This window comes from Maniola jurtina, chromosome 6, assembly GCF_905333055.1.
Source record: "Maniola jurtina chromosome 6, ilManJurt1.1, whole genome shotgun sequence".
Classification (NCBI taxonomy): Eukaryota; Metazoa; Arthropoda; class Insecta; order Lepidoptera; family Nymphalidae; genus Maniola; species Maniola jurtina.
This window is the reverse complement of record NC_060034.1, coordinates 3,085,865-3,374,222: the sequence shown is the minus strand read 5'-3', so window position 1 is coordinate 3,374,222 and position 288,358 is coordinate 3,085,865. Positions and strand designations below refer to the sequence as shown.

The 288,358-nt window shown below is 36.0% G+C and overlaps 1 protein-coding gene and 1 long non-coding RNA gene across 2 annotated transcripts; both read left to right on the top strand.

The window, feature by feature from the left end:
• The first annotated feature begins 50,273 nt into the window (after window positions 1–50,273).
• Window positions 50,274–270,840, top strand: LOC123866067 (hemicentin-2-like). Its single transcript, XM_045907389.1, has 17 exons — window positions 50,274–50,545; window positions 123,411–123,568; window positions 187,741–187,903; window positions 198,966–199,162; window positions 227,663–227,773; window positions 231,641–231,847; window positions 239,699–239,853; window positions 241,248–241,392; window positions 241,819–241,949; window positions 244,965–245,124; window positions 250,656–250,807; window positions 252,078–252,297; window positions 255,457–255,672; window positions 256,726–256,866; window positions 267,816–267,914; window positions 269,118–269,281; window positions 270,264–270,840. The coding sequence occupies exons 2-17, from the start codon at window positions 123,490–123,492 to the stop codon at window positions 270,381–270,383; spliced, it is 2,460 nt and encodes an 819-aa protein (XP_045763345.1). The 5' UTR covers window positions 50,274–50,545; window positions 123,411–123,489; the 3' UTR covers window positions 270,384–270,840.
• Window positions 210,243–220,684, top strand: LOC123866068. Its single transcript, XR_006796118.1, has 3 exons — window positions 210,243–210,294; window positions 211,413–211,421; window positions 220,673–220,684. It is a non-coding gene; the product is annotated as an uncharacterized LOC123866068 (long non-coding RNA).
• Window positions 270,841–288,358: the final 17,518 nt, after the last annotated feature.

Here is a 288,358-nt window from a genome sequence, read left to right as displayed (position 1 = left end):
ATATTTAAAAAAATCTACAATCTGCCGGGGCGGCCTCGTTAAGTATGGGTTAGTAGACTTTGTAGATTAGAGTCAGCGCAAAATGAGCCGGAGTTTTCATTGATAAATTGATAATAATGAACTAGAGTTCCAATCCACTCGGACGAAACGGTTTTGCTAAACGTTTCTGATACGAACCGCTATGGCGTGGAATGCTCTTACAGTAAGTACCTATCCGTGTTTCCTGCAACATCCATATAATATTATAAATGCGAAAGTGTGTCTGTCTGTCTGCCTGTCTGTCTGTCTGTCTATCTGTCTGTCTGCTACGTTTTCACGGCTCAACCGCTGAACCGATTTTAATGAAATTTGGTACAGAGTTAGCTTACATCCCGGGGACGGACATAGGTTACTTTTTATCCCGGAAAATCAAAGAGTTCCCGCGGGATTCCTCATCCACTTGACAGATTTGTATGAAATTTGGTACCGAAGTATCTTGTGTCCCTGTAACTGAAATAGACAATTTCTTATCCCGGAAATCAAACAGTTCCCACGGGATCTATAAAAATCTAAATCCACGCGGACGAAATCGCGGGCATCCTCTAGTAGGTAATATAACTTAAATACCTTCAAGGCAAGAGTGAATAACAGGCATGTTCTAGCTAATTGATCCTTAGTATGCTTCTATTACATACTTGCAGAATAGAGCCGATTCACGGCAACTTTCTTGATAACCATGCATCCTTTGAATCTCTAAAAGTGTTTTTTTTGACATTTTTTTTTAACAGTAAGTCAAAGTTTTTACAGTTGGAATCATATCCACTCTATATATACGCGTTTACTTTAGATTTCATCCTCACTTTCCGTCAGATAAGATCGCAGTAAAACGTTTTTTTTTCTCTTTCCCTTTTTATTATGTAACTCTTTATCGGATAGAAAAAACTCAGTTGCTATTACCTGATAGCTAGTACTTGGAACTACTTACTTTAATAAATTTGAATAGCGTAATACTGTTTATTTGTACTAGGTATATGCATCCCACTAAAATACCCAGCCGAAGCCAATTAGGATTGAATAAATAATAATTTTAAAGCTATTTACCAAAACCTAGGGGATGAGAGGTTCCACAATTTAGATGCACGTTTTACCCTATTACCTAACTCCAACAATATCGAATGTTACGCAAGCAAATACATGCAAGGGTTCAGGTAATTACAGTACAGGTAAAACGGACGTGCATGTTGCACAAAGCAGATTTCTAAAACATACAATCTGTTTACAATACGCTCAGTTTAACTGTAGGGGTAAACAAGGAACCAAAGCTTAATTTGCTATAAACCAGTGAAACAAAGTAAATCTGTATGGAGCAACATGCAGCATACGATATGCACCGCCCGCCCTTTCACTGCTAAACATGCAGGAAAAGCCAGCCACCAAACAAGCAATACGCACCACCACCACGCAGCACCACACAAATCCCCCAAAACACACTCGACGCACGTTTTGCCTCGACACCGGAGCAGCCTCAGGAGATGTAAACCTTACAATTCACAAAAGCAACTTTTCAATTGTGTGTTTTGGGAGATTTGTGTGATGCGGCGTGGTGGTGGCGTGTATTGCTTGCTTGGTGGCTGGCTTTTCCTGCATGTTTAGCAGTGGAAGGGCGGGCGGTACATATCCCATGCTGCACGTTGCATCATATAGATTTGTCTGTTTCAGCGGAAGCTTTTGGTTCTTTGTTTATCATGAACTTCCACAAAGTAATGCCTACTTCTATACAGTCTGTAAAGATAAAGTTATGAGGCACTGGGAACAGCCTGTTATGTATAACATGTTTTAAAATTTTATTTCCAACGGAGTTGTGCATTCGATCTGTCATGATTTGTGATGAAAAATTCATTTTTCGCGAACTGTGTTACCCAGATACTAACAATAAAACAACCTACTTTTTTCAATGCACAGACATTTTAATATTTCGTGTTATTTGACACTATAGAAGCTTGTTGCTCGTGATGCCAGACAGGTCTGAAATATGATCGCTAATGGGTATCTTCCTATAATTCTGGTAAGAAAACTCAAAGTTATAGAGGGCGATGGAGAGAGATTTGATGAGATGGAGAGGATATTTCAGTGGTGAGATATTTATTTTTAGAGTAATTTGATTAATGTTAAAAACATTAACGACCATTTGGATAGGGTATATTTTTTGTAAATATTTTTTTTTCTCTTCTTTTTAAAGTTTTTTTCTCAATGTTATAAATTTATTTTTTCTATGTATTGTAAAAATGTAGGTATGTATATTGTATATTAAATAAAAGATTCGCATTCACGAAGTACGTCTACAAGACCAAAGCTCATACTAGATCGGAGATCTTTAGTGGAATCAAATTAACCGGCTTATATCAACAAGTTGCAAAGTTAGTGGTGATGGGTGGAGTATATAGATCGGATCACCTATTCATGTTGGGAGTTCCATTTGGAAGTCTCAACGTGAAACGGTCTTTCAATGTGTTGGAGGATCACTAACTATGTAGGGTTCTCAACTCCCGGTGGTTGAAATGGAAAGCGCACTGTTGCAAGACTAAATGGATATTTTTAGGGTTCCGTACCTACCTCAAAAGAAAAACGGAACCCTTATAAGATCGGTTTATTGTCTGTCTGTAGTTTTTGCTTTATCGTGCAAAATTTCGGAGTACGGAACCCTTGGTGCGCGAGTCTGACTCGCACTTGATTTGTTTTTTAAAATTCAGATCAAGGTAGCCCTTGACTGCGATCTCACCTGGTGGTAAGTGATGATGAAAGCGGACTAACCTGGAAAGGGTATGCCAGTTCTTTATTAAACCCATACCCCATACCCCTTTAGTTTCTGCAAGGTATCGTCCCGGAACTCTAAATCACTTGGCGGCACGGCTTTGCCGGTAGGGTGGTAACTAGCCATGGCTGAAGCCTCCCACCAAACCAGAGGATATTTAGAAATTATCAAATTCACCCCCTGACAATCAAATTCAAGACCTGATAAGACCACAGCGTTCACCACTGCGCCAGAGGTCGTTGCATTAACAGGGCTCTCTCCGTCACTCGTTTCATACAATCGTAGTTCCAATTTCATTTGAATATTAAGCAACCAAAGTCCATGAAATTTTGCAGACATATTCTAGAAACTAATATCTGTGTCTGTGGTGTTTTAGATTTTTCTAAAAATATGTAGTTTTAAAATTACAGGGGTTCAAAGATTTGTATGAAAATTTTTAATACCGCGTAACTTTGAAACCGAATATTTTAACAGAAATCTGGAAAACCACAGACATAGATATTAGTTTCTAGAATATGTCTGCAAAATTTCATGGACTTTGGTTGCTTAATATTCAAATGAAATTGGAACTACGATTGTATGAAACGAGTGACGGAGAGAGCCCTCTTAAAATAAAATATATTTTATATTTTAAGTTTTATTTATTTTTTAAGTTTTATATTTTAAGCGTGTTTTGTATTACCTGTGTGTTGATTCAATGAATAAATTTAATTCTATTCTATTCTATAAATGTGGAAGGGTCCTACGTTCAACAGTAGATGTCTATCTGTTGAGATGATGACGACGGATACAATAGCAAAATCTTAATTTTCCCAAGTAACGCTGCGGCTTCATTTACACGCTCCGCAGTTCCGAAGGCAGACAGCAATCAAGCCGATTGTCTGCTGATTAGCATAGTTCCTGAAAGTTTTCTCGCAACCAACTTATTACTAACAAGACTTACTCATTCCATCTTCACTAATTTGTTGAATTCAACCGCTGAATTTTAAGGGACTCGTTTGTTAAATGGCTACTTGTTAAAAGGATTGTTTCACGTTTTTCCTTCAAAGGAAGTTTTGTCACAAAATTGTGGTTTTAAGAGAGGGGCTTTTTAGGTTTCTACTAGCTGCTACCCGTGACTTCATCCGCGTGAATTTAGGTTTTAATGGGATCCAGTGGGAACTCTCGCAGGTTCAACAACTTCATTCATTCATTCATTTTTCACTAAATTTAGTTTTAAAATAACCCATATTTAGCTCAATATTGTTAGTTTGTAAGTACCTAATTGTTATACCTAGATTTTAATATATCTAATTCGACGATACCTACAGGTGTGCAATAAAATTCAAGTGGCGAGTTTATGAATACACCACATTTTTTAAATACTATGTAATTTTTTTTCTTAAATAAATAAATATTACTATTATTATTTATTTTACTTGCTTTCATGTACATTGATTGATTGAAGCACCTTCCTCCTCAAAAGACTTGAGTACCGTAGATCACATCCACACGCCGCGGCAGGTTATACAGACGATTGAAGAGTATAATCGGCCACTTTTCTTAGTATTGTTGCATGGATTTTTATTTCGGCCGAATTTTGGTTGTATAAAATTGACAGTATACTAGTATGAGTACGTTTGTGTGGCGTGCGGTAACGGCAGATCAGAAAACAGAAACCAGTCCCGTAAAATTATGAGCAAATCCTCCCGATGGGAGAATAGAATAGAATAGATTTTTATTCAAATAAACTTTTACAAGTGCTTTTGAATCGTCAAATAATTTACCACTGGTTCGGAATGCCGTTCCTACCGAGAAGAACCAGCAAGAAACTCGGCGGTTGCTCTTTTCAATTGTTCAATTTACAATAATATTCTATACTATACAAGCAATTGCAGACCCGCGCATTGCTGGAGCGAGTCAAATCCATGCTTTTTTATCATTTACATAATCCTCGATTGTGTAATATGCTTTTGCCAGGAGCATACTTTTAATGGATTTTTTAAACTTTGGTAAAGGCAAGTCTAATATTGACTGTGGAATTTTATTATAAAATATTACACTCATTCCCACAAATGACTTTCCCACTTTTCTGAGGCGGAGCGTAGGAGTTGCGAGCTTATTACGATTTCTAGTTGGCCTGTCATGGAAATCACCGATTTTTTTGTTTGAGGAGAGGCCTTTAGTCCAGCCGTGGACTGTTATTATGAGGCTATTGATGATTGATGAGTACGTTAGTTGTAAATTAGCGATCGCGCCCGCTACCACATCCGCGAGTTGACGTAACCACGCACTTAATTGGAATTATAAAGTTATTCATGAAGTAATTCAATAGCACTTGCAGATAGGCAGTCAAATTAATTAATTGACCCGAGTCACAGAGGCCCACAGTAGTTGTCTGCAATCAAACTCGAGGGCGATTTACATAATTCCCGCATCAAACTCTCGTCTGAACTAACCTGAACCCAAGTTATTCTTAGTCAACTCGAGACTCGCGCGGCTTCTGATTACAGAAGCCATTTTGAAACGCGGAGATCGTAATGAAATTGCGAGGGAATAAAAATACCTCGTTTCTAGGGAAACAAATACTTGCCGTGAGTTGTTGATCACCTTTTTTTTAAAATTTATTCTGATACAAGTCAGCCCTTGATTGCGATCGCACTTGATGGTAAGTAATTATGCAGTCTAAGATAGAAGCGGGCTAACTTGGAAGGGCTGTAGCAGTTTCATTAAACGTTTCATGTTCCTAATGGGTTCTACACCAAAAATCGCTGAAGCCACCAGTACAGACCATAGACAATTTAGAAAATATAAACTCTTAAATTACCCCTGCCAGAAATTGAACCCGGGACCTCCCACATAAAAGACCAAGGCGCTTACCACTATGCTACTTTTAACAGGGCTCTCTCCGTCACTCGTTTCCACTCGTTTCATACAATCGTAGTTCCAATTTCATTTGAATATTAAGCAACCAAAATCCATGAAATTTTGCAGACATATTCTAGAAACTAATATCTGTGTCTGTGGTGTTTTAGATTTTTCTAAAAATATGTAGTTTTAAAATTACAGGGGCTCAAAGATTTGTATGAAAATTTTTAAGACCGCGTAACTTTGAAACCGAATATTTTAACAGAAATCTGGAAAACCACAGACATAGATATTAGTTTCTAGAATATGTCTGCAAAATTTCATGGACTTTGGTTGCTTAATATTCAAATGAAATTGGAACTACGATTGTATGAAACGAGTGACGGAGAGAGCTCTCTTAAGCCGTGTATAAAAGTTTACTTCAAAAACCGTAGTTTAGTGTGACAACTTACTGTATAGTTGCGTCACATTTTATGTTGCTTTAGTAGGAGAAATTATCAGGTAAAATATAATAATTTAGTTTATTAAGCTTTTACCAAGCAGGTATTAAAAATAAGAAAAAGTTCTCGATAAACATTAACCGCTCGGTACGCCATTAAAAAGAAACTAAAGAATGTTCTTCAGAAGTTGATGATAGCATACTCAGTATCAAGTGACCAAGTTGATACTTAATTACTGAAGTTGAGACGATAGCAGTTAACAAAGTATTGAAAAATGAACGGTTCTTCGATCTTTGCTTAAGAACAAAGTAATTTCAACTCCGCCAGCGTTTGCCGTTGGGGGGAGATTAAAAATAAAAGATGCCGGCGAAGCCTTAAACTATAGTTAAGATAAGCCAACTTAAAGTTGCCGAGGTGGGGTTTTAAGAAAGTTAAAGTTACATCCTTTTTAAAAATAACGTAAGTTGCCACCAACTCGAGGTATAAACATCGGGCTCCGACTTTTATGGAGTTTTAATTTGTTTTGCAATTTGACTGGCTCTTTGTGCGGTTTACGTGCGGTTTTACGATGACATATTGTGGACATTTTATGGACTTAATTTTTGAAGAGATTATATTGTGTTAAGTTTTAAAGTCCTTTTTGTAACGGCCTTTATGTACTAAGGGTTTAGACGGGTCATTCTGAACAAAAAATTTTGCAACTTGCTTTAGCTTAGGTATAACTTTATACTTAGTCAGTGCTATGCCCATTATTTTTGGCATCTTCGTAGAACCCGATTATTGTATGGAATGACCCATCTAGCTTGTAGTATGTAGATGTCGCTACCTTTTTATGATTATGTAACAATATAACAGAAACAGCAAAAGTTTTAAAGATTTCACCAATTTGACTTTATTCAAAATCGCAATAAAAGGCAGGTATTTGAAATTATAGCAAAATATATCAAAAGTATTTACTAATTTTTTCATAAGTTACTTATAGAATCTATATTCCGAACTACAGGTAGCGTTAGTATGAACAGACAGGAACAGAAAGTGAAAAAAGAGAGACCAATAAGTTTCTCGCATCAGCGCCTCTGCGACGTAGGCAACTATCTTTCTAGGGTTAAAGTATTTTTTTCGCTAACACTGCTTCAGTGAAAACACACTAATATTGTAACAAAAACAAGATAAAAGAAAAGCAAGTGACACAGATCACCCTTGTCCGAGCCCTTCTCAGCGATCTGGTTGTTAGCGCGCTAACAAGGCCCTCTGAAATGTGTCAACAACGAACCGAATTAGCTGTGTACTGATTCTTGTCCAAGGAAAAATAAATATCTGTTTCTACGTTTAATTAATCCATACTTCCATACAATTATTTCCTATATGTGCAAAAGTGTGTCAGTCTGTCTGCTACGTTTTCGTGCTTCTGCTATTGCTAATGCTACAAAGTTAGCTTACATCTTCGATACAGACATAGGCTACAAGGGGATTTTTAAAAACCTAAATCCACAGCGACGAAGTCGTGCGAAAATTTCAATGGGCGTTAAGCATTTTGAGTCACCAACCAATCACAAAAATGTTTTCAGAGAACATTCAAAAATGTTCACAAATATATTCGAAATTCAACTTGTAAACATTGAGTCCCACTGATATTTTTGGCTCTATCATTTGTATGGAATTACGTAACAGAGAAAGCGTTATACTAACTCTTTTAATGTATAGCTGTGAAGTAGAGTATAGCTGTGAAACCCTAGCTTTAGGTATTTTGTGCTTTCGCATTTGTAATGAAAATGTAGTTAGCTTTTTTTGGTTTGACATGCAATGCTATAAATTATGCTATTATTGCTACAGTTTTGCTTGAAGTAGGCTATACAATTAATTAACCCACCCACAAATACGGTTTATTAAAGTAAAATTAATTAAGGTGCGCTATTTAACTGCTTTTTTCTGCTTGCTTTCTTTATTGTTGTGTATAATATTTGGTGTACAATAAAGTATCTAGGTATATTTTCATTCCTTTAATTTCCATACAGGTGCACACAATGCGTTCCCCAACAGGTACATACTGAGAAGATGCCGCATCAGACGCTACGAAGACATGCTGATGGACAAACGTTGGTGGGGATTGAAGGCATTGAGAGAAATTTTCTTATTGATTTGCTCTTTAGTTTGTGTGGATCGACTCGAAGCTGTAGAGTATCTATAAAAATAAGTACTTACATACTTAATCTATGCTCGAAAGTCGTAGTCCATCGAAGGTTCGGGGCGCCAGTACTGTGAAACCCTCATTACTGAGCATAATATTTGGGATCTCAGTATGACGTATGTTTAGACAACATATTTTAGGTTTTGTGGGTATTTTACCTCGATTAAGGCAAGGTATTACGTAACACGTAAGTAGGTATATACTATCGAACCATGTGTCCATCAACAACAAAAAAAAAGCTTGATTTAAGTTTTATTTCTTAAGAACAACAACGAAAATAATGTAAGAATCACGAAGAAAAAACAGAACAGTTAAAAATCCGAAGTTTGAAAGACCCATAAGCTTCACATTAAATTTCAAAGGTTGGTAGTATATTTACTAAACTGAAATTCCAAGTAACACAGGTCCACGGCATACGTGCTTTACGTTTCTTTTAATGAGGTGCTTATGTTCTGCATACTACAGTGTAGTCGGACTTATGCCTAGGTGCCCTTAGCGTGCGTTTCAACTGACACGGAGCTGGGCGGAGTGGAGCGTAGAAGAGCAGTGAAAAGTAGCAAGTGTTTCCATTGAAATCAAAATCAAAATACTTTTATTGAATTAAACGTTTACAAGTACTTTTGAATCGTCAATTGCATCTACCACTGGTTCGGAATGCCTTTCGTACCGAAATGAAGCAGCAAGTGGAAGCGGAGTGGAGCTGAGCTGAGCATGTTCCGATCAGTCAAATTTTTCAACCCAACTCGCCGCGTCCACCGGCACCATCCCGCTACCCTCTTAGGTGAATAACGGACATTTATAGTGATGCATTAACGGTGCACCAACCGTGCATCCGTAGCTCTCATCCGTAGCACGCATCTTTTCATATAAAAAAATATACGTAGCAAAGCACATCTCTGGTGGAATAGTAGCGATATGCTCTTGTAAGGAGCTACCTGCTACATGCTTATTTAGTGTGGAAGGCAACCCTCAGCAATGGAGAATACGACGCATAGATAGAAAATACGCAGAATAAAAGAATAAAGAAGTTTCACTTAAAAAAGATACAGAAATTGTTTTCAAGTAACCTACTTTTTACTTAATAGAAAATTTCAGTAAGCACACACCATCCGAACGAAATTAAAATCTTCATAAAGTTGCAATTGCCAAAGTGATATCTCCCAAAAAAGGGAAGTTTTGGTAAACAGCGTCCTAACTTTAAATTGGTTTTCGCGGCTCAAAAGAATATTCTTTCTTCATTTGACACCAATGAAGAACTTATTATGCAAAATTATTATGCATAAGATAGATTTATTAGCTTTTCAGAACTCTGTCTTTGGGTTTTAATAAATTCAAAAGTGCTTTCAAGATCAACTTTTTCATAAGAAACTGAAGGTACCAATCAAGAATATTTCAAATCAAAATTGTAAGATTACCTGAATATTTCTAAATTAAAGTATTTTAGATAAGATTTTTTGGTTTCTAAGAATCGTGTAACTGGGATCTGAATCTTGGATGAAAACAGACAGACAAACATGCAGATAGACAGACTGATACATCTTCGCTTTTGTAATATTAGTGCGAATTATAATAGAAGTGATTTATACTTCGGTTTTTAACCTAATTAAAAGTTTTAACTTGTAATCAAATCAAATCTTTATGAGAGGTTGAATTTACTTAGAATTATATTGCTCTTACAGATTTTACCTCGATGCTAAGTAGGTATCTCATTAAAAGTTAGAGTCTTAAACAATCATAGCAATTCTTAAAGTGGATTCACTTAATGGAATTGGTATTTTTTTCTTTTCATTTAATTTATTTTATTGAAAAGGCACACAAAACAGATTGCAACTATACAATATCTAAATACAAGAACAAGAAGGATCTAAGTGACAACCTCTAATACGTTATTAAACAACATCTATTATAACTAACATAATGATCAAATTCTGGCCTATGATCGATTGTCGTGAAAATTTTACCAAGGCGGTTCTCGGGGAATGAGTTCATCATCATCCTCAACACATCGCCGACCCACTACTGAGAACAGCTCTCAGAATACCTACTTAGGATTCAAACTATAACGCCGCGCTGGCTAAGTGCGGATCGGCAGACTTCACTCACCATTGGAAACTTTATGGAAAACTCTCAGGAAACTTTCCTCCACCATTAAAACAACATTTAATTGCTCAAAATGTACATAGCTCTAAAAAGTTATTCCGGAATTGAACCTCAGTGCCCCCGAGTATGAGGCTCTATCGGGGAGAAGGAGAGAAAGATATTTCGACACTAAGGTCTTACAGTTATTAATTATTATTATCAGTTGTTAGAGGAAATAACTAGGACTTACGCATTAAAGTGCGCTCCGAGCCCCAGAGGTAGCAAAAAGGATCAATCCAGACCTCCGAGGTTGGCCACCCATCTAGTTATCGAAATCGATTTATTTGCATTGCCATAAGTAGGCCACACGTCACTCGTCGTTATAGGATAGCCGGTTACAATATTGTTGCAGGCCGCGTAGCATGTAAAATACGTTTTATGTTTAATTATGAAATTCCCAGAACGTCAAATTCAGGTGTGTTCATTACGTTCGTACGGGTATCGTTTGTTAGTACAAATTGTGTTGTGGTACAGGTTATAAGCGGGAAGCCATTAAAATATTGTTGACTGGACATAGGTTTCTCGTAGTGAATCTATCGGCTCCCCTGCGACTCGTTTTCTGTCGTCTATTCACCTAGTAATTAAGTGTTGTGCTGTTGTTAAGTGCTTTATTATGATCCAAACTAGAACTGATGATATTTAAAAAAGTACATAATTCTAAACATAAATACATGGGCATATATAAAAAAAAATTGTTTACCCAAAACCTTGTACGTCCATAATAGGCATGCATTGTTTTGCATGAATGAATGTACCTAAAACTATACTGCTTGTTTAGTTTTGCTCTTGTTCTCAAGCAACTCTCATTCAATGTAATCTATTGGCAAACCAAATGCTGGATTGCAAGCTTTCTTAATTTCAGAAATCGCTACAATAAAAGCAGTTGTTAATTTCCTCGTTCTCTTACTGATTGGAACACACTTCTTGACTCATTTGAGTCTCGGTGTTCCATTCGTTTGTAGAGTTTAGTGCCCACTATAATGAGAAATAATATGTACTAACAAATATTTATATAATACTAGATGATGCTTTCAATATCTTTTGTGTGGATTTAATTTTTTTAAGAATCCCATGAGAACTCTTTATCTTTTCAATTTCCAGATTTTTTTATTTATGCACAAAATCACGTCAATTCGTTGCTACATGGATTTAGGAATCAACTTAATTATTGCTGTGGCGTGATTAAAGAACAAAAAACAAAAAAAAAAAAACTTTTGCATTTGTAATGGTCAGTGATTTACTACTCTGGCTCAGTTACCTTAAAAGATCTTATTGTGCCAGATCCATTTTTCTACGCACACGCAAACTATGGAATCAACTGCCATCGGCAGTGTTCCCACTAGATTACAAAATGAGGTCATTCAAGGGGTTATAAAAGCTTAAAAAGCAAATAAACAGATACACGTTCATTCCAACATTATTCCGACTTCTTTTTAGAAAAAAATAGGGCACATTAACATTTTTTAACGCAGAATCTAATTAGGTACATCATGACAACTTTTCACATTATGAAAGCAATTTTTTCCCCACTGTCATTAATTAAATGCCTCATTATTCATCGCTTGACAAAAATGCAAATAATTTACATTCTCGGCACATTTTCAGACCTAACCCAAAGTAATTATGTAAATTAGAAACCTTTACCTGAATACATTGAAAAATGCTTGTTGCTTACTATTTAATACCCGTTAATTTTAATAAATTAATTTTATATTTGAAGCATTTCATAAAACCCTTTTTAAGGTCTTCAAGACACGACAGAACTTGAAGATAACCCTTTTGTCTTGATCGATAAGATAACAACTTATATCTAAGATAAACTTTTAAGTATCAAAAGGATAATGTTCAGTACTAAAACCCGACTACTTACTCCTCTTAATAAACGCTGAAATATAGTAAAAAATATGTTTTTTTCGCTTGGTATATTTTAATATTTATGAACTCAGAATTTTCTCCTCTTTTATTTGACATCCCACTCAATACAATAGGAAAAATAATTTTTGGAGGCCCTCACTTTTTTGGATATAACATCTGTCGGGTTGATTTTATTCGTATAGGTAAAACGCCTTATGACACCCGGACTATAATAACAAATCAATTGACACCTCTTTCATCAAAATCGGCTTAGAAGTTTAGGCGCTACAGCGGAACACACATAAATACAAACCTACATACATACATAGACTACTAAAATCATAACCCTTCCTTTTGGCTTTGCCGTCGTAGTCCGGTAAAAATGAACAGACGATCGAAGCGAGTCTTGACGAACCGATTCGCAATAGTAAAAAATGTATTGGAAGGGTATCAAAGTTCGCTTTATAATAATAAAAAAAAGGGCGCATAAAATATAATAATATTATAAAGGGAACTCACGCAAAGGTCTCATCGGTGCTTTAAGGACACTAGCGTTTATAGGTTTGTGAAAATAATTACAAGAGTATATAATACATAACTCAGTATATGCCTCTCCATTGAAAACATGACGACTCCAAATTCAGTTACCAATAATTGTGATCACTGCTATACAACTACTATTGTCTTAGAATAGTAATTATTATTAATGCTGCCCGTTGAATGGATTAAATTACTGTTTGGTCGACTAAACAAGTCATAATTATTTTAAGAATAAACCTGACTGCCCTGATAAACAATGAACCAAAAAGTGAAAATTTTCACGAAAACTTTCACATTTAAAATCGTGCCATATAGCCGCCATATTGAATTTTTCAAAAATTTTATAGGCATTGCCACTCGGGATGATGTTATTGTAACGATACGATGGACATATACCCTGAAACCATTACACTCCGTAGTATTATGGGCAGTCATGTAAAAATAGGTCCCTACTGATTTTCATATATTTTGGGTTGCTTTTACATAATACACCTCTAATTAAGGGCGATTTTAATCAAAACAAGTAGCTAAACTGGATTTAATTTTGCAAGCGTTCGCCCTCGTCCTTGGAGATCCAATGTCGGACGAACTGACGTGTAGATTATGATTTATAGTTGTACAAGTTAGTTACTTTGGGTATTGTAGTGTAAAATTAATTAGAGGGCTCGTTTTTGGGCAATGAGGGCAAACAAAGTTCAGTTGATTTCACGTTCAGTTAATTTTAGTGCTTTGATAAAAGTAGCAAGTTTTAGAAACCTTCATGATTGGGCTTCATAATAATACTGTTAGGTATATCTAATTCATACCTACCACAAGTATAAATTAAAAATTTATAAACAACCCCGACAAGACGTGAAAGTTACAGTAACTAGAAAAGAGCTGATAACTTTGAAACGGCTGAACAGATTTTCTTGGATTATAGCTAAGATCACTCTCGATCAAGCCACCTTTCAAACAAAAAAAACTAAATTAAGATCGGTTCATTACTTTAGGAGCTACGATGCCACAGACAGATACACAGATACACACGTCAAACTTTTAACAGCCCTCTTTGGGTCGGGGGTTAAAAATATAATGCTTGACGGCTGATCTCTGACTAACATGTGAGTCTGTATTTATATTTGTAATAGATACCACCCACCTTAATTTAAACCACATGTTTAAAAGCTGAAAAACCTATACCAAATCTTAAATTATTTATCATTTTAATAGAAAAAAACGAAACTATTATATTTATTTTATTACGTGATAGAATTAAGTGACTCCGTGCCTCGAAAAGGAAACTGATGGTGCATGAAATAGAAACTACTGGAACGTAACATGGGTACGATATGATTTATTTTCCTTCCATACAATAAGTATGCATCGAAATGAAACACGATTGAGAATTGAAAAATTTTTTTTTTTATTAGTTTTGCTTCTTTGTATCAGCAGATAATACACAAGCATTCTTGCGTATCTAGTGTAAAGTTAGGGCTAAATCTGGTGCAAACCCGCTAGCATAATAACGCACAACGAAATCCGGACATACATATTAGCTGTACGTCATTATATTATAATGTACTGTCGTACATGTCGTATGGTAGCCTAGTTAAGATTTTATCTGTAGTATAGAAGTAGGCGTTATTTTGTGGAAGTCCATGATATACAAGGAACCAAAAGCTTATTTTGCTATAATCCGCCAAACCAAAGAAATCTGTATGGTGCATAAATACATAAAAGGAAAAGCTGACTGACTAACTGACTGACGAAAGCACGCAACGTCTATCAAACAGATCGGGCATCCGATCATGCAGATAGCTAATATGTCGTAGACATCCGCTGTGAAAGGAATTTTGAAAATTTAACCCAAAAAATTCGAAATTAGGGGGCAAAATTAGGTTCGAAATTTGTGTAGTCCACACGGACGAAGTCACGGTGATAAGTTAGTTACCTACTAATATACTCGGTCTCTATTATGACACTACTGTAACGAGGCATATGAAAATACACAGCCGAAAGAGCAGAATTTCCGGGTGTAAAATTATAATGATATGGCGGACTTAATTTATTCATGATTTCACTGCAGGAATACATTTCTCTGAATGGAACCTCACTCGTTAGTGTTAGTCTATAACGTTATTGTGAGCGTAATGGCGTCTTCAAATTTGCTGCAAAATGCCGCGCGGAGGTAGCATCGGCCGCGCTGCTGTCGCTAGGTTCGAGCAAAATTACCTTTAGGTAACTGAACCATATCAGTAAGTAGTCAACAACAACTTATTAGTACCGGGATTAGGTGTTTGCAATCTCATGACTACCTAATGATACGGGCGTTTTTTGACGTTTGATAATAATTTAACAGGTCTCTCTCCGTCACTCGTTTCATACAATCGTAGTTCCAATTTCATTTGAATACTAAGCAACCAAAGTCCATGAAATTTTGCAGACATATTCTAGAAAGTAATATCTGTCTCTGTGGTGTTTTAGATTTTTCGAAAAATATGTAGTTTTAAAATTACAGGGGCTCAAAGATTTGTATGTGAATTTTTAAGACCGCGTAACTTTGAAACCGAATATTATAACAGAAATCTGGGATATGTCTGCAAAATTTCATGAACTTTGGTTGCTTAATATTCAAATGAAATTGGAACTACGATTGTATGAAACGAGTGACGGAGAGAGCCCTCTTAAGAGTTTTGCTCCTCTAGTTATAATACACCTCTGTGGTCACTCATATGAAATTGCAGAAAACTAGTAGGTAAGTTCATACAACTTGTCCAAGCTGAACATAATTCTCAACGTTGAAAAGCTTATTGAATATTCTACTTTAGTTTAAGCTCCATAGCTAAAGTTGGCGCATATCGGATTAAATTCTGCTAAAGCGTATTCCGCATAACATGAGCGATTACCTTTAGATTTCTTTGAACTTTATTCAGAGACCCTGCAATTTATTATACATAAAACTTTGAATGGGTAAAGCTCCATGATATAATATAAAATGTTCTCGTTAGATTCTGATTTTTGACCACACGTTAATATATGTATTTCTGTTTCATCATCATCATCATCATCAGCCTGTGGACTTCCACTGCTGGACATAGGCCTTCCCTATAGAGCGCCACCACACCCGGTCCTCAGCCTTCCTCATCCAGCCACTTCCCGCCAGCCGCTTTATATCGTCGGTGCATCGTGCTGGAGGGCGTCCCACACTACGTTTATACGTTTTTTTGTATTTCTGTTTACTCTGACAAATAGAAAGAGAGAGCCAGCGAAGACCTTCGTTATTTTATAAAAGCTGACCCCTCCCCGCCAAAGTCTTCATTCCAGGCATCCAAGCTCTTACCAGAAGCTGAGTAGGCCACCCAGGTTGCCGAGTGCTTCATGAAGTGAGGCTAGGGATCTCAAATGGAGCTCCCATTTATCTGCCACGCCCGTGCAATCCAATCTAAACACGTGCGTCGATGATTTATCGACCTCTGTGCAGGGCCTGCACAGAGGTCTGTTGTGTGACAGCTATAACTAAAAGGTGTTTGTTTAGTGAGCTATGCCCTGTTATGAGTCCCACCACCTTCCTAAGTTTACCTCTGTCCAGGCGGCATCGCTGCTTTATCGTGACCTTTTTACAACTGTATCGTTACAAAAGCCTCGTTGGACAATCTCCCCAAATTAAGTAGGTACTTAGTTAATACAAAATTATCCAACATAACTTTGTTAAACAGAGCGGAAACACAACATTGAGATACGATAAGTAATCTGCGTGAGCAGCCAGACATGAAGATAAGCAGCATCCGGTGCCTACACAATCGTTTACTATTGTTTAATATATTAGCTGAACATTTAATATGATAAAATAATACATACCTACAGTACATGTGCTTTGATATAATCCCTGGCTATAGGCAATCTATGAGATGGATCGATATTACCTAATTGTAATAGTTCTAAGATTCTATAGTGGAAAGAAAATCCTTCTCAATCCGATCCCTTGAAGTCTACTAGCTTATGCCTACGACTTCGTCTACGTGGACTACATACATTTTAAACCCGTATTTTACCCAGAGAGTAGTACCACTCACGGAGCGGTTTTCACCCGCCGCGGTTGCGGGAGAGCTGTTTTATTTCAAGACCGGTTGTTTGTGCGGGAACAACAGCCACCGCGCCAAGTTATTCGTCATAATAGCTATCTGTATGCCAATCTTCAGCCCAATCCATTCAGTAGTTTGAGCTGTGCGTTGATAGATCAGACAGTCAGTAAGTCAGTCAGTCAGTTACCTTTTCCTTTTATATATATTTACAACTAGCCGATGCCCGCGACTTCGCCCGCGTGGATTTAGGTTTTTCGAAATCCCGTGGGAACTCTTTGATTTTCCGGGATAAAAAGTAGCCTATGTACTAATCCAGGATATTATCTATCTTCATTCCAAATTTCAGCCAAATCCGTCCAGTGGTTTTTGCGTGAAGGAGTAACAAACATACACACACACACACACACACACACATACAAACTTTCGCCTTTATAATATTATAGTGTGAAGTGTGATGTGATAAGTGATGACGAGCTCGGCGTGGAAAATATCAAAACTAGCGTGAATTGCTTCTTAAAATTTAATACACAATTGTTTTTCTACTAGGTACGCTAAGTGGTACCACAGTGTATTCTACAGAATATAACGAGTCAAAACCTACTTAGTGTTAGGCAAGTTTCATAGAATCACGCCCAGTGAGAAGGTACCTTAATTACATACCAGATATCACACCAATAGCGCTAATAAATAAAGTTTGTTACTTTTAATGACAAAACTTACACCACAGTAAAAGATTTCTATTAATAATGTTGCGCACATAGAGATCCCGGATCATATTGCCGTGGTATTACTTTTCGATATTGAACATAATGATCAAAGTTATGTAATAATGTTGTTTATAAGTAAACAGAAGTTTGTACCAAAAGAGGTACTTTTCAGTAAGGTTAATTATTATGAATTTAGTAAATCTTTAATACTTGGTCACGAAGTTTAGCGACGCGGTACTGACAGCCACCTACCAAAATGAAGGAAAGTAATAATAATAATAACCGCAACCGCAACCAGAAAGACAGAACATTGCGAACATTTATCTAAATCAAAATTAAACCAAATGCACCTGACGATGATTCTGCATGAACGCTCTCAAATGATCAGCATAATTTTCATTTGACAATACAATACTACGCACAACGCCCTTCGCAACGCGCCATGTCTCCCTGAATAACGCCTAAGGTTTCGCTAATCGCGGAAAGTTCGTGGGTGAGCCCTTAAGAGTTCCTACGCAGATTTCAGTGTTACGGGACGGATTGGCCTGGTAGAGTTTGCTACAGAGCGTGCGCATTGCAGTCTTGATTCTGGCCCAAGCAATTTCAAGTTGATAGGAAGACATCTTATTTCTGTACTGAGTTTATGAGTTTAAGTACAAGTTTCGTTGTGCCAGATAATTTTTTCCACACAATGCAAACTCTGGAACAAACCTACAGTGGTATTCCCACTTGATTTCAACATGGGGTTATTCAAGAGGCGGATCAACAAATTCATAAAAGGCTATTAATGCATTGGTGGTTTCTCTGGAACTACAAATATTACAGGTGGTAGTATTCACTTAACATCAGGTTAACCTGCTCGTTTGTTTGTAAAAATGTAGAGTATGACAAACGTTAGTAAACAGCAAAATAAAGAACCATTACGGGTTAGGTTATATTATGTTGGTACAAAGTTCCTAATATCATTACTTAGATACGAGAATAAGTGTAAGTAGGCGATAAATATCAAGACTAGCCTGAAAAAGGTCGCTCGTGTTAAAAGCGATACCTTTATCCAATGCTTGTTTCCGATAAGCTTAAATCCCTCAGCGAACTTTGTTTAATGTAAAATTGAAGCTGATAACATACATGGAACTTGTTTCTAAAATATTATCACACTTCACACTAATATTATAAAGGCGAAAGCTTGTGTATATGTGTGTATGTGTGTGTGTGCGTGTGTGTGTGTTTGTGTGTTGTGTGTGAGGGATGTGGCTGAAATTTGGAATGAAGATAGATAATATCCTGGATTAGCACATAGACTACTTTTTATCCTGGAAAATCAAAGAGTTCCCACGGGATTTCGAAAAACCTAAATCCACGTGGGGGAAGTCGCGGGCATCGGCTAGTTCACATAGCCTTTACTGTTTAAATAATTATGCGGGTATACCGCATAATTATTTATATGGTACAAAACCTTTGACATACAGATCTTTTAAGATAAAGAAAGGCGCAAAAGTTAACCATGTGAAATACACACGGGCAAAATAAACAATAGTATATTTCATTACAAGTGCGGAAAGGCTGTCATTGCAAAGAGTTCCGACAAATGTCTACCCGAGCCGAGGCGTAGCTGAAGGCGAGGGTTGACAGTCGGAACGAGTTGCAATGACGGTTCCGCACGTGTACTGAACGACTATTTTTAATACAGTTGCGAAAAAATGAAGCAATTTAATAAAATAATAAAAACACAATAAACTCAACTAACTTAATTTAATTTAATTTAAAACAACTTTATTGTTAATAGATATAAAAAACTAGGGTCGAAATTACTCATTTTAGGCAACCAACAACTAAACTCGCAAAGAAAATTTCTAAAAAATGGCGCCAACCGTAGAATATAAGCAGAGTTTTTTTTTTCTTCACCCATTCTGGTAGGCAAAGGGAACTATGCCCATACAGCCAAGTCTTCAGTAGAAGTTTTTTATTGATATGAAATGAAAATGAAATTTAATGAGATGAAATGAAATGAAACCTAACCAAACTCATTCAATCAAATCATTAAATCTGATATTGAAACAAATTAGTAGCTTCTTATTAGAAATACGTATTTGCATGAATCATAAAAACTTCTATGATTTTTTTTAGTAAAAACTTCATGGTTGGTTTTTCTTTTTAATATTTTGACAGTTGGGAAAGAAAAAGCACGAGTGCGGGAAAGGTAAAGAAAAAGCACGAGTATGTAATAGCCCACATCCCGAACGCTATACGTCCCTGCAATACGCCACTTTTTGAGCAACTGTATTAAAAAGTTCTTTTTTTAAAGTTTTAACGAGACGACGGACGGTTGGGGTTTGTATAAAGATCTCTTTTAACAGGGCTCTCTCCGTCACTCGTTTCATACCATTTCATACAATCGTAGTTCCAATTTCATTTGAATACTAAGCAACCAAAGTCCATGAAATTTTGCAGACATATTCTAGAAACTAATATCTGTGTCTGTGGTGTTTTAGATTTTTCTAAAAATATGTAGTTTTAAAATTACAGGGGCTCAATGATTTGTATGAAAATTTTTAAATCCGCGTAACTTTGAAACCGAATATTTTAACAGATATCTGGAAAACCACAGACATAGATATTAGTTTCTAGAATATGTCTGCAAAATTTCATGGATTTTGGTTGCTTAGTATTCAAATGAAATTGGAACTACGATTGTATGAAACGAGTGACGGAGAGAGCCCTCTTAAGCTACGCAAAATTCACGTCTTGTTTTTAATAATACATATTTCTCTTTGGAGAGATTACACCAAAATAGTGCAATTGTTTAGCCTTTTCCCGCGACTTCGTTCAAGTAGATTAAGAATTTTTAATTATCCCGCTTGAATGTCTTAAATCCTTTCTTAGATCTACGTGATAGAGAAAAATGCATTCAAGACTTGACTTTGACTTTAACAGATAATGTGTCTTTTTAACCCCCGACCCAAAAAGAGGCGTGTTTATAAGGTTGACGTGTGTATCTGTGTATCTGTCTGTGGCATCGTTGCTCCTAAACAAAAGAACCGATTTTAATTTAGTTTTCCTTGTTTGAAAGGTGGCTTGATCGAGAGTGTTCTTAGCTATTAAATCCAAGAAAATCAGTTCAGCCGTTTGAAAGTTATCAGCTCTTTTCTAGTTACTGTAACCTTCACTGGTCGTCGGGGGTGTTATAAATTTTAATTTACACTTGTTAATTATTCTTACTTACATAACTATATCGTGCTTACTGATGTCCCTTAAAAAAGAAGACTAGCAATGGATGTATATCGCTTGAGACGGTGGTACCTACGAGTACCTTACCGACTAATAAACTCATTATTTTAAGTATAAGAATATAAAATACTTGCAGTTCAAAGAACACAGGTACCTTCAAATATATTAATTATTATACTTTCAACTTTCATATTTTGGTACATAAGTTTGACGACAGTTAATTAGCAGAGTTACTTTTTGTATTTTCTTAGTAGTGCTGTTTACTAAACTAGAAATTGTTGTGTTTGTTTTGTGTCAACCCGTAATGTACCTTATTTGTATTGGTTTAAAATTACAAATTGCTTGTGGAATTAATGCAATATTTTGTAATGGAATGCAGTACGACGAAAATTTCGTTCACCTTTGCGGTTTCGTCATTTACTCAAAATTACTTTGTTTGCTATTGTCTTTTTGTTAACTTTATATTCGCTTGTAATTTCTTAAAGTTTTGAGAAAGTATAATGTCAAGGACCTAATATATAACTTGTAAAGAATTTTAGCCTTAACAGGGCTCTCTCCGTCACTCGCTTCATACAATCGCAGTTCCAATTTCATTTGAATATTAAGCAACCAAAGTCCATGAAATCTTGCAGACATATTCTAGAAACTAATATCTGTCTGTGGTGTTTTAGATTTTTCTAAAAATATGTAGTTTTCAAATTACAGGGGCTCAAAGATTTGTATGTAAATTTTTAAGACCGCGTAACTTTGAAACCGAATATTTTAACGCAAATCTAGAAAACCATAGGCATAGATATTAGTTCACGGAACGTTTCTACAAAATTCCATTAAGTATGATTGGTTAGTATACCAATGAGAGACGAACTACGTTTGTATGCAGCGAGTGACGGAGAGACCCCTCTTTTTGGTTTTCTGTGTACTTTGCGCAGCACGCTAACCCGTTCGGTCTAGTTAGTCCGACAATAATGTAGAGTCCAAATCATGCTCATAAATTGCTACTATCTGTTCCCCTACACAGTCGAAAATCCATTTCTCTTCTTCGTTTCTAATATGCACAGCTAGAATATGGGATGCCCCTCTGAATCCGTTTTCCCCGCCGGCTACAATGTTGAGATTTTCAAAAGAAGGGAATATCTTCTAGGCAAGCATCTACTATTTGGTGTGATTGTAGTTAAGCGCATGCCTATAAAGTTAAAAAACCGGCCAAGTGCGAGTCAGACTCGTGCACTCAGGGTTCCGTACTCGGGTAATTTTTCGACATTTTGAACGATAAATCAAAAACTATTTTACGTAAAAATAAATAAATATCTGTTTTAGATCTGTGTTAGGGAGATACAAATTAAAATTAGCAATCAATTTTCTATTATGAATTATTAAACACGTGTTATGATATTCAGGTAGGAGATAACATCATAATAGAAGATGTACAAGCATTAATCAAGCCAGGTCCGCGCCAATAACCTTGGATATAACTCAGGGAATCTAATTTGGCCCGACCCCGGCAGGGAAGGGTTAAATGTGCTATAGTGAGTGTTAATATTACACGGTACAACTAAAGTTTATTGTTAGAATCTCGGGGTAATTTGATTATTTTGACAGTTTTGTTGGAAGGGTTAAAATTGGTTGTTTTGAATACCAACCCGATATTAGATACTTCCAAAAAATATTTGTCAAATACTTCTTTATTAGCGATGACTTGCAGCACTCAAAGTGTGAGATCCCACGTCTGAATGGTTGGTATTTGTTTTAGATAAATGCTGTTTTAATTAACTGAATTGGCCCAGATCTGTTCTAAAGCGAAGCTTTGGCTGACTGGGTTTTCCTTGAAAAAGAAATATTGTGAAGTAATTAAGTACTTCAGCATGATGCCGCAAGATATCAAGTTCTATAGATGTCTAGAATTTTTTTCTCTATACAGTTTTATAGAATTTTATAATATTTTATTAACCTCCGACCCAAAAACCCAAAAAGAGGGGTGTTATAAGTTTGACGTGTGTATCTGTATATCTGTCTGTGGCATCGTAGCTCCTAAGCTAATTAACCGATTTTAATTTAGTTTTTTTTGTTTGAAAGGTGGCTTGAAATCCAAGAAAATCAGTTCAGCCGTATGAAAGTTATCAGCTCTTTTCTAGTTACTGTAACCTTCACTTGTCGGGGGTGTTATAAATTTTTAATTTACACTTGTTTTCAGATTAGCGTTCATTTGCATGGATGAATGTAATATCTACTTATCATTCAAGAAGAATCCCACTAGTTTCTTGAAAGACGGTAGTTTTCTAATAATAAAGTTCATCTTTCATCAAAGAATAGTTAACCTTTCATCTTCCGACATTCCATACAACATACAAAACAAACATAACACGCGCAACCCTTATTTCTTCCGAGAGTCAAAAGAGATTTATATTTCACATGGTCTTTACGCAAAAGCCGCGCGTCCGTTCCCTCGTAACTTTTTTATATTATTCAAAGTTTTCAGAGGGATCTAGGCGTATCTGATCCGTCCGTTTTGGTGAGGGTATCGCGTAATACGAGAAACGGCCTTTCCTACTTAGACTTGATAAATAGGTGCGAAATAAAATGTCCACAAAACTGTCTTATTTTTTACCCCATTTATACAACAAAGCTATGTTTATTTAAAAACTAAATGATGCCTGCGACTTCTGAAATGAAATGAAATTCGTATTTTTATTTCATGTAAGAAATCTTCCACTTATGATATGTCATGACTCTAACATGTACTGGTTCGGAAAGTAGTTCTACTGAAAAGAGCTGGGAAGGAACTCAGCAGTTGCTCTTAAAAGCCGACCGTTTTTCCATGCAACCTTGTCATTTAGAAATTCGTCAATTGTATACCTACCTAAGTACCGCGACTTCATCCGCGTGGACATAGGTTTTTTAAAAATCCAGCGAAAACTCTTGATTTTCTGGGACAAAAAGTGCAATGCTTATGTTCCCCGGGATGCAAGCTAATTCCGCATCAAACGTCAAAATCAGTTAAACAGATGGGTCTTTCATGAGGTAGCAGACAGACGCACACACTTTCGTATTAATATTGTGAAAGTATGAATGATCGCCGACTTTTTTAGATTGTAGGCATACCATTAGCCGTTTACGATCGTATTCACTGTATCGTTTATTAGTACATCAGTGTAACTGACGTACGATCCCTAACAACATAATATCAAAGAACCTCAAAGCGTGTCGGAGGCGTTCTTGTCATCTAATCAAGGGGAGTTCATCGCACTAATGGTATTGCCACAGTTGCCGTATAGAGGTTTCACTATTGAGACTTAAAATTGTATGAAATCAAATGTTTCTTTTTATTTGCCTGGCTAAGGCCTGCCTTTTAATTTGACAAGATCACTATTAATTTACACTAATATCATAATCCAGCTCGAAGATCCAGTTCGTTCGGACATTTGTTTTTCCCATAGGTATTTTCTATATGCTGTGGAGACGTGGACTTTGCCAACGCCTAAAACTACTGAGCCGATTTTGATGAATGAGGTGTCAATTGATTTGTTATTATGGTCCGAGTGACATAGGCTACATTTTATACGAAAAAAATCGACCTGAAACAGTTCGACATCAGAAAAAGTTGGGGTCTCCAAAAAATTTTATTGTCCTGTTGTATCGAGTGGAATATCAAATGAAAGAGGAAAAAAATCTATTCAAGATCTATTCAAGATCCAGATTTTTTTATGTAAATGTAGTCTAGTACAACATTAACATATACTAAGCGACAGAAAAACAATTTTACTATAATATTACAGCGTTTAGTTTTAGTAGTTTAGTTTGGTTTTAGTTTTCAACTTTATCTTGTGATCTCTGGGATTAAAAAATACACTAAAATTAATAATAGTGTTATTCAACAGTAATTAACACATACATAGAAACACTAAATCTTAATCTACAGCGCACACCGCACGATGCCTGACATCGGCTCTCAGAGGACGGTTGGCGCGCGGCGGACGCTTGCAAAATTAAATCCAGTTTGCCCGTCTTGATTAGTTTGCCGAATATAATGCTCTATATTAGATGCAGGATTCTGGCTCTTTGTTCTAATAATACTCTTGGTCTGCTTGGGACTCTGCAAAAGGGACAATTGGAGTTTAATTAATAATACACGAACTTAGCTAAAGTAAAACTAAAAATTAATCTTTCTTTGCTTAGGTATTCGAGTCATATCTATGCTTTCGCACATCGTTCCTTTGATTAAATTGTAACTTCGTATAGTTGTTGTTGGGATTTGCGTGAATATTTCTAGTATAGTACCATAAAAGTAAAGATGGAAAGAAGTCGTATTGCTACACTCGCCGCTTGTATTTACTAAAAAATAATTTTAACATTTTACACAATAAGTTACTAAAGATTGTCTAGTGCGCATACATCAAAACCACCTTGTAGGCCCAGTACTGAGCACTTAAGTCTTCTCTCAGAATGAAGAGTACCGTCAGGAGACTATAAATTAGGAGTGAGTTTAAGGTTTGATTTATGTAAGGGATTGTATTAGGTTCAGAATAATACATTTATAAACAAAAGCAACTCCGTCAAAACTCAAAATCTTGAAAAATAAATAAAGTCCCGTTATTACTACCTATACTTTTTTCAATTGGTAAGACAGGATCTAAAAGATAAGGCAATAAATAACTTTACTGAAAATTCATAGTAAATTCAGTCAGCATGCAATAACCTATGAAAACAAGTCTTGTAGCTTTATTTACAAACATATATAAAAGGAAAAGCTGACTGACTGACTGACTGATTGATATATCAATACACAGGTGAAACTCGGATCGGGTTGTTTGCCATGCAGTTAGCAAAATTATGACGTAGAAATGATCCGCTAGGAAAGGATTTTTAAAAATTCAATCCCTTAAGGTTACCTTCAGTTATATTATACAGAGGTAAAGTTTATATAAGTTTAGATGTAGGGAATACCTAATCTATTGACCAGATCCAATTCTAAAAATTCTTTCATTGATAAATAGCGGCATTATAGCTGACAAATGTAAATTATATCACGCGAACGAAGTCGCGGGCAAAGTTAGTTTTACACAAATAACAACTAAACTTTAGAATTAAGTGCAATAATATAATATAGAGCTAACAAGTGTAAATTAAAAATTTATAACACCCCCGACAAGTGAAGGTTACAGTAACTAGAAAAAAGCTGATAACTTTCAAACGGCTGAACCAATTTTCTTGGATGATAGCTAAGAACACTCTCGATTAAGCCACCTTTCAAACAAAAAAAAACTTAAACTAACTTAAAAAATTAAAATCGGTTGTTTAGGCGCTACAATGCCACAGACAGATACACAGATACACACGTCAAACTTATAACACCCCTCTTTTTGGGTCGGGGGTTAAAAATAAAGTGCAATATGTCTTAAGTAGTTGATTCATTCCGACCGCGTTCAGATTGCTTGATTACTCAGGTCGGATTTTGGATGCAAATACCGTACTCTAGTTCTGTTAGAAATGCGGGGTTCTTGATTGAAGTCTGCGGTATAAAGTAAATTGGGGTTTCTATTTTATACTTGAACTAACATAAGCCCGCGACTTCGTCCGCGTGGACTACACAGATTTCAAATCCTTATTTTACCCCTTATGGGTTGAATTTTCAAAAGTCTGTCTTAGTGGATGTCTATACGTAGTAAAAGCTATCTACATGCCAAATTTTAACTCAATCCGTGTAGTAGTTCGAGCTATGCGTTTATAGATTAGTCAGTCAGTCATCTTTTGTTTTTATATATTTAGATAAGAGAAGCGTTCATAGTACCTACATTAGATTGTAATCCACTATGGATTCGCAAACATAATCATTCACCCATTAACGTAGGCGGCACGCGAGGGCGCCCACACGCACTCCGTAACAATTACGTGTAGTTTCAATAAAAACAGAAATGTTTGGCTGTTTGCGCCTACCTTTATCTGAAGTGACCTTTGTATGTTGAAAGCTTTTTAATCATGCAGCGCATGTGCACGTGCGTCCTTGCGTGAGTGCGTGTTTGCGTGAGTGCGTGCGTGCGTGAATGCGAACATGCAAGCAGGCATGTGAATTACAGAGTGTTTTTAAATTTTTAGTGTACCGTACCTGAAGGGTGCCAATGGGACCCTATTACTAAGCCTCCGCTGTCCGTCCGTCTGTCCGTTCATCTCTCCGTCCGTTCCTCAGGCCGTCTGTCGTCGGTCCGTCAACCCCTGAAAACATTACACTCCTTTTTTTGGACATTCTTGTAATAATCCTTTTCTTCTTACCAATCTTTACGAGATAAACACATAATATATCATGGGAAGACAGCTTTACAGCGCGTAGTACGTGAAGCATTTTTATACCCGAACCTGGAGGAGCGTTCCAGATATTTACAACATGACATCCAACCTGAACTATAAATCCACTGAACCTAAATAACGCGATACTGTTGAATATTGGAGGCTGGCTCGAAAGCGCTCGTAAAAATATAATTTTATTTTGTTCTCTTTTAGATACTTACGTTCGACGCGCATTTCAAATGCATATTCGGCTTTTATATTTCGACTTCTCTGGCGGGGTGTGCGCTTTTCTAAATACATTATAAAAGGAAAAGCTGATTGACTGACGCACAGCTCAAACTAATGGACGGATTGGACTGAAATCTGGCATGCACTGGCTATTATGACGTAGACATCCGTTAAGAAAGGATTTTTGAAAATTCAACCCCTAAGGGGGTTAAATAGGGGTCTGAAATTTGTTTAGTCCACGCGGATGAAGTCCGGGTATAAGTTGAGCTCCTATATGAAGCTGGATAATATAATAATGGATAATTATTATCCATTCTTTACAAACATAGGTCAATGTATAGTGTGTATATTGTATTATTTTTTCCCCAGAAGAGGTATTTCAGAATAGTACAAAATATACCTCTCAATAGAAGAAGATAAAATATAATCTCTCACAATTACGTGACCCGTGTAAGTTACCTAACTAGACTCCTCGCTTAGGATATAAAAAATGTATTCAGTCACTTAGTGGAGTTGGTAGCAATGGTCAATAGAAAACTGCATATGTGTGGATCGATTATTGACTCTGCTGTCAACACTTTAAGGTTTATTTTTGATACGTAGGTACTTCAACTCCAAACATATCTTTGTGAATTTGAGAAAAGCAACTCGCCGTCGAAGTTAAAAGTTTGTTCTGCTCGGACTTAGAGCCATCAATGAGGGTATTATGTTACCGAAAAGCGACTTTTACGTATTAACGTTGAGTTGTTCGAAACAAATTCAAAATTTTAAGTTGAGATTAAACTAATTTAATTTAAAGACTCCATGGAATTCTTGTTTAATCCCCACTTATAATAAAATTTTGAATTTTTTTTGAACAACTCAGCGTTTTGTCAGACTTTTGAATTTTTTAGGCCCCTGAATACGATTGTATTCAAGATAAGAGTTCTTAAAAATAAAGATGAATAAAAAGATTACTTTTGAATATCGTCTTATAAAAAAATTATATATTTTTATAAAACGACGAATTGTGTGTATTTTGCGTAGGCGTGGATAACCTTTAATCACACACCTACATAGGAAGATCCAAGCAGACAGATCCATCATCGAACTTATTTATATACTTTGATCTCATAATAAAACTACAAAAGGAGTTTTCAGAGCAAGAAAGCTGTTCCGTTTTCGCCTTAATTTAATAAAAGTAGATAGCTAATGGTTCTAGTTCACTAGAACTTCTATTTTACCTTGGGACTAAAGAATTTGTAGTTACAAGTTTTCAGATATTTATTTGTGGGAACACTTTGTACAATGAGATGTCACGGATATTTTCCACTAGAAATGTTTCATCTTACATAATCAGGCATGCAAAATGACCTAAATAATTATAGGTAAGTTAGATATCTTCAATTAAAAAAAAAAAAACAAGCAATTTGTGTGCCAAATTTTTCTCAATCGGCAAACAAAACGCAAAAATCATATAAGAAGAAGAGAAGAAGAATAAGAATCGGCAAATCATATAAGGAAGAAGGGTCTGTATAACAAAATCGGTTCTTAAAAATAATAAAAACTGGTCAAGTACAAGTTGGACTCGCACACCAAGGGTTCCGTACAAGATATAACACTTTTCAATTTTTTTAACTTTCATGGCAGCTATTTTGATTATTAATTATTTGTTATTTTAGCGGCAATAGAAATAGTTAAATATTCTGTGAAAATTTCAACTCTCTTCCTCTTACGGTTCATCAGATAAAGCTCGCTGACAGACAGATGGATGGATGAACGGACACACCGTGGAGGCTTAGTAATAGGGTCCAGTTAGCACCTTTCAGGTACAGAACCCTAAAAAAGAAGAAGACATATCTAAGGCATAATATTTTGATCTCATAATACAACTACAAAAGAAACTTTGACGCTTGCACTTTAATTAAGTTACTCAAGGAATACGGCTCTACCTTTTTTCATTCCGCCTTTATTTATTAATTAAAACAGCGAACATAGATCAACGAACAAATTAATGGATGCGCCGTGACTTGTAACTTGGTCTGACTTTGCAAGTCATCGGATCGACTGGGTGTAAGTGGTTTTCAGACTTAGTGTAAATATAACGTTTCGGGGAGTTGTTAATTAGAAAATCGTGTTTCATTATCGATTTCGGAAAGCTTTTGTGCGTTCGTTATCTTATAGGATGATGTCAGAGATTAATGACGAAACTTTTTGTTCAATTAATTATTTGAATATTTTAACGTATTGTACAATTGAAGGGAGAGGGGAGTAAAAATCAAAATGGCGTTATTGCCATTAATTGCCATCAAAGTACCTTTTAGGTACAGAAGGATCATTCCGTAAAGATATTTTTAAATAAATATGATGATATTGAACCGACACAACAACAGCTCACACAGCACTGTGGCCTAAAATTTATTAAATACTTCTCTTTCTATCGCACTCACTTATCTCACAATACTCTTTCTCTCTCTCATTCTTATGAGGGACACGGGAAAGCAGTCGAAGGGGCGTGTCACCATTAGTAAACTTCTTATCACAGTCACATGACTAAGTAAACCTTGTTATACCTACTACCCAGTAACCATCTATGAGTCTTACGATGGGACCTACCGTACTTTCCTCTAGCTTAAACTTCACGCTGTTACCCTTTTAGTTCAAAAGAAAAATTAAATATAAATTCGTATTCAATCCGTAATACTTTTACAAGAAGTGTAAATTAAAAATTTATAACACCCTCGACAAGTGAAGGTTACAGTAACTAGAAAAGAGCTGATAACTTTCAAACGGCTAAACCGATTTTCTTGGATTATAGCTAAGAACACTCTCGATCAAGCCACCTTTCAAACAAAAGAAACTAAATTAAAATCGGTTCATTAGTTTAGGAGCTACGATGTCACAGGCAGATACACAGATATCTACACACGTCAAACTTATAACACCCCTCTTTTAGGGTCGGGGGTTAAAAATCGGTTGGAAGCGAAAATCTTATCCATTGAAAAATTCTGATTCTGCGGTTCTGTTTTCTTTATTGCATATAAGCCAGCGTCACAGTTGTCTGCTCACTCTGTAATTGCTACTGTTTCTGGCGTCATAGTGCGATGTGCCAGATGTTTACAAGTGCGCCGTGGCTGCTAAGAAAAATATTGCAACCCCTGTATAAAACTTCGACGACTTCGAGACTCAAGGGTGGGGTTTTGTATAAAAAAATTCTGATGATGTTTAATCGGTTTAAGCATGTTTTTTATTACCAATTATTTAGAGCCATAAACCTAAAAATCGGCCAAGTGCGAGTCAGACTCACGCACCGAGGGTTCCCGTACTACAGTCATATTATTTCGACATTTTGCGCGATAAATCAAAAACTATTATGTATAAAAATAAACAAAAACCTGTTATAGAATGTACAGGTAAAGCCCTTTCAATTCGGTACAATGATCTTACTTTGAAAATTGAAAATCCTAATTATTTGGTCATGAACACATTTTTTTGGGATGTAACCACAAATTCACGGTTTTCGGATTTTTTCCTTTACTTGTGTTATGAGATCTACCTACCTGCCCAGGAAGTACCCTATAGGTTTTCTTGACCGACACGACAGACGGACAACAAAATGATTCTATAAGGATTCCGTTTTTCCTTTTGAGGTACGGAACCCTAAAAATGAGAGGTCATCAAAGTTCTGAAAACGGCTTATTTTTTTGGTACCTACAGTAATAATTTTCTTTGCGTTTGCTGCAAACAATCATTAATTAGGGCAAAACGTAAACCCACTTGAGGCGTGGCTAATCATTAATCAGTCAGTAGTGGGGAAAACTACGACTTTTTGACTGATTTATAGGATCTCTTTGTCCTAAGGCGCGATTCATACTAAATTCTAAGGGCGGGAATGTGGAGCGGAAATCATTCGTAGACTTTGGAATAGACGTGTCCGTTGCATGAAGTAGAACTAATGAAGAGTTCACTTTCAATACTTATTTGATGCAAATACTTCACTGTCCCACTTCGGCTAACAAATTAGAGCGAGAGATCAGACCTAAGTCGGCCTCTCGCTCTCACTCAGCAGTCGAAGTGGGACAGCGATACATAGGTTTTGTTTCAAGTATTACAAGTAATCAATCCAGGTATGGGCATGTTCTTTTATTTCATGACAAGTGCCCAAACTTCTCAGTTACTTAATAAGCAGACCTCCAACACTCCATACAAGCCAACTCAAAAATTACCTATTAGTACTACCGGATCACCGGCCAGTCCGCCCACAATTTGAGTGTGGGTAGCAGCTGTAGGGCTGAGGTTTGAGCAATGCCAATCAAAGGGGACAAGGATAGCACTATAGCAGTGAATAGGAACTATAACTGCCGTTCTAGAATTTCAATTTTATGGTTTTCGTGGCACTGAAGGAAACAAAAATATTGCCATGTAAGCACATTTAAAAGATTGTTAAAAAAATTTGAAGAAAATTTATTTATGAAAGTATTCTTTTCATAGTTACACCACAGAATAAATAAATTCAAGTGTAAATTAAAAAAATTTAACACCCCCGAAAAGTGAAGGTTACAGTAACTAGAAAAGAGCTGATAACTTTCAACCGGCTGAACCGATTTTCTTGAATTATAGCTAAGAATACTTTCGGTCAAGCTACCTTTTAAACAAAAAAAAAAAAAAATCGGTTCATTAATTTAGGAGCTACGATGCTACAGACAGATACACAGATACACACGTCAAACTTATAACACCCCTCTTTTTGGGTCGGGGGTTAAAAATAAAGGAGGTACTTATATTAGTAGGTAATTAGTTCTTTCGTTAGCGACAAAGAACGATTAATAAAGATCAGTGGTGCTCGTATACCTGGTGTTCCAGGAGTTACCATTAATCAGGCGATAGTAGCGCAACTGTTTTCGCTTCTTTATACTGATTGATGAACTATTGTAATAATAGCTGTTGAATTATTTTCAGGGTTCCGTTCAAACGGAAAAACGGAACCCTTACAGGAATACTTTGCTGTCCGTCTGTCCGTCCGTCGTGTCTGTCAAGAAAACCTATGGGTACTTCCAGTTGACCTAGAATCATGAAATTTGGCAGGCAGGTAGGTCTTATAGCACAAGTACAGGAATAAATCTGAAAACCGCGAATTTGTGGTTATATCATTAAAAAAAAATTAAAATGTATTTCAATTTTAAAAGTAAGATAACTATATCAAATGGAGTATCATATGAAAGGGCTTTACCTGTATATTCAAAAACAGATTTTTATTCATTTTTATGGATAGCAGGTTTTGATTTATCGTGTAAATTGTCTGAAAAATTCCCGAATACGGAACCTTCGGTGCGCGAGTCTGATTCGCTCATGGCCGGTTTTTTTTTAGTAAACTGTGATAGCTTCTTCGTCGTGTTCAACCGATAGCCGTAGATAAGACATCTCTTGCATTTTTAGTACCTACTGAAACATACTATGCATCTTCCGCCTTTGGAAAATTTCGTACCTCCGTTGGTTTTGCGGTTAGTTTCTTGATAAATGTATAACATAACCATTAACCATAGAGTCATTTCTTCGAATAACAAGTACAATACATGTTATCCAAAATATAGTATATAATATAGTACAAAGTGCTAACTTTTATGCAAAGACGTCTGATAATGGCGTATAAAATTTGATATACGACGAAAGTATTGGCGAGAGTTCAAGATATTTGTTGCGGTGGGAATTATGTGAGACTTGTGCCAGCTATGGACCTAATTTTCCTGTATGAAAATTTACTGCCCAAATGTTTCTTCATCAGCTCAACTCATCGCCAGCCATTCCTACGTCGAGGGAGTATGGGTCTCCTTTCAGGATTAGAAAGGATCACAGCATAGATCATAACACCCTTTGAGAACACTATGGAAAACTTTCATGAAGTGTTCCTCACGATGTTTTCCACCACTGTTGAAGCGAATCAGTACTTAATATCATATTGTGAATGAGTGCCTGTTTGTTTGTCTGCTAGCATTTCATGACTCATCTATTTTACCGATTTTGATGTTTGCTACAGAAACAGCTTGCATTCCAGGCAAGAAGTACGTTAATACATAAGAAAACCTAAATCCACGCGGAAAAATTCGCGGGCTTCATCTAGTTATTTTTAAATTGCTTAAAACGTACATATCTCTGAAAGTTAAAGGATGCCAGGATTGAATCCTTAATCCCCGAATAAGAAGCCAAAGTATTAACCTATCTGGTAGATAAAATATGGGTGTCGCATGTAAAATATTGTGATATGTTTTAATTTTTTTTACATACATAATCATGTATAAAATTTGATTTATGTCGAAAGTATTGGCTTGAGTTCAACTTATTTGTCGCTGTGGGAATTATGTGAGGTTGGTGCCAGCTGGGAACCTAATTCTGTTAGGTATATGCAAACTAGTTGATACCTTGACTTCGCTTCACTTGGTGCTGATAATCCTCCTTAGTTTGGTGTAGATCTCCACGTTAAAGAGAAAACCTTAATGCAAAATCTCAAGTTATTTCTCGGATCTAAGTTTTTAAAAAGCAGTTCAAACTGTACGTTGATGTCAGTCAGTCAGTTTATACTTTTGTTTTATGTGCAGAAGTTTTACTGTGCATTTTTAACCCCCGACCCAAAAAGAGGGGTGTTATAAGTTTGACGTGTGTATCTGTGTGTCTGTGTATCTGTGTATCTGTGTATCTTTGTATCTGTGTGTCTGTGTATCTGTGTATCTGTCTGTGGCATCGTAGCGCCTAAACGAATGAACCGATTTTAATTTAGTTTTTTTTGTTTGAAAGGTGGCTTGATCGAGAGTGTTCTTAGCTATAATCCAAAAAAATTGGTGCAGCCGTTTAAGAGTTATCAGCTCTTTTCTAGTTTTCTTGTATAAAAGAAGGTTACATAACCGTTAGGTTCATAATATTATGTCAATTGACAAATGTCAAGCTGTCAAGATGGACGTTGCCTAAATACATAATTATTCATTTGAAAATGATGTTTTGGAAAACTCAGTTCAGCCGTTTGAAAGTTATCAGGTCTTTTCGGTCTGTTCTAGTTACTGTAACCTTCACTTGTCGGGGGTGTTATAAATTTTTAATTTACACTTGTAACTTTATCTATATTTTTTATTCACAAGGCACACGTTGGTCTGCGATTATATAATGTGTATGAATAATATAATGTGGCTTAAGATGGAATGCGTTTACCTAAATACCCGGATGTTAATTGGCAGGAAACACTAATCTCGGGAGAGTATTCCAGACCCCAGCCATGAGACCTATTTATATCGCAAAGCGTTTCGTGCGTATGGCGACAAAGTTTATTCAGTATGATTATATTTTTTATGTGGAATATTGCAAGTTTTATTACTTAATATATTTTCTACCTGTGAAAACAAAGAATATTATCCAAATTTTCTTATACAATGTGAAGTTTTTCACATATTAACTTTCTTATACAAAGTAAAGTGTTTCACAGAAAATATTGTCATGTCTTTGTTGGTCTACGGTATCCCAACAGAGGTACTTTAAAAGTCAATATTAATATGGATCCTTGATCATCAGTTTTGATAGATAACAATTACCGAAATACGTAAATACATTATACAGTAATATGCCATTCATAAATGATAATAAAAACGTTTGATTTTCGTATTTTAACGGTTGTCAGTGTTAACGCAGTGTACAAACCTAACTCAATTGATAAAATTTACCGTAATGATGTCGTTTATCACCATAAATACACCAAATTGCCGATAAATATTCAATGAGAATATAATAAGCGAATAATTTTCATTATGACGTTTTAATTTTGCGAAAGCTAATTTATCGTGAAACGATTGTCGATTAAAATGCGGAATCCCGTCCAATTTTCTCTCATCTTTGTTGCTTATAATGATATTTTCTGGATCGAGATACTCGTAATACATAGTGTAACAAAAATTTAATGCCCGGATTTTTGAAGTGATAATGATAACTTATATAGGCACGATGAGCGATTTTGGGATAGGTCAAACTTGAAGGTCACGTCGACAACATGCTAATTTTATTAAGTACCTTTTAAAATTTGTTTCTTTCACACAATTAGTGGAGATGTCAGGTATGAATCCAGAAGCCGGCTTTTATTTTTAACAGCTCAAATTTTTAGGGTTCCGTACCTCCGTCCGTCCGTCTGTCGTGTCTGTCAAGAAAACCTATAGGGTACTTTCCGTTGACCTAGAAACATGAAATTTGGCAGGTCTTATAGCACAAGTAAAGGAATAAATCTGAAAACCGTGAATGTGTGGATACATCACAGAAAAAAAATTAAATGTGTTTTAATTTTCAAAGTAAGATAACTATACCAAGTGGGGTATCATATGAAAGGGATTTACTTGTACATTCTAAAACCGATTTTTATTTATTTTGGATAATTAGCTGCTTACCTTCGGAAAATTTTCAGCCTGCGTGGAACTGAATATAAAAATGAAATAAGTACAAACAAGAAAACTGAAAATTGCAATTTCGTCCCTTTCGCAAGTTAACTTATTACCTAATAGCTGTAATTGTTGCTCTGTACAAAATTGCTATACAAATAAAGTAACCAACCGAAGTAATTACTGAACACTTCCCACGTGAAAATGAACTTTCTTGTTATCCAAATAGGGGTTACATTCATTTGATTAGCGCGTAACATAACAAACCTCTGGCGAATATAAAAATAGTGCCAGCTAAGAACCCTTCATTAAAATAATTCATTTCATTAGCCCGTCCGGACACGCAAGTTTGTTTTTAAAATTTAATCATACACCGACCTTATTTCATTTGGTGGGCTCCGAATAAACAGTGTAACAATAATTACCACGAATTTCACTTGGAGCATTATTTTTTTGGTGGGGTTTCGGAGATATTATGTAAATGAACGCGTACGAGATAAGCGAGGTTTTAGACGTGCCCCTCAAATGTATAGTAGACGTAGAATTGACCTTGGTAGATTTTTTTAACGTTACTATAAACCTTAAAGCTAGCCTTATCTAATTACTAGCTGAAACCCGCGACTTCGTTCGCGTGGACATACACACACACACACACACACACACACACACACACACACACACACACACACACACACACACACACACACACACACAAACTTTCTCCTTTATAATATTAGTGTGACAATACAAATGATGCCCGCGTGAAATGGTGCCAAAAATACTGGCTGCATTTTCGTGCTGGACAGCCGTTTCGTTACCTACCGAATGTTTTTTGTAATTTATCTTTTAATTTTTTAGTCTAAATTATTAACAATCTTGCATTAATTTTGCAAAAATTAAGTAAAACACACCTAAAACAAAGACAACGGTTGATTGTTTTACTTCTTAACATACGTGTCTTACAAAATATTTAGCAAGATATTCCGGTCACATTTTGTCACATAGTTCACTCACAGTGAAGGCCAAGTCATGTTTGAATCTTGTCCTAAGCTCGAAGCAATCCACGGCGGTTAGGAACATATTGATCCCTAATTCCTGGCTAAGCTAAGGCCCTGTTATGTCATCAAGGCATAAACTTCCCAATACACAGCCTAAAGACCGCAGCCTCGAGCTCACTTAACATGCTTCGTAAGTCAGCATGCAATCACTAGCTTACATATATAGCGATTTCTATGTACAAAACGTTTCTTATGGCCGTTTCACATTATTCCACTACCTAGCACGACATTCCAGCAATCTAATGCAATGATAGGTGCTGTTGTTCTAATAATGTACATGTATATTAATTTTATTTTTATTATTAGATAAGTAAATAAGTATAGGGATGCTGAAAGTTTACTCATAAAGTATGAGTGACGCAATGACCTATCATTTAGAGTTATCGCACAAGTTTAGTTTTCACATACTGAGTGTGGTACATTGGAACATGTTGTTACTGTGGAGCGCCGTATCTAGTGGTACATTTATATCACTGGGTTCTATGACAACAGGATACAAATGCTTAATTTTTGAACTATCCGCTCAGTAGCAATAAAGCCGCATTGCATGCCAGCATGGAAATTTGGAACCCGTGTGTAGATGGGCCATAAACTGCAACGGTCCGGCGTTTTACACGACGACATACTGGTTAACAATCAAGCTATTAACAAGGCAGGTCGCACTCGGCCAAGCGTGGCACATTTCCAACTTGGATATTTTCTCTTAACATGATCGTAAAATATAGATCTGGCTTAAAATGATTAACTTGTATAATGTGAGGTCTTATGGGTCTCAGGATAATTACTAACGACGACGCAGCCTGTGATTGATGGATTGACTGGCATAATATTTCGTGGTCCAAGTGAAACTTTTCTAGTTCATGTAGCGCTGAGCCAAACCTGTCATTAATTGAACAGGCATCTAACTATCGTGTTTAATTTAATCAGCTTCCGTGAATTCATCACACTACCAAGTCCTTTAGTTTAACTACTTATTCCCAGTAGTTCAACTGCATCTAAATCTGAACGAGTGGTTTTTACAACTTTACCTATAATAATTTTTCAGACTAAAAGCCTTTCACAACCGCCAGATAAACTTTATATAGCGAATTAATAAGTTATTTTGAGAGATTCCCAATAGAAAACTGTGATACTGACAAATTTATTCGTTAGATAATAAATTCATTAGATAAAGTTTATCTGGAAGTCATGAAACAAGCCCAAGTATATTGTAACTTAGCTGTCATGTATCGAGCAGAGTTTTAAGTTAGCCACTGACGATATATTCAGCAATCCAAATGGAGTAGACGTCTTCCAAAATAGTTTCGTGAATGTGAAGAACGTATGCCAATTGAATGGACTCATTCATTTTGGATTTTCGAACGTATTGATTAACTGGATTGGTCGAAATTTTAACGCTTATTGATTACGCTTACATTAAAGTCAATAGCTATCGTAATGTAAAACGCACTTTAGTTTAGCGACAGATCTACCGAAATTCCGTGCACAGAATTTCGATTGAATGTGTTATTTTGAAATAGTACGTAGTGCTTTAACTGTACGTAAAAGGTCAGTCAAGTGTGAGTCGGTATCGTACGCGAAGAGTCCCGTACCATTGTATAAGAAATAGCACATTTTTAGGGTTCCGTACCTCAAGAGGAAAAACGGAACCCTTATAGGATCACTTTGTTGTCTGTCTGTCTGTCAAGAAACTTATAGTGTACTTTCCGTTGACCTAGAATCATGAAATTTGGCAGGTAGGTAGGTCTTATAGCACAAATACAGGAATAAATCTAAAAACCTTGAATTAGTGGTTACATCATTAAAAAAAAAATTGAAATGTGTTTCAATTTTCAAAATAAGAAAACTATACCAAGTGGGATATCATATGAAAGGGCTTTACCTGTAGGTACATCCTAAAACAGATTTTTATTTATTTTATGCATAATAGTTTTTGATTTATCGTGCAAAATGTTGGAACAAATACCCGAGTACGGAACCCTCAGTGCGCGAGTCTGACTCGCACTTGGCCGATTTTTTTTTAATTTTCATGGTGGCCAATTTTAATTTTTTATTCCTTGTTAACGTTGCGGTAATATTTCAGTTACATTACAATATGTTATATTCCCCACATGGATACTAAACGAAATTTCGGTATAGGTATTAGGCACTATTATTTCTATAAACCGAGAATCTAGCACATAAAATTATATCATCGTAAAATCAACTTATCACAAAACGTGGTGGGGCTTTTGTTTCTTTAGGACGGTGGAATACGGTACAGTGTAATTTTAACCTTACGGTGTGATACAAAGATAACATTCTTATGACTAGTGTTTGAATATGATCTCCACAAATAAGAAGATGAAACCGTTATAACCTTGTGGTAAGAAGGCGATCATTTCGTCTTCATTCTTCATATAACTTTCGTACAACAAAGTGGTTGCGTTTGTTATGCGAAAAAAAATCCCAGATAGGTGGTGACGTCGATCTGGAGGGTCAAAAGCTCGATTTCGGGCACGCACCTCTAACTTTTTGGAGCTATGTATGTTTTAAACAATTGAATATCACTTGTTCTAACGGAGTAAAATATCGCGAAGATTCGTTCTCCTTAATGTTCAATAACTTAAAATCTAAAAAACCCCCGACACAACAACCTCTATAAGAAAACTGGAAAAGAGCTGGTAACTTTCAAACGGCTGAACCGATTTTCTTGGATTATAGCTAAGAACATTTTCGATCAAGCCATCTTTCAAACAAAAAAAAACTAAATTAAAATTGGTACATTAGTTTAGGAGCTACGATGCCACAGACAGATACACAGATACACACGTCAAACTTATAACACCCCTCTTTTTGGGTCGCGGGCCAAAAAGGTGTAGTCCGATTCAAACCGAGTCAGCGTGGTGGAGCATGGCTTATGTCCTTTCTTTTAAAGGAGTCCCGTGCTAAGTAGTAAGCCGAGAATTGAGAAAGATGAGAGAGTGTTCGTTATGCCAGAAGTACTGATTCCCGAATCTAAGTTTACTCCAGAAAAAATATAGGTATCCTCCTCCTTTTTGGACGTTGGTAAATAGCTAGTGCCAGCTAGCAACCAAAGCCTACCAGATGACCACAGTAGGAACACATTATAATCACACTACTATGACCACAGGAGGAACTCCCCATTGCGTCAGGGAGGTCGTCAAACGTTAAAAGGTATTAAGCAAATGCGTACAAATCCGTAGAATGAATTAGGGTACTGCAATATAAGTTTTCATCGGTGTTCGCAATGGATAATCTCTGTAAATCTCTGACGGAAGCCGATAAGCCAGATGCGTTTTTATAAGACTTCCCAAGTCAAGCGAAAACAGACCTTATGGCAAGGGATGAAGTGGAACATGATAATGGATAGGATAAAGTCAATATCCTATTGACCTGTATTTCATGTAACTACTACTGGTAATACCAGGTTTGCGCTTAGCCACAATAAGACGTGATAGAGAATGATTTCCATTTATTTTCCATGGGACTTATTAGAGAAAATGTACTGTCCAACCTAGTTAACATTTTCCATATATCGTCAGGTAAAAGGCTCATTATCATATCGAAATCAGCTTGGTGTCGTGGATGTCTCGGCGGAATATAACATAACAAATTAAATTCGACACCTGTCCACTGAAGAATGTGGTAATAAAAAATCCGTAAATACAAATGTAGGGCACACCCAATTTGTATTTATATAATTTGGAAAATAATGGACTTCCATACAAACTTTCACCCCTCTATTTAACCCCTCGGGGATGAAATTGCAAATAGTTCTGAAACTTTGCCTTCTTCTTTATTTTTTGTCTTTATCTGAAACTCCAAATAGCAATTTTCATGGAGATAACTTGAAAAATGACGTCTTTCTAGGGGTGCAATTTTAAACTGTTCTTTTAGAGATCAGTCAGTTTGTCAACACGAGTCTTTAATATATATAGAAGATATAAAAACTAATACGATATTCGAGAAGATTATTATATGACATAACATGGATAGACAATTTAGTGTTTTGAAGTAGGACAAAAATTTATAAAGAAAGAAAGAATGGAGGTTAAGATAATATCAGTCGTTACGAATATTATACGAGAACGATATTTATGTAAGGCGTTGAAAAACCAGAGCATTGGCAATAATCATTTTCTTGGAAACAGAGTTTCACTGTTGCTTTTACGTGCTGTAATATTCCGTTCATTCTGTTATTATCTCTTTCTCGTTACATCTTGTTCACACGCCCGGAAAATGCATTTACGTAAATATTAAATAATCCCATATTTTTGCGGACTTATTTCGTTCGTTGTCGTCATTACCAACCGATAGACATTCACTGCTGGTCGTAGGTTTTTTCTGGAAACTTTCACACATCACCTGGGCGATTCGTTAGATTCGTTAACTCAGTGTCTAACACTGAACGATAGCCACCGAGGTTGGTTGGTTCTACATTGCTGCTTCACTGGGTAATACTTTAATATTATTTAGTAGAAAACCTTCAATGGATTAAAAAATGAGCTCAGCGGCTATCATTCAGTGTTAGACACTGAGTTCGCTTCTTTATTCTTCGACGGCTTCCGCATAAGTCTAATTTCATAACAGAGAGAGAGAGAGAGAGAGAAAGACAGAGAGATGAAATATAGGTTACTACTTTATCTTACTTGGAAAGCATTCGACAAAGTATTAGATCTTTTCTTTACGATTTGTATTCTCAAAATAAATACTATCATAAAAGCGCCAACTTACAAAGAAACATTGAGTACCTACTTATAATTTTTTTTCTCTATCTACGCAACGTCCGATATCAAAAGGACCCGATCCCTGTAAAGTACACTTGAATATTCGCAAAAAGTATCTTTATTATTTCTGACCTCACATGTGGTGATAGCGAAAATTGAATTTCGGTCCTTTGTGGAGTCCAATCGAGTTATATCACCAGCGATGACGTGGCAGTGACGTCAGTGTGCAATATATAGCCAATATGGACATTTATCATAAGCTGCTGTTGAAATTTCAGTTAAGGTGCAGTTTCACGGGACTAAGTATCACAAGTTGAGCTGCTTTCTTATTCATGCAAAGTAATAAGCGGGTTCGTAGTACCAGTTTCGGTAGAGTATAGTCATTAATGTCTCACGGTAGGATAATTAATTAATTTGTTCATGCATTTCAACTCATTGTAGACCCACTATGAGTACGGTGTCCCCTTCAGAATGAGAAGGGCTTAGGCTATAGTTAAGTACGTTGGTTGTGTGCGGATTGTCAGACTTCATACACCGTGGGGTATAATGGAGATTTCTGAAACATGCAAGTTTCCTCACAATGTTATGCAAGCATCTAATTCTAGTACAAATTCAACTTATTTTTATTCAATTAGACTTTTACAAGTACTTTGTATCGTCAAGAGGATCTACTATTGGTTCAAAATGCCTTTCCTACAGAGAAGAACCAGCAAGAAACTCGGCGGTTGCTCTTTTCAAAGATTTGATATACATGATCTAAACGCCAAAACTTATAGAAGCCATTTTCATGGAGAGAATCCTGTTTTATTTTATTACATAGCCCGTGTCTGTGATCTCACTTGGTTTTGAGATGCAAGCTAGAGACTGACTTGTAACATTTTGGTGTAATGTATCGAGTTTTCATAACTCAAAACAAAGACTGACTTGTAACATTAGTTTGTAATATAAAATTCGCGGCGAGCGCTGCGTGCTTCCCTCGACTGTCGGTTTTTTCGCGAATTCTCATTGAGTGTTAGTGTTACTACAACAAGTCAGTGCACTTTGCGTCATAGCGTCATTTTGAGTAAATATAGAGCACACTTGAACCAAGAGCATGAATGATACATAACAAACACATGCTATATCCCGCGCTCTGCTCATTTAATTATTTCACCAACGGTTGCCTGTAAGAGATTACTTCAGCAATAAGGCTGCCTTTACACCTTCTTGTTTAGTTTCTTCTGTGTTTTCTGTATATGTATTAAGTACTTATGTGCTTGTGTGCAATAAAGAATTCTAAATAAATATAAGTCAGTCTGTGTCACCGCATTATAACAAGATCGCCTCGAATGGTACATTACAAACAAACGATACGAGTCAGTCTCCAGCTTAAGATGGAAGCGGTAAAAATAATGGTGCTAACGTGATTCATACAAACACGCGCCATGAGAATCTACCCTAGCCTGAGGCTGTTTCAAATTCTCCTATTCGGAGTTTAGAGTGAAAATGCAGTTGATCAGTTGTAGTAAAGAAGGAACAATGTATAACAGAAAGCTATTTATGGCAGGAAATCGGCCAAAATCAACTGAAATTCAAACCATTGTCCAAGCTAGTTTAGCTTAGAAGCTTTGTTTCGTAAATCGAAACGAACGAAATGTTTCCATGAAAACTTACCCCATTTTAAACACTTTTTATTCGACTTATTGTTGAAAAATGTCTTTAAAAAATTTACAGGTTAATTGTAAGAAATTCTAATTCATTCAATATATTTTTTGTACATCTTATTGATCAAGGACGGAATATTTATATAAGTAATCCATACTAATATTTTACTAATATAATAATGCGAATGCGAATGTGATGTCTGTCTGTTGACTTTGTACGGGCCCATCCATTTAATCAATTTTGACGGAATTTGGTACAGTGATATCTTGCATCCCAGAAACGGATAATATAGGCCTCTTTTTATCCCAAAAAATCTAAGAGTTTCTACTGGATTTTTAAAAACCTAAATCCACGCGGATGAAGTCTCTTCTAGTACTTACTTAACTATAGATAAACTATGGAACTGAGATTATCTTATTAGTGCAAAAAGCATCAAATTAACTTAGTTCCTTCCTTTGTACGTCAAAGTTACTAGGTTTCAAACTAAGAAGCGTAAGCTTGGCTGATCGAGTGGCTTAGCGCGAGACAAACGAGCTGAAAACACCATTCAGATAGCGTCGACTAACAAACTGTCCACGCCAACGCTTTATACAGTCTCTGTAACATTTTCAAGTAAGATTTAGAAATACTAATAGGTAGATTTTATTTCATCATCTACGATGATCCCAAATATTTTCGAATTGAATATCGAATGTTTTTTGAAAATATGTTCATGATTGGGTGGTGACTCTATCATTTGTATTTGATTATTAAGGCCTGCGCAGACGAGACGCTATTTTCAGTGAAGAACATAAATGGATCACTAAGGATTGTATCACATACACACGATATACCAATAGTACTAGTAATAGTACATCGAAACACTGCCGTACTAAAAGAAGAGGGATAATTCTCTCACACGCAGGTTTTCTCTCTCGGACCCAAAAAGAGGGGTGTTACATTACGTTTGACGTGTGTATCTATGTATCTGTCTGTGGCATCGTAGCTCCTAAACTAATGAACCGATTTTAATTTAGCTTTTTTTTGTTTTAAAGGTGGCTTGATCGAGAGTGTTCTTAGCTATAATCCAAGAAAATCGGTTCAGCCGTTTGGAAGTTATCAGCTCTTTTCTAATTACTGTAACCTTCACTTGTCGGGAGTGGTGCTATAATTTTTTAATTTACACTTGTTAACGATGTTGTTTGACTTATGATAACCAAATTTAGTAATCAAATATTAGTGATAATAGCCAAGTCCCATGTAGATACTTACTCTACGAGATACGGACGAAAGATAAAGAGCAGATCAACAAAAACAGAGGTTGGTAACTGAATAAGTTGGGCGGACTGGAACTCAGGGCACCCATTCCATTGTAAAAGTTAATTCGAATAAAAATATTTCTGCTATGGTAAGTATACGATTGCATGATAAAAAATTTCAGTTCGTTTTATAACACGCTACAAATATTACTTTTATTTCTTCTTACTCGATAGCAATATAAATTTTTTCAAAGAGTTTTTGATCTGAACGAACTGTCGTTGGCGGTAAATCGTTTTCGAATTTCCGAGTCCTTTTTGATTTTATTCGTACATTTTCACTCAGTCTTTGAGCGGTCAGAATGGAAATACCGAACATATCTCCGTGGAAGTCTATCATCTAGACGTCTATAGATGTATACATACCGCCAGGTAGGTAGTAAGTCTGATATTTGAAAATATTTATACTATGAGTGATTAAGATATATGTTCTAAATCGTAGATAGAGTGTGCCTCGTTTATGAAAGACGCGTAAAAAATGGAAGGTATCAAGAAAAATTGTTGCTCTAACTTTATTTTGTTTATAACAGAAGCAAATAGTGCGCTAATACTTAAATATTGCATTGCAAAACTTACCTTATTCATGATAATGTTAAAGTATAAATAATCACAAACATACGTCAAGTATGGCTTGTCTTTGTAGCTTTATCTTAGTAATAGCAAATTACATTATTTGAAGGGTAAATTACAACGAACTTATACAAATTACAAGTAAGTGCCTCCTACATTCAGTAAAATTAAATAGTCCTTTTGAATCCTTAGTCCTAATTAGCGTTATAAGGTATTCTCATAATTAATTTCAATGTAGGTAAGCTGCAACGGTAACTTTGCATCTACTAAATGTTAATGAACACTGTTAAAATTAAGACATTCTCGTTGCTGTTACATAGCAACGGAAGTTAAGAATAATGTAGGAATTCACCGACGCTATTATTAAAACAAACTTGCTTATCTCGCTGCCTATTCCCAACGGATTTGCTCCTTACCTACCTACCTTTATTTTTTATGAAACTTTCCAAGTTTCAGGTCAAACTTTCACCATCATCGTCGTCATCATAGCTAAGAAGTTCTATTTCTAAACAGCGGTTTTAAAGCCATAAACACGTGGGAGTTTTAAAAAACTGATTTTTCTTATAAATAATGCTATAACCTTAACTAAAAACTGGTTGGTATCTCAAAATGGTTAATCCCATGGATTAAGTAACAGAATAGCGCTACACCAACTTCTTTCCGTGGATAGGGATTTTTGTCTATCGTGTAAATCACTATTGTAAATATAAAAAAGGTCCCCGTATATCCTAATTAAGGTCACCGTTGGGTGCAAGGTCATAGATGTGAAACCAGGGCAAGTCATGTAGTTAATTCTAAGCCTGATTTTTTAAATTCAGGTAGGTACAAGTTATCCATTGATTGCAATCTCACCTGGTGGTAAGTGATGATGCAGCCTAAGATGGAAGCGGGCTAACCTGGAATGGTAGTTTTTATTGAATTCGTCCCCCTTTCGTTTCTGTACAGCATCGTATTAGAACGCTAAATTGCTTGGCGGCATGGTTTTGCCGGTAGGGTGGTAACTAGCCACGGCCAAAACCTCCCACCAGACCAGAGATGTAGAAATTATAAAATTCCAAACCCCAACCGGGAATCAAGCCTGGGACCTCCCACTAATAAGACCACAGCGTTGATAACTGTGCCAGGGTCGTTGTAATCGTGTAAATCACCGTTGTAAATATAGAAAAGGTTCCCATAAATATCCTAATTAAGGACACCATTGGGTGCAGCGTTATAGATGTGAAATCAGGGCAAGTCATCTAGTTGGTAGTAAACCTGAAATAGCGATAAATTCATCGTTTCTATGTATTCCACCGCATAACGTTTGCTTTAGTATTCAGTGCATAGAAGCATGCACTTGGCATATTCGAGTTGAATACACGGATTCCTTCCAGATTAGACGCTATTGCTGACGCTCTACTATGAATTTGTTTATGTAAGTTTGCCTTTGGTATTTGTGATGTAAATGAAATATAATGAATATGTATAACGGACCGGGATGCCTACATAACATTAGAGTAGAATATCCTCAGCGGACTGTACCTATCTCATGAACTGTAATAGGCAGAGAGTTAAATTTTTAACCCCCGATCCAAAAAGAGGCGTGTTATAAGTTTGACGTATGTATCTGTGTATCTATGTATCTGTGTATCTGTCTGTAGCATCGTAGCTCCTGAACTAATGAACCGATTTTAATTTAGTTTTTTTTTTGTTTGAAAGGTGGCTTGATAGAGAGTGTTTTTAGCTATAATCCAAGAAAATCGGTTTAGCCGTTTGAAAGTTATCAGCTTTATTTTAGTTACTGTAACCTTCACATGTCGGTGGTGTTGTAAATTTTTCATTTACACTTGTTTATAGTGTGTTATATTGCCGTTATAACAACAAATAATAAGAATTTCAAAATGTAAATTAAAAATACAAAAGTTACTTAATCTTTTACGATAGCATGGAACCCTTCGTGTGTGATTCGAACTAGATTCGTTTTTTTTTACATACAGCTGCTACCGTACCTAAACTACGAAAGAAATTGTGTGAGTGAAACCAAAGGTATAACAGATTTGAGCTTAGTAGAATATTCTATACGCCTCCAAGGTGTACGTAGCTTATAGAACCTGTGTTTTCACCGCTTGTAACAATAGTGGGTATGAAGTTATGGAATTCACTACACATTATTAAATTCGCTCCTCAGTTGTTCGCTACGTTCCAGCGAATTTCGTGCTACGGTACTCCAGCTACGAGGCTACGAGGCTACGGAGCTACGAAATACGTAGCTTGAATATAGAAAGTGCTAAGACAATTACGGCTAACTAAGTTATAGCTTTGTAGTGTTAGATGTGTATGTGTGTGTATGTAGCATTAGGTTGTGTGTGTATAAATTAGAAGAAAGGGAAGAAAAGTAGTAGATATAATTGCTTTGTAAACTTAAACACCTTTCGTATAAAATCGTACCATCATTGCGACTAAGAAAATGACGAAAGTGGGCATTTAATAAAAAAATATAATAATAAAATTCTTAACTATGTTATCTAAAAATCCCTTACCTTTTTATTTATGACAAAATTTGGTACAAGATAGCTTGCTTCCCGGTTACGGATATGGGCTACTTTTAGAAGCGAAAAATCAAACAGTTTCCATGAGATTTTTAAAACCTTCATTCCACGTGGTCATAGTTACAGGTAACAACTAATTTTCAACACGAATCACGATAAGTTAATATGAATAAAAAAAAACTTTTAAATAATTTTTATAATCGTCCAAGATTATTGAATAAAATCTTCTTGATAAAGTACGGTACCAGAATTTAATGTCGATATCGAAATGCCCCTCTAAACACTCAGTTACATTCCGGAACAAAACTTTCCCGACAACAAAACAGATTCCCAAAACAGGAACATTGAACAGTGCTTTTGTTAGAGTGAAGTCTCACTATGCGTTGCGTAGACGGTACGATGCCTGAGCGGTGCCGCTGCGTCATCTATACTAATAAATAAAATTGGAGTGTCTGTCTGTAATTTCGAAATAAATACCTCATATTAAGCTCATATGGTTATTCGAAAGATGCCAACACTGAATCACACGTTTTTTAAATTTTTGTCTGCCTGTCTATCTGTCTGTCTGTCTGTTTGAAAAGGCTAATCTTCGTACTAGGTACAGAAACACGTTGCATCCCGGGGACGGGCTATTACTACTACTTTAACTAGGCTACTTTTGTCCTGGGAAATCAAAAGTTCCCACAGGATTTCAGACCCTAAATCCACGCGGGCGAAGCTGCGGGCGTCAGCTAGCCCTATATAGAAATCGCTGACCATAACGCACGATGCGTTACAACATCGAGCGGCGCCGCAACGAACGCGCAACTCTTGGGACCAGTGCCTGCAGTATGAGATTTTACTTCTTGCCAATGTTGATAGTATTTGAGAGTCGAAACAAGGTAACGTCAAAGTAAAATGGCCCTTAAGACCCTTGACATAAAGTCGAAAATTTAGTACCATTGATTTTAATTTCGTGACGTTTCCGCTTGGAGCGTTGGCTGTAAATATATGTACAAACTTGACCATTAAAACAAGGCAGTCAAGGGCCATTTTACTTTAAAAAATCTTATACTGAAAGTAAGTACTGAGTGAGATACGGGGCAGGGAAGGGTGGTGCGTTGCAACGCCATACCCTCTGCCGAAGCGGTAACGCAGTGCCCATATGGCACCCAATACTCAAATCTGCAGCGGCACCGCAACGCACCGGAAACGCAACGTGTGGCCTCAGTCTTAGTTCATCGTCGCTCAAATTAATCCGCGACATCTTTTAAATCGCCGAGAGCTGTAACATCCAACCCCTTTTATCAGAATGATTGTACAAAACCACTCAACCCTTTTAATCCCCAATCCGAAGTGCGTCCGGTCGTTAGCCGACATTAATGGAATCCACCCGGCTAGTCTCCCGTGAAAATAACAAGGATTTGGTGACTCAATCTGTTACAAAAAACCTTGAATTATCCCCCTACCTATTGTCTTTCGTGCTTTTGTATTGAATTTGCTTAAAGATTGAGTATTATTGTATGGATTTGAGATTGGTGGCGTCCTCATTTCAACTGACAGAATTGATCTCGTCGGCATGACACGAGGCTAAGTCCATCGGCTGTCACTTGCCAGCAACGGCCTTGAGACAGTATATCAAAATAGAGTACATTTTTCATTACATAGCCAAAGTTTACTGGTTATAATGATGGTGTCCTTTTATTCCTTCGTGGAACTTAGGGTTGCAGCAGTTGTTCTCCACGTCATCCTATCTTTGGCTTCTGCCTTGATATGATTCTACGAGAGTCCTACTATTTTTAGGTAAGTAGGTAGGGTAGGTTTAAGTTTATTGGTACTTTGAGCATTTAAGTATGTATGCTCTAACCATTGGCACTGTAACTTTAAAAAATACTCTCTATCCCCTTCAACTTAAACAAAGTATACCATTTTACAATTTTAAATTTTTAATTGAACTTAAGTTATCTAAATCCAATTCATGCCTATAACGTGGAGTGGAGCCAAGCCGCAGCATCGTTATCTTATCTTATTTGCTTTAACATAAATTGAAATAGAGTTAAATAAAATATGAAGGAGACTCAATCTGTGCGAAGCTCATATGAGCGCGCCGCTGCACCATCTCTTGGATGATAAAGTAAATAAAGCTTAGTTTAAGTTGTTATAAAAAAGATGCAGTGACTCAGTTCCAATCCATCCCTTCAAGTGTGCAATGTGTTAAAATCTCATAACTAGAGGATGCCCGCGACTTCATCCGGATGGATTTAGGTTTTTATAGATCCCGTGGGAACTGTTTGATTTTCCGGGATAAAGCGTAGCCTATGTCCATCCCCGGGATATAAGCTAACCCTGTACCAAATTTCGTCAGAATCGGTTAAACTGATGGGCCATGAAAAGGGAGCATACAGACAGACACACTTTCGCATTTATAATACAGTGCTAAAGCATTTCCATTGGAAAAACATACCTACGTTCATCTTAATTCACAAATTCAAGTACTTACGCACAGTAAGCATAACACCTTGCAGACTAAAAAGTAAACATAGAAGAAAAATGCCAAAAATATTCGATATACGAGTTGTTTTCCCCTTGAACAACTCAGGGTAACTCACTCGGAGAGCGGCACCCAAGAGGAACATTCGTCAAAACAAAACTAAAAACTTACTTATGAATATTCGCTTGTAGCGGCAACGTATAAGCTAGTGTCAATCGGGTTCGCGCATGCGCTTTCGCGGTTTTAGGAAAAGCTTGTGTGAGAAGTTCAGTAATTGGCCAAACGCCGTCAGGTCTGGACGTATTCTGATCAGTTTTGGCCAGTTTTCCCGCTGGACACGCGCGCGTCTTCTGTCAGCGGAATGATTATGGTCAAGCTTCGGACTTGGTAACTTGGCAAACTTTGTGTGCGTCAACCCAACTTTTAATATTAGAGTGAGTGAATTGAACAGTTACGAAGTTATTGTAAGTTCAAGTAAGTTTATGGTAGTTATAACTTGTATATTAAGTGAGTTAAGTGACGAACTAATGGACTTGTGGATTTCGAAACTTTTCTTGAAAGGTACTTATTTTTAGATTTGTTATGAGTGTGGTAAATATTACTAAGTTAAGGCGCACTTTTGGATGGTTTATTTAATACAAAATGTGAAATCAATAATTTTAGTTTTCCACTAAGCTACTTTTATTTTTTATTAATTATGTTTTCAGTTACTTAGGCTTTTAAACAACAATTGAATTATAACTATGTACCTACTACATTGAAATGGATACGGAAATGAGCGATAAATGTTTTATTAGGTCAAACTTAATTAAAATACCAGATACGAGGGAATGCAAATACCCATAGTAGAGCTGATAATTGTAATTGCAGTAGGTATATAAGTCGTGTCGTATATCGATAAAACCACGTTCTCGTAGTCTGCCTGGTGAACTCAGCATGTGGATGGGGTTTATTGTAGTAAGGTCCTAGATTTTTTCCTAACTGGGTCAATTTATATTCCAAAATTAGCTCAAATTTGGAATGCTGGGACACTATAGACTTTTAGCCCTTACAGAAAATGCTTTCGAAAAGGATTGAACTTTCGGATAAAATGTTGCGCATAGAAACAGGTAAGAAATATGTATGATGCCTGAATGAAATTATCTTTAATTTGTAGATAATATAGGTTATCTAGCAACGTTGTTATTTGTCAAAAATATAATTTTAAAAATAATTTTAAAACAACGCTGCTAATCAAATAATTGACAGATTGCTCATAGATGGATTAATTAATTATTATTAATTATTTCAGCCGCTTCATCTCCACCTAATATCATGTGTAATTGGAAGTAGAGTATGATAATAGCAAGTACTTTTCGTAGAAAAAAAAATTATCTACTACTGTATAATTGTCAAGTAAAATATGAAAAAAGAGACTCTACCTTTGATTTGGAAAGGTAGAGTCCAAAGAACCGGCAGATAAATCAGAAGTCACTCTTTAAATTCATCATTATAATCAACTCCTCAATAGCTCAACGGTTGAAAAGCGGACTGAAATCTGAAAGGTCGGCGGTTCAAACTCCACCCGTTGCACAATTGTCGTACCCTCTCCTGGTACAAGCTGTACGCCTAATTGGAGGGGAAAGGGGAGTATTAGTCATGATTAGCATGGCTAATATTCTTTATAAAAAAAACCTTATAAAGCTCACTACTAAGCTCTCAGAATTGAGATGCTCTCAAAATGAGAAGGCTTTATGCCATAGCTACCACACTGGCCAAGTGCGGATTAGCAAACTTCACACATCTTTATGGGAACATTACGGAGAACACTCATGCAGGTTTCATCAAACACACAACCGTGAAATGTTAGAGGTGCGTGCATGGAATCGAACCCTAGACCAGATAATTTAAAAAAAGACTAGAAAAATTACTCGCCTATTTCAATAAAAACTATTTCTCAGTGATTATTAAATAGACCAATAGATTTCCAAAATACGTAAAATTCACGTCTTTTATTAGTTTTAAATGTAATAAACATTTTATATTATCAATTGAACTAAAAAAGCACGTGAAATCTTTGTGAAATCACATGCCAGTATTTCATAAAAGCTCGTGTACTAAGCACGTGAAACGACGATTGGTAAAAATATACTGATTTGACTAGCTGTCAAACACTGGATTTTAAAAATAAAATAATTTCATGTTTGTGCCTTTTGGAGTGGAGACCATGGATTCGTGTGGCGAGAATGCCAGATCCTTTTTTATGGACCTGCCATCCCGTCTTGTGGAGTCCACGGGTGACTGGAGGTCTGGTAGTTACCTTGGTCAGCATATTAGTCTGGCCATTCAACGAGGTAACGCAGCCAGCGTTCTGGGCACCCTGCCTCGTTACAGTGATTTGGATGACATTTTTGTTTTGTAATTTTTATATTTAAGTATTTATATGTAGTGTTTGTGAATATTGTGAATATATGATAAAAATAAATTATTTTTTACCGAAATAAATGATGAGTACTGACCCGATGAAACAATTCACTGATTGAGAGCAAACGCTTTTCTATTGGCAATTTAAAAAGTAATTAACTTGTCAATTGTTTTAGGCGGTCAATTTTGTAGAGGAGGAAAAAAGATTTCAATTATCAACATTTTTACATTGATTGAAAACTGGTGATTGACAATTAGTGTCGAGGTTCAACTTATTTTTAGGGTTCCGTACCAAAATAAGGATTTAAACTATTTTTATTTAGATACAAGTTAGCCCTTGACTGCAAACACCTGGTGGTAAGTGATGATGCAGTCTAAGATGGAAGCGGGCTAACCTGGAAGGGATATGGCAGTTTTTATTGAACCCTTTGATACACGGTATCGTACTGGAACGCTAAATTGCTATTGATTTACGGTGGCAACTAGCCACGGCCAAAGCCCACCCGCCAGACCAGACATTTAGAAATCATAAAATTCCAAACCTCTGTCGGGAATCAAACCCGATACCTCCCACTAATAAGATCACAGAGCTGATCACTGCACCAGGGAGGTCATCAAATTACCCGTTTAAGTGCTTGACAGGTTCCGTATTTCAATATGGGAATTTGCTGGTACAGATCTGCTCTGTATAGCTCTGCGGATCACCATTGTCTTATCGTCGATTCAGACCGAGAGTTCACTCTGGAAGCTGTGACCCGCCCATTGCTTCTTTAGCCTCTCCAGCTATGTCAATTATTCTGCTTCTAATACAGACGTCCTAGCATCATGTAGAGATTCACTGAGCAGAACTCTTTTTAAATGTTTTTTTTTTTTAATTTGTTGTATATAACAGTCGATACAAACAAGTCACTATCTCTGTTATTTCACCTTTCACCTTCTATACGTTCAACCGTATGGGTTCTGTTCAGAGATTTTGAGTTCATAAGTTACCGACATTTACACGTGGATCTACTCCTTACTCTTAGCTTACTGGATCTCTATTTCAATGGAAAAAAATAACAAACAAAGTAAGGAAGTGTTGTAACCACATTTCTAGAAAGGCGTTCACTCTATATATATCAAAGGGTCCTCGAAATTCCTTTGACTGTTGGCAGTCGGTACTTCCAAGTCATCTTTAAATATTTGATTTTCAATGGAGCTTGACAGGAACTTGTAATTTTCTATCTGAGTAAAGACTTCACTGGAATTTATAAATGTTGTTTCAACAGGGAACTCTCCGTCACTTGCTCCATACAAATGGTCGATTTTTTTCTCATTTGGATATCAAGCAGCCAAAGTCTGTGAAATTTTACAGACACATTTTAGAAACTATCTAGTGTAGCTTTTCCGGATTTCTCTAAAAAAATGTAGTTTTGAAGTAACAGGGGCTCAAAGATTTGTATTTTTTGATTAAAAAAGGCCCAACTCTGTGCTCGTTTTCCTAGACGACGAAGCAATTCACCACATTTTGGAAAAACCTGCACAGACCTAAAATTTTATTGTTATACCTACTTATCTATATTAACAAGTTATTAGAAGTTGAGTTATAGTAGTGTAGTATTTGAAAAATATATTTACGCATAATAGGTACGATACACCTTGCAAAAGTACACGCGAAAGGAGTGAAACTTATATTTTGTAACACTCTACGGTATTTTTTTTATTTTGGCAACAATTTATTGTTTATGATAACAAGCAACCTCAGATATCGTTTTCTAAAGTTCTACGAAAGTCCTTTTAGCAAGTAATTTCCACCTATTTCATTTTTCGAAGAACGTAGCTACAGGTCCTTGATCTGTTCCATACGGTTGCGACACAATTCCTCATGTTTAACATATTTTCTAGGAACTTATTATGGAACGTGTGAAACGGTGGCAGACCTTTTTCTCAGTTCACGTTTTCCGTGAAATGTTCATACAAAATGTGGTGTAAATTCTAGGAATTTTCAGGTAGGTACATTTTGGTGTGGATTTTTTCACATTTTAATATTCTTATTTTTGTTACTCGTTTCTATATAATTTAAACATACCTTAGAGGATATTTTTGCGTAGTGCCTTGTTGTTCAGACTAAAAGTCGTGTTTACTAAACAACTAGATTCTTCTCCATGGTGAAAGGAAGACTACTTTTTACTTTAAGCTTGTTACTAGATAAGATAGTAGGACTCTATAGCAGTCCAAGCACAATCAATGCGACAACTCATTCATTCTTGAGCCTTTTCTATCAAAAGGAATTTGTAAAAGTTGAGAGAGAAATATGTCTCAATAATTATGCTTGGATGAATAAATAGATCCATATCCAATCCATAACGTTAGCTTTACTTTATATATAGTTACTAGAGGATGCCCGCGGCTTCGCCCGCCTGGATTTCGGTTTTTTAAATCCCGCAGGAACTCTTTGATTTTCCGGGATAAAAAGTAGCCTATGTCCTTCCCCGGGATGTAGCCTATGTCTGTACCCATCAAAATCGGTTCAGCGGTTGGGCCGTGAAAACGTAGCAGACAGACAGACAGACAGACAGACAGACAGACACACTTTCGCATTTATAATATTAGTATGGATAATAATACTGGTATAATAATAATGGTATACATGAAAGTTGGCTTTGATTTTTTATTCATATTATTACTTATTAGTAATTAGTAGATTACGATCACATTAGATTTTATCAGTACCAATATATTGTCAACGTTAATATAATAATCTTTTGTTATAATTTCGCATGCCATCGCAGTTAAATTTAATTGCATGCATAATAGCGTTGCATGTTCAGGGTAACATAATACATAGTACCTAATAGAAAATTTTATGTACAGTAGTACCATAAATAACTCGGTAGTAAAATTGTGGGAAATGTTGGATAATTTTGTTATAATACAATACAAGCATCTATATAAACTTTATCTACAAAATAAGTGTAAATTGAAAATTTATAACACCCCCGACAAGTGAAGGTTACAGTAACTAGAAAAGAGCTGATAACTTTCAAACGGCTGAACCGATTTTCTTGGATTATAGCTAAGAACACTCTCGATCAAGCCACCGTTCAAACAAAAAAAAACTAAATTAAAATCGGTTCATTCGTTTAGGCGCTACGATGCCACAGACAGATATACAGAGACACAGACACACGTCAAACTTATAACACCCCTCTTTTTGGGTCGGGGGTTAATAATATGTCATTGTCATCGTCATCGCCAATCGATTGATGTCCACGGCTGGACATAGTTCTTTTGTAAGTACGTCCACATGCCGCAGTCTCTAGACACCTGGATTTTAATTGTGAGTAAGTTTTTCTAAGCCCGCTATAGCACCTGTAAGTTTTACTCAAGTAAGTAGCTTACATGATTAACTTACGACAAATTTTTACTAATATAAACACTCTTTTAAGTACTTTTAGCAAATTAGTTGTCAATTAATTACGTAAGCTACATACTTACGTGAGTAAAACTTACAAGTGTAATTGCAGCCTAACATTAGACTCTCTGACATGTGTCTAAATATAAATGATCATGTTCCCAAAACAAACCAGTAAAGGGTTTCAGATGGTGCCTTAATTGGTTGTGTAATTCCAAACGGATATGTAATTATAACAAATACGAGTAGGTACGTGTTCGTATTGAATAATGTATTTGTGTATCCGTAGCACGCTCGCTCCTCTTTATTTTATTACCTCTCTATTTTTGTTGAATGTTTGTGTTTAGTCCGAACAGGTTAGCCTTTTATATCCACTAATGGTGGTACGACCAATCATGCTCCTATTTTTTTTGTGCAAATGGACGTAAAACTTTTGAATGCTACTAACATACTTTTACTGAAAAAATATTAAACTACCAGGTAATATCCGCGAATTCGTCTGCGTGAATTATGGTTTTTAAAACTTTTTTGATTTCCCAGGATGAAAAGAAGCCTACTTGATGGATCTTTGGTCTTAAAATATAAGTATCAAATGTAAGAAAGTGATATTTAATTGTTTAAAAACTCACATAACTCTGAAAATTTAAGGTGCGTCCCCGGGACAGTACCCTGGATCCCCTGAGCAGAAGGACCTAGAGTGGCTAGAGTATAACTGCTTTGTATATAGGCTAACTAATTAATACCTAAGCTCTTCCAGTTAAACTCTGGTAGTGAGGACAGCATAAAAGAACAATGCTCCAACACCATCATTATAGAAAGAATAATGTACTTATTAGATAATAGATAGACTCGTACTCGTAACTTAATAATCTTGTAAAGCAACATCTAAAAATTCCCTACCAATTATCTAGTTAAAATGAGAGAAGAGCTGAGAGGCATCAATAGTGTATTACTTTGCTAGATTAACAACTACAGTGCGCTATTGTCTTCTGTGCTTTTAATACTTTTGTATTTTGCACTACCGAAAATTATTTACAAAGAAAGGCGGAGTTTTCATTAGCATAAGGTGAATTAAGAGTTTTCTTTTTCATTTCCATTATGTTGGTGCCAAGGCCGGCAGCCAGCAAACTGCTCATTTACTTTTATGTTATAACAGCTTTTACTCGTTGCTTCATTCGGTTAAGTAATAGTTATTTATACAAGCTCTTTATGAAATAAGACTAACAACGAGAAACCGCTAACTCACTATGCCTACTTACAATGTCTAATTTGCAATTAGACATTGTAAAGTCTACATGTCCTGAGGATGCTCCGGTGTCGGGGCGAAACGCGCGTCGAGTGGTGTTGGGATTTGCGTGGTGCTCCGTGGTGGTGTTACGTGTGGCTTGCTTGGTGGCTGGCTTTTCCTGCATGTTTATCAGTGGGAGGACGGGCGGTGCATGTCGCATGCTGCATGTTGCATCATACAGATTTCGTTGGTTGGCGGACTATAGCAAATTAAGCTTTTGGTTCCTTGACACTATGCCATCTGCGTGAAGTACAGAAATCCCTTGTGGAGCTGAGTATTTGCTTTTAAAATTATTATGATTTCAAAAGAACTTTTCGATTTCCCATTACCCAAATTAAAACATTGTTTAAAAACACGCTTACTAAGTCAAGGCTATAATGACAAAATTGCGTGAATGTAACCGGCTGAAATTGTTATATATCGTAACTTTTTAACCCCCGACCCAAAAAGAGGGGTGTTATAAGTTTGACGTGTGTATCTGTGTATCTGTATGTCTGTGTTTCTGTGTATCTGTGTATCTGTGTATTTGTGTATCTGTGTATCTGTGTATCTGTCTGTGGCATCGTAGCGCCTAAACGAATGAACCGATTTTAATTTAGTTTTTTTTGTTTGAAAGGTGGCTTGATCGAGAGTGTTCTTAGCTATAATCTAAAAAAATTGGTGCAGCCGTTTAAGAGTTATCAGCTCTTTTCTAGTTTTCTTGTAGAAAAGAAGGTTACATAACCGTTAGGTTCATAATATTATGTCAATTGACAAATGTCAAGCTGTCAAGATGGACGTTGCATTGATACATAATTATTTATTTGAAAATGATGTTTTGGAAAACTCTGATACTTTGGATCGTCGGGGGGTTATAAATTTTTAATTTACACTTGTTACGATTTGAAAACAGCAACTGCAGAGTTTTACCAGCTTTTCTCAGTAGATTTTGCATTCCAACTAGAGTTAATGGACGTAGCAACAGACACAAGTTATCCGTCATGAAAAAAATTTGATTTGGAATTGTGTTCTAAATTTCAGCTCCAAGAGAGCAGCGATTGGAGGAAACTGGACCAAAATTTAGTTGTAAGATTTGATCAAAAATAAATAAGCTTCAAAATAAACTTTTTTACTGGATAACTAGGTACTTATTGATCAATAAATTATACCTTGACTAGGTAACCTTGCGACCTTTTAACCAACTATTAAAGAGATAACGCAATTATCACATCTATTCTATTAGAACAGATGGAGTATGGTTGAATCAAAGAATTACTATTTTACCCTTGAAACAAAGTGCGTGTTCACAATCTTACAACACGCAAACTGACCGTACGATCTACTTGTAGAAGTTATTTTATGAAAATAATTTACTTTTCCATTTTAAGTGAAATGGGCGATTTGAAAGAAATCCTTGGAACATATATTGTACGATAGTAAGTAGGTATAATCATGAATAATTTTTATACTTATTTCATTTTGTAAAAAAAAAAAAAAAACCTGAGAAAATAAAATCTTTTTCCTTATGTTCTCAAGGGTTTCAATAGCCTCTGTCCATGGAACTACCGAGTACCTTATACCCTACAATAAAACATTTTTTTTCAGTACCTACATCGATTCCATATTATTAGGAAACTGATATACCTACCTATGCTGACTTACATGCTTTTATTAGGTACTTACTAACACCATTTTTGGAATTCCGTACCTCAAAAAAGGAACCCTCATAGGATATTTGTGTCTATGTCTGTCTGTAAATCTGCCTATTTAAAATGTGAAATTGTGAACTTGTGGTTACATCACAAAAAAATATTAAAATGTGTTCTCGAACATAATAATTATTTTACTGAATCACATATGGTGATGTCCGTCATTAACTTGCAGTGTTGTACATAACAGTTGTGTTATCTTATACGACGATACAACATTCGCACTTGACCGATTTTTTTTTACCCTTTTGACCATTTATATTATGACACTTGCAAATAAATCAAACCTCTAGGATATTTCCCATTTACATCCCATTACAAAAAAATCGGTGATTTCCATGACAGGCCAACTAGAAACCGTAATAAGCTCGCAACTCCTACGCTCCGCCTCAGAAAAGTGGGAAAGTCATTTGTGGGAATGAGTGTAATATTTTATAATAAAATTCCACAGTCAATGTTAGACTTGCCTTTACAAAAGTTTAAAAAATCCATTAAAAGTATGCTCCTGGCAAAAGCATATTACACAATCGAAGATTATGTAAATGATAAAAAAGCATGGATTTGACTCGCTCCAGCAATGCGCGGGTCTGCAATTGCTTGTAGAGTATAGAATATTATTGTAAATTGAACAATTGAAAAGAGCAACCGCCGAGTTTCTTGCTGGTTCTTCTCGGTAGGAACAGCATTCCGAACCAGTGGTAAATTATTTGACGATTCAAAAGCACTTGTAAAAGTTTATTTGAATAAAAATCTATTCTATTCTATTCTATTCATTGATCCGAAAAATGCAAAAAGCGTAGTCTCCTAGTAGTAGCACAAGTAATAGCACAAGAAAATTTTAACAATTACAGACTTACTTTTCCAGTTGTGAATAATTTAGGCAACAAATAACCACACTATATTAAGTTTGTTGTGGGCTCTTCTCAGACTTGGGCGCGTTTGGAACCCTCGTAGCTTTAGTATTAAGTTCGTAATAAATCATTACCACTATATCGTACAAATATAACAATTCTGACCATTAAAAGGAGTACAATAGTACGTTGAATAAATGATTTTGACTTTGACTTTTTCTTCCAAGGTAAGGAACCGTCGGTATACGAGTACCACTCATACTTGGCCGATTTTTGTGCCGTCAACCAAATGTATCATTTAGTAAATAATAGCCAAGAAATCCCGATGCGTATAAAAAGACTGGTGTTTATTCCGAGGAAATTGTTAAATTATAAACCATTAACAGCTTTACAATATCCAAAACAGGCGTTTCTATAAAATATAGCGTAATAATAAATGGTTCGGTTTTAAACAGATGAAAGGTCGTTTTTCACGAAATCCCTTTGTTTACCACGCAACTAAGCTGAAAAATTGGTACGGAGTTTTTGACGGTGAAATGTTTTGCTGGACAATGTGTTGTACGGTGAACTTATTTTACTGACGATATTGTTTGTCGATGTTTTGAAAATTAACTCGATGTTCCGTTAATGAGTAAAGCTATTTTTTTGGTTCTTGTTTTATAATTGATTGAAAAAAGTAGATAATATCTATGTACTTTGTAACTGCCTTGACCATTAATGACTCTTGTTTGTTGATGTTTGGCAAAGCCTAAATAATATCAGAGTTTTGATGGCCAAGCTTCTTTCCAAATTTTGCCGACGATGATAATATTAATCGATATTTTTGATATTTAAAGTCAATGTAACTTAAACTTGATGCTATTCATCGATTTTGTTTTTCTGATTTTGACTTGCTAAAAGGGGATAAAAAAATAAACTAAAAAAACCTAAAAATAGCAGAATCGTCGCCTGAACAAAAATTATTACAGAGAAATAGTAAACTAAATAAATTGTTTTTGGAAAGAAAGACATGACAAACTAGTAATTTGTTGTTTTCATCATTCCATTGTTATGAATCTTTTATTTGGAACCAACAGCTGATATTGATCATAATATGTACGGCAGTATAATGTAAGTACGTAGATTATGGCAACGCTTCGGCTTCGCTGCGGTGTGATTTCTGTGAGAACTTTATGAGTGGGATTTTATAAGTTGCATGGCGACCATTTTTGAATGTGCCATCTTGATTTTTTATTATTTGTTGTTAATGTGCCCACGTACTCGAACTGAACTGCAGCTGAACTGCGCGTCGCGGCAGCGCGCTGCACGATATTCTCTCCAGCCGCGACGCGCGGCAGTGACACGCTACGCGGTACGCGCGTCGCGGCTCTGCTGGTTGAATTACAACCACGGGATCGGGAAATAGTTTCTACTGAGAAACGCTGGAGAGTACGCATAACCTTTTAATTCAATAACAACAATCTCACCTGGTGGATAGCTAGATTAAGATTTTCCCTGGTAAACATCTCAGGAAAATTCGAAAAGCTCCGGAAACCAAAAGTAACATAGTTTGTTTAAATTCTTTGTTGAATATTGTAAAGGCAAAAAGTATAAATTTAATTAATCCATACTATTCCATACTTAATTACCTACCTACTTAATTTACTTAATTACTTAGGTAATTAGTTAATTTACTTAATAATATTATAAATGCGAAAGTGTGTCTGTCTGTCTGCTACGTTTTTACGGGGACGGACATAGGCTACTTTTTATTTCGGTAAATCAAAGAGTTCCCACGAGATTCCTAAAGACCCATCTGCTCAACCGATTTGTATGTGGTACCGAGGTAGCTTGCGTCCATGTTATTGACGTAGACAACTTAATATAATCCCGGAAAACCAAACAGTTGCCACGGGATCTTCAAAAACCTACATCCACGTGGACGAAGTCGCGGGTATCCTCTAGTAAATTATAATTCTAAGAAATTACACAAAGAGTTTCGGATATTGTAGATAGTGTAATATTGTACACAAAGCTCAAAACTTTTAACGATGGCAATTGTATACGTTCCGATAAAGGGCGTTCCATAACCTGATTGCGTAAATATAGTCTATTCGGATGAAAACAAAAACAGAAATTACAACATGGAGCATTTGAATAAAAATGTTTTGTCCTTTTTCTATAGAAATAGAAGGAAACACATGCACCGATTTAGTACTTGGTTTAGTTTTTGAACGCACGAATTGCCGGTATTGTACGGCGAAAACGCTTCGCCGTAAAATATTTCCAACAAATTTTTCCAGCTTAGTTTCGTGGTTAGAACAAAAAGGATTTTGTGAAAAACGACCCTTCATCTGTTTTTAACCGAGCGATTTATTTATTATACGCTATGTTTTGAATGAAAACTAATCAATACGAAAGTGAGTTATTGCCAAGTATTTTATATTATTATTTTCTATCATAGTAAAATGTTTGGAAGATGGTGATTGCTTCACTTGGCTGTAAATATTTCTAATAAAAATATTCATTTTTATCTAAGTTTATTGAAATAAAGTGCTTCTTAAAATGTCTTGGAATCGATACAAAGGCAAGGATGTCTCAAAAATATATTAAATAACATTTTTATAGTATCGAATCCAATGTTATTATTATTATTTATTTGTATATCTATCTATGTACATGAAACCATACATGAAATAGACCGTAGAATTCGTTGTATTATATAAAACATAATTTAATACATAATACATATGTCCTAAACCTATGGACCTGAAGATTTGAAAGGAGAAAATACATATTGCATTTTCTCCTTTCAAACCTTATTTTGAGAAATTTTACAATGTTCTTTAAAAAATTTATATCCAGGCAAAAGGTGTTGTGGGAACCCGTAACACACATGATAATCTCATAACTCAAAATTTAAAAAACCCCGACACAAAAACCTCTATAAGAAAACTAGAAAAGATAACTTTCAAACGGCTGAACAGATTTTCTTCGATTATAGCTAAGCACACTCTTGATCAAACCATCTTTCAAACAAAAAAAACCAGATCAAAATCGCTTCATTCGTTTAGGAGCTACGATGCCACAGACAGATACACAGATACACACATCAAACTTACCCCTCTTTTTGGGTCGGGGGTTAAAAATGCTATTAACAGCTTAAAGCAATTGATAAACGAGGCCCCAATTGCCTTGTAAATATAATAATATATTATCATTATATGGGCTCCTACCACCTGCGGGTCTTACACGTTAAGCTGGTCCCGGTTATTGCAAAGTTTGTTGGGGATCCTTTAATACTTTAGGCAGTTGATTAATGTTGAAAGTTATAGTTTACGTTTAACCGTTTATGAAGGTCGGGCGTGTGAAGAAAAAGTTTTGTGGAAAAGCTTTCAGTATTGTTGTTTCTTCTTAAATTTTATACAAGGGATTTACTTCTATTATGGATAGGAGCAGGTGTTACTTTGCGGAGTCCATAAAACACAAGCAACAACAAGTTGAATTCGCTATAATCCACCAAAACAGTCAAATCTGTACGGTACAACGTGTGTAATGCGATATTGCTCCTACAGGATAGTGAACCAGGAACCTTCTACTCTCAGAATGAGCAAGGTATAGGCATAAGTCTGCCACGCTGGCCAAGTGCGAGGGACATACTTCACATACCTACCTTTGAAAACATCTTCTTCACATACCTTTGAGAACTCTCATGTATGTAGTTTTATTCACGATGTTTCCCTTCACCGTTAAAGTACGTGATGTTTAATGAAGGCACATATTTCCGAAACACAATACTTAGTGCGTACCCGGGATCCAACCCTGGATCCCCAAATAGAAGTCTTAATCACTAAGTTATTACCGTTCAGACATTAGTCATCATTTTCATTTTGAAATTCGAGATCATAATCATAATAAAATTATTTACTGAATATAAAGGAAAGGTCTTTTATATTCCGTAAATAATTTTATTATGATGCACCTCTGTTCAAGGTCCAAGGTCTAGAGTCCGAGTTATTTAACGCCCAGAGATTTAATTATTATAACAACAAAACCGAGATTACGTCAGCTGCTCCCGGTGAAAGTTAATCTGGTGGTTTTGTAAAGCCATAAGATTTAAGTCATGTCGAATAACTGAGTTAGGGCTTAAAGTAGATAAGCTGAAAGGCTTTGTCGGGCCCGTGTTGGCTTAGTTGTTGACGGCCGGGGCGCAGGTTAGTGTCTATTCACACGGACCACGTTTATAGAATACCACAGTGTAAAAATGTTGCCAGACATAGAGTGTGTGAACTGTTTGCCTCATATGTATAGTGAGTAAAAATTTTGGATGACGAGGACATGGGTTTGATTCTCGGAACGGACCAAAAATAGATGTTGAAACTTAGCATTATTATTGGTCTCGCTGCAGGTGTCTAAAGTGTAGTTTTCGCAACAAATTGCTGACAGTAGTCCGTGTGAATATAGTCTGTCACTTGCTTGTTTTGTTTGTTTGTTTGCTATAGCCGTTGAATGTCACTGTATTGTGGTACGTGTGAAATAAGCGTTCTGATCGATTTTGTCCGGCGACAAAGTCGACACCTCCCACGTAAGTTGTTGTAAGCCACAAAATTGCCATTTTGCGTTTTTTACATAACAATGTCTATTTTTATGTATTTTATATGTTCAATTAAAAAAAATCCTAAAAATGCTGTTTTTTAAAGTACTTATGAGGCGTATAATGTTGTATGTTTCAAACGCGGACGACGTAAAATATCATATTGACCTTTACAACGTTTTATGTGGGGTGAAGTCGCACGTTTGTGCCTCGTATGTAACAGATACAACAGATCACGCCGGACTTCAGATGAAATGTTTGTAACTCAAGACACTGATATGTCACGGTTGTGTTTACATTTTTTTATTTCATTATCGTATTTTAGTAATTTAATAGTGATGCCAAGCTAAACTATTGTATAGATTACATACAACAATTTACGTCGTTGAGGACACCCAAAAACAGTATTGTATGATGACATACAACCGTTTACGTTGCAGAATTATTATAAATTTTGTGTTAAGTGATACATACAACATTTTACTTCGGCATTTATTTCTCAAAATTTTGTTGTATGATTACATGCTATATTTTACGTTGCTATGACATTGTTTTTTTTCTTACATACGACATTGTATACAATAAAACTATGTTAAAATTTAGTTTGATGGCGACGTAAACTCATGATAGTCAATAAAATAACTAATCGGCTCATCATACCACTAGGTTACTATATAATTAACAAAAAAATCACTACTACAATATATAATTTCAGAGCCTACCTTTCCAATAAATAGGTTGGTAGAACCTGCCAGGTGGTGGAGTCCAATTTCTTTACGGCCTATCGTCCAAAAATAACAAATATTTTTTTATGAGTTTAAAGCTCATGGCCAGAAAAAGGCCAGAAATGATACTGTAGTCTTCGGCAGATGCACCTTCCTACTGGCAGATCTCTATTGTACAAACACGTGACTTATGGATCTTTAATTTCGTTTTAAAGATACCATAGAGCGGAACAGGAACTCAAAAGTATTCACGAAAAATCTGTCTGCTAAACAGGGCATGCTGATACGACAAAAAACTGACAACACCTCATTTCAGCTAAACTTGAGCTCTTGAAATAAGTGGAGAAGTTCTATGGACAGTTATACACAATACAACACAATACAATACAAAGACTTGTTGAAGATTTGGCTAAAGATCCCAGAGCTAAATTGACGGGACACTATACCCAAGATATCCCAGATGCCAGTTTATACGAGATAAGTATGGCTCTCAAACAACTCAAGGATAAAAATTCGCTCGGTGATATCAGAATCACAGTAGAATTCCTGAAAGCGGGTGGCAAACCAGTACTTAAGGTCTTTCAGCGATTTTCCAATCTTTTTCCAAGGGATTTTCAATCCCGTCATGGCGATAATGCCGTAATAAATAATAAGTAATGGTTTATTTGTTGCAATGTGGGCACAAAAGGTTAGTGAATCTTATATTCAAATTAATCTAGTTCATTGCATAACGAAATTACAAAGTTACAAACATTACTCAAGAAGAGTCATAGACTCATTTCGCTGCTAAGCCATGTCTATAAGCTGTTGTTATCGTAAGTCATTATGAATCGTCACAATAATAAGTTCGATGACTTTCAGCATCCCTAACAAGCTTGATTCTGAAAAAGCTTAAGCACTATAGGTCACATTCATAAGCTGCGACATGTTATGCATAATATAACTGAAGGCTATTATAATAATCTGCCACTTTGCTAAGCGTTTGTAAACTATGAGATATAAGTTTTTGATTTGGTGGAAACTGGGGCTGTATTAAGGTCGCTATTGAGATGCTGAAACAACTGCCTGTTCATACAAATGCTGAAATAGAATCCTGTACGAAAACACCATGTCAGTTGACATATAGGACCAGACTAGGCCAGTCCAATTGCAGTGACAGGGTGCACATTGAGACGTAATTCTCTGAAACTCTTTACCACTGCTTTGGAAGACGTCCTTATGTTTAAGCTTGGATTGGAATGAACTTGACATTAACATCAAAAGAAATTCACCTTCCATTTGTCGATGACATAGTCACTATCGCAGAAACTCTGGGAAAACTCATTAGGTTTCCCAGTTTCTACATTTACAGCTCAATGACCTTTGCAAAGTTTCACAACAGATGGGCCTGAAAATGAACATGAGTAAGACGAAAATTGTGTCTAATTCTTATGTCTCGGCCCACCCAGTAATCGTTGAGGGCTCTGCACTCGAAATTATAGAAAAGTGTGAGCCTGGAGCAGGTACCTGGACCAGGTAGGTAAGTGCAATTTCAAGAAACAGGTCAGCCAACGAATCCGACTCGGCGGCAGTGTACGGAAACTAAATTAGTTTTACCAGTGATGACATATTATGGATCCGAGATAATATGGTCACATATTATAATGGAATTCATAAGAAAGTTCAGAGTCACTAAGCGGGCAATTAGAGAGCTATATTTGAAGTTTCTCTACGTGATCGAATCTGGAATGTGGATATCGGTAGGAAAATCAGAGTAACCGGCATAAATGGGTTGCGAAGCTGCAGTGTAAATGGCCGGGGCACATAATTCGAAGGACCCATAGACGTTGAGGTCCCAAGGTGCTGGAACCTCGCACTGTAAGGCGCAGCGTTGACAGACTCCCACTAGGTGCACAGACGACATCAAACGAGTCACAAGGAGCCACTGGGTTCAGGTGGTGCAAGACCGTGGCACATAGAAGTCCCTACAAGAGACCTATGTCCAGTAGTGGACTTCCATCGGTTGGAAATGATGAATCGGACTACACATACTACATTTTTTTTAAATTTTAAACGACGTACACTGTTGTATTTAACACATACGATGACAATCAACCCGTTTTTTCCAGCGTAATTTGTTGTAAGTATCTTATACAACATTTTACAAAGATGAAACACGCCGTAAAATGTTGTATGAACAAAATCTCAGAAATGTGAAGTATTTCTATGAATTATCTTTCAGAATATGTTAAAGTACTGTAAACTATAACTAAATACCGAATTTCACAAAAATATATTGAAAAATGGAGCTTTAATTTCAATTTATATCTTTAAAACGCTCTACTGAAAAGTTGTAGTTTTGGGGATACAACAACTTACGTGGGAGGTGTCGAAGTGTAAAGTAGTTCCATATGGCACACCTGAAAAGACGCTAAACATGTTCTATGAGAACAGGCGACATCGGTCAAACACGGTGTGCAAATAAAGCGAGGTAGGTACAAAGCGCTTACTTCAAGCTATATCTGACATTATCAGCTTTTACGGTATTTATTTATTGACTGAGCGAAGAGAATTCTGTAAATAGTCTACGTCGGTGAATTTCCACTTTGTCCACCTCTGTTTTCCTGAACTGAAATAAATGAATATACATATTTTTACCTGAAATTCGCAAATAATATTTAAATCTAGATAGTCTTAAGCTGAAAATTATAATAGCAGGTAGAGGCAACTCGGAAAATATAAATATGAAATTATAACTGAACAGACTTGTAGCTGAAAATAACTTATTCTCAAAAACGGCTTCATCTCAAAAGCTATTAAAATACCGATTAACCATACCGAAGCCTCCTTTCAGACCAGACCGGGAATCAAACCCGAGACTTTCACTTATGAGACCACAACACTTATTACTGTCTCAGGGAGGTTAGAAGCTAAAATTTTTCCCACAGTTATTCCCTTTTTAATATTTACAGGAAATGAAGTAAATTTTTCGATATTCCCACGCGGTTCAGATTGTTGCTACTCGTCTATAATAATGTAAAATGTTCTAAAATGGATGGCAATAATTTTAAAATGGTATGTGGTATGTCAACAGGGCGTTGTGGCTTTATACTAACGTGCACCGGACAAATAGAATGACCGCATCTAAAATATAACGGGTGTAAATACCAGAATATTGAATTGGCTGTTATGGTTATTTTAAAGTATGTTATTATTTCATTTCGAATTATTACGGACAAGTGAGATTATTTCAGATAGGTAATTAGCAGCATAAATAAGTTCTGTTGATATTTTCTATACCTAAAGTGTTTCGCAGTTTTATATTATTTTTGCACTACATAACATAACGCGGATTTAGAACACAGACAGATACACAGATACACAGATATACAGACACACAGATACACAGATACATACGTCAAACTTATAACACCCCTCTTTTTAAGTCGGGGGTTGAAAAATATATCAACATCTGTTTAAGGAAGTACAGGTAAAGTCCTTTCATATGATACCCCACTTGGTATAGTTATCTTATTTTGAAAATTGAAACACGTTTTACACGTTTTAATTTTTTTTAATGATGTAACCACAAATTCGAGGTTTTCAGATTTATTCCTGTATTTGTGCTATAAGAACTACCTACCTACCAAATTTCATGATTCTAGGTCAACTGAAAGTACCCTATAGGTTTCTTGACAGACAGTCAGACAGACAGATAGACAGACAGGTAGACAGACAACGAAGTGATCCTATAAGGGTTCCGTTTTTCCTTTTGAGGTACGGAACCCTAAAAAAGACTACAAAAGCGAACAAAAAGCATTAACTGTAATCTTTATTAGAACAGTAGGTACATATTACGCAACGCAAACAACACGTCACAGCGAGTGTATTATCCGCCAGGGTGTACGAATGTAATTTGGAAATGAAAAATGACTTTCGGGAACCGTCGCCCGGCCCGTTGGAGTAGGCCATGAATATTTTGCACGGTTTAATGCGAAACTCATATGTTTAGGTGAATTTCAAACAAGATTGGCTATGTACCTTCATGGCGCAGTGGTCTAATAAATGAGATCCTATCTTCAATTCCTGGTAGAGGAAAGAAATAATTTCTAAATCTGGTGTTTTTGGTCCGGACTTGTGCGAGAGTTTAACCGTGGTCACCAGGGATCCGATTGCCGGTATTTTTTATAGCGTTACCAAAGTACCGTTATACTAACGTTAACAAGTGTAAATCAAAAATTTATAACACGCCCGACAAGTGAAGGTTACAGTAACTAGAAAAGAGCTGATAACTTTCAAACGTCTGAACCGATTTTCTTGGATGATAGCTAAGAACACTCTCGATCAAGCCACCTTTCAAACAAAAAAAAACTAAGATAAAATCGGTTAATTAGTTTAGGAGCTACGATGCCACAGACAGATACACAGATACACACGTCAAACTTATAACACCCCTCTTTTTGGGTCGGGGGTTAAAAAGAAGAATGTAATGTAGGAACAAGATTCTTTACGACCAAAATACCTATAGTAACATTGTTACAATTTTGATCGCACCATCACTTTTAACGGTATAGTATAATGTTAACACTGATGATCGTCCATGAATTTTAAAAACATATTAACCTTTAACCAAATGTTCGACTGACAGAAATAAGCCCCAGGATATAGATAACGTAACAAGATAAGGTAGGTATACAATCAGGCCATTATCACCGTGAAAATGGTAGCCTCGATTTAGCTTTTATCGAGAACGTAATGACGAAAAAAAAAAGGTTTCATTTAAAAGCCAAACAAATTGCGCTTATTCCTTCCTGTTCCCTTAGTATAAGCACAGTTCACGTCAGTCAGGGAACTTCTAGGGGCGTTAAGTGTTAGTACATTTTAGTGTTAGGGCTTCTTTAGGTAGCCCTAAAGTAGCCCTATTTTTCTATGATTTTACGTCACCAATATTTGACATTCGTCGAAACAAAATCATACCGAGAGTTATTTCACACTAGTTCACTCTTGTATAAGTTTGTACAACACGACAAAGTTGATAGATTCAGGGTATCCTAACATAACAATGGCAGAGTAAAATGGATTTAAAGTCTCATGTATAAAAGTCTTCCTATCTATTTTTATTCAACAAAATTTTCGCTTAGGGCTCTGGTAGTAGATGTATGAACGAAATAGAGCCTTAAAACAAGCCTCTCTTGAATCATTTTACTTTGAATTTACGGGGTTTAGGTACTCGAAATCGATCAACCTTGTAGAGATTTACAAACTTGTACTAAGTCCATCGTTCGAGCCAGCCCTGGTACTTCCGGCTCATATTAAAACCTTATCGTACAATCTTAACTGCTCTGTACTCGAAACTATGGCCTCTACTGAAAATGATATACTATACACAAAAGTAGCTTTTATTTCTAAAAGCACAAAGCAGTTTTTGGCCTACAGCAATCATCGTCCGCAAATGCCCTATTATTTTTCATTATTAATTTGATAAGATGTGCATGTGCCATATTTTCGGCTTTATTATGCAAAATATAGGGACGATTTTCATCTATGAAATATTTTATTATTTTAAATAGGCATTTCGTTATGAGTAGGTACATTGGAAGCTTTTATTCGTTGGGCATTAATTTTACATACAAGGGTGAATACAGTGTTATTAAAGGGCAAAGGGTGGAATATGGTCATTGATAATAATATGTTTGAGCTTGATACGTGACGTTGGTATATGACCATTTGTGTACGGGTCTCTTATGGATCCTAATGAGAGTTTTCATGGAAATAACCTTATCTTGTCAAACTTTTTCAAGTTACGCTAAACCATTTTACATTCTACTTGGACCTTTAGTCTTTATCTACTCAGCACACGAAGTGTGTGACTAGTTTGTAGCTTTAGTAGTTGATATTTCTATAAAAGCAGCTTGTGCAACCACTCTGTGGCTCATCAGTTTTAGCTGTCTTAGCAACTCATAATCAAGTGTTATTTTGTCTGGCTTCGGGGGTGGCTAGTGACCACCCTACAGGCTAAGCCGTACCGCCACGCGATTAAGCGTTCCGGTACGCGGTGCCGCGTAGAAACCAAAGGATAGGTGCCCGGCCGACTAAAATAGAAAACCCTTTTGATGAATGTTTTAGTTAAATATTGGTTATATTATTATTATTAAAGAAGCGTAGGTGTTCATTGTCCAAGTTTTCACCAAACACAAAAGGTATAAAGGCTTTAGCGCTATAGGAATCTAGGCCGGCTACGTCCTAAATACAGTATCCTTCTGAAATGTAGTACAAAAAGGCTTTTACAATAATTTATTGTCACCTTTTTAAAACCTTGTAGTCGTTGCTCAGACAATTGTGGGTATTATTGTCATTTTTCACTTTCATATCTCTTTGTCTGGCTAAAATATTACCCATTTGCGAACGAAAAAAGGGACAACAGAATGAATTGTGTCAAAATGTGATTTTCTCTTTCTAACAGCAAAGTAAGCTTGTATTTTCTTGTACAATAGTTTTGCAAAATTATATGATAACAGTGCTAGTTCTAAAGTTGTTTCCCAAACGCTTTAAAGGAAACCACGCCATCTTGTTTTATTAACCCCCGACCCAAAAAGAGGGGTGTTATAAGTTTGACGTGTGTATCTGTGTAACTGTCTGTGGCATCGTAGCTCCTAAACTAATGAGCCAATTTTAATTTAGTTTTTTGTTTGAAAGATGGCTTGATCGAGAGTGTTCTTAGCTATAAATCCAAGAAAATCGGTTCAGCCGTTTGAAAGTTATCAGCTCTTTTCTAGTTACTGTAACCTTCACTTGTCGGGGGTGTTATAATTTTTTAATTTACACTTGTATTATTAGACAAGGACTCCATGCCCGTGGATTTAGGTTTTAAGAATCCCAGCGGAGCGGAGGCTTAGGCGACAGAGGAGGAGCGGAGGATAGGGTTCTGTGGGCACCATTTGTATACGGGACCCTCAAAAATTGCCCAATGAATTTGTTTCTAAAAAAATCATAAAAATTATCCTGCAAATACCTAAGCATTTAAAAATGATTAATTGTGTAGCTTGTTAATAAATAATTCTCGATAGGTACATTAACAAAGGGCTTTAAATTACATTGCCTGTAGCCGTTATGAGTAGGAATTTCGGATACAAGTAAAAAACGATGTCCGCACAAGGTCAAGTGGTTCGTGGTTTATATTAATTAACATAACACGGTCTGCGAATGGTGTACCCCAATAGCTGTTTTGAGTTTCGACCTTGAGTGAAAACCTTGGCTGACCCACGGCTGGTACATGTAATACTTATGTCAGCGGGAATATAATTGAGCACCTACTGTTTAATACTCAAGAGTACCAATTGACTGGGAATAGGTAATATCACACTAATATTATAAAGGAGAAAGTTTGTATGTGTGTGTGTGTGTGTGTATGTTTGTTACTCCTTCACGCAAAACTACTGGACAGATTGGGCTGAAATTTAGAATGGAGATAGATTATACCATGGATTAGCACATAGGCTACTTTTTATCCCGGAAAATCAAAAAATTCCCACGGGAATTTTAAAAAACCTACATCCACGCGAATGAAGTCGCGGGTATCAGCTAGTTGCTCAATAAAAATTACTAGCTGATTCATGTGATTAAAGTTTTAAAACCCAGTGGAAACTCTTTGATTTTCCGGGATAAAAAGTAGCCTACATCACTCTTCAGGTCTTTAACTATAACCATACAAAAAATCACGTCGATCCGTTGCTCTGCTGTGACGCGAAGGACAAACCAATAAATCAACAAACAAACACATTTTCACATTTATAATATGAGTAGTGATGGGTAGTGATAATACGTATATCTAGTGATGTACCCCACGGTAAAGCAGAAAATTTTAAATAGATGAATTCTACTCGTAAAAACAGAAAGCAGCAAAAAGCAGAAAATTTAGAAAAGATGAATTCTATTCATATGTTCCTATATGAAGCCCATATCACACTTAATATTATAAAGGAGAAAGTTTGTATGTGTGTGTGTTTGTATGTTTGTTACTCCTTCACGCAAAAACTACTAGACAGATTGGGCTGAAATTTAGAATGGAGATAGATTAGCACATAGGCTACTTTTTATCCCGGAAAATCAAAGAGTTCCCACGGGAATTTAAAAAAACCTACATCCACGCGAACAAAGTCGCGGGCATCAGTTAGTAATATATGAAGTCGGGAGCTAGTAAGTCGCTAATTAATAAAAAGAGACACGACAAAATTGTCACGAAGAAAAGTTTCGCTATCGAAGCAAAGTGCTACACTTGCACAGCTGTAGTGGCGCAAGTTAGACCAGAAGTCACTCCGGGCGGATGTGATCCGGGAAATTAGGGTGAGTTTGACACGAGGCCACGTCCGCCGCGACACTTCCAGTTTCAAACTTGTGAACTTGTGAACAATACTGTGAAAGGATTGAAGGGGAGGTTTGCACACGAACTTACTACACATGGTAATAACCACAAGGAACAACAAGGATTGCTCAGTTATTTTGCTAGATATTGTTGCCTTTATGAGGCCTAATTTTCATACCAGAAAATGTCTAAGTTTAATCAAACAAAGACAAATTCTTTGTGAATGAAGTCGGTAAGTAGTCATTAATAAGACAAAATTGTCAGGGGAAAAGTTTCGCTATCGAAGCAAAGTGCTACACTTGCACAGCTGTAGTGGCGCAAGTTAGACCAGAAGTCACTCGCCGGCGGATGTGATCCGGGAAATTAGGGTGAGTTTGACACGAGGCCACGTCCGCCGCGACACTTCCAGTTTCAAACTTGTGAACTTGTGAACAATACTGTATAAGGGTTGAAGGGGAGGTTTACACACGAACTTACTACACAAGTATACACATGGAACAATCACAAGAAACAACAAAGATTGCTTAGGCCTAGCCCGCACAGCGATTTTTATTCTCGCGAATTTTATTCGTGCGATTTTCACCTGCCCGCACTGTGAATGCGGTGAGCATTATACAACTCCATACTGTACAAAATATTCGCGCGTATTTAATACCGCAATTTGTATCAAATCACAGATATTTTTTCCGCGCGATTTTACATCGCAGTGCGGGCATCTCTATATGATTGCATGTGTTACAGAATTACGAAAAAAAAACGTGCGATTTTTATTCGCTGTGCGGGCTAGCTCTTAGTTATTTTGTTATACAAAAATGTCCATGAATGGTCTAAATAGCGATCATCCGCAGCTTTGCTCTGCAAAAATTCAATATAAGTAAGTATATCTCTTTACTCTCTATTCCGTTGGATTTCGAAAAATCCGGCTTTATTCCTTGTCTAAATCATTAAAAGTGGAACCTCTGTGCATTTCAAATTTCTAAGTGCAAGGGTTTGGGGCTGGATGTCGAGTCAGTCAGTCTTTTATAACGCTCTCTAAGGTAAAGGATAGCATTGAATTTAGATTTGTCAATTTTGTTTAGAGATTATGTAAAACAGAACTACTAGTCACATTCTTTGCTATGGATGTTCCTTTAAAAGGGGAATATTCGACAATATGCCAGTGTAAAATCTTGATAATTTAAATAATAAAATCAATTAAAATAACTTATTGTTGTACCTAATATTAGTAAATTCAAACATAAAAAAAGATTTGCTATATAGGTATATAATTTAGCACTTTGCCATGAAGAAAGTTACAAGTTCCACAATTTTCTGAGTGGAAAGTTCCGTGTCGTCCAGAGACTTAAATAAAGAAGAAAGTTCGTTCAACTCACTATAGTAAGCCTGAGGTAGTGGACGTTTCTTTGCAATTAATATCAAAATAGCTCCTCATTATTTAAGCTTTATCAAGCCAACCGTCCCAAAATATTTTGTCGGAACAAGTTTTGTGGCTGTCTCTTCGCTCTTTGTGAGAACTTAAGAGCTTCGAAAAGCTTATTACGTCAGGAACTCGGTTCAGCAAACTATTTGGAATTGGGTGTATTTTATTATAGTAAAGGGTATTAATTTTACCAAGTATTGCTATTTGCTAAATATTTGTACTTTTTCGGTGAGAAAGGTTGTTATTTGTCGCGAGTGAAGTGTTACCATTATCATTTCCACTAAATATATAGGGCTTAACCAGAACGCTACCGAATACTTAGGGTTGATATTATACTACCCAAACACAATCCAATGCCAATACCATTTGCTTTATTTTGTAATATTAGTGATTTAGTTTTTCAAACCCGCAATGTATAGCGTGCAAAACTTTGATCAATGCCCAACCTACGACGCGGCATTGACCTTGATTGGCCTATTTACGTAACGTTCGTTGACCTCTAGCGTTAGTCAGATGTTTTATTTGCAATATATTGTGAACTTTTGAAAAATACAGGATTAGAAAAATTCGCGTTTTTTGTAGTACTATCACCTGTCTCCGTTATTTCTAGCGTTCTGGTTACACTTTGTAATGTACGCTATCTCAAAAGCAGCTAATAAACGGCTTGGCTGTGAAAGACTAGCAGACAGACAGACGCAGATTTTTAAAATCTAATAGGTTACCATCCAGCGTTGTGGGTAAGACATTCCCCTTCTATTCGGTAGGCATTAGTATTCGGGGATTCAAGTCCGTTTACGCACTTTTAACTTTTCGGAGTACAGTGCGTTTAAACAATTATACCACTTGGTTTAATTGCGAAGGAAAAATATCGTGAGGAAATCTGCATACCTAAGAGTTCTCCATAATGTTCTCAAAGGTGTGTGAAGTCTGCTAATCCACAATTGACCAGCGTAGTGGACTATGGCCAAAGCCTTCTCATTATGAGAGGATGCCCATAAGTACTCAGCAGTGAGCTGGTGATAGATTGTTCATAATGATGATGAATAGGCTTTCTACTAAATAAAACACATCAATTAGCTCTCATTTTATTAGTTTCTATAAATATTTGCTTGTTTAAATATACGCTATCCTTTGCAAGTGAGACTCCTTTTCCTCGCTGGATTATTTCAGCTATCCGAGCAAATTCCAGAAGCTTAGCAGGCTGCCCAGGTCTTTGTTATTTAATGTTTTAAATTCAAGACTGACCACTCTGACATAGTCGCTACTTGTAAATAGATCCACTGAAACCTTTTACTAGACTCTAGACTAGACACTCTAAATTACAATAAGTACCTATACCTATGAGATGAAATACTCCGGAATAGCTAAGAGTTATGAATTCTATATGAACGAAAGAGTATGAGTGCCAAAAAAAATGATTTTTTGGCACTCTAGCTCGCATTCCTAACTTATCAAAAGGTTTATTTTTTGTAACTTCAAAAAACTACATTTTGCAACCGTCTCGTCAGAAGATGCGTGGCCTTTTTTTTAAAGAATATTAGCCATGCTAATCATAACTAATACTCCCCCCAATTAAGCGTAAAGCTTGTGTCAGGAGTATGGGTACGACAATAGTGCAACGGCCCACCCGTTGCACTATTGTCGTACCCATCCGTCGTACCGTGTTTGAACCGCCGACTTTTCGGAGTTCAGACCGCTCCTCAACCGTTGAGCTATCGAAGACAACTTTAAAAGAAACTTATAATAAACCCTACATTATCAAAATACATATTAATTTCCATCTTATAAAAATAATTATAATTATTTTACTTCAGAGGCACAGTCTAGGCTTTTAATAAAAGTACTCTTGTTATATTTTAATTAATTGTTTTTTTTTCTATTCTTAAAACTATTGCCACCAATACAAAATTCACTGAAAATAACTAAGTATATGCATTTGTTAGTACGTACTAGGTACTAGTTAATCACATAATCTACTTTCCCAACCCCACTCTAATGACAGATGGGCCTATTTTGAGTAGCACTCCATCCATTTAGCTCTAAAAGGGATAGTGACCGTATTCCGTTGAAGCTTACAAGGCATTTGGGCAACTCTGTGATTTTGTGAACTATTTTCATTCAATATTGAATCGAATAGAAGAATATTTTATTCGTGTGATATGAAAGAGTTTTTAGGCCTTTTTTTAGTGTTATAAGTATTTAATGATTAATGCCTTACATAAGCTTGCACTTACTACTATTGTTTCTGGTCTAAAGCTGTTTATTCTACAAATCCTATCAAAACAATTGAATCTATGTGACTTAGGATTTTGGTTGAACATGTTTTCTTCCTACGTCAACTTCCCTTGATTTTTAAAGGCTTCCCTTTACAAACTAAGTCGATCTAGCAATAACTAGGCCACTAAACCGAGCTTTTTTCTATTGGATGACTCAAGTAATCTTTTCAACAACGTCAATTTTAATAAGATTATGAGTGGGCAATATAATAAAGAGAAATAATTAAAAGCCTCCGCAAGCAGCCCTACTAATTACTTGATAGGCACGTACGCCCAACCTCCCTGGGTTACGCCAAAAATAAGTTAACCAACGCTCGACGCTGAAGACATTGCACGTGCAGCCAATTTCAACGCTAATGTCTTTACGTGAGCCAACCCATTTCTACCATGCATTACGGGACCGGTTCCATTATCGTTCGACGGTTTTTGAGACGTTTAAGTGTTCGAGTTAACGTCGAAATTTGGCTACTTGACAATATTAAAATGAGTTTTTGCATTGCAAACGCCCAATCTCTAGTGACACAAAACATGATATATTTTGTGATCTTCAGGAATATTTTGAAATATCCATACGTACCTTCTTATACATGTTTTGCATTCAAACCACCCCAATTAAACCTTTCAAATAGAAAATTTTTGTGGACTAGTTCATAAATTTTGAATTGAAAAAGCCATCTCTATGGTAAAATTGCTGTGTTGGAACGATTCCATTACCTGATTCCACACAAAATGAGCACATTTCGCTTTTCGGCTATCGACAGTGAAGCCTCCCGAGCGACGCCTCGGTTACATCTGTCCAGTCTGGAATTTGACGGCATTTCGTAGTGTCAAAATGTCTATCTAAGTTGTGGTTAGGCTTTACTGTGAGATCATAGCAGTGACCCGCTTTAAACATAGAATATCTTAAATTGACCCTAATTCATATCATGTAGTGTCGATTTAGCGCTCCGGTACGATGCCGTGTAGAAACCATGGGCTTAGTAAAAACTGCCATACCCCTTCCAGGTTAGCCCACATCCATCACTTACCACCAGGTGAGATTACAGGCAAGGGCTAACTTGTATCTGAATAAATAAATAATATCCCAATCAAATGATGTCCATGATTTTCTTCGCGTAGATTTAGGTTTTTATAATACCGTGGGATCCCGTTTTATAAATATTTTATTTTGCGAAATTAAAAGTAGCCGTAGTAGTAAGTATGTTCAATTCTGGAGTTTAAGCTATCATATTTGCCTAAAAAATTGCATCAGAATCAATTAAGCCGATGGACCTTTAAAATTTTGCAGGAAGTTTTTGCTTTTCCGGGATAAAAAGTGAATGTCTTTCTCAGGAATCAGATTAATGTATTTCTTATAGCTTATAAAAAACAAAGGCAATTTCTTGGGTATAGGCAGGGTCTATTTTAGTAGCACGCTCATAGTAACAAAGACAATCAACTGACTGAAATAAAATATGGCTTCAAGAAAAAGGCTTCTCAAAAATTCAAATAACTTAAGCATGTCAATTACCATTCTTTCGTTTTTGATATAAAATACTAGCCGATGCCCGCGGCTTCGCCCGCGTGAATTTAGGTTTTCGAAATCCCGTGGGAACTCTTTGATTTTTCGGAATAAAAAGTAGCCTATGTGCTAATCCAGGATACTATCTATCTCCATTCCGAATTTCAGCCAAATCCGTCCAGTGGTTTTTGCGTGAAGGAGTAACAAACATATACACACACACACACACACATACAAACTTTCGCCTTTATAATATTAGTGTGATTATAAGGTTCAATAGCCTGATGTGATGAGAAAAGCCTATAATATTTTATTACGCTCCTCTAAGCGCTAAGCTGATTTGTGACAGTGACATGAAGTAATAATGTTTTTTACTTGTTCGTCTAAAATAGAGACTGCTCTGATATTTTTACGGGCAAATATTTTGAGGCAATAAATATAATGACTTTTGGCAAAATAACACCTCTGAGAGTTCCAAGTGGCACTTGTTCTACTTTTTCAAGATATTTTATTCTTTGAAATTATTCAAAATTGGGATTTAAGGTTTTTTTTATCTCATAAATAAATCGAAAACAGACATTATTGACTAATCGATAGTTAAAAAATTACAACAAGCTATGTGCTAGTTCTACATCTATACAATCATCATCATCATTATTAATCAATAGACGTCCACTGCTGGGCATAGGTCTCTTGTAGGGACTTCTACACGCCAAGGTATTGCGCCGCCTGAATACAGCGGCTTCCTGCAGCTCTTTTGATGTCATTTGTCCACCTAGTGCTTGCGTTTGAGGTGCGAGGTTCCCATTCTAGCATCTTCGGACCCCAACGTCTATCGGTTTTTCGAACTATGTGACCTACCCATTGCTACTTCAGCTTCATAATCCGTTGAGCTATGTCGATGACTTTGGTTTTCTTACGGATCTCCTCATTTTTTGATTTGATCACTTAGAAAAACTCCAAGTGTAGCTCTCTTCGTCACCCGCTGAGTGACTCAGAGCTTTCTTGTGAAGCTTATAATAGCTCGTTTACACAGACTGCGTAAGCGTTGCGTAAGCGTAGACGTAGCGCGTACCATTGCGTTGTAATGTATGGAACTGTATGAGACATGGCACGCCGCTTGCGTAAAGCGTGGACGTATGCGTAACCCGGTGTGTAACCCGTAGGCGGTGTGTAACGCGCACTCTTCAAAGACTTAGGTCTTCAAGCAATGAGGAATTTTGGACGAGAAGACATGTTGAAGCATTCCGAACGCTGCCCAACCGAGTTACTACATACAGTATCGATACTTTTCCTAAACCTCTTGACCGTGAATTTTGCACAGAGGCTCCTCAGGCTCCTTTTATTCTTTTCGAAGTTTTCAAAATTCCTACAGAATAAAAACAAATTACATTTTCACCGAGCAAAACCCCGACCATTTGCTAGTTATTACCAATTCACATTATGTATTTTAATAAAAGCAGTCAAGTCAATTTTGATCGCACAAAATGTCGAAATGAAAGGTACATTTTATTTTACCGTAAGCCGAATATCGTGAGACTGACATCAAGTAATGACGTTTGGCATTAAGAACTCGCCTCAGAGAGGTTCAAGAGGCACTCGCGACCTCTCCACTACACGTACCATCTGTGTCGTGTCGAAGAAATTAAATCTGAGAAGGGATAAGTGGCACGAAGTAATCTTGCTGTTTTTGTCGATTATCCGACAGTTTCTTGCGAATTCTCGTATTTTTGGGGTAATAAGTGATTAATTAGCTAGATAAGAAGTTCTAAGAGCTCTTACTCAAAGTGATCGGACCTCCAGGGGGAATCCTGGGGTTGACTTCCGGCTGTTAAAATCTTCTATAATAATTTTTGTTAGGGCCAGTAACTGAGTTACTGTTAAACTTTGATCATCAAAAAAAAAGCAAAGCGGGTTGCACAAGTATTGAGTCATTATTCATAATTGATTAAGATAAGGTAAAATTTTGGTATGGTTCAAAGTTATAAAGTTTAGTTCAAACCTTGGCTTGTCGCTTGTGTAACCTATTTTGCTTTTATTAACGTTCAAAGTTTAACGGTAACTTTAACTTTTAGTTTAGTTTTAACTTAGGCAAAAGCTTCGGGTGTTCAATGATCGAAGGTGCTAACGTATAATAACTATGTGGTAGGTATATTATCTATGAATAGGCCAGTTGTGTATTACCAGTACTGCAGTAACTAAAATTTTAATCTTAATCTAATGACAATAATTATAGTATAATGATGACAAAAGAATATGTTATCCAAATTATTATTATCAACTCAAAATTTTAACTGTAAAATATTTATTATTAATTCTAATTTATAATACATAGTGCTCATTTATTCAACTAAGCCACATTATTAATTCGTAATATTATTTTGCTGTAAATCTATTATTTAGCCAGAAATCATAGGCGGTAACGATTGCGATGGTAAATTATACGAGAAACATCCGGTAACGTAAATCACAATAGTTAAACATTGTAATTAATTAACCTCCGCGGAACCGCGATGTTGAATGTAATTAAAAATATCATGCAATTATTACCTATATTGTAGTCGAAAATTTGGTTGAAAATGTTTAAACGTTTTACGTTCCAATGTTTGGCAGTATTAATTACATGCCTTTTTATTTATTGTCTATCACAAAAAATTTAATTAAATTCCTACTTAGTTTTAATATATTTTATACTGTAGATAGATCACTGTACCGACTTTGCCAATTTACCTAATCTATTAAATTGACTGAGTAGGTACAGTAATTTTTAAAATAAGTTAAAATGAAAATCTATTTTCTGTTCACACTTAATATTATAGAGAGGTAAACTTTGTACTTAAGTTTGTTTTTTGGAAGTAATCTCTGAAACTACTGAACCGATTTTGAATTTTTTTTCAACAGTAGAAAGTTAATTTGTGGAATTTTAACATATTGTATAGATATAGATAGACCTTTAAAGTTTAGTTATGGGGTAAGAATAAAAAACAACATAGACTTTCCTTAAGTAGGTTGGTCTGATACTAAATGTAGCTAAGTGTAAATTCTTTGTTCAATATTAATACTTTTGTGAGTAGAGAATCTCGGGTAACCGTTTCAATATTATCTTGTTGAATAAGATAATGGTTATTTTCCCGCCGATATTCGCGAGGTCGTTTTTAAACCTCATTATCCCCATAAAATATGCGGAATCCCTTTAAACGCAGTTTTTCTTCCCAGCTTACGGCTCTGAAAATATTGTTTTGGCTGAGCGTTGGTTGTATTTTAAAAATGTAACAAACATTTTAGCCCTGATTTTGAACGCGCGCTGTGGTAGGGCGCCCACGCGATCAATTTGACTTTTCTAGGACCAAGGCAGAGCGGGGTGATTCGCTAACTTAGTGTCTAACACTGAATGATAGCCACCAAAGTCATTTGACTTTTACTTTTAATCCATTGAAGGTTGCGGGTGCCTTTGAAACATTCATAGCTTTAGCATAAATTATATCACTTCACTACCCATATTATAAATGCGAAAGTATGTTTGTTGGTTGGTTGGTTGGTTTGTCCTTCAATCACGTCGCGTTGCTCCGTTGGATTTCGTGAGCCGTGATATTGTTGACGTCCCTTCCATTCTAAGTACCTATTGAAAAATGCAATTCTTGGGCCCGTTTGCAGTTCGGACGAAAATAGAAATTAAAAAATTGGCAGTAATAGGTATAATGTGAAAACCCTACGTGTTAGGAATATGTTTTGCACAAAAAGGCAGTTTTATCATGTAGAACTTTATAACTTAGTTCGAAAAAATAACGCCAAAAAATCCTAGTTGCGGTCGCTGAATATTGTAATTTTAGTTTGTACGAGCTTTATATACCTACGTTTGCATAACCAGAATCACGGTTTGAAAAAATTGTACTATAACATTCTAGAAAGTGCTCGTATTTACAATGCAAGCAGATGAGAATTTATCAGTAAGTACTTTGTCTGTAATTGCTCAGGTGTTTGTGGCACAGCTTTGCCCGTGCACGTATTTTTGCTTTTAACTTATATGACTTGACTGCCAATCACACAAAATAGTGATGTCACAGCCTAAGGTAGAGCATGCCTGTCTTTAAGAGGGGTCTCTCCGTCACTCGTTTCATACAAACGTAGTTCCAATTTCATTTGAATGTTAAGTAACCAAAGTCCATGAAATTTTGCAGACATATTCCTGAAACTAATATCTATGTCTGTGGTTTTCTAGATTTCTGTTAAAATATTCGGTTTCAAAGTTACGCGGTCTTAAAAATTTACATACAAATTTTTGAGCCCCTGTAATTTTAAAACTACATATTTTTAGAAAAATCTAAAACACCACAGACACAGATATTAGTTTCTAGAATATGTCTGCAAAATTTCATGGACGGTTGCTTAATATTCAAATGAAATTGGAACTACGATTGTATGAAGCGAGTGACGGAGAGAGCCCTGTTATGGTGGCTATAATATTATATATCTAGTGGGGAAAACGAAACTTTGAAGGGCATTTTATTGAATAGCAGTGCGTATTAAAGAGGAAGCGACTCGCTTCATACTATAATTCATGGAATTTCGACTAAGTATATAGGGGCCATACTCTCTCCTACGATGCCTTGCATACGTGAGAAACAGGTAGGTCAAATAGTAGGTAAATTCTCGTGCACACTCCGTGATATAACATTCTGTAGAGTACCGATTAATAGGCAATCTTACGCCAATTTTCTAAACTACATCCAACATTTTTAAAAGGTAATTACGTACAGTAAAATGTGGAATAAAAAATCCTATAAATAAGCAACCTGTTACGGATACAGTCGTTATCAAACCACCTAACTTCATTTCAAAATTCACACTTCCGTTCCGAACCGAAGTCGATTGGAACCATATTTTAGATTGACCAAAGAGTCACGTAGCTAATTCCATCAGACCCACACGAACAGATGACTGGGAGCCAGTGGAAATATTTATAGTGTATTCGACGAAATGGAGCTAGCAAAGAGATTTCAGCGATTTTTTAACCCCCGACCCAAAAAGAGAGGTGTTATAAGTTTGACGTGTGTATCTGTGTATCTGTGTGTCTGTGTATCTGTGTATCTGTGTATCTGTCTGTGGCATCGTAGCGCCTAAACGAATGAACCGATTTTAATTTAGTTTTTTTTGTTTGAACGGTGGCTTGATCGAGAGTGTTCTTAGCTATATTCTAAAAAAATTGGTTCAGCCGTTTAAGAGTTATCAGCTCTTTTCTAGTTTTCTTGTAGAAAAGAAGGTTAGATAACCGTTAGGTTCATAATATTATGTCAATAGACAAATGTCAAGCTGTCAAGATGGACGTTGCCTTAATACATAATTATTTATTTGAAAATGATGTTTTGGAAAACTCAAATACTTTGGATCGTCGGGGGTGTTATAAATTTTTAATTTACACTTGTATAATCCAGTTTGTCAAAAGCTAGAGTTGAGTAAGTTTTGAAAGCAACTGTTCTGTGGTATAAATATAATTTAATAGCCCTCAATGGGATTTGTGGAGATTTGGCTTCATAGGTGGATTGACTCTTTTAAAGATTTAAGCAATTCACTGCGAGTCAGTGGCAATATTATAAATTACTAGCTGATGCACACGGCTTTGTACGCGTGGAATCTCTTTCATCCGGAGAATGAAATGATGATGAAATGAATAAAAGTAGTAGTTCCGGGATAAATGTCTCTCTCCAGGTCATTAACTATACTCGTGCAAAAAATCACGTCAATCTGTTGCTCCGTTACGACGTGATTGAAGGACAAAACAACAAACCAAGAAACAAACACACTTTCACATTTATAATTTGGATAGTGATTAATTATATTATTCAGTGACTGACTCAAGACTTTGTTTTGTGGAGATCCTTAGCAGAGACTTATTTCCGACGGTAGAGGCCGTCTCTTGGTTGAAACCACGATAAAGACTAAGTTGAAAAATGAGCCTTATTTTTGACTGCCTTATTGGTCTAGTTATTATTATGTTCGGATGATGATCGGTGTTCGGTTCGATTCGAGTAACATGTCTAGGGTCACTTCGTCTATTCTAAAAATTTACCAAAATAAATAGTGCTAAAATTAACTGCAGTCCCGTTGTGGCAACGACTCATGCAATAAAATGAGTCGAAATATATAGAAATATAAAACATCACCAAATTAATCGTGGTATACACCCGTTATCTAATATAATAGTGCTAAAGTTATGTCCGCCTATATGTAAAATAAATGCACGAGCAAAACTTTATTAATACGTGTACAACAAAATTGATAGCGAAAATAACAATAAAACTGATATCAGTACATAATTATTTACACTTTTCGAAATGAAAGTCATTAATTACTGTCAAATAATATCACATTTCTATAGCGTAAATATAATAATCCACTGGAATAAACAGCTCAATCAAAATCCCGAATTTTCAAAATATAAAAGTTCACGGTTAAATAATTTTATCTTTTTAATTAAAGTGTGTGTAACTCAAACATGCCGGATTTATTCAAATAAAATTTATAAACGTATAAGGGGCAACGCACACACGATGCTTTCAGCATCTGTTATTTGCGATTTGATCGGTTTTTGTGATTGGACTTTCCGCGTGTTTAGACCTATTTGCGCAAACCAGAAACAATCTGTACTATGATGTTTTTGAGAAAAAGCAGTTTTTGTCCTAATTGTAGAAAATAAATTGTTCATTATCTTTTGTAGTTTTTTTTTTACAATGTCTAGGTTCAATTTTTGAAAGAAACATACCGATTGCGCGTTTCACTTCGCACTCACTCGATTGCAAGTCAGAGCTATTGAATAGTAACAAGTGCGAATTTTTGTAAGTGTGCAGGAAATCATTGCGAGGAAAGCTGCATTCCTGAGAGTTCTCCATACTATTCTCAAAGGTGTGTGAAGTCTTGGCCAGCGTTGTGAAACCCTTTTCATATTGAGAGGAGATCCGTACTCAGTAGTGAGCCAGCGATGGATTGTTTTTGAAGATGATGAAACGTAAAAAGTAGTCAAAACGCGAAACGGCAACGGAGCAACTGATTACTGATCTCAGATGCCAAAAAGCAGCGTGTGTACGTAGGCTTTAAAACGAAATTGTGTTTTGTTAAATAAATCAACAGCGTGATTGTCATCAAATATGATAGATTGATTGCCCAAAATTCCAGAAATAGGTAAAAATTGAATATTTAAATCTAGATTATGCCCGCGATTTGGTCCGTGTAATGTTGATATCAAAATATCTTCGTAACCATAGTCGTCGCGCAACTATGGTTTCTAGAGATCGTTATTTTTGTAAGGGACCGAATGCAAAAAATACCTAGTGACAAAATGATTACTGGCAAAAGTCACCTGCGTGTGAGCACATTGAGTGAGTCGTGTGGCATTAATCATTGTGTAATTAATGTGTCGGTTTCAAAGTTACGCGGTCTTAAAAATTTTCATACAAATCTTTGAGGCCCTGTAATTTTAAAACTATATATTTTTAGAAAAATCTAATACACCACTGGCACAGATATTAGTTTGTAGAATATGTCTGCAAAATTTCATGGACTTTGGTTGCTTAATATTCAAATGAAATTGGAACTACGATTGTATGAAACGAGTGACGGAGAGAGCCCTGTTAAGACATCTCAGCTATACCCTATCAACGGAATAAAATTAGTGTAGCATAGCGCTCTCTGTCTATTACGTAATCCCATTCAAATTATAGTGACAAACATCTCAGTGGGCGTTAACCATTTTGAGTCTACGACAAATCACAAGCTAAACTATGTTATCTTATTGAATTTCGAAAGTTTTTGAAAATATTTTCGAATTGAATTTATGTTTTTTGAAAGCATGTTTTTGATTGGTTAGTGTCACAAAATGGTTAACGCCCAATGAGAAAGACTCTATCATTTGTATGGCATTACTTAACAGAGAGAGCGCTATACTAAATTCATTAGTAGATAGGGTATAGTATTGTTTCTTGTGTGACTCAGTGAGTAATATTATAACACCAACTTAAAGAGTGGTTAATTAACTTACCCTAAAAAAGCCTAATTAGTGGACCTAACATTTTCATATCCAGTATTCTGGGAAACCAGGTCTTTTTAAAGTTGTAGTTGCACAGTAGTACAATATTGAGGGCTTAATTTGAAGTCTTGATGAATACAGCCATTGATTTGAATACGGAATTATTGCAAAATAAGTACTAAATGCAACAATAGAAGTAATTTACCAAAACAAAACAGTTTACCGTCGGGACTGCTTTGCCTTCAGTATAGAATTTAATTTTATAGTTTCGAACCTTAAAGCTCTAAAAGTCTTTGTTTATTGTACTAATAGGGAATTGCTGTGAGCCTAATCTAATTAAATTTAATATTTTACCGTACCTACAAAACTTTCCTACGGTATTATGTACGGAGCCGAAACTTTTGTTTAATATCGAATTTCATTGAGATTATTATAATTGTTATAAATTATATACTAATGCTTTGTTCTTAACGACGCGGCGCTATATTCTCAAACTAAGAGATTTTATGATAAATTAACCAATCGAATATATTATGTTGGTATTACGATAAATCATCGGGCGATTACCATAATACCATTATGATAATTTAGTGTCTTAGTCATAAAATCCCTGTGCCCGATTTGATTGATCATCATCCTCTATTCGGCCTTAAGGTCAATTTTAAGCAATTAAATATCACTTGCTTTAACTTTGCTTTATTCTCAAAGGTGTGTGAAATCTGTTAATCCGCACTTGGCCAGCGTGATAATTATATTTCGTCCTTCTCATTCTGAGAGGAGACCCGCGCTCAGTAGTGACCCGGCAGTGGGTTTATGATCAAGGTCAGTGTACATTGGAAGCGAATCGAAGCGAAGTTCTATCGAAATAAAAATCGCACAAGTTTTGCTTTACGTGGTACAAATCTGGTGGATACAGCACCTGGTGGATTCTTTATACTTATAATAGGTAGGTACAATATGATGCTCCGTAATAATTAATTCACCGATTTGACTTTCAAAAATTGTTCATTGGCACAAAATATGTGGAAGAATAAATAATTTGATTTGATTTGATATAATAGGATTCAAATCATTTCGTAAAAATACGCGCTACGCTCATTAATAATTGCCTTTTTTATTATTTTATACTATTTTATATTCAAGTCAGCGAAAATATTAGGCAGCATACCTACTGAGTTATATATCCTTTTATTAATAAAAGTTTACGTGACCTCTGCCTGTTCGCTGGCAATTTCCTGTGCTTCCTGCTTTATTTGGCAGATCGAATTTTAATTTAAAATTGCACCGCGCGAATGGCCGGTTCGCTCCAACTTTTTGAATAAAATGAACGTTCCAAAGAATGGATTCCGAAAACGTATTTCATTTGAGTGTACTGCAGTGATATAAATTCACTTTTCTAAATTCACTGCGATAAAAATGTGTGATAATGATGTGAATTATTTGGATTGAATTATTTTGCCTACTCGGAATTATTCAGAAATAAAGTTGGCATGAGTTATTGGAGTGTAACTATACATAAAGTGATAATTATATTTAAAAAATGACGTAATTTATAACACAAATTAGATGGGTAGTATAATTAGTGTAGAAGAAAATAACAAAAACAATCTTTGCTTTCATCATCTCATCGTGGTCGATTAGAATAGAATAGACTATAATAGATTTTTATTCTAGTAGACTTTTACAAGTGCTTTTGAACCGTCAAAATAATTTACCACTGGTTCGGAATGCCGTGATTGTGGTGTTTATATGGTGGTGATTATACACCCTAAAGTATTTATACATTTCAAAACAGTTTTTTAACGCCCGACCCAAAAAGAGGGGTGTTATAAGCTTGACGTGTGTATCTGTGTATATGTCTGTGGCATCGTAGCTGATAAACGAATGAACCGATTTTAATTCAGTTTTTTTGTTTGAAAGGAGGTTTGATCGAGAGCGTTTTTCGCTATAATTGAAAAAAATCAGTTCAGCCGTTTGAAAGTTATCAGCTCTTTTCTAGTTTTCTTATAGAGGTTTTTGTGTCGGGGGTTTTTTAAATTTTAAGTTATTAATCATTTTATAATATTTAGAAAGGAACTTTTATGTATCCATTTAATGTAAAGGATAGGATATTGCAGCACACAAACGAAGCTAGGATCGTATTTTTTTCGCATAAGCGTATTTTTTACGCCTACAGAAAATTCAATTCCTGGCTCTAAGATACCTGCCTAGGTATAAAATTCGTGACAACATTAATAATCTTCCTTTTGTCAATCATCCTCAAAGTTACTCGCAAAGAATATTGGATAAACAACAAAGATATTATTGGCTGCTTTTTTTCTTATAGAAATTTCATTTCCATAATAAATCAGGCCTTATTCTCGGAGGTAAAATAAAAGGTTTTCAAGGCGTCAAGGTGCCACGCGCTGCTCATCAATTTTTCTCACTTCCTTATTACTCCCAGACCGACCCAAATGTTCGGGAGTACTCTGAGCTTATTTTTTTTAATAATGAAAGTTTATGTGACCTCTAAGACGGCCTGTGCGTGTTCTAATAATGGCCCGTCCTATATTAGGCGATGTTTGGTCGGATATAATTCACACACTGTCAATCACACAGACCATTCGACCTACATAATATTACTTATTTATTTGAATAATAGAAGTCCTTTGAATAATAATGTACTAACACCCTATGAGTCAGCAAGGGTATTTTTTTGAGAAATTTGAATTTTGAAGAAAATGCGAATTATTACTAGTTTCTAATAAGTATCATTTTCATCAAAATATTTCTGAATCCGGTCCTCACGATAAACATGAAGCATGTTTATTTTGTTGGCTTTAGGCGAATTTATGTAAAAGTATTTTACTAACGTAAAAATGTGAAATCCCAAGCCCAATTTGATACAAGCGAGTATATTCCCCGCTTTTTATTTCGAATCTAAAAATAATGAAATAACCCGTCGACAGCAGACTAAAATATATAAAGTGCATACAGTGAAGTGTTGCTCGGTCGAGCACTGCTCCATCTCGTTAGCGTTGCGATTGTTAGCGACTGCGGGTTAATTACTTTGACGTAGAATAAAGGACAAGTAATGCCGAAAATGTTTAAAGTAAATTCGTTTTTTTTTTAATTATTGCATCTATTTTGCACGATTAACCAGGCTTATAGCTACCATAGCTTCCCAAGGGATTTTCTAAACACACTTCAACCCCTGGGAACCTAACATTAAGCATATTGGATTCCCAAGGGTTGAAGGGTAGTTGCAAGGTCGTCCTTCTAGCTCCTGCTAGAATTGTAATTTCGCACCGGAAAATAAATATTGGGAGACCCTCCACTTATTCAATGTCATCTGTTCTAGTCCTAGTGGCGGCCTTCCAACGCTGTGCTTACCAGTGCGAGATTGCCATTTTAGCAATTGGGACCGAAGGTCTGTCAGTTTTTCAAACTATGTGCCCATCCTGTCCATTGCCACTTCAGCTTCACAACTCGTTGACCAATGTGGGACACTCTGGTTCTCCTACAAATATCCTCATGTGTGATTTAATAACGTACAGAAACTCCAAGGATAGCTGGACTAGTGACTGTTAATGCCATTTAGTAAAATTATTAGACGCTACTTTTACATGACCTCACTTCTACGGGAAAACATTACTTTTTAGAAAAAGCCCATAATAATAAAAACGTCTTCAAGTGGCAGGTTTATCCCACCACTAGCGCAATATAGAACTCGTTTTATATTCAGTCTCCAAGGTGTCATTGTTATTGCCTCACCTTGAATAAAATTTGCGCTTTGTTTCAAATGGGCTCCGAGGTTTGAATCAAGCGGCGACAAATAAAACGCCACAGGAGGAAACAACCACAATAGACTGCTTTCCAATAAGAATTGAGATACAGGCAATGATATTCTTCTTCTCTCTCTTCGTCTTTGTTTGCCCTTATTTCTCCTCGTGTTAATACGCTATTCTTCCCAGTGCTAGACGAGAACCCTCCAAGTTTTTCCACAAGCTTGGTGATAATAATAATAATAAATACACTTTATTTGCACAACCACAAGAAGGATTACATTAAAGAATACAAAACACAGACAGAGGGAAGATACAAAAGGCGGCCTTATCGCTAATTAGCGATCTCTACCAAGCAACCTTAAAGATTGGAAAGTATAAGGAAAATTAGACTGCAGGTGGTGTGTAATATACTAATAAATAGGTGTTGTTGCCGGACGCGATGGTTATCTTCCATTATCTCTTATTCTTCCAGTTCGTGGCCTCCATTCCAGTTATCAATAATCCAACCATATTATATATTACTAGCTGATGCCCGCGACTTCGTTCGCGTGGATGTAGGTTTTTAAAAATCCCGTGGGAACTCTTTGATTTTCCGAGATAAAAATTAGCCTGTGTGCTAATTCAGGGTATAATTCCATTCTAAACTTCAGCCCAATCCGTCCAGTAGTTTATGCGTGAAGGAGTAACAAACATACACACATACACACACAAACTTTCGCCATTATAATATTAGTGTGATTTTCATCTTCTATTTTATTCTCGGAATTGTCCGTACATTATAAGTACGTGAAACCACTGGTTCAGTCCCTTGTTTATTCACTCCAGATATCCAAAATTTATACTATTTTAACCGAATTCATCATATGTGCGATTTAGAATGTCGCCTATAACCTGCACTGTACAGCCTCTAGGTTTATTTCACATTTCGAGACCTCGGCTTGGAAATCACCGCGGTGATGTGACCTGGCCTATATTTTACTGCGGCAGTATAATTTGTATTTAATTCTATCTATTTTAATGCCAAATGTAATTTTTTTAATGTAACACTTGTGGGGAGGTTAGAGGAGTTTTAACTAGCGACCCGCTTCCGCTTTGTACGGGTGTCGATTTTTTTTACCGGTAGCTTATTTGCAAAAAACATTCATTAATTAGCCTGTAGCTTCTTGGATAATTTTTCTTTCTATTGATCAAAACCCTGTGAAAAAGCCGTCTTACAGTAGTTTCTGGGATTAGGCCGAACAAACACGAACTTACTTTAATATGGAGCGATTAAGGTTGGGATTATAAAATAATAATAGCCTAGTTGTAGTGGTAATGGACGACGGCCTCCTATTGGGGGGATCTGGGGTTCGATATCGGGCACGCACTTTTAACTTTTTGGAGCTAATTGCGTTTGAAGTAATTCAATATCACTTGCTTTTACAGTGACGGTGAAGTCTGCCAATCCGCACCTGGCCAGTGTGATCGATTATAACCTTTTGTCTGGTGGGAGGCTTCGGCCGTGGCTAGTTACCACCCTACCAGCAAAGCCGTGCCGCCAAGCAATTTAGCGTTCCGGTACGATGCCGTGTGGAAACCAAAGGAGTATGGTTTTAAGGAAAGCTGCCATAGACCTTCCAGGTTAGCCCGCTTCTATCTTAGATTGCATCATCACTTACCACCAGGTGAGATTGCAGTCAAAGGCTAACTTGTATCTGAATATAAATAAAACAAAATTTAAATTTAAAAAATCCTTTTCATTCTGAGAGAAACCCGATGGGTTGAGATGATGATTGTAGTTTAAGTTTTTTAGTAACTGTGTACAGTATACTATATTCTCTCATATTAACAGGGCTCTCTCCGTCACTCGTTTCCACTCGTTTCATACAATCGTAGTTCCAATTTAATTTGAATATTAAGCAACCAAAGTCCATGAAATTTTGCAGACATATTCTAGAAACTAATATCTGTGTCTGTGGTGTTTTAGATTTTTCTAAAAATATGTAGTTTTAAAATTACAGGGGCTCAAAGATTTGTATGAAAATATTTAACACCGCGTAACTTTGAAACCAAATATTTTAACAGAAATCTGGAAAACCTCAGACATTATTAGTTTGTAGAATATGTCTGCAAAATTTCATGGACTTTGGTTGCTTAATATTCAAATGAAATTGGAACTGCGATTGTATGAAACGAGTGACGGAGAGAGCCCTCTTAATATTATGAGACTGATAATATCGCAAGTGACAAGATGTGTTATGATTTATTCAGAAGTCAGAACTAGTTCATCGATATCTATGATCACATGGATCCGTCTCACGTACTTACTGCTAACCTACTTATTAACACATTCATACTCCTATCGTAAATCCGGAGGAGTATCTGCTGTAGAGTATCTGTTGAGATAAATAGAAAAAAAAAAACTAATTTAAAAATGTTCAGTAACTCGTAGTTATGCTTTTAGGTTCAACATTTTGAGAATTGAAATTCAACATTTTGCGAATCCAATATTTTGGGATTCAACATTTTGCAAATTCAACATTATGAGAATATAACATTTTGGACCTGAAGGGTAGTTTGCTTGGATATAAATTGAAATAGAAAGATTTTTATTTAAATAAACTTTTGCTAGTAAGTTCTTTTGAATCGACAAAATGCCACCACGCTCTTTTCAAAGATTACATTTCAGATTTAGTTTACTCAGAAAACCCATTTCCATACTAATCACACTAATATTATAAAGGAGAAAGTTTGTATGTGTGTGCGCGTGTGTGTGTGTGTGTGTGTGTGTGTGTGTGTGTGTGTGTGTGTGTGTGTGTGTGTGTGTGTGTGTGTGTGTGTGTGTTTGTTACTCCTTCACGCAAAAACTACTGGACGGATTGGGCTGAAATTTAGAATGGAGATAAATTATACCCTGAATTAGCATATAGGCTACTTTTTATCCCGGAAAATCAAAGAGTTCCCACGAGAATTTTAAAAAACCTACATCCACGCGGACGAAGTCGCGGGCGTCAGCTAGTATATTATAAATGCGAAAATGTGTCTGTCTGAACGTCTGTCTGTAACTTTTTCACAGCTCAAACGTGACCTTGACCTAGTACAAAGATAGCTTGTATCCCGGAGACGGATATACCTAAGTTAATTTTTATCCCGGAAAATCTGAGTTCCCACACGAATTGAAAAACCTAAATCCACACGGACAAATTGCGGGCAGCATTTAGTAGTTAATATTATTATTTCCAGCATAAGCACGTTTAGCTACAATTAACTGATTGTGTATAAACTTAATATAGGCACATTATGCTAGCAGCCAGCGTTGATTGCTTTTATTGTCTAGGAAATAGTTATTGCAACTTCCCGAACAATAGCGTAGATATTAGCAGTAAATCCACACAAAGATAAAATATCGTTTGTATTTCAAACAGTTTTGGTATCACAATATCACTACCCATTGTTGTTTGTTGGTTAACTGGTTTGTCCTTTAATCACACTGAAACGGAGCAACGGATTGACCTGATTTATAAGGATATAGTTGAAAACCTGGAGAAGTTAACTAAGCTACTTTTAATCCCGGAAAATCATAGGTTTCGCACGGAATTTTAGGAAATCTGAATCCACGCGGACGAAGTCGTGGGTGTCAGCTATTAGATAAGAATTAGTTGTTTGTAAAGATTTTTACGTGATTTCTATGTTTCCATTGGTAGTAAACTGTCCCGTCATTAAAAGCTAGCATCTACGTCTGGAATGTAAGCTATCTTTATGCCAAGCTTTTTACAACATGAGAAATTTTTGCATTTTGTATCTTTAATTATATTATTATTTTAATTTCAACACTAAAAACTCAATACTAATAGATATTATATCTAATCCTTACTAATATTATAGATTGGATAGTGTGAACAGATAGATAATTTTGAATTTTTATCCTATAGGCAGTGTAAATATATAAGATATTAATTATTCAATTGGTTTACTGCTTCCAATGCTTTGTTATGCTGTGTCGCTATGAAGACTTTACTATAATAGAGTGTGTTATTACGATAACAATAATTATTATCATCTACATCCGGCTATAGGGATGAATATCTTATACCCGGTGTTAATGCTGGGTTATGAGATCTGAATAGCTCTTCAACTATTATTAACTATTAATTACAACTTAGAGCGCAGCCTTGTTATTGGAACGTCGCGTTAATATTACAAGATTAATTAATAATAATCACTAGCCATTATTATTACAAATACAAGTGTTTGTTTGTTGGTTTGTCCTTCAATCATCGCGTTGCAACGAAGGAACAAATCGACCTGATTTTTTGCATGTGAATAACAGTTTTCTTCTCAGAATGAGAAGGGTTCAGTCCATAATTCACCACGCTGACCAAGTGCAGATTGGCAGACTTCACACACTTTTAAGAACGATTTGGAGAACTCTCATTGCAGGTTTCCTCACCATTATTTCTTTAATCATTAAAGCAATTGACAGTCGATTGCTTAAAATGTATATAAAAGCGAAAAGTAGAGGAAGGGCGCTCGTATAAAGATGCAGGTTTCCTCCCCCTGAGAAAAGCATATTATACAATCGAAGATTATGTAAATGATAAAAGAGCGTGGATTTAACCCGCAGCTCGCTCCAGCAATGCGCGGGACTTCAATTACTTTTATACATTGCATAACATTGTATATCAAATCTTTGAAAAGAGCAACCACCAAGTTTCTTGCTGGTTCTTCTTGGTAGGGAAGGCATTCCGAACCAGTGGTAGATGCTTTTGACAATACAAAAGTACGTGTAAAAGTTTAATTGAATAAAAATATTTTGAATTTACTTACAAGTCGGTCGGTGCGGGTCGGTATCGCTCGTAATTTTATGTTATTTTATAAGTACCTGTTATCTGTCTCTTTATGTGAGAGCTCATAAGATGATGAGGTTATTTTATCCGCACCGATCGGTATCAACCCGCTCCGACCTGGCAATACCGAAAGCCTGGCTCTTTATGCCAGCACCCTATTAGTGAATTCAAAATTCACACACCCCTTGTGTGCGAATTTTGAATTCACTTACCACCTACATTAACCACTGAACTTTCACCACTTTTCATCGGTAAAATCGTTAGGCGAACATAAAATTATATTCATTGTACCAATTCCAAACAACTTTACGGTATGGAATCCGAAACTTGATTTAATACTTTGACTCAACAAACTTGCAAAGCAAAAAGGAAAGTCAAACAGACAGCCGAAACGGAGATTACTGCGAGAAAGCTCTTTACTGAAGAATTTTTTAATTGATAATGCTTGTTATACAGATTCAGTGTGCTTTTTTATTATTGTTAAGTAGGTACTCACTTTCATTTGATTGTTTTTGAGATATCAGAATTTAATTTAACAGTATTGTACGGGGCGGCTCCACCCCGATTGCCATGTCGATCTGTCGCGAAGTAGAGTCTAAATTTTAAGGCAGGGATGGTGTTCGAGAAATATGGAATAGTTGTAGCCATTAGCACCTGTCAAATGCCAAGCTATGCGCCTGTTGCTGCAATTTTAATCCTTTGTTACTGTTGGCTTCAACGCTTTATATTTGTGCTTGAAAGCTTTTGCCTTGTGATTGCTCTATTAATAACTACTACAGGGTACTATTAATAACTACTACAGGACTTCCGTACCTCAAAAGGAAAAACGGAACCCTTATAAGATCATTTTTTTACCTGTCTGTCTGTCTGTTCGTCTGTCGTGTCTATCAAGAAAACCTATAGGGAACAGCCCGTTGACCTAGAATCATGAAATTTAGCTTTAATAATTCTAGGTTAACGGGAAGTACCCTATAGGTTTTCTTGACAGACACGACGGACGGACGGACGGATGTAGTAAACAAGGAACCCTTATAGTTGCGCTACGTCCGTCTGCCCGTCCATCCGTCCGCGGCCTAACTCAGAGACTATTAATTACTACTGACATTTTCTTCAAAGTATCTACATAATAGAATTTTCATAATAACAAAATAGTAATCAAGACACACGGCAGTGTGTCAACCAAGTTCTAATTTTATATTACGCTAAATTCTTTAGAGCTTTCATCGTGTAGGTATAATATTTTCACTCGGTCTTTATATAACTGCCATACACCTCCCAGAGCGTTAATATCTTTAGGAGCTAGAATACATTGTGTATGTATATATATATACTTTTAATTCCACCACAAAACACAAATGACAGGTTACAAAAAAGGAAACTTAAAATGTCGTGTACTATTTGATCGTGTTTCCTGATCGGCATTGATTAAACAAAACCTTCACGTAGTATAAATAAAATTGAGGCATCAAGTTGTATTCACGTTTATTGTTTTTTTTTTTCAAGTTATGACATAGCAATTGTTATGGCAATTGTATTCATAGCACGAATGGCACCACAGACTAAAGGAAAAAGATAGACGCTCAAATAATGAAAATTGGATTTAAAAAAGCATACTGTGCTGCCTACTGGATTGTGACAGACCATGCTAATAGGTAATGAATTAATTATGCACACATTGAACAAAATTAGCGTGACATATTTTATATACTTTAAGTGAATAGTTCTTATTAATAGCACAATGTTTGTGTACTGAGAAAACCTTTGCCGCTAATGCCAAGAAAAACTGGGGCAACAGCAAATATATATTGACGAAAAGTAGTCCGCTTATACGGACAACTTAGAGAGGCCATGCACGGACGTCAGAGCACAGCAGCTATTGTTGTCAACTGTACAATTACTTGAAGCAATCGCAACTTCTTATAGCAATAGCGTCTCGTATATGACAATGAAAAGAAAATTTAAACGCCTCACTTAGTCTTAGGTCTATTTTTTCATTTAGTCTATGGATGGAATATGGAATAGTTTTCAAGCCCTTGCGCCTGTCAGTTTATTTGTTACTGGAATTTTCGATTCTTTGTTGCTTGTAGCGGCGGAAAGTTTTAGGACGGCTTTTGTTGTATGCAAATGACTCGCTTTTCATCTCGTGATTTCTATACACAGTAAGTTAGATTAGTTCGTTTGGAATTGGCTTTAAATCTGTTCGCGTAGTATTCAAAGTTAAGTTTTGTACCTACTTGAAAACCTGTCTTATATTTATGAGAGAGTTTTCGACAGCCTTGCAACTATAGTGTATTTTTGAAAGGTAACAAATTAGGCCCAGTTACTATGTCTTATTTATTGCAAACTTTATTGTAATACGGTATAGTATAGTACCACAGATGACTAGAATAAACCTACTGTGCCTGGTATAGGAAAAAACAGTCCGCAGCATTAGTTAGCTTGAAATACAAAAAGTTTCAAGAAAAGAGGAGTGGGTCTCAAAAGGTTCTGTCAAAAATTATTTAAGCTTTCACCAAGAGTTTCGACTGTCGAAAAAAGTTGGGAATCCCGCGTGAAGTCGGACCGTGGCAGTAGTATTATTAAACTTCATCACGTGAAAATGATGTCAAGTTCTTTTCTTTCGAATTCAAAAGAAACTGAAAAGCGGTGAAATTTCATAAAATAAAGCCAAGCTTAAAATGTAAAATCTCAGCCATTTTTATGAGACGAGAAACTTTTATCTGGAACCAGCAAAATTTTACAACCTTTTAGTTCCGAAGTACCGAAGTATGCAAAGGACGTGCTATCTTTGAATTTCAATATCAGCTATTGGACAACCACAGCAGCAGCGTTGTCCTTTGGTAAGGCCATTACCTTATATTACGAATATATCTATTTAGGTCCGTTTTTCTGGACTATCACTACTTACACATAATATTGTAAAATATATGAAAGTGTGTTGGTTCGTATGTCCTTCAATGAAGCTATAATGGAGCAAAGGAATGATGTGATTTTTTGTACTCTAAACTTGAACTCACGTGAACATTGGTCGGATTATTATACATATTCAGTGGTATGAAGTTAAGGCTTGATAATGGGTGCTAGCCACAATGCCTTGGATGGCCAGTGAACCTTTCACTACTCGTCCTATAGAAAAGCATAGTACCAACGCGCAGATACCTACCTTAGCTATTCATGTTCAGAGCTCTTTTATCGGACCTCAACTGTACCCAAATATGTAAAGAAGTTATCTTTGAATTTCAATATCTGTTCTTGGATAGTCACAGTCAATTTTAATGGTAATTGGTAACCGAAGGCCGGTCCGTATATGGTTTTAGATTGCGGGTAAAATCTGGAGCGCCGTTAAGAAAATAGCCTCAATGAATATTCAGCAGGCTAAACGCAGGGTTGGATCGCATGGCTTGTTTTCATTAACATGATTGGCCTGACCCGATTAAATTTCAACCGTGTGTGCCAACCTTAACGAATAAACAGTCAAAGGTAGCAATCCTATATTACCTATTTTCATTGAGCTATTGCAGTTTTGGCCTTGCTCCTACGCCTTACAGGCACTGTCGCGTACTATACCTATTTGTTTTGCCTGCAATATACCTGTTTGTTGCTGCAATGTTCGATGAAATTATTATATCCCTCCACGCTGTCTGCTGCTGGTGACAATTTGTTGTCTAAATACAGTGACCTTTATCAACAAACGCTGGAGCGGCGATTGCTGACCTCTTTTTGACGCAACTTGATTTTCGCCATTTTGGCGCCGCTGATAGCAGCAGTGAACGTCATCTGAGCCAACTCAGAATTATGTTAGTGATGAGACATCGTTCAAAGTAGTGTCATAATATGACAATTTGACAGTTAATTTCCGGTACGCTCGATGAGGCTTCGAATCGGCACAAAAAATAACTGTCATTTTATGTGGCATAAGTACGTCTTCCAGTGTACTTATATACGTCCATGTCAGCGTCTAAATATATTAAGTAGGGCAACACGATCGATCCCGTCAATAAATTATACCATCACATTAACTCTGACCTGCTGTTACGTTAAATACTGAATTAAATAGGATGGATGAACTATTTACGAGTAACATCATTAAAGTTTGAAGAGTTATTATTCAGACCTTAGGCGGAAATGCACTACAAACATCCAATAATATAAGCTCTTTGTGCGTGTTTTACTACCTTTATAACGGGGAGTGTTCTGAGGAGGAGGGTCCTTATTCCAACCTCCTTTTCTACTACCGGACAACACGCTACCGAAAGCAATTTTACCCTCTCCACCTGTGTGCATGGTGTACTTCGACCACTCGTTTTTTCACACATACAAATTGAGGAATCAACTTCCTTCGGCAGTCTCCATTAGGCTACAACAAGAGTATTCAGTAAGATAATTCACTAGATAAACAAATTGCTGAAAAACCGGCATTGATAGTTCTTCTGGTGCTGCAAATATTCATTGGCGGTTATTATCGCTTGGCGGCACGTCTTTTCTGGTAGGGTGGTAGCTAGCCACGGCCGAAGCCTTCCACCAGACTACACCAGAGAAAATTTAGAAATTATAAAATTCCCCGAGCCCTCCCGCTAATATGACCACAGCGTTCACCGCTGTGACAGTGTTGAAAAAATGTCGCGTAGGATGTTTTTGTGTCTAGTTTTATTTTTTGCAATCACAATGTTAGGTTTTTTGTAATCTCAGTAATGTTGCAGTGGGCAAATCGAAAGGGCTTGATAATCGCAATTTTTCCCCCAAATGAATACAAAAATTGCTTCACCATAACAATTACGAAAGGAGTAACAACGGAGTAACAATAATTTAATTCAACCCACTGAAACATATTACGTCATTGTGACAATTTATTCAGCGTACAGAATATAACGCGCGTATTGAACAAGTTAATAATGAAAAGTAAATAAAACTACCCACAATTGTTGATTATACGGCAAATTGCTTACATTTTTCAGCATAACGCTTTTTAATTTCGGGAAAATGGTCTGTACATTTTTCCGTACGTTTTTTGGGTTGTCACAGTTTCACCGCTGCGGGCTTTAAACAGCTGCCGTGGACGGCTCAATGAGCGATTGGCGTTAATGAATCCGGGATGCCAATATGGTGTTATGAAAATTTTATAACCGGACGAATTTTCTTCATTATTCACTTGTTGATTTAGGCTTTCAATCAGATTTTTTACATAACTAACTCTTGACTTCGCTTTCTTATGATCGTAAGTGAAATAAAATGTAGTGAAATCTTTTTTGTATACCATCATAAAAAATAAAGACGTATAACAATAAACAGCAAGAATAGAAGTGCAATTTGTGGCCTAATCGCTTAGTTATGATGCAGTCTAAGATGCTGCCTTTTTTACCCGACTGCGGCAAAAGCCAAAAGTTATGATTTTAGTAGTCTATGTATGTATATATGTATATGTATGTGTGTATGTATGTATGTTTGTATCCAGATTCTGTGTGTTCCACCGTAGCGCCTAAACTACTGGGCCGATTTTGATGGTTGAGGTGTCAATCGATTCGTCGTAAAGGTCTGGGTGACATTGGCTACATTTTATACGAAAAAATTGACCTAACGGATGTTACATGAAAAAAAGTGGGGGCCTCCAAAATTTTGTTTTGCTATTGCATCGAGTGGGGTGTCAAATGAAAGAGGGAACAATTCGATTATATACGAATTTAACGACACAAAAATGTGCGTCGTTTTAGGATTTGAAAGATTAGCTAAAGTTCTACAAAAATTAATAAATTTAGCTCTTCACAAGCCCCATAATTTGTTTATTTAAGTAAGTAAAGGTATACTACCTAGGTTTTGGAGGTAATTTGTGGCGGGATTTTGCCTAAGCCCGCATCACAATTTTCGTACTTTGCGTAGGCGTGGCGTAAAGTCACGAAAATATTTGTATTTTTTGGGGTGGCGTATTTTTGTAATAGTTACATTTTTTTATCTACTGGCAGAAATGAGTAAAAGTGATCTGCGTTTGACCAGCATGGCAGACTATGGCCTAACACCTAACATACTTAGGTACTCTGTGGTAATGGGCTGGCGATGGGTTCATTATAACGATGATGATGATGATGAAGGTGCACATTGACTCGCACTTAACCGATTTTTTCTTTCAAAATGTACCTGGAAATTATAGGTAGAATACTTGTACAAAAGTAATTTCAAGCGCTTCTAATTTAAATGAAAAGCAAAAAGAAAACCTCATTATTACTTTCAATAGGTACGGCGCTAACAATCCGTGACGGGAAATATACAAACAGTACCAATTAACTTGTACACAATATTACAAACCATACTCACCCTTCATCTGGGTGTTTTAGGACTCATTATTGCTTGCTTAATCGGAAAATCTAGTCGACAGTAAGCATTATTCCGTGCTTACATTCTTTTAAAATGCACGCGACGAAAAATCGTTTCCTAAATATTTATGACTGAAAAGAAATGTTGCAGTTAAGTTTACAGGAAGTTAGGTAATTACGTAGCCTATGTTTTTAGTTCTGATATTTCAAAATCCTTCAGCTCAAAAGTGCTGAAGGTTTTTGGAATATCTGATTCATCAAAATCGGCTGAGTAGTTTAGGTGCTACAGTGGAACACACATAAATACAAACCTGGATAGACTGCTAAAACCATAATCCTTCTAGCTTTGTTCCAGTCGGTTAAAAATACTGTAGTTATAATAGATACTTGGCCAGTTAGCCTTATTACAGAAAGTCAGGATAGTTCGTACTTACGCTTTTGTATATGACATGTAAGCGCCAACCATCGATGTATATGGATTAGCCTTTCCCATACAATTCCGTCCGCAAAAATACGCTTGAATCTTACGTCATTGTCATTGACAAAGTCAAGAGACTTTTGCAATTTCTCTTGACTTTTTGAGTGCGTTTTTTTATCTTCGAAGGGCCCATCCATATACATCGATGGCGCCAACAGAAGGTATAAGTTATACCTTGTGCTGGCTAAATAAACTATATCTTCTATGTTTAGTCTGCAGTACTGTAGACTAAATATAGATTTAACTTAATTTATTATAACTTTGTAACTACATATTGTTTAGTACATGAAAAATTAAAAATAAATAAATAAACATAGATAGGTACTGGCGCAGTGTTTATTGTGTCCATGCACTGTCAATGTCATCGACACCTTCGAGTATAAACATGAATTATATTAAAATCCATTCTATCATTAGGTATGTCTCTTCTAAGTTTTGAAAATAAAAAACCTTCTTTATATTTTCATAGTTTACCTTTTAAGTTACGAGCATAAACTTTGCATGCTTTTAGTTTTTACTAAACACAGTCGCTCTCTGCTGAAAGGCGTACAAAAGGAAAAAATCCGTTCTTGCTTTCATAGTTAATACACCATACCTCTGGGTCTCGTTTTAAAGCACCTTGCATTTTTTGAACGACACTGTGTGTTCCAAAAGAATTTGGAAAAGTACTTTTATTTAGTAAGATTTTTTGGCGAAAAAAGTGATTTCTAGAATATCGATTTTGATATGCAATAAATTGTGATTTGTAGCTGTTAGTACCTATAGATTTATAGTTTTATACCTAGTGAATAAGTCAATATCAATGTATGTTATATTTAATAGCAAAGTCGAGTTACCTTTGTATTTTTTTAAATCTTTCCAGTTGTGCGATACTCAGAAGAGCCGCAAGTTTGAATCCTGCTGGTTTAGCAATTTTTGATAGATTAATATGTATTTTGCAAAAAAAAAGATATTTCCTTGAACTGAAGGTAAAGATACTATCATAAAATTACAAATAAGTGCTCATCTTCATTTTTTTTTTAATGTTGTAAAGGTTCCTATAATAAAGGTAAGCCTTGTGAAGCCAGGGTATTGTAGACAGTTAAGACTCATTAGTTACAAAGCAATACGAAAGAAAGCAAAAAGACCTAAAACTCTTGGCAAATCTGTATCTAAGTAAGGTATACAAGAAAATGAAGAGCAAAATGAAAATAAACCACGCGATCCCTCCATTCAATCATCGTTAATATGGCGCACGATAAAACGAAGAAAATCAGGTTAAAAGTACGAAAAAAAGAAATATACCTTCTCTCCGAGTAAAAACAGCCCGCATAAATTATGAACACCGTAAACCTCCAATGTTTCGAACTTACCTAGTAATAACACAGTTTAACGATCAAACAGTTTGCAAGCATCAACTGAGTAGCAGAGGAAACAATAAAAACCGGCCAAGTGCGACTCTGACTCGCATACAAAGGGTTCCGCAACATTGCACAAGATATTATACTTGGCAATTTTTGTAGAACACGGACAATTTAGTAAATTAATTATATTTTTTTGTGAATACATTTCAATTTTTTTATGATGTACCTCTACCTAAACACAAATTCACGATTTTCGGATTTACTTGTGCTATAAGACCAACCTGCCTGCCTGCCAAAAATGGTTCTAGGTCAACGGGAAGTAACCTATAGATTTTCTTGACAGACACGACAATCAGACAGACAGACAGGCAGACAACAAAGTGATACTATAAGGTTGCCTTTTTCCAAAAGAGTATCTACAGTTAATTATTTCATTCGAACTTTCAGGGCCATAAATTCGATTTATTTGTTAAATTTAGTGCGTACTTTTTAATGTATAATGAACGTAATGGGATTGTAAGTGACCAACCTGTGGCGTCTACTTTCAAAGCTTGCAGTACGTTATTTACTGAACTGTATGATAGCTAAGCCATGACAATAAGATGTTGGCGAGAAAATGACCGGACATTTCCTGCGGCTATATTGGTTGTTGGCACAGCTTCAACGCGATGCTCACAATTTTCACCTTATAAAAAACCTTTTTGATATAAACATTATCTATTTTAATAATAAAATTACGAGTATATTAAGGTACGGTCTATAAAGAAATTTTATAGGTTTGCGCTTTTTTATGATCGCGCCAGAGCATAACCTATTTACATTTACAAACCGACTATTTCTGCTATGGGGGCTAGTGCGCTTTAATTGTGTCTGCAAACACCGGTACACTCTATTCCCTCACTCTGATAACCCGATGGCGATGACAATATACCCCAATATTAAGGTCAATTTAAAATAATTATTATCTTTATCTATACTGGTTGTCCCGCCCCGTCTTCGCTCGGGTTAAATTTCTGAAATTTCTTTTTTGTTCGGGGTCTACCTTAAGAAATCCTTCTACTAGCAAAATGTCAATTTTTAAACCCGACAGTTAAAGATATCCTTTTTCAGTCAGTTTCTCCTTTTGAATAACTTTTATATCTTCATCATCATTGCTTTTCAGCCAATGAAACTTTGAATTTCTTAATTGACACTCGTATGTTGGTTGCCCCGTGTCAACCTTACTCAAATAGTTAGCGTGAATAATATGAGTATAAATATTGTATCAGTACCAAAATCAAAATAGAGTTGCTCATTCTAATGACACAATAGATGAGGGTAATCTTTGATTATGTACAGGCATCACTAAAAACGATCCGATAGATTTTGATTGAGTAAGTTTTATTCTGGAGGAGACCCGTGTTCAGTAGTGACCTGGCGATGGGATGATGACGATGGTGATAGCATACAATGAATAGATACACTATAATTTATTTTGATACTACTCTGATTTAGGTGGTGTACAGAAAAACTCAAGCGAGTTTATGTTTCCACCACAATCTCAAAAACCCTGTAAATGTGTTTTATTAAAAAATAAATGAAAAAAAAAATCCCATGAGTTTGTCCGCCTGAATTTAGGTTTCAAAAGATTTCTATTGCTCAAAATCCTTTCTTGTATAAGTCTACGTACGCTATACAGATAACCTACCTACATTCAAAGTCCTAAAGGCTAAGCACAGTATTTTAAGTTGTATATTGATATTTCAGTCAGTTAGTTGATTTAGCCTTCTCCTTTCTCATCTTCTCTGTAGGTTCAAGTATAAAAACTCTCTAGGAATATGATCCTCATTCATGCGCTAGGTGAGACCCATTCACAAACTTCCTTAGTTCTTTGCACGTCTATTGTCTATTGGAACCTCGTATACACACTTCATAGTTACAGATTAGTAAGTGTGTCCAGCCAGAATATCCTTAAAATCCGATAGAGGCAAAGATTAAGGCATACCTGAAAATCTACCCGCTGAAAACACTAAAACATAAACAACACCAGACGATGTATAAAAAGAAAACAATTTTGTCAAATTGCATATTGAGGTGAACGGGGAAACCTCATTTATCCCTAAGCCCTCGTGAATCACTATTTTCACGTCATAAACACGTATTGGGAATTCATAACCCGTCCCTTCAACAAACGAGTAAAAATTCCAACCGAAGATTTCGTACGTCTGAAAAATGACAGCTCACTGCCCCCGCCATTTATAGATGGAAGCCACATTCTCATCGAAAATTACGACCTCTGGAAAATTTTATATCCCTGGCACTAAAATGGCTATGGGTACCTACCCTTTGATGTATCTGCCCGTATTTTAGAAACTTTGCCTTTAGGATGCCAATATTTATCTCTCTCTCTGCATTGTGTTCTCATTGCTGAGGGTCTTGACCATTTCTCATGAATCATGTAATAGTAGGAGTTTTCTCAGGATAGTAATGCGGTTGATTATTAGATCCTTCCCTATATTTTTAACCCCCGACCCAATATATGTTGTTATATGTTGTTATATGTTGTTATATGGTGTTATAAGTTTGACATGTGCATCTGTGTATCTGTGTATGTGTCTATGACATCGTAGCTCCTAAACTAATTTTAATTTAGTTTCTTTTTGTTTGAAAGGTGGCTCGATCGAGAGTGTTCTTAGCTATAATCCTAGAAAATCGGTTCAGCCGTTTGAAAGTTATCAGCTCTTTTCTAGTTACTGTAACCTTCACTTGTGGGGGGTGTTATAAATTTTTAATTTACACTTGTTCGTATGTCACTCCAATACTTACTATCTAAATATGATTATGTGTAGAATGTTTAACTGTGGAGGTGTTAAACTATCAATACCGTTATTCGATTTTTGAATCGCAGGATTTCAAGGATATCCGGATACATTTAGATCCTATCATTACCACCAATATTGGAATATTCCAGGACACACTACCAAAATCCAATAAAACTAATATTATCATTGTTACGGTCATAACTTATAAACAATATTACTATTACTATGCACTATCTATATTATTACTTACTTCATACCTGTATTCACTATTCACTGTTTAATAATGACCAATAATAATTATTATTAATTGTTAGTTATTTAGTATTTGATTTTATTTTCTTGACAAAATATTGTACACTGCAAACTATTTAATTTTTTTTTTTAGCTACATGTGTCACCTATTGATATGTTGTATACATCGATGTATAGTTGTATATCAAATAATGATGTGTGTATAGATTTAAGTATGTATAGATATAACAATTTTATATTTCCTCGATACAGGATCGCATACAGCGTGTCGCTTGATAATTGTGTAACAAGGCTATCAAATGATTGAATCAATAATCTATTTTCAGTTTATCAGATAATTGGCATGTATTTCGAAATGTTTCTAAATTTACTCATTCCACCAATAAGCAATTTTACACCATTTCTCTTCCCGACCAAAATAACGATCAAATTAATGTATTGAATACTCAATAAATAATTCACCTACCTATTAGGCGTTTTCAATATATTTTAACACCATTGCTGCGGCATTAAAGCCAGTAGTATTCGAGTGTTATTAAAGATTTACATTATTGTTATTATTGTTAGCCCGAACTATCCCAATGTTGGGCAAAGGCCTCCCCTTCTTCCTTCCACCTGTCTCTGTCTAGAGAAATTTGAGGCCAGGCCGACATGTAGGCATTGAGTTCGTCTCACCAGCGACGCCTCGGCCTGCCTCGACGTCTTTTAAAATTTTTCGTCGGCCATGAATACATTTATTATATTAATTTAATTTCGTTTTAAAATATTATACAGCACTAACTAAAGTATTATTATATTATGTAACTAGCTGATGTTCGCGACTGGATCCACTTGGGCTTAGGTTTTTTGAAATCCCGTGGAAAATCTTTGATTTGCCGATATAAAAATAAGCCTATGTCACTCTTCATGTCTTTACCTACCTATATAGGTACATGCAAATAATGCTGTTGATCCATTGCTTGCGGCGTGGTTGCAGGCCAAAGGAACAAAAAATAACACTATCGCCTTAATAATATTAGCGAGAAATATAGGATATCAGTAGAATATTGTGTGACAAAAAGTAGAATGGTATTCAGTCATATTTTAGTTTATACTATGGCGAATATAGAAAGCAGAGTAAAAATTTTCCGCTTGCGGCCTCGGGCGAGAATGTAACATCGTCTTATATTTCCAGTCACGGACCGAATAACGTTAAAATTTTAAAATCAAAATCGATTTCTACCACCGACCTGATTTTTGCCTTCATTCCATTCACCTGTGAAACTCTATATATACTACTACTCTTTATATATAACTCTATATATAACTCTATTTAGTAAATACTGTCGTTTAGATTAGTAAAACGGACCTAAATACCTAATCAAGAGAGGGAGAGGTGGCGAATGCTCGTGAGGTGTGAGGTGTATAACATCTGCCCTCAAAAAATTCACTTCGCGATGACCACGATCACTCTACCAAGAGTGTTACCACGAAGAAAAAGAAGAAGAAATAGGTATTTCTTCTTCTTTTCGATAGGTATCGACAATCCGTGTGAATTACTCAGAGGCTGAGTACCCATGAAAAGAGCTCAACCCTTGATGTACCATCAAGATCCGGTATTAGAAATATTACCCTCGTCTGTCATTTAATCGTGATAGAAAATATACCTATGTTAGATAATGTATCTACTATCTAGATTGATACATCGTGAACCGGTTTACTAGCTAAACCACGGGCAGATGATGTTAATCAAAAAAAAATGAAATATTTTCGATCAACTTCCCAGATTAGTTGTTTATGAAAATCGAGCATCAGCTGAAATAATATAACCCCAAGGAAACAAAAAAATAAAGGTTGCCTACTTTTCCTCGCGCAACTGTGGGGTTGCCAGGTATAAACAGATAAGTAAGCGATACTAATATTCCCTCATCTGTTATTCAATCGAATTTTATACCAGTGGAAAGATTTTTTTTTGCCAATCATACAGATTCGTACAGATGGGTAAAACGTGGGTAAAACTTACTTAAATATCCACAAACTGTTTAGGTTATCTACAGAAAAAGTTATGTCCACGAAAAAAGAAACAACGACACAACATACAAAACTGAAAAAAAAAACTATGGGTACAGAAGTGCAAAGGTTGTTTTATTGCTAAAGCAGTGTCTTGCAGACAACATATTGAGAAACTGGGAGATTTCCAAGAGATATAGGTATGTAAAAAATTCTATATTTAATTAATATGCATTTAATACGGCATAAAATTATTACGTTTTCTGTGAAAAAATAAAATACTCAGTGAAAAAAATCCAGTTCACAGAGAAAAAAAGAAAGTTCATATATTTTAAGCTCGCGGCCTCGGGCGAGAATGTAACATCCTATTATATTTCCAGTCACGAACCGAATAACGTTAAAGTTTTAAAATCGAAATCGATTTCTACCCCGACCTGATTTGTGCCTTCCATTCACCTGTGGAACTCCATCGTAGAGAAAAGCTGCCAAGACGTAATTCACGATTCGGTAAAAAGGATTTCCCCTCTGTGACATTTGTAATAACGAGACTTTTTTGGGCCAAATTCTCTTTGAATGGTGAATTTTAAAGCAGATGTTTAATGAAGACTCAGAACGAATAATAATATTATATACCTACAAGTAGGTAAAGGTAAAGCTTTTTGATGTTTTTATTGTGTTTTCCACTAATAGATCCTTGACTAGATAGTTAACATATTACCTCTTATGATTATTTAACTAAATCTATAAAAAGAAAAGCTGACTGACTGACTGATCCATCAACGCATAGCTCTAACTACTGGACGGATCGAGCTGAAATTTGGCATGCAGATAGCCATTATAATGTAAACATTCACTAAGAAAGGATTTTTGAAAATTACTACCCCGAGGTTAAAATTTGTGTAGTGTACGCGAAGTTGCGGTATAAAACTAGTTTATTTATAAAGGTGGAAACATAGTTGTAGTTTCACTAGTTTATTTCAGTGGTTTGTAGAGTGATTGTGATCTTAATTATGTGACTGGTTTTTGCTCTACATGCCAGGACAAAGTCCCCTCAAATGCTACACCCTCATAAACTTTTTCCTTCGAGGACTTAATTCTGTCATCTGCGGTGGCACTCAACTACAAAACTTTAGTGTCATGACCTCAATTTGATACTGCAGCTAAAAACGCTAGCATAAAAAGGAACTCATGTTGATATCACTACATATTATAAATTGAAGTCCGTCGATTTTCTGAGTTTGTGTTTTTTTGGATGATCTCAGAAACTACTATACAGATTTTCATACGGATATCAACAATAGAAAGGAAGACTACATAAGGCTATATATAATTTGTGAAAATAAGCTATTAGTGTGATGATAATTGTGAATTAAGTCGGAAAAAAATCATCCTATTCGAGAGCTTTCGAGAGATTATTATTTATTATCGTGTAGGTAACTAGGGAAAAATTTTCTTTCTTCGTGATAAAATCTATACAAAAAAGACTGATTCGTTGGTGTTAAGAACTTGAAATTTTATTGGAAAGTATTTTTGAAAATTCTACTCCCATGCGGGTTAAATAGTCGATGAAGGTTTGTACGAAACTCCGTCATTTTTGGAATTATATCGATGAAAATTGGTTTTTAAGTTTTTGGGTAAAAATTAGGTAAAAGAAGTACGTAAGTACCTCGTCTTTCAGGATTTTTGAAAATTCATCCCCTCATTCAAAAATTTCATTCAAGTGAAGCAAGGGTAGGTTAGCTAGTAATATAATTTGATACAAAATTAGCTTAAAAATTAGAACTATAGAGTACCTAGGTAGTTAGAATTAAGTACATTACCCGAATTTATTTGGTTGGTTGGTCCGAATTGGAATTAGAGCAATCAAATCGCCTCTCGATTCCAATTTATACACAGTAGTAGGTACTAAAACTGTTTTCTCAGAGGATTTACTAAATCAATGCTATTCCCATTCGTCAAGCGAAAACTGCAGCTCACATCCTATTTATCTGCCTAAGCAACTAGATTTAGGAACAATCATGACGAATTACGGGCACACGGGCCTTATATTCTAGACTCTAGTAAACAAATCAGTGCTTGGGTTTAGTATTCCAACCGTTTTTTGGTACAATTGACACTAATTATTATCATAGAATACAACACAATTACTATTTTACTACTTGTATTCACATTGTACATAGAATAAAACTTGTTGAAGTGCCACACTAATCATGAAATCGAATGTTTACATATCAACAATAGCTTTTAGTGACAAAATAATATTGGTCGAACACAGTCGTAATTCATTATTTACTCTACAATTACAAACTCATTTAGGTACTAAATAATGACTGATTATTATGTAGATCTAATCACTCCCATATTCTAAATGCGTATATGTTGATTTGTCTTTCAATCACGTCGTAACGGGGCAACGGATCGATATGATTTTTGCATGAATATAGCTAAATACCCAGAGAGTGATATAAGTTACTTTTTATTCCGGAAAATTAAACTCCCACGGGATTTCGAAAAACTAACTAAACTTTCGCGGGAATCATGTTCCCTTTACAAATATAAATAAGTTACTTATGTCTGCGTCTTCGTCCGTGTAGTCCACGAGTTTCAAACCCCTATTTCACCCCGTTAGGAATTTTGAACAATCCTTTCTTTGCAGTTGTCTACGTCATAGTAGTCGGCTTTTCTTTTTAACCCCCGACCCAAAAAGAGGGGTGTTATAAGTTTGACGTGTGTATCTGTGTGTCTGTGTATCTGTGTATCTGTCTGTGGCATCGTAGCGCCTAAACGAATGAACCGATTATAATTTACTTTTTTTTTTGTTTGAAAGGTGGCTTGATCGAGAGTGTTCTTAGCTATAATCCAAAAAAATTGGTTCAGCCGTTTAAAAGTTATCAGCTCTTTTCTAGTTTTCTTGTAGAAAAGAAGGTTAGATAACCGTTAGGTTCATTATATTCAAGTGTCAATTGACAAATGTCACGCACGCTGTCAAGATGGACGTTGCTTAGATACATAATTATTTACTTGAAAATGATGTTTTGGAAAACTCAGATGATTTGGATCGTAGGCGCGGAATAGTCCAAGAAAATCAGTTCAGCCGTTTGTTAATTTAATTTACAAAAATAAAATTTTTAATTTACACTTGTTATGTACTTAGATAGAATTAGTGAAATGATTTGATTAAGACCCAGGTCGTAAGTTCAAACCCATTTGTATGTTCACAACCAGGATAATTTGGGTTAAGTTGAAAGGGACAGGGAATCTATCTCACGCTTAATTAAAATAATAATTAATCGAACTATTAAGTATTTACCTTGGAGAGATAAATTCCTTACAACGTAAACTTCGTTTTGTGTCTACGAATATTAATAAGGTATTAATTGTTTGTAAGAGGCTTATAAGTGTCGGTATTGTTTTGTTGGATGTTATGTTCTCTCACTTAATAAGTACCAGTAGTATGTTATAAATTATAAATTATAATGGGGTTATTAAAATACTTTGATAACTTTGAAGAATAAGGAAGTATGATACGTAGACTCCTTGGAAAGTTATGTCGTATTAGTATGTAGGTCACACTGAACTTATATTTTGTTTTGAAAAAAGTTTACTAGAGTTTTCTTACCGACTGAAATTCGTACTGTGATGTTTTTTTGAATTAAAAAAAAAAGTGAAGTTTTAGATTACTTAAAACGCACATAACTCTGAAATGTCAGAGTTGCGTGCCCAGATTCATATAACTACCTACCATAATATGTATATGGACCTACATATAAGCCAATGGAAGCCAATATAAGTCAAAATCATTTAATCAAAGTTGGTACTATTGTACTTCTTTTGATGGTCAGAACTTATATTTGTAAGATGTAGTGGTGATAATTAATTACGTAAACTTAAAACTAGCTACGAGGGTTACAAATGCGCCCAAGTCTGAGAAGAGCCCACTCAGCACAAACTCAGCCTGTATTCAACTAAATATCTATATATAATTCATATATAGGAATGTGCAGTGCTCAGACAAGCCGTCAAGCGCTTACGAGCCCGAAAAAACCAATATTGTTTTCATTTTTGTTGAAAATAAATACGTAAAATAAAAATAATAAATAAATTCGAACCTCCAACCTCCCGAATAGGAGGTGGATGCAGTTTTCGTTGTCATATTCTAGGGCCTCTACCAGAATTCCTAGAATATGAGATCAAAAACTTAGTCATCATAGGGAAATCATACGAAAATCACGTCATGTCAGTTTTACAGGAGTAAGCAGACTGGTATGAACGTCAAAGGATTAATATCAATACAAGGATGCAAGAAAGTGCTCTTGGAACTGCTTCAACATGGCTTCAACTAATTGGGCTGTCAGCCGCAGGTGCCGACTCGCGTTTTCGTATGAGGATCGCGGGATAACTTATATTTGCGTTACAGCCCTAGCTTAATTGACAACATCTTACGTTGCGGTTAAGTGTGGCACAGTGTGAATTAATCAGTATGCCTACGATGATTTATCCTTTTGTGATAGAAGTAGGAAGCGCATAAACATATTGGTACTGATTCTGTTGGCATCTATTCAGAGTATTTGCATCCTCTTCTACTAATGTAATTTGATAAGAACAGACACAGTTTGACAGTTTTAAAAATTTTGAGCTGTCAAACCTCCTGACTTTAGCTGCCAGTGCACTAAAATTTAGAGTTTTCAAATGTAAATTCATGTTCCGTCCTTTTTTAACAATATTAAAAGGAGAAGGAGGCAGATAATTTTAGAGAAAGACAACTGGATCAGCGCTATTATGAGTGTATAATAATGAAATTAGAAGCACATGTTGAGCTACATGACGTTAAATAAGTATCTATAGTACTTACCTAATATTATAGATGCGAAAGTTCGTCAGTCTGTCTGCTTGTTTCCTTTTCATGGACTTTTCATCTACTTAATCGATTTTGATGCTTATTATGGAGATATTTTGCATCCTGGGTATAGATATAGGCTAGTTTTTATTCCATAAAATCAAAATTTTGCCACAGGATTTTTATAAATCTAAATCTACCCGGACTAAGTCGCGGGCAACTTTTAGTTATCAATAAAAAAAAGTCCAATATAGTTAATCAATTAATTTTTTTAAGTTATTATATGTCTAATGAGCTAATAAATAATAATAGACTCTAATAATTTAATTAATTTTAGAATAATATAATTTAATATAGGTAGATATAAAATGTATATTATCATTTTGTGCGTAATCATTATGAAGCAATAATTTCACTGCCGTATAATTCAACACGCTGTAGTCAAATTTAATTTTCATTAGTAAAGTTATATTTAACTTATAACATTATTACCTGCGTAAATTACGTTTATTTAATTAGATGAAAGATAAACTAATTAATATTATCTAGCTGCTATACCTTACACTGTTACACGTTGACAAAATGCTCGCTCAATGTTTGCGCTTAATTAATTGTTTCAATAGTAAGACAACGTTATTCCCCACGGTGTAAGGCGCAACGTTCACCTACAGAGTGGAATGACGATGAGGCGCATCGACATTTTTGACTAAAACTCCATCTAAACTTTATTTACGTCTTGGGTATAGCGGGCTGCATTTTTGAGTCTCCTTTATATTTTGCTTTCTTTCCTATAGTATAAACAATTTTAACCGTATTATAAAATAAATGAAACCATAAAAGCGCTCATAAAAGCAACCACTAGGGGCAAAAGCATGCAAGCGGCTGACCACATGGCTTCTACAGTATTTCTTTATTCTTTGCTGTTTTCGGCTGTGACAACTTGGTGAAATCACTGCTGGTGTAGACTGTAAAGACACTAAAGTCTAACTTATAGTTATGGACAAGAGTTAAACAAAGGGATGGTTTTTCCAAAAGCGATTATAATTGTATTTTGAAAACAAAATACGAAGGAGACTCAAACAATGCATCTCATCGGCGCCATTATAGCAAAACAAATAAAACTACGATATGGTTTCCAAATTATTATGGTCAAAAAGACGCTATGCCTCTACTCAGCTCCACTCCTCTTGGTAGGTGTGTATTGTGCCTATGTCATCAGATATTCTAAATGGATCATTCATAACATTATGTTTACGGCTTCAGAGAAGGAAAATGACTTGGAGCAAGTTGCTTTAATAATTTCTCCGACGTCAAATGTTTGCTTGAATTCATCAAGGTAGTATAAAGTCTTATACATATTTTGAATTACATCGTTTTTACGGCCAGTTTACATCATAAGAGTTACTGGATCTAGTAAGTTTAATTGAAACGAGCATAACCCTCTTGGAACGATACAAAAAAGATCGCTTGCGTAATTTCTATCTGGGAATATGAGTTCTTTCAAAGCTGCGTTCTTGGTTTCTTCGAAAAATTTAAAATTGCAAGTTTTTTCTTGTTCTTGACATTAAAATGAAATCTTGTGCCAAATTATCTTCGACTATTGCAATTCTTTATTGAGTTGCAAATATTGCACTGCAATAATTATTTCCATAATATATGATCTTTGAAAGTAATCTTCTAGTCACTCAAAGATTGGACTGAATAACGCACTGGATTTAGTACTCTATACTGGAATCATTCCGTTTACATTGTACCAGTAGCAAGACAGCGCTAGACTAGACTGCTACTGGGATGATGTAAACCAGTCCCAGGTATATCATATTATGAAGAATATATTATGAAATGCTTGGAAAATAAATTATACTTTGCGGAAAAGGGAACACATAAAAAGTTCCGGGCGTTTTCTTAAAGGTACCGCTTTTTCGGCAGAAGGTAAGTAATAAATGTAATTTCAAAGTAGAGTGACTCTTTTATATTTTTTGTAAACTTAATGAAAGCTATTTCTGTACATCATTTTGTCCTTTTAAAGGTATGGTACTTCTTTGTTATGTCATTTATCAATTGATTTTCAAATAAATAACTAAATATACAAGTGTAAATTAAAAATTTATAAGACCACCGACAAGTAAAGGTTACAGTAACTAGAAAAGAGCTGATAGCTTTCAAACGGCTGAACCGATTTTCTTGGATTATAGCTAAGAACACTCTCGATCAAGCCACCTTTCAAGTATAAAAACTAGATTAAAATCGGTTCATTAGTTTAGGCGCTACGATGCCACAGACAGATACACAGATACACACGTCAAATTTATAACACCCCTCTTTTTGGGTCTGAGGTTAAAAATTCATTGGAAACTCACTCTGTCCTGCCATATTATATCATCAGAGAGTTCCAATTTTCCCACGTCCACATTACACCCGTACCGTACCCGTCTACTGTTATTGTATTGTTACCCAAACCACGGGTGCCTTCATTAAATCAATCGTACAGTTGGAAGTAACCTAAAACCTCAGTTATCAATTTCTCATAATTTAAATCATTAATTCTAATATACACAAACACAGAATTCCCAGATTTTATACATTTAAAATTTTCAGTACTGAATTTATTAAATAGTTCAAAATATAACCTCATTTATCCATTTCAAATTAACTCGTATATTTGCCAATTACGAGTTTCAAACCCTATACATAACTTTGTGTATTCCAACATTAATATTATGTGGGTGAGCGCAAAAGCGGAGTAACATATAAATAAAGTAACTCAGACGATTCCAATTACTCCACCTTCCATTAAATTTAATGAAATCTGCTCTATGGTGTATGCTCAGGTATATAGATACTTAATTAAGGCCGGCTCAGACGGTAAGTAGTGGGCAACAGTTTTCTTAGTGAAAATGCAGGAAAATGTTTGACAGTTTCGTCCGTGAATATTTTATTCATTAACCTGAAATTAATAAAATCAATCCGATCTATAATCTGTCGATAGGCAACCTTACATTTTTCAAAAATTGTATGGTCTTCTTTGAAAATTAGCATCAAGTCGCTAAATAACTTATTAGATTACGGATTGTTTTATTAAGTGGTAGCATTGGGAGACTTCCTATGCCTAGATAGCTACCTACCTACCCTAGGAGTCGGAGTAGGAGATACCTACTTGGTTTCAAGATATCAAAACAATTGCTAGAAAACACTGGGTACAAGTGGTACAAGACCATGTTCTAAGGGAATCCATGGACGCATACAATCTTTTTAATTCATCAGTTTAATCCATTTTTTATTTTATCAGTTCAAACGAAGATGACGACAAAGTTTTGGTATCGCATGTTGCTACTCTAAGCTTTCAAGAAAACGGCCAAGTATTGACACACTAGGTTCGCGCTAAATAAGTCTTGTGAGGATAATTATTGTCCGTGGTCTGCGCCGGCACTTAATAAACGTAGAGACGAAAGGTCACCCTGTTATCAAGGGTAAGGGACAAAGACGCTAACCTTTTGCCCTTTTTTCCTTGTTCTAAGATAAAAAAGAGAAAGTGGATTAAATGCACAGATAGCCGTCGCCCATAAAGAGATTGAATTCGAGATAATCCTGGAAGAAAGGCTCGGTGTTATTTCTATCCAAATGCTTTCGCTTTTGTACAGGTGTTCAAGTTTTTATTTTTACTGGGCGACTTTTAATTTGTCTTTTTTTTCGTCCCATCTTTTTGCTTTAACGATTGTCTTATATTATGACATTTATTAATTTTTTCCACCCCTCGACCCAAAAAGGGGGGTGTTATAAGTTTGAAGTGTGTATCTGTGTATCTGTCTGTGGCATCGTAGCTCCTAAACTGGTGAACCGATTTTAATTTAGTTTTTTTCGTTTGAAAGGTGGCTTGATCGAGAGTGTTCTTAGCTTGTTCTTAATTCAAGAAAATCGGTTCAGCTGTTTGAAAGTTATCAGCTATTTTCTAGTTACTGTAACCTTCACTTGTTGGGGGTGTTATAAATTTTTAAATTACACTTGTTGATAAAAATTAATGGTGAAGTAATAATGTTCTCAATGGTGTGTGAAGTCTGCCAACCCGCACTTGACCAGCATGGTAGGCTATGTCCGAAACTCTTCTCACTTTGAGAGGAGACCCGTGCTCTGTAGTGAGCCGGGTTGATCATGATGGTAATAAATAATGGAAACCAAGATATTGACATAAATGGTTTAATATGACTAGCTATATAAAAACTTAATTTATCACGACCTTAGGAAATTTTTGTCCGTTATCACTTAGGATAAACTTAATTTTCATAAAGTAGAAATACTTCCTACATTAATGCCTATTTTTTTTTGTACTAGCTTATGCCCGTAACCTCGTACGCGTGGACTACACTAATCTCAAATCCCTGTTTTACCCCGTTAGGGATTGAATTTTCGAAATCCCTTTTTAGCGGATACCTAAGTCCTAATAGCTATCTGCATGCCAAATTTCAGCCCGTTCAGTCCAGTACTTTGACCTATGCGTTGATAGATCAATCAGTTGCGCAGTCAGTTTTTACTGTTAGTCAGATATACACAGATATAAATAATAAACAGTTTATAAATTATATGAACAATTTTGAGTTCAAAATTGGCTTACGAAGTTTGCCACAACAGTTTATTCAGGAACTATAAGGCACGAAGTAGCCTTGTAAGCACTTTGAGTTTTGGAATATTCCTTGCTGTTACTAGTCTTTGATATCCAGTTTACCTCAGAATTCACGTTGTAGAATGCTCTTGTTGCTCTATTAAAGCATAGACAAAGGTAGGTTATGATTTTAGGTAAGATTATCTGTTTTATAATTATTCCCAAATAATCCATAGTGATGTGAGATAAAAGCTATTTGGAAGTAAATTTAAGTTATAATGATGTCCAGAATACCTTTTAATATATATTAGGCATTAAAAAAAACTGTCATTTCTGTTATTTGGCCACTGTAAGTTGATTTGCAAACTTATAACGGACTAGGGTTCCAAATGCGCCTTTGTAAAGAGCGCACAGACACACAGAGAGACCGATACACAAAATTTAGAAAACAATGTATGTACGTTGCCAAGTGAATATCACTACTTTGGCACGTTGAGTGTTAACTATGTGTTAACTTAGCCATAGATAGTAGTTGACAGGCATAGACCTGTCAGAACGAGAGCGGTGAAATGACGCGACGACGTTCCAGTTCACGTTACACCACTATTTTTTGCCATTATTATTTTGCATTAAATTGAGACATTTAAGAAAGTATGTCTAGTATAGCACAATCAATGCTACCCATTGTGGTGTTTTTTCATGAAAAAAAAACGCGTAAAAGTTTTACTGTACTGCTGGGGGTGTTGTTTATTATCTGAAACATAAAACAATTTTAAACTAAAATTTGAATCCAGCATGAAATTCATGTAGAGTTTTCTCGGCACAGCATTGTGGCCAAAAAGGTCTAAATAAACGTGTGTGTAACAAGAACTTCAAAACAGGGATCAATTTCCGAACTCCTCCCGTCCTGAGAACTTATAATCTCAAACCACACGCCCAACCTTCGGAGCCGTCCGTTTCCGTAACTTATTAAGTATTTCCATCACACCCACTCTGCCGGCTAAGTGCACCCTGGAGCCACAGTTGCGGGGAGACGCTTTTTCTTGAATTTTCAAATCCCCCTTAATCTAAACGCCAGCAAACGTGTTTATAGTACAAAAACTTCAAAACAGGGATCAATTTCCGAATTCCTCCCGTCCTGAGAACTTATAATCTCAAACCACACGCCCAACCTTCGGAACCGTCCGTTTCCGCAACTTATTAAGTATTTCCATCACACCCACTCTGCCGGCTAAGTGCACCCTGGAGCCACAGTTGCGGGGAGACGCTTTTTCTTGAATTTTTAAATCCCCCTTAATGTTCCCGCAAAGTAATCGCGCGAGATCCCCTTCCCCCTTATGTTATTTGCGTCTACATTATTCAATAACGTGTTCGGAAGATTAAATTTTTATTTCTTTACAAGTGGGATTTTTTCGCCCCTGTTTTTCAAATACTGAGAGCTTCGATAAATTATTACACGTGTATTTATCGAAGGCTAAAAGGTAAGCCGTGATGGAATAGTGGTTAAGATGTTCACTTCCCATACGGGAGGTCGGGGTTCGATCCCGGGCACGCATGTCTAACTTTTCAAGTTATGCATTTTAAGAAATTAAATTTCACTTGCTTTAACAGTGAAGGAAAACATCGTGAGGAACATACATACCTGAGAGTGCTCCATAATGTTCTAAAAGATGAGTGAAGTCTGCCAATCCATCTTTGAGCAGTTTGGTGTACTAAGGCTTAAATCCTTCTGAGAGGATACCCGTGCATACCCGGAATCAAATTCCATGCCTCTCAATAAGACGCCGTGAATTGTGACGTTTTAACCACTAGGCTATCACCCTCTGTTTGTAAGTAGGTACCTAGGTATAATTTAATAGGTATCGGTTAAACATGTAAAGCAAAAGTGGTTCGCAGTATAATTTTACGGGCTTTTAATTCTCTAACTTTTTAATCAATATTCAGAGACCGAATTATATGATGAAATCCTTTTACAGACTAATCATCCACCCACCAAAGATAATAAGATGTCATAGAAATGCAAACTAAATTGGAACGGAAATTTAGGAAGCTTTGTAAAAGATATCAAAGAAAACTTATCAGGGTTCCTTTCAAGATATTACTCACTCAATTATATGAGCGGTACTGCAAACAAATTGAACTTGGCTCCCAGTTTTATCAGCTTGCAAACAACGGCCTTTGAAAACAGGTTCCGCAGTAAACTGAATGTCAAAGACTAGATTGAGTTTGAAAATTAAAATCTGAATTAAGTTAAACACTACCACAAAAAAATGCAAAGTATATTTAGTAAATAAAAAAAAGGTTCCGACGAATTGAGAACTTCCTCCTGTTTTGAAGTCGTTTCTAGTGCATGTCTACAATACATAGTTTGAATAAGAATCAAACTTCGTTTGTATGGGGTGCGTTTGAGAGAATGCCACTGCTGTAGAAAACAATAAGTATACCCAAATGGCTATAATTAAAAAGGTCAGTTTTTAGTTATTTTTATGGTAACTGATTTGTTAATGGAGGCATAGTTTTAGAAGCACACATGAGGTCGGTTGTTGTGGACCCAAGCACTGTGACTGGTTCCTTTCTTTCCTAGCTACGTCTTGACATTATTGGTGACGTATATCTTCGTCCTCTGGTACTACAATTTTTGTAATACACAGAATACCGTAGTAGTACTAGCAACAGTATAAAGTTTTATTAACTCTGTGGACTTTATTAGGACTGTGTTATGTTTTAACACAACACAGTCCATATTTAAAAAGAAAAAGGAAATGCAGCCTTATCACCAAAGTGATCCTTTAAAGGCAACCCGAGCGTAGAACAAATTTTTATATTACCTATTTTCGGGGTGGCCTTCACTTTATTGCAAGCAAGTTTAGTAAATATTCATTAAACCATCCGCTAACCCTTATAAAATAGACCACGGCTTTATTTTCAATATCCATGATGAACCATAATGTACTTTGTTCCTCAGATAATAGGTACGGCCGAGCCGTTTATGGTATCCTAAGCGAAAATTTTAATGTACCAACAAAATGAAGCTATTTTCAGAGGCGGAAGATCTTATATAAATTTAATTTTAGAACCTACTTTGTTAGCAAAATGCTTCTTATAACAATTTCCCATGTAATAAACATCTTAATATTTTGCTACCTAGTAAAATTTTTCAGACACTGTTACTTAGCTACTTACTTGGCTACTTATGGCTACTTACTACTTAACGCTTACTGACGTCATAAAGTCAGTGTTTAAAAAATCCGTAAGGTAGAAGAAGGTTGGCTTGGCCAGTGAAATTATATTTTCGCGTAAACCATGCCTCTAACAGGGTAATAAGGGAGTTTAATATAATTAATTATTTTAGATTTATTACACCATTTTCGCTAATTGGCATGACCCTTAATATTTCTTCATTTAATACACCATTTATTTTATCTCACATTTTCGCCAACCTAAAATCGCCTGACGCGTCTAAAGAAATTTTCATTTCAAAAACTTAATTGATATAAAACCAAATCTCAGCTTATCATAATGCACGATATTGCTTGAGGGAAATATTTTCCTCATATCTTGTAAATTAAAATACCAACGAGTTCTTAAAAAATACTTTGTAAAATAAAGCTCGCATTTAAAGTGGAATATGTGATACTCTCAACATAATGACATGAACATAATGATATTTTGTATCTACTTTTTTTAAAGTAACTGTTATAAACTGGGTAGGTTTTTAATAAGATATAGGTACTTGTGGCGTATTGTTTCCTTGTTTCTAATTGGAACCGCTAGGATATGGATGACCCTTTCCGTTGCATCCTTATATTTTGCCAGCAGGTCTGATTGTAGCCAAGCGCATTGTCTATAAATCAAGAAATTATAAATAATTCAAGGGGAAGAAATAAATATTAGTTTTTATTTATAACGAAAACGAATACCTGTTTTCTAAAATGCGATACTGTAAACTTATTTCTAACACTAAAACAACTTACTATAACTTGAAGTGTTAAGTATCTACCTCAGACTATTGAGATGTACCTAAGACGCTTTAATATAGATTTAGTTGCCTAAAGTAATGCTTTTGAAGTCTTCGAGAATCCCGAAGGAGGCGATAATAATCGCTTTTCATTTAGTAGCCCAACGACTTGAGTATTTCGAAATTCCACACCAAAAGCTTTTGTGTTATCAACGTAAAAGGTTTTGACAATTAAACAACAATTTACTATTTCAGGGCCCTGGGATCAGTCTATTTATTATGTCCCAAGTTTTGGATTGTATAGTGTTCGATAGTATTAAGTACCAAACTAGCTGAGACGCTCTGGCTTTGTTCGTTTTTAAAGTTAAAATAGTTAGTTAAATCCTTTTTGTTTCCTACCTGTCTGAAACTGGTACTTTTAGGTACCCCTTCTAAGTTAACCCGCTTGGATCATAATAATATACTGCATCATCAATTCCCACCAGCTAAGAACGCAGTTATGAGCTAGCTGGTAACCGAATAAAAATGTCAAGTGCAAGTTGGACTCGCAAACGAAGGGTTCCGTGCCATCGTACAAGAAATAGCTATATTTTTTGTGATGTATTCACAAAATCACGGTTTCCTAATTTTTTCCTTTACATTTTGTGCTTAGCTTGCTACCTGTCAAAATTCATTGTTCTAGGTCAACGAAAAATGCCCTATAGGTTTTGATTGACAGATAGACAACACGATAGGCAACGAAGTGATCCTATAAAGGTTCCCTTTTCTCTGGAGATACAGAACCCTAAAAACTAGAATTGTTTGGATTTTCGTTCAAAGAAATCGGATCCTTAGCAGCACTTAGCGAGACGAATGCTCGTTGTCAGTTGTTGTTCGGGAAATATGAAGATTGATTGCCGACAGCCTTCAGCTTATCTATTAAGTCGAGTTAATGGTCTTACAAAATCGTGAAATTAAGGAGGCGATAAATTATAAGCAGCTGTATTTGAAACCGGGCAATTAAGACGTTGCTATCGTGATGTTTTCGAGGGATTTTCCGATTTAGGTACGATCGTGGGAACTAAAAGTGTTATCGTAATGAGGATTAAAGCTTTTTAGTGTGTATTAAAACGAAATGTAACCTTTGGAACAGGAAAGAAATACTTATTCTCCGTATACCTACTAACTACAAAGTTATTTGTAGTACCAAGGTATTTTATATTTTATTAAACGTTTATAACTACTTACATTTATAAGTAATTTAATTTTATGTATTTATTTTATGGGCATTCAACCTACACTACACTGTACAGTAATTAAATGACAGGCAATATATAAAACACTCAAACCAATGAAACATTTACATCTATGACACAACTACTCGACTAAACTAGTGAACATATTTTTAACCCCCGAGCCAAAAAGAGGGGTGTTATAAGTTTCACGTGTGTATCTGTGTATCTGTGCATACGTCGGGGGCATCGTAGCTCCTAAACTAATGAACCGATTTTAATTTAGTTTTTTTTTGTTTGAAAGGTGGCTTGATAGAGAGTGTTCTTAGCTATAATCCAAGAAAATCGGTTCAGCCATTTGAAAGTTATCACCTATTTTCTAGTTACCTTCACTTGTCGGGGGTGTTATAAATTTTTAATTTACACTTGTAGTGGAAGAAGAAAGGGATATTCCCTTTTTTCTCCTTTTTATGTACACCATTATCGCCGGAAAAAAAAAAATTTACTGAATATTACAATAATAACTTTGTTAAAAAAATAATAATCAGGTAAAATTATTAACACAGCGTCCGTTGGTTTCAGGTTTTCATAGCAGAAAGAAAATAACGTTGAAAATGTAATCAAGAATCAGTGTAGTGCAGTAATAATTAAGAAGTATAAAATGGAGTGTTCGCCTCGCCCCAGCTCGACGCGAGTGCTCTCCCTGTGGACCTTGCTCATCGGCAGCTTTAATATAGCAGGTCAGTTGGTTTATAATTCAAACTTTTGATGAGAATTTCAGCTATAATATTTTATACTTACTACAGTTTTCTATGATGTTTCATAATGTTTTATTTTGAATTTTATTTCTTAGCGGAAGAGGGGTCTCTCCGTCACTCGCTCCATACAAACTTAGTTCGTCTCTCATTGGCACACTAACCAATCATACTCAATGCAATTTTGTAGAAATTTTCCGGGAACCAATAATCTATGCCTATGCCAAATATCTATGTGGTTTTCCAGATTTCCGTTAAAATATTCGGTTTCAAAGCTACGCGGTCTTAAAAATTCACATACGAATCTTTGAGCCCCTGTAATTTTAAAACTACATATTTTTAGAAAAATCTAATACACCACAGGCACAGATATTAGTTTCTTGAATATGTCTGCAAAATTTCATGGACTTTGGTTGCTTAATATTCAAATGAAATTGGGGCTACGATTGTATGGAGTAAGTGACGTAGAGAGCCCTGTTAATTAAGGGTTCTGTCGATATACTTATAGTACGTGACAGGTAGAGATGGCAATCGGGGTATGAGGCGGAGGGACGCCCCGCACACCCGTTCGTCACCCGCGCTATCTCGCACCACGCTAACCCAAACTTCTGAACCTAGAAAGCTAAGCACTAGCTTCTCCTTTCAGCAGGTTGCCCGGTAGAGATTGCTCTAAGCAATAAGGCCGCCTTTGCACACAATTGTTTTTTCTGTTTTCTTCTTTCCGCGTTGTGTTCCTTTACATGTATTTTGTGTGCAATATAGACTTATATCTATCTATCTAGAAAGCTGAGATTTAGCACAGACATTTCCTTTATCATGTCGACAAGGAATAAATGTTGACTTTTAGAAATTTCCACAGGAGCAAAGCCGTGGGTAATCACTAGTTATTAACATAAAGTTCACCTCATAGTTAAAACAAAACCTTCAAGTATCAGTCGTTAAGGCGTGACCTATTTTTTGTACACACTAATCGTATGCGTGTCGTAATCAGCAATAACTTTTATCGTGCAATGTAAAAGTGGAGTACTCATTTAATTACGTGGTACAAAGTAGGCCACCCGTTTTATTTTGCGTTGCACAGAGCTTTACTTTAAGCCGTCATGAATACCGGGACGTATGTCGAAACGTTAAGGTGGAGACTGACCTCGAATTGTAACGCCACCTAACATTTGCATAGAGCATGTTATGCGACGGTGTTTGCTAAAAATGTTTGTATCAATCTTGCTGCGAGCAGTACTCAGCCGTACTTCGTTTATTCGTAGGGTGCAGTATATGTGGGTATAGGCTTGGTATAACAGAGTTTACAGAGATTTTACATTTCGCTGAGTTAGATAGAGTTTGAGCGTTGCAAAACAAAACGTCAGAGTGAAATAAACCTAAATTAAAGTTTATAAATTAGTCCTTGATTTAAAATTATGCACCTTTACCTACCAAATTATTTTTATTCCACATGGTTTCCACTTGGGCCGCAAGATGTATATGCATGGACGATCATAAGCTTTATAAAAATATTGTTAAGCTCAATTTTATTTTACTCTAATGTTAAAGTGCGAATCCTATCGACGTTGCGATTTAAAATCTCATTCTAATCCATCAAATTAATACAAAATCCAGCAAAGCTCTATTAAGCAAAAAATTCTGTTCTTTAAAGCTTTTAAATGATAATTATTAGTAAGATATGTCATTTGACATCTAATTGTAAGCAAAAATGAGTAGCAGTCTAAAAACCTCTCCTACTAAAATAGTTACTAATTAAGTTGTTGTACTAATCATTGTAATGTAACACAAAAGATTTCGTAAAAACTCGATAAACGGGCGATTAAACCAAGCGGAATATCTCAACTTGCTGTACATAAACGAATGCTCACATTGTCACATGTTACATTACATTACGCTCATATCATACAGGTCAGTTACCAGCTTTACAAGCCGTACGTGAAGATATAAAATATAACATAAGTACTTATAATATTTTTTTTTTTTGTTTTATGACAACATTTATTAAAGTCGCGGAAATGTTGGCGTTTTATTTTTTACGTCGCGAAATAATGGTAGGACACGACGATCGTGATGGTTACAAATGAAAACAGTATTTAAAATATACCAGTGTAATGTTTTTGCTCGTATGTTGCAACTATATTGTACTTTTTAGGAATATTAATTATTAGTCTAGGAAAATAATAATTTTACTCTGCAAGCCCGTTAATATTATAGTAGGTATATTTTACTATGCGATAAAACAGTAAATGGAAGAAAATAATGTATTACGTTTATGGCCAAACCAAGAGCGAGTGAATTTAAATTCTATATCACATTTTGAATCTAAGAGGTCCTAGAAAAAGAGATTTATGTACAATTTTCTGTTAATTCAATTATTATATTAAAAGAAAAATGCAATAAGAATAGTAAAATCATATTTCACTTACTTTTAAAAATTTAAATACTTATACCTACTTTTACTATTACTCCATAACGTTTAAAACACATAGAGATTAAAGCTCAACGCACACTAAAGAATGGAGTGAAGCCAAAGCACTGCATCTTTTTTAACAACAACTTAAACTTAGCGATATTTATTTACATAAACATTCTTTTTAACACCCGACCCAAAAAGAGCGGTGTTATAAGTTTGACGTGTGTATCTGTGTTTCTGTGTATCTGTCTGTAGCATCGTAGCTCCTAAACGAATGAACCGATTTTAACTTAGTTCTTAGATATAGTCGAAGAAAATTGGTTCAGCTGTTTGAAAGCTATCAGCTCTTTTCTTATAGAGGTTTTTGTGTCAGGGATTTTTTAAATTCAGTTATTCATTTAACAGAAGCTTAAACTTAGCGTTATTGACATAAACATAGTTGAAATTGGTATAATGAAAACAAAATACGGAGAAGATTCAAAGGGCATGCGTTAATAGGGCGGCTACTTTCCGTTAATAAAATAAATAAAGCTGAATTTTAGTTGTTATCAAAACAGACGCTGCGCCTAGATTTTACTTTATGGGATGTGTACCTACCTAACGCCTAAGGTACGACCCGACAACGAAACGTTGCTACTTGGTTCTATTCCATTCTGTAGTAAGTAGGTGCGCGTTGCACTTAAGCTAGCATCCGGTGTTCACAGCGACTATTTACTAAGGGATAATATTGTAAATTTATGAATAGTGCTTTTGATCCCGGATTTGTGTCGACTCAAGATATGTGGAGCGATCACCGGCTCTCACACTATAAAAGCGCCTGGTAAGCAACGTTCAAGTACTCTACTAGAAATTCTACGTTACATCGTTATAAAAATGGCTGTGCTTTAAAGCCTGAAACAAACATAACGAGCTGCGTTACAGCGGCGCAATGGCAACTCTACAGGACGTAATACTGGACGCTCACGTATCTGTCGAGCTAAGAGGCTATATTATACTGGTTCTAGTAGATTCCTCTTACATATGTGGTTCTAGAAATTCAGTAACAGTCGTCACATTGGTTACATATACATTGCGTTATGGAAGCACGGCTCGTATAGCAGGATAAAAACATATTGGCGGTAGGTATATTTCATAGACTCTAGAGCCGCGATGAACATGATTGTCATCGAGTCACTCTGATGTCTCGCGTTTTGTGTGTTTCCAGCTTTAAAAATGCTATCAAAGTAGTCTTTAGCCGTAAACTCGGGTGATATGAGATGATGCATAAAACATATTTATTATTATATACTTAATGTTATATACTTGTCTGAGATAAAATAACGAGCTTGACGTAAGCTCTTTTACAATTTAACGAACGTACTTATTCGGTGACTTCTTGGAATCAGATTTGTCGAGCCATCTTGTGATACGTCATCATCACATCATCAGCCTGTGGACTTCCACTGTTGAATATTGGCCTTCCCTAAAGAGCGCCACCACAGCCGGTCCTCAGCCTTCCTCATCCAGCCAGTATCTTTATATCGTCGTCGGTCCATCGTGCGGGCGTCTCACACGAGGCTTGCTTATTATTATCTGGTCTCTATTCAAGGACTTTCCGGCTCCAACGTCCATCGCCTGCCACTTCAGCTTGCTAATAGTTTGGGCTATGTCAGTGACCTTGGTTCTCCTGCGGACCTCCTCATTTCGGATCTTATCCCTCAGGGAAACTCCTAACATGGCCTTGTCCATAGCTGTGACATATAGTTAAGATAATATTATCTCGGATAAAAGACCAGCGTCACGTAGTATAAGGAATCTGAATTTAAGAAATAGAAGCCCCAAGGAGGAGGGGAGACAAATAGGTACCCAGTAGTGAGCGGGTAATGATGACGATGTTTTATGTACGAAAATAAAAGTGTAGATAAGTACAGACCTGCTAATTAAAAAAAATAGCAAAGAAAATACATTTTTCAGGCCGAGTAAACTATGCCAGGCAAACTAGAGCAGCGTAGTATTGTACGACATTCACGCCCTAGTACACAAAATAAAATATTATGGGTTATTTCAAACGCTTATTTACCGTCGTCGGGACGGTTGAGAAGGCATGAAATCGCGTGGAGCCAGAAATTACATACTTATTAACTTCTTTTTCCATTCCATTCCATCAGCCTGTATGCGTTCACTGCTGGACATAGGCCTTTCCAAGACCGCCCCACCAAACATGGTCCTCCGCTTTCCTCATCCACCCACTCCCCATCATCTTCTTCAGGTCATCGGTCCAGCGGGCTGGAGGTCGTCCCACTCGGCGCTTTTCTTTATTGTAGAAATTATTGCCCCAAAAGCGTGTATGGAACATTAAATCCAAAACTTGTCTTAGTGTTATTGTTCTAACCGAAATAGGACATCGCGTTTTTTTTTTAAAAACATAATAGACTATTTAATACATTTATAGATTAACAGTTGACTGATATCAGACCTGCTGACAAGTCATGATGCACCCTAAGATGGAGCGCGCTTGCCTATTCACTCTTGACTTGAAGGTCTAACTAACCTAACCTACCCATAAAACTGATGTCAGACGGGCGTTCTATATCCTAACGGTTCGAACTAGAAACGAGGAAGGAAATCACTTCGTACGTGTCTTTGGAACTACTACATCACTACAATTTTATTTTTGAAAAGTTTATTTTGGTACCTATATCGTCATCATCAGTCGATTTGCTTCTACTGCTGTACATAAGCCTTTAGTGGACGCCCACCACAATGATATGGTCTTCCGCCTTTCACATCCAGCCACTTCCTATTATCTTCTTACTACAGTTCATCAGTAGGCTAGACGCAGTTGTGTATGTTACAGATAATAATATGTGAACAGATAAATACTCTGAAAATAAAATAAATTATGCACAAAATAAATTAAAACAAAAGCAACGAACGTTTCCATCCACTCACAGAATTAGAAATATTTATTTTAATGAGGGACGATTTCCAGCACCGTAATTTTTTATAAATCGCCCGGAACAAGACATTTTAATCTTCCAAATGGAAACAATTTTAATCAAACAAAAGCTAGGACCTGGAATAAAATACGAAGCGAACATCCACATTAATAAACTCAATGCCTTTACAATTATATTAACAGTAAATGGGTAAAGGCATTAGGGGAGGAAATTATTGGTACGTTTGAACTGCTTTTAGAGAAATAAGAAAAGTAATTTTATTTTGAGCTCGTTTTTGTATTTCCAATCAACAATAATGTTTGAAGTTTGAAATCTCAAGGTTCAAGGAGAGAACCACACGAACGAATGCCGATTTTGGCTCATATTCAGACTATTGTCGTATTTATTTCTAATTACTTCATAACATAGTGTTTTTTAAAGTCAAAGTCAAAGCATTTATGTTGTAGGTACACTTTTTGGTTATCAATTGGTGAATTTGTAAGATAATGAATAATATTACTACAAGTGTAAATTAAAAAATTATAACACCCCCGACAAGTGAAGGTTTCAGTAACTAAAAAAGAGCTGATAACTTTCAAACGACTGAACCGATTTTCGTGGACTATAGCTAAGAACACTCTCGATCAAGCCACCTTTCTAACAAAAAAAAATTAAATTAAAATCGGTTCATTCGTTTAGGAGCTACGATGCCACAGACAGATACACAGATACACACGTCAAACTTATAACACCTCCCTTTTTGGGTCGGGGGTTAAAAACTAAAGTGACCAGGGTTCTGAGTACTGAGTGTAAGTAGGTAGACGTAGCACGCATTGAATAACAAATTATTATTATAATTGCATGCTCCCTGATAGGTACCTACTGTAGCCAGATAATACTGTCCTTAGACTCCATGACATCTGAACAAGGATTGTTAAAATGAAATCACTAAAAACTGAGTGGTGTCAGAGTTACAAAGTTAAAATTATGACGTAGTTAAATCTCGAGAGGAATCCCGTAGGATGGCGGGAATGTAAACCTTTGAGCTAAGCGGTATGTCAGCTTTGATAATGTACAAGGAGGAAAGCTTTTAATTTTAAACAAAAAGTGTTTTGCTTTGGTTGTTATAGTATGTTTCCTTCTGTGACTTACGTATTCACTAACTTGGAGGTAAACCATAATTTTAGAATATGTTTGTATTATTTCGGACTTTGAGTGGCGACGCATGCAAGCAAAGTGTAGCCAAGTTTTTTTGGTAACAACTTAAATTACTACAACTTAAAATATTTAAGTCCTTTTTTAAGGACTTGTCATCCCATCTTGTGGAGTCCACGGGTGACCGGAGGTCTGGCAAGTTACCTTGGTCAGCATATTAGTCTAGCCATTCAACGAGGTAGCGCAGCCAGCGTTCTGGGCACCCTGCCTCGTTACAGTGATTTGGATGACATTTTTGTTTTGTAATTTTTAAAGTATTTATAGTATTTGTGAATATTGTGATTGTTACATTCAATTATAGATATTCTATATATTTTATGGACTTCGAAATAGGGTTGAAATTGGTAAATTGAAAATTCAGGGCCAGCAGCGTGGCAGACTATGGCCTAAACCCTTTTCATTCGAAAAGGATACCCGTACTCAGTAGTGGGCCGGCGAAGGGTATCATGATTATGTGTTAAGTGCCTGAAAATCAGCACTAAAGTAGTCAAATACTGCAGCAATATGCTGAGGCAGAGCTCACACACAAAATATTGTTCTTTGTATTTTCTAGTTTTATATTGTATTTTTATTTATTTCTTTTCTTTTGTTGAGCTAAGGGAACTTTTATTTATTTATTTAAGTAAAAACGGGGATGCAGGTGACCATGCAACGGAGCTATATTATTGCGTAGTTAAACCTCGAAGGAATTCCGCCTCAGAATGTAAGCCTTTGAGCTTAGCGGCATACCGCCTTTGGTAATATACAAGGTAAGGCCTTTTATATCGAAATTGTTTTATACCAAGTTGTGTATTTCTTGGTAAATTCTCTTATCATAAATCGGTTTTTGTCTCATGGAATTGTAATAGGTTCAAGAATATATTTTGTAATTTTATTAGACAGCTTAGACAATTTTATTACAGACCTTGCAGACCTACATTCCTACGACTGTACAGAGCATCTCTTTGATTGCCCCACAAATCTCTATCGTATGTTTCTTCTGTAAATCGTAAGTACAACTAGAAGTTATTATTATTATTAAATAGCGGTACTTGTTACAGCGCAATAAAGTGCAACTCAGCTCACACAGGACTGCAGCCTAAAGTTTAACAAACACCTCTTTATCGCTAAAGCTCTTATCTCATTTTTGTCTTATGAGATTGAAAGAGATCAGGAACCACCTTAGGTGGGTAGGTATATATCTTGGATCACGTGACCAAGTGAGGAAATGTTTTCATGAAAAGTTGAACCCATATAAAACACTTTAAACAAATCGTTCACCCACTCTCAGACAAAAATATCTAAACACACTACGCTCATAAATTTTCTTCTATATCCGACAAAAATCACGCACCTTTTTGCCACCGGCCCCGAGCAAAGTAGCTCTTTCTCATGCAAAATACATATACAACGCACGCAACCCCTTCGCTCCGATTTATTTTCAAAAAGGAACAATGCGAAACAATAAAAAAGTGGCGTACGTGCGAACACGACTCCTCGTATCGCGTGACCTTCTGGATAATAAGTGACGGCTAGGTCGAGATTCAATTTATTGTTCTGTCATTTTTCTTTTTTTTATCCAACTACGGAAGTATAATTTCAGTAGTAGCACTAACAGGGCTCTCTCCGTCACTTACTCCATACAATCGTAGTTTCCATTTCATTTGAATATTAAGCAACCAAAGTCTATGTATGAAATTTTGGAGACATATTCTCAGCTAATATCTGTGCCTGTGGTGTTTTAGATTTTTTTTAAAATATGTAGTTTTAAAATTACAGGGACTCCAAGATTTGTATGTGATTTTTAAGACCGCGTAACTTTGAAACCGAATATTTTAACGGAAATCTGGAAAACCACAGGCATAGATATTAGTTTCTAGAATATGTCTGCAAAATTTCATGGACTTTGGTTGCTTAATATTCAAATGAAATTGGAACTACGTTTGTATGGAGCGAGTGACGGAGAGACCCCTCTTAAAATTCTGAAACATTTATTTCTTGTAGGGCAATTCATAATACAGCAACAGTATGAAGAAAGGCACAGAAGTCCAATGCCCTTGATCTCGTGGCAAATGACGACCACTACGACTCTTCAACATAATACAAATACGTACGAAACGAATCGAAACTTCTTCATTATTTTATTATATTAAATTTCAATAATAAAGCTTTATCCACTTATTAAAAAATATGAGCCATATTTCATAATTTTAAGTAGTTATGAAAATATCTTTTATTCTGCAAATAGTTTCGCCTGTTTCGAGGAGTTTCGATTGCGATTCAACTTTTGCGGGAGGAGTTATAGTGGAAGGAGAACGGAAAACTTTGAGAAATGGGAACTTATTGACTCTTTGAATGTAGGATTATTATCTTTGCATTACCTTTGAAATGAGACGAAACATAATTTTTATGGTGAAACAATATTATGTTAAAATAATATTTAGGCTACTGTGAAAGGTATGTTATCTGTTATAGCTATTGTTGTCATTTAAGATTCTTATTCATTGCATAACAAATCAAAATTACCAAGATACAGAACTTTATATTATTATAGTTTATAGAACAAATTGCATCAAAACGTGCCAAAAACAGATACGTCAATGTAATAAATGCCTATACAAGTGTAAATTAAAAATTTATAACACCCCCGACGATCCAAAGTATTTGAGTTTTCCAAAACATCATTTTCAAATAAATAATTACGTATTTAGGCAACGTCCATCTTGACAGCTTGATATTTGTCTATTGACATAATATTATGAACCTAACGGTTATCTAACCTTCTTTTCTACAAGAAAACTAGAAAAGAGCTGATAACTCTTAAACGGCTGAACCAATTTTTTTAGATTATAGCTAAGAACACTCTCGATCAAGCCACCTTTCAAACAAAAAAAACTAAATTAAAATCGGTTCATTCGTTTAGGCGCTACGATGCCACAGACAGATACACAGATACACAGATACACAGACACACAGATACACAGATGCACACGTCAAACTTATAACACCCCTCTTTTTGGGTCGGGGGTTAAAAATAATATGTACCACACAATATTATATATCACTCTCTTACACGAATTTTTGAAAAAAAAAAACACTTCCAAACTGACATAGCGTGCTTGGTATAAAAGTTTATTTATGACTTTCTTCTTCTTGAGTCGACAGTTAGGGTTACCTCAAATACGGGCAGCCCAAAAAGCCGCAACAGCGATAGCTCGGTCAGTAGTATATTACGTAGGTATTATCTGTGGTCGGTATTCTCGTGCAACTCCTCGTTCGTGCAGGTTGTCGGGCACGCAGGGCATATAAGCGCACATTTCTGGACTAAGATTGGAGGGTTACCGGAACCAATCTTCGTTGGAATTTTTACTATGAAACACCATGTCTTGTTGAACATCGCTGGTCAAAGAGAAATCTTAGTAAGAAAATCTGTGCTTGTGCACTGCTAGATTTATTCTTACGATGAACTCAGGGTTCTTGAATACAAATGAGAGCACCTGTATAAATCATCTCGAAACATGCCACACTAGCTTATAGAATAGTAGATATGCCATTCGGGTAATGTCCTTGATGCCATTTTTATGGAACATAAAGTGCAGTTACACTTGATGTTGGGTTATTGCTGTTAGCGAAGTGCGTTTCGTCCGCCTATTACGCTCAACCGCAGTCATAAACGGGTAAGTGTCGACAACTGTTATTATCACACTTTTGGCGAGTTACACAGCTTAATTGGCATTGAACCTTGAAATGCTTGAACCCTTAAGCATCTTCAATACTCTTGCCAGAAATGAAGTTTTTACGAGTTCTCTGATGTTTACATTTTAGGGTATTTGAATATAAGGGAGAGTACCAGTAAAAATCCTATTGAAAAGTTAGCACACTAACTCATTGGAGGTATATTAGTAGATACACCATTCGGGTAATGTCCTTGATGCCATTTTTATGGAACATAAAGTGCAGTTACACTTGATATTGGGTTATTGCTGTTAGCGAAGCGCGTTTCGTCCGCCTATTACGTTCAACCGCAGTCATAAACGGTTAAGTGTCGACAACTGTTATTATCACACTTTTGGCGAGCTACACAGCTTAATTGGCATTGAACCTTGAAAAGCTTCAGTCCCTAAGCATCTTCAATACTCTTGCCAGAAATGAAGTTTTTACGAGTTCTCTGATGTTTACATTTTAGGGTATTTGAATATAAGGGAGAATACCAGTAAAAATCATATTGAAAGTTTAGCACACTAACTCATTGGAGGTATATTAGTACTTACGCCATTCGGGTAATGTCCTTGATGCCATTTTTATGGAACATAAAGTGCAGTTACACTTGATATTGGGTTATTGCTGTTAGGGAAGCGCGTTTCGTCCGCCTATTACGTTCAACCGCAGTCATAAACGGTTAAGTATCGACAACTGTTATTATCACACTTTTGGCGAGCTACACAGCTTAATTGGCATTGAACCATGAAAGGCGTCCCTCTTTTAACTTCTTCAATACTTTTGACGGAAATAAAACTTTTATTTTTATATCTATCAGAGTAAGTTGCACTTAAAAACTGGAGTATCTGACAAGGAATATACCATATAATTTTATCGAGTTTTTATAATTAGGCTTTATTTTTGTACTTGCTACCAAACTGAATAGATATATATTTTTTTTATTTTTTTATTTGACTAACCAACAACATTCCTACTACATATTTCGTGACTCTACCACCATCCGAACCAGAATACAGATTCTACTGACCGTGTATCAGGCAGGCATGTATATCAATATATGGAATTATTCGTATAGTTACCAAAAGTAGGTCAGCGAGTTTTAAAACTATCCTCGCCAAAATAGTCCATTCTTATTGGTAATCGGTATAAATATTTCATTATTTAACAGTCCTGTTGACATTTCTATTTCGAGTTTCGTTTCGTGACAATCATCACGGGCCGCTGATTGCCGAACAAAGTTCAACGAGCGGACATCCACAAAGGCTCAAGTATCTGTTAAATCATCACGGACAAACGGTTTCCAATTGCTTTGGCCCATTAAAAGGTTTTATTGCTAGTATCACCGCAGAACGTGTAATGTTCATCGAATACACTGAAATTGCTTTCGTGAATTGGGACATTTGGAGTCGAATGTGCCGCGATAATTTAAGATCGTCCCCCTGTGAAATTAGTAGGGTCATTATTTTAGAAAATCCTCTAATATAAACTTCTGATTAATAGGGGTCAACGTAATTATTTAATGGCTTCACTCTTCGTGAACACTAAATTGCTTACTAGACAATTTTCATTGAACAATTCATGATATTCATCATTTCCTCCCTCTTTTCTAATCCGAACCGCCATGATATGGAACGCCCTTCCGGCATCAGTCTTTCCTTCCACCTATAATATGGGTAGCTTAAAGTCAAGAGTGAATAGGCAACTTCTAGGCAAGCGCGCTCCATCTTAAGCTGCATCATCACTTGCTAGCAGGTCTGATTGCAGCCAAGCGCTAGTCTATATAATTTTTTTAAAAAAAAAACATCATCTCAATCCATCGCTGGCCTACTACTGAGAACAAGTCTCCTCTTAAAATGAGAACCGTACTGGACAAGTGTGGATTAGCAGATTTCATACTTTGAGAACATTATGGAGAATCATTAAGGAGGCAAGCAGGTTTCCTTACGATATTTTCCTTCATCGTCATGTATGCATTACGTACATGAAATTATTTTGAGTGTTTTATGTACCAAGATACATCGCAAACATAATCACACAACACACAATATCTATAAAGGTTCAGAAATAGGCAGAAGTGTTACTTCCTTGTGTATTTTTTACGAACTACAGAAAGTTTTACAGTAAGTACAATTTTACAATGTTTTTCAACCGATGCACCCAGGTGTGTCTGTTTTCAAGTTTTAACCCCAGAAAAAGCTGATCAGACCTAATATTCAAGTTCTATTCAGTAGGTCAGTATTGTAATATGTTTAAGTTTATACATTTTATACTTAAGCCACCACGCCAAGCTGGAGCATATAGTGTCCCAAGCAGAAAGCTATTATAACGCCTTGGCACAGTAAGTTCCAGGTTAGCCCGCTTCCATCTTAGACTGCATCATCACTCACCACCAGTTGAAATTGCCGTCAAAGGCTAACTTGTATCTGAATAAAAAAAAATATTCTGCCCAAATTTTGCCACTATGTGATAGCCAGACAAAAATGTAAATCAATTTTTTATGCACATTGATTTTAATTTTAAATGTAAACACAAACTCAATGGCAAATAAACAAGAAATAAATAAAATTGGACAGTGTAAAGAGAGACAGTCATTAATTTTGTGTATTCAGAGACTCAATTCCCAATAAAACAGCCCAATCGTTTCTAATTACAACATTCACTTGATTACTTACTAGGTACTCACGATTTCAGAAAATCTATTTATTCATTAAACAAAATAGTGAATAGGATATAAATAGGCTGTATAATTGTTTAGCGTTTCCAAATTCGATTGCAACAAGTGTAAATTAAAAATTTATAACACCCCCGACAAGTGAAGGTTACATTAACTAGAAAAGAGCTGATAACTTTCAAACGGCTGAACCGATTCTTTTGGATTATAGCTAAGAACACTCTCGATCGAGCCTCCTTTCTAATCGATCGAGCGATCTATCTAGCGGTTGATTTTGCTCAAGTTGCAAATACACTAATTATACTTACCTAAATATAAAATCGAAACAAAATGATAACTAAATCAAGAAGTGTTTTCTAAAAACTTTGAAATAATGTTAGATATAATTTATTTTTACTTTGTCCCTCAAAAACAGATTTGCATGTTAAATAAACGAAACAATATATGCAAATCTTTATGAATCTAATTTAATGTTTGGAGTTTATAAAATTGTGTTCTGTCTACAACTGAAATTATGGTAATAAGAATTACGAATCCCTATCCCTACTTACAACGTAATTTATTATATAGTTTTTTCATTGTGGCTAACTGACGGTTTTACATCCTTACTACTATTATAAATGTGAAAGTGTGTCTGTCGTCAGGTCTATTTACCTTTTCACGGCCCATCCGCTAAATTGATTTTGATGAAGTTTGGTAGCTTGCATCCCGGAGACGGACATACCTAGATATTTTGTATCACGCGGAATAAATCGTATGTATCATTTATTTTTGGATAATAATACTTTTAGACGAATATACAGACGACTTGGTCTTCTTCGTTTTATGCTAGTATTTAGAGATGTGTAATAAAACACTTTACTTAATACAGTTTAACGTTAAATGGTTAGATAAACAAAGTGGGCCACCGCACATTAAGGCAGAAAGTATGCCAAGGTAAGCAACGTTATTAAATGAACGGGAAAGCCCCAATAGGCGTACCTTTTCTCTAATTTATCCGACTCATTTGTACACAAAAACAATATTTGCTTTCTGGTTCAATAGTCTGCCAGGACTCGAAAAAAACATCATGTTATTTTCCTTTCTCGTGCCAAGTTAGCAAATAAAGGAATAGAGAAAAATTATTCTCATAGAACCGACTGATAACCCACACAAATGTTAGGGTGGAAACATACTTTGGACACGTTATGTAAACCGATGCAATGCAACGTTTATTCAAAGCATAAGGGTCTCCTTTCAAATTGAGATGTTTTTAGGCCATTCACACCTGACCAATTGGCAGACTTCACCACTTTGAGAACATTATGCAGAACCCTCAGGCATGAAATTTTTTCACGATGCTTAGGTATATTTACCATTAAAGCAAGTGGTTTTTAACTGCTTAAAAAGTACATAACTCCCAAAAAGTTTGCATTTTGAAGATTGAAATAGCTTTCATATTATCGCAAAAAAAAAACGAATTTCAAACAAAACATTTCTTCGCGGCATGAAAGAATCGTCAGAGTCGAAAAAACAACAATATTTTCTCTCCCCGTGCCAAACTAAGCAAGCAAAGGAATAAAGAAAAATTATTCCCCATGGCCCCGCCTGATAGGTTTATGAAGAATAAACGTTGAATAAGCGCCGGCAACATCATAAAGTCTGATAAAGCGTTCAGTCAACGTTGTATTTTTCACTTTTCATTATTATTATGAGACAGGTGAAAACGGAAGATTGTGAAGACATTTTCATTTGCAGAAAACTTATCGCTGATTTCTGAAACGCTATTCATATAATGGATAACTTTAATAAAATTTAAGCTGTCAACTTTTACAAGATTCAATAATTGCGATCACGCAAAAACGCCAGTCAAAAGATTGAATCCAATCGATTTATGCTATTTTACTTGATGCTTAGTTACATGATGCTTTGTTAAAAAATCATTATTGTAACCCAATTTAGCATTGTTCAATACTACAAATTTAAAAATTGCTATGCTCCAACGGGTTACCTACTTATTGTAATATGATTTGTGATACAAAAGTATGAATATTATGGACATATCGGAAAGCAAAATAAATGAATATGAATAAATCAGATGATTCCCATTAATAGGCATTACGTATGGACTAATTGGGAAAAAACCTTTTGCAGTAAAGTATAATGATCGGGCTTAAATACTGCTCCAAATTAAATTAATATTATTCCACTAGACGAAATAAGTTACTCGAGTAAGCAAAGCCTGGGCAAAAACTAAGAACCAAACATTGAAATATTTGACTTTTCGATTAAGAACCAAAATTAAATAACATTTGCCCTGCAAGTGATCAGTTCTCAGGATGATATCAAAAGTTAGAATGTTGTGTGCACTCGACCGTATGAAACATACATGTAGTGTCTGGAAAATACATCTAATGGCCATTGTAATACAAGAATCATTCAGACCACTGAACTCTAAATTTAGTAATAGAAACGGTATCCGCTGTCTTTAACACGAGGACCGCGTGTAGATGATTTCATACAGTAATAACTTGCTGACCCACTCTGTCTTTCCTCAGTTTTATGAAAATCAATTTTGTTGTGGAGATCTACTGTATAAAGAAAATGTACATACAAAATATCAAGTTTCTATTCTATAGACTTGAGTTGTAAGTTAATATCATTAATTGTTTTGTCTTCATAATTTATATTGCGTTGCTGCTTAACTGCTTATTCTAACCATTTCTATCTCCAGAATTGAACTACGTGAAATAACTGTAACGCTACTTAAAATATTATGTTAATTTTCACAAAAGTACACACTGATGCTTCACCAGTCATCTGCGTGGCGGACAACTCACATTTTTGTTCTACTTCTATACATTTTCTGAATTCTGTGATCGTGTCGGATCTGAAATACGAAGCAAAGTATGATTTCCACAAAGTTGGGTACATTTTCTTTTCCTTTTGTATAGTTTTCTTTTCCCGACAGAGACTTCATCTGCACTTGTTTCTGCCGGCTATGCACTTTTGTATCGAGAATGTTCGCAAGTACACGTTTTCAAAGGGTGAATTAGCCATTTAACTTTGCATACATATTGTTCTAGTCCGCCGGCTTTCGTATTTTTCTTGCGTTCTAAGGAGTACTTGTTTTTTTTTTCAATACTTTTATGAGACTGACTTTCTTTTTAATTGCTGTTTAAAATTGTCTTTTGTTATTGTCTTTCTTTTACCAGTTTTTAATGTTTTTAAATTCAATTAAACAGTAATTTATAGGTATGTAATGTTCATCTGGAAAACGCCAAATGCCCGCGAAATGCATTGTGCATGTGCGAGCGATTCTAAGCGTTTGTGTCAATCTGTTCCTACCTGCAGACTTATTGAGGTTAGTGCACGAGTCCTTAATCCTTCACGTGCCTTTTGACCTGCGTGGACTCTTTCTAAATTTAAATTTAAACCACAACAATCCGCTTATCTTTTGCCGCTGAAGTTAGACAGATGCATACAAATATCTATATTCACGTACTATGTGTGTTATAAGATTTACGTATATGTAGCGCATTCATAATGCTATTATTAATTATTTATTACCAGTCTATAATATGCCGTTAATCATACATCTCAGCGAGTAAACCACAAACTGACAGAATGCATTAGTTATTGAATCCACCATAATAATTATAAGATTAGAACACCATAATAGCTACTTGTATGAGAAAATCGGCATAATCTCTGATTGGCATCCCTAGTCAATATAATTAAAGCGCAAATTACATCTGTGATATTAATAATCTTTTGATTATTAATTATTATTAATTACTGTTATTATTGCGCTTTAGCTTTTGGATAATTTTACAGATTAGACTTAATCTGAAATTATTCAAAAACGAAATTGTAAGAAAATTTGGTTAGAGAACCTCTACAACAGAATTTTCTTAATGATATTAGATGCCTAACATATTATTATATAACTCAATAGTTCATGTATGAATTATGGAATTCGTACATTCCATTTTACATTCAATTCCATTCCATTCCATTGGTACATTCATTCTGTATTAGTAAATTAAATGTAAGTATGTACATTTTGTATGTATCTGGAAGTTAAAATGCATGGGGTTAGGTATGGATTAAAAATATGACTCACATACGAGCTACGAGTTACTAAGCAATGAATGAAGCTCCAAAGGCGAACTTTAAATAGCCTGAGCTTATTTATAAAAATAAACTAAGTATATAAGATTCCTGACTGTCTTTTGTTGAAATAAAGCCGTAAAAATGCTTGCATGCTTAGTGTCTGTATTCACACGGTTAAGATTACTTACCTTCAAACAACTCTCAAGTGTATGGTTAAAAAGAAGATTTGAGTGGTGTTGGGATTTGTGTGGTGCTGCGTGGTGGTGATGCGTGTGGCTTGCTTGGTGGCTGGCTTTTCGCATTATGGCAAATTAAGCTTTTGGTTCCTTGTATATCATGGACTTCCGCAAAATAACGCCTGCTACTATAATAAATTTAATATTTAACATTCCATTTAAAAGAGCCATAGATAGAAATTATCAAAAGTGAAATTCCTTGATAGAAGACAAGTAGAATAGCTAGATTAACCATGTTTATAAATAAACTTATCACTGTCAACTGGCGGTTTCATCATTCACGTGCAAGAGAACGGTTAACTTAAACTTGATATAGCTATTTCAAGCAAAGTTTTGACAGCATAAACGCTCTGTGGCCAGCTCAAACGCTTCTAGTAAGCTTCTAGTGCACTTCGAACTTTTTATTGATGCAAAGTTTTAATTAAAGAGATCTTTCCACTCTAGGCATTTACAACACAACTTAGGTACCTATTTGATACTAGCGATCCGCCCCAGCTTCACACGGGTAGGTTATTACCATTTTCGTAGGGATCTCAAACTTTTTGTACAATAAAATATGTCACTCAGGAATAATGTAGCTTTCTACTAGTGAAAGAATTTTCAAAATTGTACCAGAGGTTACCCCGTAGAAAATAACTTGCAAACTTTACGTCTTTAATATCACACTAATCACACTATATTAATATTATAAAGGAGAAAGTTTGTGTGTGTGTGTGTGTGTGTGTGTATGTTTGTTACTCCTTCACGCAAAAACTACTGGACGGATTGGGCTGAAATTTAGAATGGAGATAGATTATACCCTGGATTAGCACATAGGCTACTTTTTATCCCGGAAAATGAAAGAGTTCCCACGGGAATTTTAAAAAACCTACATCCACGCGAACGAAGTCGCGGGTATCAGCTAGTATTAGTATAAAAGTAAAGATAGGCAGCGATATGAGTATATCTACAGGATTTGTAAAAAGAGTCGTGAACAGTAATACCTAGCCAGAGAGTTGGAAATTTCAGAGAATTTAATATCTATTGCCGCGAATATTTAAATTATTAATTAGGTGTTATTTCTTGTGCAATGATACCCTTTGTATGCGGTGCCAACTAGCACTTGACCGATTCTTTATTTTATCGTACGACAGATTCCCGTGTTTATCACTCCGGAACACCTTTTCAAGGAGGTTTGCGTTGATTATGGCCCCGCCTGCACCTGAGCCCTCTGCAATGGATGACATGAGAGCCTGCATCATCCTCTTTCAACCGCTGCTTCCTTCTCTAAATTAAAAACGTAGCACTATTAGCGTTAACTTAACCTTAACTATTTAACTAACTAGTTAACTTTTAATAGCTCTATCAAGTTGTATCGATCAAACATGTGTGGAATTATTGCATAGGGGTGGCTGTAGGGGTGGCACCGACCAGCCTTTAGTGAAACGGTATATGGTATAGCTAGGCTCAATTTCTGTCTGAATTCACTTTAAAATTCGCATTCTCTACATTGGTTAGGAATTTTGCCTGGAGTGAGGCTTCGGCCGTAGAATAGTGACTATACTCTTCCCGAAAGCTAAAGTTTAAGCGGTTTTTAAAGCGGTTCTTAAAAAGTACATAACTCCCAAAAAGTTTGCATTTTGAAGATTGAAATAGCTTTCATATTATCGCAAAAAAAAAAACGAATTTCAAACAAAACATTTCTTCGCGGCATGAAAGAATCGTCAGAGTCGAAAAAACAACAATATTTTCTCTCCCCGTGCCAAACTAAGCAAGCAAAGGAATAAAGAAAAATTATTCCCCATGGCCCCGCCTGATAGGTTTATGAAGAATAAACGTTGAATAAGCGCCGGCAACATCATAAAGTCTGATAAAGCGTTCAGTCAACGTTGTATTTTTCACTTTTCATTATTATTATGAGACAGGTGAAAACGGAAGATTGTGAAGACATTTTCATTTGCAGAAAACTTATCGCTGATTTCTGAAACGCTATTCATATAATGGATAACTTTAATAAAATTTAAGCTGTCAACTTTTACAAGATTCAATAATTGCGATCACGCAAAAACGCCAGTCAAAAGATTGAATCCAATCGATTTATGCTATTTTACTTGATGCTTAGTTACATGATGCTTTGTTAAAAAATCATTATTGTAACCCAATTTAGCATTGTTCAATACTACAAATTTAAAAATTGCTATGCTCCAACGGGTTACCTACTTATTGTAATATGATTTGTGATACAAAAGTATGAATATTATGGACATATCGGAAAGCAAAATAAATGAATATGAATAAATCAGATGATTCCCATTAATAGGCATTACGTATGGACTAATTGGGAAAAAACCTTTTGCAGTAAAGTATAATGATCGGGCTTAAATACTGCTCCAAATTAAATTAATATTATTCCACTAGACGAAATAAGTTACTCGAGTAAGCAAAGCCTGGGCAAAAACTAAGAACCAAACATTGAAATATTTGACTTTTCGATTAAGAACCAAAATTAAATAACATTTGCCCTGCAAGTGATCAGTTCTCAGGATGATATCAAAATTAGAATGTTGTGTGCACTCGACCGTATGAAACATACATGTAGTGTCTGGAAAATACATCTAATGGCCATTGTAATACAAGAATCATTCAGACCACTGAACTCTAAATTTAGTAATAGAAACGGTATCCGCTGTCTTTAACACGAGGACCGCGTGTAGATGATTTCATACAGTAATAACTTGCTGACCCACTCTGTCTTTCCTCAGTTTTATGAAAATCAATTTTGTTGTGGAGATCTACTGTATAAAGAAAATGTACATACAAAATATCAAGTTTCTATTCTATAGACTTGAGTTGTAAGTTAATATCATTAATTGTTTTGTCTTCATAATTTATATTGCGTTGCTGCTTAACTGCTTATTCTAACCATTTCTATCTCCAGAATTGAACTACGTGAAATAACTGTAACGCTACTTAAAATATTATGTTAATTTTCACAAAAGTACACACTGATGCTTCACCAGTCATCTGCGTGGCGGACAACTCACATTTTTGTTCTACTTCTATACATTTTCTGAATTCTGTGATCGTGTCGGATCTGAAATACGAAGCAAAGTATGATTTCCACAAAGTTGGGTACATTTTCTTTTCCTTTTGTATAGTTTTCTTTTCCCGACAGAGACTTCATCTGCACTTGTTTCTGCCGGCTATGCACTTTTGTATCGAGAATGTTCGCAAGTACACGTTTTCAAAGGGTGAATTAGCCATTTAACTTTGCATACATATTGTTCTAGTCCGCCGGCTTTCGTATTTTTCTTGCGTTCTAAGGAGTACTTGTTTTTTTTTTCAATACTTTTATGAGACTGACTTTCTTTTTAATTGCTGTTTAAAATTGTCTTTTGTTATTGTCTTTCTTTTACCAGTTTTTAATGTTTTTAAATTCAATTAAACAGTAATTTATAGGTATGTAATGTTCATCTGGAAAACGCCAAATGCCCGCGAAATGCATTGTGCATGTGCGAGCGATTCTAAGCGTTTGTGTCAATCTGTTCCTACCTGCAGACTTATTGAGGTTAGTGCACGAGTCCTTAATCCTTCACGTGCCTTTTGACCTGCGTGGACTCTTTCTAAATTTAAATTTAAACCACAACAATCCGCTTATCTTTTGCCGCTGAAGTTAGACAGATGCATACAAATATCTATATTCACGTACTATGTGTGTTATAAGATTTACGTATATGTAGCGCATTCATAATGCTATTATTAATTATTTATTACCAGTCTATAATATGCCGTTAATCATACATCTCAGCGAGTAAACCACAAACTGACAGAATGCATTAGTTATTGAATCCACCATAATAATTATAAGATTAGAACACCATAATAGCTACTTGTATGAGAAAATCGGCATAATCTCTGATTGGCATCCCTAGTCAATATAATTAAAGCGCAAATTACATCTGTGATATTAATAATCTTTTGATTATTAATTATTATTAATTACTGTTATTATTGCGCTTTAGCTTTTGGATAATTTTACAGATTAGACTTAATCTGAAATTATTCAAAAACGAAATTGTAAGAAAATTTGGTTAGAGAACCTCTACAACAGAATTTTCTTAATGATATTAGATGCCTAACATATTATTATATAACTCAATAGTTCATGTATGAATTATGGAATTCGTACATTCCATTTTACATTCAATTCCATTCCATTCCATTGGTACATTCATTCTGTATTAGTAAATTAAATGTAAGTATGTACATTTTGTATGTATCTGGAAGTTAAAATGCATGGGGTTAGGTATGGATTAAAAATATGACTCACATACGAGCTACGAGTTACTAAGCAATGAATGAAGCTCCAAAGGCGAACTTTAAATAGCCTGAGCTTATTTATAAAAATAAACTAAGTATATAAGATTCCTGACTGTCTTTTGTTGAAATAAAGCCGTAAAAATGCTTGCATGCTTAGTGTCTGTATTCACACGGTTAAGATTACTTACCTTCAAACAACTCTCAAGTGTATGGTTAAAAAGAAGATTTGAGTGGTGTTGGGATTTGTGTGGTGCTGCGTGGTGGTGATGCGTGTGGCTTGCTTGGTGGCTGGCTTTTCGCATTATGGCAAATTAAGCTTTTGGTTCCTTGTATATCATGGACTTCCGCAAAATAACGCCTGCTACTATAATAAATTTAATATTTAACATTCCATTTAAAAGAGCCATAGATAGAAATTATCAAAAGTGAAATTCCTTGATAGAAGACAAGTAGAATAGCTAGATTAACCATGTTTATAAATAAACTTATCACTGTCAACTGGCGGTTTCATCATTCACGTGCAAGAGAACGGTTAACTTAAACTTGATATAGCTATTTCAAGCAAAGTTTTGACAGCATAAACGCTCTGTGGCCAGCTCAAACGCTTCTAGTAAGCTTCTAGTGACCTTCGAACTTTTTATTGATGCAAAGTTTTAATTAAAGAGATCTTTCCACTCTAGGCATTTACAACACAACTTAGGTACCTATTTGATACTAGCGATCCGCCCCAGCTTCACACGGGTAGGTTATTACCATTTTCGTAGGGATCTCAAACTTTTTGTACAATAAAATATGTCACTCAGGAATAATGTAGCTTTCTACTAGTGAAAGAATTTTCAAAATTGTACCAGAGGTTACCCCGTAGAAAATAACTTGCAAACTTTACGTCTTTAATATCACACTAATCACACTATATTAATATTATAAAGGAGAAAGTTTGTGTGTGTGTGTGTGTGTGTGTGTGTATGTTTGTTACTCCTTCACGCAAAAACTACTGGACGGATTGGGCTGAAATTTAGAATGGAGATAGATTATACCCTGGATTAGCACATAGGCTACTTTTTATCCCGGAAAATGAAAGAGTTCCCACGGGAATTTTAAAAAACCTACATCCACGCGAACGAAGTCGCGGGTATCAGCTAGTATTAGTATAAAAGTAAAGATAGGCAGCGATATGAGTATATCTACAGGATTTGTAAAAAGAGTCGTGAACAGTAATACCTAGCCAGAGAGTTGGAAATTTCAGAGAATTTAATATCTATTGCCGCGAATATTTAAATTATTAATTAGGTGTTATTTCTTGTGCAATGATACCCTTTGTATGCGGTGCCAACTAGCACTTGACCGATTCTTTATTTTATCGTACGACAGATTCCCGTGTTTATCACTCCGGAACACCTTTTCAAGGAGGTTTGCGTTGATTATGGCCCCGCCTGCACCTGAGCCCTCTGCAATGGATGACATGAGAGCCTGCATCATCCTCTTTCAACCGCTGCTTCCTTCTCTAAATTAAAAACGTAGCACTATTAGCGTTAACTTAACCTTAACTATTTAACTAACTAGTTAACTTTTAATAGCTCTATCAAGTTGTATCGATCAAACATGTGTGGAATTATTGCATAGGGGTGGCTGTAGGGGTGGCACCGACCAGCCTTTAGTGAAACGGTATATGGTATAGCTAGGCTCAATTTCTGTCTGAATTCACTTTAAAATTCGCATTCTCTACATTGGTTAGGAATTTTGCCTGGAGTGAGGCTTCGGCCGTAGAATAGTGACTATACTCTTCCCGAAAGCTAAAGTTTAAGCGGTTTTTAACCCCCGACCCAAAAAAAGGGGTGTTACACGTTTAACTTGTGTATCTGTGTATCTGTCTGTGGCATCGTAGCTCCTAAACTAATGAACCGATTTTAATTTTTTTTTGTTTGAAAGGTGGCTTGATCGAGAGTGTTCTTAACTATAATCCAAGAAAATCGGTTCAGCCGTTTGAAAGTTATCAGCTCTTTTCCAGTTACTGTAACCTTTACTTGTCGGGGGTGTTGTAAATTTTTAATTTACACTTGTAAACTATAAAACCACTGAAAATGACAAATGTGAACTGATTGCTATGAGTATATCAAGTTGTATCGATCAAGTTGCATGTGAGTAATTACGACGCTATTGCATTTCTGAGGGGTGGCACCGACAATCGACATTGATAAGTTTATTTAAAGGCGCGCTTGATAAATGGTTCTGAACGAATGAATTAATGAATGGAATGCTAACGTGATCACTGAATTTGTCGACAATTTGTTTACGTGTCATGACATGAATTTTTTATCTAATGACTGGATGATGCTTGCGACTTCGCCCATGTGTATTATATAGGTTTTTTTAAAATTCAGCCAGAATTCCCGATATTTTCCCAGGATAAAACCTATATGTTTAGTCAGGGTATAAATTATCTTCGTTATTCCAAATTCAGCCAAATCGGTTCAGTCATTGTGGTTTAGAGGAGTATAAAACATCTCTAAGCCTTCCATATTTTATAATATTACTTTAGTAAGATTAATGTTGAGTCATTTTTATGAAATTGGCATGAAATTTATCTGGTAATTAGTAAAATACATGCCTGCATGATCTCCACCATCGAATGTTAATTTAGATTCAGAAGAAACCTTTTTTGTTTAAAACAACATTAAAAATACTGTTCTGACTTTGATCAAAATCTGGTTAACTAGAAGATAATAGGCGAGCTTATTACCACTAGGTATTAATTTTTTTTTTCTTCTTTAAATCTAGCTTTACTCTGATTAGCCAATGTCAAGTTTGTAGTTATTTTCAAGTTATTGAATCTATACAAGTATGGACTCCGTCTGCGCCGGCGCCTACCGACATACGCGCGGCGCCTCTTTAGAGCGCTTCTCAGTCATTTCCACCACCAAAAAACACCAACTAACACAAAAACCATCCACTCTTAACAAAAAAAAGACTCCAAACAAGCACAGCACGCGCGCCAGCAAACGCCATCACAGACGAAATCCGTTTTAATTTTTAGTTAAGAGTTTACAACAAACGAACAAGACCTATATCTACAATTGAACAATAGATATAATTTGATTTGAATTTCATGTCGACAAAGTCATCGTTATTTTACTAACCCCCAACCCAAAAAGATAGGTGCTATAAGTTTGACGTGTGTATCAGTGTATCTGTCTGTGGCATCGTAGCTCCTAAACGAATGAACCGATTTTAATTTAGTTTTTGTTGTTTGAAAGGTGGCTTGATCGAGAGTGTTCTTAGCTATAATCCAAGAAAATCGGTTCTGCTGTTTGAAAGTTTTCAGCCCTTTTCTTGTTACTGTAACCTTCACTTGTCGGGGGTGTTATAAATTTTTAATTTACACTTGTTATAACTTACAGCTATGAATACTTTAGAGGCTCATCATAGCTTGAAAACTTAATAAAAAGAATAACTTCACGAGTCCTACATCCAGTTATAGAAGTATAACATTTAATAAATTTTATTCTAAAGTAAATTATAGTTGCTGTTTTTGTCTATGCAAGTCACGCTCGGCACGCCAGACACGGATACGGAAAGATTTTCTTCATATTTCTTTCTTTGAAATTAATCTCTATGGATTCAGCTTGTCTGGGAAAGATCTGTATGAACTTTGCCCTGGTTTCAAGAAATGGTTAACAGGGCTCTCTCCGTCACTTACTCCATACAATCGTACTTCCAATTTCATTTGAATATTAAGCAACCAAAGTCCATGAAATTTTGCAGACATATTCTAGAAACTAATATCTATGGCTGTCGTTTTCCAGATTTCTGTTAAAATATTCGGTTTCAAAGTTACGCGGTCTTAAAAATTTACATACAAAGCTTTGAACCCCTGTAATTTTAAAACTACATATTTTTAGCAAAATCTAAAACACCACAGGCACATATAATAGTTTCTAGAATATGTCTGCAAAATTTCATGGACTTTGGTTGCTTAATATTCAAATGAAATTGGAACTACGTTTGTATGGAGCGAGTGACGGAGATACCCCTTTTAATACCTATGATGATAAATTCATGTCTCCAGTGTGTTCTGTCAAGTGAAAGTGACAAGGTGCTAAACTGTGCCGGCTCCTGCATAATACAATGTAGGGTATAAATTCATGGAACCGTGATAATGTACCAAGCGTTCACCTCGTCACGCTATGACCATGAACAACTTGTCATCCCATGCGACATCACCTATGCCTAACCTAGCAAGTTTAATTGTATCTTTATTTTTATTCTTGTTTTTTTGTTTTTTGTGTGTGATTCTGTATATGAGCTAAATAAACCTTTATTTATTTATTTATTTATGTACAATTGTACATATACGTCATGTTCTCCAGTACCGTATAGAAGAACTTCTATGATTTTTTAACCTCCGACCCAAAAAGAGAGGTGTTATAAGTTTGACGTGTGTATCTGTGTATCTGTCTGTGACATCGTAGCTCCTAAACTAATTAACCGATTTTAATTTAGGTTTTTTTATTTGAAAGGTGGCTTGTTCGAGAATGTTCTTAGCTATAAATGAAGAAAATCGGTTCAGAGTCAAAGTTATCAGCTCTTTTCTGGGTTTCTTATAGAGGTTTTTCTGTCGGGAGTTTTTTTAAGTTATTCCTAAGGTATTTTTTTCCTTCCTTTTTTCCTTATTTTTAAGTTATTCCTATTTTTAAGGTATTCCTTGTACAGTACTTAAAATATAATTTGCAAAAAATGTATGGTTTGAGAAAAATGCCCACAAAAATTATTACAATATTACATTAATAATTGAAAACGTTAGAGACTGTTTGAATAATATAATATAAATCTAACAAGTTGAGTTAATGTAAATAAACCGTTTTCGATCCATCATTATTTTCTCGTGTAATTGACCTGTAAGTTTTACCCCAATGTTAACATTGAAAGTCTCTTACCCGAGTAAGTATCTCATTAATTTGGAGAGCTACTCGGTACGGCACAAGCCCTTTATTTGAAGGCCAAATACTCTCGGTATAGTGGTTGACTCCAGTAATAAGTGAATCAATTTTCCTATTTATTTTCATCTTACGCAGATATTTTTATCGTTATTTGAGCGAACTATTCATAATTACTACCAATGATATTTTAAACTATGGAAAAGCTGTGAAAATCATTAAAAAAAACAAACAGGTAAGTACACAAGACACACTTTAAGACTTAAAAAATTAACAGAAGTCTTTAAAAACCTAAAATTCTTCTTCCTTATATAATTCTGGAACCGTCCTAGATGCGCCGGTTTGAAAAGAATGCTTCTAATTTAATGACTATTTTTTTAACCCCCGACCCAAAAAGAGGGGTGTTATATTAAGTTCGCCGCGTGTATCTGTGTATCTGTCTGTGGCATCGTAGCTCCTAAACTAATGAACCGATGCAATCTCGAAGGTATCAAAAGGTGCATAAACCACAACAATGGCAGATTTACGCACAGATTTAACTTGAAAAGTTACACGGCTTCAGACCGTTAACGGAATTCAATACACCATCAATTGGACAGTCTTCATTCAATTCCATGACTATTGTCACATGCATTGGCGCGATATGATTTCAGTTTCGGCTTAATAATTGGCATCTCTATAATAGCAATATTGCGACAAAGCTCAGCGTAAGCACGTGGCGGAACAGCAACCAACTTGAGAACAATTCATCAATTAAAATTAACACAGACCTCTCACCACCGCAGCTCGCCCAGTTCCACAATATAACTCTAGGGCTGCTTCCGAATCAATTACTCACTCCACTCTCGACGGTTACACGTGTCCTTCGACCAGTGAGAGATGCTACAGGTATGAGAATTGATATTGCATCAATATAATCTTGGACTGTGGTAATAAAATGATGAGATTTTTTGTACAGCGGTAGTTAATGGGGCTAGAATTCATTATTTAAGGAAATAAAATATAAAATTAGATTTTTCGAAATTTTCAACATAAGTACCTACTTAATTAGTGTACGGAAGGCGATCAATGACATCACAAGGCGTCTCAATCGGTCTAGTGCAGTGGTTTTTGTGCACAAGTTCATGATATCCATACGGAATAATAAATGCGAAAGTATGTGTCTGTCTTTCTGTCTGTCTGGTAGCTATTCACGGCTCATCTGTTCAACTGATTTTGACGAAATTTGGAACGGAGAAGATGCAAATCTTAGGGAATGACATACGTTTCAATTGCAGAAAATTAAAGAGTTCCCACGGAATTAAAAAAAAACTTAAGAGGATCATTGTCAACGATCCCCCGTCGATTTCCTACGTATGATATTATTGTTCTCATCTCTATCTGCCCTGGTTCGTGCATTCTCGGTTCCTAGATCGGTACATTTGTGATAGCCAAATTTCAAATTGCTGTGATTGGCTGAATTTACCATGTTCTTGCTGCGACAGTGAGTTTGAGCCACTAGCGGAACAATGTTAGCCGGTCAGAAATGATTGCAATTAGTCAACCTGTATGACGTCCGTGTTCTGTTTTTGATTACAAAAAAGAAAAAATTGTTGTTGCAATCATCAATTTTAGCAAATAGTGGAAGAGAGTCGGCCAATCAGAGGTCACAACTACCGTCACACTTTCTGTCAAACTATGGCAGTAGGCTTACCGAGTAATGAAAACAATTTTTCATTCTGTAATGTCATGTGGCAAGTAGGGTTGCCACCTGCCTCTTTTTGATTTACAGGCTACCACCATCAAAAATACGGGGTTTAGATTTGAAGAAATTTAAAAATTTGAAGTATTTGAAGAAATAGGCGGTGGTTCTCCCTGAAATGCATGGAAAGCCTATTTAGATATTTCAGTTTATTTGTAAGTTTTGTATTTTTTCTCTGTATGTTGCCGTGTCTTGATTGGTGAACTGTGTTTGCAATGTGATTTTAAATAAAAGATTTATTTATTTAAATAGCTTTTAAAAACTCTAGTTCTGTAAAGCAAAATGTTATACATTTCATGCATACAATCTTTGCATTTTAACTTAAATTTACATTTAACTTGTAATTCCACCTTCACAGTATCAATACTATGGCCGTAGCCAGGAATCGATTTCGGGAGAGGTTTTATCAGGGCCGGAACTGAATCCTGTCATGAGGAAAAAAACATTCGCTCAACTTTATGGGCTAATTACCTGGTTAGTGGAATTTCGCCTTTCAATTTGACAGTGAGATAAAATACAACAATAAAAAAGCGCGAGCGCAGTGAGCGTAAGTATTTTTGGTTCAATACAGAAAGAATTAAAGTGAAAGGGAAACGAGTTTAGCCATAGCAAGATTTTATTTTTAAAGCTCCCTATCCATACTAATATTACAAATACGACAGTATATCTATTTGCCTATCTATTTGTTACCCTTTCACGGCCCATCTTCTTTACCAAAATTTTGGTACTTACTATTCAGAGGTAACTTGCATCCCAGACATAAACTTTTTAGCCCGGAAAATCCCCCACGGAATTTTTAAAACTCTAAATTCATGCAAACGAAATTGCGGGGCTTACACCAAGTAATACAAATTCAAAGCGCGAGTGAAGTGAGCGCGAAATGTTTGATATATTTCCAAAAAAAAAATTGGTAAGCAAATGCAAGAAATAGTGTAAGTATTATTTTAGGCTTAGGTTTTTGACGGCTACCCAGGCGCAGTCGCCATTTCTAAATTTCTGGTCTGGTGGGAGGCTTCGGTCCTGGCTAGTTATATGGTTAGTATGGCCCTAACGGCCAAGAAATTAGACTGCATCATCACTTACCACTAGAAAAGATTAAAGTCACGGGCTAACTTGTATAAAAAAGGCTAACATCCTCAAACCAAGCCCCGCCGCCTTGGCTACGACCATGATCAATATCGAGTGGGTTTCGGCTACGCATTGCCGCAAAAGGAAAATATTCTTTCTACTGGACATAACGTCAGTGTTCGGTTTCGCCAGCCAAGTGCGAGTCAGACTCACGCACCGAGGGTTCCGATTTGGGTATTTTTTTCGACATTTTACACGAGAAATCAAAAACTGTTATGCATTAAAAAAATTATGCATAAAAATAAATAAAAATCTGTTTTAGAATGAAAAGGTAAAGCCCTTTCATATGATAACCCACTTGATATATGTAGTTATCTTAGTTTGAAAATTGAAAATACTAATATTTGTTCATGAACACATGACAGACGGATAGAAGGACAGATGGACAGACGGACAGACGGAAAGACAGACAGACTGATAGACAACGAAGTGATCCTATAAGAGTTCTTTTTGCTTTTGAGTTACGGAACCCTAAAAATATTTAGTTTTATTTGCCCCGTATTTTATTTTCATAATTACCGGTTTCTCTATCCTGACATACGGGGTAACCAGTAAAATACGGGGCCTCTGGCAACCCTATTCGGAAAACGATGTCACATTCAAGTTAATGTCAAATATTTTGTTTTCAATTACAGAAAGCTGCATCAATCATTATTACAATATTTTCTTTGTTGTGATTGGCTGAATTTTTGAGTTTCAGCCAATAAACAGACTGTTTGCCAATTAAACGTCATAACAATATAAATGCCAGAAAGTTTAACCAACAAAAACAAACTTAGTGAGAATGCAAACGGCACACAATTTATAATACATATTATATTAGTCGTATATAATAGATATTATAGTAGTCATCCACTTTGGTAATAGTCAGATTGTCATCAGTAAAATTGATATTGGTTGATGTATCGTAAATTATTGTTTCGGTGACAAATATTTTTATTTTCTATTTATCTTTGAACAGAATGGAATAGAATGAAATGGAATGGAATACAATGATTAATTTTTATTCCTGTAAACTTTTAGGTAAACTTCAAAGTGTTTTTGAATGGTCAGAAAAATTTACCACTGGTTCGGAATGCAGTTCCTACGTTTTCTAGGATTTCGTACCTTAAAACGAAAATGAAACTCTTATAGGATCACTTTGTTGTCTATCTGTCTGTCTGTCGTGTGTGTCAAGAAAACCTCTAGGGTACTTCCCGTTGACTCAAAACCATGAAATTTGGCAGGTAACCTAACTGCGTAATTTTGGGTAGTTTTTTGCGACATTGTTCAATAAAAAATTTGGATTCCAACTCCTCAATCCTGATGTTGCAGGAGACCTGACTACTAAAGCTAATGTCGATTATTAATTGATATTGAAGGTATCTATACCAAGTAAATACTTTGTCGTTGACCTTAACCCTGATGCTGTAAGAAATTGCATTCCTAAATCCTGGTGATCACTCGGGATTTGAAAAGGATCATCCGTTTAAATGTTCTTACGTGATACAGAAACAAGTTGCATCCCGGGGACGGGCTATTACGGAGAGGCAACTTTTGTTCTGGGAAATGAAAGGATCGGGATTTTTAATAACCTAAATCCACGCGAGCGAAGCTGCGGGCATTAGCTAGTTGTAAATATATTTAGAAGCTACTATAAGATAATAGATAAGGTACTTATTTCCTTATATTTTTATTGTATGGCAGCGCGCGGTTTTAAATTATAAATTGCACGTCCTGTCCTTTTCTGTAATACATTTTTTTCTCAATATCTACCGCTTTATCTCATAGGAAGAGTCCGTAAGACATAATACAGTGAAAATAGGCAAAATATGCAATTTTTGCATTTTCCACGTCAGTACCTGTCGATTTTTTCTAACAGTGTAAGCAGCAGAGCTGAGTTTACCATCAAGTGTTGATATATGGGTGTTCCATAGAAACTTTGCATCTAACGTTATACCGAGAAACACGGGGTTCTCCTTTATTTTCAACATATGATTATTTATCAATGAATTTATGTCATTTAAGGTCCTGGTATTGGGCAGTGTGAATTCAACACACTTAGATTTCTTTGCATTTGGAAGTAAATTGTTAGCAATAAATCAGAGAGTGACCTGTGATATGGCATTACATATAGTATACATTGTCAAAAATTATAATATTAAAGCTGTGCGTATTGCGTGAGGAATAGGTTGCAAGAGAGTTGCAACTTGCAGGGTTTGATGCATGCGCTATTGCCAGCAAACATGAGACATATTTTTATCTACAGGCAACGTCTGAGTAGGTAACGCATACGTCTAACACAAGTTGAAATGTACCAGTGTATTTAGTTAGACCTATCGACAAGTTTGGAGTTGGGTGCAGTCTAAATGTGGCCCGTGTGTTTAGACTGTCAGTTTCTGTCAGTTTCACGTGTCGTCCCCCGCACTTCACCACCCCGCTTGCACAAATCGAGACAGCACGAAATTTTCAAGATTTCTGGGTGTAATTTCTGGTTTTCGTAGTTCCCACATAATTATAACAATATAAAATATATAACGATAATTTTTTTACTACATAATATTCATTAAATTTTCTAGGTCTGTGGTTTTTCCAAATTTCATTAAATTGCTTCGTTGTCTAGAAAAACGAGCACAAAGTTGGGCCTTTTTTTAAAGAAAAATACAAATCTTTGAGCCCCTGTAATTTTAAAACTACATATTTTTAGAAAAATCTAAAACACCACAGACACAGATATCAGTTTCTAGACTATGTCTGCAAAATTTCATGGACTTTGGTTGCTTAATATTCAAATGAAATGGGAACTACGATTGTATGGAGTAAGTGACGGAGAGAGCTCTGTTAAACCACGCGGGTGAAGCCACGGGCATCATCTAGTAAATAATAAATTACCCCTGAGTTTTGTCCTATATTTAGCTTATAAGAATTCTCAATATTGTAGTCTAAGAAGAAAGTAATATTTATTATTAAAAATTGTAGCTCTAAAAATAAAGTATCAAATTAAATTCGTGACGACATAATATTATATTAGAATAGAATAGTATCTATAGCTGTCCGTCGAATATTAGGACCTTTAACTTTAGCAAAAGTAGGTACATAATATTCGTCTAACTTGTAATATTCACCTAATATTCAACACTTATCCTAAGTAACGTACGAGTATGTTGCCGAAATTGTAACATCTAATTTTGGTATGTTTCTCCTCGTTTTTGATACGGTTATAATATAGCTTTCTCCTTTACTCTCCATAATGCAGAGAGAGTGGAAAGATCTTCAAGTAGTAGTGGGAGTTATGAGGATCGAATATAAAGTGCCGCTAAAGCTGCGTCAGAATTTTGGCAACAAGATAGCCCAACTTATTCGGGCCTACGTTGCTAATTTTGAGTGTGATATTTAGGATTAATTTTCTGCTTATCGCAAAGTTCTGCTCTGCCAGCTATTGCGGTAAATATTTTGTGGCATTTCATGTGGGTTGTGTAGCATATTTGCGACAGAGCGTGTATCTCTGTGGAACTTTGAAACGATTTCGTTAGTTTAACAGGATTTACTACTAATAGATGTAAAAGGATAAACGAACACCCAATTTTAAACGCTGGGTTAGAAAATTGAAGATTTCTTTTTAACCTAGACTCTCACTATATACACATAGGCAACCGCGACGCACGATTAATATATACAATACTAAGTGTCACGCGATCGTATGTAAAATGTCACCGGTCTTAATCGCGTGATGCAGTCGCAAGTTGCGGTTGCGTAACGATTACGTAGCCTATAGTTTACCTAAGAGGAGAGGCGATACTTACGCACTACTCTGGATAGAGAGCAGTTGAAGAAAACGTCATTGACGCGCAACATTTTACGTTAAATCCTCACCACACATGTCGCCTTGGTGCGTCGCATTTGCATAAAAGTTCGGAAACTCTACTTTAAGAAAGGACTTTCTAAAATTCCACTCGAGTGAAGAATGCGAGTGAAGCTACCTGATATGTGACATTAATTTCGTCTTAGACTGAAACGATCATTAGAATGGAAATTACCTTATCTAGTAAGGTAACTTGGTCAATTCGAATATGCGAAAATGCACCTACTTATCGTTGTAGGCGTGAAGTATTTGATGTGTTGTACTTTTCCCCTAATTTTCACATGAAGTAGGTATATCGGCGCGGCACGCAGTTTGTTGGGCCGTGTGCCGTGCCATGTGTTACGTGCCACATATTGTAATCTCGTTCCAAGACAAGGCTGGGGGTCTATTTACTAACTCAGTGAACGAAATCCATCAAGTTAATTTATTTAGAATTTATTTTTAATCCATTGAAGGTTTGCTACGAAAAATGTATTCATATCGCTCAGTAAAGCAACAATGTAGAATCATGCACATCACATTCATGTTCCCACTTTGATGTGCAAATTTACTATGTATGTGTGCATGTGGGCCAGCATGATTTTTGTAGAACTTTCTGAATATCGTATTACAAGTACGTGATCACGTCATTAGACGGGTTGATTCCCGTATTGGTATTTAAAGCTCTGTTATTGCGGTAAATATTTTACGGAACTTCATGTGGCTTGTGTGGCATATTTGCGACTATGACACAATGTTGGAATTTATCACACACTTAGCGGGATAGATGAATCGGTTCTGAATCAAAATATACCGCCATTCCAGTCAGCATCAAAGCTTCTGAATTTTTGAAATTAACTAGTCTTATTGAATAAAAACCGGTCAAGCGCGAGTCAGGCTCGATGCAAAGGGTTCTGTACCAACGTGCAAGATATTAAAACACTATATAGTACTCTTAAACTCTTTTAATTTGCCGTCTTAGTTTTTTTATTATTTGTTGTTATAGTGGTGATAGAAATACACACGGTGTGAAAATTTCAACTCTCTACCTATTACAGCTCGCTAACAGACAGACAGATAGATAGACGGACAGATGGACGAATAGCGGAGGCTAAGTAATAGGGTACCGCTGGCACCCGTCGAGTATGGATCCCTACAAAAGCACTACTTACCCTGTGTGCGGCTTAATTTAGGTGACCATCCATTGCTGCGCATGTATACGCTACGCATGTTTGCTTTCAATGAAGGCTGCATCATCCACGGTAGTCCATGAAGCCAGTCAAATAGAAATTGATGCACGCAACTGACGTTCGTATCCATGCACAGCTTGCACAGTCATGGAACAGCGCCTTTAAAGTTTTCAGTATCTATAGGCCAGAGTTACTTCATTTATCAACTTGCATATACGAGATCATCAAAATGCTATTCACCTTAAACTGAAAAGTTTTCGGTGAAATACAGTCATAATATGACCGTGGATTTGAAGTAGCCAGATACCGCATTCCATCCGCCGTGGTCGTGAGCCTTTTGCCAAGCGCCTATTTTATTTATTTCTGTGTCAATACTAATCATTCCTGTTACCAAATACAAAAAATGGATCCTCTTTCCTGTTAAAGTCTGTTGGCTCACTGTCACGTGGCGATTGAAACTTGTTATTGCGCGTTGTGATCATCACTGAATGACTCACGTAATGCCATCGTAAGTAGGAAAAAATAGGCGCGGTTGGTTTTCAATCTTCATACTAAATGAACATGCGGCATCTAGCTATTCCAAGTCCGTGCATGAGACCATCTATAATGTCAGCAGAATATAAGTTATCGAGTCACAGAATAGTTTAAACGTCACATAGTTGTTTCGGGAAACCGAAATTTATTATGGAATTCTAGAGGAAGTTTTCAAATAGAGACAACAATCTTCGTTCGGTGTGGAATGTCAAATGCGATCAAACTTGTCGAAAGTTGTAGCGTGCACTAACGGTTTGAGTAATTGCATGGAATTATGTATTGTTTGCTTTGATTTGACTGTATATTGTAATACTGTTTGTTGCTCTTGCTTAGCTGTTGAACAATTGATGCTTTGGTCCAATTGAATCGCTATGGACTCTCTAAGAATAATTCTATGTTTATCGCAAATATTATATCACTACCCATATTACAAATCACTATCTGCACCTAATTTAAATCCATACTAATATTATAAATGCAAAAGTGTATCCGTCTGTCTGTCTGTCTATCTGTCTGTCTGTCTGTCTGCTACCTTTTCACCGCCCAACAGTGTAACCGATTCTGACGAAATTTGGTACAGTGTTAACTTATATCCCAGGGACGGACATAGGCTACTTTTTATCCCGGAAAATCAAAGAGTTCCCGCAGGATTCCTAAAGACCCATCCACTTAACCGATTTGTATGAAATTTGGTACCGAAGTAGCTTGCGTGTCCCTGTAATCGAAATAGGCAACTTTTTAACCCGGAAAATCAAACAGTTCCCACGGGATCTATAAAAATCTAAATCAACGCGGACGAAGTCGCGGGCATCCTCTAGTTTATAATAAGTATCTCTGTAGGTATCTCCTCTGGTTTTGGATTTCTCCATACTGTCCCAGTTAAAAAACATACACCGCCGGCCAACTACTAAGAACGAGTCACGTCTCAGAATGAGAAGGGTTTAGGCAATAGTCCACAGGCATGCATGTTTCCTAACAATGTTTCCTTCACCAAGTGATATATTTTTATTGCAGTATTTCAATCTGTAAGTCCTTTTGAGTTTTTTTATTGAAATTTTTACAATAAAACTTAAAGCTAACCTTATTTTTTGAGAATAAATTCTTTAAACCGATCTTGCCTTCGAATTGTGAATTGCTTGTCACAAAACTAACAAACAGATAAGCTATTACAATATGTCCTAAATCTAATTCCATTCAGATTCAGGCAAGCCCTTTCAAAATGTACTTTATGTTAACATCAAACATTTTAGTCTAATGACAACTCCTCGCTCGAACCCGTCCAAGTCCGTACAGAAATACAGGTAGGTATTTTGAAAGGCAACTCAGTATTCACGCTTCAATATCGTCTATACAATATAATTCGGAAGTCACGGAATCCCTAAAATTTACATTCCCAGATTGAGTCGTCTTACAATCTGCATTTCGTGTTCCGTATACCTAAGCCTTTAAACCTTTCACCTGAGGGCTTCGAAACGGGAATTGTGTACAATGAGGTATAAAAGTGTTTTAATTTTTAAAGTGAATTTTTTTAAGGCGTGTTGGATGATTTTGAGATGGGCAGACACTTCAAGGTAGCATCACTGATATGCTATTAGCTTTTAACGCAACATAATAAAGGTTTAATTTTTAATGGAACTGTCAAGTTTGCTTTCGGTAGTTGGAGTACCTCCTAATTTTTTCATAGTTGTAAGTTTTCAGTTGAATCAGTAGTCCCTATTGGCTACCATTATATTTTTTTTTTAAATTTTAATGATGTTTAAGTTCCAGCAACGCTTAGTTTTGAAGTGGAGGGATTTTTTATCCAAATAAACTTTTACAAGTGATTTGGATGTTTTTTTTCTTTTTTGTGTGATAAGGCTTGCGATTGACGGCAGTAAAAAGCAGTGATGATGAATGTACCCTCTGGTTCAGAACGCTCTTCCTACCAAAAATAATCAGGAAGAAACTCGGCTGTTGCTCTTTTCAAATATTCAATTTACAGTTTGAGATGTGATAAATATGAGATTTCAGATAACATCTTACACAAGAGTTCAACAAGATCACCAGAGAAACTTTTCGATAGTTAATGTGAATTGTTATTTTTTACATAAGGTAAAGAAAATGTTAGAGGATAAAATACACAAAACAGGCCGGAGGCTGTGCGGGTTTTAGCGGACCATGACATATAGAATAACGGGGCCTCGCGGCGATGTTCTCTGTGACATGTTTCATACAAAATCTAACTACAAAAACTTCCAGGCCCAACCACTCACACAACTTGGCTACTGAATATTTAAGTCTGTTTTACGCCATAACAATAAGTTACAACGTTTACAAGGAACCAAAAGCTTAAGTTGCTATAATCCGCTAAACCAAAGAAATCTGTATCTTACAATGCCTAATTGCAAAGTCTTCTTGTCTTGTTGTTGCAAAGTTGTCTTTGCAATTAGGCATTGTAAGGTCTACATCTCCGGTGTTGGGGCGAAACGTGCGTCGCGTGGTGTTGGGATTTGTGTGGTGCTGCGTGGTGGTGGTGCGTGGGGCTTGCTTGGTGGCTGGCTTTTCCTACATGTTTATCGTCGGAGGGTGGGCGGTGCTCGCTGCATGCTGCTTGTTGCACCATACAGATTTCTTTGGTTTGTCGGATTATAGCAAATTAAGCTTTTGGTTCATTTGCTTGTATACTACAATTACAGTGGTTGCGGCAATATAGAGATACGTGTTTAAATAATTTAAAATTTGACACGAATCGTTAGCAGACTGTTGTAACGTAATATTCCAATTTTAAAGCATCATGTTGTCTAAGCATAAAATAGACTACCGCATGCTGCATAAGGCTGCAAAATTAATGTTTCCATTTGTATCGCACCATCGCATGTTGTTGCTGCGGCGTAAAACAGACTTTAGTGCTTAAGAATATGTATGTGGATATTGATGAAATCAAACTTCCAGGATGACGATTTTAACTTTTTTTTTTTTCATTTTTTAACTGCTTAGCAAACAATAACTTATTTATTATATAATATACCTACTAAATAATAATATACAAAATACTTGTACTTTGCATTATACACGACCACTTTGCACCACCACACACTTCTTAAGTAGTCATTGCAAGAGGCTGGAAGTTCTCCCGCACTGTGCTTGTCGATACAACCTTGTAAAAAATAGTACTAGTATAATGGAGAAAAACTGTTAAGCAATTTCGGACTCAACAGTACCGATTTAATCAAAGATAAGACTTTTAATTGCCATCATTTACAATGAAATCTATACGTATACTTTTCAAACGAACTGATAGAGTCAGCGATTACTTTTCTTCATTAAATATGGCTCTTAATTGGACAGATTTATAATCGCTTTCCTTTCCTTTGTTCTGTATAACGAAGTAGGGGGAAAAAATGAAAGGAAATTAAATATCGTCAAATGGTCGGCCGATATTCTGATTATACCTTTATTTGCCTTTCAGCATTTATTATAGTGGCTTTGTAATAACGTTTCACGATCAAGATTATAATGTAAGGTGTAAAAAAGTACTAAACCTACTGTTCAGACTTTATACTCACTCTATTCTCTGATGTTTTTAACCCCCGACCCAAAAAGAGGTGTGTTATAAGTTTGACGTGTGTATCTGTGTATCTGTTTGTGGCATCGTAGCTCCGAAAGTAATGAACCGATTTTAATTTAGTTTTTTGTTTGAAAGGTGGCTTGATCGAGAGTGTTTTTAGCTATAATTCAAGAAAATCGGTTCAGCCGTTTGAAAGTTATTAGCTCTTTTCTAGTTACTGTAACTTTCACTTGTCGGGGGTATTATAAATTTTTAACTTACACTTGTTAAGGAGATTATTTAATTAAATAAGTTGCAAATTCTTTTAGTACCTACTATTGTCTCATGAAAGCATGAATCTACATGAAAAATGAATCTACATGAAAAGCATGAAATATGATTTCTTTGATTATCAGGTTCATCATCACCATCATCTTCATCGTCTCAACCCAACACACTCCATTATCGGGCACGGGTCTCTTCTCATAATGAAAAGAGCTTCACTATAGAAAACTCTCAGGCATGCAGGTTTCCTCATGATGCTTTTCTTCACTGTACGAGCAAGCTATAGATTGAAATGCTTATAACTCAGACAATTAAGGTTATTGGTTAAGCCTCAATAGCTCAACGGTTATAGGAGCGGACTGAAATCCGAAAGGTCGGCGGTTCAAACCCCACCCGTTGCACTATTGTCGTATCCACTCCTAGCACAAGCTTAACGCTTAGTTGGAGGGGAAAGGGAATGTTAGTTATGATTAAAAATGGCTAATATTCTTTTTAAAAAAAAATTAAGATTAAGAAGTGCATGCCCGGTCCCGATAAATTGGGTTAAATTGGGTAATTGTCGGGTTATAGATTAAAAATAGGTTTTAGGAAATTTATACGCTGTTTATGTTTCATGTAATGTAGGTATTATAGGTATAATATGTGTAGGTATAGGTGTATTACAGGTAATGTAGATATACCATATATTATGTAGGTCGGTACATAGCAGTAGTTACGCCTCTCGTACGAACCACGGTATTAGCGGCGACCACAGTCATAAAGTGACGCGTCTATTTTGGAAAGGCACACAAATAAATCTTATTATCCGAACGCTAAGAGCATTTTGAACATGTAAACATACTTACTATTATATATTCCCCTTTAACCACTTACACACCCCAGCAGTCAAGTTCACGCGTCAACCGCAAACATAACGCCTTGAACCGCCTGTAAATAGCGGTAGCTATTTGCCAAATAGCTACAAGATACATTATTCAAAAGCAACAAACAAAGAGCAAAGATATTTAAATTAAATGAGTGAAAGATGGGACATCGCGACAAAAGTAAAGTCAATAGCCTCAATAGTCCACGGTTGAAGAGCGGACTGAATTCCGAAAGGTCGACGGTTCAAACCCCACCCGTTGTACTATTGTCGTACCCACTCCTGGCACAAGCTTAACGCTTAATTGGAGGGGAAAGGGGAGTATTAGTCATGATTAGCATGGCTAATATTCTTTAAAAAAAATGATGAAATCCCAAAGGATTTAAGGAGCTCTTATCAGGAAAATGAGTCAATAATATTAAATAAACTGGCACGTTTTTGGATTTAAAATATGGTTTGTTTTCTAAACCACTTATACCCCAACAGTTATCATCTTTAATATTGTAAGTCAAACATAGCGCTTCCAACCCAAGCAATATATTAAATCCAATATTGTAAATAATTACGTACAGCTAAGTATTTGTAAAATAGCTATAAACAAAGAACTACAATATTTAAACTATTATATATAACAGTTTAGTTAGTAATAGATGATAAAATTTTAGGAAATGTAAGAAAAGGGAACTATGGCTTCTTCATTCCTTCCTTCAAGCATGAAGACTGTTCCCACGGTCTTCTACGTGCGAAGAAGAATACACAATAAATTCCAATAAGTTTTCTTAAGTTTCAAAAGTTATACTCTTTGTACCGTAGTTAGTGCGTGAACCTCCTTTTAAAGAGATATTATCAGCGTTACGCAAAGGTCAGCATCCCAGTTCCCTTTTAGTTTTAAATGATAATTCTGAATGAATTTTCTTTGATAGATTTTTTTTAATTAATATGCATGCATTATAGTAATACATTTGTAGGATATTCATTAATTTAGTTTCCGCATAAATAATTGTAGTGGGGGTAAAAAATGTACAGTTACCCTCTCTACTCTTCATCTTAATCTCTGTGTTCAAAAGACTGAGAGTTCCGATGTATAAACAACATCCCAATTATAAGACGCGACGGTTCCAAATGCTAATTTCCGGTCCCCCTGAATAAATTGAGCAACTCGCAATTTTGTCGCCGCTTCCTACTGGTGCCATCGATTGAGATGTTATTCTCGTGGTCTTTATTCAGTTAGATTTTTATTTTTGTCAATACAATATGACAGGAACTGAAATCACCGATTAAATTTTTACTTTTGCGTAAAATTTTGCTCATTTAAGTCCGCACTTCTTTCTTTTTCGCCGAGTTTCTTGCTGGTTCTTCTCGGTAGGAACGGCATTCCGAACCAGTGGTAGATAATTATGACGATTCGAAAGCACTTGCAAAAGTTTACTTCAATAAAAATAATTTGAATTTGAATTTGCTTTACCACTAATAATAATAGGAATGGAGTGTTTTTAATTTTTTATCTGAACCAATGTACCCTATAGGTCTCTTGACAGACACGAAAGACAGACGGACTGACAACGAAGTGATCCTATAAGAGTTCCATTTTCCTTTTGAGCTACGGAATCCTAAAAACTAAACCTATGCGAACAAAGTCGTGGGCATCAGCTAGTCATGCTTAAACTAGAGAGCTGCAGCCGGCTCTTCTAAGTAGAATCTGGTTTTCGATGCTCTGGACTCAAGACATCATTATTGAGCCATGCAAGTTGGCCTACATCTAAAAAAATTATATGCATTGGCATATACGCGTAAAGTGAGCGAATTTTAGATTTCGTTAAAAATTATTTCATTAAAGAATGTATTATTATCCAATTGAATTAAAACAGGAAAATTATACGTCTTTTCTATAAGTGCGCTCAGGTGTATACCAAGTCTTTTATAAAAATCCGTCATAATCCACACAAAGAGATCAAACGTGGATGAAATTAAATTATTCGGGCTCCCTTATTCAAATCCCTAAATCCCTATATAAGAGAGTATAAGAAAGAGCCCGAAAATTTAAGCCGGAATTATATAATTGCGCGTTATGACATTAGCGGATATATCGTGGGCCATAACAATGACATCGTGAGTCCCTCGTTCCCTTAATCTTGTTCATATAACCATATTAAGGATGAAACTCCAAGGCAAAGATATTTTTAGCTTCATCAAAGGGACACTTAAAATTGTCTTTTATTGTAAAAATGGCGAAGATTTTTTTTATTTATATTTCGCCATCACTGAGGCATAAATTGTTTGTTGTATGTTATATAATTCCGTCATATTGCTTCGTTAGTGTATAACATAGTACGCGGACTTTGTCTGTGTCGGTGTTTGTCTTATGGGAGTGTTTTTTTTTGTTAAAACTGGCTGGAAAGCGCTCTAAGGGGGTGCCGTGCGTATGTCGGCGAGCGCCGGCACAGACGGGGTCCATACTTGTATTGTTTATCTAACTTGTTACAAATAACTACAAACTTGACATTGGCTAATCTTTGTAAAGCCAGACGAGAAAAAAAAAACTTAGTACGCTCAACCGACTTACGCGATCGACATCAGTGTAGGAGAGAATCAGGTCTTACAAAGTTCTATAGCTTATGAAACGGCAAGTCAGTACATGTGTAGGTGTCTGTAATAACTGTAAGCATATTCCGTCTCTGGTTATTCTAAGATTCTGTTTATACCCAAATGTATTACAGATATTATGATATATGTAATCTATTTATGATACTGAATTAAACTTTGAAAATTTCAGTAGCAACTCAAACCGAAAGAGAACAGGAAGAAAAAGGAAATATTTTGAACTAAAACAAGTGTAATTAAAAACTTATAACACCCGCGACAAGTGAAGGTTACAGTAACTAGAAAAAAGCTGATAACTTTCAAACGGCTGAACCGATTTTCTTGGATTACAGCTAAAAACACTTTCGATCAAGCCACCTTTCAAACAAAAAAACTAAATTAAAATTGGTTCATTAGTTTAGGAGCTACGATGCCACAAACAGATACACAGATACACACGTCAAACTTATAACACCTCTTTTTTTGGGTCGGGGGTTAAAAATCAACCCATGATGGATAAAAGAAAGCAATACTTTTTATAGCGATTAATTGTTGGTAAAAATCTAGGTAGGTACCTACGCATAGTCGATACAGTCTCAATTTTGCGGCTAGATTAAGGTTAACGTCAATGTCCAACAACGCCATAATTATCGCGATAATCAACGCACTAAACTGAGTGGCCACACTTGATCGGTTTACGTTTAATGCCAATTGAATTGGGGTTAAAATCGCCTAACGCCTAACGGCATTGTGAATGCCGTTGTACGTTGATCGTGAATACATCTTCGGGAAACGCCGTTAAACATCGCGTTGTTGGCCGTTAATGTGGCCGGGGCATAAAAAGAAATAACTTCTCACACTGGAAAATTACCTTAAAATCTGCCTTTTATCTCAACGCGCGCAAGACTTGCTCCTAACTCGTTTTAGCTCGCACATGGCACGCGTTTCAAGTACTGACCTCATTCAGCGTTGTGTTATAATCCAAAGAAAGTTGGCAGTTTCGCTAATTCGTCAGCTACTCATATGAGCGAGAATTTTCATTCGAATAACCGGCTATGGCTTAAGTAAGCTTTAGAAAGTTAGTAGGTGTGTGTTGATGGTTTTATCTTGTTACTCCTGGAAAATATGAGTTTCGGATAGTAGATTTTTTTGTCGAGAAATAGGTTCGATGTAACAGACTAGGAAGAAACGAATGTACTTCGCTCCATCCTACTGTAAATATTTACAAGTGAACTTAGTAGGTAATATTTTATGTATTTGGAAGTCTTCTTGCTTTTTTATTTGTACTTTGAATTTTTGAATAATCTCCTTTAATTTGCGCGACGAAGTTTTGTAAAATTTTACAAAACTTTAACACTATCGTATTAATTTATATTCGGAACTTCGGAACTACATAATGCCCGCGACTTTATCCGCGTAGATTTACGTCTTTGTTCCCGTAGGAATGCTTTAATTTTCTCTCCAGGTCTTGAATTACATCCATGCAAAAAATCTAGTTGATGTCCTGCTCCGTCGTGGCGTGATTCAAAGTCAAAGTCATTTATTCGAAATAGTAATCACTATTCCCTTTTTGATTGTCAATTGTTGTATTTGAATTAATTACTTTCAATAAATCCATAATCAATATTTTTTATATAGACTAAATTACAAGGGTTCCAAATGTGTTCAGATCTGAAAACAAGCCTGAAGGTCAAAGAAAGGAAAGAAAAGATCAATATTGAAGGGCAAACCGACAAACAGACACATTTTTGCACTTACAAATGTAGGCATTACTTACTGTACTTACTGTATTTTGAGTCTTTATACAATTTTCCCGTCCAGTTTGTTAAACCATTTTAAACAAATATCACAGTAAAATCGACATTCGTAGATCTAGTACACATTCGGAGGAAATCCGTGTCGACCGCTCTTGGCACAACACAATCAAGATTAGATAGGATTACTTCCGTAGTATGTCTTCTTTCAGCATGTGGCATCGTACTTGATGCCACATGAGTATATGCCAGTATGAGCCAAATGTTACAGTATTTTTAACTGAAGTAAAATCAAATGATTTACTCGCTATTTAATGGATTTTTTTAAGAGGGCTCCTCCATCACTCGTTTCATACAATCGTAGTTCCAATTTCATTTGAATATTAAGCAACCAAAGTCCATGAAATTTTGCAGACATATTCTAGAAACTAATATCTATGTCTGTGGTTTTCCAGATTTCTGTTAAAATATTCGGTTTCAAAGTTACGCGGTCTTAATAATTTTCATACAAACCTTTGAGCCCCTGTAATTTTAAAACTCATATTTTTAGAAAAATCTAAAACACCACAGACACAGATATTAGTTTCTAGAATATGTCTGCAAAATTTCATGGACTTTAGTTGCTTAATATTCAAATGAAATTGGAACTACGATTGTATGAAACGAGTGACGGAGAGAGCCCTGTTAAGTGGTATAATCAATTAAAGGGTTTAATGATGACGTATTGTTTTGATTTCACTGAGAGTTCGATGTGAATTACAAAAGTTTACCACAGAGTTGATTTTTATTAAAGAAAGTTTATTGAAAGAGTGCGATTTTTGGTAGATTCAATTCTAAAAAGTTGTAAATGTCTGTGTAAGTACTGATAATATGGTGTATATTTACAGTATGTTCTTTTTGAGAATATGTTTCTCTGAAAATCCACTATTTCAGTTGATTTATAGAAGGTTAATTAAGTTAATTACTTTTAAAGTTTCCGTCAAACTATTTGAATGTAGAATTAAATCAGAGTTTATACGTCAAATATTATCTACGCTGGTTTTTGAGCGCAAGTTTTTAATTAAAACACTATAATAATAATAATTAATTATTGTGTATGTAGAAATTAACTCATTTCTATAAAGATAAACGTGACGTTACCCATTCATATAATAAGATGACTAAGGCTTCAGTCAATGAGCGTCACGACTTACCGGATTATGAAATCGTCATCAAACCGCAAAATTGCAGGTATAAATTTTAATCATAATTTTTAAAATTTTACAAAAAAAATACATAATCAAAAGTTTGATAAAACAAGCGTAATTAGATACGTCACAACTTACGAGTGTCAAAGTAAAAGCGTAGGTAGAAAGACATAAAGTTTACACGATTTTCCGTGACAATGCCCAACGCGGTTGCGTGACTGGCATACAAGGTACAAAGGGTGAGTTTGATGGTACGCTCATTTCACGAAATAATTCTTTGTACTTACTTCCTCGCTGTTCACGTTTGAGATAAAATATATAACCAACATAAAAAAAATGTTCCACTAAGCTTCATTACAACGAATTATTCTCATAAAAAATTTAAGATCAAGTTGAAAAATGTCCGTAAACATAATAAGTGTAGCATTTTATGCTGTTGCTGTTATTTGATTACGAAGTGTTACAGAAGTTGTGGTTTTATAGATCCTTTAGTACATCAATACTAACAAGTGTAAATTAAAAATTTATTACACCCCCGACAAGTGATGGTTACAGTAACTAGAAAAGAACTGATAACTTCCAGCGGCTGAACCGATTTCTTGGATTATAGCTAAGAACACTCTCCATCAAGCCAACTTTTAAACATACAAAACTAAATTAAAATCGGTTCATTAGTTTAGGAGCTACGATGCCACAAACAGATACACAGATAGGTACACACGTCAAACTTATAACACCCCTCTTTTTGGGCCAGGGGTTAAAAATTTACAAACTAATTAATTACAAAAGTAAAGGTAAACACTATTACTTTGTTTGTCAATATATACACCCCGGGTGATTAGGTAGGCACACTAAACTTAAGGAAAATTATGACTTGACTAGTTTTTTACATAGATATAACTAAAACCTTTTGTTTAAGTTTTTATTCGGTGAATTTACTCCATAACCAGGTCCGTGCACTATGTCACAGCATAAAAAAATAAGCGCTGAAATAAGCGTATCATCAGCTCTTCCTTTGTACGCGAGTCACGCAACAACATTGTGCATCGTCACGGAAAATCGTGTAAAGTTTACGTCCTTAAACCATGGACGTGTTTATTATTACTAGGTTCAAATACTCTTACTTTGTAAGTAGACCCTTGAAGTAGACCCTGTTATCTTGTTGCAATGACAGACGTCAATATAGAAGATTGGGTGGTAAGAGATATAATAGCACAATAATTAACTTAAGGAAAATTATGACAAGATAATATGAAAAACATGAAGAGTGATTTTGAGCAATTTATTTTTTACTTATAATTTATTTACACTGTAGGAGAATAAAATCGGTCTGACCTCGGAGCATCGCAACGCAGTGTTTTCTAGAGCACCGAGCATTGAAATTGGTAGTGGTTGATTGCCGCTACTAAGTATAAAAACTTGATAACAAAAACCAGTATGGCGAATTTCCAAATGGCCGCTATTTAAATTAAAAGATACATGGTGTTAAAGTACCTATATACATAGTTTAAGATAGTATAGAATGCAGTCACTACTCTCATAAATGAGGAATACATCACAGAGAGAGAGAGAGACCATCAATTTATTTCGATGTTAGAAGGCACAAAATAGCATTTGAAAACAATATCCAGACATCCAACAAAAGTAGAGCAAGGTGCTCGTATTAAAGTAAAATTCATCCACATATGAAAATTATATGAAACCGTACCTAGCGAATGTAACCTAACTTAGTTGAAACTTTTCCTACTTAGTACTTGGAAGTCTAGTTAACTTTAGCTAACTTTATCATAACTTAATAAAGGTTACTCGAGCTTAATCCAATGAAAGGTGTACCTGTTGAGATAAATTGTTTTGAGAAGAAATTTTGTTGTTGCTGACACTTTGAAAGTTTATTATAATTCTTAGCTACTACTAGCACGGGAGGTACCGGGTGCGATTACCTCTGAGGAAACCAGCCCGAGTTCTGCATAATGTTGTCAAAGGTGTGTGAAGTCCCAATCCACAATTCTCCAGCGTGGTGGATCTAAGCCCTTCTCATTCTGAGAGGAGACCCGTACTCAGTAGTGGGTCGGCGGCTATTATCCATACTTCCATACTAATATTAGGTATAAATGCGAAAGTGTGTCTGTCTGTCTGTCTGCTACCTTTTCACGGCCCAACCGATTCTGACGAAATATGGTACAGGGTTAGCTTATATCCCGGGGAGGGGGCATAGGCTACTTTTTATCCCTGAAAAACAAACAGTTCCCGCGGGATTCCTAAAGACTCATCCGCTTGACCAATTTGTATGAAATTTGGTACCGAGGTAGCTTGCGTCCCTGTAATTGACATAGGCATTTTAGCCCGGAAAATCACGGGATCTTTCAAAACCTAAATCCACGCGGACGAAGTCGCGGGCATCCTCTAGTTTACAATTATTGGCAATACCTACTATAATAGCACTTTGTAATGTGTAAAAAAGTGCAACATTTACAGAAAAACGATAAAACGTAATAAAATATGGCGGCATTTTTATTGAATCAAACGCGTTTTAAATGCATGAAGTAACCGACATTCGAGCAGATATTCAGTATTGTATTGTTACAGCCTCCCCTTTATAGCTTTTACCATTGCGTTTATAGACTTTTCGACCTGCACTTGTTTACTTGGTTTACAATGGATTTGCTTTTATTCGAACTTTATTTTTATTTCGAAATAGAAATCTAAGTTTAGTTTACAACAAAAATTAGGCTCTTGAGTTTCTACTCAAGTTCGAAACATACGAGTATTGGCGAAGAAGCGAAGCGGTGCGTCTTTCTAAAACATTCTAAATTAATGTGCTGAACTTTACTTTTATTCTACGTGTTGTATTAATTTTGCTCAAAATTATAACTAGCCAAGCAAAAGAGTGCTTAGGATTTTCCATACAGAACATCATGTAGGTATAGGTATGTACAATATGTAGTCAAGGGTTCAGTCCACTTTTCAAAAAAGACGCGCGAATATGCCTTGATCCTAATTAGTTTCAGTTGAAATATACTTAGCTATTGTCAAATCTAATTTACCTAAGTGTAGTATTAAATTATAAGATGACAAGTTATGTATAGCTCCGTAACTTATTATCTTACTTACCTACGTAAATTATGTCTTCAGTAAATTTTACTTATTCGGCTCTTAGATCACATATATAATAATTATATCTGATGTTCATATTGTATAAAGTTACCAAGTTTACCTTAAGTAACAATATTACAAATTAATGTAAAATTACACCTGTTACAAATACATGTGATACATATCGAAGTTGGAGGATCATCTGGATATAATTTACCAGGTGAAACTGCTGAATGTACTTACCGGTACAAAGCAGTTGGTACCGCATCACTGGAATACACGGCGTATTACCCCGCCCTTATTTCCAAATGGTACAAGTCAAAAATGGTTATGGTTTATAATTTTAGCTCTTTTTTGCACTTAACGTTTTAGCACCCAGGTTGGGGTTTACTTTCCTACATTTCGCTGCTCACTTTGTCAGTCTTGAGCATATGATTTACTGAGTCTATTGGTTTTCAGGTCTGCATTCACTATGTCCAGCGAGCGCTTTCTTGAGCGGCCTCAGGATTTAGCTCGAGGGACGATGCTGTTGAGATATCTATTGCCGATGTAGCTTTTTCCGTGCTGCATGACTATACCATCTACGATTGGCCTCCTACAACTTGTCATTGATATCATGGACACTGAGTCTACTGCTGATGTGTTCATTGCGTTGTCGATGGCAACATGTGTCATTGCATTGCACATCCACTGCAGCATTTTCATCACTGTGAGTTTAAGCTCTTGAACATGCCCTGCCGCGCCGGTCACGTTTCACAACATACAGTACAGCTGAGATGATGGACTTAAATGTTAGTGTCATTTGAGCTTAAGCGGCATCTTACGATCAAACCCCCCATTAAGTGGACAGACGATATCAGACGAGTCGTATGGAGACACTAGATTCAGGCAGCATAAGTCCGTGGCATGTGGAAATCCCTACAGGAGATCTATGTCCAGAAGTGGACGTTTATTTATATTAGTCTATTTCCCAGAGAGGTCATCTAATTTGTATATATGTAGGTATATATTAAACTTCACTGTAACTTAATGTCAAAAATATTTTTGTTATGAATATTATTTTCTTATTTTTATTGTTTTCAATATTCTAGTCTGTAAGGGGAGAGCCCTGATGTCTATAACACGAGTGTACAACTTATTTTAGGCAGTCAGTGGCTTCACCTAATTCTTGGCTGTAATTTTATGGTGAAAAAATAAAAGATTTATTTATTATTTATTTATTATTGTCTATTTGTTGATGATGATGATGATGAAATGAATGATACCTATGACTTCATCCACGTGGGTTTAGGTATTTAAAATGGCCGTAGAAACTTTGATTTTTCATACTTTATCCATATCAATTATTGGCCCCGAATAAAATTAGTTAACGGTATGGACGGTCGGCCTCAGAATTCGAGTAGCAATTTCGCGAAACTATTGCATAAAAAACCTGTCGCATTTATGATATTTTTTCTATAAACACGCCACACACACCTAACGCATGTGCCACGCGAATATGATCATCAAGGTGCTAATCGACTTACGGCCTTTGACTGTTCAGCATTTGCCAGTTTAAGATTTAATCCGCTCGCGCTTATCGCTTGAACCATCACATAAGCGTTTAAGCCGGGACATTAACATGCCGCGTATTCTGCTCTATCATGAATATTTATATCAACGCCGCATCAATGCTCTGCGATATTTAACTCGCGTATATACGTGACTAAAACTAGTTTGCGTTTTATTGTCATCTGCTATCTAATGGGCATCCGTCTGTCGTGTATGTCAAGAAAACCTATAGGATACCTATGGGACCGGCAGGTGGGTAGGTCTTATAGCACAAGTTAAGAAAAAAATCCAAAAAAAAATTGTGGTTTTTGAAATCGGTTTTATTTTTCTTTTGATTTTTTTTTATTTCACAATTTTTAGTAGCCCCACTGTACTATAATATGCTATGCCCAGTTAAAACCCTACTGTTTACGTTAAGTACACTGATCGCGAGCAATTTGCTCTTATCCATTAAGGAGTTCTGTTCTCCATCTCCGAAGATATTCATCAGATCTTTACCAAATTTATATGGGACCACAAAAAAATTTCAAATCGGTCCAAGGGTCTTTGAGTAATCGGGGAACATACATTAAAAAAAAAGATTCTGACGAATTGAGAACCTCCTCCTTTTTTGCAAGTAGGTTAAAAATAAATATTAAGATCATGAACTAGTATTTTCAATTTTCAAAGTAAGATAACGATACCGAGAGGGGTATCATATGAAAGGGCTTCAACTGTACATTCTAAAACAGATTTTCATTTATTTCATTCATCGTGCAAAATGTCGGGAAAAATACCCGAGTACGGAACCCTCGGTGTGCTAGTCTGACTCGTCCTTGGCCGGTTTTTTCGTGTTTCGTGATTCTCGTAGCGTGCCACGAATCATAACCTATCATATGTTCGCACCAATTATTGCCACCGCCATTATCTAATATACTGTATATTTATAGTATTATATTAAATCAGGCAAAATAGCATGCTATGTCCAGATCGAACGATAGATACGTGTGAAATAAGTTAAGAATGTTCGTAATGAAACACGCTCGTGGCGTGAAAAATTTGTTTTAAAATCGTATTTTGTGTTTGTTTTGAATAATTCATACCGTTTAATATCGTTTCAAAGGAATTTTAGAATGCTTTTACTTTAAATGTAAATGTGACATGATTTAACATTTCGTGTCGTAGTTTGTTGTGAAATTCAGATAAAATGTGGTGTTCCGTATTAGTCCAGTTTTGTATTGAATTATTTTTAGAGTTCCGGACCTCAAAAGAAAAAACGGAACGCTTGTAGGATCACTTTGTTGTCTGTCTGATAACTGTCCGTCTGTTCATCTATCCGTCTGTCCGTCTGTCCATTTGTCCGTCTACCTATCTGTCGTGTCCGTCAAGAAAACCTATAGGGTAGGTCTCGTTGACCTAGAATCATGAAATTTGGCAGGTAGGTTAAGGTCTTATAGCACAAGTAAAGAAAACTATCCGAAAACCGTGAATTTGTGGTTATTTTATGTAAAAAAAAAAATGAACAAATACCTAGTTAGTATTTTCAACTTTCAATGTAAGATAAATATACCAAGTAGGGTATCATATCAAAGGAACTCACCTGCGCATTCTAAACAAAGTTTTATTTATTTTTATGCATAATAGTTTTTGATTATAGTGCGAAATGTAAGAAATGCGTAAAAATATGACTGTACCTAGTAAGGAATCCTCGGTGCGCGAGTCTGACTCGCACTTGGCCGGTTTTTTAGCATTTATATCTCGTCGATATACGGTTTTCACCATAATTATTAATATTGAAAGATAGGATAGTTAATAAAATTATACTCATCGATTCGTAATGGAGGCGCATACAATTTTAATCATATTAATGAACACTGGAACAATTGAATGCACAATTATCTGAATGAAATCCTTTTCATTGGTTCGTAATAATCCTAGCTTATATTATAAGCGGTGATAGTGAAGTTTCGACGTCGGCCTTTTACTTGAATGGTCGGGAGTTCCATCACGGACTTGTGCGTTTTAAGCAATTAAATTTCACTTTATTGAACTTGCATACCTGAGAGTTCTCCATAATGTTATCAAAGGTGTCTGAAGTTTGCCGAGCCAGTGTGACAGACAGTGGCCTTAACCCTTCTCATTCTGTCAACATGCGGAAATTCGGCATGCTATAATGCAATCAATTTTATACCAAGTCAACATTACGCTGAAGAATAAGAATACTATAGTAAGACAGAATACAGCTTGCAGCCCTATGGCATGCTTCAATATCGCACTGTGTCGCTGCGGCGTAAAATAGCCTTTAAGCCAAGTTTTGTCGATACAAAAGCCGTGAGAAAGCATTATCACACTGGTGTGCTTGGGCTGCAGTTTTATTTAACACATATTATATAAAATCAATTTCAGTTACTAACTACTAAACTTAGTCAGATTTTCGAATGCGGAATAATCGTTCACTTTAACAGACACAGCGGTACTGTGTCATAGGGGCTTAAAGGTACGTTCACACAAACAGTGCAAAGCGTGCGTTTTTACTTAGATACGTGATGTTATTAAATGTGCTTGTCATTCCTTGTTGGATTAGCCTCCAAGACAAATGAAATTGTAGGTATGTTTTGAATTGAAGTTATTGAAGTCTTAAAGTAGTAAGTTTTCTACTGGAATTTTACAACAGTACAGCATTGCTTGTAAAATGACAAATAACCGCAGAGAAGGCTCCTCAAAGACTAGAGTTGTACCTAAGAAAACATATTTTTCTTGAAACAAAATATTATTTACTACATTTTATCGGATGGCGTCGGATATCACAGTGCATCGTTATTTTTGGAGTACTCATAGATATGAATTTAAGCATTTTTTTATTTTCATAACTACTGCCACATAGCGGCCACAATGAAGAGTCGACTGCTGTTACTGAAACTCTATTTATCTCGAACAATTATTACACTAGATGGATCTGTAGCTTATAGCAATGTCTTAAACATCATAGCCCGCTTTAAAAGAACCCCTTATAACTGTAGCGGTAGCACGCCATATCTTATGAGCTATAGCGGAATACAAAACGCGTCGCGTCGCACTACAAATGTGAGCTGACCCTAATGCTCTCAGCGAGCAATCACAGTGAAATAGCACCAACCAGTAGGAAAACGGATAGATGACAGGGCAAAAAACGTGCAAGCGATTCTCGTCCCTAAGGAGTAGAGCAAAGTTAATAGATTTCATTAATTACCCCGTTCACTGAGCCGCGTGATTGCACCACTGTCCCAAGATAAAAAGTGACAATTCGGTGCCCCTCGGGATTTCGGGTTATACACCTTTTTACTAACGGAACGCGACACGAGTAAGCCGCTTAGTTTCATTCGTATAGTACTGAAATCCTTTGTGTTCTCAGAAAAAACACGACCCATTTTGCGTATCAACCTTTGCTGGTGAAAATAAATGAAAACAAACATTACCTAATTTTGTAAGCTGTTAAGAAGCGAGTAACGCGTGAACTTACTTATGCTTTACAAGCGCTCTCGGCATTCTTGAAGATTAAGTATCTTTTCTTTTAATTATCAAAATAGGGAATATTTAGCGAGACTGTTTTCTACACAGCGAAAAACCACTGGTTCACATGATGTGTGTCATTCCGTCTGCTTAACAAAATATGGTATGATAGTGTTTCCATAAATACCTAATATCTAATGTCTTAACTATAACTAAGTATAAGTATTAGATAAATATCTAAGTATTGTAATATAATAAGCTCAATTAATTGATGTCATGTCATAGTTTAACAACGATGTCCTGTTAGAACTATTTTATATTAATTAATTAATTTTCACTCTCTAACTAAGCCTAATGAAAATTTTCATTTCATTTGAGAGGATTGCTATCGCAACATCAATTTATATAGTAGTATCCTCAATTTGAATATATATTTCTCTATGTTTACATGAGCTTCGTAACTTACGGTTGACAATCAATAAATCTATTGGTCCAAGATTCCAATCCACCAGACGTTACTAATTTTCTGAGAAACAAAATGTATGAGATAGGCTATAGTGTAGTATTAGTATTAGGTAGCTTGTGTTGATGGTCAATTTAAAGATATCATCGGCTAAAATACGATTAATTACGTTTCTTAAAGTGTGAGTGCTGATTTTTATGACCCTTTATTAGGTACTAGAGGATTTAAGATTTTAAAGATCCCGGGGAAACTGTTTGATTTTCCGGGATAAAAAGTTGCCCATGTTAATTACAGGGACGCAAGCTACTTCGGTACCAAATTTCAAACAAATTGGTTAAGCGGATGGGTCTTTAGGAATCCCGCGGGAACTGTTTGATTTTCTGGGATAAAAAGCCTATGTCCGTCTCTGGGATATAAGCTAAGTCTGTACCTTTCGTCAGAATCGATTAAACTGTTGGGCCGTGAAAAGGTAGCAGACAGAGAGACAGACAGACACACTTTCGCATTTATAATATTAGTATAGATTAGTATGGATATACCCTTCAAAGATTAAGGACTAAATACTTTTGACATGACAGTTAACACATAGAGCAAATATGGCGAGACCTTGTTCAAAATGTATGCATTATAAATCAGTTTAAGTGTCCTTGTGCAAGTGAGCCAGTATTCTAATTAATTTTGAACAAGAATTTGATACTGGAGACAAAGTATCAAGCACAATCTTGATATTGTTGTTGTCCTGATGTATCTTGACACGGCGACCTATATAAAGGCCGAGTATAACAAGAGCCTCTTTTGCTTAGGGAGGTTGCGTCGAGTGTAGGTGAGTTGGATTTTTCTACTATGTTGCGGTTTGAGTCATCTAAGTACTGAAGACTTTCTTCGTGTTACCATGTTTTTGACCCAGTGAACGTGAAAGCATAGAAACCGCGTTTCTTATTGTCATTTGAAATGGTCTACAAACTCATGTCTGTTAATAGTTCACATTGTAACTTCAACCAATTAAATTAGCGTAAATCGCAACTGGCTCACGATTGTGCGTTATGCGATGCCGTGACTGGCTGACTCAAAGTGACACTTACGGAGTTACAATTAAATTGAAGACGCGTTCATTATGATAAAGATTTTGTTACGCTATAATTGAGCATACGGAATATTTCTATGCTTTATCGTTCACTGTAACCAAGTTTTGCTTATCATCCAAAGATAATAAGACAGGTTTTTAGTTTAATAATTGTTTTACCCGCGAATTTGTCATCTAAACGTTTGCTTTTAAACGTTCTATGGGAACTCTTTTTACCTCAGAGTAAAAAGAATTTCTGCCTATGTTCAGCTTCGTGATGCAAATTTTCTAAGCAAAATTTCGTCATGAATCTTTTAGCACTTAAACTGTCAGACCGCACTGAGATAGACAAATTGAATGAATAAGATAAACGCACCTATAGGTAATATGCATAGGATAATATACCTTTATAATAAGTAGATAATCAAAGTAAATTTAGGATCATAGATTAGGATCGGTTTAGGCTGCACTCCAAAAGCGCTCGGACTTCCATAATCTCCGGATTCCTAATCATTTTTAAGCTTTAAACTTTTACTAAGAGTAGGTATACAATACTAAACTCAAAATTCAAGTTTTAGTCTTAACCACAAACAAACAGACGATTCAGTAATTACTCTTGATTAAATGTAACCATCCACAACTAACGTTATTTTTTTTAATCCCTTCTGTAGTACCTAAATCAACAAATTTAATTTCAGTGTCTATTTGCACTGTAAATATTAGAGAATCGTTAGAACTGAGGTTAAAATTTAATTTAAACTTGCTACGTACGAACCCACAAGCCGTATAAAGAGAATGGATGCTTATTTTTTATACCGTCCGAAGAGCTAAGCGACTGGATATAAAGGCAAACGCTAAAGGTAACATTTCAAATGAACTCGGGGTAAAAGAAACTATGGACAAAAAGAAATAAGAGTCAAAATCGTTTAAAAGAATAATGTTTATCCGTGCTTGACCGTACGTTAAGTATTGCTTTTTACCTGGGATGAGAGCATAAGTTTCATTCAGTATCTAGCTACTGTATAATTCAATATTAGCTCCGGCTCTCCAATAGGGAATCTACTTTGTATGAATCACAAATGAAGTTTGTTTAATCGTTTATTTGTTTGCTAATTAGATTTGAATTAAGATACAAATAGATCCTAGCACAGGGAGGAACGATTAGCGACTATGAAGTTTGGATCAACCTTGGGAGATAATACGTGAAAAAGGTGGAAAAAATCTTACGTCAAAGTATTATTTTTCATAATATTTTCATCGGAATAGTACAAAAAATCACGTCATACATTGTCAGACACTTATGTCGTTGCATCCCTCTGCAAGATGCCCTTAAACTTTTAAACTTCAAGCTGTAAGCCACCATGATCCAAACTTCATAGTCGCTTATCGTTACTCCCTGTGCTAGGGACAATACGCAGAGAAACTTTCAGCTTTTATAAAATAACGGAGGTCTGGCACGCGCTGGCTCTCTCTATATTAATTTGACTTGGGAATCGCTGCTATTTAATCCTTGTACATACATTTATCGTAAACACAGTAAGTTTTGTAAGAAGACGACTTGTTGTAATTGTTCAGGTCAAAGGCAATTAAAGTAAATAAGGGTCACAAAAACTCCGTACAATCCCAAAAAGGAGATAAACATCAGCTCGCAAGTACGTTGGCTGTAAATCTTCCTACAACATCTACTAACCTATAGAGATAACTAAGATATAGCTTAGACTTTTATAGTTTCTCTTGTAATAAAATTGAGCCGGCCTCGTGTTTTTGTCATTTCCTCTGTTTTCTTTTTGTTGCCCTCTCGAGTTTTATTATTGTTATCATTTAATTGCTATTTTGATAAAATTCCTTGCAACAAAACTGTTTTGTATTAATTTTTTTAATCCTTTTTTCTTTGCATTCAGGTACATATTTTCAAGATGGTGGCTTTGGCGATGTCTTTTCACCTTTTACATTGTATTTTTTTTGTAATGTTTTTTATAATGAATTTTAATACGACAATACACTGAACTATTTTCACCTTTTACTCTTAAAACCATTACTCACTTTCTCTTAGAAAGGTCGAATACTTTACATTTGAGTTCAATGATGACGTAGTTAGATGATTAGCTGTTATGCAATTATATCCTTAAAATAATATTAATATTTTATTTCTAACTAAAAATTAGCAGATGTGTTCAATAAAGATACTCTATCAGAAACATCCAGCTATATTTTTGCCATTTCTAAACTTTTTCCCGTCTATTTCATTGTTAAGGTCACTATACTAAATAGAGTCAACAATACCAAAAAACAAAAGTCTGCTTTCAAATACGTCGTCGGTAAATCTTGCGACAAGATCTAGTGACTTAGGTTTAGCTAAGCCGTATACCCGAATAGTTTCTGCTGTAATAAATACAAAACCTACGTCGTGTTTTTTTGCAATTTTGTCTTTATTCTACGTTATTACTCTCTTGAGTCTGATTGTTTCTGTTGGAATTGGTATATATCAGTTTTGTTGTTATTAAAATGATCTTCTCAGAATCTTACTAGGACCGTTTGTGCTAATGTGTAAAAAGTATGTAACGTCACTTTTATCAAGGTTATGTAAACCTTTAACTGTGTTTATTACATTGTTATTTTATAATCACTTTCAAGTTTCAAATAAAATTCAAAAAGTCTTCTTGACAAAAAAAAACTTGTAAAGTACGATGGACAATATTTTTTGTACAAGGTTTCTACGAAGCCCGATTGTAAAGGTTGAATCAAACTCTATATACCTAATATTGCATATTATTATACGATTTCCTTTTCAATTTTCCTGCAGCATCATATCCCTTTCAACATACAAGAAATATCAATGTTACAAGAAAATGTCAAACGCGTCACCCACGCAATAAAGCTATTTAAAATACCCCCATGTCATCGATCCCGAACAATTCAAGCGTTACGTGCTCTTCGCAAATTTTCCCCGAGTCCCCGTCACGTATGAAAAGGGGAAGAAAAACACGATCTAAAAGCGTTGACACACTGGTGATTCGCGCACGCGTTTCTAGCGAGGCGATCGTTTAACGCAGACGCTGCGCGTGGGAGCATACTCGGATACAGTTCGCAACGAATTTGACATATTTAATCCTGGTGAAGACAGTCTTTTTAAGAGACGTACATTGTTTTCTGTTGCTTCACTTACTGTTGTTCTTAGAATATGACTGAAAAGGGACGGGCAGCTATTTGTAAGTGTAAATATTATATCAGTGTCAAACACGTTCACTGCACAGCCACGGCAAGATCACTACGCACCCGCTGCGAGCTTTTTCTCTCACCTGGTGGTAAGTGATGATACATTTTAAAATGGAAATAGGCAAACTTGGAAGCGGTATGGCTGTATATTTCTTCTTATTGGTGTCTACACGGCATCGTACTGGAAAGGTAAACACTTGGAGGCACAGCTTTGCCATCAGCTGATCAGATCAGTGAGGATTTAGAAATTATAAATTCCCAAATTATCCTGGCCTGGAATCAAACCTCCTACTTATGAGACCACAACGTTCACTACTGCGCTAGGCAGGTCGTCAAGTTCGTTTCAAAAACGTTCATTATTCGTCTCTCTTGAAAAACGCTCGTATATTTCCAGTGTGAAAACGCCCGAAGGATGGGTATCGCACTTTACAAACAGTTTTGGTAGGTAGTAGGTCAATATAAGACACACGTAACGCTGAGTCATGGCTTGTGAGATTTATATTGTTAAGTTTGATATCATGAGCTTTTACAAATCTTTATGGTGTCTGTCTCGATATATTGTTATAAGTTCTTTGTTGTTGTTCATAAAATTGTATTTAGGCTGCTCAGCAGTTCTTGGTTTTCTTTAGTTGTTAGTGTTTTAAGTGGTGATTCTAAAGAATTTCCCTGTAGCTTTAGTTTTTCATAATTGATGGTCGGCAAATACCGCCTTAACATCAACGTATCTAAAATTATGAAGTAGGTAACGTTCACAACAAGTGCCTAGTATGTGTCTGGAGTTATAACGTATTTCGTTAGTTTTAGCGCTTGAACTATTTGGTATTCATCCATACCTAATACTTAATCCATACTTTAATATTCTAAATTCGAGAGTCTGACTGTTTGCTACCTTTTCATATTCCAACCGGTTAAATAGTTAGGTTGTATCTAGGTTACTTTTGTTCCTGGAAAAATGATATGTCCCCACAGGAAATTTAAAAAGTTGTACCAATTTTGAAAAGATTTGGAAAAACGAAAAATTCAAAAAGCACTCTCTGTTCAACTGATTTTAACGAAATTTAGTGCCAAAATAGAATGGAAGGTAATCCATACGCGAAAGTGTGTATGTCTGTCTGTCTTTCTGTCTGTCTGTCTGTCTGCTACCTTTTCACGGCCCAACAGTTTAACCGATTCTGACGAAATTTGGTACAGGGTTAGTTTATATTCCGGGAAGGACATATGCTACTTTTTATCCCGGAAGATCCAAGAATTCCCACGGGATTCCTAAAAATCCATCCGCTTAAACATTTGTATAAAATTTGGTACCGAGGTAGCTTGCGTCCCTGTAATTGACATAGGCATTTTATCCCGGAAAATCAAACAGTTTCCACGGGATCTTTAAAAACGTAAATCCACGCGGATGAAGTCGCGCGCATCCTCTAGTAAATAATAAGAGAAATTTCGTTTCCGTTAAAATAAAGCGTACTCTGCCATTCTCATAACATTGTCGCCATTATCCATTAAGTAATTTCGCACATCCTTTGTCACAACACTTTAGTGCCTCGAAAGAACGATAAGTTTTAATTTCATTTCCGGAACCGGTTCCATAAAACACATATTCCGAGAGAATTTCCGAAGCGTTAGTGTAGCGTGCGAGGAAGTTTTACGAGCAAACATTCGGAGCAACTGTTCCTGAGACGTGACGCGGGATGCGAATAGATAGACAATTGTTTTAAGATTGCGATTGATGGCAATGGGTGTGCGGGAACTGATTGATTGTGTGCAATATAAATGTATTAAACAGCTCCAACGGAAAAATAAATACAATAAATGTTCCCATCGGTCTTTTTCCAGATCTTGTGTATGCCATTTGTGTGCGAATTAGATGAATATTCTTGTGAGACTGACGTTTTTTTTAATATAAAAAATAGCAAATGAGCAGGCGGGTCACCTAGTGTTAAGTGATTACCACCGCGCCAGGAACATTTGCAATAGCAGAGGTACCGCCGATGCGTTGCCAACCTTTCAGGAATTTCTTGGTCCGCCCCTTGAATAACCCCATGTTGTAAACTAGTGGGAACACCGCCGCTGGAAGTTGATTCCACAGTTTGCATGTGCGTTGAAAAAAGGATCTGGCACACATTATTATACATTCTGTGAACAGGTAAAGGTACCATTATTATTATTATTATACAGGTATTTACCTGTTATAGTTCACGAGTTACAGCCCGTTAAAAGACTGACAGACGGACGGACGGACAGCGGAGTCTTAGTAATAGGAACCCGTTGGCATCCATCGGGTACGGAACCCTAAAAATGGACATAGATAATATATTCATTGTATGTATCATTGTCATAAAATAAAATTGTATCTGCCACTCACGTTTAGCGAAAGTCTTTATGGCATAAAAGATAAAGGAAAAAGAGGTCTCAAGTAAGACAAAAGCCAATACGACTCTTGCACTTAAGTTCATTAATAAATAGGAAATTGCTCAATCTCGTCAGGGTGTTGAAAAATCCTTTGATATATTGGCTCGTTATTCGCGCCATCTCCTTCGCCGGGGACTCGGGATTGTTAATCGGGCCATTTGTCACGATCACGCTTGGTATTCACTGCAAACGAACGATTCAAATTTCGCGAGCGATTTCGTACGGGAATCGGGAACCGGAGCGGTTCCTTGGACGGTTGGCGCAATAATCGGTTAATGCTAATTCGGGCAATCTTGTCGAAAACTGTTATGGCTCACGCTCGACGCTGAGCAACCGTCACATCGCGTATCTAAGAAATAAATCTAGTACGGAATTGTTATTATTTTGCCGAGTTAAGTATACTCGTAGGCTGTTGTATAGAAGTACACGTTACTTTGCGGAAGTCCATGATATCCATCCATCCATCCATCCATCCATCAGCCTGTATGCGTCCACTGCTGGACATAGGCCTTTCCAAGAGCGCGCCACCAAACACGGTCCTCCGCCCATTGCCACTTCAGCTTGCCAATCCTTTGAGCTATGTCGGTCGCTTTTGTTCTTCTGCGAATTTCCTCGTTCCGGATTTTATCCCTGAGAGTAATACCCAACATAGCTCGCTCCATAGCGCGCTGAGCGACCTTTAGTTTGTGGACGAGGCCAACTGCCAGTGTCCGCGTTTCTGCTCCATACGTCATCACAGGTAGGACGCACTGATTGAAGACCTTAGTCTTAAGGCTTTGCGGTATCGACGATTTGAAGACCTGACGTAGCTTTGAAAATGCTGCCCAGCCCAGCTGAATTCTTCTGTCAGCCTCCTTTGACCATGATATACAAGGAACCAAAAGCTTAATTTGCTATATCCCGCTAAACTAAACAAATCTGTGTGGTGCAACATGCGTCATGCGATATGCACGGCCCGCCACCCTACTGCTAAACATGCAGGAAAAGCGAGTGCGAGAGTGAAATGAAAGGAGAGTGGTTACGCCATATCCCAAGTGGGTCAGGTATAGGTATTACTCCATAGTACCTTAATGTTATAGAGGAAATAATATTTGTTTGTAATCGATAAATTCTGAAATCGCTAAACCGATTTTAATCATTCTTTTAACATTTCAAAGTTACTTTACCTAGAAGTGATATAGGCTATAAATACCATAATATATGTATACCTACCGCGGACCAAGTCGTGGGTAAAAGCTAGTTTCTAAAGATAGAGAATGAATTTCAACATAATTTCCAATCTTCCTTGAAAACGTAAAGCATGCATAATATAATAATTAATTCTGGTACAAATAAACCATTTTCGTAGCAAAACAAAAACAACAACTAATCTCGTACTTCACCACTAAAGTAACATAAAAAGTGGCCACAATAAATTCCGAACGTAAAGACAACAAGATAATACTGTACTATTAGAACTAACCGTAAATTAAAGCAAAGTAACAGAGCTTATGCGATTCCGTACAATTTAACGTTCCCAAACACGCTTGTAAAGGTAGCCGGCAGAGGCTTGCGATATTTTCAAATGAAACCAATTTAGTGTCGCCAAAAGGAACTTTCCAAAAAACCAATCAAGTGCGAGTCGGCCACGCACACGAAGGGTTCCGTACCACATCGTACGAGATGTTATAGCACCATGTATTTTTAAATTATTTAATTTGCATGGCGGCCATTTTGATATACGTCATCTTTATTTTTTTTATTTTTTATTAAAGCGACAATATAAATACACATTCCTTGACTACCCATTACGGTTCATGAGATACAGACAAACGGGCGGACAGACAGACGGATAGCGGAAACTTAGTTAAAGGGTCCCGTTGGTGCTCTCAAGATACGGAACCCTAAAACGCACAGATTTTTGGCATAACGATGCCAATTTAGAAGAAAAATAATAGTATAAACGGTTATCCTCTCAAAGAGAAAAACAAGCAAAAAATAAACAGTAGAAGCACAGTAGAAGTGTTTGTCTCATTGTACGATAAAGAAGGCATTTTTATTGTGTTAATTTGTTATTTATTTAAACGAGCGTTTCTCACAATATTCTAAGTGGACCCGTTAATTATTCTAACCTGGAGTCATTTGTGCTAAGTATATTAATTTTATAAGCGTTTAACCTATTATGATAAAATGTTCAACACTTTTAATTTTATCTTTTTTCTTTAAAACAAGAGCGAATAGGCATCTTCTAGGTAAACGCGTCCTATCTTAGCCCACATCATCACTTTCCATCAGGAGTGATCGTGGTCAAGCGCGTATCTATAGTGAATATAAATAAACTTATGCTCGCGACTTCATCCGCGTGGACTACACAAATTTTAAACCCCTATTTTACCCTCTTAGGAGTTGAATTTTTGAAAATCCGTTCTTACCGGATGTCTACGTCATAATAATATCTATATCCATGCCAAATAGCCTGATCTGTCCAGTAGTTTTAACTGTGCGTTGAAAGATCGTCAGTCAGTCAGTCAATCATTCCGTCAGTCATCTTTTCCTTTTATATATTTTGATTTTTTGCCCATGTCAGGTGAAGCTTAGTTTATTTAGAAAATTAACTTATGTTATGTTTTTTGTATATTATAAAGTAATTTTTAACGATTTTATAACAGACTACAAAATTTCGAATAATTCTTTGCAACTTGGTACTATCCAACACTAGCTTTACCTTTCAGCAAAGGTTGCCTGGTAGAGATTGCTCTAAGCAATAAGGCCGCCTTTGCACACAATTGATTTTTCTGTTTTCTTCCTTCTGTGTTGTTCGTTTACACGTTATCGTGTGCAATAAAAACTATCTATCTATCTTGTTGTCAAATAATATAGTTTAAGAGAAATTATTGGAAAGCATAAATATAGTTAATAATTATAGTATACTCTTTTCATTCAACGTAGTGACATGGCTATTATGGAATTCATTGATGAGTACGATTCCTCTGACATGAATGGTGTAAGCACTAGGTTTCAGCCATCTTCCAATTAATTTGAAAAACGAGCTCCATGCGATCAAAACGTCAATAAATTTTTATTAACACCAATACACGAGAAACGTTGTATTCATTTGCATACGCATTTCAATTTGATGGATATATTATTTTCTCGGCAAAAAATTGGGTTGAAAAATAAAAACATACACGTGTTCGATTTAAAACATTTGCGTTTTCAACTTTTCGATAGTGTTTCATAAAAATTAAGAATTTTGTATTTTTTGACGATAAAAGTTTACTTTTGATCACTGTCAAACCCAATAGCAATAAAAGTTGACCTATAACATAGTAATATTTATTTTTAGATTTTACTTCATTTTTCGTTAGGTCGAAAAATGCTTTGCAATGGGCAGGGGTTAACGTACTCTCTGCAACTTTTTAGTCCCTTTTTAGGGATCCACACCCAAAGGGTAAAAACGGAGCCCTCTTAATGTCACTCTGCTGTCTGTCTGTCTGTCCATCTGTCTGTCTGTCTGTCTGTCTGTCCATCTGTCTGTCTGTCCGCGTGTCACAGGACAAAGTTTTGTATTTTGTCGTGGTTACAAGACGTTGATCATGATGATGATAAAATTATTATTGTGGTTAGTTAGTGGAAACACTGCATCAGTTTCCTTGTTCTGATTACATAATTTCTCCCAATCCTTTATATTTAAAAAAAAATATTGAACAACCCAGATCTTGGCTTTGTACTTTGTTTAACATTTACATGGAGGGTGATTCCACTATGTATTGCACTGCATAAATAAATGCAAGTAAGCATTATAACCGAGTAATTTTTCATCAACAGGTCTGCGACCGGGTCCAAGCGTGTGGGCGGAGTCACTCGACGCGGTCAACTTGTCAGCGGTGGCGGGAGGCGATGCGACACTGCCCTGCGACACTAGGTCGCCGCAGCCACCAGATGCATTGCTACTTGTCGTGTGGTATAAAAACGATGTACCTATATACAGGTGAGGTTTTTTTTTTTTTTTATGTGAGGTTTTTATAGGCATTATAGGCATGTGCTTGACTTCAATCACACCTGACGGAAAGTGATGATATGGCCTAAGATGGGATGCGCTTACCTAGAAGATTTACTATGGGATATTATGGGTTTATAGTATAACTTCAAAGTCTTCAAGTTGCGTATATCGCAAATTGTAAAGGCTACACACAAACAAATAACTAACTCAATTTCATTGCGTGGCATTTCTGAAAATCGTGTATGAAACTGAATTAAAATTAAATCCCGTCCTCTATTTTCTAAAACGAATATACCAGTCAATTCCACTAGATTTTGGTGTAGCGTGAAATAATAAGCAGACCGTATTTAAACGCCGGAAGTATTCAAAGACGTACAATTTGTCAACGCCCTTCAAGCTTTCAGGTAGGGACGCGAAGTTTCCGTGTAACACGCGCTTTAACCTGAGGTATCGTGACATTTCGTTACGTACTTACTTTACTATGAAACGATAAAGGTCATAGCTTATTAGATCCACCCAGCACCTGACCAGCACCAGTAAATTTTTATATAAAAATTATTAATGACGCAAATAACGTATCCGACTAATCACATCGGGGAAAGCAGCTCCCTCTTAAAAGAGGCATTAAAAAACCAGACCACCTCATCGTTCAGCATCCACTAGTTATCTGCAAGTGGTCCACGGGTGGGCGCAACCTTGTCAGCAGTGAACTTCGCGTGGTCAATGAGTAAATGTCGCTTGGTCAACGAGTGTAAATCGCGTGGTCCACTCAATTAGTCTGTCAGCGATTGGCACTAGGTCTACGCGTGAATCCCGTGAATCACTTGAAAGATACAGCGCGGTCCACTTGAGTAGTCAATGCAAGGAAAGCTGACTCATCGTCCGCAGGTGGACAGCTTGCGAGCGAGGCGATCCTCTAATGCTATGGAATTGATGTAGAGAGCGTATTTCCATAGGAGTCCATTTAAAGAATACTAACCGCACGAGGCGAGGTGGTGCAAGTCGGGTGCCAGGTGATTTTAATGAGTTATGACCTTTACCTTCCATGAGGTATCGTGACATTTTGTTAGCGACTAAGCTATGAAAACGATAAGACTGGGTACCTACGTTATGTACGCGCTTATCGTTGTACTATTAAGCGTTTGAGTGTGCCAGTGATATGGGTAACTTTGTGCTGTCGTGGACAAATGTTTTTTTTTTTTGGTGTTGTTGTTTACAAAATGCTGCCGTCTTTTTACTAAAATGCCGCTAACCTCAAAATTAGTTTTTGTTATTGCAAAAAAAAAGTATGTCACGAACTTCAAAACCTTGGCACTGCCAGCATACTTTTTTAGAAAATTTAGTTTCTCAAAATCCAATGTTTTTTGGCGCTAACCCAAAAACCAATTTTTGGGTAAACAGGTTTTTTTACCAAATGTACTAATATTGAAATTTATTATTTTGACAAAGGTTTGTTCTGGTAAATATCATGGTTTTGCTATTTGCCTAATAGTAATTTATTATCTTGAAAATAGCATTATTTTCTTAGTTGTGGGTTTTGAGCTTAGTTCTAAAGTAGAATAAAAATCAGTAAGTAAGAAATTACAGCGCACTAATCAGTCTCTTGGATAATTCAGAAAATAGGGGCTGAAACGTGAATGTATAAAACGAACAATTTCCATTTAACCAAGGCAACAGAACACCTAGGGAAGTTTTAATAAAGACCGCTTTAAGGACGGCTACAAATTTGACGATTGGCCTACTTAGTCGAGTAATCTCGTTCCCGTAAACCAAAACCGACGTTAATCTTTGCTAAGCCGAATCCTACTTTGTGGTGTTACGCCAAGGACTGTGTTTGTGGAACGCAATAAGGTGGGCAGGAATAAAATATCAAGTAAGGTTATCTCTGCTTTAATTAAGAAAACGTGGTTTTATTTAAAGTGCTTATTATTTCGATCACGAGAGGTACAAATATATTTGTATTTAAAAAAAAAAAAAAATTGAAAATATTACAATAAAACTTAAAGCTAGCCTTATCTAATTACTAACAAATCATGGCCGCGTGGAATGGTGCCAAGAATACTGGCTGCATTTCCGCGCTGGACAGCCAGGTTGATCCGTTGCGCAAAAAATGAGCTAGCCCTTCTGTCACCCGATGAGGCTATTAATCGCGCTGAAATGTCTCGTAACTAGTGTAAATTAAAAATTTATAACACCCCCGACAAGTGAAGGTTACAGTAACTAGAAAAGAGCTGATAACTTTCAAACGGCTAAACCGATTTTCTTGGATTATAGCTAAGAACACTCTCGATTAAGCCACCTTTCAAAAAAAAAACTAAATTAAAATCGGTTCATTAGTTTAGGCGCTACGGTGCCACAGACAGATACACAGATACACAGACACATATATACACAGATACACACGTCAAACTTATAACACCCCTCTTTTTGGGTCGGGGGTTAAAAATGTAATTTAGCGCAGAACTATACAACATTTTGGAGTTCCCTACCTAAATAAAAAGCAAAAAAAACAGTTAAGTCCGAGTCGGACTCAAGCTCGAAGGGTTCCGTGCCACGGTACAAGAAACAACACATTACTTTTTTTAGGATAAGTAAGGTAGCTAACATATAAACAGGCTTTTCATGCGATTTTGCACATACTGCCTGTGAAAGGGTCCGTCTCTAGTAGATCCTACTAAAATACTCAAGCGTGTCCTCTGGGAAGCTTATGACCTCTACTTAAGATCCTAGGTATAGACTTATAAACTTAAGCTTCGTATAAGTATGTAAGCACACTTAGTTATAAAATTATAGTTATTTAAAACTCTTTAATATGAGATAAGAGAGTTTTGAAATTACTTGCAGCACAAAGATATTAATAATTTCTTGCAAAAACTATAAAAAACATTCAAGTACAAAGAATAAAATAATCTGACTGGTGGTCGTTCAAAATAAATGTACCCAGTAATAAGCATCGTTTGCTTTTTTGAATGTATACGACCCGCAAACGGTCCCCAACGGTGTGTCCCTGTCGACACATCAAAAATGCAAAGTCCACTTATATCACAAAAGTGACTTTGAAATATTAATAGCCCTCTCCGCATTGTGCATACTAAACAACGATTAAGCTGAAGAAACAACTTGTGTGCACAATATTCCCTCGGTTAGTTACTGTTAACTATCTTTTGGGGGTTGCTTTTGAGAATTTTCGCAGCCCCAGTCGTTTTTGATTTCAAGTTCAAGTACTATTTATTACTAGCCGATGCCCGCGACTTCGCCCGCGTGGATTTAGGTTTTTCGAAATCCCGTGGGAACTCTTTGATTTTCCGGGATAAAAAGTAGCCTATGTGCTAATCCAGGATATTATCTATCTCTATTTCAAATTTCAGCCAAATCCGTCCAGTGGTTTTTGCGTGAAGGAGTAACAAACATATACACACACACACACATACAAACTTTCGCCTTTATTATATTAGTGTGATTCTACTAAGACTAAAACAAAATTGTGGGGCGTAGCGTAATCTGAGTAAATAGAAATTTGACTCGTTCCATGATTTTTTAGGCTGATCAATGCTCTAGATTGGTGAGAAGAGGTGGTACGATGACTCGTATGGTATCTACCAAATTTTTATTTTTAAGTACATTATCTGCATCATTATTAAATTTTTGGACAATAAAACCGTTTAATTTAAAAAATGTAGAATTTATTTGTGATTTAATTCACACTTATTTATTTTCCCCAAAATTTTCATAATTTTATAGCCTGTTTGCTAGTGATTTTAATTAATTTTAATATGTAGTAAAGTGCTGACTCAATAACTCCAGCCCAAGTTCTTGAACTCAGGCTGAAATTTTGAAAAAGTTCCCTTTATGAAGGTAGGTAGACAATAAATAAGGATGGAGTTTTCGAAATCTTCACGAGATCGGAAATAAATAGGATTTATACAAGTACTATTTAATGCTCAAGGGAAGCGCCAACCAACTTATAAGATGTAATGTATGGCACAATCTTTCTTTCCTTCTTTCTTTACTTTCGCTGATAGAAGCTAAGGGCGGTCGCTAGTATATTTTTAGAGCAGGTAATTTCATTGGCTTAGGTAAACGAAGTCTAGGATTAGATCTAGTATATTATATCCTAGTCTATTACATCGCCGGATCGCGCGGAAACTAATTCGGCATACACTCGGGAACGCTTATGAATATCAAATGCGCGCTTGAGCGATTTATAAAATATGCACGCACACTGTTAGGCTGGGATTGAACCATGAATCCGGACTGATGGGGTAATAAGACGAAATAGACCTGGCAATTGGGTGTGATGGTAATATGAGAGAAACAAAATGTGTTAACCGAAATGAAGACTCATTTTTTCCTCGCGCAGTGGTAAGATTTGAAATCATAAGCAACTCTCTATTCTCTCTAATCTCTCTCTATAATGGCTATACAGTGGACCCCCGGTAATCCGACAAACGTTATGCAGGGCAGTGTCGGACTATCGAATTTGTCGGATTATAGAGTACTGCGTAAGAACCCTATAGTCCGGCGTTTTTTACAAAAGAGACCTTGTGATGCGACAAATTAAAGATCCAACGATAAGATTCTATATGTTATTCATACCTACTCTGAAATACAAATCATAAGTAGGTACTTCACTATGTATGTCAAAAGTAAATCACATCACATCACACTAATTTTAGTAAGGGGAAATTTTGTGTGTATGTATGTGTGTGTATGTTTGTTACTCCTTCACGCAAAAACTACCTACTGAACAGATTATGTTAATATTATGGATGGAGATAGATAATTATACCCTGGATTAGCACATAGGCTACTTTTTATCCCGGAAGTGTTCCCACGGGATTTTTAAAAAACCTACATCCACGCGAACGAAGTCGCGGGCATCAGCTAGTTCAATAATAAAATAGACTTGTCGGATTACAGGGGGTGCCGGATTAGACAGGGGCCGGATTACCGGGGGTCCACTGTATTATTTTGCAGCGCAAAATAATATAGCCATTGAGTGAGAGTAAAATAATTCGATAAGTTTCCATTGAATAAAATAAATAAATAAAACTATAATGGTGAGTCCAGTAGCTCGGATATTATAAGCAAGTGAGTTTGTTAATTTAGGTAGTCTTTACCATCATGATCATCATCATTGCCGGCTCACTAATGAGCACAGATCTCCTCTCAGAAGTAAAATGGCTTAGGCCATAGTCTGCCACGCTGGCCCAGCACGGATTTAGGTAAAAAATTAAAAGAGCTCCCACGGGATTTTTTAAATAACTTAGGTATATTCACGCTAACGAAGTCTCGAGCATCATCTACTCTTTAATAACTAAAAGTAAACCTCTCTCAAAAATAAGACTAAAAATGTTTTGTAAGTACATGTTATGATTTTTACCATTGAATTTTGTTAACATTTGGATGCTGTGGACGAAAATAAGATACCTTAAAAAATTATAGCAAAATAATAATATTGACAAAGCAAAAAGAAAATTTTGCTTCAATGAGTAAGAAGAAAATAAAGCTCGTCGGAATCATAATGGTCAAAGCTGTTGGTTTCCAATAGATAAGGTTAAAGTCTGAGACTTATGAAAAGTGATAGACAAAACGCTTGCGATTAAAACGTTTCACACAATATAAAGCTTAAAACTAAACTCTTAATAAACACTTGAATATAAAAAAAATTGTTTTTCCGTCGCTGGGTACCTTTGTATTTATGAATAAAATAAAAATCAGAAACCCACACTTTTTGGATGTAAAATCCGACTTATTGATTTTGTTCATAATTAAATGGAAATTTGAAATGAGTGATTCCATGCTGGCTTCGTTCAGTTTAGCGTTCCATTTTCTGTCTATCTTTTTAAATTAGTCTAAGTTTAAATCAGTATCAACCGAAGAATAATTCCATCGAGAATAATAATTTAAGTAAACGAACGAAAAAAGAAAAAAGATTTTTCCTTTAACAGGGGAATGAGACAGATTGTCTTTATTATCTTTTTCTTTTATTATTTAGAACTTAAGCTGTTTTTAAATAAATTAATATGAAATAATGATGTCGTCCGTCCACTTAGTGGGGGGGGGGGGGGTAGTCCAACAATGCGCTTTCTGGTCCATGTTTATTTGATGATGAATATGGCTATAAAGTTTTTTTAAGTAACTAAAATATCCACATTTTTCACTAAAACACCCTAAAACATCCACACTAAGGTGTTTGCTGAAAAAATGTGTCTAGACATCAATCTTATTAACGGAAATAGAGTATTTTTTTTAGTTATGGGTGAATAAATAGACCCACGCTGCCGAGTTACACCCTAGGGTGGTTTCTTAGCGTGTATAAACGGAATCCAAAAAACGATTTGTGCGCTAAACAATATTGTGCGTTTAGGTGATAAATTAAACTCATAGCTGTACTAGTATTATCTTACTGAACATTTCCTGGTAAATGATCACGCAGCAATGACGGATTATGACGAATTTATATAATATTGGGTATTACTCCTGCTCAATCGATCTTGATTGATGATGCTTTAGTAAATAACCGCTAGTTACGGACCCATGTTGAAGTCTTATTTATCGAAATTGGGGTCATTCATCATTTAGGATGGCCAGCCGCGGAACCACAGATTGCTTTGTAGTTAAATGTTTACAGCTTATTCCCGCGACTTCGCGTGGACTACCCAAATTCCAAATCCCTATTTAACTCCCTTATTGGGGGTAATAATTACAAAATACTTTCTTAGAGGATGTCTACTCCATAATAGCTATTTGCATGCCTTTCGGCCCGATCCATCGAGTAGTTTGAGCTGTGCGTTGATAGATCAGTAAGTCACTCGGTCAGTCAGTTTTTTTAAATAATATAAAGATATTTTATTTATATTCAGAAGTAGCTAAATGAATCTTAAGGAATGGACTGAAAACTGGTACTGCAGCGCTGGCCTACCTTATACATAAAAGTGTGTGGACAAGTAGGTGTACCGGTAGTAGTAATAAGTAATTAAATCAGTTCTCGGTATTACCGAAGCTAGGACTGGTATCTTGTATTTTTTACAATTTACCATGATGTGTATTCACAATTTATTTTAACGTGGTTATATCCTACATCATTGCCGTCAGTTTACCTCAATGTGACAGCATTACATTCGGAGCTACACAAAGAACTCGGCCGAGTTAGCAGGCCGTAAGCCGGCTCCGTTATGAAATATTTATGAGTGAGAAAGTTTTCATTTCCAAAGTATGGAGCCTTATGCGAATTTATCGTAACTTTTGAAGGAAATAAATGATTCAGGATAATTATAATGTTCTTATCACATAAGTAGCTGTGCCCGAATGGATTTAGGTTTTAAAATCCCGTGACAACTCTTTGATTTTCCGTTATAAAAAGTAGCTTATGTCACTCTTTAGGTCCTTACCTAGGTCTTAGACTTTACCTTTGCAAAAAATCAAGTCGATAGCTTTTGACAACCTCCCTGGCGCAGTGTTAAGCGCTGTGGTCTTATGAGTGGGAGGCTTCGGCCGTGGCTAGTTACCACCCTACCGGCAAAGCCGCCGCCAACCGATTAAGCGTTCTAGTACAATGCCGTGTAGAAACCAAAGGGGTATAGGTTTAATAAAACTACCATACCCCTTCCAGATTAGCCCGCTTCCATCTTAGACTGCATCATCACTTACCACCAAGTGAGATTGCAGTCAAGGGTTAACTTGTATCTGAGTAAAAAAAGCTATGACGTGATTGAAGGATAAACCACCAAACCAGTAAACAAACACACTACCCATCATCACTACCCATACCTATTATAAATGCGTTTATAATTATTTTATTATAGGTACGTAATGGGTAGTGATGATGAGATAAAAAGAAATGACCTATGACCCCTTTATCTAAGATATAATAATATATAAATACTTGTTCTTTTTATGTCGGAAAAAAGTTTAAGCACACAAAAATCCTTTACTTCCATTACCTTTGATATTTTTTGCGATTGTATTCGATTCGATTTATTTAAGATGCCATTTCGTTTAAGGATATTGAACAATAACTATTGTTTGTTTTAACCGGGGAAAAATTCTTTCAAAGATCTCTGGAGTTGCTTTGTCCATTGAGATTTCTAACATGGCTTTCGTTTCAATACGAATTTATCTACGGATGTATTGGGTTTGACTCAAAGAAATATACAAGTTACCTTGCAATTTCCGTTTCTCTTTGATCTTTTGTAAGTTTGAATCCCACCAAAAACATTTCATGTAAAATGTTGCCAAGACTCACAAGTTCATAATGCTTTCACTGTTAAAAAGTGATGAGATCTCTAGTAGAGCCAAGCCCCTAGCTGAGCTTAGAATTGCGCTGCCCATGGGACCTATCCCAAGTCCAAAGTATATAGCTCTTAAATGCTCTTGAGTATATCACATTTATAACAATAAAGAACAAATAACTCTACTTACAAGCTCTGATTTTACAAACCCTAAATCTTGGTTAAAAAAGGACGGCTTGGCCGTTTAATGTTCGTGGTACTTTTATCTGATATGACATTTAAGCCCGGAATAGCTTGTGCGACAATCATGAAGTATAATAAAAATTAGTAATTGTCGAACAAACTATTCCTTATGACCTTAATATAATATGTTATGCCATGTAATGCTTTCACGAACATTAAACGGCCAAGCCGTACTTTTTTAATCAAGATTTAGGGTTTGTAAAATCAGAGCTTGTAAGTAGAGTTATTTGTTCTTTATTGTTATAAATGTGATATACTCAAGAGCATTTAAGAGCTATATACTTTGGACTTGGGATAGGTCCCATGGGCAGCGCAATTCTAAGCTCAGCTAGGGGCTTGGCTCTACTAGAGATCTCATCACTTTTTAACAGTGAAAGCATTATGAACTTGTGAGTCTTGGCAACATTTTACATGAAATGTTTTTGGTGGGATTTCATTTCTTTTTGGCAGGTGCCCTAGATTTTTTTTTGGATCTATTTTTTGTAGGTACCTACATCATTTACATGGCCCGCTCTCTATCGTTACCTCTTTTTTTAAAAGCTTTTATTCTTGCAATGTATGTAACTATGTTTGTTTGGGTGGAATCTTGCAACTCAATTTTAAAGCAGATATATCAAATTTCAGTCTTTTAGGACTTCAGGAAACACATTTTTTAAATGTACAGACTGGGAAAAGTTTATTTTCCTGTTGTTTTAATGAAATCCCTAGCCTACATACCAAATTTCAGTCTTCTAGGACTTAGGGAAGTATTTTAGAACTTTTGACTAGAGGGGTTTTGAATGGCAATAAATCTGAAACCATAACAGGTAGACAATTGATACTTGGCACGTTTGATAAGTCTGTCAAGGACATATTATCCTGAAAATATCAGCATTCTAGCGATAGACTTTACAAATAATTTGCTTCCCTTATACGTGGGAGTGGAGGGGGAAATTTTTAAATTTCTTAATTTTCCTGTAGTTTGTATGCAATTTCTAGTGTACACACCAAATTTCAGTCTTCTAGGACTTCGGGAAGTACCCTAGAATTACAGACTAGAAGTTTTGACTGTCAATAAATCTGAAACTATAAAAGCTAGACAATTGATACTCAATGCATTTAATAAATCTGCCCAGGACATCTTATCCTGAAAATATCAGCTTTCTAGCGACAGATTTTACAGATTTGCTTCACCCGTAAGAGGCGTAGAGGGGGGGCATTTCCAATTTCTTAATTTTCCTGTAGTTTGTAGTCAATTTCTAGTCTACATACCAAATTTCAGTCTTCTAGGACTTCGGGAAGTACCTTAGAGGTTTTGAGTAGAGGTTTTGATGATCATCAGTGAGGGACGAAATCTGCGTATTTTAGGTATCAATAAATCTGTAACCATAAAAGCTAGATATTTGATATTTAGTATATTTAGTAAATTTGCTGAGGACACCTTATACTGAAAATTTCAGCTTTCTAGCGTCATCCAGACCGAAGTTATGACGGGTCGAAAATACGGCGAAACACTTCGAGAAAAAGGTACGTAGCGCCCCGGCCGCCGTTTGGCTCGTCTTGGCGGGGGCACTGCCGTGCCCCCTGATAAGTTTTGATTGAGACAAATTGAAGTAAACATTTGTAAGATGGCTCTTAATACAAGTTTTCATACTTCGCTCTTTACGGCTGCTCATTTTGCGAGTTCTACGACTTGAATAGTCGTATTCTACGAATATTCAATACGTTATATTCATGCAGCGTTTTTCTCAGTTATTTGATTCTTACACTTCAAATATTTACACCATTGTGTGCCATATAAACATTCATGTAAAGTTTTTGAAGGCCTTTCATATGCAGTTATGTGCTAGGTCCCGGGTTCCAACCCCGGCAGGGTCAATTAGGGAATTTATTATTATTAATTAGGCTCAGATATGGTCTGGTGGTGGAACTTTGATTTTCCGGTATGAAAAGTAGCCTATGTCCATTCCCGGGACGTAAGCTAACTCTATACCAAAATTAATCAAAATCGGTTGAATTGTTGGACCGTGAAAAACTAACAGACAGACAGACAGACACCCTTTCGCATTTATAATATTAGTATGGATGAGCTGACGTCTGCGGCGTCGTTCGTGTGGATTAAGGGTTTTAAAAATCCGGTAGGAATTGTTTAATTTTCTGGGATAAAAACCGGCCAAGAACGAGTCAGACTCGCGCACCGAGGGTATTTTTCCGACATTTTTCACGATAATTCAAAAACAATAATGCATAAAAATAAATAAAAATCTGTTTTAGAATGTACAAGTAAAGCCCTTTCATATGATATCCCACTTGATATAGTTATCTTACTTTGAAAATTGAAACATTTTTTTTTTTTTTTTTAATGATCTAATCACCAATTCACGGTTTTACGATTCATTTCTTTACTTGTGCTATAAGACCTACCTACTTGCCCCTGATTCGGACGGACGGACAGACAGACAGACAGCGAGACAGACAACAAAGTGATCCTATAAGGGTTCCGTTTTCCCTTTAGAGGTACGAAACCCTAAAAAGTAGCCTGTGCCATTCTCCAGGTCTTTAACTTGCCTAAGTTTATTTAATCTTCTTTGCAGCTACGACAGTAGAGCCAAAGGGCCCGACGCGCACTGGGCCGACGCGTCGCTCGAGGGTCGCGCGCGCTGGCACGCCACCCCTCACTCGTCCCTGCGCATACACGATGTGATCCCGACAGATCGCGCCCTCTACCGCTGTCGAGTCGACTTCAAAGTGTCACCCACCAGGAACTACAAGTTCGTGCTTCATGTTATAGGTGAGCTAATTATAAATTCTTTTTTTTTTATTCCTTTAAAAAAAATATTAGCCATGCTTATCATGACTAATACTCCTCTTTCCCCTAGGTAAAGCTTGTGCCAGGGGTACGACAATAGTGCAACGGGTTCAGTCCGCTCCTCAACCGTTGAGCTATTGAGGCTCTAAATGTACTAGACTAGATGAGGCCCGCGACTTCGTCCGCGTGAATTAAGGTTTTTTAAAAATCTTTGTTTGTAGGAAGTCTTTGATTTTCCGGGATAAAAGTTGTCTATGTCAGTTTCCGGGATGCAATTTACCTCTGTACCTTTCATATAAATCGGTTAAATGGTTAGGCCTTTAAGAATCCCGTGGAAACCCTTTGATTTTCCGGGATTAAGAGTAGCCTATGTCCTTACCCGGGATACAAGCTATCTCCGTACCCAATTTCGTCAAAATCGGTTAAACGGATAGGCCGTAAAAAGCTAGTACACACACACCCATCTTGATTGAAATCAAACCAAAGTCGATTTGCGAGTAAAATCAGCCTTATAATGTCATTCCGTATCCGCGAAACTATCCCTATCGACGCGACGCTCAGACTTCAAGTTAAAAGTGCGCGCTTCTCTCTATCAGCAAGTTGTTCATTGAATCATGGAGTTCTCTTGAACTTCCGCACTCAAAGTTTATCAAAGAACCTCGTGAAGCACGTATTGGCCCAAATATATTAGGTCCAGTATTTGTTAGGAATAGAGCTCGATTGGAAATTAAGTTCTGTCCGATTCCAGTTGTAAGTTGAGGATTGTTTAAATTGAAGTTTAAGTAAGATACATACGATTATTTTATTGCAGAGTAAGTTCTTATCATTGTTGTAAAATAATTGTATTTTAAAGCCGATTCACACCAAGCACGTAAGCGTAGTGACGCGCTTGAATCCATAGACATAACTGCTCGCATTACGTCTACGCGAACGTTCACGCCACGCAAGCGGTATGCCATGTCTCATACAGTTCCATACATTACAACGCAATGGTACGCGCTACGTATACGCTTACGCGACGTATACGCGGCCTGTGTGGCTGGCACTTAAGGGTATGATAAGGCTGAGATATATCAATGTCATCATCATCATCATCATCACGATAAACCCATCGACGGCTCACTACAAAGCTCGGGTCTCCTCTCAGAGAGAGAAGGGTTTTGGCCATACTCTACCACGCTGGCCAATGCGGATTGGCAGACTTCACACAAAGACCTTTACATACATTATGGATAACTCTCAGGCATGCAGGTTGTTCGAACTGCTCTAGCCTTGTATCTGTTTGTTTGGTTCTACTTCTTAATATCTTGTATCTTGATCTGATTTTGATCAAAGGAATAGAATGCGCATTGTAAAATTGTACCCGTCGGTCCATCGCATCGTCCATAAAAAAGCTTGACATGTTAAAATATGAATAACTACTTACTGACTAACGTACTCAGAGACAAATCAAATACTACATTCAGTCTTGAATATAATTTAATTGTTTACTAACGTTAATACAGTTTCTCTCTAATTTACATTCCTTAACAGTCTGCCAATCAAAGGCAATTAAATATCAAATCTACGTACCGACATATTATGTACATACTCGTATAATTTAATTTCATAGAATAACTTCAAATCAAATGCTAAAACGGGGTCAAAAGAAGCTGCCCTAGAAACTATCATTAGAAAGTTTTTAATTAAGAATGTATTTATTATTCAGATTGAGGAGAGAGCTGAGTACGAAAATTTATTTTCCATTTTCAAATTAAAGATGGCTGACATACATTTACAAAAAAATCATAATATTGCAATAATATTCTTATGGTTGTGGTTAGATATAGTTTCTCTGGTTCTATGGTTGGTTGGAACCATTACATTACATGCCGTAATGGTTCTAATTTCCAAAGATATTTCAGAGATTTTTTTCGAGAAGGGGAACGCGGCTACCGTTTTTTTTTTTTTGAAAAATTGCATAATTCTGGGACCTACTTTCGATATCGGATAGGGAATCGGGATGTTGATTATAAATATAATATAATAGTACCGAAAGCACACTTGGTCTTGTTCCTAAAACAACATTAAAGTCGCCGCAAAGCGCCGCGCGGAGGCAGCGCGGCTGCTACGCTGCCTCCGCGCTGCTTTGTCCATATAAAAAAACCGGCCAAGTGTGAGTCAGACTCGCGCACTGAGGGTTCTGTACTCGGGTATTTTTCCAACATTTTGTATGATAAATCAAAAACTATTATCCATAAAAATAAATAAATAAGAGGTACAGGTAAAGCTTTACAGACAACAAAGTGATCCTATAAGAGTTCCGTTTTTCCTTTTGAGATACGGAACCCAAAAAAATCGATTAACCGATGCGCGGCCGCAGCGCGGATGTAGCGCTGCAGTTGTGCATTTTTGTTTGCTCCGCGTGGTACTTTGCGCAGAAGGCGCCCTAACCTAAAACGTGCCAACCGAAAATAGAAGGTGCCCGTAATCCTCATAATTTAACTGTAACGCGGCGTAATCTTACTCCCCTACTTATCGCCGTCCTCGAACAAGAATCCGAGATGTTCAACTTGATAAATAACCTTTTAGTTAAAAACGAATCAATCACTCGTTGAAGAGCTGACGACGGAATGGCGAAGATTTTTCTCTGGACTCTTGAATCACTGTTCCATTAGTTTTTTGTGTGAAAAGATCTGTATTCGGTGACGAAACCCATGTCACCATACATTATGTGTATGTACCTATAATATATTTACACGACTACACGTAACTGAACGTATGATAAATTTTTAGAAATTTAGTTAGAACTTTTACTGTATTGACGTACAATATCATGATCAAAGTTAAACAATAAATGTGTTTAAAATTAGGTACGTACATACTGACTAAAATTAATAAATAATAATACTAAGGTTTAAAATAAAATTCCTAATTGTTTGATACCTTGCACAAACTTGGCTAACCCTCAGTCAATAATAATTTAATTGAATAGCTCAAGTTAGTCTAGCTACTAAACAATGAGATAATCATTATTCAACCCCCTCCCACCCAATGCATTCCGTAGCGCCATTTAATATTTATTGGCGACAATTTCATATTCCCATCCCGGTGCAGAGTTGCAAGGCTTCTTAAATATGCAGCGCAAATTCCTGTTTATTGAAGCGGAATATAAAAGCCCTTGGGCACCCCGGTGAAAACATTGTTACAGGCAATGAATGAAATGCGAATCATAATACTTTTGTATTTTTATGTTCCGTATTTTAAAAGAACGTCTCGAAATCTCAAGCGTTGCAACGAAATGAAATAATTTTGCTTTTACAAAAATATTATGCTACAATTTAATTTTAAATTTTATAGGAATAGTCTTTTTTTATAAACTGTTTTATGGTAAATACTTAATGCTAAACCGTTTCACCTCATTATCATCATGATCACCCCATGGCCGGCTCACTACAGAGCACGGGTCTCCTCTCAGAATGAGAAGGGCTTAGGCCACACTAGCCCAGTGTGGATTTGTAGACTTCACACACCTTTTAGAACGTTATGGAAAACTCGACCATGCAGGTCTCCTCAAGGTGTTTTCCTTCACCGTTAAAACGAATGATATTTTTTGCTTAAAGAACGCACACAACTCTGAAAAGTTAAAAGTATATGGCCGAGATCCATTCTCTCGACCTCCCGAACAAGAGCTCGACGTCTTGATCAACCACTAGGCTAGGCTAGGTTTCACTCACTTTATTTTTATTTTTTACTCACCATTAACTACAACCTCACCTGGTAGTAAGTGGTGATGCAGTGTAAGATGAAAACTGCCAACCCCTTTGGTTTCTGCACGGCATTGCAGGCACTTGGCGGCACATTTTTGCCGGTAGGATGGTAATCAGCCATGGCCAAACCAAACCAGAAATTTTGAAATTATACAATTCTAAACACTCATTTAGCAAAAAATCTTGGTAAAGCAAAAAATATAATAAGAAAGAACGATATAATTTATTTCAAACAATAGTTACCGAGGGGTTTACGTAATGTACATTTATAAAATCACGTCGAGGTTAGATTCTAAAGCTTTCAGCCGCTTTGTCAAAGTAGGGCATTAATATTAAGTAAAGGGGTCTTTTGATGAAATTTCAGATAAAATGGCCGTGGTCTAGAGTCTAGACCGACTGTTAAGGGTGCGTACACATCTGATATGTGCACCGCGAATGCACAAGACTAATGCACGCGCGTTGTATACCTATGTCTTACAGTTACTGCAACTGTTTTCATACTATGGTCAACTCTTCACCGGCTCACTACAGAGTATGGTTGTGCTCTCAGTATGAGAAAATGATCCACCACATTGACCAAGTGCAAATTAGCAGACTTTACACACCTTTGAGAACATTATAGAGAACTGTCAGGTATACAGAATTTGTGGTCACATCATTTAAAAAAAAAATTAAAATATGTTTCAATTTTCAAAGTAAGATAACTATACCAAGTGGGGTAACATATGAAAGGATTTTACTTGTACATTCTAAAACAGATTTTTATTTATTTTCATTCACAATGGTTTTTGATTTATCGTGCAAAATGTCGGAAAAAATACCCGAGAACCCTCGGTGCGCGAGTCTGACTCGCATTTGGTCGGTTTTTTTTTGTTCTTTGTTTCGTGTGTCTCTTTAATTATAGCTCACGCAAGGCTCGTGTGACGCGCGTTTACACACACATTCTGAACGGTTGAAGATCACGCGCATGGTTATCAGGTTGCTCTTTCATTTATTTATCCCTCGTACGCGCGCTATAGCGCAAGCGCCGTTTTCGCGTTTCGCGTAACTTGCGCGTGGGTTGCACATAAGTGGCGCGCAAAGTTTGTACTACTGACCAAGTTATTACCCTTTTCAAAACAGAAGCATTCGCGGCGCACATTCGCCAGATGTGTACGCGCCCTTACGTTTAAACCTCGTAATAACTGACAAAAGTAACATTCACAAAAGGTAGTCTGTTGCTTTATTTCTTTATACCTATTACCGAAAAATGATCCCTTATCTCTAGAGAGGAATACTATATCTCAATTTTGCTACAATGCTCTAATTTGATTTGGAGGATTACACTGGTTTCTCCCAAGGTATTATGATATTTTCTATTCTTGGTTTCTTCAGTGAAAATCTTGATTCATTTGTTTTGTAAAACTAAAATGTATCTAAAGACGTCTAGTTTTTTGGGCTCTGCACTTACTGCACAAATGAGCACTTAGAAGATGGAATTTAATTTCTTGCAAAGATCAAAAATTAAATCGAATTTGCAGTTTCATTATGATTTTCAACGATCTCTAGGCATGTAGTGCGCACTAGATTGGCCATTTGAACAAGATTTTTTGATGCGAATTGTATGCTTTGCTTAAACCTTAAGGGAGCGTTTCCATTGTCGCGTAGCTTAGCGGAGTGAAGCGGAGCGGACCGTGAATTGGCCAATCATAGTGCTCGAAATCTCCACTACGTACATATCAGTGGAAACTGTAAGTGGTGCGGGGTAGAACTGGATGGACTTTCAAATAAAGTTAGTTGATAAAAATAAAAGTAGGTAAAAGATAATGATATACATTTATTTATGAGACGTTAAGCGTTTAAATTGCGTCGAATTGAACAGATTTATTACCGAGGAGATGTGAGGGCCATAATTTACATAATTTCACGTGATTGCAAGCGATCGTACCTACTGTGAAGCTGATTTATTGAAATTATTCGGAAAGCTATCATGTGTCAAATAATATGATCTCAATAGGATTCAATTTTCTTTATTTAATTTTACATACCTTCTTATGAATCGAATTTATCAATATTTATCCTGATCGCTGGAAAATGAATAAAATAATAGATTTTTCGTTGATGACAACTATGGCTATACTGACGCTTCAGTCTGCTGGTGGTTTGGTCTGATCTCTGAACGAGGATCTCTGACATACCTAATTGTTGTCTGAGATCTTCGTTCTTGAGCGGATTTCTTCATTTCAGATTCCTTTATTAAGGGAAACGCTTAACAAAGGTCAATTTATCTCGCTGAGTGACACTGTAGATCAGGTCGCTTGTTAGCTAATGTTATGTAAGTATGAATATAGATTATTTTTATTAAATAACATCTTCTTCTTCTTTGTCGTAACACTCTTGGCAGAGCGGTCGTGGTCATCACGAAGAGACGTTTTCGCGGCAGATGTTATACGCCTCACGAGCATTCGCCATTTCTTCCTGCTGGTCTATAGTAAATAACATAGCAATTACTAAACAATAATTGTACAAACTAGAGATTACTACACAATACTACAACAACTAGTCAAATCAGTATCTTTTTATCAAACGTCAAAACGCGCGCTGGTATCCGAGCTTCTATAAAATACTGGCATGTGACGTCACAATGATTTGACGTTTAATCGATAATCTAAACTGATTATTACACTTATAACTAACAAAGGACGTAGATTTTACGTATTTTGGAAGACCCTCTGTTTAATAATCGCTGAGAAATAATTTAATTTTGACATTGGCAAATACCGTGTTACTCACTATACAATAATTGTATAAACTAGTAGTTTGAGAATAAACCTTTACAGTTTAAAAGCGTAATGCGGGCGAAAGCTCGCTGAGCAGTATAATTAGAATTTTAAAACAATTTAGAGTAAACAGATTCGCTCTAAATCCACTGTGTCTCGTCATCAAAATTCTAATGTCGTCACACCACCATTTATTTTATAAATCCCAAACGCAGACAGTGGCCAAGTGTTTATATGCCATCAGCAATAAAAAGGGATAGAACAATAAAATGTTCTATTATTGTTGGAGATAAAAGCAAGCTTAATAGGGGTTTTATTGCCTCGGGGAAACTTAAAACTCTCCGTTAGTTCCATGGAAAATAATGACGTCGATTTTATATGGGCTCGAGTAATAGGATGCATGGTTTTGTATGTCAGAATAATTTTCGAAATGACTACCAACGTTTAAAACTCAACAAAGTGATTACTTGAAAGCTTTTGAAACAGGGATTATTTTTAATAGTCTTACCGTCGAGTTATATATTTTATTAAACTATTTTTGACCAACTTCTTCTGTCCCGTCTTTTTTAACCCCCGACCCAAAAAGAGGGGTGTTATAAGTTTGACGTGTGTATCTATGTATCTTTCTGTGGCATCGTAGCTCCTAACCTAATGAACCGATTTTAATTTAGTTTCTTTTGTTTGAAAGGTGGCTTGATCGAGAGTGTTCTTAGGTATAATCCAAGAAAATCAGTTCAGCCGTTTGATAGTTTTTTTTATTTTTATTAATTAGGTTCACTTACAGCTACTTACATTATACATTTAAAATAGTACTTAGTCTAAGCTTACTTACTAAATGTAGTCGCTATTTACAAGTGAACACAACATTCACCACAACAAGTTTACAAGAAAACATATTATTAACTAATACAATGATAAATAAATAGATAATTTGGAATAGTTTCACGTGAAATGTCATAAAATTATAGACCACATCATCACTTTCCATCAGATGTGATTGTGGTCAAGCGCTTGCCTATAGTGAATTAAAAAAAAAAACTTAATACATTAAAATAATGGGACACATATTTAAAATATATCATATTATATGACACTGCACAGTTTCCGAACTACTCCAATAAATCGAGTAGCGACATACGATTGCCTCCAATCACGTGAAAATATGTAAATTACCATTTATTTAAAGCCTTTCTGTCTTTTTTGCATAAATCAGTACAATGCGATGCCATTTAAACGTTAAGTATTAAAATCGGAATGTTGAAATCATCAGAAGACAACAATGAATAATTTCTTTTTATTTACTGCTAGTTATTATGAATTCAATTGTACATATTCATAAGTAGATTAAAATAATCAATATGATTAATCCATTACCAGGTCACGGAACTCCTTAGAATGAGAAGAGATTGCCCACTGTCCACCAAGCTGGCTAATTGCAGATTGACAGAGTCCACAGATATTTGAGAATATTACAAGCGTGTTTTCCATCCCCGTTAAAGCAATTGATATTTAATTGCTTAAAATGCACATACATAACTGCGAAAAGTTAGAAGTGCGTGTCTGGGATCGAACCCTGACCTACCAAACAGGACAGGCGTCTTAACCACTAGGCTATCGTAGTTCTGGTGTAGGTATAGTTGGTGTACCAAGCTCGATGTTGCATCACCTACAACTCACCTGGAGCAGACGCCTGGCAAATTTATTTCCGGAAGTGTCGGAACTGGGCCAAAATTGTGGTTTCCTGAACGAGCTCTGTGCTAATACTGACTGACGTCAAATAATATTTTTCAATGTTCCTGCTGACTGTGTGTCAATTAAGCACATAATCTATTTCTATAAAAGGAAAAGCTGACTAACTAACTGACTGATGTATCAACGCACAGCTCAAACTACTCGACAGATCGGGCTGAAATTCAGCATTGAGGTAGTATGACGTAGGCAGCTGCCACTAAGGATTTTTGAAAATTCAACCCCTAAGGGGGTAAAATCGGGGTTTGAAATTTGTGTAGTCTACTTATATACGGGCACAAGCTAGTCTATCAACAGAATACATGACAGTAGACTTGTTCATTCGTATACACGCCCGGTACACATTGGCCCGTTGCGTTTGGCAAGTGCCGGTTTCCGAATAGCGCTAAGACCCAAAATATACTTATTGATAATATTTTATTGATACTTTATAATATTATGAAGAGTCAGTTTACTGGCTAATGCTGGCTGCATTCGGGAAATATATTGTATCAAGTAGTCCTGCACAAATTCTTCGGATGCATTAGCCGAGCGTTTTAGGTTTTAAAATGTATAAGGTTTTTTTTAGTAAATCGTACCTACGTGAGTTCAGTGTGAAATCATGCCATGCTGCTGTCATTACAAGTCTCTATAATTTCAATTTTTTTTAAAGTAACGCAGAGCACGTCCACACGCTCACATCACGCTACTCAATTGACATGCCTCTCATAGTTCCAAAATTTGGACAAAATGTTCGGCAAGTGACGACAAACGTCTTCCAAATCACGCCTAGGTAAATCGTTTGATACTGGTTACAATATGTGGCAAATGTATACGAACTAGCCTAGTTCGCCGAGCGCATTGGCCGAGCTCGTTAGACCAATGTGTACTAGTCTCATAAACTAATGTACCTAATCGCAGGGAACAACTAGTGATACATAAAATGTTCTAACACGAATTATCCACTTCAGATAATAACGTTTTGAAATATAACATGAGCGCTCGCGTAATTTGCAACCGAAACCATTACACGCAAGCCGGGCGAGATGTGGGCCAAAAATTCCCAGTACCCACCCCTGATATCCCAAATGAGCGTAATTACAAACTTCTGAATGTAATTCGACCAATTTTGTTTAACCCTGTTCTTAATTAAAAACAACAATCTAAAGCTGCGACTACACCGCGACAATTTTGATATTATAATCTGCTTTTACGAGTGTTTTTAGTGTTTTGGTTTATTAAGATAATTTATTTGGTTTCATTTTTTTGCCCGCTTGGAGCCTTTATATATATAACGACCTTTAAGGTCGTTATATATAAAGTTTAGATTTTAAAGGTGACTAAAAGTAGCTGGAATTAGATATTTATGGAGGCATTAGCGTGCCTATTGAAAGCGAAGAGCGGCACTTCGTGGATCAAAAGGGTGCCTGTTGCCGTCGTCGCCTATCGGCAGCAACCAGCTGCACCCTAGCGGTTGCCGTTGACACGCTGGTGGCTGCCGTCGGCACACTGACAGCTGCCGACAACTCCCGTTGACATTCTGACTGCAGTTGTCGTCGTAAAATGTCGGTGGCTGCCTTCAACGCATGTCGACGTTAGGGTATTATTTTGTCGACGTCGACAAAGTGCTACTCGTCTATAAGAACAGTACGAAAATGTGAACAAGATAATCACGCTAATAATATAAAGGTGAAAGCTTGTATGTGTGCGTGTATATTTGTTACTCTTTCACGCATACTGGATTTGGCTGATTCTCTGACTTAATACATAGGCTATTTTTTACCCTAGCAAATCAAAGAGTTCCCGCGGGATTGCAAAACCTATGTCCACGCGGATAAAGTCGTGGGTATCATATAGTCCACTGATTTTGGAAGCACCTTTAGTCGATTTATAGTTGCTAGTGGTGTGCTTTACGCAACATCGCGTTATGTTTAACCCCCGTCCCAAAAAGAAGGGTTTTATAAGTTTGACGTGTGTATCTATGTATCTGTGTATCTGTCTGTGGCATCGTAGCTCCTAAACGAATGAACGGATTTTAATTTAGTTTGTTTTGTTTGAAAGGTGGCTTGATCGAAAGTGTTCTTAGCTATAATCGAAGAAAATCGGTTTAGCCGTTTGAAAGTTATCAGCACTTTTTTAGTTTTCTTATAGAGATTTTTGTGTCAGGGTTTTTTTAAAATTTTGAGTTATTATAATGTTTAAACTATCGTGAATGAAACTATCCGGCTTGCATCGACTAAATACGTGAGTATTGCCAGTACATTCCATATTTAAAATCGCGTTATTTGCCGAACTATTCAGACAATATTAATATATGAGCCATATACAATATACAACCCTCGTGATGTAAGGTTACGCGCCTACCTACACATTCTTACATAAAAGAAACGTTACAAAAAGCGACGACGCGTCTGGCGTTATAAAGGTTTTGTCACCCATTATATTTGAACGAAAGCGCTTCGCTTCTTCATTTCTAAGGCTTCCCTCTTCCCTGCCACTTACAATTAGGATATTTCAAGGCAAAATTGAATAGGCATCTTCTTCAAGAGCATTCCATCGTAAACTGCGTCATTTTCAATTACGTAATCGTGGTCAAACCCCCTGCGGGAACTACCTATTAAAACTGGACTAATGAATTGCATCCTTTTCCGTGTGCTGTATAGAATTAAGGTTGTTTACGCCAGAGCAACACAGTGCAATATGGTAGTATGCCACATGGCTGCATGTAGTTTAATGTAGCAAGAATCGTTGGCAGATTGACGTTCCTTAATATTCAAACTCTACAGCACAATATTATCTCGGAATACCATGGACTGCTGCATGCTATTTAAGGCTGCAAATCTTATGTTTCTATTTGTAGCATGCCGCATTGTCGCATGTTCTTGCTTCGACGTAAAATAGCATTTACACTAAGTATAGATCAATATTTCACATTATAAAAGTTTACTAAGGTCTACATAGTCCTTAATTTCGAAAAAGCTTCGCCTACGGCTAAAAACTTTCCTCTCTAAATTTCAAGCTTCTATTGTCAGATTAAAAGGCAATTTAGATTTAGATGTTATTTCATGCCACAAAATTGTACAGGCTTTATGAAATCAGTGAATAGTTTAAATAATGTGATCGTGACCTGAAGCAAAAACTAGTTAAAATGTATGTTGGAATTTCTAAGAGAATTTCTGCTGCATTACGACATAAAGCAACGAACGAAGCGGGGGAATAAATAGCAAAATGATTGATATAGGTAGCAGTAATAAAGTCCAAATTGGCCGGACGCCAGCGATGTATGTGGCCATTCAGCGAGCCAAATATTTTATGGAGGTATCCATTTGCTTTTATGCGAGAATGTACCTAAAGTTTCCACTTTTGGCTGTATAGAAGTTTCATACTTTTATAACGAAAAATTTATTTAGAAGTTCTACTACAACTTCAACGTGCAAGTTGGAGCGTTTTTAAAAATGTATTGAAAGGAACAGCATTCCGAACAAATAGCAGAGTCGAGCGGACAGCAGGGCTTTGATGATTCAAAAGACCTCCTAAAGCTTTATTTGAACCTTTGACTCAATTTATATTTAATTTTTGGAGGGTATATTTTTATTTAGAAATAAAACTTAACTCAACACATTATAGTTTCATTTTTTTTTCAAATGTATGGAATAACATTTTGTCTTATTTGAGTACTACACATTTTTATTAGTGGAGGAACAAAAAGTCCCGGTTTTTTCTATTAAGTATATTATAACATTATTTTCTCGATAGTTTAAAAGGAGTTAAGAGGAGTTTATTTGCAGTGCGCTCGAAATAAACTTGGTTTGATTCTCATTTGAATACTAAACCAATCAAACGCAAAATGAATACCTGTGTCTGTATATTTACAGATATTTTTACAGAAATAAGTGCTTTAAAAATACACGGGCTTTAAATTTTATACATATAAAACTTTAAGCCCGTGTTACTTTGAAACTACATTTACGGAAATCTTAAAAACCACAGACACAGATGTTGTTTGTAGGACGTATTTATTAAATTTCATTTGATTCAGTTAATGGGTTAACATTGTAATGAGAACCAAGAACCAAATTACGTTTGTACAAAGTTGTACACAAGTTTCCATGGTACACTCCTTAGCAGACTAAGGAGTGCGCCATGGAAACTTCTCTTGAGAATCTTCAACAGAAAAAGTTGCAAGTCAAATTAGTTACTCTTCATTTTATTGGATGCAGATAAGTTGCAGCTTAGGCTCAAAGCTCAGTGTGTATTGACTCTTACGTAGTATTCAGACTGATTATCCCAGATGTATTTTAATTTGCCTCATGGAGGCTTTTCTAGTTTTCCGGTGCGAGCACAGCGCGAATTTCAGCGAAATATTTCATTATATCTCGCTGTAATGCAGCCGATTAAAATTTTGTTTTTCATTTTTAATTCAGATACAAGTTGGCCCTTGACTGCAATTTCACCTGGTTTTTTTTTTATTTAGTTACAAAGTGCTAACTTGTATCTGAATAAAAAAACCAGGTTAGCCCTTGACTGCAAACTCACTTGATTTTAACTGATGTAGCTGAAATGGAAGCGGGCTAACCTGGAAGGGGTACGCTAGTTTTTACTAAACCCATGCCCCTTTGGTTTCTACACGGCAGCGTACCGGAACGCCAAATTGTTTAGCGGCACGACTTTGCCGGCAGGGTGAAACTAGCCACGGCTTAAGCCTCCTCTCCCACCAGAGCTGACCAGAGAAAATTTAGAAATTATAAAATTCCAAATTTCCCCCGCCGGAAATCGAAACCGGGACCTCCCACTCATAAAACCACAACGCTGAACACTACGCCAGGGAGGTCAACGCGTTTTTTTTTTGCTAATTATTAGATATACTTACTAACGTATACGTGCCACTAACTTTTCAAAATTATGTACCTTTTAAGCAATTACATATCACTTAACTGTTACTGTAAAGAAAATTATCACGAGGAAATTGCATGCCTGAGAGTTCTCAATAATGTTCTGAAAGGAGTATGAACTTTGCCAATTCGCACTTGGCCAGCGCGGTGGCAATGGCCTAAACCCTTCTCATTCTGAGAAGAGAACCGTTCTCAGTAGTGGGCCGGCGATGTTGGTAATGATGATGATGATATTTATTTGAGATTAGCTAGGTGCTTACAAAAAACTTGTTATAAAGAACCAAAATAAAGGGGAAGTAACAATGAGACACCGGAGACTAAAGTGCAAGAGAGGGCGTGCAAGAAATTAAAATAAAACCAGCCAAGTGCGAGTCTGACTCGCACACCGAGTGTTCCGTACTCGGGTATTTTTTTTCTACATTTTCCACGATAAATCAAAGACTTTCATGCACAAAAATAAAATAAAACTGTTTTAGAATGTACAGATTTCATATTCTACCTCACTTGGCATAGTTATCTTTCGGTTGAAAATTGAAAATACTAATTATTATCATTTGTTAGAACACAGTTTTTTGTTTTTTTTTTGTGATGTAAACAAAAATTCACGGTTCTCGGATTTTTTCTTTACCTGTTCTATAAAATCTAACTACTTGCCTTTCATGATTGAACTGAAAGTACCCTATAGGAATTCTTGACAGACGAACAGACAGACAACGAAGTGATCCTTTAAAGATTCCTTTTTTCTTTTTGAGGTACGGACCCCTAAAAAGTAGAAAGTGGAACATTGAATACCCATATCGAACAATACCCGTACTCTGAGAAGTGTGTGTGAATTTTGCGTACCCCTTTTACATTAATGAGGATCCCACTTGCATGTTCAGTGATTTCGCGTATAAAGGGACGTGTTTTGTGTGTGAAGTGCTAACAAACAAGGTGGGGTGCGGAGTTTTGAGTTTAGAGATAAAAAAAATACTGATGTTGTTGATAATTTTACCATTTGAACTTAATTTTAATTTGAAAGTAGCTTTCACTTTTAGTTTAGACTGCGTCATAATACATGAAATCGAAATCTCTCTGACTTTTTCCACGCGAATTTAGGTAAAAACCTCGTGGGAACATTAAATTTTCTTAAATAAATAGTAGTCTACGTCCATCTCCAGAATTAAAGCTATACTAAGCAGAATTTAGGTTTTTATAAATCCAGTGGAACAGGAAATTTTTAGGACCGACCAAAAGTACCAAATTATATGCTTCCTCGGGATGCAAGTTGCTGTCCTCTATACCAAACATCAACAAGCTGACTAGATGAAAAGCTAGCAAACAGACAGATAATAATAATCAGACAATATACAATATACACTTTCCCATTTTTAATATCAATATGCAAGTATGGATTATATTTCGTTGTATTTGGGTCAATGAATAAGCAATGAAGATACGATGCAAAAGAGAAAAATATATTTACCAGCTTTTATATATTTATATCTAATAATGACTCTAGTTGTATGATAGCTTTAAACTTATTTTCACTGAAAATGGAAAGATTGTATTTAACAAATAAATTAAAAAGCTTACATCGTGAATGAAATTCAAAATACAAAGTGACATCAGAGAGAACTAGTATAATTTAAAAACAAAGTTTGAGTTCATGATATCAGAAATAAAAAATGACATCTCAAAAATCACAATAACGACGATGAGATTGCTTTGGGCCGAAAGTAATTTGAGTTCGGGGTGACCTTAAGGCACAACGCCCACCGGAAGAGTAAAGTGAAATTGGTTTCACTTTACTCGTGTTGTGTCTATCTTGATAACAACTCAAAATAAGCCTTATCTACTTTAGCACTTTCGCACATCCTTAGAGTCTCCTCCGTTTCGTTGTGCTGTGATCGTAAAACAAGTAGTCTAATCTGAAGAAGCGTCATAGAGATTTACCAAGGATTAAAATCTTCTAAATACATAAACGGAAAAGGTGACAGACTGATTTATCAACGCACAGCAACTATTGGACGAGCGGCTAAAATTTAGCATGTTGATAGGTATTATGATGTAGACATCCGCTAAGATTTTTTTTTTTAAATTCAACCCCTAAGATTGTAAAATTGGGGTTATATAAAAGCAATACACTAGCTGAGATCTGGCTCAATAAAGCTCAATCATATGCCCCGTGTTCAGATTGGACTATTAGCTTAGCACGCTCTATACCAATTTATTTATTCATATTTATTAGGACACACAAAAATTAAATACCATATCTATAGGTGCATCCTTAAATTTATAAACACACACGAGTTATTTGATATTTAACTTATTAAAAAGTGTCACAACATGTCCCAAAAGTGAAAATAAAAAAAATTTAGACATAAAAAAAGTTTGCATTGTACAAAAAGTCTATTTCAACCGAACTATGTCAAAATACATAATACTGAGTTGTTGTTATCAAAACAATTGGTTCTGCTCCACTCTATCTGTGTGCGCCAGTCCTAAGACTTTTATTTTAGCAATATACGGCCCGGGAAAAAAGTTAAATGTAGGGTAACTCAATTATGGAGTCCCTACCTCGTGTGCCCCCAATTTATCACGAAGTCTCATCGCACTAGAACTGAAGGTTCAATGTTGCTCATATAACGCTTTGTGCGTTCCCATTATGAGCTAATGTATTAAATTGCTTGCTAACACTTTTCATTAACTTTAATGTGCAGTTTTATGAGACATTATCAAGTGAAGTTCAGTTGAAGAAAATTATTGCTCGTATGGTCATCATCATCTTCACTAATTCCGGCCCACTACTGATCACGGGTCTCCTTTCAGAATGATAAGGATTTAGGCCATAGACGAAGTACCACGCTGAATAAGTACCAATATAGGCAGACTTCACAGACCCTTTGAGAACTTTAAGTATGAAGAACTCTCAGGCACCCATGTTTTCTTACAGAGTTTTTATACTTTTTTAATTGCTACTACCTATTACGGTTCATAAGATACATACCGCTGACAGACAGACAGATGGACGGGCAGCGGAGGCTTAGTAATAAGGTTCCGTTGGCACTCTACGGGTGTGGAACTTTAAAAACGTATCTGTTGCTGATCTGTTAGGGAGGAAAATTGCTTAGCCCAAAGCGGTTTTTTAAATTAACGACTGACAGCGCTTGCCTATAATCCAGCGTGATGGAAAGCAAGCATCACGTGTGATGGAAACCATTTGCCTCTAGATGCTTTTTCACTTTTCCTTTGAGAGTATTCAAATTATATGTGCCGGAAAATATAGCCGACAGAAGAGGTTTGACTTTACCGTATCTAAGTACCTATTCGTTTAAGAGGGCTCTCTCCGTCACTCGTTTCATATAATCGTAGTTCCAATTTCATTTGAATATTAAGCAACCAAAGTCCATGAAATTTTGCAGACATATTCTAGAAACTAATATCTATGTCTGTGGTTTTCCAGATTTCTGTTAAAATATTCGGTTTCAAAGTTACGCGGTCTTAAAAATTTTCATACAAATCTTTGAGCCCCTGTAATTTTAAAACTACATATATTTAGAAAAATCTAAAACACCACAGACACAGATATTAGTTTCTAGAATATGTCTGCAAAATTTCATGGACTTTGGTTGATTAATATTCAAATGAAATTGGAACTACGATTGTATGAAACGAGTGACGGAGGGAGCCCTCTTAAAACATGTGTAAGCTTAGGCCAAAAGGGCCGTTATAATTTAACTATTTTTATAAGTTATTAAAATGTTCTTTCATACTAAGCCTTCGCGAGGTAATAAGCCACAACGCTCAGAGGCTTATCAAGAGTTTTGATCTTTAAATAATCCAACTGCAATATTAATTTGATCGGGGCGCAATTGCTATTGCAACCACTCAATCAAAATAGCGACCCAAACACAAAAGTATTAATAGTCGTTGAGTCTCGAGTCGGAGCGAGACTGGCTTAAAAACCGTCAAGCAGCCGTATTTATACAAATCGATTCAAGATGGCTGCTCGGAAGAGATCGTGTGACGTCGAATGAGTCAAATATCTGTTTTATTATTTTAAATTTCAAATAGTTTTTTTGAAAAAGCTAACAGTCGGCCATCCAAATTGGGTCGTTCGACCTCGAGCGACGAAAATAAATATTAGGCCAGGTTGTCCAGAATACTAATAGGGGCACGGTTGTTCGTAATACTACGGGACCAGGGTTGTCCTGACACATTTTATTCTAGGACCAGGGTTGTCCCTTAAAGGGTGTTGAATGAGTGGACCAGGGTTGTCCCTTAAAGGGTGTTGAATGAATGGACCAGGGTTGTCCCAACCAATTTTATTCTAGGACCAGGGTTGTCCCAACCAATTTTATTCTAGGACCAGGGTTGTCCTTTAACTTCGAATTATATTCATTTGTGAACTATATTTTGTATGCTTAAGTGGATTTTTGCGTTAATTCCATCCCACTTTCTGAACTGTAAGCTTAGGCCAAAAGGGCCGTTATAATTTAACTATTTTTATAAGTTATTAAAATGTTCTTTCATACTAAGCCTTCGCGAGGTAATAAGCCACAACGCTCAGAGGCTTATCAAGAGTTTTGATCTTTAAATAACCCAACTGCAATATTAATTTGATCGGGGCGCAATTGCTATTGCAACCACTCAATCAAAATAGCGACCCAAACACAAAAGTATTAATAGTCGTTGAGTCTCGAGTCGGAGCGAGACTGGCTTAAAAACCGTCAAGCAGCCGTATTTATACAAATCGATTCAAGATGGCTGCTCGGAAGAGATCGTGTGACGTCGAATGAGTCAAATATCTGTTTTATTATTTTAAATTTCAAATAGTTTTTTTGAAAAAGCTAACACATGAAAGCACAGTTGTTAGAATATAGACACTTTGGCACTACTAAATAGTGTCTTTATCTTACAGTGAGCATGTAATACGGACCTTAAACTAAGGACTATGAATTGATATTGGTGATCATTATTATGACAGTTAGGTACTTACGTAGAAATGAATATTAATTGAATGAGATAGAGAGATTTGATTGAAGTTAAGATATATTATCAAAATCATTTTTTTTTGGTCGAACAGACAGATCGACAGACAGACAGTTCGGACTAGTGCAAATTCATCCAAGTAGACTGGGTAAATTTGCTCAGTAAAAATTTATATTGAAAACAATAGTTTTAAGAACATAATAAAAATATTATCTGTATTATAATATTGTTTCTTCAGAAACAAGTACCTAATAACTGTGACATTATAAAGTATATTTCTTCGTTATACCAAGTTCAGTGTAACAACTTCTACAGCACTTACTTTGATGAAGTCATTAAAAACAGCAAACTTAAGGATAAATTCCCAAGAGAGCCACTCAGACATCTTTCGCATTAGATAAAACACTTTACAAGATAATAAAGGTAAAAAAAATGAAATTAATGAACGCCACACTTAGGAATAATTAATTTTTCTTACCTCATAAGAAAATCTTTCTTAGCTCGCAAGAAAGCTCAGAGTCACTCAGCGGGCGATGGAGAGACCTATGCTTGAAATTTCTCTACGTGATCAAATAAGAAATGAGAAGATCCGTAGGAGAGCCAGAGTTACCTAATACAAGACTTACGTTTAGCTGAACGGGTTGCGAAGCTGAAAGTGGCAATGGGCAGAATACATAAATTCAAATTCAAAATTCAAATTATTTTTATTCAATTAAACTTTTACAAGTGCTTTTGAATCGTCAAAATAATCTACCACTGGTTCGGAATGCCGTTCCTACCGAGAAGAACCAGCAAGAAACTCGGCGGTTGCTCTTTTCAAATGTACGATTTACAATAATATGCCATAGTTTGAGAAACCGATAGACGTTGGGATCTCAAAGTAGATAAGCAGACTTAACTTACCGGTACATGCTTGCACTATCATATTATTATTGGACCTGGTCATCACCTTACTGTATAACAGTAACAAAATAAATATGGACCATTTTCAGAACATTAATTACTATCGCATATTTTTACCCACTGTACGGTGTTCACAGGCCTTTTTATCGTGGGAAATCTATACTGGCGAAACAAACGAACTATTCAGCTCTTTCAATATCAATTTGGTATTCAAACAAATCTTGCGCGCTCTATTTCTTAACTTCCTGTTTATTCCGTTTATTTGATAAGGTTGAATAAGAATTTACATAGAAATAACGTGTGCAATTTTAAATTTATAAAAATTTTGTCTCTTATCAACAGCTTTTATTATGTGTAAAAACTCGCCTAATTTTTTTTAAATTAACTTTTTACCTAAAAACTGAATTCAATAATAATTGAGTGTAAGAAAAAAATTATCAACTAATCTTGATACTCAAAAGTTCTTGTTGTGTCATTATTATTAAATTATAACTAAGAATTATGATATCCTACTAATATTATGTGGATGTTTGGATGTTTGTTACTCAATCACGCAAAGACGGCTTAACGAATTTGGATGAAATTTGGAATGGAGATTGGAGTCTGGATTAACACATAAGCTACTTTTTATCCCGGAAAATCAAAGAGTTCCCGCGGATTTGGACGAAGTCACGACCATCAGCTAGTTTTCCATGAATTCTAATTTTGCGAACGAAACTGTCCGCAAAGTATCCTTCATCTGCACCAACCTTGTTTAACCCGCATGTTTCTAATTAAGGGTAAAATATCATAGGGTCATATTAATGTTATTCAAGGGTAAAACATACATAATATGTTATACAAATAACATTGTTAACTGGGATGTGATATTTTCAAACGCTGCGGGCTCTCTAGTAATGAACCTGTCATATTATTACGATTCCATACAACTAGATACTGAAAATTCAACAAAAGTCTGACCTTCTCGCGCTCTACTTAAGGCTTTATTTAAGGCTTTTTATATAGAAAGTGTGAAGTGAGGTCATGACATATTTATATACGACCGAATGACAAGGTTTTAAGAGGAAAACCACCTCGAATGACTTAGACGATTTCACCTTCAAACTAGCAATTTTGACATGTCATGACCCTCTATTGACAATTAATCAAGCAGACATTTCAATCTGCGAAATTTACGCGGACTTTTAGTATTTTGACGTAGGAGGGTAAAAGATCCAGTACATGAACGAATAAGGATTACCCTGACTTTCACCTAAAATTAAGATATATGAGAATTGTTCTATATATAATTTTTATTTTTTTGTGTATCTGTACACAGTATATCAAAAAATCAAATAAAATGCGTGGTATTAATTATTATAAATTATTTTATTTAACAAAAGGATAAATTGCCAGTAAATGAACTGGAAATTTCAGTGAATGAACGAACTCTATCTAGTGCATAAACTCTCGATTCCTATTAATAAATTCTTAAGTATATTTTCGGCTTGGAATTCAAAAAAAATTGTCAGATTTTCAGTTTTTGACTTATTGTATATTTTTTTCTACATTTTGCGCGATAAATCAAAAACTCTTTTACATAATAATAATAAATAAAACCTGTTTTAGAATGTATAATAGAGCCCTTTCATATGATATTATCCCCTTTGGTATAGTTATCTTAGTTTGAAAGTCACCTAAATTTTCTGAAAAACAGTCCAAATGACTACAGAGAAAATGAAACTTAACGCCCTTGTTGCATCCAAGTCGCTGGAAATGCAACATCAGCTACTGAATGTGTTAAGAGTAGTGAGAATAATATACCGTAACACAAGTGTCTGATGTTACTCGTATCAGATTTGTTCCTTTGAGCCGAGAAGCCACATGTTCTGATGCTTTTTAGACAATCTAAGATCTCTCATTAAGTGATCCAAATAATTTTGATTGAATGGTCTAAGTTGAGATGTAAAAAAGTCACTACATCGTCACTACCTTCTGAAAGTTCTTGAAATGGTAGATTAGAGGTACTGGGTTGGGGCTGAGGTACAGATTTATCACCAGAAGTCAGAATCGTTCAAATTGCAGACTGCAAGTTACAATAGAGCCGCTTGGAACAATTTTTTTGCTGTTTCTTCTGGTAATATTCACAACGCAGAAATAATAATCATCATGGTGTTTAGATGGTTCGCGCCAAATAATAAAATTTTTTTTTAGTAAAAGTAGTTAACTATTCTTATTTGCTCATAAACGCAACGAGGAAATACAGCTTCCACATATAAAAATTGGAGTCCAGGCCTTGCTGTTAGCTGCTAATGGGTTCTCAAAGTAGCCCGAGTATGCTTGTTTTACTGGGCACAAAAGGAAAGAATGAAAGGAGCTTACCCAGTACATCTTAAAAGATCCGTTATAGATACATGCATCCTGCCATGCCTTACCTATGCCAGCCAAACATGGGTCCAGACAAAGAATATAAAAAGAAATAGTAACTTGCTAAAGGGCGATGGCAAGTTGCATAAATTAAGCAAAAAATATTCAAAGTGAGAATTGAAGACATAAGAAAAAAGACAAAGCCTACAGACACCTTGAGACATGCCCTAAAACTGAAATGCAAATGGTCATATTGTATCGATTTTTACAGATGAAAGAAGGACAGGTAGGTAGACCGAAGACGCGTTGGTCTAATGCTATTGTGCAAATCGCGAGAGAAAATTAGCTTGATAGTACCAAAGACAGAGAGAAATGGGGATACCCAAGAGGGATCCATATCCAAGAAAGAAGAATACCAGAATAAATATAAAAAAAATTCAAAAGAAAAATAAAACCGATTTCAAAATCACAAACACTAAAAAGTAAAAAATAATTTAAGTTATTGTGGTTTTTGAAGTCGGTTTTATTTTTCTTTTGAAAATTTTTTATTTCAAAATTTTTAGTGGCCCCACTGTACTATAATAATATGCCATGCCCAGCTAAAACCCTACTGTTTACTAAGCAATTACACTGATCGCGAGCAATTTGCTCTTATCCATTGAGGAGTTCTGTTCTCCATCTCAGAAGATATTCATCAGAACTTCATCAAAATATGGGACCACCTGCAAAGTATACCTAGCTTTTCAAAAAAAAATAATTTCCAAATCGGTCCAGGCGTCTTTGAGCAATCGGTGAACATACATTAAAAAAAAATTGAATTTGCTCTTATCCATTGAGGAGTTCTGTTCTCCATCTTCAAAGATATTCATCAGATCTTTACCAAATTTATATGGGACCACTTGCAAAGTATACCCTATCAAACAAAAAAAAAATCCAAATCAGTCCAGGCGTCTTTGAGTAATCGGGGAACATACATAAAAAAAAAGATACCGACGAATTCAGAACCTCTTCCTTTTTTTAAAGTCGGTTAAAAATATACTAAGATTTACTAACATGGTGTTATACCACAGAGTAGCAAACAGAGGCAAAGCTTCTAAGAAGCGAGCAAATTTTATAACTATTTTGGTAGGGTTGGCACTGGAGGATACAATTTAATTAACAATAGTTATTTGTTCAACAAGATGGTAAAGTTTGTTTTTCTTGTTATTGCCTAGTTTAAATATCGATCTTTAAATATCGATCAATAGATCTAAATATCGATTTTGAACGAAATCAGTCAATTTAGAAAGAATTATAAATGGCGTCGACTTTTTTAAATTTTGGTAACAGTTTCTTATTTTGTGATCCCAGGGAGCTCTAAATATCGATTTTGAACGAAATCGGTCAATTAACAAAGAATTTCAAAATGGCGTCGACTTTTTAAATTTTGGTAACAGTTTCTTATTTTGTGATCCCAGGGAGCTCTAAATATCGATTTTGAACGAAATCGGTCAATTAATAAAGAATTTCAAAATGGCGTCGATTTTTTTAAATTTTGGTAACAGTTTCTTATTTCGTGATTGCAGGGAGCTCTAAATATCGATTTTGAACGAAATCGGTCAATTAACAAAGAATTTCAAAATGGCGTCGACTTTTTTAAATTTTGGTAACAGTTTCTTATTTTGTGATCCCAGGGAGCTCTAAATATCGATTTTGAACGAAATCGGTCAATTAACAAAGAATTTCAAAATGGCGTCGACTTTTTAAATTTTGGTAACAGTTTCTTATTTTGTGATCCCAGGGAGCTCTAAATATCGATTTTGAACGAAATCGGTCAATTAACGAAGAATTTCAAAATGGCGTCGACTTTTTTAAATTTTGGTAACAGTTTCTTATTTTGTGATCCCAGGGAGCTCTAAATATCGATTTTGAACGAAATCGGTCAATTAACGAAGAATTTCAAAATGGCGTCGACTTTTTTAAATTTTGGTAACAGTTTCTTATTTTGTGATCCCAGGGAGCTCTAAATATCGATTTTGAACGAAATCGGTCAATTAACAAAGAATTTCAAAATGGCGTCGACTTTTTTAAATTTTGGTAACAGTTTCTTATTTTGTGATCCCCAGGGAGCTCTAAATATCGATTTTGAACGAAATCGGTCAATTAACAAAGAATTTCAAAATGGCGTCGACTTTTTTAAATTTTGGTAACAGTTTCTTATTTTGTGATCCCAGGGAGCTCTAAATATCGATTTTGAACGAAATCGGTCAATTAACAAAGAATTTCAAAATGGCGTCGACTTTTTTAAATTTTGGTAACAGTTTCTTGTTTTGTGATCCCAGGGAGCTCTAAATATCGATTTTGAACGAAATCGGTCAATTAACAAAGAATTTCAAAATGGCGTCGACTTTTTTAAATTTTGGTAACAGTTTCTTATTTTGTGATCCCAGGGAGCTCTAAATATCGATTTTGAACGAAATCGGTCAATTAACAAAGAATTTCAAAATGGCGTCGACTTTTTTAAATTTTGGTAACAGTTTCTTATTTTGTGATCCCCAGGGAGCTCTAAATATCGATTTTGAACGAAATCGGTCAATTAACAAAGAATTTCAAAATGGCGTCGACTTTTTTAAATTTTGGTAACAGTTTTTTATTTTGTGATCCCAGGGAGCTCTAAATATCGATTTTGAACGAAATCGGTCAATTAACAAAGAATTTCAAAATGGCGTCGACTTTTTTAAATTTTGGTAACAGTTTCTTATTTTGTGATCCCAGGGAGCTCTAAATATCGATTTTGAACGAAATCGGTCAATTAACAAAGAATTTCAAAATGGCGTCGACTTTTTTAAATTTTGGTAACAGTTTCTTATTTTGTGATCCCCAGGGAGCTCTAAATATCGATTTTGAACGAAATCGGTCAATTAACAAAGAATTTCAAAATGGCGTCGTATTTTTTAAATTTTGGTAACAATTTCCTGTTTTGTGATCCTAGGGATCCTCAGATATTGATTTTGAACAAAATCTATGACAGTTCAAGAAAATAGATTTTAAACACTATTTAAATTATTATCATTAACATTAAATTAAATGAAAACACGACGCGCGACGTGTACTGCAGCCCCTCAGCTTGAGCACAGGCCGAGCCGGTATAAACCGATTTCTCTCCGTACGCGACGTAGCGCCTGTGCTCACGCACACACGCGCCTCAAGCTTGTAGTAGTGTACCTATCGTAGCGCGCTTGTATGAAGCTTTGACTCTGTTCGCTACTCATGTGGTTATACAACGCAATACCACACTCACAAACACTCGTACAAACATACAACACACTCACACACACACACACATGGACGCACGCACACGCACTTTTGAACGGTTTGAACGGAACACGGTTTTGAAATTGAAATTGAAAAAAGTGTAAGAATTTGTAAGAAAATATTTAAAAAAGGTATATCAGCCGGTTTTTTATTCCAGCTCTTAATACATGTAAAAACGTCCAATCTGTTCATTTACTCGAGCCTTTACCCTAGTACCTAATTATATCGACCGCCCCATATCAAAACAAAGTAAATGTCATTTTTCCGAAAATCGTTTTATGTCATAAGCCTAACTTTCATAGTATGTCCCGTTGTATTGTAAGGACACCCACATTAAAGTAAAATTAAAAGCTAGTAAGTCGCTTTGACCATTTTAAAACATAGTAAGTCTTTGAACTGGCTAGGTTTTTATAGATTAATGCGCCTTACTAAGTTTTTAAAAGGAATTAGATTAAATAAAATAAATATCACCCATTATCTAAATACCATGTCAAAACAGTAAATACTTAATAATGCATTAAAACTTAAAAGTAAGATAGGAAAAGTCAATGACCTCTACATGTCAACTGTTAAATATGGTTTGCAAGGGGAAATACTTTGCATACTTACATAATGTTTTTAGGGTTCCATATCTCAAAAGGAAACACGGGACCCTTATAGGATCACTTTGTTGTCTGTCTTTCTGTCCGTCTGTCCGTCTGTCGTGTCTGTCAAGAAAACCGATAGGGTATTTCCCGTTAACCTAGAATTATGGGCAGGTAGATAGGTCTCAACTCTCATAGCCCAAGTAAAGGAATAAATCCGAGAACAAATTTCGTGATTCTAGATCAACGGGAAGTACTGTATAGGTTTTCTTGACGGACGGACGGACAAATGGGCAGACAGCAAAGTGGTCCTTTAAGAGCTCCGTTTTTCATTTTGAGGTACAGAACCCTAAAAAAGAAAATGATGCACATGTAATGAATAAATGTGTTGGCCAGTCTTCACACTAAAATATTTAAACCCCTTTAATTTAAAAACTGTCATAGCCTAGTGGTTAGAACGTCCGCCTCCTAATCGAAGGTCGGGGGTTCGATCCCGGAATCACGCACTACTAACTTTTCAGTTATGTGCGTTTTAAGCAATTTAATATCACTTGCTTTAACGGCGAAGGAAAACATCGTGAGGAAACCTGCATACCTGCAAGTTTTCCATGTTCTCAAAGGTGTGTGAAGTATGCCATTCCGCATTGGACCAGAAAGAACTACGGCCTAAACTTCTTTTGAATTTAAACCACTTACTAGGTTTTGATCTGAGAAAGAAATTTGACATTAATTGACAAAATTGAGAGACCTAAGCTTGTATAAGAACACAGAAGTGTCATAATTCGTGTTCACTTTGCCTAACGTCTCTCAGAGAGCAGAGAGAGATTTAAACTGTTTCTTATAATCACTGGCCATATTTCAAATGCGAAAGTGTGTTTGTTGGTTTAATATTCAATCACGCTGCAACGGAGCAACCACTCGACGTGGTTTTTTGCATGGATACATTTAAAGACCTTGAGAGTGACATCTCTCTCCGCATCGTATTCTTTATTGCTGAGGGTTGTGACCTCTTTCCATTATTTCTACATCTAATGGTAGGTTTTCTTGGGATAATAATGCAGTGGGTTCAAAGAGCCTACGGAACTCGACTAGAAAAACGAGATTTTGACACTTAGGTTTAACGGTTATGAATTAGTTATTAATATCAGTGATAAAATTGATTAGGGCTGTCAGGTAAAATGACATTTATCTCGGAAAATCAAAGAGTGTCCACGAGATTTTTTTCCAAGTTTGCGCTACTAACTACATATATTATGAAGAGGAAAGGTTTGTTTGTTTGTTATCGATAAACTCTGAAACTACTGAACTACTTGCACTAAAGACATAATCATCAACATCAACCGACAGACGTCCACAGTGAACATAGGTCTTTAATAGGGTCTTCCACATGCTACGGGTTTGCGCCGCCTGAATCTTTGCGCTTCCGCTTGACGACAATCATGCTTTAAAGAAAGCAATGATGAGGTCCAAGTTGGAGCACGCTTACCTAGAAGATGCCTATTCACTCTTGGCTTGCAGGTATCTAAGGTATATATGGCAGGAAACACGGCCGCCGAAATGGCGTTCCAACCTTTAGGCTCTCCCCATTGCCCGCAGCATGAATCTGAGCTTTCTTATGAGACCCATGGTTATATTATGTACATATAATATCTCATAAGAAAGCTCTAACACACAATCCAGCTAAGTAAGTCCAATTTCGAAAAAAGCTAGCTAGCCGACAAATCTAACTCAGGCAGCCTTCGGGAACCTTCGAGATGTCTCTGTCCAAAATTCCTCAATGCTTGAAGAACAGTCTTTGAATAGTGCATATTGTCAGTGATGAAATATGGATCCGAAATATAGGTCTTTTTTTTGTACACAGGAAATGCCTGACGCATACCTCTCCGTCATGTGGGGCTTGCACCAAACTTGCACTACTACGAAATCCATTTCGGAACACGGCACCCGGAACGAGGCGCGCTATCTCCTAACATAGGTATAATACCTATTTAGAACACTTACTATCTGTCATCATAATCTATGACAACCTCCGAGTATTTACCTGGTAAAACCGTAACTTTAGAATAAAATTTAGTATATAAGCAGGCTTCATTTAGAAATGAAAAAATCCCTATTTTATTTTTCAACGATTATAAACACAACTTTCATTCAAAAATAATAAGCTTAAATTCATTTTAAATAATATTTTGCGACGAAATGACGCGCGCAGTCCGTCCGCCATTAGAGTCCAGTGGACACTGAATTCCATAGAGCGCCTGCAAGAAAATAAATAGCACAGGAAGTTTTTTGGTTAGTTTTAGATTATTTAAGAAACGAAAAACATTTAGTATAAAACTAACAGTTAAAATTGATTGCTAAACCTAAACATATCATTTTCTGGAGGTTGGCTTCAAAGTATCAAGATGTTAAAGAAAACTTTTACAGAACAAGTTGCGAACAGCAATGTTTTCAACTTGGTTTTTTTTTTTATTGGGATAATGTATACTAAATAAAAAGAGGCCCTTATAATCTTCACAAACTGAAGTTTTTAATTGCATGTATTTAATAGCTGTTAATGCTTTAGAAAAATAAACAATTTACTTCAAAGTACAGCATTTTTGCGATTTGTCAAATAGCAATTACCTTAAGCCGGATATTATAATAACGAGAATTGTGAGTCTTTTTCAAATGAAAGTAGGTACTATTTGGTAGGATAAATCCTAAAAGTTTTGACGAACTCTCCAGTGATACATTAGATTGTAGTATTTATTCTTTGGTCGCTGAATTCACAGTTCTTTCTGGAAAAATATACTTTGCTAAATCATTTTTAAATAGCCAGTCTATATGGTTGTTAATGCATTAAGTAGCGACGCTTTACGGCTACTAAAATTACTTACAAATGCTCATAATGCAATTAAGTTCTTACAATATGGGCTAAGTGAAATATTGCTTATACCCGGCTGAGATTGTTGTGAGCTCTTCTCAGACTTGGGCGCGTTTGGAACCCTCGTAGCTTAAGTTTTAGGTTACGTAATTAATTATCACCACTATATCGTACTTTAATAATTTCGACCATCAAAAGGAGTACAATTGTACCTACTATGAATAAATGATTTTGACTTTGACTTTGACTATACCATTAATGACAATTTCTATTATATTTTGTTACTTGCCTATCTGTTTTTGTGAAAGCCCTCGACCATGGTTCCAGTAGTACTATTACCAAACTCGTATATTCAAGACATCTTTTAACCTATATTTTCCTTCTTTACAGAACTGCCAGAAAAGCCGAAAATCTTTGACGAAGCCGACAAAGAAGTAGTAGGCATAGCGGGCCCATACATAGAAGACACCAGCCTGAAGCTTACCTGTGTTGTAAGTGGAGGTAAAATTAGAGTACAAATCAATTATGTGGTATCACTTTTATCTTTAAACTAAGTAAAGCCTGAAATATTATATCCAACATTGTTTTGCCCCTAGCATTTAAGAAGATACTGACTAATGTGCGTATCCATAGGTGCATTTACATATTATTATCTAAAATATTTTCACTTCAATATTTTGTTTTGACTCGGAACCAGTGTGAATTAAAAACTGTATGTACCTATAAGTAGACGATGCCCGCTACTTCGTCCACATGGATGTAGGTTTTTGAAGATCCCGTGGGAACTGTTTGGTTTTCCGGGATAAAAAGTTGTCTATGTCAATAACATGGACGCAAGCTACCTCGGTACCTTTCATACAAATCGGTTGAAAGGATGGGCCTGTAGGAATCCCGTGGGAACTCTATGATTTTCCGGAATAAAAAGCCTATGTCCGTCCTCGGGATATAAGCTAACTCTGTACCAAATTTCGTCAAAATCGGTTAAACTGTTGGGCCGTGAAAAGGTTGATTTATGCTGTGACAATAAGAAAATTATAAAAGCTATGTTCAGAACCCTATCTCAAAAGTTAATCCGCCTGTAAAAAAAATTACTTTCAGCTATTTCTTTCGTTGTATTTCGTGATAATGGTCAAGAAAAATTTTTCCTTTGGTCACGCTATTATATAATAATATAATGTCATCAGTGGAGCGGCAATTCCGACCTTTTGTTACCTTACCGCGACCCGCTAAACGCAGTAATTAATTGAAAAATACTACAGAATGTGGTATAAGAGTAAGCCCACACCTGATCGTTTTGCTGATCAGGGTCATGTTAATTAGCGTCCTACTAATTGATTACAACCACTTCGTTTGCGTGGATTAAAAATCCCATGAGAACTTTTTGATTTTCCGGGATAAAAAGTAGCCTATGTGTTAATCCAGGATATAATCTATCCCCATCCCAAATATCAGCCAAATCGGTGTAGTAATTTATACACAAACACACACGTACATATAAACATTTACCTTTATGATATTAGAGTGATGTGAAGTAATTAAAGCATGAGTCGCTTATTATTAAAATGAGCCTAACGAACTGAAGTTATACCTGCTGTTTTTTAATACAAATTATTCTCCTCAAAACATGTCTATGACTACTTACCAATCTCTATACGCTTATTCATTGCATGGTGAAATTTTGGTGCTGTTGTTTGGACCGTATCAAACTGGAAATTGCTTTCCGGTCTGCAAACTTTGCTTCCAAATCACCGATCGTGATCTCGGTGAGGATACGCGATATCATGATCGATCAGGTGTGGATCTACCCTTATTTTGTCTCGTTAAACGCAGTAATTAATTCAGAATATGACCTAATACTCAACACACAAAGAACGTTTTTATATACTTGCATGCTAAAGTATAGAAACTATGAATAATGACTGTTATTATTATTAATGTAACCGCTTTGTAAATTTGTTGGTCGTTCGCTCCCCGATCATTTAAATGGAACAATAGTCCGTTCTATCCGTAAACTAAATATGCCTAATTGAATCTCTAATCCAGGTAGGTACTCATAGGATGGAACAGTTTAATGTTTAACTAGCTGATACCCGCGACTTCGTTCGCGTGGATGTAGGTTTTTTAAAATTCCTGTGGGAACTCTTTGATTTTTCGGGATAAAAAGTAGCCTGTGTACTAATCCACGGTGTAATCTATCTCCATTCTAAATTTCAGCCCAATCCGTCCAGTAGTTTTTGCGTGAAGGAGTAACAAACATACACGCACACATACAAACTTTCTCCTTTATAATATTAGTGTGATTATTTAGGCATGTAAGCATGAAACGTTTTTACAAATTCATCCCCTAAGGTAGTAAAATAGGGGTTTAGAATGTGTGTAGTCCACGCAGACGAAGTTGCAGGCATAAGCTAGTAAGTAGTAGCTAGATTCAAAAGCAGTAGTCGTTAAAGTAAATAGCGTTAATAGGAATACAAGAAACAGTACGTAATCAACAGCGGGGCGCCAACACTACAGTCACGCCACGTTTTTGGCACGGCCGTGTCGGCTTAGCTTGTTATGCCGTTTCGTTGTTACCCGGATACGTGGCTTATGAATACTTTGACACGTTTGTTAGTCTAAACAAAGGCAAGCACACTTCAGCTTATTATCGAAGACAGGTTTGCACTCGACTGCGCTCTCATTATTCTACACTGTAGAATCTACAGTGTCAGTTTTGACTAAACCACCTTCCTTGTGTAGTTGTACGCTATCCATATCCATGTTATCCATACTAATATTATAAATGCGAAAGTGTGTCTGTCTGTCTGTCTGTCTATCTATCTGTCTGTCTGCTACCTTTTCACGGCCCAACAGTGTAACTGATTCTGACGAAAGGTACAGGGTTAGCTTATATCCCGGGGATGGACATAGGCAGTAGCCTAGGTAGATAGGTAGATCCCGTGGGAACTGTTTGATTTTTCGGGATAAAAAGTATTTAATTCCGAAAAATCAAACAGTTCCCACGGGATCTATAGAAATCTAAGTCCACGCGAACGAAGTGGTGGGCATCCTCTAGTGGTTGTATAAAGAACCAGCTACGTGGTGGTGTGGGTGTAGTACTGATCGGTGTAGGTAAAACAGCCCATATAAAAAAACAGGTGGAGAATAGGTATATAACAACATCAGACTATTTTACCCGCTCCAACCTATCGTTACCGGAAACCTGCTTCTTGTAAGCACCCTGAGTCGTCTTATTAACCAATGTACTCGTACGTCCACTTCTGAATAGGTATTGGGCTCTTGTAGGGAATTCCACTCTCTGAGGTCTTGCTCTTCCTGAATTGAGCGACTTCCTCACTCTCGTTTGATATCACCCGTCTACCTAGTGAAAGGTCTGTCAAAGCTGTGCATTCTGGTGCCTTTTTATGGCACTCATGAAAGCTCAGAATCACTCAGCAGGTGATAGATAATGCTCGGAGTATCTCTTAATCAAATCAAAAATGAAGAGATCCGTAGAAGAACTAAAGAAACCGACATAGCTCAAGGAGTTGCTAAGCTGAAGTGTCAATGGGCGAGGCATGTTAGTTCGAGGAACCAATAGCCGTTAGGGTCCCAAAGTGGTGGAATGGCGAGCTCGCGTTGGAAAGGAGCGCTATCACACTAATATTATAAAGGTGAAAGTTTGTATGTGTGTATGTGTGTGTATATGTTTGTTACTCCTTCACGCAAAAACTACTGGATGGATTGGGCTGAAATTTAGAATGGAGATAGATTATACTCTGGATTAGCACGTAGGCTACTTTTTATCCCGGAAAATCAAAGAGTTCCCACGGGATTTAAAAAAAACTACATCCACGCGAACGAAGTCACGGGCATCAGCTAGTGTTTTAATAATTAAATAGCAGTTCTTAGGTTCGATTATCAGCAGGGACAAACAAATTGGTGATTTTTCTGGTGGTACAAAATAAAGGGTTAGTAAAAAGGGGTATAATTATGAAACCTCATTAGAAATGACAACAGAGCCATTAACAGTAAAGCGCGAACATTTAAGTCTTGTCACGTTTTCTTCACGCCTGTGGCGCGTTCAAACTTTTCATGTTCTTGAAGTTCTTGCATTGTTTGTGGGATTCTGCGACTTTGTTAATGAAAGCCTGTTTTTCACGTGTTTTTTTTTCCTAATTGTTATGGTTCATTGCATAACTTTTATGATTTGATCATGACAAATTGTATTAAAAATACTCTTACGTCAATTGCTGTAATTCTTGCTGTTATGACCCTCTTAGAGTCATTGTTAGAATGGTACGTCTTATTTTGAACTTTGACTAGTTTCAGTAGTAGTAGTAGTAGTAGACAGTAAGTTAAGTAGTAATAATCATTGATTGTTTACAGGAAAACCAATGCCACGGCTGCGGTGGAAGAGGGGCGACGAGATAGTCGCAAAGTTGGACCCGGTCGAGGACGAAACCCGGCTAAGCCTCCTAGAGCTTAGGATACCTAAGCTGACACGGGCGTACTTTGAAGCTGTGTACACGTGTACGGCGGACAACACGGCTTTGGTGCCGCCACTGCGGGTCAACGTGCAAATACAATTATACTGTAAGTAAAAACCGGCCAAGTGCGAGTCAGACTCGCGCACTGAGGGTTCCGTACTCGGGTATTTTTCCAACATTTTGCACGATAAATCAAAAACCATTATGCATAAAAATAAATAAAAATCTGTTTTGGAATGTACAAGCAAAGCCCTTTCATATGATACCCCACATGGTATAGTTACCTTACTTTGAAAATTGAAACATATTTTAATTTTTTTTTTTAAATGATGTGACCACAAATTCGCGGTTTGCAGATTTATTCCTGTACTTGTGCTATAAAACCTACCTACCTGCCTTTCATGATTCTAGGTCAACGGGAAGTACCCTATAGGTTTTCTTGACAGACACGACGGACGTACGGACGGACGGACAGACAGACAGACAGACAGACAGACAGAGCAAGTTGTAACTTGCGCAGTAGGCTGATGCTGTACTGCTAACTGTTATCGCGTAGACAGCGAGCTTTCTGTTAGCTGTCAGCGCGTGGCCCTCTAGCGGTCACTTCGATTTGAGGCGAAGCAGTGTGTGTGTTGTGTGGGACCGCTGTCGTGTAAATGAGTTACGACCTTTACTGATCATGACAAACTGAATTTTGTGATGTTAGTTTGAAAATACTTGAAATGCATCTAGTAGTTGAGTTTTTTTGAACTACGTTTTGTTTGTGGTGTTTTAATCAAAAAAATAATAACCACTTAGGCTATGTCATAACTCATAAGTAAGTAATAGAGTATGACCAGAGTGAATAACATAAAAATAATACTAATTAAAACAACATCTCAAAAACTTATACGAACAATAGGAATAATGAAACACATTCTCTATAAAACATTAGTAGGTATTTAGAAATAGAACGACTTCATTCATGAATAGAAATAAGCTACTACTGCATATACCAGATTGCTATCTAGATTGGAGATTGCGGCGACATTTTTGCCATACATAATACATATTATAGTAGTGAATTTATCGCCGTCTGAGAATAGGAACCGTATTTTGCATTTCTCGCTTGTATTTCAGAAATTCCTGAACACAGATTCGTAGTTCAATGTAGTAGTACCTAGTAGTGATCTATTTGAATGAGATTCTGAGATAGAATGGTTTCGTTGCTTTACACATCCACTTTGTTATTGGTATAGCCATTGATATAGGATTATTAGATAGATGACAAAGCACGAGCAAAATGTCATTGCTCAGTAGCCAGCTTTGCAAACAATACACACATCTATAAACTTCAGTTTACTAAAAACTTTAACACGTCTTTAATAAAAGTTTAATAGATTGTGAATAAATTTAAAACAAGTGTAAATTAATAATTTATAACACCCCCGACAAGTGAAGGTTACAGTAACTAGAAAAGAGCTGATAACTTTCAAACGGCTGAACCGATTTTTAGGATTATAGCTAAGAACACTATCGATCAAGCCACCTTTCAAACAAAAACAAACTAAATTAAAATCAGTTCATTAGTTTAGGAGCTACGATACACAGATACACACATCAAACTTATAACCCCCTCTTTATGGGTCGGGGGTTAATAAACAAAACAGGATGTTATAAAATGAAGATTGCTTGTTCAAGATTAATTTTGCAACAAACAAGCTTGTTTTGCTAATAACCGCAAGGGAAAGAAAATCTATGTACCTACGTCCTACTCATATTATGCAGTATGCAACGTGCGGCATAATGTACTGGTATATGCACCGTCTGCCCCTGCACCACTTCACAACACTATACATAAAATTATTATTTTCTACTAGACACTCTCCTATCGGATAAAATCTTTAGTAGGTTCCTACTTAAAATCTTTACGTGTAGCGTTTATCTTTGTACGTACCTATACGTATCAAGGTAACATATTGTTAGCTTTTTCCGATTTTAGTTATTGTTACTGTTTGTCAGTATACAACTGTTATATTTTTAAAGAATTAGTTGGAAATGGTCAAGATTATTAATTTATTTAGTGAAGTTAGTTTATTAGACAATATTTGACTTAAGCCACCTTAAAATCGATTTGTATAAAACGGGTGTTGATGATTTATAGTGCGTAAGCTACCATAAAAATACATAGTTCTATGACAGTTCATGGATTCGGATCGGATGGAGTGCGTAATCGCTTTTAGGGGCCGAATTTTCATAAATCCTTTCTTACCGAATGTCTACGTTATAAAAGCTATCTGTATGTCAAATAACCCGTCCAGTAGCTTGAGCTGTGCGTTGATAGATCAGTCAGTCACTTTTTCCTTACTTATTCAGATTTAGATGAATAACTCACATAGCTCTTATTTTATATTGAGTCGAATTTGAAATGTCAAATAATACTCTTGACTTTAACTCTCTTACATTGTAATGTAGTGTATATTCGCTGCTCGTAAGAACAGTATGGAGTGGGTATATTTTCAGGTATGAAATTGGATGCTCAATGCCGTAGGGACTTGAGACAGTGTTGGGGATTATTTCAGTATTCTTGCCTCCTGAACTGAAAGCTTCATAAATAGGATTTTGTTTTGAAGAGCATCTTGCCTGTCGAGTTTTGTGCTGGTTCTGGGGATTTCTGCTCCTGAAAAATATGTTTGACTGGGTAGCATTTACAAGCTTAAATATTGCGACAAATATCATTGTAAAAATGGGACCAATATTATTATGCAGAACCTATTGTGAGATTTTATGTTGGTTTACCTACGTTGACTATTATAGACTTATATTATTATGGAGAACATCGAGTTTTTAGGATGGATTTACTATGTCATCTATACTAATATTATAAAGAGGAAACCTTTGTAAATTTGTATGTTTGTATTGAATAGGCTCAAAAACTGCTGGACCGATTTCCAAATTTCTTTTCCCATTACTTAGAGGGATTCTTCCGAATCTGTATAGGCTATATTTTATCCCGGAAAATAGAAAAAATAAATGTCCACCCGGGCGAAGCCGGGGCGGGTCGCTAGTACTAAATAAACTAGCTACGAGATGAACTGCATTTCATTAGGGAGCAGAAAAGCCAGTCTACCTATTAGCTCATTAAGTTACTGATGGCTTTATCATATCAACCCATCGTTGGTTCATTAGTATCTCTCAGGTTTAGATTAATAGTCCACTACAGTAGTAATCCGTACTTGTCTATTGCCAGACTTCACACACCTTTGAGAATATTATGGAGAATTCTCAGGCATAGGAGGCCGACGTGATAGCCAAGTTAGGGTATTACCGCATACTGATGGTTTGCAGTACATTCTCAACCTTTGTCATCGCCATTTAATCGTTTTGAATATTAGAAATAAATATAACAGTTTTATTTTTCAATTAAGTATTTTTTACGTAAAAGAAATCTAAACGCGGTCCAGTTAATTTTATGACCGTATATAGATTTCATATCAAATAAACTCGGTTAAAATTACGAAATGCCAGGAAATGTGGTCCAAAAACTCTTATACATTTTGCGACGACAAAATTACATTTGCTCGTTAGGCGGACCACAAAAAGCAATGCAATTTTCAGAAATTTTTCGCATGGAAGAATTACCTACATGGCGACACGTGACTGCAATCTTACTTAACTTGTACCCAACTTGCTCATGTTGTGATGCTTTACTGACTAAAGCCGGGCTCACATTAACTACTGTCGCCCTCTCTAGCAGACATAGCACCTGAAAAGTAAAACAGTTCTAAAACCCGACTACTACCCGCGAACTGCCAATAGATAAGTAGTATTAAATATAGCAAAATTGATTTTCTGTCGCTCGGTGTATTTTAACATTGTACTATATTTACCAACCCCCAACCCAAAAAGAGGGGTGTTATAAGTTTCACATGTGTATCTGTGTATCTGTCTGTGGCATCGTAGCTCTTAAACTAATGAACCGATTTTAATTTAGTTTGTTTTGTTTGAAAGGTGGCTTGATCGAGAGTGTTCTTAGCTACAATCCAAGAAAATCGGTTCAGCCGTTTCAAAGTTATCAGCTCTTTTCTAGTTATTACTGTAACCTTCACTTGTCGGGGGTGTTATAAATTTTTAATTTACACTTGTATTTATGAACTCAGATTTTTTTCGCCCTTTCGCTTGATATCCCACCCGATACCTACAGTAGCAAAAAAAATTTTTGGAGATCCTCACTTTTTAGGTATGTAACATCCGTCAGCTGATTTTTTTCGTATAAAATATAGCCTATATCACCCGAACTTTTTTCTTGACTTGATGTGTTGGCTCAACTCTGTATTATAAATACCTTGTCATCTCATATTCAAACGAATAAACTATTTCATTTCATTCCATTCGCGAGTGTTAGATAAAACGACTGCGCTTACATTACCACAGGTATGACAGCTAACGCATTTCTTTTGCCCGTCCCCAGCAGCGAACCATTAATTTTTATTTGTGAGCTCCTTTGTTCTCGGATAACACCATTTCCTCAATAGCGGGAAATTATTCTTCATTGTATTATTCTTTCCACTTATTTATTATTTACTAGAGGTCCACGGTTTCGCCCGCGTAGATTTAGGTTTTTTTTTAAAATCCCGCGGGAACTCTTTTCGGGATAGAATGGGCCTTTATCTGTGCCCAAAATGCAATATCTGTAGATGAAGACCGGGGCTTCGTCCACGTAGATTTATCATTTAAATTTTTTTTAACCCTGTGCAAACTCTGTGTGTCTGTCTGTCATGGTCCTTTCATATTAGTGTGTAATGTATCATCCCTTTAACAAAAAAATAATAATTTTAGATCCAGTCTAATTTATCTAAGTCTAGACAGTATAATGGATGAAGTTGTATTGGATTTTTTGCCACACTTTTTGCATATAAAGACTATTGCCAACGACGATTACACTGATAAGAAGGCACATAGCATTAAATTGTCGTCCAAGAAAATTCGCGACAAGTTTCTGATAGTCCATGTTATCATAATAGAGAATGATTTCCTTCTATTCCGAGGCCAAGGTATTATGCGAGAACAAAGGGGCATACAAATAAAAACTAATGGTGCCCGTGTGGTACGGACAAAAGAAATCCGTAAGCTGTCATCACACCAGGTAATCCATGTCGTGCCATTGGGTTGGGTTAATAGTGTGGATTCACCTTTAGTTTTAGTATGTAATAAATTGTTTTGGTTGCTTCCTTTTTTGTGGAAACATTGGCCTTGATCTTGGTCAGATGAGATGAAACACCGTAACAATAATTCACGGATTAGTTGACCTGACACTTATTCTAAGGCTTTAATTGGATCGGCTCTAAAAAGACGTTGAAACTTTATTTAATTTGAGTGCCCTCAAGCTGAGCAGCCTAAATTCACTAAATGACCATCAATGGCTAAGGCATCTTTGTATATGAGAAGTAGTGTATCTACGGTTAAGTTCTCTTCTCTTCTGGGTTGGTGGCTCATATTAATTTGTTCATTAGTTTATTGTTTTTGTATACACCAATATCACATAATACTTACTATGATGATCAGCTTGTATTATTTTGTAGTATTGTAAAAGTAATATTATGGTCCAAATTCAGACACGTCCACAACTGGGTTTTTATTCTAAGGTCCACAAGTATTGTTGCCCCTGTCACTGTTTAGTAATATTATACGAACACAATGTGTTTCGCAAAGAAGCTGCTAGTCTCTGCATTTATTGACAGAGCTAGGTATAGCCGAAATGAGATGAAAAGTTCTGAGACTGATAAATATCTGTTCCTGACGTGGTAGCAATTTTCACACCAAGGGGCTTAGTTGCCATCGGAAGCCAATGTCTTTATGGTGTAAAGCACGCTATGTATATCACGGCTTACCATCGTTTTATTACAGCTTTTAATTTCGCCTTTCAAGTAATGTTAATGGTAGACATTAGCGGGTTTTTGTTTCACGTTCGCTTTAGTTCGTAATGGTCTCATGATTTTTCTGTTATTATAGTGTTACGGCATTTAATTTGCGAGTTTGACATAGAATTTTTTAGAACTGTAGAGCGTGTGGAATTCTAAAAAATAAAAAAAATATTAAATTTTTAACTTATGGTAAAAAAAAAAATATAAGTTTGACAGAAAAGAATGATTAAATAAAATTATTTCGACTAAATACACAATTTTCTGTAGGTACCTCAAAAAAAAGGAGCCCTTAAAGGATCACTTTGTTATCTGTCTCTCTGTCTGTCGTGTTTCTCAAGAAAAACCTAAAGCGTACTTCCCGTAGATCTAGAATCATGAATTTGGCAGGTAGGTCTGATAGCACAAGTAAAGGGAAAAATCCGAAAACCCTTTTTCACCGAAGCGAAGCGGAGTTTTCGAAGATAACATATAACTTTTTCAAGTCATCTATTATGTATTTGATTGGTCAACTGAACAAAAGCTTTTCTCCGCTCCGCTTAAGTGGGAAACAGCCCTTAAATATGCCCGCTCTACACTCGAGTATAGAGCAAAGCTTGCAAACCCCTCTTAACAATATTGTAAATGGTGTTGTGGCCACGCAACGTTCCTCCCGGGGATTGGAAACGGAACTGACATCCACATGACAATAATTATATGTATATAATAATTAATTTTGTTTCGCAAAATTCGCGGACTTTTGCGGTGCGAGTGTAGGGCAGGCATTAAGCCTATGCTATATAATATTTATTCGATCAACTTTATCGTTATATTACGGCGTTTAATTTCAATGAATGTTAATGGTAGACATTAACGGGTCCTGGTTTCATGTTCGCTTTATGGTATAATGACATGGTTTTATGTTTTCTTATTATAATTGCCGTATTGTGTAATGAATTCACTGCCTGAACATAGACTGCCAACTTTCTAGTCAAGTTTTACTAGGTAAAATTTTGTACTATTAAGCACTTGCAAAGCAACTTTGTTAAAATAATTACGATTTATAATCATATTTTTATGAAAGAAAATTATATATTATATTTATTTTGTTAACTCGCTGTGCTTACCTACATATGTGAAATATTCTAAAAAGTTACCAAAATAAGTATTATTAGTTAAGTCGATTTATAAAATACTACACACCAACGAGACAATTCAAAATACTTTTTTTTTTTTTAAACATTAAGCCTATACTATTTTTATCCAAGCAGTAAAATAAACCTTCTACCTGCCATCTTTTGAAGCAGACTCGAAGGTGTCAAAAGGTGCCTCAACCACACGCCAATATCTTTATGTAGTGACTTCATTTTATTTTATATATTTGGTAATTAAAAAAATATTGTAGGTAAATGTTTTTTACCTCTTTCATTAAGTATTCATTTCAGTAAATCCACTAGTTGCTGCAAAGTTTTTATTTTCTTCCATTCACCACCGAAAATATTATGAAAGTAAGAGTAGATAGTGTGTACTCGAAATAATTCAAAAGCACGTTTTCCGTATTCACTGTTTGTATAATACAGAAAATTTTTACGAAACATTCAGTTTGAACTCACGTTTCGCGCGAACCGGAAAAAATAAAAGAACCTCTATGAAGCAAATTAAAATACATGTGGAAAGTTAACGCTGTATTAGGCCATTGCCTATTCACGTGTGAAATGAAAATTACTTTCGGAATGTACAAAAATTTATTTTAATATAACTTGCTGTTTTAAATCCATGGATTATTTTATACAAAATATTATATCAATATTTTTATTACTGAAACGCAAAACCACTTTGGTAGGAAGATAACCACGACCATACTACAATCGCAATATACAGAGACCAAGTTTGTGAATATTAGGATCCTAAAAAAATTATCAAAATCGGTTCATTGGTTTTGGAGATAATCGCGGACATAATAATATACTTAAATACATACATACATAATATTTACCTACATTATCTACATACATTCCTCTGGATCGTAAAAAAACTCCTTTTTTGAAGTCGGTCAATAACACAGCATTGTTTTGCAGTACGACCACTGCTGGTTGAGATCCTGGCGCGAGAGCAGCCTATATCGGTCGGTCAAGAAGCTGAACTAGCGTGCAGAGCAGTGGGCTCCAGACCACCGGCCATCATCACATGGTGGCTTGATGATAAGCCTATGGTGGTTGCTGATCCACAAAAGGTATACCTAATAAATATATACAAAAATCAAAAACTCCTTTCTGATGCAGTCGGGTAAAAATAAAATATTTGGAACTTTATGTGTATTGATGACATTATAAGCATTAAGAATTTTCCGGGATAAAGGTAAGATAAATTGTGTCGGTCCTCGTGACATAAGCTAACTCTGTACCAAACTTCATCAAGATCGGTTAAGAATGGATGGGCTGTGAAAAGCTATCAAACAGATAGACAGACAGCCAGACACGTTCGCAGTGATGAAGTAGGATTTGATGACAAGTTATTCCTTCACGACATATTTCATTACTCAACGTTGGGACCCCTTTCCATTAATCTCATGGTAAGAGTTTTCTTATATTAATAATGCAGTTTCCAGAGAAAGGAGTGTGGCAGTTAAATAAACCCATACCATAGTTTCTATACGGTATCGTACTGGAATGCCTAATTGCTTGGTGCATATTAGCTTTGCCGGTAGGGCCTCATTGAGACCTACCAGCAGAGATAAATTTTGGAAATTAACCACTAGTGCCAGGAATCAAAGCATCGAAAGAATTTACTTATGACTTAAGTATCTTTGCTAAAAGTGTGACCTAACTCAAAATTAATCTAATATATTTTTTTAACTTTCTCTAAGCTAAACCTAATATTTTTCTTAAATTCATGCAAAAAAATAAACAAAGAAAGATAAAATAGAGATTCCGCTACCTTTCACACAAAATCCGTAAAAAGGATAAAGCAATTCGTTACAAGAACAAATCTAGGTCGTTTCCGAACGTTCTAGAATAAATACGTGAGCCAAGGACGTCTGAATCTAGGCCTAGCTAGTTTGTAGACTGGTTGGGTCGATTAGCTAAACAGTTCAATCAATTACACATTTAAATTGTTTTGGTAGTTCAAATTATGTAACAATTTATAGTCTAGACATCCACTAATAGTTTTAAATTACGAAGATATGTATAAAATCATAGAATTTAAATTTCAACAAGGTATTGCAAAGGACTTAACTCATGTTAGGTCACATAAGGACAAATCATATTATTTTAACTAGTTGATGCGTGAATGAAGGTTTTAAAAATTACGTGGGAATATTTGATTTTACGACGTCGACGTAGATGCGATGGCCGTTGGAGCCGGAAAGTCGTTGAGTGGAGACCGCGTATATGCAAGCGTAGTGTGGGACGCCCTCCAGCACGACGGACTGACGATATAAAGCGGCTGGCGGGAAGTGGCTGGATGAGGAAGGCAGAGGACTTGGTGTGATGGCGCTCTTTAGGGAAAGCCTATGTCCAACTGTGGACGTCCACAGGCTGATGATGAGGATGATGATGATGATGATGATAATATTACCATGGATTATTTTAATATAGGTTTTTACTTATCAATCCTTTGTTACAGAATTCCGACGACCGCAACGAAACGGTTTCGTTTCTAAGGTGGACGCCGCGCATGGAGCACGACGGCCGAGTGTTGACCTGTCGGGCACATCACGCGAATCTGGAGCACGCTACCCTCGAAACTAGCATGAAACTCAACTTACACTGTAAATACTATTTCTTGTTATATAAATAAGAAGGGATTATAATTTTTTAGAATTCCGCATCTCCAGAGAAAAAAGGAACCCTTCTTGTCTGTCTCTCAGTCTGTCTGTCAAAATCCGTCAAGGCTGTCAAAAACTACAGGGCCATTCCCGTTGACCTAAAATCACGAAATTCATTTCTTGTACAAATGGATAGAAGCTTTCTGACCTCGAACTTTTTTTTTCATACGAAATAGCGAGCTAACGAGCAGCTGGGTCACTTGATGTTAAGCAAACATGTCGCCTATACATATATGCCAAATAGGATAGGTATTTAAACTTTGGTGGCAGACCCTAGCTTGTTCGTAAAACCTCATCAGCTCTAGAAATTCCCACACACTGTGTTAAAAATAAAATTTAAACTCTTTCCTCATTTTATTTTGTCGACAGATGTCCCCATAGTCGTGCTTCAACTGGGTTCAAAATTGAACCCAAACGACATAGAAGAGGGTGATGACGTGTACTTCGAGTGTGTCGTGCGCGCAAATCCGCCCGCTTACAAAGTTGTTTGGGAGCATAATGTGAGTAAAATGGCTTAATGCCCGCAAAGCTGAGCTATTCTTTAAGCAAACTTCTTACTTTCAACGATGATGCAGCGATGAACCTAGATATTCCGTAATATCAATCCATAAAATGATAAATCGATTTAGTTGGCGTCAATAAAATTTACAGCTAGCCCAACCATGTTGAAGAATGGATTCCATAAGTCGGGACACTGCTTTGACCAATCAAAGTCATCTGTTTTGATCAACCATCTTAGCTCAATTACGTCATTGCCTTCATCTTAACCAATGAATGACCAAAACTGCAAAACTTCAGCCTTTTGTATATTCCTACCAAAGTCACAGCAAAACTAATACCTAATGTTTCGTCGTCCATCCGCTCTATAGTTTTTCTGTGACTTTGTTATTTGGCTCTAATAAATTAGCTTGTTTGATAAAAATACTCATTCATTAAATAGTTTATGCCATCCTCCTTTATAATTATAACAATCTATCCACGTGCAAAGAACTAATTGACACGTGTGACAAAAACACGTGTATAAAGAAACGTTGCATGAAAGGTGTCAGTCCTTGACCTCAAAATATAATAATTATAATTTCGACGGCAAGCTCACTGACGAACACAGCATTAGAGAATAGCATGTCCTTGCTTGAAGAGCTTTAAAGTTAGCGAAAGCGAAATGTGCTTGGAAACAGATTTCGTACGTAATATCATTGTATGTTATATGTACTTACTTTTATTTGTGTACCAGTTAAGTCCTTTTAATCGTGGTATTAGATTTGACTTCGTAAGTAAGTAGAATGTACATAACAATCGAAAAATTTTGTTTGAATATTATTTTTATTTGTATTGCTATTATTCCATTGATGTTTTAGGATTTGAAAGATAATTTATATTCCAAGTAAGTAGTCGACATTGCTATTGGGACAGTGGCACGGTCGCATGTCGCATGTCAAACTAGACCCTTTACATGCGCTCTGTAGACCCAAAGACTTCCCTGGTGCATTGTTGAGCACTATAGTCTTAGGCCCGGTATCCATATAAGAGGCCTTATAAGTTGAAGGTCCCGGAATCGATTCCTGGCAGGGGCAAGTTTGGAAATTGGAACTTCTAATTTGTCTCTGGTCTGGTCTGGTGGTAGGCTACAGCCGGCTAGTTACCACCCGACCGGCCTTGCTGTCAAGCGATTTAGAGTTCCGGGTTCCGGTACGTTGCCGTGTAGAAAAATAAGTGATATGAATTAAAAAAAACCATACCCCTTCCAATTTTGCCCGCTCCAACTTACACTGCATCATCACTTACCATCAGCTGAGATCGCAGTCTAGGGCTAATTTGTAATCGATAAAAAAATAATCTTTATTCAGTTTCATTCTCTATCTATTTATTGTAAACTTTTACAATCCATACATCCATACATTTTATGCCGAAGCTCAATAATGTAGAATTTAACTTTATTAAGCTTGGCCATACAATGAAGTATTTATGTCTGTATACATATTTTGCTTTAAATCAGAAATTTTAATAACGCTCTAAAATTAATTTTAAAATTCATAAAATAACTTCCCAAGCACATTAATTATAATTGAGGAAAGGGATGCTGAAATTATTTATGGGGCATTTTTATAAGCTAGTTGAAAATTTTTTGTAGATTTTTTTTGATACGTCCTAAATATAACAATCATATTATTATGATATTTTTCCCCTACAACAAGCTTTTTCCGCGGTTTTAGCCACGTAGATTTAAACGTAGAAAATTGAATTAAAATTCTGATAATCCTCCGTCTCTCTATCATAATACACTCTGTAAGTTACAAGTGTAAATTAAAAATTTATAACACCCCCGACAAGTGAAGGTTACAGTAACTAGAAAAGAGCTGATAACTTTCAAACGGCTGAGCCGATTTTATTGGATTTTAGCTAAGAACACTCTCGATCAAGCCACCTTTCAAACAAAAAAAAAACTAAATCAAAATCGGTTCATTAGTTTAGGAGCTACGATGCCACAGACAGATACACAGATACATGGATACACAGATACACAGACACACAGATACACAGATGCACACGTCAAACTTATAACACCCCTCTTTTTGGGTCGGGGGTTAAAAAGTGGGGGGTCTTCAAAAAAATTTTTTTGCTTTTGTATCAAGTGGGATGTCAAATGAAAGAAGAGAAAATTCTGAGTTCATAAATATAAATGTACTACAACACTAAAATATAACAAGCGACAGAAAAACAATTTTACTCTAATATTTCAGCGTTTATTAAGACGATCGCAGTCGGGTTTTACTTTTCAACTTTATCTTGGGACTTCGTCTGTGTTGGCGTTTACTGGCGCGCGTGTTGTACCTTTTTAACCCCCGACCCAAAAAGAGGGGTGTTATAAGTTTGACGTGTGTATCTGTGTGTCTGTGTATTTGTGTATCTGTGTATCTGTCTGTGGCATCGTAGCGCCTAAACGAATGAACCGATTTTAATTTACTTTTTTTTGTTTGAAAGGTGGCTTGATCGAGAGTGTTCTTAGCTATAATCCGAAAAAATTGGTTCAGCCGTTTAAAAGTTATCAGCTATTTTCTAGTTTTCTTGTAGAAAAGAAGGTTAGATAACCCTTAGGTTCATAATATTCAAGTGTCAATTGACAAATGTCAAGCTGTCAAGATGGACGTTGCCTAGATATACATAATTATTTATTTGAAAATGATTTGTCGGGGGTGTTGAAAATTTTTAATTTACACTTGTATTTATTGGAATGTTTTTTTTGTTACAACTGGCCGGTTTTTGTGTTCTGCTGGTGTTTATTGGTGGTGGAGCTGACTGGGAAGCGCTCTAAATGGGCGCCGCGCGTATGTCCGCGGGCGCCGGCACGGACGAAGTACATTCTTATACATATAGTTTCCCTAACTTGAAAATAACTACAAACTTGACATTGGCGACAATGTCAAGTTGTCAAGTCATGTCTGGCTTGACAATGTAAAGCCAGACGAGGGAGAAAAAAAAACTTTATCTTGTTCAAAATAATCTCCATTCCGCAGGGCCAAGTAATGACGCACAATCAACGGGCGGGGGTAATCGCGGGGTCAGCACACTTAGCCCTCCAGGGCGTGTCGAGGGAGCAAGCGGGGAAGTACGTATGCATCGCATCCAACGTTGAGGGCGATGGGAGATCCGCACCTGTCATTTTGCAGGTTATTTGTAAGTATTCCATTCTTAACACGTTTTTTTTATTGAAAAGGCACACAAAACAGGTTGCAACGAAGAAGTCGTCTAAATACCAGCAGATTAGGATGTAAGTAACAAACGCCTATTTATGTAACTTATCCACGGAGAGAAGTTAGTATAAGGCTTACTCTGTTACGTAACCTCCATACAAATGACAAAAAACAAGAAATTCAGTGGGCTAACAAAAAGGTGTTCAAAAAACATTCGAAATTCAATTCGCAAATGTTTTCAAAAAACTAAAATATAATCGTTAATCGTATATAATGTAATCGTTAGTAATTGTTTGGTGACTCAAAATGGTTAACGCCCACTGATTTTTTTGTTTTTGTCATTCGTATGGGATTAGGTACGTAACAGAGAGAGACCTATACCTACTAAGTTCTCTGCGTGGATAGAGTACAATGTGTACACAACATAAATAAATTAAACCTAAGCACAGAGTTCTGTTCAACAGGAACGGTTTTTACTGGTTCCCACATGATTGGTTCTCACCTCTCACGCAGTTGTCTCTATCCTGTTTTCACAGAATATAGCGCTAAAAACCGTATGCGGGACGCTCATGAATGTCTTGTCCTTTTTCACTACGTAAACCAAACCATACGAATGCCTACCGTTGTTTAGTATACATTTATTCCAAGCTTTTTCTATAGGCTCCTAAGTTCATCACCTCAGCCTTTGTTACGTGCAACAATGACAGCATCATACCACAGTAAACCAAATCCCAACGCTGATAAGGTGCTACGCCGCAAGCTATACTGTGAATCGATGTAATATGCAGTCACATGCAAATGTGTATCGAAACTTGGATGTTAACTTCGCGATGTATTTACATAAACCCGGGTTAGATCCCCTAACTATGGAGCATTGTGTTAAACTAGGATAACAATTGCTAGTGCTAAGACGCATATATGCACTAAATCATCTATACTAATAAATAAAATTGGAGTGTCTGTCTGTAATTTCGAAATAACTACCTCATATTAAGCTCATATGGTTATTTGAACGATACCATAACTGAATCACACGTTTTTAAAATTTTTGTCTGTCTGTCTGTCTGTCTGTCTGTCTGTCTGTTTGAAAAGGCTAATCTTTGGAACGGCTGAACCGATTTTGACGGGACTTTCACAGGCAAGTAGAAGATTGACCAGGGCGTAAAATAGGCTACTTTTTTAACCGACTTTCAAAAAGGGAGTTGTGTTTTTCTACCTATGTACACCGAAATCTCTGAGATTTCTGAACCGATTTGCGTCATTTCTTTTTTAATCGATAGAGGAATTTTGCGACATTGTTTCATAAAAAATTTGGAGTCCAACTCCTCAATCCTGATGCTGTAGGGGATCTGACCAATCCACGCGGGCGAAGCTGCGGGCATCAGCTAGTTAGTAATAAATGTTTATTGTTCTGAAGGTATACATCGCGCCAAACTTCGTAAGCTTTGAATACCGGAGCATTATTATGAAATCCCACAGCTTATAAAACGCTTTGTCTAAGAAAAACCCTTATCGTATTGTATGCTATGATAATTATGGATTATAGTGTTCCACTCACGACAGTTTAACTCCATATTACATACAGACTAATGTCTCCATATTAAAAACCTTATGTCGTCAACATTTCATTTATACGCACGAAACGGTTTGAGCCATCATTCCTTAAAGGTACGTATTGCTAAGGGTTAAAACACTTTTCTACCTACGGAAAACACTTGTATACGTCTTACTTTCGACACATAGCCAGAAAAGACGCACACAGCACAGAAAAGCTCATGCTCTATTCTATCATTCTATGACATTAAAAAATATAACTAAGTACATATTATATTTTTTATGAAGTCAAAGAAATCAACTTATTTCTAAAATAAAACATGGTTTAGCTTTTTAAGTTACAAACTCTAAAATACTTTGACATGGAAATTAACATCGATCAGTCACATAAAAAATGTGTATTATAAAAGACAGCATATTAACATCATATTGACCGAATGGACTGGTCAGACATACCCGGAATTTCCCTAGAGAAGGCATTGTTTCCCTTCACAGAAAAGCGCGTAATGAAAGGTAAATATCAATTAACCATAATTTCTCCAATTTATTTTCTCGGTATTTCACTTGATCGCATCCGATTGTTAATATCTACCTACTGAATATACCTAATATAATCGGATTTTACTAAGTAACGTTCTGAGAAATTGGTATTGAAAACATTTAAAAGACCCATGTCCCACACGTTTTTACTATTTAACTCCCGACCCAAAAAGAGGCGTGTTATAAGTTTGACTTGTTTCATAACTTAATATCTACTTAAGAAAGCAATACATAAATTACGTAGGTGGACGAAGTTTTTTTTGGCAAGAATAACAAATTCAAGACAAATGATTTGATAAGAGCGTTCAGAAGTCTATTACTTTATTAGCTCTTAGCTTTTAATAAAAAAATAAAAATGGCATAGATATTATTCCAAAGTTTCGCTGCCACCCTAATCAATCTGCAAGAAACAATATTAACTACTATTGTTATACGAGTAACTATTTATTATTTTGCTTATACAAAACTACCGTTTAAATATATACATATAATACGCGACAGATTAAAATGGCAATCGGGTAGGGAACGCCCCGCTCACCCGCACAGCCTCCGCGCTAATGCGGGCTAGCGCAGGTGACGTGCGGGTGAGCAGGGCATCCTCCGCCTCACACTCCGATTGCCATCTCAACTTGTCGCGGACTTTATAAACCTTAATCCACACGAAACCGTAGGCAAAGTTTGGTAGATAATGAAATTATTGCAGAAAAGCTGGAACAAAAATGTATCATACATTATATTGATGGTTTTTGAACCCAACTCAAAGATATTATTACAAAAATAAATTGAAAGGTAGAGTGAAAAGAAAACTTATAGTACCTTTTACCTTTAGTTGTTAAACTTTTAGCGTGTACAATATACGGGATTGTATTGAACCGTTAGTAGTTTATTTTCATACGGAGTCGTAAAAGTTTTGAAACGTATTTACTTCCATAAATCGAATGCTTTTACGACCTTTTCTGTTTGAATCGTGAAAACTGCTCTTTAGAAATGTGTCAAAGTTTTTATTAAATTACTTGTATTATGAATTCTTTGAATTCGAGATTAGTAATAAAATATGAGCCAAGCATAATATAACTACCTACTCCAAGTAAACTAAACTGGTAGAACAAAATATCATGTAATCTTTTTTAATAGAGGACCTTTCAAGATGTTAATACTGAAATTACTACTACTAGTTCATTCATATTATATTATAATATGAATAGCCCAAACCTAAACTATGGAAGCTGAATTTTGCACAAAGGTTCCCTTAATAATATAGACAAGGAATAAGACCGGATTTTCCAAAATTATACTATTACGAATTATTACGAGTATAAATACAATAGTGTATTTATATGTCTATCTGTCTGTCTGATACCTTTTCTCGGATACACAGCAGATCGTAACAAAATGAACCTAACATAACTACTAACTCTCGAGATTTCATAGAATATTTTATATCACAGAAATAAAACCAAGGTTTCCAAGGAATTTTGAAATCATCCACACGAATGAAGTTATAGATTGACATACTTAATTATTATTTTCAAATGATTTTGATGTTTAAAAATTTTTTTGTTATGGGTTTCAAAACGGCCTTCGATTTCCTCAAACAAAAATTTCCCTAATTCCTAAGGGCACCTCTCAATAAGCATTCATTGTTAGGAGTTCCTTACAACCATTCAAAGGATCATTGAATTCGATACGAAAACTTTTTGAAAACAAAGCTGAAGGTAAAAAAAAAGTAAAAAACTTGTAAGACCTTCTTCAGCGGGTAATTTAACTTCATCGAAGTAAATACGTTTCACGACTTATGGGTACTGTGACATTTCTTTGGACCTTAACTTGTATGAATAATCTAAATAATTGCTATTCGAATAATAATATTATGATCTCAAATTATATCTTTTATTATTTACAATGTCCCATTATTGCAATTTATAATTTAATTTCGTTTTATTCTTTTGGTGGATAAACAAGTTAGCAATGCTGTCGGGGACTATCGTCATTTGCACCCAAAAATTAAACTATCCCAGAAACTGACTTACGTATCAGGTAACCCAAAATCTAACGCTTATTAAGTCGAACGGAACCATCTACCGAAGCAATAGTTCCAGTGTATTATTAGAGACTATAACTATTAATGATTACTTTAGATATTACTTTGGAAAATATGTTAATTTTTAGTGATATATAAAGAACATTTTATTTTATTTGATGAATTATTTTGATTGGTTTATAACAAAATGATAATTTTTCTTGCTATTGTTAATTAAAAAGAAGTTTGTTTCCTAATATGTACCGTAAGACTTAGCATGTTTAAGTACTTGAAAGTGAAATTATGTATCTGGACATTACTATTTCAGTGAAATCAGGACACTTATGTAATAAAAAAAATATTATAACAATATCTTCCAGCAAAGTAGGCTTGGAATGCGTGTCTTAAAACTGGTAAAAACGAACGGACATAGTGTTCGCAGTACCCATCAGCTGTGAAACGGAATAGGTACGCGTTACGATACACGCGAGCGTATTGTAACGTTACCTGTTTATTATTATTTCGAATCGTAAAAGTTTTTAAAGCGCCTTTTCTTCAATAAATCGAAGGCTCCCACGATCTTTTACGGCCTGTTTATACGCCCTTACGTGGCGTTATTTATAGGCACGTATAGTTTGTTAGGAAAATATTTCGATCAGAACGTCGAATGTCGGTCACGTAGAAATACACTTCGATATTTCTGTTTTGTTACTACGTCATACTGCCTACGATTCAAAATAGAAAATAATGTTTACTACTGGGTTTTTATTCTAAGGCTTACTATACCATTAAGCTATCTTTATATTTTATTCATTGAAAACAAAATTTGCTTACAATACTGAAATATTTTTGTGAGTTGACCCAGACCTTAGGCTTGTGAATTGCCTTATACTTATATTTTGAGACTGTATCATTACTTTAACGCTCATAAATCTGTTAGGGCTCTGGCTATCCACGTGCTGATTGGCAGCATAAACTGCAGTTTCGTAACATGAGTCACTTGAGCCCGAAAATTGTGTTACAATTAGTCAATTAGTCAAGTATAATATTATTTGGATATTCTCGCAGTAAGCAAGACCACCTCGAGAATATTCGCTTGAGCGTAGAGCGTACTTTGATTTTCCTTAGACATAAGACATAGGTACCTAGTTAAAAGTTAAAATGAGACAAAGTCTCTAAGGCTACGTTATTACCAAGTCAAAGTAATCTCTTTATATCTCAGTAGGTATTAGTTAAAGATTTTCTTGAATTCTTGAACTTTCTTGTGAGTCATAGTAGTATATTTATATGCTTCATGGATAACCACGTGAAACATTTCATGGGGGTGCCTTTATTACCATATTTAAATAGAAACATAAATATTGCAATAGAAAATATTTAACTGGAACGCATTTCTACAGATAAGCCGGTTTGCAAGAACACAATGACCGCCATAGTGGGCGCAGCCATCAACGAGGCGGCGCGGGTTGCATGTGAAGTGGACGGGTTCCCGACACCCAAAAACTTCCAGTGGACGCTCAACAATAGCATGGGAATGGTCGAACTGGAAGCGGTAAGCTATAGCTTTTCCAAGACGAATTTTTAAATAAAAATAGCGAGCAAACCAGCAGGCGGGTCACCTGATATTAAGTGATCACCGCCGCCCATAAACATTTGCAGCACCAGAGGAACCGCCGATGCATTACCAGCCCATCAGGAATTCGTAGGTCCGCCCCTTGAATAACCCCATGTTGTAATCTAGTGGAATCAACTCATATCGACGGTGTTAAATGAACTGTCGCACGTTCCTTGAGGCCACAAAACTTAGGTTTCCATTTGAAGTATGCCGCATTGTCGCATTTGTTGCTATGGCGTAAAACAGCCTTCACCTAAAACACCAATAAGGGAAATATATTCAAAGAAATACAGAGAGTTGGATAGATCAAGTTTTCTTATTTTTATAGTATAGGCGTCGGAAATTGTAGAAGAATAGCGACCCTCAACGAGCATAATTGAATTACACGCATTAACCTTAACGTTACCTTTCTGAAGAGCACTCTTGAAATGAGCTCCAGAAATAGGTTGCCCGACGACTTGAACAACTAATTTTACCTAAGAAATTATATCTTTTGCTCTTGTTGCGAGACCTTTTATGGTTGCTAGATAATTATTATTTTAGTCAGATATTTCATCATATTTTTATACTCATAGACGGTTCTTAGCTTAGTTTTTCGATTTGTTAAAGAGTCTACTAAATTTATTGGCTTCTTAATAATTAAATAATGATAAAAATGAAATAATTTAGACATACGCAACTAACGCCTCATTCGCACGAGAGCTTTTTAACATCCGTTAAAAAAGCGTTCAAATAGAACAAATACAAGAAACAGCTAAAAATTATTTTCAGTTAAGTTCAGTGCTTGCTTGGGAACTTGGCTTTATTGCTTGGTTGGGGAGGTAAGCGGTGCTTAGCTTGTAACTGCATGTTTGACCATACAGATTTTGTCTGTTGGCGGATTATAGCAAAATATTTTTTAACTGTTTCTTGCTAAACATGAACTTTCGCAAAGTAACGCCTGATTCTATCCAATAGAACAAATACATTCCCAAGTATCTGTTCACACGCCAACGCTTTTTTAACGCGCACGTTGTAATTATCAGCGCAACGCCGGGTTTTAACGCAACGCTTTTTTAACGCTCGTGCGAATGAGGGCTAACGCATGCCAACAGTTAAAGCAATGGAACATTGCCTTTATTTAACATGGCTTTGGGTACACTTTTTGTATATCAGATTATTTTTTTTCAAAAAAGTCACATCCTCAAAATTATTTTTTTTCCAACAGGGAAAATTCACCGTAGAAAAGACAGGTCGTTCCATTCTGACGTATACGCCAGCAACGGACACCGACTACGGGTCCCTCGCTTGCCGAGCGACTAACCTGGCCGGACAGCAAATAGAACCTTGCAGATATACGCTACTACCAGCCGTGAAGCCAGACCCACCAACGAACTGCTCCACCTTGAATCTGACTGACGATTCCGCCGAGCTGAGATGTTTAGCTGGTAAACTGACTTAATTTTTAACCCCCGACCCAAAAAGAGGGGTGTTATAAGTTTGACGTGTGTATCTGTGTATTTGTCTGTGGCATCGTAGCTCCTAAACTAATGAACCGATTTTAATTTTGTTTTTTTTTTTTGTTTGAAAGGTGGCTTGATCGAGAGTGTTCTTAGCTATAATCCAAAAAAATCAGTTCAGCCGTTTGAAAGTTATCAGCTCTTTTCTAGTTACTGTAACCTTCACTTGTTGGGGGTGTTATAAATTTTTAATTTACACTTGTATTTCTATATCTAAGTACGCGACAGGTAAAGATGGCGATCGGTGTATAAGGCGGGGGACCCACGCACAGGGTACACGTCACCCACGCTATTCCGCACAGGGTTAGTGCGGGGGATATGCGGTCGTGCGAGGCATCCCCACCCCGATTGCCATCTCGACCTGTCTCGAACTATAATATTATAGCACTTACCTTGGTTGTGTTTTTGATGATCTTCTTCGTAAAGTGGTAAGCGATGTTTATACGTGAAAAGTTCTAGATCCAATTCCTATTATTATGACAAAAAGTTAAGATGCATCCATACTTCCCTTTCCCCTCCAATTAAGCTTAAAGCTTGTGCTAGGAGTGGGTACGACAATAGTGCAACGGGGGGAACATTTAGAGATTCGAGTACGTTCAAATGACGCTCACTACTCCCATCAGTGCACAGTAAGTTTTTTCAAAAAACGGTGGGCAATTGCAAGTCCAGCGTAATTGAATTAGTAGAGGTCAGTGGGCCAGACTTACCCTGTTTTCAACCTAGCTTAAGATAAACGCTAGCGTATCAAAATAAAGAGTCTCTTACCACGAACTTAGCGGGGCAATAAATTAGGCGTTACGGATATTCCCTATTACCCGCAAGCCTGATTCTCCTAACAGCCGTTCCACGCTGAACTTGATTGATGATTCAGCGGAACTACTATGTTCGGACGTTAAATACGTACTAAAATACCGTCAGGATTCCGGAGAGTGCGATTAGACACTACACCATCTCGCTCCTATTTGAGCTTCGTAACATCCAACTTAAATTGATAGTGTTCCAATGGTTATAAAATTTCTATAAACCATAGGTACCTACTTACCTATGATTTCAAGATATTTTTAATGCCGTCTTCTAATCATCAATATATAAAAATCCACGGATAGACAAGCAGTGGATGGTCTCTTATGGATTTATACCCACCACAGTCTTTAACAGCCTGAATCCACGACTCCTTGCGACACGTTTGATGTTTGGTAAGAGGCCCGGTTTCCAGTGAGAGGTCGACATTCAGCATCCATCTTGGGACCTCAATCGGTTCTTCAAAATATCGATACTAATCTCTACCAATTTTTCTCACATCCAATTCTTATTGCCTAAGACTTGATGAACTTTAATTTGAAAGACCCCATTCGTCTCATCATTGAATTAGGTATTTGACTCGATCACACGGATACTTTTATGATAAAGAAGCCTTTTACATATATACCTATTATTTTACTAACATATTTGGCTAACTGGCTGGATTAAATTGTCATAAAAATATACACTCAGTATAAATGGAAATCTATTTTAGATAAGTGATAGTTTTAAAGGAAACAAGAAAGCAGTTACTTTCTAGAATCTAGATCAAATAATATATCTATACATTTTATATTAATATGTTCTTATTTAATTCTACGTATCATACCTGCGCCTATCTTAAGGGTAGAGATAAGATACATTAATCAAATATTAGGGGGCCAAGATACAAAGACATAGTTTGTGCAGTAGATGACAGAAAAATGTAAAGGGAGAGGTGACATGGGTCAAAAATGTTCCGCTTTGAAGCGGATCCTTCTTACGAAAAAGCTGGCGTTTACCTAGTAAAAGGTTCAACTTAGGAGACCAAAAAACCAGCCAAGTGCGAGTCAGACTCGCGCACTGAGGGTTCCGTACTCGGGTATTTTTTCCAACATTTTGCGCAATAAATCGAAAACTATTTTACATAAAAATAAATAAATATCTGTTTTAAAATGTACAGGTAAAGCCCTTTCATATGATACCCCACTTGGTATAGTTATCTTACTTTGAAAATTGAAATACATTTTAATTATTTTTTTAATGATGTAACCACAAATTCGCGGTTTTCAGATTTATTCCTGTATTTGTGCTATAAGACCTACCTACTTGCCAAATTTCATGATTCTAGGACAACGGGAAGTACCCTATAGGTTTCTTGACAGACACGACGGACAGACAGACAACAAAGTGATCCTGTAAGGGTTCCGTTTTTCCTTTTGAGGTACGGAACCCTAAAAATTACCCATGTGTTCTTTATGTGTTGTACAAGAAAGAATATAACTGTGTACATTATTTTTGCAAATAACTAGATTGTTTTATTTATTCAACAAAAATATAATTTAATATCAAAGTTAGGCTATGATAGTAATTTTTATTACGACTTGAAATATTATTATAATTACTCTAGAAAGTCAGGTTGTTCGTTTGAATTAGCTAACTCATTAAAACAATCTTTTGAACACAATCTTGGTTATACCTGCCTTTGAATTTTTATAATAGAAATAATATGGCTGAAATATTAATTAGTATAATTACTTAGTTTAGTACCTACTCGTTTTATTATGAATACTGTATATGAAATTTTAAATGAAAACTTCTTAGAAATCTTAATAACTTTTGCGTTCGACTTTCCTTTCGTGAAATTCAGAAGCTTACTGGAATTTATCAGGTTATGTTTCAGAATCTAGTAGAAAGATTTTGATCTAGAAAATCTTAGCAATATAGATGTCTAGGCGGCATCGGGTTGGATTTTATGGTTTTCAAAAGGAAACACAGACAATTTAAGATTATTCGGCGATTTAATATTTTTCTACTCTTTTGTTATTTTGATCCATATTATTCTAATCCATATTAATATCAGATTAGTAATAATATTATATACTACGAAACTGTATCTGCCTGCTAGTTTTTCATAGCTTATTTGTTTAGTCATTTTGGATAAAATCTGATTCAGGTACATATATTTTTTTCCCGGAAAGTTGCCGGCATCATCTCTTTAAGATATAAAAGTTCAAAATAAAAATATTCTTTTGTATATAATTTTGTGATAATTTATTTTATGATTAAGTTCGCGTTTTTGTTAAGGTTACGATGGGGGTCTTCAGACCACTTACTTCGTGGAAGCCTGGGAGGCCGGCAGCCTTATAGCCAACGTATCAACAATAACACCAGTTTGGAAGCTCCAAGGTCTAGGGTCTGGGAAGGCTCTGAAGCTAGTGTTCTACGCGAACAACGCCAGAGGGAGATCTGAAGTTACCACTCTTAGAGTGCATACGCTATCAAGACTAGCTTTGCATACAGGTAAAAAACTGAATAATTTAGAGGATATACGAAAATACAACATGGAGTAAACATGCTACTTAATTTCTAAATACTCCAAAGGTATACGGCATTTCAATAGATAGTCTGTTTAGTATTGAAAAACAAATAGAAGATATCTTATTCACGTCATGTTTTTCAAGACTTGAACCAAAAATAAATTTATAACACTGATTTTTTTTTACATAACCTGAGTGGCATAGCTTTTAAGTGGTGGACACTTTTGATGTAGGTACTTGGCATTAAACCTCAAGTTTGAAACTTTAAAATATCGATATTAAAAGAAAAACTGACTGATATATCAATGTATAGCTCAGACCGAAAGGCTTAGAAAATAAAGTTGTTGGACCTAGATTTTCAATTCACGTACATATCCCTGTTAAGAAAGGATATTTAGAAATTCCATAGCAAATTCGAAAAAGCTAGTGCTCAATAGTTTCAAACCAGGCCTAACAACGAGGCCTCATAGAAAAATGTCACACATATGTACTAGTTACAAGAGGGTATTAGGCATGCTATGTTGAGAACTCCTACTTTACCTCAATTGTTGTATGATATCACTAGGGTTTATGCCTGAAAACCAGCACTGCAGTTGACTGACTGCCGCATTAAGCCGAAGTGTCGCCCCGTTCATCCAAATATTAGATATTAAGCTAGATTTAAGAAGTATCGGGGAAACAAGGAGCATAAACTTTTGTTGGCTAGTCCCTGGGACTATGGTGCTCAATCTGTTTGTACTTTTTCTTTCATATGTAGTTTTTGGCTGAATAAAGATTATTTATTTACTAAAATAGCCTAACTAAATTTTTTGTAAGACTTTCACAACTCGACGTCTCGTAAAAGACGTCGAGGCAGGCCGAGGCGTCGCTGGCGAGACAAACTCGATGCCTATATGTCGTCCTGGCCCCAAATATCCCTAGACAGAGACAGGTGGAAGGAAGAAAGGGAGGCCTTTGCCCGGCATTGGGACAGTAAGGGCTAACAATAATAATAATAAATTTCACAAGTGTTCTAGCAACCATGTCGTTTGTACAGAAGCGAAGCACAGCAACATCAGCAGTATGGACTCGAGCTGGGCCCTCGGCATCATCGCGGGTGCAGTCGGAACCCTCGCTGCAGTTGCCATCGTCGCTCTGCTAGCGCGAAAGCGACACCACAGGCCTTTACAGTACGAAGGTAACATTTTACTTAGTATAATTTCTTTATAACAGCTGGTTTGAGGTTACCTAAGAAGTCGGCTACACATTGGCGGTTCCTCTGGGACTGCAAATATTTATAGGCCGCGGTAATCACTCAACATCAAGTGATTTGCCTGATCGTTTGCGCTCTATATGAAAAAGGAGCTTAGGATAACAGTGAGCGGGGAGTGGGGGTGTTTGCGCATAGGTCTGTACCAGAAAGTTGTAACAATAAAGAGACAAAGAAAGAAAAAGTGGACAGGGAAACACTTATCCCTAATGGAGATCTCTACCAGTGACCCTTGGCAGTTGGCAGTGCGAGAGGTTGTAAATAGACGAGAATAGGTACAACAAAGGTAGAGAAGTATTCATTAAAAAAAAAAACGAGATAAGACTAATAAAAATAAATTATCTTCAATAATTAATCTTCGTTTAAGTAAGTAAATAATAGTCTAACCTGGACTATACCTAGCCATTAAGTAACTAGTATCTGTAATAGGGCAACATACCAGAATTCTAAACCGTTAAGCGATTCAGCTTTATAGGTAACATTTCCAAACAGTCAAACCAGTAAAGATCAGATTTAGGTCATATCCAAAATTGACCTAATGGGAATCAAATTTGAGCTATCAAGCCATTTAACTTACCTACTGATAGCACCAGTGTGCCAAACAGACCGTGCCTAAAGTCAGTTATTTACCACTAGCTGAATAAACCGGCTTATATGAAAAACATTTTTCATAAGACATCAGCTATCTATTTTGCCGTAAGTACTTCTTCTAAAAAAATAGATTTTGAGAAAAATTTTCAAAAAATAGTTTTTCTGAAAAATTATACGTAGGACCAAGGTGTTTAGACGTTTCAGAAAGCTCAGTTTTTGAAAATTCCTTTATTTTTTGGCGATAATTATTCAAAAACTACTTTTCGCAGTTAACTGCTTTTCCGTACAAGGCAAGTAGTAGGTATTGGTTAAAATACGTAGTGATACAGATTGGATGTATACAAATGCAAACCACATTACTGGATACACCTCTCTATTTTACTCTCGCAAAATTCTTATTCATTGAACACTGGTGGTAAACTAGAGATCGGTTCTAAAAGCACAACAAGCTACAAGGGATGAATTGCGAATAGACAATTTTGTTGATACAAATATACATTGAGATAACGATCATAGAGATCCAAACCTCACACTTTAACCGTCAGAAAAGCGCCATTACTTAGGCATACAAAAATTAAATAGACGTCATAAATATTTTTAAATGAACATAATAATTCATTTACCTCTTTTAGTATTTTTGCAATATTATAAAAATTTCTTCTTTTGATAAAAAAGCAGAATAACTATTGACAAAGCGAGTCAAAGTAAGCAATTGGAAACAGTAATTAATATACCATCGATATACATATGATTTAATAAAAAAATTCTTCAACAATTGTGAAATTAATTTTGACTCTTCGTTCACGTTTTCTATTAGGACTTATATATATGATTTAACATGGCATGACTGGTCCTCTCGTTTTCCAGCAAGGTTGCAGTTGTTTTAAGGAAAATTGCCACCTCTAGTATATATAACACCTCTCTGCGAGTATCCTACCCTATCGATAGTGTAGTACCGATAGCGTTATTCACAAGGTTTTCGATTGCTTGTACTGGAATTGTAATTGGGTTTCTGTCTTGTTTCTGTGCAACATCCTTTCAAAGACTAAGGTCCAATGTTCAACTGGATAAAATCATTGTAGAGGAAATTCTTGGATATTCTCGTACCTCTAGCATAGGAAACCGTAACAATTCGTTTAAAAATATAACGTGCAACTATTATCTATTTAATTTATGTATAAAACAAGCGATTAAAGCATATTGATAGATACATAAATTAAGGTAAATAAAAGGAGCAAAACAGTAGGTATATTATCTTGTTTTACTAAGGGAAATACATAATTAAATAATTGTTGAACGTGTTTTTAGTTACAATTACATTCATCTTTTCATGAGTTTTTAAAAGTCAAATGAGCTCGGTAGCTATTTAATCAGTGCTGTGTAGAAGTACCTTGTGGAAAGTACCTATGCAAACTGATTGTTCTTCCAATTTTTTATCAAAAAGAAATTTTATTTCAATATATATTCAATATATAATATATTTCAATCCACATATGTACTCGTACCTATATGGAACAAAAAATACCGCATTGTTATTTTTAAATCGGGATAACGGAACTTAAATCCCGCAGCCTTTGTCCTTTGCCCTCATTTTTTCTATCGGCACCAACGCAAAATTCATTACAGAAAGTGCAATACATTTTGCAGCTGGCAAGGTTAAAAATACAAAAGGTATTTTACAAAACCCATTGCAAACAGTAATATCTCATAGTGGGCTTTTAGTGGTTCCGTGCGAAACATATTATTGTTATGAGAGCCAGTGGGAATATATCCGGATGTGCTTGGTAAGCCATCTTGGGAGAAGGATTTTAATCCGTAGGCCGTTGGTTAATAGTCCCAATGGAGTTGCGCTATTTTCCTCCTCCTAAAATGCAAGGTGCTTGGTGAAGATATTTCGGATGATTTTGTCTCCGTTATCGACGAAAAATAAATTAAGCCTGCCAATAACTGGTCTAAGATGCATTTACAGTCGCTTATTTTTCATGCCACACATAACACAATAATATTATGTAATAACTATATTGTGGTGTACGGAAAAACTCAACCGAGTTTATGTTTACACCATATTTGTACTAAAAATTGGAAACATTTTTTCTAAACATTTAAATAAATAAAAATAAAAAAAACTGCTGCAGACTTTCAATTTTTATATTTAGTATTAAATCAAATCAAATTTATTTATCTCTTGTGTCTTTAGTGACTAGATTCTCAACACAACGAGGGTGTCTAATGCAACTTCTGTGACTCTACCACTGGTTTTGCAGTTTCGGATTAGGATTATCTTTTTCATAGAATCAGTTGCCAATTTATTTTATATTATTTATACGAAACAGGCACGTTTCTCGTAGAACAGTCACTGATTAGTGGACAGGTTTAGTTTCAAATGCCATATTACACAAGGGTAAAAGAACCATAATGTTAATAAACATTCAGCTTTTATCAAGCACTTCTTCAAAACATACTATTGCCTCTCGAGCCATACATTATCCATCGCGTGTAGGATACCTATAGTTTAGTCAACTGTAAACTTCTAAATGGCCTAAGTTTGAATTTTTATGACACCATTACCATCACCTACAAGTGACAAAGTAATTTAGTTACAAATGATGTCGACGCCTGGGTAATTAGAAAATTATACTACAATCAAAGTTAAAACTTTGAAATTGCTTTAAATAATGCTTTCGTGTTTGCATAGACAAGGAATTCTAGGAAATTGTTTTCAGTTTGAGAATTTTAATGGAACAAATTTAACGTTTAATATACTAAGCACAAAATTTAGCAAAGTTTATAGTCTTATTTAGATTTTAGCGACGATAACACTCTCTAATGGAACACACATTATTAAAGCCTCAATAGCTCAACCGGTAAAGGAGTGGACTGAAAACCGAAAGGTCAACGGTTCAAACCCCGCCTGTTGCTCTATTGTCGTACCTACTCCTAGCACAAGCCTGACGCTTAGTTGGAGAGGAAAGGGGAATATTAGTCATTTTAACATGGCTAATATTCTTTTTATAAAAAATAAAGGTGTATCATACCTATAACCTTTTTCTTTATGACTGGGTAGTGTACAAAATCCAGTGACTTCCTGCGACTCGTTTGATGGACTACATAAAGGGGTGGTCTGCCAACGCTGCCCTTCTTGGTGTAAGGTCCCATTCTAGCACCTTGGGACTCCACCGTCCATCAGTTTTTCAAACTATGTGCCCTGCCTATTGACACTTTAGCTTCACAACCCGTGGGGCTATGACGGTTACACTGGCTCTCCTACGGATCGCTTATTCCTGATTTGAACATGTAGAGAAACTCCAAGCATAGCTCTATCCATTCCTCACTGACCAACTACAAGAACCTTGGTGCAAAATCATGACGTGCGGAAGTCCCTAGAAGAGAACTACTCCTTCCAGCTGTGGACGTATAGCGGTCAACAATGATGATGATGATGATTATATAACTTTATCGTTATCGTCTTCTATGACAAAACCAGATTCTTAACTTGAGCCTATTATATGATAGCTACGCAAAAAAGCTGTCAAAATGTGTCGCTTTTAAAATTCCTGTATACTTCCAAGCAATGGGTTCACTCAACACCTCCGAAAGTACTCTACGTTCAAAGAATCTTCCAAAAACCTATTTGTATAAAGCGCACTTTAAGTTTATCTACAGTTTTTTTCGTCTGTGTCATAAAAGAGGCATTAAGGATTTCTACGGGGAATACTCAGAGCCTCATTTACGTCGACGAGTTGCCTGATGTCTCAAAAAAGGGACATAAGGGCGAAGAGCTTAGATAAAGATCACCCAATATCTCCGACGTTTCTATTAGGGCAGGTGTATTAAAATTGCGACTTTGACTCCTGCAGGTGCTTCAATGCTTTGAAAAGCTTTTGATTAGGTTGCTTTGTTTGCATGATGTCATTTTATAGAAAGAGGTAAATGATTTTTTTGACTGTTTCCACTGCCCGATTGAGTTGAAAGCCAGAAACATGTGGTCTGGATGGCAATAGATGATTATGGTAACATTGAGAGTCTCTGATGATAAAGGTGTGAGGATTAGATTGGCACTTTCTGATGGCATGAAGAATTTAGACTCATTTGCTTTGTTTTCATGAGTTGTTGCATGAGCAAGTTTCAATCCTTTTTAATACATAAAAAATATTTTACTTTGAAAAGTTTTTTACCTTTTATCTATATTTAGTTAGTTTGTTAGTATTTTGAACTTATTGATTTTATATTTACCCAATTTTGTAAATAACATCATTAACAAAGGAAACAGGAACTTTATTTCTATCTCACGGGATAGCAATTGCGAAATGGATATGGAAGTCAGACAGAAATAACCACTCCAATTTAAAAAGTATGAAGTGATAGACGCCCATACCTGTACCTAATTGGTTTCACGCTGTAAACAATGGAAGTCAGTAGGTATTTTACCGAAACCTAAATTCAATCGAAATGATGTAAAATCTTATAAATATGAAAGTTTTGATGTTTTTTACTCCTTCACACTATAATGAAAACCAATTTAGCTAAAATTTGTTGTCATCACTGAATTAACACATAGGTTAAATTTTATACTGGGAAATCAAAGAATTGTCTCGGGATTTTTATAAAAACCTATCCATGTGGATGGGCGGGCATCACTAGTAATACATTATTATATTTTTTTAAATTTTACTGGTTAGATTTTTTGTCTTCCTTTATTCGTTTCTTTTAAGACGAAATAATTTAATCCGCTAAAGAAAAGATTCGAGCAACACCACAAAAAAGTGAAATAGAAGATAAGAAATAAGCCACAAGAAAGGCGAATTAATCAATGTTTCCCAGGATTCACTGCCGTGAATCCGGATTAAAACTTGAATCTTTCCGAGAAATGAAGATGACTTCTAAATCCTATCGTAAATAAAACCAGGGCGCTAAGCTGATCACGGACATCCGAAAGCTTTTGGCCAACATCCAAAAAAAGAAGGTTTTTTATGTTCAGTTCAAACGCAAAAGGCTCGAAAAATGTCCACGATAAATTTTTTTTGACTGAAACACAGCTGTATTAGAATGATATATGTCGTAGGTACGTGTAAAATATGAAATAGGGGAATATTTTTATGTCAAAACATAAAAGCTCGGTAGTTTATTCGATTTATTTTACAGACGTGTTCCAGTAATAACGAACGCAAAACAAATGAATGTGATTACAAATATCGAATAGGCAAATATGATATTATCAAAAAATCAATATCGATAAAAAGATGGCTATAAATAAAACTACGGGATAACTTAAATAATTTTAGTTTTAATTTAATTTAATATTTTTATTTGTTTTTTGTTTTTATTTAGCTGTAAGTTTATTTTATATATAAAAAAACTCTTATGTTGATGTCGATTTCAAATAAAATAATATTAATCATGCTTATTGGGTACGAACTATATTCAGTAGGTATGGACCCAGGTATTAGGTATTTTTGGAAAACGATGAGAGAGCGGAATTTCGAAAAATCCTGATACACAATCGTTATTTTTAACCAAAAGCTCAAAAAGTAATTTCATGTATAACCTTGACAATCGGCGGGCTTTTAGACAAACTTCCACCCCTATTTGATTCCCTTTGGGCTGTGTTTCCAAAAATCCTTTTTAGCGATTACCTACGTCAATATAGGAACCTGTCTAGGTACGCACTGTCAAAATTTAGAATACTAGTAGTTTAGGCTATGCGTTGATTGGTCAATCAGCCAGTCAGTCAGGACAAATCGATTTTTAACCCCCGACCCAAAAAGAGGGGTGTTATCTGTGTGTCTGTCTATCTGTGTATCTGTCTGTGGCATCGTAGCTCCTAAACTAATGAACCGATTTCAATTTAGATTGTTTTGTTTGAAAGGTGGCTTGATCGAAATGTTCTTAGCTATAATCCAAGAAAATCAGTTCAGCCGTTTGAAAGTTATCAGATCTTTTCTAGTTACTGTAACCTTCACTTGTCGGGGGTGTTATAAATTTTTAGTTTACACTTGTATGTATAGATTTAAGTTAAGATTAATAACTGTGACAATACCAAATTAGGATATCGATTGTTCTTCGTGTCTTGTAGAAGTTCTTCACTAAGATACCAAGAACTAATAAGAAGAATTGCTATTGCACAGGCGAGAACATTTTTCAAGTTCGTTAGAAAGCTTCGCTGAGACCACAAAGTAAATTGGAATTGCTCGAGTACAGTGAAAAATAAGGGAGATCCTTCGTGTGTATCGATTTCAAACGCATTACTAAGAACTTGATATTCTAGTACCTTACTTTGTCAGGTATCTCTACATGATGATAAAAGGCATACAAAGTTTTGTAACAAATATGTATGTATGTCTGTATGTATGTATGTTTGTATCCAGATTCTGTGTGTTCCACCGTAGAACCTAAACTACTAGGCCGATTTTGATGAATGAGGTGTCAATTGATTCGTTGTTAAGATCCGGATGACATAGTCTATATTTTATACGGAAAAAATTGACCTAACGGATGTTACATCAAAAAAGTGGGGGTCTTCAAAAATTTTTTTGCTATTGTATCGAGTAGGATGTCAAAAGAAAGAAGAGAAAATTCTGAGTTCAGGGATATAAAATATGTACTACAACATTAAAATATACCAAGCGACAGAAAAATAATTTTACTAAAATATTTCAGCGTTTATTAAGACAATCGCAGTCGGGGTTTAGTTTTACAACTTTATCTCGTGTAGCTACAGTATTATTTTTATTTATATCAGTAGGCATATATACAGTACAGTATATATTATATCATCATCATCATCATCAGCCTGTGGACGTCCATTGCTGGACATAGGCCTTCCCTAAAGAGCGCCACCACACCCGGTCCTCAGCCTTCCTCATAACATTATATATATATTGTATATTCTTCAACCCATAAAAAAAACAATTATGACGCAGAAATATTTCAAACAGCTTTCAATGACGTATAGCTCTTCTATTACAAATCATTTACGCGTACGCGAGTGTTCGAGGTGAGGTTGAGTTCCTGCATGCTGCTTCATCGCTCACAGTCTGTGTTTCAAGCTTTAGGTATTTGCCTTTCATCTAGATTTCTTGTAGTAGTATGTTACTGAGAGTTCACATCCACATATAATTCCACATCGATCTGAATACAAAACTTGAATGTCACAGACGACAGCGTCTTGATTTCAAGTCGACATGAGTTCCATTGCATTCCAAATATGATTTATGCCCTTATACATTTCAACTGTTATCGCTGATGTTTCGTCACTTGGATGCCGCCAGTTTTATTAAGTTTTCACCGCACCCGCGGGACCGCAAAAAGGAATATCATGTTTTGAATTTGAATATTTTAAAAGTGCAGTAAATTTCGAGTTATAACTGATATTGAATAACGCTTGAATTGTATTGGTGGAATATTGAATTTATACCTACTAGATAATCTACTTCAGTGAAGTTTGTTTTTTTGGGACTAAAAGTAGGATCACTTCTTATATAGTTCTTAAACTGCCTGCAAAATTCGTGTTAAGATCGATTTAGCTCTTTAAACATACATGCAAACAAAATTAATATTTTTGGATTTTTCTCACTTAATTTAAAGTTAGGCAAGATATTTTTTATCTTCTGTCTAACATCCAAATTTTCACATTTATAGTATTACTAAGTAAGCCTAGTTTCTTCTTGTGACATCCTCTGCGTGGATTTACGTTTTTAAAGAATCTGTTCGAATTTCTCAAGTCCCTTTCTTAGTTTCGGTTAACGTTACAGAGAGAATTTACATGCCTAAATCTCATGTTCCTTGACTGTACGTTGAGAAGGTTAACTTACCAATCACCTTCAAAATATATTAAGTAGTTTCGTGACAGACGGTTTCTCCTCTAATATTTATCAATATTGAGGTTTTTGCGATCATTTACGTTGTAATTTAGTTTGTACCAGGACAGTACCAGGTCTAATACAAAAGACCTAAACATCGTTTGGCGTGACAATCGACGATCTTATTATTTCGACACGAAATGATACTGAAAATGATCGGCGTGTTATCATTATCTTAGTATATGGAACATAAATAATATAGTAGGAGTCTGGGGTTCGTTCCGAATATGTCGAAGATCGTGTCGAAATTGTATTGAATTATTTATAACACAAAAATATTATTTCCCACACATATACCTACCTATCATATTTAGGTATCTCAATTAACTAAGATTATGATGAATGGAGTCAATATAAACGAAGCATCGATAGACCTAGACTAATTGTTGCAAACTATGCCAATAGTGATAGAGCAAGGAACATAATTATTTAGTCTAGGAATCCGTAGAGTCAGTCAGTCAGAGTCGATAGCGAGCACCTATTATTTAGTGTCACGTACTTCAGTTTGACCTGTTTCGCAGGTATTATAAGCCGAACACGATTACTACTAATCGTACATGATCGCTACAAATCAAACATTCGTATAGGTCGAAATGGCAATTGGGGTATGAGGTGAGGGCAGCACACGCGCACCAGGTTAGCACAAATACTGTGCGGGTGTGCGGGGCGTCCCCAGCCTGATTGCCATCTCGGACTGTCGCGAACTTTGATTTTACGCATTAAGCGACGTCTTGCCCTGTTTCTTTTCTAGTTTTCGCCGTACAGTATGGGTTTTAGAGTGTTCTCGTTTGTTTTATATTAGGTATAAAGTCCGATCTTCACTCTCTTGCAAATTGCAGCGTGAACTCCCGTGAACGACGCGATGCTAAACTCCAGTATGAGCGTTGTTTTACGTCGTTCAGTAACTCTCGTGCCACAATTCGCATGCGAGTAAAGATGGGGTATAACACAGGGGCATAACTAGCTCTTGGTAACTAGCTAAATAAATAAGCTCTTTGCTCCATGCGCTCAACTTTAAAATGAAGAAATATGGAGTGACATTTAACTGCAACGTCGACTGCACGAAAATGTCAAAACTTACGTCGGGCGTTAGTCTTTGTATTTGAGTCACTTTAGGCTATTTTAAGGTAACGTGAAAGGTTAGAGATGTGAATAAAGTATTAATTATGAACTCGAGCGTTGTGATATAACTATCTGATAAAATCAAACGGAAGCAAAAATAAATCTACGTCCAAATAATACGTACATAGTCTCTGTGTGAAATGTCATTAGTCCATAGCATAGATATGTAGTCCATAGAAATTATAAATACTAGTACCTAGGTGTAATAAGAATTATTACTTCCTACATCCATGCCTTGATCCTCATTAGGTACTGAGAGTCGCGACCCCTTTTATGAATCAATATGGTAGGAGTATTCATGATTTCAAGATTCTAAGATTAACAAGTATAAATTAAAAATTTATAACACCCCCGACAAGTGAAGGTTACAGTAACTAGAAAAAGCTGATAACTTTCAAACGGCTGAACCAATTTTCTTGGATGATAGCTAAGAACACTCTCGATCAAGCCACCTTTCAAACAAAAAAAACTAAATTAAAATCGGTTCATTCGTTTAGGCGCTACGATGCCACAGACAGATACACAGATACACACGTCAAACTTATAACACCCCTCTTTTTGGGTCGGGGGTTAAAAAGAGCAATTTCGAATCATACACTTAAATGAATTTTAGTGATAATTACAGCAATTAAAGCTTAATTATATGCTCTACATAGGCTTTAGAAGACAAGGAGGAAAGATGCCTAACAAGGCCTTCGAAGTAGGGCAATCTGTCACCAATTTGATTCAACGTTCCTTGTCTAGCTAATCCAGCACGATCGACTGGTATGACTGGTTTGACTTGACGATGGTTGTCATAACTAAGGGCGATTACGCACTTCATCCGATCCGAATCCATGAAAATATGTTCCAAAGTAGTCATAAACTCTTTGTAGTCAAGAAATCTTTGTATGCTAGCTTACGCACTAGCTCCGATTTCGGCATCCGAGTTCTCTCCGTTATCCGTGAGAATATCTTGGATGTGCCTCGGATTCAAATCGGGCGTATGACAAAGATATGATAAAGATGTCCATTGAATAGCTTAGATTTGGATCAAAGATCGGATTAGTGCATAAACAATTATTAGCATAGTTCGGTCCGAGTTTATTATATCTTTTTTTTTTTCACGGACGCAGATCGAATAAGTACTAACCACTCTTAGGTACACTAGTACTATAGGTAGGTATTTTTTACCTAAGTATTATTTTATATTTTGTGTATTATAATAGAAAAGAAGCGGGATATAGGTCGTATAAGCCCCTCCTTAATTATATACCTAATACGTTTTTCCTATAAGATTTCGTTGAACAAAGACCTATTTTGCAGCGCCACTGCAGACGGGGAAGGCGTACAAAGGTGCTTTGCATAACCACTCCCCCCTCCAACCGGACGACAAGAACCCAGATGTAGTGCCACTCGGGAAAGGTGAGTGCGTTTGTTTGTTTTCTGCAAATGAGGAACCATTATTAATTCTAATTATCTTGCTCCGACGAGAAATTTATTTTAACTAGGGCAGATTTTTAATAAAATTCCCAGAAGAATATGTGAGTATTTTTTTCTTTATTCATTAAAAAATAAAATCGCGAAATACTGAGACACTCATTCCTCTAGCCATTCTACAAGAACTCAGTATAGTGCCACTCTGCAAAGGTGAGTGCATTTGTTTGTTTTCTGCAAATGAGGAACTATTATTCCTAACTATCTTGCACCGACGATAATTTATTTTAACTAGCGCAGATTTTTATTAAAATTCCCAGAAGAATATGTGAGAATTTTTTCTTTATTCATATAAAAATAAAATCGCGTAATACACTCACTCCTCTAGCCATTCTACAAGAACCCAGTATAGTGCCACTCGGGAAAGGTGAGTGCGTTTGTTTGTTTTCTGCAAATGAGGAACCATTATTTCTAACTATCTTGCGCTGACAATAATTTCTTTAAACTAGGGCAGGTTTTTAATAAAATTTTAAACTACCTTGCGCCGCCGAGAATTTATTTAACTAGGAAAGGTTTTTAATGAAATACAAATCCAGATATAGTGTCCTCGGGAAAGAGAAATGCGTTTGTTTCTTTTCTGCAAATGAGGAACATATTCTAAATTATTACTAATCATTAACGCAAAATTTCTTTAACATTACGACTACTTCGGTGATCACTTTCGTAACAAGTGGTTTTGTGATTTCGTTTCGTTATGTTTCGTTCATTCGTTCGTCATTTCGGTTCGTTTTAGGCATTAGTTGCAACCTATTCATTAAGTTTTCGTGAGCATGTTCCTTACACCCCATATTTCCAGCGTCACAATATGGCGGTTTTTTTTCCTATTCTTAGTTTGGACGCATTATAGTCGTTTATTTTTTTAGCTGTATCATGTATCACACTAATATTATAAAGGCGAAAGTTTGTGTGTATGCGTGTATGTGTGTGTGTGTGTATGTTTGTTACTCCTTCACGCAAAAACTACTAGATTGATTTGGCTGAAATTTGAATGGAGATAGATAATTACTGGATTAGCACGTATTCTACATTTATGCCGGAAAATCAAAGAGTTCCCACGGGATTTGGAAAACCTAATCCACGCGGGCGAAGTCGCGGGTATCAGCTAGTCTGTAATAAACGTTTCCTTTCAAGATTTCAACTGCACGCGAGACTCTGAACGGCCGCCCGAGCCGCCTCCCTACGGAGTAGTGGTGTCGCCGCCAGTGGGGTCGTCGAGGAGCGTGCACAGCTTACATGAGCGCGCCAACACCCCGCACACGCCTCACACGCCCAACACTCCAGCGTCCGATGCACAGGTTAGAATTTTCATAAGCGACAAAAAAACTGCGATAATATCTAGTAGGCACTAGATGGTATACTGATTTTTTGCCTGAATAGATAAAATAGATATAGTTAAAGAAAAATTGGCTAGGCTCCTTTTATCTCGGAAACCAAAGAAAATTTTAAAAAGTTCAATCCAAGGGGATTATCGTGGGAATCATCTAGTTGTTTATATTGTTCATTAGATTCAAAATTATTCATTAGATTTAGATAGGTAAATGAGATGTTTTCTCATGAGATGAGATGAATTCACGGTTTTCGGATTTTTTTCTACTTGTGCCCTACCTACTTGACAAATTTCATACGGGAAGTACCCTACAGGCTTTTCGTGACGGACAAGACAGTCAGACAGACAGACACAAAGTGATCCTATAAGGATTTCTTTTTTCTTTTGAGGTGCGGAACCCTAAAAGCGGCCAAGTGCGAGTCGGACTCGCCATGAAGGGTTACGTAGCAGCAAGTAAAATCAATAAAAGTTCTTGTACTTCGTTGTAACTTTGATCGATGTTTTAAAAACCGGCCAAGTGCGAGTCAGACTCGCGCACTGAGGGTTCCGTACTCGGGTATTTTTTTTGAACACCTTGCACGATAAATCAAAAACTATTATACATAAAAATAAATAAAAATCTGTTTTAGAATGTACAGATAAAGCACTTTCATTCATGATACCCCACTTGGTATAGTTATCTTACTTTGAAAATTAAAACACATTTTAACTATTTTTTTTAATAATATGACCACAAATTCGGGGTTTTCAAATTTGTTCCTGTACTTGTGCTATAAGACCTATCTACCTGAAAAATTTCATGATTCTAGGTCAACGGGAAATACCCTATAGGTTTCTTGACAGACACGACGGACAGACAGACAGACAGTTTTTCCTTTTGAGGTACGGAACCCTAAAAATTAGACAATTTCCTGGTTTGACCTTATGCTAATAAGTTCATTTTGTTTCAGAGCATCGGTACACTAGCGGAGGACCGGCGTAGTGTGACAAGTGGTACGCTGTCTCGGAGGAGGGAAGTTGTCACGACAAGAACGCCCCTCTTAGCGAACGCGAGAGAAAGCTGTGTGTAGATACTATATAGTGACGTTTTATATTGGACACATTTATATTTACTATTGAAGGATAATTATGTGGTGTGAACAAGACTTTATTAGTATAGTAATGGATGGACATGGAATTAAGGGACGTTATACACATAGTCGGCTCGATACAGGGTAGAATCGGATTTAATACATGAATGTTTGATAAAAATGTCCGCCTATCAACTCGGTTTGAATTTAAGAAGCACAATGGGTGTTTAAGGGTGCGAAATCAAATGCGTAGTGTTTAAAGCCGAATGGAGTTCGGAAAAACTCGGGTGGTTATGCCGATCGGGCGAGCCGAGTAAAACTAGAACTTATTATGTGAAAGGGTTGGTTTTATTGTAGAGTAAAAGTCACCGAATCAAATGTGATGATCCGACTATGTGTATGACCTAAAATAGGCTATTTGACTAATTGTTGGAAATCGTTTTAAATTATTCTTTATTACATAATAAGCACACTATATCGATATTTTTCGGAAGATCTACTGTATTAAGAATTAAAATGAATTATAAAGTTTAAGTTTTTAAAAATGCGCCAAAAATGACATTTCTATAATGGCGCTGGTCACATGACACGTGTGTCGTCACACGCTAGTAAACAAGTTCACAGTTGTTTACACAATGTGAACCTAAGTGCACTAGTAATAAAGAATAATTTAAAACGATTTCCAAAAAATATTCAAATAGCCTATTGCTTAAGGCTCAGGGCACATTGAGGTAGAGTCAAAGCGAGACACGTCACTTCTAAAATGTTGCAAAACTAAACTTATTTATCTTCAAAATGTAAAGTTCTTGTGAAGAACATATTTAACATAATTAAAACCAATCGACTCGCATCCACACGCTTTTATTTTATCACTTTTCGTTTTGATTCACATTGAAAATTAAGTACCTAAGGTTAAAAACCTTTTTATTATATATTGTTTCAAAAGGAGTGTGCCCCTTTGCATTGACTATGCCACAATAGGCCTAAAATTTTAGGTATCTTAATAAGAACGAAAGTCTGTATTTATAAACAAAAATTTATATTGAGGGAATAATTTACGAGATCAACGCGCAACGGTGCTAATTTAGTTGTACACAAATAATTCTAATTCAACTAAATTGACAGTTCTAATAATAGTGCTATATTCTGAAAACATTCCATGGAAAAACTGATAGCGCTTGTTTTATAGATCAGTCGATTTAATTGACTGTACAGCCCAATTAGTAGATTGCATGATATAGAATTCTTTATTTATATACCTAGATAGGTTTCAATTATAGATTTTATATAATATTTAACTAAAAAATACACTTGCAACAATATACCAATATAAGACAACATGCCATTATTAGTATACGAATTCACGTAATGACAAAGATTTGATTTATCACAGAATACGTGTGAGCTAAGGATGGATTCAGACTAGCGTTTTTCTGCACATATTGCGCTACCTACGCACTTACATGTGCGCAATATTTTACGTTTCAATAAATCGAACATGCGTTCACGCACTCACTCTAGCTGCTCACTCGAACCAGTGAGTCAGTCAGTAGAAATATTCCGACGGGGAATCGACTTCTGCATATACTAGCTAGCCAACTTGATCTGGTGGGAGGCTTCGGCCGTGGCTAGTTACCACCATACCAGCAAAACCGTGCCACGAAGCAATTTAGAATTCCGGTACCTACGATGCCGTGTAGAAACCAAACGGGTGTGGTTTTAATAAAAACTGCCATAGCCCTTGCAAGTTAGCCCGCTTCCATCTTAGATTGCATCATCACTTACCATCAGGTGAGATTGCAGTCAAGGGCTAACCTGTAGGCTGTATCTGAATAAAAAAACGCGTCTACGCCCGTACAGATACGCGTGCGACAAAAATTACGCTTATACGCGCGCACAAAATCGAGTTTATATGCGCAATTTTCCACTCTAAATGAAACCCATAACCACAAAAAGTAGTGCAATGAGCAGAATCAATAATTTTATTGTAGGTATAACTTATATTCGTTTTGACTCCGAACGTTTCTGAATAAAACATCAGATAGCGGGTTCAGCACGAAATATTATGATAACTTTATAAAGACACGTTCACAGTGCGATAGAATAGCAGACAATAGACCCTTTCTGAATAAATTTTTAATAGGTATTTTGACTTTAAAAGCTGTGTAGAAAGGAACTACTTTCATTTATTTCGATTGTTTAGGTTTATTGTGACTATATTAAACTTTACGAAAGTTTATAAAACCAACCGCACGCGTCTGACGCGGGAACTCAGAAGTAATGCCATACATTTTCATAGTATTTATAGTACGCGACAGGTCGAGTTGGCAATCGTCACGCACGCTAAACCGCACCAGGTTAGCGTACAGGCTGTGTGGGTGGTGGGGCGTCCCCACCCCGATTGCCATCTCAACCCATCGCGTACTATTTGTCGCGTCAGCCGCGGCGAGTCCACGGTGCGGGTCAATCGCTTCAGCTGCAACCCCCGGGAGTCTACCTATTTAGTTACGGGTTTTTAACGCAGTGTAAACGTATCTTTGAACTACAAAATATAAACTTTAAAAATTGCAACCATAATTTCCGCTCGGCGAACTTTAATCTAATTTTAACTCTATGAAACTTTTTAACGTATTTTGGTCGGATAGTTGGAAATTGTAAAACAGTAGCTCAAAGCGACTGTAATTCTTTGAGCAATAAAGAAAAGGCTCACAAAGCGCGGATGGGGCGCCATGTTGGATTCAAACAACAAATAACAAAACGTAAAATGAAATGCACCTAAAGTACAATCTGGAAAATTCATTTTCAAAGGTATCAGGTCACCATGCTAACAAATTTTTAGATGATATTATAATCCTTATGAATATGTCAATAAGAACGTGTTTTAGTTATTCTGACAATAAAAAAAACTATACTTTCGTTTCTAGTTTGAGTTTGTTATTTTACAATAATTTTACCCAGAATTTTTTAGGTATACTTGGCAAGTTGTATGCTTTCTTATTTTTAAAATAGTAAAAGAAATGGCAAATGTATAATTGGAAAATAATAGTTACTTATACAAAATAGAAATCTTTTACATTTCAACTTGCAGTTAGGTAATTTACCTGTCGTTGTAGTGTGTTGTTTCGTGACCCGAGCAAAATTATACTATATGCTGAAACAAAATAAAAAGCAAGAGAATCAGTTCGCAGTAATATACTAATAAATAATTAATTATAAAGTGTTTTATTGCCTCACAAGACTTTTCGACTAAACCAGCGAAAAATGAAAAAGTGTCTGTTTGTTTATTTATCTATCTGTTTGCATCCATGGCTAAACTAGTGAACCCAATCTCAATGAAATTAGGAACACAAATAACTTGTATTGTAGAAAAGAAAAAGTTTTTTTCCACAACCTTGTCCGCATAAATTTGGGTTTTTATTTATTTAAAACTATAATATTTAAAACCCTTTTTAGTGGTCTACGATACATCATAAAGGGAATAAACATCAACTTGAATTATGCGTTGATAGTCAGACGGTTTTTCTATTTATAGTAGGATACTAGTCGATGACGCCGGCGACTTCGTTCGCGTGGATTTAGGTGTTTAAGAATCACATGGGAGCTCTTTGAAAGTGGCCCATGTCAGTGTCCGGGATGTAAGCTATCTCTGTGGCAAATTTCGTCAATATCGGTTAAACAGATGGGCCATGAAATGCAAGCAGACAGACAGACACACTGGCATTTATGTTAGTGTGAATATGGATAAAAGTAAATATATGGAAAAAATTAATTACGGGGAGACATAAAATCTACGGGGATGAAGTAGGTATTTTATAATTTAATTAGAGAAACTAGGCATAGCAAGCTTGTGCTAAAAATCTTCGTAGTAATGTATAAAATGAAAATTTTTTTTTTACGATTTATGAGTTATTACTGAACTTGGTGTTGAACGTGGGTACATGAAAAAGACGGAAGATCATTAATTTCTACAAACGCACCTCACGCCACCGTAAGCAATTTCACCCTCACCACCGATATGCCTGGTGCACTGCGACCGCCCGTTGTGCCAGATCCTTTTTTTGACACACATGCAAACTGTGGAGTCAACTCATTTCGGCGGTGTTCCCACTAGATTACAACATGAGGTTTGAATAACCTCCTTGGACCTACAAATTCTTTAAAGGCCGGCAACGCATTGACAGTTCCTCTGGTACTGCAAATGTTCATGGGCGGCGGTAATCACTTAAAATCAGGTGAACCACCTGCTCGTTTGCTTGCTATTTTTATTTATAAAAAAATTGTGGTGATACGCTCCCCAGGTCTATGCCCAGCTGTGGGCGGATTGATAGAAGGAAAGACAAACTTTTTATGAGCTCAACCGTAAAATGTTCTGAACTCGGAAAAAATACACGCTTTTCATTTTATCGAGCAGAAAAAATACGTCACGTCTACTCTGCGTCTAAAAAAATAATTAAAAAATGTCAAGAGCACTAGGCATCGTTGCTGTGGACAACGCGCTTCAAGCGTCGCATGGCGTGTGAATAAAACATGGGCTCGGCGTCGCATTGGCGCGTCGAAAAACTTGCACTAGGCTGCATATTAGAGGTGGGCTTTATTGCTACTTTTTAATCATTTTCATTTGGAATGCTCCCACTGCTAAACATCCAGGAAAAGCCAGTCACAAAGCAAGCAATACGCAGACACACACACAGCACAGCACAGCATGCACGCATACAGATTTGTCTGGGTTGGCGGATTATAGCGAATTAAGCTTTTGATTCCTTGTAGGCCTTCCTCAAAGTAACGCCTACTTCTATACAAGATTGGAAAAAATATTATTTACCTACTAAATGCCCCTATGTTACTTCTTCTTCTTCATAGTCCTCACTGCAGTGCTGTGGCAAGCTTAACAATGCGTTTCCATATTCCTCTCTGATTACTGCCTTGTACTCATGTAAAGGGACGTCCATTGCGACTCTCACTTGACTTTTAACTATTATACCCATATAAAAAATCACCTTGATTCGTTCTCTGCCGCTTAGTTGAAAAACAAACCAACAAACAAACACATTTCGTATTTTAATATGATGGGTACTAAGGGAAATAGAAAGTAATTTCACAGGTGTTTTAACGCAAACGATTTTTCAATTTTCGAACATACAATCCTATGCTACAATTCGTAAGAAATGATCACGATCAATAGCACTGATATATTTTGCAGGAGGGTTTTCACGTAAAGTAAATTTACAGATTTATAAATGAATGTACTTAAGTGTGAAAATTCACTTTCAGTTAATCATAGCGAATCATAGTTTGCTACAATTATTTAACTAGATGCATTTCCCTTTTTAACACGCAACGTGAGAGTGTTCTCGGTCACGCGCTCTTTACTCGGGTCAGTGACCTAATGCGTGAGAAATTTAAACTGGAAAGTGGATTATAATAATTTTTAAACTTTGTGGGAAATCGCTTCGTTATTTTTCACTCATGCTACTTGTAGTAAGGTAGCATGTGTTAAATATGAAACGATTTTTCACGTGAATTTTCACGTGATATCTGTGAAAGAGTCCACCTCTACTACACAACATGCATACCTACTGCTTACATACCTACGACGCATTATCTGATGTGGAAACTTTTCTTTGTTTTCTTACAATCTAGCTAAAGTGTCGTGAACTTATCACTTAGTGAGCCAGCCTAAACTATTCGGTGTCCATGCAAGGTGATCGTGTCAAATATTCTCAAAAGTAAAATGTTGCAAGTATATTTCATGCATCGAAATGTAACTTTAATGATTTCATAATTAAAATTATATTTTCCTCAATATAATATTGTTGTATAAATATTCTAAGTAATTTTGTAAAAATGGTAAATAATTGTAATAGAAAAATATTTTTACTTCAAAACTAAAATATTAATGAACTAATCGAAAATTACCCATGTATATAGACAAAATGCTCACAATTATGTAATATAATAACGAATTATAAAAACCCATTGTATACAAAAATCTTAAATCAAATTTATTCAATTTTTTGTTAAAATATTAGTAAGTTAATAATTTTTAATAACTTTTGTATTCTTCCATTGTGTTATATAATCCTTTAAAAATTATATTAGAAAGAATTATTATAGTTAAATGTACTCCAAAAAGAAAATTATGTAGTGGCCGGTTCACATGATTCCAGTAAGTTTTTTCAGCACAAGAGTGGAATGCAAAATGCTGTCTATATTGATACAGAAACAAAAGCAACTGTGCACTAAAATTATACAAATTTCGGTATCTAGAGTCTACACTCTAGAGTTCTAGACATTTAGTCTTGACTAAACTTCCAATCGCGCTGAATCAAGTACATTGCAGAATCTAGTATCTGAGCTTGATTACTCAGTGAACTCATAACTGTACTGAGCTGATGTCAATATTATTTTCATTGCAGCAGCAATTAAGTACTGGAATAGATTGCTGGACTGGTTTAATATGAGCCGGCCATAAAAATGTTAATTATTATTATTGTTGTCAGAATTCAGGTCTAATAAAGAATTATAATTACTATAAATTGTTTCAAAAGAAACAAAGACAATAAGCGAAATGCGTAGTAATTTTATTCTATATCCATTATTTCGATCGTTGTAATATATTTGATTGTAAATTATACAAAATATCATATCTTACAACATATCTTTAGAGGACGTTTATGTTTCATTTTTTATTACGAAAGAAAATGTAATAAAAAATGTAAATACAAAAAAGTTTCCCATACACCGACTAATAATATTATCGTTACAGATGCTGTCACGTAAGGTCGGTTCGTCGTGTGATTGAAAGTGCATTTAAGTGCGTCGTGCATTTCAGCAATAAAAAATCGATAAAGCGTGAGTCGGACTGGCACACGAAGGGTTTTGTACCCTAAAATACAAGAAATAATGCTTTTTAATTTGTGTGGCGGCCATTTCGATTTTTTTATTATTATATTTATTGGTTCATATCAACAATAGAGTTAATATCTACACATTCTGTGGAAACTTCAACTCTCTAGTAGTTCAAGAAATACAGCCCGCTGATTTAGATCCCTATGTCTATAGGGACCGGCAGACGGATGGCCGAAGGACACACAGACGAATGGACAGCGGAGGCTTAGTAATTCCATTGGCACTCTTTGGATATGGAACCCTAAAAATTATTGAGGCCGGTGAAAATTATTGCTTATTAAATCAATTTAGTTCTTCGACAAATTTTCGTCATTGTGGAAGTTTTTGCGAGGATATACATGAGAATTTGCGCAGTATTTGCCTGTACATTGGGTAGGTTCACAAACTTCATTGCTCAAGACTCAAATTACATGACGGCACCTGTATAAAATTACTTATATTTGCACTTATGTGTATTTGTATGATAATTATATTATCAAAGTGAATTCACTGTGATGCTATGAAATTTATTACATTTAATGTTAATTATAATAATAAATGAATATACATGTAAATATTCTAAGTAACGTTGTCTACTTTAAGTCATAAGTACTATTAAATATAAAATTAATCTTCTAATTACTGTGACACTGAAATTATTGCCGTTTTCTCGTATAAATGTATAAAAAATAATTCTAAATGTAAATGAATTGGTAAATTAAATTAAATGAATAGATAAAAAATGTTATAATTACTAATGACGGTAAAATATTCTTTGCGAGTCGCTATTAATTTGATTTTGTACCTGTATTGTAAATACTAAATGTACTTTCTATAACAATATTACAAAAATAAAGAAATATAATATTATACAAATTAAGTTGTCCTACGTATTATTATAATTTCAGTGATTTTCCAAAGACTTCTTGACATATCGTAAATTTAAGCAGATATGTGTAATTCTTGAATAATAAATTTGCTTATTAGAATTTTCATCGTTTTATTTAAACCCTCAGGAAAATCATGTGGTAGGGTAGGTACAAAGAAAACTTTGACACTTTGCGTCAAGGACTTTAACTGGTAATAACTGGTAGTATCACAGCTGTAGCTAGTGAGAAAAATAAGTGTAGGTTAGGTACCATCTTTTTTCCTTGAGGAAAATCCATCATGTATAACCACCGGTCGCGGAGGAGTACAGTGGTTATATCAGCCTCCTACCGACTAAAAACCTCACGAAGTTCCATCCCACCGCTCATAACGCAGCACAGGGGACCTACAACGACGCCTGGTTACTCCACCACCTGACGTCCGCTCCAGCAGACCCACGACTGGGGTCCAAACACCCCAAACACCGTTAGAGGCATGCCGGAACCACAGCACGCCAACCAACCCAAGGACCATACTGTAAGCGATGGTCCGTGTCCATCATCTAGGGCTCTGACTCACGGGGAGGGCGATTCCAAGTTCCCTATCCTCTACATCTCCCTCGTCCGTCGCCAACTGGACAGGAGAGCGATTGAATGGGTGATGAAAAAATCTTTTGCCAACTCATTAAAAAAAAAGTTAATCCAGCATGCGTTTAGTTTTACTTCAATCGCGTTAGCTTAGTATTGTAGTTATCAATCTACATTATTTTGTGCCAGTATTCTAGTGCAAAAAATTAATTCCCCAAAAATACTCTACAAAAGGGCGAATATTATACCGAACCATCACGATTGCGATAAGAATTTTTATCCCGTGTTCCTTGAAAGTCTTAAAAGGTGGAAAATTTAAGAACATCATAGACTGTGATGAGTTTCTTGTTTATGTCTTTGTTTATGGGGGCACTGAATAGAATAATCTCGGGGACAAAAGAGAAAAAGGTGCCTTTTTACCTTAACTTTTTTTTTGTTAAAGAAAACTGTGGCGATAACTCCCGGAATGTTATATTTATGGCAAATAATTTTATCTGTACAAACAAAGGACTCTTTCACGCTGCCCAGTTCATGTAACAAAAAGGAATTGGGAATATTTTGACTTTTTGTTTGTGTTTTACCTGAAGCACCAGGTCTTACCTCACAAAGGCAGATGAAAAAAAATTCTAAACGTTTACCACAAAGTGCTATAAAAATATGTACTCTAGGAAATATTGTAGGTTTACTTATTTTGTTTTTTTTTTAGTTTCGTTTAAGACCTTTTAATAATTATCAAGAAGTTAATCCTTGATGCGTGTGCATCTGACGTTAAGTGTCGAAGATGAGATGAAATTTTATGTTAGTGTTTATTAAACTTATAGCCCAGTCGGTTTAAGCTGGAGCTTTCCACCAGACCAGACGATAACAATTTTAGAAATTATATCAATTTTCAAATTGCACTTGCTTGGAATTGAACCTGAAACTTCCAACTTGAGATCACAATATTACTGCGGTCTGCGCAGGAAGATCGTCAAAACGTGTCATAGTCACGAGTTTGAACATGGTTTGAACTCACGAAACAGTTACATAAAATCACTTTGAAAACTTTGTTTCAGTTAATATATCGAACTGAGTTTGCATCGTCATATAGCTTATTGAAGAGTAACTTGTTTATATTTTGTAAAACAAGTTATTTTCATTTTTCCTGAAATCTGTGAAAGAATTTATCCAATTTTCTGCAGTGCCAACGAAAATTCAACAAAACAAGTCATAAGATTTATCATATACGATGCTCTGTCAAACATGTCTGACTCAATTTTAAGTCATGTTTAATGTTTTTTTGGTGCAAAGTCACAGTAACTATTTTCAATACAAACCCCACAAAGTTAAAACGCCAAACCCCACAAAGTTAAAACGAAACAAGAGTATTAGTTACGTTCATAAAATGGGTCTGTATTAAAAACACAAACGTAAAAAGTAGGTCAGGCGTTGTTTACCTACCTGATATTATGTTTTACTCATAATATAACATACTGCGTTGCTGATGCCCTTAACTAGAATTAAAGCAGATTATTCTATTTATGGAATAGGAAAACATCCTTAATTGACAGTCCTCCCCTTTATAAGCTTTATGCTTGGGTTACACCTGGGTATAATAGCGTTTTCGTTAAAAAATATTACGACAGTTTGTTCATTTTTTTTTAAATTCATTATAGGCAAGCGCTTGACCACATTCATACTTGATGGAAAGTGATGATGTGGTGTAAGGTGGCGTTTACCTAGATGGCGCCTATTCACTCTTGTTTGAAAGATACCCGGATTGTAATTGGTAGGAAACACAGATCGCGGATACCTGAGATTATGTGTACTTAGGCATAGTAATAAGGTAAGTAGGTAGTTAGGTACGTATACAACATAAAAAATGCGAATTTTGAACTCTCCGTATAAACGATTTACATTTTCAAACGTGAAGAATAATTGAAGCAAAACCTATATGCATTTCAAACGATCTTCGCTGAAGCGCAAAAATGCTTCGAAAATTCGGGCCAAAATCTTGTAATAGCCGGTTCGATCCGGTAATATCTCGCTCCAACCGGTTTCACTCGAATAAGCCGACGGTTGGAGTGGTAGCGAGCGTTGCGTGCCGACTTGCGAGCCTGTGTGCATATGTAATTGATGGCCTCTTCCCTTCAATTTAACTGGCACGAATGGTACGTTTAGCCAGACATACTTTATCATAGTTTTGTTATCCTACCTAGCACTAATCGTCTGCGTGTAAAAGTGAATATATTTTGCACAAACTTTTACATTTTAGAGAACAATCTCGAACGAGTATGATTTTATCTCTCACAATGTTTATCTCCTTTAATATTTATATAAAAATAAAAGTGTTTTTATTTGCGTGTTTTTCCCATATTATGTGTTTCTATACCATTCATCAAATTTAATGAAACTTTTTACAGTAGGTAATTGTTACTGAATTTTACTTGCGGAAAAGTGGATTTGTAATACTATTACGAAAAAAATATAATGAAATTAGACTTTATAGTTGACGTAAGATTTTTTACACCTTTGTTGTCTGTTATCTCCCAAAGCCACCATGATCCAAACTTCATAGCCGCTAATCTTTCCTCCCTGTGTTGGAGGCAACACGCAGAGAAACTTTCAGTTATTAAAAATAGCGAAGTTCTGCCACGCGCTACTTTTAGTCCATCATTATAAGTTATTGAATGTTTTTTCGTTAATCATTGTAGTAGTCTATAATTTTAATTGCCTTCTCATGGTGTCTTCTATTTTCGTTGAATATGATTTAAATCACGAATAAGTACCTACTTTCGTAAATATCCCTCGTGTGAAATATTAAAATCTTTTTCATTCTCAATTAATAAAATGCCGTTTATTAATTAAATGGGTCACGCATTTTTCAATAGATTTTATTGGGCCATGTTATAACGTACTTACAAAAATATGTAATTTTAATGCCACATGAAAAACTATTTTTATTAATATCAAAATGGCCAAGAGCGAATAGAATTCGCGTTTCGAAAGGAGGGCTCCGTATCATTGCATGTTTTAGACATATCCACAGACACAAACATTGTATGTAAGCACAAATTTTATATTAATATTAATAATTTACGGCCTTGCCACACAGACAGTGAGATGTGAGTGAGTGAGACAGTGAGCGTATGGACAGCAAATAAATCCAAGAAAGGTCGCATTTTTTCATTATGAAGTACGGAACTCCAAAAACAAATTATGTCACGCCATACGTTATCGCCACAAAAGAATTCCTAAGGGACAAATTATGTCACACGGAAGTCAGTTTATTGAATAAAGGGCGTTAGCTTGAGTTTCATATTTGTTTTGCGGCTCTATGAAAGCTAGTTTCAGCTATTGTATGCTTACGAATCCATATTGTTTTCTCTTTACTGTAAAAAGATATTACACTAATCTCAATAAAGTTGAAAACTAAAACCCGACTGCGATCGTCTTAACATACGCTGAAATATTATAGTAAAATTGTTTTTCTGTCGCTTGGTATATTTTAATGTTGTAGTACATTTATATTTATTAACTCAGAATTTTCTTTTCTTTCATTTGACACTCGATACAATAGCAAAAAAAAAATTTTTGGAGACTCCCACTTTTTTCGTGTTCGTTAGGTCAATTTTTTTCGTATAAATTGTAGCCTATGTCACCCAGACCTTTACGACGAATTGATTGACACCTCATTCATCAATATCGGCCCAGTAGTTTATGCGCTACGGTGGAACACACAGAATCTGGATACAAACATACACACATACATACATACATAGGCCGCTAAAATCATAACCTTTCCTTTTGGCTTTGCCGCAGTCGGGTAAAAAGTGCTAAATGGACTTTGTTGTTTGTAGTGCTAATTGGATTTGAGTATTACCAGTTACCAAGTACAGTATCTTTCGGACTAAGTTCTAGTCTACATAGATTTCTTGTAGAAACTTGCTGCAATCTGACACCCCTTGGATCCATCAGTGGTTCCCTGCGACTCGTTTGCTGTCGCCTGTCTACCTAGTGCGGTTCTATCAACGCTGCACTTTCCCGTGTGAACTTTGGAACGTGGCTATGTTGGTTATTCTGGTACTGATGACTACTAAGGTCTTCATTATTTCCAATGAACGTGTGTACTATTATACATAATTGTTAGTAAACGATCTTTTACTAACAATTTTATTACTTATACCTATTCTTAGTTCTATACAAATTATAAGTATACAAAAAGTTCTAACTCACTTACTGACTCATCCACGCCCAGCCCAAACTTTTGAACCTAGAAAGTTGAACTTTGGCACGGAGATCCCTTGTATAATTTAGACAAGGAATCAGGATTTTTTTTTGAAATTTTCACGGGATAGTAAGAAGACTTAGATTAAGGATTGGTCTCCGCTCGTTGAGCGCAACGGAGATCAATTTCTTAGTCTAAGTGAGAAGATTTATTTTTCGCTAGGTGAAATCGCGGACATACTTATATGAAAAAGCTTAGCTTTAAATTACAATCTCGCAAAGCCTTACCTCAGAATAAATAAGGCTCCAGTGAGCAATTCAAACGTTCGCTAGTGCTCACAGCTTCAATATACAGCCTCTTTCGGTCAAATACGCCCAACGTTTCAAAAACCTATAGTTCCTTTCCGATCAAAGCCCGTGGGAGCCGTTTTGGGTAATTGATACGTACGGCCCGTCAATATAACTAGGGTTAGTTTGCCTAGCACTCGTGATCCGAAGAAAATCGTTGGACAGTTAGCGCCTTTTTAGAGCACTTTGCGTAAAATGACCTTAATAATTAAAAAAAATACATAATATACCTATCCTATTGTGCTTCACCTGAGTTTTATCAAAAACTTAAAACTATGCGCGGCCTTAATTTCAATACGCTACTATGTATGTATTCAAAATTGAACCTTATTAGTTAACCTTGATGTTTTTACCTATCTCAAAATCGCCGAACGCGTCTAAAGAAGTTTATCTACGCTTAAATCCTGACTATGAAATCAATATGTGTCACCTTTTTGCCTACTTTATTCTACTTAAGTACATCGTTAGTAAAAAAATATATATTGAAATATCGTTTTGTTGGCAAAATAATACAAATTAATGCTTTAACATTAGAAAAAATCCCAGTGAAGTACATTTCGGCCAGTTTCAGGTTCTGGATTCAAGCTACATATTTGGTGCCATAACGGGAAATCCGTGCGTCGTTTTTGTCCGTTTACGTAAGACGTACTATGCTTTTTTTTTTATTCACTATAGGTAAGCGCTTGACCACAATCACACCTGATGGAAAGTGATGATGTGGTCTCAGATGGGACGCGTTTACCTAGAAGGTGCCTATTCACTCTTCTTGTTGTTGCTTTTCAGTTTCAAAAACTATTTCTCTTCGTATATCCAACGTAAAAACATTACCGATGCACATGATCGCACGGTCATCTCGTGGGTGTCCGTCCAAATGATGTTTGCTCGCTGAGCGAGGCTAACAGCCACTCCCGTCCAATCACGGCGACAGATAACTGATCGCAGCGAACCGACCTCTCTGTGGAATTATATTTTACGCTACAACCAATGACATATTTATACCATAAACAAGTTACGTATAAGCATGGAATGTACCGGCTATACTCACGTATTTAATCGATGAAGTCTGACTAATTTCGAACCCATCCATTTATTCCATATCCATTGATTTGAATTTGACGGACGGACGGACAGACGGACAGACAGACAGACAACGAAGTGATCCTATAAGGGTTCCGTTTTTCCTTTTGAGGTACGGAACCCTAAAAACACCGATTTAGTACTATAAAACCGTAAAACGTACTTTTGTCATGAGTAAATATGGCAAATCCTTTCTCATCTACGCACTATGTTTTATTGTTTCATAGTTGTTACCAAAATCACAACGTAAACCTCAGCTCTACTTTCACTAATACAATACGACCTCCCTGTATTCGCCATTTAAATATAGCGATTCAAATGCGAATCTAAAATTGTTCGCACACGAACGATTACCAGTCATTTTAATGTATATCCACAATTACCTACTAGGTATATTGTCTGTCTATCGCACTTATTTATACCTATAATATTTTCTGAAATTGTGAATGAAAACAGAATAGCAACAAACTATGTCGTCACAGTATTATAGGTCTATGGTCGTCACACACATGCATACAAATTTGTTTTAAGCATTTAAATTCTGTAAGGTCATTCAATGTGGTAAGACCTTTAGTTGGGGCACGTTGCATTCACAGCCGAACGCCCGTCAACATTCATTTGGGCGAGCGATGGCCCTGCTCCGGAGTAATCTACGTTAATCGTCTCTTAAAGTAAGGTCATTAAATGTGGTAGCTATTAAAGTCCATTTTGTAAGGTCATTCAATGTGATAAGACCTTTAGTTGGGACACGTTGCATTCACAGCCGACGCCCGTCAACATTCATTTGGGCGAGTGATGGCCCTGCTCCGGAATATTCTAAGTTAATCGTCTCTTAAAGTAAGGTCATTAAATGTGGTAGCTATTAAAGTCCATTTTGTAAGGTCATTCAATGTGATAAGACCTTTAGTTGGGGCACGTTGCATTCACAGCCGACGCCCGTCAACATTCATTTGGGGAGTGATGGCCCTGCTCCGGAGTAATCTACGTTAATCGTCTCTTAAAGTAAGGTCATTAAATGTGGTAGCTATTAAAGTCCATTTTGTAAGGTCATTCAATGTGATAAGACCTTTAGTTGGGGCACGTTGCATTCACAGCCGACGCCCGTCAACATTCATTTGGGGAGTGATGGCCCTGCTCCGGAGTAATCTACGTTAATCGTCTCTTAAAGTAAGGTCATTAAATGTGGTAGCTATTAAAGTCCATTTTGTAAGGTCATTCAATGTGATAAGACCTTTAGTTGGGGCACGTTGCATTCACAGCCGACGCCCGTCAACATTCATTTGGGGAGTGATGGCCCTGCTCCGGAGTAATCTACGTTAATCGTCTCTTAAAGTAAGGTCATTAAATGTGGTAGCTATTAAAGTCCATTTTGTAAGGTCATTCAATGTGATAAGACCTTTAGTTGGGGCACGTTGCATTCACAGCCGACGCCCGTCAACATTCATTTGGGCGAGAGATGGCTCTGCTCCTGAGTAGGTATTCTACGTTAATCGCCCTTAAAGTAAGGTCATTAAATGTGGTAGTTATTAAAGTCTGTTCTATAAGGTCATTCGATGTGATAAGACCTTTAGTTGGGGCACGTTGCATTCACAGCCGGACGCCCGTCAACATTCATTTGGGCGAGTGATGGCGCTGCTCCGGAGTAATCTACGTTAATCGCCTCTTAAATTGGTTTACATTGGACTCTAGAAATAATATGTAGCAATTGCAGGTTTAATGATCACTTTAGATTTCCTCTGCGTCCTTACGTGGCAACATTATTTTACATAAACTGCTACAGATTTTAAATCTATATCGATTAATTAATATAAAAACTCGAAGCTGACTTAACATCAAAGCACAGCTAACCGTTAATTGAGATTTGAAACTTAATGCTTTTCATGCTCATGCAATTTAAAAGTTTATTTTGATTTCACCTTAAATTAATGTGCATTTGGAATAGGTAATAGGTTTATAAAACTGAGCTTTTCATCTTTGTAGCTGATCTTCATAGCTCCTTATAATTTAGGTTAAGTTAATTTTAAACTGGCTACACAGACAAACAGACGGACGGTTGGACAAGACGATCTATGCCGAGGAAGTTGCAGAAAAAGTTAGATAAGGTAAGTTTGATAAGGTAAGGTAAGATAACTAATTACAGACACATATAACTTTGCTACCTCACTACCAATACCATAACGTCATTTTTTGCCTGGATATATTTAAAGATCTGGAAAGTAATATAGGGCTACTTTTTATACCAAAAAAATCAAAAAGTTCCCACAGGATTTTTAAAAACCAAAATGCACGCGGATGAATTCCTAAGCATCAGCTAGTTTTTCATAAGGAAATCGAATATCAACAGAAAAACAATACCCTGCCACTATATCTGGTCACAACTGTCGATAAGACGGTACAATGGGACGAAAACAAGAGCCGTCCTTTTGTCTCACACAAACAATATGAAAAAGCTTGCAGCGAGACGCGCTCGTAGGATTTATGAAGGACAGATATTGTGATGTAAAATATGGAGTTTATTAACTCTAGTAATACTAACTGAGTAGCCCTGGTTTAGCTCGGGTTCAACATCATCATCGACCCATCGTTGACCCATTATTGAGTACCATAATCTCTAAACCCATAATCTCCTATCATAATCTCTAAACCCATAATCTCCTATCATAATCTCTAAACCCATAATCTCCTCTCAGAATGAAAAAGGTTTGGTCATAGTCTACCACGCTGGCCATATGCGGGGTGTTAAACTACAGCTTTGAGAACATTTTCGAAACCAGGTGCGCAGGTTTCCTCACAATGTTTTCCTTCACCGTTAAAGCAAGTGATATTTAAATGATTAATACCTCAAAACTTAGAGGTGTGTGCCCGGACCTTAACCACTAGGCTATCACAGCTTTTGAAAGTTGAAATGTTATCATCATTACACCTATAATGTGATTGACAAAGAGTAAAACAGGTGTAAAGTAAAAATTTATAACACCCCCGACAAGTGAAGGTTACAGTAACTAGAAAAGAGCTGATAACTTCCAAACGGCTGAACCGATTTTCTTGGATTATAGCTAAAAACATTCTCGATCAAGCCACCTTTCAAACAAAATACAAAATTAAAATCGGTTCATTAGTTTAGGAGCTGCGATGCCACAGACAGATACACAGATACACACGTCAAACATATAACACCCCTATTTTTGGGTCGGAGGTTAGCCGATCCAAGTCCCTATGAAAGAGGACCCCCGAATGGGCTCAAAACATTGCTCGAAACTAGTCGGGTTTACATCGACTAAATACGTGAATATAGCTGTTACATTCTACACAAATGGAAATCACTCACGATAGTTTAACATTAAAATAAAATATATACAGCAAAATAAAAACGTACAATATTTTGCAACATGCTTCTCCCCAGGGCGGCCAGCTAAACGATGTTTGTTCACCGAGCGCGCAATCGCATCCAATCACAGCGACAGATACTGATTGAGGCGTGTGGGAGCTATAACCGTGTGGATTACGCTTTATTTCTCTTAGCATTCCGTTAGTTTTGTCAATTAACAGGGCTCTCTCCGTCACTCGTTTCATACAATCGTAGTTCCAATTTCATTTGAATATTGAGCAACCAAAGTCCATGAAATTTTGCAGACATATTCTAGAAACTAATATCTGTGTGTGTGTGTGTGGTGTTTTAGATTTTTCTAAAAATATGTAGTTTTAAAATTACAGGGGCTCAAAGATTTGTATGAAATTTTTTAAGACCGCGTAACTTTGAAACCGAATATTTTAATAGAAATCTGGAAAACCACAGACATAGATATTAGTTTCTACAATATGTCTGCAAAATTTCATGGACTTTGGTTGCTTAATATACAAATGAAATTGGAACTACGATTGTATGAAACGAGTGACGGAGAGAGCCCTCTTAATGCTGCCGTGGTTCCGTAATATCGAATGGTTAGGTAAAGAAGGGGACCGTAATTGATGCTACATTAGGTTATCGTTTCACATTTTGAA

What these genes read in the sequence shown, in the direction of transcription:
- LOC123866067 (XM_045907389.1), top strand. Translation starts at nt 123,490, where the DNA reads ATGGAGTGTTCGCCTCGCCCCAGCTCGACGCGAGTGCTCTCCCTGTGG. An exon ending in GTTCGTGCTTCATGTTATAG is followed by an intron (nt 199,163 to 227,662) that starts GTGAGCTAATTA and finishes CCTTCTTTACAG; the next exon opens with AACTGCCAGAAAAGCCGAAA. An exon ending in TGTAGTGCCACTCGGGAAAG is followed by an intron (nt 267,915 to 269,117) that starts GTGAGTGCGTTT and finishes TTTCCTTTCAAG; the next exon opens with ATTTCAACTGCACGCGAGAC.